Source organism: Hyaena hyaena, unplaced genomic scaffold (assembly GCF_003009895.1).
Source record: "Hyaena hyaena isolate Hyena2069 unplaced genomic scaffold, ASM300989v1 scaffold_944, whole genome shotgun sequence".
NCBI lineage: Eukaryota > Metazoa > Chordata > Mammalia > Carnivora > Hyaenidae > Hyaena > Hyaena hyaena.
The window spans coordinates 279,921-556,226 of NW_024081577.1; the positions used below are offsets into that span (position 1 = coordinate 279,921).

The following is a 276,306-nucleotide window of genomic DNA, read 5'->3' on the forward strand; positions in this document are numbered from 1 at the left end:
GAGCAAGGGGAGTCCCCTCTTTGGGGGGAGGAGGGCCTATTACAACACTATTAAAACACGTCTGGTAATTTTAAAAAGAATTTTCTAAATTCCACAGGAGAATATAAACACCTATGCATAAAACCATACATAGCCCAATAATCTAATAAGCAAGTTCCAGACAGATGGTTTCTGCACTTATAATAATAACTATAGACCCAGAAGGCCAGACTCCATTCATTTAACTGATAGTGAATGGCATCTAGCCCCTGTGTCCATTGTTAGGCTCTGGAGCAGATACAAAGAAGCCTAAAACATGGTGTTGAGCACAAAAACTCACAGTCCACTTAAGGAGAAAAAAATGTTCATAAGTAATTTTTTGCCCTGTGAGAAATGGTGGATGGAAACACTTTGGAACATACAGAGGGAAAAACAAAATGGTGGCCATGGGAATCCATCAGTAAGGCAAAAGTGACCTGTGCAGGGTCTTAAAGGAGAAGTAGGATCCTGGGCTGAGAAAAGGGGTAAAGGCATCCCAGGTAGAGGCACAACCTCTGCACAAAGCAAACCAGTCTAAAGAAGTTTGGTGGGCTGTGAAGTGGCCACGGGGTGGCACAGGCTTCTTACCCAGCCCTCTCCTAGTCTGCTACCTCTCTCCCCTGGCTTGGAAATTCCTCTACTGGCAAAGCCCAAGGAACAGATTCCAACTCTCCGCTCTAGGGCCCTCTTGCCTATGGCTTCAGGAGAGCCATTTTCTTCGCACACACAGATAAATGTTCTTGAGGATTCTTTTCAAAAATCTAAAATCAAGCCTAGGGTCTGACAGTGGACTAGAATGTCCAAAACTGGATCTCTGGGACATAAGATCATTGTGAATCAGACCCATGATGTAACCGTCTGCCAGCCAGGCTCCACATCCCCAGAATTGGGGCACACCTGGTAACAGGAGAGCAACCAGTCACTTCACGTGATGCTTAAAACCTTAGGGAAGCAAGAGAATCTTTATTCCCTATGATGGGAGGAATATAAGACAGGAAGACAAGACACATAGCAAGGAACTCCATGGTTCAGAGTAGATCCAACGGCCACAACCTCCCCCTGCAGCAGGTGCTCAGGAGAAACATTGTGATAACAAATAAGGTGGCCTCTCTGAAGCCCTAGAGGAGCTGGTCTCCTTTTGCTTCCAAAGCTATTCAACAGCCATCGGTGAAACCTATCAAGCGAGACTTTCAAACAAGACTTTTACCCAAAGAGGCTTAACCACAGGATTCTTACAAACCAACAGCCCTGAACCAAGATCCAGGAAAGAAAAACAAAAGTTACCATCTCGGCAGGCCCCCAGGACAAGCCCACCAACCCAAAGCTATTACCATTTGATTTTCTGTTGTTTTGAAGATACTGAGTGAAGTGAAGACACTTCTCTGAAGGAAAAAAAGAATATGCACTATCTCCTAGAAACTTTGGATCAGAAGTAGATCATGTACTTTTGTTCTCCTTTCTAAAATCACACATCCTCCAGTTCTTGGTGATGGTTAGGAATCGCTCCTAATAGGTATGTCAACATGAGCAAACGGAGGTGTCTGCATTTGAGTTTCTTGGGAAGCAATTTAAGTATATTTTATCTCCCCTCTGTGATCCATTCTTATTAGTGAATTTATTTAAACTAAAATAATAGTAATAATAATAATAATAATAATTCACCCATTTCTCCTATTTCCCGCCCCCTGCCTCTGGGAATCTATTATCTGCATCTATGAGCTTGTTTCTTTTAATATATACATTTTTTTAGTTTCTGCATATAAGAGAGATCATACAGCATTTGTCTTTCTGTCTGACTTATTTACTCAAAGTCCATCCATATTGTTGCAAATGGCAAGATGTTATTCCTTTTTGTGGCTGAATAATATCCTTTATTATTTCTTTTTTGTTATCCATGCATCTATCAATGGACACTCAGGTTTTTTCCATGTCTTGGCTATTGTAAATAATGTTGCAATGAACATTGGGGTGCAGATATCTTTTCCAATTAGTTTTTATTTCCTTTGGATAAATACCCAGAAGTAGAATTGCTGGATCATATGGTAGTTCTATTTTTACTTTTTTGAGGAACCTCCATACTGTTTTCCAGTGGCTGTACCAGTTTACATTCCCACTAACAGTGGGATCCACACTATGCTCAGATGACAGGATATTAAATGTCGAAAGTCCTGAAGACTGCATCAGAAAGCTTAGAACTAATAAACAAATTCAGTAAAGTTGCAGGATGTAAAATAAGTACACAAAAATCTGTTGTGCTTCTATATACAAATAATTAACAGAAAAATTAAACAATCCCATTTACAATTACATCAAAAAGAATAAAATACCTAGTAATAAATTTAACCAAGGAGATAAAACCCTACATATTAGAAATTACCAGAAATTAAAGAAAATGAAGAAAACATAAACAAATAAATAGGTAAATAAATAGCTGTGTTGTGCTTTTATTAAAACTTTCATTAAGAACAGAAGGTGTGGGCCATGAATGCACAGCAGCTTACATTAAATGTATTGGTGTTTTTGGTGCTGTTGCCAATAAGTAGTCATTTAGTTTACAACAGCCGCTTTCAGGTGTAGGATCCTGGTTAATAAACTCAACAAAATGAATAAAATTCTTTTTCATTTATCCATCAATAAACATGTCACAGAGTAACTGCAGGTATGAGGCCCCCACACGACCTGCTGAGGCTGGGAAGAGAAATGCATTTCCTGGGGAAATCCCAGTGTGGTGGAGAGGACCACGATGTGCATAAGTAGCCATGAGCTTGTGTGGAACATGGCAAGCACTCTAAGAAGCATCTGAACAAAGTATGACAAATGCAGGGAGAAGGACAACACATCCACCTGCGGGGCGGAAGAAGATCTCCCACACAGGGGCGCTGAACTGCGGGTTAAGGAACAAATGGGCTGTCTGCAGCTAGGGAAGGTGAGAAGGGCATTCCAACAGAACACAGCAGACAGTAATGTGGAAGCTGGGAGCTACGAGTTCAAAGACTGAGGAGTTCAGTTTGGCCAGCACATAGGAAATATGAAGGAGAAGCCAGTTGGGGCTGCCTTGAGGAAGACTTTAAGTGCCTTGCTAAGGAGATTGGCCTTCCATTCGGTGTGGCAGGAAGGGGAGTGGAGAGATGGGAAAGATGTTTCAGTGGTAACGACAAAACCCTCCACCATGACACTGTAGCTCTTAAGGCATATCTTGTGTCCTAAGTCTGCAGCCTCTATCAGAAAACCCAATATGTAATGTCCCCGGTTCATGTGTGCAGTGTGCAGATTTCATGAGAGACCTCTGCTGTGAAAAAAAGTAATCCAATGGCAACAATGTGGGTGAATTGGAGAGAGGATGGAAAAGAAGAAAGAATGGTTAAGAAAACAAAACAGTCCACCTGAAACTGATATCATATTGTATGTTAACTGGAATTAAAATAAAAACTTAAAAAAAAACTTAAAAACAAAATCATGAGAAAAGGATAAAGGAAGGTAAACTAACATGTGGAGCACATGCTATAGCTAGGCACTGAGCCAGTTACTTTCAAATATGTTACTTCATTTAACCTTCACAAAAAATATATACAAAAGGGCTATTCTTCTTCCCACTTTACAGAGTAGTAAACTGAATCTTAGGCAGGTTAAACACCAACAGCCAGAACTGCCTTTGGTGGCAGTTTCTTTCCACGAAGTTGTGCTCTTGAACCAGTGTGGTAGCAACAGGAAGAGAAGGGGTCCCTGTGAAGGCATGACAGAGGGCAGATCAAGAGTCCCAGGGGGAGCAGATAGTGGTGGGAGTGAAGAGATCACAGAAGGAGACAGATGGAGCAATGAACTATAACAGAGATCTTCCAGGGCACCTGGGGGGCTCAGTCGGTTGAGCATCCGACTTCGGCTCAGGTCATGATCTCATGGTTTGTGGGTTCAAGCCCCATGTTGGGCTCTGTGCTGACAGTTAGCTCAGAGCCTGGAGCCTGTTTCAGATTCTGTGTCTCTCTCTCTCTCTCTGGCCTTCCGCTGCTCATGCTGTCTCTCTCACTCAGAAATAAATAAAAAACATTAAAAATTAAAACATAAATAAATAAATAAATAAAAATAAAACAGAGATCTTCCAGAGGAATGAATTGGAAGAAAAAGAAATGGAATTTTATCATTACTACCATTATTACTGATGGCTATGCCCTTACAAAATCAATAGATTAATAATGGTAGCTAATATTTAATAAACACTTATATACCAGGTACCCTGCTAAGGGCTTTACAGGCATTACTCCTTGTTAAATAATATTTCATTCAGTTCTCAAGACAATATTTCATGCAATTCTCAACATTTTTTGTGACAATGCTAAAATGTTATTTTCTTTTTTTCTCTGCATTGAATTCCCACTGGTGGTGCAAAAGCAGCATGGGTAAAAGTGCTATTGCCTTAGCACGAATCAAGGCAGTGATAACAATAACACAAAAGCCACATTACTGCTTCACAGAGTAGTACAAATAATTTTATTCAATTACACCCTGAGTACGTGTCTTTTTGATATTTTGTGTGGTGAAACTGAGGTGTGGCATAAAAATGCTCTTGTGATCACCTGAGTTGCAAGCTGAACTTGCAACACCATTTTTAGTTGATAGACTGACACACTATGGCTATTCAACCTCAGGGACTGGGCAGACATTTTTCTCAAAAAGAAACAGAGTGAGCCTGTCACTTCAAGTAAAAATAACTGATGATATTCGTTGCCAACAATAAAATTCAGGCTTTGACATGAAACTTGAATTTTGGAAAATTTGTATCTGCTATCATGAGCTTGGTAGCCTCCCAAGCACAAAAGACTTTTCCATGAGATCAAAGGTGGTGTTAAGAAATGTAATTTTCTGGGGCACCTGGGTGGCTCAGTCAGCTAAGCGTTCGTCCAGCTTCGGTGCAGGTCATAATCTCACGGTTCATGGGTTTGAGCCCTGTGTTGGGCTCTGTGCTGACAGCTCAGAGCCTAGAGCCTGCTTCAGATTCTGTCTCCCCTTCTCTCCACCTCTCCCCAGTTCATGCTCTGTTTCTCTCTCTGTCTCTCAAAAATAAAATAAACATTAAAAATTTTTTAAAGAAAGAAATGTAATTTCCTTTCTGATATTGTATACTGACACATGTCAACATTTGGAAGACCCACATACTTCTTTGAAAATATTTGCCGACCCTCCTGCACTGTTGGTGGGAATGTAAACTGGTACAGCCCCTCTGGAAAACAGTGTGGAGGTTCCTCAGGAAACTAACAATAGAACTCCCTTATGACCCAGCAATAGCACTGCTAGGAATTTACCCAAGGGATACAGAAATGCTGAGGCATAGGAGCACATGTACCCCAATGTTCATAGCAGCACTCTCCACAATAGCTAAAACATGGAAAGAGCCTAAGTGTCCATCAACAGACGAATGGATCAAGAAGATGTGGTTTATCTATACCATGGAATACTACATGGCAATGAGAAACAATGAAATCTGGCCATGTGTAGCAACATGGATGGACCTTGAGGGTGTTATGCTGAGCGAAATAAGTCAGGCAGAGAAGGACAAATACCATATGTTTGCACGTATAGGAGGATTAGGAGGAACTTGACGGAGGACCAAGGGGGAGAAGAAGGGCGGAAATGGTGGGGGAAAGGGAGAGAGGCAAACCATGAGAGACTCTTGAATGCTGACAAAAACTGAGGACTGATGGATGTGGGGGGGAGGGGGGGATGGGCATGAAGGAGGGCACTTTGGGGATGAGCACTGAGTGTTATGTAGAAACTAATTTGACAATAAACTATTTGTAAAAAAAATAAATAAAAATAAATAAAAAATAAAAAATAAAAAATAAAAATGTATTCATATAAAAAAAAAAAAAAGAAAATATTTGCCGAATGATTTCTGTATGATGTTACAAAATCATGAATGGGTTTTAGAAAGTGCTATTCAAAGTAAAGACCAATAAGTTTTAATGTGACACAGTCTAAAATTTACTGATATGGCTTCAGATTCCATGCTGCAACTAATGTTTAAGAAACTCCCAGTTATCTCAAGTTTTGGTGTAGTATCAAAGAACGTCTGGGCCGCCTGGGTGGCTCAGTGAGTTAAGCGTGTGACTTCAGCTCAGGTCATGATCTCATGGTTCATGAGTTCGAGCCCCACATCAGGCTCTCTGCTGTCAGCACAGGGCCCATTTCAGATCTTCTGTCCCCCCTCTCTCTCTGCCCCTCCCTCACGTGTGCACATGCTCCCTCTCACTCTCAAATAAACATTTAAAAAAGAATGCAATTAAATGAAAGATTATTGGGGTGCCTGGGTGGCTCAGTCGATTAAGCGCTCAATTCTTGATTTCAGCTCAGGTCATGGTCTCATGTTTGGTGAGTCTGATTCCTGTCGGACTCTAAACTGACAGCACAGAGCCTGCCTGGTATTTTCTCTCTCCCCCTCTCTCTCTACCCCTCCCCTGCTTGTTTTAAATAACTAACTAAATAAATAAATAGAAGAAAAGATTACTTAAAGTCCCTCCATTTTTCAACTGTGTATCTGTGAAGCTGGGTTTTCTTTACTTCATCCAAAACAATGTGTCCCACCAGATAAAATAAAGAGGCAAATATAAAAATAATCCACTCATCTTCTATTAAACCAGACATCAAAGAATGTACAAAAAATGTGAAATAATGACACTCTTCTTTTTATTTTTCCTTTTGGAAAATACAGTTATTTATCACAAAAATGATGGGTTAAGTATTGTTATTTTTTATCTGTTAATATGTTTCACTTTCTTGCTCTTATATCTAAAATAGTACTCAGAGATATGACCCACATAAACAAAAAAGAGTTCTCATAATTTTTTAAACTTTTACTTGTTTTTTATTTTTATTTATTACTGAGAGAGAGAGAGACAGCGTGAGCAGGGGAGGGTCAGAGAGAGAAGGAGATACAGAATCTGAAACAGGCTCCAAGCTCCAAGCTAGCTGTCAGCACAGAGCCCGACGTGGGACTCAAGTCCACGAATCATGAGATCATGACCTGAGCCAAAGTCAGATGCTTAACCGACTGAGCCACTCAGGCACCCCATGGGTTCTCATAATTTTTAAGCATGCAAAAGGGTCCTGAGACCAAAAAGTTTGCAAAGTGCCAGGTCAGGACGTTTAACATGTAAACTGTGGGTGCCAGGACTCCAATCCGGGTGTGACTCTAAAACCCTCTCTCTTACCCTGAATTGTTCTTTATTTAGTTTTAGTTTCATTGCATTTGAAGTCCCAAATTTCCAAGGATCCCACTTTGGCATTCAGTTACCTAATTAAGTCTCTAATCATTAGGGACTTAAAATAAACATCAGGTAGATGGGCCAAGTTATGCTGTGGTAACAAACCACTCAAAAATCTCACTGGCTTACAATTACAAAGGCCCTGCCAAGTCCGCTTCTGGCCCAGGTGACCCTCCAGGCCAGCTGCGCTCCATTGTCAGTGATCTCAGGCTGCCTGCCATCTCAACTCAAGTTCTCCTTCAGGGTCATTGTTGCAGTACAGGCACCTGCCGGAAAGCCAAACACCAGCCTCAAGGGCTTCCAGCAACAGTGAACAGACATCTGGTCTCAAGTTTCACTGCAGGGTGGGACAGGTGCGGTCCTCATGGCCAGAACAGAGTACTACTCTGAGTACTGCTGAGTACTGTCTGAGTACATTACTGCTCTGAGTATAGTACTGCTGAGTACTGTCCTGCATCCACTCCCTCTGTACTCCCATCCTCCACCACAGCAGTGTCTGCTCCAAGGAGCTGCTGTGCCAGACGCTAGGGGGCGTGAGCAAGGATCGGTTTTCAGAATTTAACCTCTGCCCTTCAGAAACTCATACTTTAGAAAGAAAAGATAAGGCTGCAGGTATGTCTCTGTAGCCGACATTTGTACAGTTCTTGACTATTTCTCAAGTAACCACGAAAGTCATTGCTGAACAAGGTAGCTAGAGGAGAAGTCCAGATGAATCAAACGGTTTAGAGTGTTCTTGGGAAAAATGAAAGCTCTGGCTCGGATACTCAAGGATAATTGCAGAGAGAAGGTAGATTTGAATAGAGGTCGTGAAATGAGGGAAGGATCCAAACTGGTAGAACTGGAAAAGGGGTGGGAGAGAAAAATACATAAAGTTCAGTGAAGTCAGAGAAATATTTGCAAGGGGACCAATAGACTAATGTGGATCATGTCTGACAATGTACTGATTAGTAACATACAAAGACGGCACAGGGGTGAGCAGACAGGAAGCTGTAGAAAGCCCAGGAGCAGGGCGCTGGCCCTGGTGAGGGCTCAAGTCCCTGGGAAGAGAGGATGAAACTGACAAGGCCCCAAGGAAGGAGGCCACAGGCCGCCAAGGACTTCTCCTTAATCAACAAGAGAAACATTAGGCTTAGAGATACAGACAACATTTATTTTAATCAAAAAAGCTAGAACCAAAATAGAACCAATTTTTTGTGTCTTTTTTTTTTCTAAAAATGTATTTCCTTTGTAATTCCCCACCTTCTATAACAATAAAATAGCTGTGGCATGATAATGCCTTCCACAAATGAAAATACAATTTTCAGAAATAGCACTTCAATAGCATTAAGTCAAGTGGATGTTGGAATATCTTGCTTAAATTAAATTGTCATAGCTTTCAAGAGTAGGCAAGTCCTGTTTTTGTGTTTTCCTGCTTTGTAACATCCACTGGCATCTACTTTTGAAGAGATATAAAATGGAAGAAAGAGGGAAACCCCAAATCTTGAGATGCATGCTGTGTCTGCTCAGGGGAGCTGCCCAGACTCACCAAAGTCCTTGGGGGTTAGCTAGAGTGGGAAGAAACTCAAGTGGGGCAGTAGTAATGGAAGAGAAGGGCTTGCAAGGAGACACATTGCAGGCATCAAATTTAAAGGTCCTCTGAAAGATTAAAACCAACACATTCTCCTTTCTATGCTCCCTGTATGATAATATTTCTTAGATCATTTAAATGTTTGAGGTTAAATCATAGACTACATAATGCTAGAACAGAGTAATGAAGTTGAAGCAAGATGGTTGAGGCCTTGAATGGCAGGCTTGCAAAGGTGTTCTTTCTCCAGAAGTCAAGAGGAAACCATGGCATTGTGGAGAGGCTGACACTCATGGAGGTAGCCCATGCAGAAGTCTCTGGTGGCAGAATCTAGTACACACTGGAGAGGGTACAGACAGGTGGCAGTGAGGTAGGTTGAAGGCTATTGCAATAGTCCATGCATAAGTCAATAAAGAGCTGAACTAGAGCCAGGGCCACAGAATTAGAAAAGAACGTGAATGTAAGAGTTATCATGAAAGATGAGCCAGAAAGATTTAAGATTAGCCAGAAGGAATGAAACATGATTCTGAAGTTTGGGATCCTAGTGGCTAAGTACCATGGTGAGATAGGTGAGGGAAAAGAATGCATTGATTTCAAAGATTTCAGTTTTCTGGCAAATTGTATTTGAGGTGAGGGTGGGCCATCTAAATGGAAAGGTTCTGTAAGCAGATAGAGGGGAGGACTGGAACTCAGAGAAGGGTCAGTGGCTAAAACACAGATTTGAAAGGATCCACAAAAGAATTAGAAAAAAAAATTCACAGGAATCAATAAGAAAGGAGAGAGAGTGGCAAATGGCAGGACACCAAGTTAGGGACACCATCCTAGGGGCTGTTAGGTTTTTGTCCATCTTGACAGCAACAGCAAATGCTTGGTGTCTTTTGCAACAGCATTTTCCAGCTCTCTGACAACAGCTGGGTGCCCAACAGTTCCATTTGATTCTGACAGCATCCACCGTCTGCCTATAGGTTAAAAGGCTCCCACAGACTGCCCCCACTTCAGATGTCAATTGAAAGTGCAGGGTCACCCATATTTCTGACTGGCAGGCCATAAATCTGGAGTTCCTATGGTCTCCTCTTTACTTTTGATAATTTGCTAGAACAACTCACAGAACCCAGAAAGGCACTTCACTTAGCTTTACCAGTTCATATAAAGGATACAAAAGAACAACCAGATGAAGAGGCACACAAATGAAGTGGAAAAGGATCCCAAGCACAGGAGCTTCTGTCGTCATGGAGCAGGCGGTGCATGCACTGCCCTCCCGGCACATGGATATATTCACTGACTTGGAAGTTGTCCAAATACCACCACTTAGGGTTTTAATGGGGGTTTCATCCCATAGGCATGATTGATTAAATAATTGGCCATTGGTGATTAACTCAATCTCCAGTATCTAGTCTCCATCTCTTTTCTCTCAAGAGGTTGGGCTGAGAGGTAGGAGGGAGTGGCAGTGAGGACTGGGGCTTCTAATCAAGGCTTGATCTTTCTGGCAACCAGACTCTATCCTGAAGCCATCTAGAGGATCCCTAAGAAAAACCTCAACAAAAGAAAACTGTCACTCTTATCATTCAGGAAATTCCAAGGGTTTTAAGAACTCTGTGCCGGGAAATAAGGAAAACCACAGGGGTTGTTTTATATAAATACTATAGAGGCTGTCTTCATATAATGGTCAAGGGCAGGAAAGCTAGTGACAGAGCAATCTGAGAGGTAGGACAGGAACCACACTTGGCAGTGTCCTGAAGATAAGCTGGGCACTGCCAAAGGAGGTGGAGAGTGGACATTTAGCTTTCCTTTTGACTCTCCAAGTCCCTTTGCTACATTTGGGAAATTCCTCATCTTACTCTAGGCAGGGCCTGATTGCTCTCCCAGCCTTCATTGCTGCTAGGAAGCAGGGGCAAACCCAGACTTCGTCAATTAGACACTTGTGCCCCAGGCTCTGAATCAGAAGCTGGGGTGCAGGGTACGCTTTGTAGTGAACGGTGGCAGCAGCGACAGGCGCTTCTTGTGTTGGTGCCACCAACGGTGTAAGCAGCAGCATCAGAGCTGGCAGCACATTTGATGAATCAATCTCCAGCATGACAAGGGGACTGATTCCTGGCCTCCCAGCCTGGTTCCCTGCCCCTCCCTCGTATCCATCGCCCAACCCTTCAGATTATTGGAGCTAGCCAATAACCTTTCTGTCCCCTTCTAAAATCAGCCAGAGTGACTTCTGTAGCTTGCAGCTATGATCCATGACTAACACAAAATGTTGCCAACAATGTCAAGTACTGCAGAGTATTGCATTTAATTTCATGATTTGGTTATTTGTGATTTTTAGACAAATACTTGTAATGGGAATAAAGTAATGTTAAGAGTGAACAAAGAGAGTAAGTTCAAAGATAATACTTAACCTAACCACATGTCTAAGATCAATATGGTGCTAACCAACAATATCAATTTGGTTATAAAATGCTGGAGGAATCATGACAGTCCAGTTGTTGAAAGTCTGAGACCTTGTCTTGTCCAGAGCTGCTTTTTCGGTGTTAGGTGAGGCTGGAGGGTGTTTTGATTCTTATTCCTTCTTCCTCCAATAGAGGGAGACCCACTCTTAGCATCATAGCCAAGAAGAGAATCCCACAGATTGGTAGAATGGGGCAGAACAGTCTGATAATCCTTCTCTTTCCTCCCTTCCTCTCCTTCCTGTGGGGTAAAACAGGTTCACAAACTTGGCATCCTCAGTTCGTAACACCCTAGCCTCAACCTGTCTACCATCAGCTCTATAGCTGTCTCCCCTCACGTGTCCCACCGTGGATACAGGACTCTCTAGGACCACACTCCATTCACTTCAAAGTGACATGTTCTTTCACACATAGGAGAAAACACTGCAATATTTTTCTTCTGACTAAGATGGTCCCCCCGTGTTTCTGCCTGGCAAAATCACAGGCATCCTGTATGATTCACATCAAATATTGCTTCTTTGGGAAGTCATCCCAAGTCCCCCACACCTCAAATGATTCCTGTTTCTTTAGCACTAAACAATCGATTATGCACTGTATCTGTCTATATCTATAAATTACATGGGTGTCACTACGCCAGTTATATATATCTAAATGCACATAACAATAGAAAAAATTAAAGTATGAGATAAAAAATAAAAAAACAAGTTCTATTATTTTCTCTTGTCCCTACCCCCACCCCAGCACAAGGAGCACATCCTTTGTACATAATTCTATCATGTTGATAGCATCTATTGCATTCTATTATAATTGTTTCAATACCTCGTCGAATTTGCCTTTGTATCTGCACACAAACTCGGTGCTTATATATAGATGTTGAATTAGCCTAATAACATTAGAAATCATTTTTTATAAATAGTTTCAAGTTCCCATAATTTCTCAGTGATGACAGATTGAAGAGATTGGTATATTGACTGAGTTATCTGAACAACTGAGGTTTAAATTCAAGTGAATTGCTTTCCTTCATTTAAACTGCCCTGCTCTTGTGCTCAGTTAGATTTTCTTTCTGTCAGTCCTGGATTTATGCTTTAGAGCATAAATAAATGACAATCCAGTCCTGGATCTGGAGCTATTAAAAATTCCAGATCTGGGTTTGTTTTTGAAATGAAGTATTTGGACATTACCATCGCAGCTAGGACTGGGTCATTAATTTGCAAATATGAAAGTCTCCCCAAACAAGCCAAAAGCCCATTATTCATGCAAGACTTGAGCCAAAGAAAAAACCAGATAGGGATATACTTTAAATAGCCACAATTCCCACTTCTGAAAATTCTATTCATTTTGGGCATTCAAGGCTCAGTGCTTTGTCTTATGAGAATTATCTGGCTGTGAAATACTTGCCTAAGAAACAGAATCTTTAAAAAATACTATTATGTTGTGGTCCTCTGTAATGTTCATTCTACTTGTTTAAATTATATGGTGATGCTTGTTGGGATGAGCACTGGGTGTTATATGGAATCCAACTTGACAATAAACTATGAAAGAAAAAAAAGAATAAAAAAATTATATGCTGATGTATGAGCTATGTAGGCAACATATTAATGTGTTAATAATTAAATGAGTTCTATGAGGAAAGCCAGTATACACCTGCCTGGTGCGAAGGTGGCTCAGTGAGGCGTGTTGACTCCACATGATGCTCTATAGTTTCATTTCCCAGCATCCTTTCAATAACCATCCCTGCTCCCTTTTAAAAAAAAACTCATTTAAAATAGGTCTATACAGAGTCTTGACTGAGCACTTACTCTTTATTTTGTTTCTGTGTACTTCTCCCTCAAGACAACATTAAATTTCTGCTATGGGCTATTTGGAAACAATAATAGGGGTGAGCCGTTGGCAATACGGCTTTTATTTGGGAAACCCTACAGATAAGAAATTGATAGTAGGTTTAAAGGAGTTAAAGAAGTTGTTGAGTGTTTGAGTTGGTGTTTGGGATAATAAACCACACACTCCTCTTTTTCTTTTGGGATTTATTCCTAACTCTCTCACACCTGAGGAACAGTAGCCAAAGTACTGCTTGAGCAAGAATCCCATTGTGGGGCTATCATGAAGCTAGATGCATATGGCTGAGGCGATAATCATGGTGAATATGGCTGAATAAAGTTGAGCCCAGAAGGCTTCCCTTCCAGATAAGATGCCTGGGTCTGTAGAGCAAAGCAAGTCCACTTGCCCAGGCAATCAAATGGGAAGAATTGATATACTCCCTTGGGAGCAAAGTTCTGTGGAGGCAGAACGTAAAAGAGGAAGTGCCTCTTGTCCACCCTGACTTTAAGAACAGTAAACAACTCACCTGCAAAGCATAGGCCGGAGAATGCCTTGAATTCCAGTCCACCAGATCAGCATGCCCTCTTTCTTTTGAAGTCCTAATAAAGTAGAGTTGAGGGGTGCCTGGGTGTCTCAGTCGGTTAAGCATCTGACTCTTGATTTCGGCGCAGGTCATGATCTCATGGTCGTGAAATCAAGTCCCACATCAGGCTCTGCCCTGGCAGTACAGAACCTGCTTGGGATTCTATCTCCCTCTCTCTCTGCCCTCCTCCCCCTCTCTCATGCTCTCTCTTTCTGTCTCAAAATAATAAAAAAATAAATTAATAAAGAGTGTTGAATATAAGGATAAATATGGGTTACCACACACTATGGGGAAGGAGGCCTAATATGAGAAGTTCTGAAAATTCCTCTTCTCCAATAAGGGTGATATTCAGGTCTATGATTTGCTCGTGTTTTCTAAATGTTATGGGTTTGAAGTTAAGTATCTATTGGTTTATGCCATGTTATGCTGCAGTAACAAATGACCCCCAAACTCTCAGAGGCTTACATAATAAATATTTATTTCTCCCTCATACTACATGTCTGTCAAAGGTCAGTGTACCTCTGCTCTAAGTCATTTTGACTCTGGGACCCCAAGTGAAAGAATAGCTTCTGCTTGGGACATTGGCAGTTGCTGTAGCAGGAGAGGAAAAAATATGGCAAACTATACATCACTTATGCTCACATTTCATTGGGCAAAGTAAGTTGCAAAGCCACATATGAGTGAGGGAATGTGTCATCCTTCTGAGGAAAGGTCGCCACAAGCAGGCTGCTGAATATGATTAAACTATATTACAGTCTAATGTATGCTGTTACATTCTTATGTTTTATATTGACCCCAGAGAACTTTAAAGTGAGACACAAAGGAGATCTGGAAATGGGGAAATACAACTATGGATGCATTCTAGCCCCAGTTATGCTTTATTGTCAGATACTCTAAAAATATGGACTTATTTTTGCTTACAATGTATGTCTGTCAGGGGCCTCTGATCTATGGTGTCCACACTCAAAGACACAGGCCCCACCCCTTCACCTGCAACACAGTGGACCCATGACAGGAAAAGGGAACATAATAATTTGCACACTTTGTCTTGAAGACTTTCACCAAGAGGTAATGCATGACACTTCTACTCCCATTCTGTTGACCAAAGATCACATGGCCATGCCCAAATTTAAAAGGAAAGCACTATCACATGATGTGCTTAGAGAGAGGAGAACCAAACCACAGTGGAACTACCCAATGACCACCACAGATGGTATTGAAGATGGCCCAGGCCGAGCAATTGAATAAAAATCCAGAATCCACCAACCCTCTGTGACTGCTCTGTCTGGATTGCAAAGAACAGGGGAAATTTAAAAAGGACATCTTTTGTCTGTGTCTTCAAATTTAACTTCTTCATGGGAGAAAATAAAAGAGTTAAAGTTTCACACATTGATACAAATGTTGAGTTATTTTATATACTAGCTCTGTATTATCTGAGCTCACTGCATAAACCTGCTGGACAAACTTAGTTGGTCATGGAAATAAATTATGGATGACTCTCAGCAGAGTATGGCCCTGGTTATAACAATATCTCATCTTGATCCAGTTTAGAGGATGGTGGGAGCCACCTCCTAAAGGCCTGAGGGGCTCAAATACTCACAGATTTGGGGGGATTTGCAGAAAAGATAGGATAATTTCAGGAAGGGGCCAGAGTAAAGTTAGGCATAGTAAGCATAGGGTCTGGGGTCACAAATCTTTCAGAACATTCTTTTAAAATCAGAAGAAAAAAACAACTTTAATGTCGAAGAAAATGTTTTCACATATAATATTAATATAGTCATCTTTTTACATGTTTTATTTTTTTTTTAATTTTTTAAATGTTTATTTATTTTTGAGAGAGAGAGAGCAAACAGGAGAGGGTCAGAGAGAGAGGAAGACACAGAAACTGAAGCAGGCTCCAGGCTCTGAGCTGTCACCACAGAGCCCGACGTGGGGCTTGAACCCACAAACTGTGAGATCATGACCTAAGCCGAAGTTGGATGCTTAACCAACTGAGTCACCCAGGCACCCCTTTACATGCTTTAGTAAATTATAATTTTTATTTTATTATGGGGCAAGGGGCTTATGAAGACAAAAGTACCTGAGACCCATGAACTCAGGATTCTCCCCTAACCTTCTCTCTGGAGAGCATTAGAAATATGGTTGACTCAGCCTGATCATTGAATACATTGGGATTAACAAGCCAAGAATACAAATAAGGAACTTCCGGCCTCAAGAGGAAAATATGGCCCCCCCCCCCCTCATCCCAGGGCACATCATATAGAAGAGTACTAACAAGGATGTTCAAGGTCTACATAATAATTTGGGAATCAAGACATGGTGGAGCTTTGCTGGGTGACAGTGTGATGAGGAAGGTATTATGATGCTAAGCCAGAGCAGAAAGTCTACTTCTGGATTCTTCTCTTCCAATGTCTTGTCATATGTCAGACCTGGAGTTATTCCCAATGTGGTTCTTCATTTTCTCTACAGGGGGGCAGGGGTGAGCTGTTCCATAGGTTCTAGCATGTGCCTTGAGGAGCAGCTATTATTTCTCAGGATTGCTCATCCTTGGTGCACTTTTGTCCTTAGTGTCCTCCTTCCTCACCATCATAAGGACGTCCAAACTGGAGACCACATTTCCACCCTACTCTGTATAATGTAGACACACTATGGTAACCACAAGCCACGTATTCAATGGCTACTAGGCCCTTGAAATGTGACTGCTGAATTAGGTGCTGTAAGAGTAAAATATATACCAGATTTCAAAGATTTACTATTTTCAAAAAGATGTACATACCATCTTAATAATAATTCTATATTGATTGTATGTTATACTATTAATAATTTAGACATTAGGTTAAGGTAAACATACTAAAATTATTTTCACTTCTTTTTACTTTTTAATGTGGCTGCTAGAAAATTTTTAAAAACCATGTATGACTCATGTTTGTGGCTCATGTTATATTTCTATCAGATAACGTTGCTCTAGACTTCATGTGGCATCTAGGGTGATCTTTTGGGAATCACACATACCATGTCTCTCCTCTCCTCAAAACCCTCCAAAGGCTTTAACATTTCACTCAGAGTCAAATACCAGATCTTATTGTGATCTATAAGGTCTTATGTGATCACAGATGACCCCAGTGACCTCTTTGACCCCCTCTCCTACCACTTTTGCCTTTGATACTCCATTCAAGGCACACTGGCCTCCTTACTACTTGGTAAACATGCTAATCATGCTTCTGTCTCAGGACCTTTGCATGTGTCTTTCCCTCTGCCTAGAATCCCTTTCCCCAGATATTTGTATGTCATTCCCTTCCTTCCTTCCTTCCTTCAGGTCTGTACTCTTTTGTTATCACCCCATTTTAAGTAGAAATGTGCATGCACACAGACACACACACACACACACGGTTCCCTGAACCACCTGTTCCCTCCTTATTCTGTTTGCGTTTTCCTCGGTGCTTACCGTAAGTCATCATTTTTTTCTTTTTTTTTTTTCTGTCTCCCTCTGTTAGAAAGTAAGATCCATGAGGGCAAGGCTTTTTGTGTGTTGTTTACTGTTAAAGACCAAGGGTGTAGAACAATGCCTGGCACATAATACATACTTAATGAATAAATGTTGAATGGGTGAATATCAGAGCAGTGAATGTGTGGAGATCCATGGGGGAAAGCCTGGGATGGCCACGAGGTTTGCCACTAGCCTGTGTAAAAGGATCTCCTTCACCACCAGTAGATTTCTACAACGGTGTTTGAAGCAAAAGCCTAACAGTAATGAGATTCTCTCTGCCTGACTCTGTTCTCTGTAGAAACTCAAGGACAGGACAGGACATGGGGATGCTAGGTGCCATCCAAATATTACTAACCCTAACACAGCCCACAAAAAAATCTCTTGTGTGTCCTTTTCCTTTTCCTTTCCTCTTCCTTTAAACACAACTAAAACAGAATACAGTATTTTTTAATGTTTACTTATTTTTCAGAGAGAGAGTGTGCAAATGGGGGAGGGGCAGAGAGAGGGGGACAGAGGATCTGAAGCAGGCTCTGCGCTGACAGCAGTGAGCCTGATATGGGGCTCGAACTCAGGAACTGTAAGATCATGACCTGAGCTGAAGTCAGATGCTCAACCAGCTAAGCCACCCAGATGCCCCCATAATACAGTATTTTTAAATTATTAGATAAAATGAAAAGAAAGCTAAGAAACCCAAATAGTAGAAAGCCAATTACTGTAGGGCTTGGGCTGTGATCCTATAATAACTACAGCCAAGTCACAGACTGATTAATTTTTCAAGGGCAAGGTCTGGCTTCCTCTGGCTTTGGCTTTCATCTCTCTCCAGGTCATATGTGCTCCGGGCGTTGCCGCATTTCCCCATTAACTGGTACACTCCTGAACATTGCCCTCAATTCGAGGAGACACTGGAACACTGACTTCTTGCCACGGATCCTTGTTTGCTAGAGACCTCACTTCATAGTTTATGGTTTCTCTAAAATGCAGTTAATCACCTGTTCTTCCAGTCAGCCCCCTCCCCTGCCCTCACTGGCTCTGAGATGCACTTCTCTGGGCTGTTCTCACCCCTACTGGGTTCAGGGGAGTCTTTCTGGCAAAATTTAGCAGCTTGGTCTCAATTAACAGGGAAATGGAGTACCTGGAGGCTGAGGCCGAAGGCTCCAGGTGGTAGAACAGCGTCTTAGAACTCAGCCTCACCCTCTGAGAGCTGCTCCAGCCCCTCTATACCCTTTCCCCAGGGGAGGGTTATGATCTGCTCTGTGTGAGATCAGCCAGGAGTACAGCCCTGCCTACACTCCAGAAACCTCACCCCATTCCATCCCCACAAATTGCCCAGCACCAGATATATTAACCTGTGCCCCTAACAGGATGGACATTGGTCCAAGGCCTGTTAGGGAGTTTGTGACTTTTAGGCTGTGCTTGTAGAAAAGGAAAGCACTTTGCTCAGTTTCCTTGTGTTTCCTGCACCCACACCCACTTACCTCTATCACCCAAGTCCACTGTCCAGTGCTGGCTCCATACCCCTGCCCTCTCCTCGAAGGACTTCTGTATTTAACACCTGGGTCCACCAGTTACCAGCTGTCCTTTGAGAAGTCACTTAATCCAGCAGAGTTGTCCTTTCATTTGTAAAATGAGGATGAAATAAATAGAAGGAACCTATCTCAGAGGGGCCTTGGGAGCTTCTCTGAAAAAAACGTGTGCTGCCCACTAGCTCCCCCTCTTCGGAGCCATTAAGTGCCATGTCAACCTGGAGTTTCAGGGCCTGACTCCATCCCCATCACAGAAGAAAAGGAACAGCTCAGCAGAGCTCAGCTGAGAGATGGATGTACAAAGACAGAGCAAGTCCTAATAAGCTCACTGGAGTCCCAGGATATGGCTGAGCCTAAACCAGATGTACCCCAAAACTTCCAAGTTACATGCATCCACAAATTCCCATGTTTACTTTTATTTTGTTGGCTGGTTGGATTTTGGTGCCTGCAAAAGCTCGAACTAAAATATTGCTTTTCTGTGCCCTGGCTCTTAAGCAGCTTTGTGTAAGATTTTCATGAGTCTCTGGCTCCCCTGGGTGGCAAAGAGAATAAATTCGCATTTCTAGGATTCCTACTTTCTACACGGGCATTTTCATTTCTACGGTTTATTCATCCTTTGATGCCTCTAGCCTCAGATGTATTGGGGGTTACTCTTAGCCCACAGGGCTTTGCCAGAGATTTTCTTTGCATGATCCACCCGCTCATCTCGCTGTATTGGTGTTTTATCTGAAATGAGCCAGTCGAAAGCCCTCACTGGTCCTATTTGGGGTGGCCACTGGGTTTGGATCAGATGCATAGTGAATGACCCAAGTCAGGGGAGCTGAGGGTCACCCTCCTCCGGAAGCAGTCAGGGCACAAAGCGCCCTTTTGGTATTATTACAGGTTTCACCAACCAACTATGTGGACCAGCCCAGGTCCTACCATGCTCTTAAAAGCCCTAGCCATGTGAATTTGCCTCCTCCAAATTACTCCAAATGAGGAAAGTGTAGAACAAAAAAAAAAAAAAAGAAAGAAAGAAAAAGAAAGCTGATAGTCATTTTCATTATGCAATTTGTAAAGGCATATTTAAACACACAAAGGTTTGGTCATATTAATTTTATTTTATCATGATCAATTTTCCTGGACAGACATTGCTATTACAAAACATCAACAAGGTCCTTGGAACCCTTACTAACTGTTTAGTACTCAGAGACCGTCCGGAAACACATTAAGATGCACCACTCTGTTGTGCTTATGTTTTTTACATAATTGTTGCTCATTCCTCACGTGGACCCTTGCACTTCAGAAATACTAACCTGCTTGTCTCTACAGGTATCATTCACCTCCTGCATATTTGCATACTCTGGCAGAGAAAGAGTACCCTTCTCCCAGCCTCCTCACCTCAGCTCTGGTGTATCTACCTTATGGTCCCATTCCATGCCCTTGGCCCAAGGCTACTTCTACTTCCAACAATGTTCTATGCATAATGCCATCCTTACAGTGATTACATTGGATAACTGAAGTGTGGTCTTTACCTTTTTTTTTTTTCTTTAAAAAGCACTTCCTAGCACAGGGCTTGGCCCAAAATTTATTAAATGAATATATGAATTAGAAAGACAGGGGAAGATAAAATAACATTTGTTGAGGACCTACTGACCAGATGCCCTATAGCACTGTGGTAAGGATTTAACAAGAGAGCATAAATAAATGACCTGGAGACCTACCTAGCACAAAGGATGTGCATGTTGAGTGAATGGTGGTAGATTCACATGCTGAAGAGGAAAGCTGAGGCCCAGAGAGCTTCAGCTACTTCCTGAAGTCATACAGTTACACTGAGAGAGCTAGGATTTGAATATAGCTCTCTCTCTAGTCCCCAGGCTCTGGCTTTCCTGTAGCCTTCCACTTACACCTCACTATATCCTTCACCCCAGCATGTAGGCATATCTTTTTCTGTTGATCATGATCTTTGAATCAACTGTAACACTTTTACATAATGACTTTCCATGGGAAGAATTCCACAAATAGTTGTTGGTTGAATGAGTGAATGAATAGACTGGGGGAAATTTCCAGTGCTGAACAAACACAGGTGACTGAAGTTCATTTAGTGGGTGGTATCAGACTACTCCTTTAGAAAACATACAGTATCACTTTAGCAATCCATTAAGCAGAAACATAATGCATGATAAAATAACAGTGGGTAAAGGGCTCTAAGAATAATGGAACAGAAGTAAAGGTAAAGAAAATAATTTTTCTAGGACAGTCGCAAACTTAAAATCTGTGGTATTCAGAATATTTTTAAGAGTCTCTGACCACCAAGAGGAAGTATTTTTTGACTCTGCTAAAATCTGATTCCCTGATTTTGAATGATCTGCAAAGATATTAACACAGATCTATCTAACATTTTGAAATCTGTGGACGGTTAATTAAGCAGCCATGAAGTATGAGTAGCGCACTGTGAAAGGTGAGGATAAGTAAAGAGTATCAGGTTCTCTTCCTGGGAAAGGATTACCAGGGGAATGAAGCTAATTAGAAGCATCGTGGTGACTGGGAAATTAAAATATCAAAGCAGTAACAGCCATAGCTGCTGTCCATTATGTTCCCTTTCTGTGGCAGGCACTTTGCTTATGTTCTATTAGTGAATTAACGGGTCCCCACAATACAAGAAGTGGTAGGACTTCTTACCCATATTTCACAGGTAATGTTTCAGAGAGATTAGTATAGTAGTTTGCCCAAGAGATGTTGCAGATGCAAAGATTTACACCCAGATCCATCTGACTCCAGACACGGACGCTGGTGGATTGTCTTGTGACTCTCACTAGAAAATTCACAGCCCTGCTGCTCAGGCCCTGAACCTTACCACACTTGGTTCAAAGAGCTGCATCCCCTTCAGTTTCCTAAGGACATGGGCTGATCACCATCATGTCCTCAGTACAAAGCGAAGGCCTTGCACACTCAAGGTACTCATCCACTGAAGGTAAAGTCAAGAGCTACTCTGTAATAAGCAAGGTGCAAAATTGACTAGTTAGAAAAACAAACATTTCAAGCTGAAGGCTAATAGACATATTAATTATGTAAACTGTAAGGACATATGTAAAGCACAACGTTTTGGCCATAGTTGTTTTCTTTTACTGTGATTAATTTCCTAGAGATCCACTACTATTGAAAAAAGTCAACAGGGTCCTTGCTATCCTTCTTGGAAACAGCCCAATGATCCTCAGTATCACTGTCTTTTTCTCACCATCCCTGCCAAGCATCCCCACACTCTCTTACTTATAAACTCTCCTTCAGGGAAGAGTTCTGTTCAAGGGCAAATGTGATCCCCAAGGACAGGTCATAGATCACAGCAGTAAGGGTGAGGTTTCCTGTACTCCCAAGAAACAAAAATGTCCTTTTCTTTCATCTCTGTCCCCCAAGCGTAAGAAGCATAGTTGGTACTTCCTCTTCCTTAGGAGGTGTCCTGACCATGGGAAGATCAAATGAGGCCGATTCAGGGCCAGAGGAAAGAAAGTTCTGTAGTGGTCTGTTCTAGAAGAAAGAGGCCCCTTTTTGACTGCCTTGCAGTTGATGATATAAAACAAGACTGAGGCTGCCTTTTGCTGGTAGACCTCTTAGCCTTTGGAAGGCTGAAGAGAAATCAAATAGGAAAAGGGCATGCATATGTTAAGAACCTTAGCAGAGACAGGTCAGAGATTTGCATTCTGGGCCATGTATGAGACACAAACAATAATAAATGAAGAGGCTGGAAGCAGGTATGAAAAGGCAGGAGTCAGGCACTACAGACATTCCTGACCTTTTGTTCTGGGCTAACCCTGTTCCTTCCCTTGGAGACAAAGGAGAAGAAATTTGCACTGTCAAAAAATTTAAAAAGAAGAAATTTGCACTGTCAAAAGTTGAGAAAGGGTGAACTCAGAAGGGAGACTTTGCAAGTATAAAGTGCAGTAACAGACTTGCAGAATGTAGTTTTTTTAATGAGAAAAAACAACACACAAACGTCCTCAGGAAAAACAGACTTAATATTTCACAATTTAAATAGCTGGTTTCAGGTTCCTAATAGTAATTGTGTTTTTCTGTCTCTGGGAGGTTGGAGGGATACATCTTCTCCAATGCTTCACTCATAACATACCTTAAACCTTATGTTTGTTGATATAGGAAGCAGTTGGAAGTCATGTGCTATTATGCTGGAGTGCCTCATCATTCAAAATCGGCAAAAATTTTTACTGCCTTTTTGCTATTTCTCCTTTTTGTGGGAGAATTTTAAAAAGTGACTTTAATTTGCATGACTCTTAGTTCCCATGTTTCTCTCTTTTCCCATTATTCTATTTGTCTACCACAAGACAACTGACCTTTCATCATTCTATCCATCCTCGCCAAGATCTGACTTTGTAATCAGGCAGCCGGCTCTCCTGAAGTCTCTAGAAAGAGGGATTTCATTTCACTTGGCACAAATGAAGTAACCATCTGACTTGCCCAGTGAAAACAACCCACCCTCCTGAGTGGATTATTAATTCATTTGGGAAACTGAATATACACAGGTTCCATATACGTAAGGTGCCATCTAACAATAGCATCCATGGAGATGCTAACATCTCTGGAACTCAGACAAATCCTGGTCTCATCCTAGGCTACCTGATTCATAAAAAAAAAAAAAAACCCAAAACCACCACCAAAAAAACCACCAACATTTTGGTGATTGTTTCCCACTGAAATGAAGGTGCTTCCTTTCAACAAGGGCAAATCCAAATAGTGTGTAGTGAAATGACTCATCTTTATGTACAAGGACTTTGAATTTACCCTATTATAGTTCAGAAAAGAAAAGATATAGGGTACAAATTCTACTCCCTTTCCTTTTTCTCACCTGTGCTGAAGAAACAAAAGGGAAAAAAAGGAGGAATCTATTTCTGGCTTACGAATTTAGATTTCAGGATGAAAAATAGGAATATTATGTAGGGCAACAATGATCCTGGTTATCCTAATATGAAATCTCTTATTTCTACTACAATAGAAAGGTTAAGGTAACCATAGATATACAAATTGCTTAATCATGTTCAGTAACAGTGCAGGAACTCTAATTATTAGTTCATAAGTAAGGAAACTAAGGCAAAGAAGGGTGGTGAGTTACATATATTTGTCTGAAATAATTTATAATCACAAAAAATACTTCTCAATCACAGTCGAGATCAACTCATCAGAATGGACAGGGCCCCTTTTCACAACAGCAAGTATGTTATGTAAGCAAAATGGGAGACGCATGATCCCTCCTCACCCACTGGAGGGAATGAATACAGGTTGGAACTGTCTGACTTATTCATTATGAATACACCAGAATTATTGTGAATTACTGTTCCATCTCTTAGCCTCTGGGTTTAGAATCAAATGTTACTCAATTTTCTCTCTAAAACATCTATGCATCTTTGTGCCAGTTAAGCTTAAGTGAATTAATAGATAATAGATATTACAGCAGTGGTTCTCAATCAGGGACTTTTTTTCCTGCAACTGGTAGCTAAGTGGGTAGAGGCCTGGCGTGCTGTTTAACACTCTAGGACAGCCCACCCACGACAAAGAATCACCTGGCCTAAAATGTCAACAGTGCCAAGGGTGAGAAACCTGGGTTTAGAGGAAAGCTGATGAATGTCCCTTTTTCCTAACAAGTTTGTGATGTATTTCTATCTTCTGATCATTCACCAAATATTTATTGAGTATCCATTATAGCACTGTGAAGAAGAAAAACAAGGTCACTGTTTTCCTGAGCCACACAATTTGAAGAGAGGAAATAAGTAAATAAGCAAATAAATAACTACATAAACAATTTAGTTTCAGAGTATGGTACGTAATGTTAAGGAAATAAATGGATAACAATAGAGAATAACCAGAAGATGTTTTCAATAGTATAGTCAAGGAAGACCTACCTTGCTGACGAAATTAGGATTTTTTCATAACAAATAGGAGAAACTCCCAATTCAACCTGGCTTAAACAGTGAGGAAAAATACAGTTTCACTTAACTCCAGAGGTAGGATGGGTCTCAGGATTGACTCGATGCCTGGGCTCCAATATCTATCCAAGTCTCTATTCCAACTTCCTTTCCAGGATGGCAGTAAGGTCCATCATAACCATTATTGGTCTCAAAACCTCACATAAGGGTGCCTGAGGAAAGGCAAGGGAGAAGGAATGGGGCACATGGAACACTCACATCCCAGTGTTCTAAGCAATAGCCCTGAGAATCACCTGATTGGACTATGTAGGTCACGTGCCTGTCCCCAAACCAATGACTGTGGCTAAGAAGAATGGAATGTGCTGATTGGCTTAAGCCAAAGAGTGACTACCGCTGGCTGCAGGGTCTGCCATAAGCTTCTCCTTAATAGTTAGACAATCACTTGTGTGTTTCTTTGGGAAGAGTGATGTCCTAACTGGGTGGCATTCAGAAACTTTCTCTCTACATGAGATTCAAACTCAGCTTTGGAGAAAAAGGGCTGGCCTAGCCAAGAGCCCAAGGAAGAGCTTGGGAGTGGTGGGGAGCACAAAAGCTTTGAGGGGAGGAAAGGGGGTCATTGGGCCTCCAAGGGGAAGTGGTTCACATAAAGCTCGAGGGGCAGATAGGAACATTATCCTATAATCTGAGTTTTTGCTAACCACACTTGTTATATGGTGATCATTTTTAGGTTGGAAAAAAAAACATAGTCTTTATTTCCTTCAGGACTTTTCCCATGCATTCCTTCTTTTAGGTAATCATTCTTTCTAATATCACCTAAAATTAAGATAGAATAGGTTTTATCAAAATTAACTTTCAAAGAATAAATTTCAAGTTAATATATGAGGAGAAAAAAATCCTTTAGAAAGTAAATATTGGAAAAGACTCAAATGGACAAGATTTCAGGTATCTGAGCATTCAGATGCACGGGGACTATAGGACTATAGCTATACAAAACTCCTCTTGATTTGGAACAAATTTTATTTACTTCTGTAACCCGCACCTGTCACATGCTGAATACAGAGGCAGCCACAATAATACTGACTCACACCAGAAGTTGAAGATCACAGGCACTTTCATGTTCATTATTCTACCTACATAACCATTGTTTTCCCCATCTCTTCTTTCCTTTTAAGGAAGCCCATCACAACTTTTTTATATTTACAGCACATTATCTTTCTGAATGGCAGTTTTGTTTGGGCTTTTCTTTCATCTTTGAATTTTTGTGTTTTAATTTTTTAGGAGCTGTTTCTGTTGCCAATTTTGATGACTATCTTGTTCATCAAATAGGAGGGAAAAAAACCTAACTGCAATGAGAGCTGCTAGCAAATTTAGGATAAAGTCACCTTAATTCCTTGTTTACCTTTGGTTCCATAATTAATAATGATGCGTGGGGATCATTTTTATCTGTTCTTAGTTTCATCCTAAAATTTCTGACACTATGACAGAAATAGTGTGAGAAATTATGTGTATTAAAAATGTAATAAATCAAAATAAAATAGCAAAATATGATAAAATAATAAAAGCAAGATTCTAATTAGATAATAAATGTATTGTTATGTAATTAGATAATAATGTGGTAGTTCATACAGCCCCTACTCGCTCATCGGTCCCAATAATTAATTAAGGTGAACTGATTAAATAAAAGGGAGCTACAAACATGTACAACTCAGCATTCACAGCAGTGTAAGCTGAGATACAATTTCTGGTGCTGGCTTTTCTTGAATAATATTACTATCACTATAACTTGTTGAATGCCTACCACCATACACATGTTTTATTTATATGTAATCCTCCCGAACTCCCAACAAGATAGTTATCTCCATTTTTACAAATGAAACCAAAGCCCACATAATATCACAGATATCAGATAATAAGGACATATGTTTCATGATTTACATACATTTTCAGTTATTACGTACAACCTATGAGGTGGAACTCAAGAAGGATTAGTAATTACCTCAAGATCTCACAGCTGGCAAATTCATAAGTATCTAGACCCAGAATTAAAGCCCACAAAGTCTAATTCTGGGAGGCTGGTGCTCTTACAAGCTGTGCTATAAAGTATCTTAGTGTAGCCCAGAATTTGAATCTGACTTGAATCTGTCTCATTTTAAAGACCAAGAACTGTTCCTTTCTCCTTTCTGCAGAAAAGTTTCCTCCCATGAAATGTGGAAGACCAAAACATCTCAAAGCTCTATTTCTGTTAAAAAATGCTACCATTCCATGGATTTTAATATAAGGTTTTGTTATGCAAACAAAGTGGAGGTGAGAGTTTTTGTAAGGCAAAACTAAAACCATTATAGCTAAAATATTTTCAAATACAAGAGTACAATCACCTTTAGATCGCTACTGAAGCAAGTAAAAGTAGTTTGTCTAAATGGGGAGCCACCATCAAAAAGCGCGTACAATTTGCTTTATATGTAACAAAAACCGGCCTCCCAAGCTTATCTTTATTATAACCTTCTAAGAATTGCCATACTCTTCAGAAGACGTATTTTTGTATCTCTAGGTCACCACTGCTGCCTTATCCAGTTACACACATCTGACAGTGTTTGCATTTCTACGTGCCCAAGGGAGAGGGAGCAAGGAGATATCGGGACAACGTGAAAGACACAAAGTGTATAAAAGACGTAATAGCAGCAGAGTTCCACCTTTTTTTCTTTTCGTCCTCGTCTCTTTACTGAAAATGAGTTGACAGCAACCCCACTGTTCAGGGAAAGAAACAAAAGCTGTTTTCTGATCAAACAAGAAGCAAAACTTAATAATTTACGACCAGGAGCGGCAGGGTAAAACAAGGTCTGCTCAAGTCAGACTTCAAAAATAAGCAGCAAGTGATACTACAGACAGGGTTCCAAATATGCCACATCTAAAAACGCGTTCTTTAAAAAGAAAACAGTAACAACAACAACATCTTACATTTTATTCCACAAAAGAATATCCTGCCGGCACACCCTGTGCCTATTATCAGCCACATAAACGGAAACTCTTTCTTCTCATTCATAATTCACTGTGGGGTAATCTGTACAACAATAGAAGCGATTACAAAACAAACAGCAAAAAAATGCCACCGCTGGAGAAGGCGCGCAAACACAGCAGAGGAAACCGGGCCTCTCTCCCACGAGCACCCTAAAACAAAGCCGGGTCCCGGCACACACTGCGGCCGGGACTACAAATCCCAGCATGCAAGGTGCGCACCGTCTCCCAGGCCGACTACGGTTCCCGACATGCTCTGTTGACAGCTTGGTCGGCCTCCTCGGGGTCTAGGGGTCTAGGGTCTCCGCAGAAGTGGGGTTTGTTTCCTCTCTCTCAGCTCTTCAGGGTCGGACACCATCACCCACTAGTAAACTGTGAACATTACAGTTTTTTTGAGTCAGTCTTCATTGTCCGTTTTTTATAGACAGCAAAGAGCTGTGGCTAGAGCGGGCGGGGACGTGGGTGGGTGAGTCTGGCCGGCCTGAGCCAATAGCGCCGGAGCGGCTCTTCTGCCACTATGGCAACCGCGGCCGACCCCAGGGGGACCAGCCACCCATTGGGTAGAATCTTTCGAGAAGGCTCGAGAAAAAGGAAGCGGAAGTGGCACGTGGAGGGGCCGGTGGAGGCGCCGGTGAGTAAATGCCGCAGATTCTGGAAAGTTCTGATCAGTGCGATACATAAGGCTGAGGAATTGGGACCTCCCCTTTTGGGTCGGTAGTTGAGCGCAGTGCCGGTGAGCTGCTGGTGTAGATCGAGACGACCCTCCCGAGCTTGCGGAGCGACCCGCGGACACCAAGCGCCCCTTTCTCCCGTGCTTAGTTCTCCGAGTGCTGCCACTGTCCCCGGGAAGCCGGACGCGCCAGCAGGCCAGCAGATCGCGTTTCCGTCCGAGTGACAGAGGAGCGGTCGGACCCCGCGGGAGCCGCGCGCAGCCGGGGCAGGAAGCGGCTGCAGAAGCAGCGGGTGGGCGGCCGGAGGACTCAGACCCAGACCCAGAGCCGAGGCGGAGGCGGACCGCGAGCCGGCCATGTCGGTGGTGGGGCTGGACGTGGGCTCGCAGAGCTGTTACATTGCGGTGGCCCGGGCTGGGGGCATCGAGACCATCGCCAATGAGTTCAGCGACCGCTGCACCCCGTAAGTGGGAGCCTGCGGGGGCGCCAGGGGAGTGCGGCGAGGAAGCGAGGGCTGGGGAGCGTGGGGACCGGCGGCTTGCGGGGCGGCTGCGAGGCGCCGGGCCGAACCGAGGACGATGTGGGGAGCGGGGCGCTCCTCGGTAAGGTTTGGGAACCGGCGGCCTGGCAGCTCAGGATGCTTGCCCGGGAGGGGTTGGGGCTTGCCGTCAGAAGTGGAGGGGGGTTTGGCGATCAGGAGGCCAAGAGAAGTCCTAGCGTGGAGGGTCCCAGGGTCGTCGCTTCAGGGGCGGGCTTCCTTCTGGGGGTACAGCTAAGGCTCAGCCCGCGATTTCGTTCCCTTTTCTTGGCAAGCCTCGGTTCGTTCCTTCCGCGGCCGCCCCCGTTTCCCCACGCGGCTTCTCCGGGCTGACTGAGCCGCCCCCAGCTCGTCCCCCTCCTTCCGAGCCTATCTTTGCGCACCGCACATGCGGGGCCGCTGAGCTTTTTCTTCCGCATTGTGAATCTTCGAAATGAACTAGAAGCTTCCAGAGCCTGTAGGCTGCTGCTTGTCCAGTGAGCGGGCGGATTGTTGTTAGCGACCGCAGAATCACTCCTTTGATAGATGTCTTTTCTTGCGCACTTTCCGTTGCTAACGCTGTTAGACTTAGTGCCTGGGATCATTTGTGAAGATGTAAATGTCCTTTTGCTCATTTTAGGCGAGCCATTCAGGAAGAATTCTGAATCATGTTCCAGTTCACTAATTTGGCACAGTTTAAATAAAAGAGATAAGAGGAAAATGGCACACTTTTGTGCTGGAACTCGGGGATGGATGTTGTCAGAATTAAAATGTTCTGTTCCACAGCAGCATGGGGTTGCTGGGCAAGGGCAACATTTTATTAAAGCAACTTTTTCGGGGGGCTTATTTTCTGAAGATCATACATGCAAACACTCCTGCATGTACGTTAATGAAAACAACTGATTACTTTTCAGGAAAATTAATGTAGGTATTTATTTTTTGAATGTCTGAAACCCAAGATAAAAAGCCTAGAATGATACCTTGAGCCCAAAGGTAAAATAACTATGTTTGTATCACTGTTTGAGCGCAGATAGCCCTTTGTGAAAGTGAATGTAAAATCAGAAAATTAGCAAATATTTGAGCCATAGTAGCATTGAAAAGACTGTTATTCCATGATTCTACCTCTTTGCAAATCTAAAGTCTGCTCTTTAGATGTGTAAAGGTCTGTATAGACCTTGGAGTACAGTAAGGAAGACAGTATGTCAGGCTTTCATGCTTAGGAACAATTCCCATCTTTGTTCTCTTTGATCCAATAAAAAAGAAAAGCTGTTCAAATGAGAGTAGGAAAATACTGTTATGTGTGGCTGTGGTGACCACTGTGAAAACTAAAGACAGCAGCTATGTCCCTAGAAAAGGTAAACAGGGCAGTATTGGCATTCCCTGTAATCTTTTTGATACAATTGGTGTTTGACCCATTTGCATTGGCCTCTGTTAAATTTCCTTGTGGAAAATGAGTAAAGCCATTCTACAAGTGAATGGTTACTCTGGACCCAGAAGGTTACATTGTTTACAGAATGTAAACATTTGCTTGCTTTTAGGATGCTATTTAGCACCTGGGCAGATAATCTAGATGTAGGGTATTTCTATTAGAGCAGCCTTAAACTTGATTCAGTCCCGTGTTTAGTGCCCTCAGCATATTCCCACTTTGTTCATCTCGCAGTTACTCCTGCCTGCTCTCTGATTTAAAATCTAATTTGCTTTCCTCTTCCTAACAAGACTTGAGTTTATCTGTGCTACCATTCCATTTCCATTACTGAGAAGGCTGTCTCACAGAGGTCATTTTTCATCTCTTCAAAGCTGACTTAATGTAACTAATTATGCATGCTTCTCCGTCAACATTTATACTCTGCTGCAGTACTTGCGCTGCATCATTTTTACTTGGCCTCCTTAAGTAGAGTTCCCCGGAGGACCCTCTCTTGTGCTTTTAAACTACACAAACATAACTTAGGCCCACTTGTTTGGATTCATATAAATCTGTTGATCCTGAAGAGGCAGACAGTATATCAGGACAGTAATCGGTATGATAGTGATCCTTAGATTTGTACAGAGTTGTCAATTGAGAAGTGGAATTAACTCCATATATTTTGTTGATCACGTGGTTAGGGCCAAATTAATAATACCCTTTATTCAAAGCATTTTCAGAGTTACTGTCCCATTTCCTAATTGGGGGCCTGGAGAATTACACTGGTATTTGAAGTAATGGAAAATGCCCCCTGAGCCATCAGCAGACTTTTTGGCTGAGACTGCCCCTTAGATCGGATCTCAGAGGAACAATTAGGGCTTCTACAGAGTATCTGACTAAAGCTTTAGACTCCAAAATTGTGCTGTACTTGTGCTGCCCCCTGCCCCCAACCATGGGTTGGAAACTTATATTATTTTCTCATCTATGTTTTTTAACATTTTGAGACATGTGGTTTGTATATTTTCTAGATCAGTCATATCATTTGGATCAAAAAACAGAACCATTGGAGTTGCAGCCAAAAATCAGGTATGTTCTTTAAGACCGTTCTGGTCATTTGAAGGGGAGGTTATGAAATATCTAAGCCTATTTATTTTTGAGTTTTAGAGGTATTCTTCATGAGTCCTTACATGGTTATTTTTTCTTTCTGTTCCTTTCCTCTTTTAGTGAGTAAGATCTTTTCATTTACTTTTCTAATCTGCCAGCCTTAATTTTTAGTAATTTTGCTACCTTATCTAATTTTTAAAAATTATAAATAAGACCCCTGAAGTTCTTTCATGTGGAATTTCTTACGATACTCATTTAAGAGTTAAAGATTCCTTCTAGAAGTTCTGTATTTTAAAAGCATTTTCAGATTACCTAATAATTAAGGTTAAGACTGGGAGAACTGTCTAGACCTGTGCTGTCTTATAGGGTAGCTGTTAGATACACTTGAAATGTGCCTCCTCTGAATTGAAATGTGAAGTATGACATATACGTGATTTCATTTTGAAGTCTTAAAAGGAAATAAAGTTATCTCCTTAATATTTTATACTGAGTACATGTTGAAATGACAGTATTTTAGTTCTATTAGGCTAAATAAGTCACTGAAACTAACTTCATTTGTTATTAATGTGATATGCCCCTCCCATTTAGGGCTCACATTGTAACTGGTGAACCCTTACGGTTGAAGAGGAAAAAATAAAGTAAAAGAATGTGAAATATGAAATCTGTTTTGAGAGGCTTTAAGAAAGATTGAAAAAATTCTTTTATATACAGAAAATAGTATTGCTGAAAAAGAAGCAAAACTCTAAACTCTGGAATGGTATAATAATGCAAGTTGGAAGAGATACAAGGCAAAAGAGGAAAAAAACAAAGGAGAGAAAAATAGCTATGCACGCTCAAAATGGTATACTTAAAAGGGGCACCTCAGTGAAGTAACTGTCTCCCTCAATATGGCCACTTAGAATATTGATATGCCAGACCTTAAAATTCTTTTGCAATTTTTTTGTGGTTCCGTGAAGAGAGTCAGTGGAGGCTATAGATTACTAGAGACACTTCAACTCCATTTCAGAATCACGGAATTTTAGTAACATAAACATGCTTCAATTCCATGTTTGAAAAACTAGTACTACCAAGCCGTATTCCTCCCTTGAAAAGAAGTAGACCAGAGAAAACAGTAAATAGTAAACTGTTCTGGTATTTTCATTACTTCAGAAGTCTGTTTTTAATTTTTTATTTTAATTATTTCTGTATTTTAAAGTTCCCACTGTTGAGTGCTTTGAGTGAAATATACTATGAAGTGGGACTTTTTAATCAGAGCCTATTCATCAAAAATACGTAGTTAAAAGTCACTTAGGAAATTCTGAGTTATCCTTGCCTCTTCTGCTTTTTGGTACAGATAATTAACATTCTATTATTATAGCAATCCAAGACACAAAATGTTTATCTTGACCAATTAACCCTTTACTAGACTAAATTAAAATGCTAACTTTTTTAAAAAAATGTAATTTGACTTGTAGTGCTTCTAGAGCTCCTCATTATGTATTCAGCGGGTATAAAACCTTAACAAGTTTAGTGGGGGAAAGGAATGAAATAAAGGGAAGCAGTTCATGATTTGTTCAGGGCTTTGGTGATAGTTCTACCATCTTTGATTTTATCTTGGAGAGTTTGAAATCCTTTTAAAAGCCTTAGTGACCGTTTTGCCTCCTGTTCTCTCTCACTGCCCACCTTTGCGCATTTCCCAGGGTTGCAGAGAAAGTTATATTATGGTTTGAGTTGTACAATAGATTTTTTATAAAATTATAATTACTGATAAGTGTTCAAATTAGAAAAGGAAATTAATTTCTAATTTCTTTTGCAGCAAATCACTCATGCAAACAATACAGTGTCTAACTTCAAAAGGTTTCATGGCCGAGCATTCAATGACCCCTTCATTCAAAAGGAGAAGGAAAACTTAAGTTACGATTTGGTTCCAATGAAAAATGGTGGTGTTGGAATAAAGGTAATATTAACTGACCAACCTTAGTGTCCTTAATAGGAAATGGAACTCACCTATAGAAAAAACTGCCTAATTCTTAGAAATGTTTACCTCAAATGTTTTTAATTGAGATGGTATTGTTTTTGTCAAGTTCTTTTAAACTGTAGGTGTATGTTTTAATGTTTGAAAATTATTTAAATGGCCTTTATTTCTATCACTTAATTAGTATCTCATAACTTCTTTATAATTGTTAAAATTTAGGTTCACTTAGTGGTGGTAAAAAAAATTCTCAGTCATGTTACAAAAGTCTATTCCATTACATCACAGTTGGAGTTGTTTGAAGAGCAATCATGTAATACAACCAGAGAGCTCTTTTTAAACCAGCAGAAGCATTCCTGTGTCATGATATACACAAAATGATACTTGTCACAGTGATTCATCCCTTCAGTTAGAATGGAAGTTTACTACTTTCTATAATGTTTTCACTGGTACCCTGGGTAGAGGGAAAATTTGCCTGAGCTTTTTTTCTCTTCCTCATCTCTAGAGAAAAGTTCTTTCTTGTGTTTTGGGTTTTGTTTTGGATTTGGGGGTTTTTTTTGGCCTCCTTTTCTTCTTTTCTGTCAGCTGTAACAATATTTTCTAGACGAGAATATGTAGTAATATCTAGAAGTTAGCATTAACATGTAATAACATGTAACTTTAAGTACTACAATGTTTAAGATATTTGCTTTCCCCTGTGCAGGTAATGTACATGGATGAAGAGCACCTATTTAGTGTGGAGCAGATAACAGCCATGCTGTTGACTAAGTTAAAGGAAACTGCCGAAAACAACCTCAAGAAACCAGTCACAGATTGTGTTATTTCAGTAAGTAGAATTCAACAAGGCAATGTGTTTTCTTTTAATTGGCCTTTTTTCCTTCTCTTAAGTGTGGAAGCTGTTCTATTACTGGAAATCAAAATCCTACTGGACTGTAGTAACATAGTGTTGAGGAGCATTTCAGAGTATGTTTGAGTGGTATTTTTGGCAGAAGTTCCTGACTGGAGGTGCAGATCAGAATGTCCTGCGGGGCTCTTTGAAAAGACTGATTGGTTGAATTGGGAGATGTTCTAATGCTGTCGGTTAACACACCATTAGACCACTGGTATACTTGATGGGGATTCTCAAAATTCTACTGTCACTTGTGAATCAGATCATTAGAAGTTCTATGATGTAAGCTACCAGTAGTGACAAAACTTAAAAGACTTTTTTTAGCACTGGAAAAATCCACTATCTTCAGTGGATGGTTGCTAAGTTATCAAGGAGTATTTGAAAAGGGCAAAAGTCAATATTTTGTTTGGACACCAAAAAAGAGTAGGTTCTGCTTTCCCAAATGTCTAGGGTCACTTTTTTGATCTGCTGTGTTTATGCTCTGCACTCAGACTGTCTGTAATGGACTCCATCGTGCCTGGTCTTGGCATCACAGCCTCGGCAGGGTGGCCTGCCCAGACCAGTCAGAAGCTTTTATGACCGTGTGTCCTAGAGTAGGAAAGGCTAGAGGCAGAGAGCCCTGTCTTGCCCTTGCAAGACAGAATATGTTCTACTAAAGGAATATTGGGCTGTTGCATGGAGAAATAATATTAATCTCTGGTAAAATGAAAGAATTAAGTTACAAGTCAGTAGGCCCCCTCTATTCCCCCATAAGCTAATATGGAAAACTGCTGAAAGCAGTTCTGGATTTGAAAAGTGAGCAGAGACCCACTTTTGCTCTTGCATCTCTTTCTGAAGCCGCTACAAACACTTTGGGGAAAAAAAAATGAAAGCCACTGTACTAAGTTTTCTCTTAGGTACTTTCTAGTTAAGTGATTCTCTGAGTGTATTGTTAGAGTCTCCTCCTGAAGAGTGTCCTAGTTAAAGGGCTGTCCTAGAAAGTGATCAAAAGAATTAACCTAGCTGAAAGCCCAAGTCGGAAGAAACTTCATCCCATCCCCTGAGCTGTTTTTGCTCTTTTTTTAGGACTAGCAACAGGCCTTGCCAAAAAAATGTTTTTGTAATCTTAACAGATCTACAGAATTAGAAGGTCCCCCATCATCTATGAATGCTTGAATACAATGGATAGCAAACTACAGGGTGGTGGTATATGCTGGAATTGGCTCTCCATTATCTTTAGGAACCTGTAGTATCATCTGTAGCTCAGTCACATTTAACATGAAATGTTGACTTAGCATCATGGTTTCCAAATGTCAGAAATTTCTGACTACCTTGGAAATGGTATTTCATACACTTAGATTTAAAGCTTTCTTTTATTAAGTAGAGGCAGTTGTCAATATGTCTTACTGATTACTGATTTAATTTTTATTTTGGATTAAAATTTGGTTACAGTAAATTTGATAATACAGTTTTGGGGGCAATTTTTTTTAATAGCCACTGTTCTGAAAGTTAAGGAACTTGCTGGAAACTAAGTGTAAAGGTCTGTTTCTGTTTTCTAACTTCATTAGGCACATATTTAGCTGGACTGTTCTTAATGTATTTTAAGTGGTCATGAGGAATCTGTGTGTTCTGGACAACTTAAAGTTCTTTCTTTTCTTGTTGTAGGTTCCCTCTTTCTTCACAGATGCTGAGAGGCGATCTGTATTAGATGCTGCACAAATAGTTGGCCTAAACTGCCTAAGACTTATGAATGACATGACCGCTGGTAAGGGGGGAAAAAAGCCATTTTTGTATAAAAGTGAATATACTGTCAAAACTGAGTTAAGACAATTCAGATGTTATGGCCAACCACTTTGTAGAAACATAGCCTACATAGAAACATAACATGGGTTAGATCTGAAAGCAGGAATTCTAGTTTCTTTCAGATGCTTCTGCTTAATGAGAAATTGGCACTTTGTCAGTTTATGAATCTGTTGTCTTAGGAGATAACTTCTAAGTATGTATTTCAGTCCTTTGGATTATGTATGTGTTGGATTTAGTTTTTTGTTTCCTCACATGGATTTTATTGTTAAGTTTGCCCCAAACCTTAGGATTTTGGGTTTCACAGCTACCCTGACTACATGTATTCACTTGGCTAAAAAATTTTTTCTTCCTTAGTCATTGGTCATTCATCTTCTATCAAATACTGGTTTAAGCTGCACCATTTGCCAGACATTGTGTTAGGTACAAAGAGAGTGGTGAGCAGAGGAGTCCCTGTTCCTTTCCCCTGGAGCCTTTACTAGTTTTTTATGATGACAGGTGAACAAAAAGTCAGTTACAATTTAGTGTGTTCAGACAAAGCAACTAAGATTTTTTTCCAGAATATTTCTGATCGGCATATTTTTCTGAAACTCTTAATTCAAGTATCAGTAAAGGTGTGTTCTTAGGCTATACATGTTTAGAAATAGTGTGGCTTCAAAGTTCAGAAAAAGCTGACACAGTCTCCTTAAGGTAGAGGAGTTATTTGCCTTGGATCTAAAAAGAAATTCGTAGGAACTGCTATTGCTATAGTTGTATATTAAATTCTTAATTTTTTTGGATAAGCATTCTCCTGGCAGGTTGTAGTTAAAATGTAAGTATGGTGTAATTGGCCTGCTGATGTTTGTGGTTACATTCCATTGTATTTGCACTTGTACATTCTTTGTCACATCTCTTCATTGAAAAGTAATAGAGCATTGTTCTAAAATCAGAAGGAAAAAATTATTGATGCCATGAAAATTAGTATGAAGTCAGGTGTGAAAGAAGTGTGTTCACCAAGTTTCCTGCATACATGCAGGAATTCTTTTGGTAATGATGAAATCCCTAAGAAAATGTGAACCAAAGAATTGAAACAGTTATTTTTTTGTAGTTGCTTTGAATTACGGAATTTATAAGCAGGATCTCCCAGGCCTGGATGAGAAACCTCGGATAGTGGTTTTTGTGGATATGGGACACTCAGCTTTTCAAGTGTCTGCCTGTGCCTTTAACAAAGGAAAATTGAAGGTAAAGTCATAAATTTGAACTAAATAACCAAAACCTATAAAATGTGTTGTAGTCGTCCTTACGTTAAGCTACCTGAGCTTCTTGACTTTGTGCTTCTTAGAAAGAAGAGTTTTGGATAACTGTATTAACAAGCAATTATTCCTAAGGTTGCTCTCCATAAAGATGATGTCATTATCTTAGGAGACCCCTTCTTGCTTATTAGCAAGGGGAAGTATTTTAAGATGATCTTTGTAATCATTAAAAGTAAATTAGAGATTTAGCATTTCATTTGGATTTGGTAGTAATATTTCTCTTGACTTAGATTTCATGTTGTAAATTAAATAGAAGTCTTCATCTTATTAGTCTGTAGTTTGTGTAGTATTAGTTAAGATTCTAATTAAAAATATGATTGAAAATAACCAGATTATTTGTTGTTTTAACTAAATTAGGTACTGGGAACAGCTTTTGATCCTTTCTTAGGAGGGAAAAACTTTGATGAAAAGTTAGTGGAACATTTTTGTGCAGAATTTAAAACTAAGTACAAGTTGGATGCAAAATCCAAAATTCGAGCACTGCTTCGTCTGTATCAAGAGTGTGAAAAATTGAAAAAGCTAATGAGCTCTAACAGCACGGACCTTCCACTGAATATCGAATGCTTTATGAATGACAAAGATGTTTCTGGAAAGATGAACAGGTGTGTCTTCAGTTCTGCTAGATTAAATAGAAGAAACTTCTTGCTGAAACTTTAGCCCAGGTGTCAGTCTAGCTGTGGTATTGAGTCTTGGACCACATTTCAAGATTATATGCTACATGCTAGGACTGCTCACACCATGAGAATTAGGGTCACTTCTGCAGAGAGGTTTATTTATTTATCATTATTATTTTAAAGAATAGGTTTTTTTTTTTTCTAATGTTTATTTTTGAGAGAGAGTAGGTAGGGAGGGGTGGAGGAGGGACAGTGAGAACAGAGGATCTGAAGCAGGTTCTGTGCTGACACCAGAGAGCCTGATGTGGGACTTGAGCTCATGAATGGTGAGATCATGACCTGAGCCAAAGTTGGATGCTTGACCAACTGAGTCACTCAGGCGCCCCTGCACCTCTCTGCTAAGTGCCCTTATGATGAAATGTTTTTAGTATTTATCAACTCTCAGTATTTCTGGGCCAGTGATTGAATAATGGTTTTACAAAAACCATTTAGGAGTAAAGTGGCCGTCTTAATATAAAAGTGATTTCTTCCAGTAATACCAGTAGAACTTATTTTTCCCCTATTTCTTTTCTGTACCTGTTTTGTATATTTATATATTTTAAAAAGTTAACAGTAGTTACAGTAGAGTTAAACTTGGCCCATGTGGAATTGAGGTTGTGTGAGGAAAAACAAATTCATTGGGTTAATATCATTTTTTCAAAATAGGACAGAGTATTGGTTTTAAGATGATTTTTCTAAAAATTTATAGTGTTCCTCTTATTTGCCAAGGCCACAATTTGAAGAACTCTGTGCTGACCTCCTGCAAAAGATAGAAGCTCCCCTTCATTCCCTCCTGGAACAGACTCAGCTCAGAGTTGAAGATGTGAGTGCTGTTGAGATCGTTGGAGGCACTACACGAATTCCAGCCGTGAAAGAAAAAATTGCCCGGTTCTTTGGAAAAGATATCAGCACGACACTCAATGCAGATGAAGCAGTGGCTAGAGGATGCGCACTGCAGGTATTACCTTCTCTGCGCTCCTTTCTCTGCTGCTCCATAAACCATTTCAGCTTTATTGCACTGTGGTGGGTCATATAAATAAACAGAGCCTGTGTCTAATTAGATATCACGAGGGAGCTAACTTCCAAAAGCATGTGTTAAGGCTGTTGGGAGACCAGGATTTTCCAGACCTGGAACATCTAGGAAAGCTTCAATTAAAAGAAATTTGCAGCTTATGTTTCTTAAACTGTGAGTAGGAAATAGGCATGATTCTTAGGAGACATGGGAAACATAACTGTAAAGCATGAATTAGTTGTGTGGTGGTGACAATTGTTACAAAGCACACAGGGGAATTAGAGCAATGTGGTGCAGTAAGGAATTGATTTGAGGGAAAATTCCCTGGGCTGGGAGTAGCAGTAAGTGGTTTTAGGAAATAGCTGACCCCTCCCTGCTGATTTTAACTTGCTTATCAAGTAAGAAGGAGGCTCAGGCTCAAGTTTGTTGGCAGAGCAAAATCACCAAAACTAGAAGCTACTGATAAGAAAACTAGTATCTGTAGTTACAATATTACAGTCTGATGTAAGTAGTTTTAACTATAAGTTTCAAGTTAACTGTGCTTAAATTTTAATCTGTTTAGTACAGTTATTTTTAATATAAAGTAAAGCAAGAGATGCTATACACAAAGATATTTAGTAGGGCTATACTTGATGTTGAAAAATAGAATATATATAAAGTCGTTATTGATAATCTATTGTATCATCATGATCCATCATAGGGTTTTTGTTTTTGCTTTTTTCCTTGACAGTGGAGTGTACCCCCTTACCTAAGAAGTCTCCTGCTCTCCAGAACATTGGAAGTTTATCATTTCTTTAGAGAAAGAGCTTATTTTGGTCTCTCTTTTGAAGGATCCTGTGCTAATCAGAAATGGACTTTTAGCATAGTCATGTATTCTGTCATTTTTATGTGACTACTCTAAATCTACCTGTTTGTGGGGTGTTGTCCACCCCAAATTTGAATTTACCATTGCCTTCTTCATAAAATTGCTTGAAAATACAAATATTTGGGGTTTGTCTTTTTTCAGTTTCTTAGACATTTGAAAAATGATGTGGACGGAACTGTTTGTGGATATATACAGATTCAAAAGTGGTACAGCTTGTAATTGAAATTGCTATCAGGGCATTTCTGGAAAGGACCATGTTTTTTCCCCAAGCTCCTGTGAAACCTGCTATTAGTCAACAATTACTGTCCTAAGATTCACTGTATTATCTGTTTTTATATTTGGTTATTGTCTTGGTGTTTACATGGTAAATCTTTTGCGCTTAAGATAATATGTACTGGAAGCAATTTTGAATTTAAACTTGATACCCAATTTGAGTTGAGTTTTATGTTAAATGGTGAGTGCAATTTTTTATTCATAGCCTCCTGATAATCCTTTTTCTTTTTTCCTTTAAGTGTGCAATTCTTTCCCCAGCATTCAAAGTGAGAGAATTTTCCATCACAGATGCAGTTCCTTTTCCAATATCTCTGGTCTGGAGCCATGATTCAGAAGATACTGAAGGGTAGGTAGCAGAAGGTCACTAATTCAAATACTGTATTTTACTATCCAGGAAAATTAACAAATAACTTTTACAGTTGAGGGTCTGATTAATCAAATTGGGATCTTTGAATAAGCAAACCGATCAAAATATTTCTCTCATTTTGGTGTTAATAAATGGTGAGCTAGAATGGGTGGAGATTTCAGAGTGTTTATTCTGTTTGTGTAGCACAGTACACTCACATGTCTGCAATACTGAATACCTTTCCTTTCCTCTAGTGTGCATGAAGTGTTTAGTCGAAACCATGCTGCACCTTTCTCCAAAGTTCTCACTTTCTTGCGGAGGGGGCCTTTTGAGCTAGAAGCTTTCTATTCTGATCCACAAGGAGTTCCATATCCAGAAGCAAAAATAGGTAAGCAGTTAATTTTGTGTGTTTATGCTTTTAAAGGCATATGTATAGATGTAAAAATCTTTCTTAGCATTGTTGAATGGAATATAATTCCATGTAAATACATCTTGATTTAGAATACTGGTGATGGAGAAACCTCTTCTTTCATGGATGAATGCATGGGCCAGTAGAGATGACTTGACTTGCTCGTGCTATGGTTACTTCCACGAGTTTGCATTTAGGAACACTTCAGTGTTTTTTCTCTTCTGATAACAGTCTCTGTAGATTAAAGGATTAGCACTTACTTTTAATGTTAACCTTTCTTCTGGATGGAATGTTACTTCTAATTTAAAACCTGCCTCAGAACCCATTGAAAAGGACGTCTTTTTTGGTACATTTTTATTTGAAAGGTTTGGCACTATCTGTTTTGACTGTTAGTAACTGGAAGTCTGTGGAGGGTTACAGATCTATCTTCCTGAGTGGCCATGTCTCTTTCCCAGGCTGAGGGTGAAATTTGCCAGTATTGCTAGATGTGTTCTGGACTCACCCTTGCCCCATACCTTTTTTGTAACGAAGTTGGGTTTTTTGTTTGTTTTAAATTTTTTTTAATGTTTTATTTATTTCTGAGAGAGAGAGAGACAGCATGAGCAGGAGAGGGTCAGAGAGAGATGGAGACACAGAATCTGAAGCAGGCTCCAGGCTCTGAGCTAGCTGTCAGCACAGAGCCCAGTGTGGGGCTCATACCCACAAACCGTGAGATCATGACCTAAGCCGAAGTCAGACACTTAACCGACTGAGCCACCCAGGCACCCCTGTAATGAGGTTGTTTGAAGGAGTCTAACCTGATAGCTGTGTCTTCTTTCTTATTGGTTAAGACTAAAAATGTACTGACACAGGTTGTTGTTTTGTTTTTAAACAGTTTTTATGAATTTATTGCTGAGAAATTAAGAAATTGTTGAATAGAGACTTGAAATTTTTTTTTTTGAGACTTGAAATTTTAATAGGTTGGTTTCTATGTATTAATTCCCCATCATGCAAAGGGTATAATCTGAGATTTTTAGTATGTCATCAAGTTAACATGTTATCAGCAAAACTGAAAAGCTTAGACCTACTTAAAGAATGGTCTTCCATTTCTCTCTCTTCTGTGACTCATCTTGGATGCTCTATAGTAAGTGCTGTTTCTTTATTATTATTATTTTTTTTAACGTTTATTTATTTTTTGAGAGACAGAGCATGAGCAGGGAAGGGGCAGAGAGAGAGGGAGGCACAGGATCTGGAACAGGCTCCAGGCTCTGAGCTGTCAGCACAGAGCCCGATGCGGAGCTCGAACCCACGGACCGCGAGATCATGACCTGAGCTGAAGTCAGACGCTTAACCGACTGAGCCACCCACATACCCCAATGCTGTTTCTTTAAATGGGTCTTACGGTAACCCGTTTATCAAATCCTGACCTCTAGTGATTTGATAATTATTGAATGTCAGTTCCAACATCTTTCACTGACCTGGTAATTAAATCTGTAACTTTCTGTGTTTGTGTAGACAGCACCTTAAATATAGGGCTGTTAAATCCCATATAGTGCTTTGCACATATTAGGTTCAAAACACTTAACTTTGGTTTAGTGATCTCTGGAATAATACAGCTGTTAGTGGAGATGATAGCTAACACTTAGCACTTGGTTCTCTAGTCTTACACGCGCACTATAAACACTTACAACTCTGTCCATGGAAGCAAAGATAGGTTAAATAGCTTGCATTAGGTCACACGGCCAGGATTCAAGCCCAGGTCAGAGTTAGCGCTCTTAACCCCTACTGAGTAATGCTCTGGAATTACTGTATTTTGCATAGTAATTTCAGACTTTGATAGCAGGCTTTATCAAAACCTCTTCTATTTAAGACCTAGGGAAATGTTTTAATTATTGAGTCAGAAAAACAGTATTCCCTGAAGACCCTGTAAGATTAAAATGGATCTGGTGCTTGATACCACTTAAGAGCCTCTACCTTACGCTTGCTATCACCTCTTCCTGTCCAGTTTGTGCTTACCAATCTGGAGACCCAGGGCACTAGGGGCAGGGACTGCTTGTCAGCAGTGCAATGTCTGTTAAATAAAAGCAATTACAGGAGTGCCTGTGCTTCTGAAGGTGTGTGGCGTATTGAGACTAACCCACAGCACTGAAGTATCCCATACAGCTAAGTTTGTTTTATATTTATAGTAAAAAAAATTCTTAATTTAGTTGGTAGAGAAAAATGGAGATTTAGGAATAGCATACTTTAAAGCTGTATTTCCTGGCCTTTGACTTCTCCATAGAGATTTAGATTCACTTCTAAAACTGCCAATTTCTTTTTGCTCCAGGCCGCTTCGTAGTTCAGAATGTTTCTGCGCAGAAAGATGGAGAAAAATCTAGAGTGAAAGTGAAAGTGCGAGTCAATACCCATGGCATTTTCACCATCTCTACAGCATCTATGGTGGAGAAAGTCCCAACTGAGGAGAATGAAGTGTCTTCTGTTGAGGCAGATATGGAGTGTCCAAATCAAAGAGCAGCGGAAAACTCAGACACCGACGTAAGTTTGTGGATCAACCTTTGTGTTTGAATATATAGTTAATTTAATTCTATGCAAGGGTAGGGAAAGGTTATAATATATGTTTCTTAATTCTGATTAGAATTTTCGGTAGTGGTGGTAATAGCACTTGCTAGATGATGATACTAAACAGCCCAGAATTTGGTGAATTACAATTAAACTCTATATAGCTTAATTTGAACTGGCACATAACAATGTAACTAGAGTCATAAAGTTTCTCTGAATTTTTTTTTTTTAAGGCATTGACTGCATATTGAGAAGGCAGTGTTGACTGATGATTAAGGAAAAAAAGGAAAAAGACTTAAAATTTATTTGGAATATATATCAAATATGGAAGATGGTTTTTAAAAATTATTGTAAAATTAACTGGTATTTCAGGATTTAGTTGCTTTTATTTACATGGTTTGCACTTTTGCTTGTTTACACGGCTTGCTATATTGTGGGAGGGAGGGAAAGAAATATATAGAGAATAGAAAGTTGTTACTGTTCATCTTCTTAATTTAGACTTTTGTTAGCATGATTGCAAAAGAATTTTTAGAAACTTCAAAATAGATTAGCTGTTAGAGTTTACTTTTGGATGGTAATCACAAATAGCTTAAATGAAGAGGCAAACAGTGTAATGTTTCAGTTAACATGTGAGAAAGTGTGGTATCCTGTGGTCAGACAACTCTATTAGCACTATTACCACTTCTAGAACATTTAAAAACATACAAGCCTTAGTTCTCATTTAGAAAAATTTCAAAATAATGAGTTAAATGACCAGTGCCATATACTTTTCCATTTGGCGACAGACACCATTATTCTAATACCTGTTGTATCAATCTCTTAGTGCATTTTGGATATATTTACATCATGAGTGCCTTGTTTCTGAATACTTCAGTGTCTGCCTTAGAATTTTGAAGCTCTGAAAGAAACATTTAAGAGGCTTCAGGGTGGATACAAAGTAGTTAAATTAGATGTTTCAGGCTTCTCCGGAAGATGGGAAAAGATTGTAGCAAACACTGATGATTGGGGATTGAGTTCTACTAACATGCAGCGTATATTCTTTATCCTGAGATCTTCTGAGGTGGAAATGGCTGGATCACCAAAAGAAGGTGGGGACAGATGGGGTCTTGGGTATCTGTAAACGGAAATGACGAATCCCTCAACGACTGATAGTTGGCTATTTTATGCAGCTGTTCAGTTCATTGAAATGGAGATATGTAGAGATGCTCATGGCTGCTGGTGAAATTTAAGTTTTGGTATCTTGTTTCTGGGAGAGAGGACTGGAGTAAACCTTTGTGCTTTTGAGAGTTTAATAGCTGTACAAAGCTAGGTGAAAGTTTCTTAAAGGAGAGTACTTGATTGTCATCACATCAATCAAAATGCCTGCTACTTGGTTATTTAACTATATTAACTGCTATCATTGAAAGAGTTTCTTACAGGTTTAAGATTTGTAAGGAGTTTTCTTGTGTTTATTTTGCTTTTATCCAGTATCTTTTTTCCCCCGCTTATTAAGATGTCAGAAATTGAGTGTACTGTCTTTGCCCTATAACCTTTTAAATTTATACAAGTACACCTGCTTTCTACATCCTTTGTGCCTGGGCTTTCATTTCAGAAAAATATCCAGCAAGACAACAGTGAAGCTGGAACACAGCCCCAGGTACAAACTGATGGCCAACAAACCTCACAGTCTCCCCCTTCACCTGAACTTACCTCAGAAGAAAACAAAATCCCAGATGCTGACAAAGTGAGTGACTCTTCTAGTTCATTCCTTTAGACAATGTTGCAACATGTGGTCATTAATGATATCATTAAATCTGCAGTTTCAAGAGCAAGCACCAAGTTATCCTATTCTGTGTAGGATTTTTCTCCTGTTAATTTTTATGTTTTTCAATTAAAATGAGTTAGAGGTACTCAAGCTCAACTCAAGAAATTGAATATCCTGCTTTAAATATGGCAGCTTCTCTTGATTAACTGCTGCTCCGAGCAACAAGAGGTGAATGCATGGCATTTCTTGTCTTCTCTAGTGCCAGAGGTATCTGCTACCGTGAGCAGCAGAAACAGATATGTCCCAGTGCTGTGTGACGAGTTCTCACTTGAATTAGTCTGATGATAAATACATGGGCTATAGGAGTCTAGTAAACTTTTTTCTCCTCTCAAGTCACCTGTCAAATTAATTATGATGATCTGGTAGCAACCAGATTATACTTCAAAGTAATTTTTCTTTGCCATGCTTTCACAGTATGCATTGGAAGCTAAATTATTTGCGTTGTTTTCCCTTGAAAAATGACAGCTTCTAATAAGAAAGCCTTTAAAATTCATGGTCCAGTAGATATCGGGAAGTTTCCGTTGTTACACCACATTATTCTGTGCTTTGCAGAACTTCATTTTTTGTGCAAGTTGCGTGTAAATTATTAACCTTTCATCAGTGATTTGGTTTTCTCTCACCCTCAGATGAATTCCAGAACTGTTCATTGGCAAAAACACTTGGTAGAAGCTTCCAGTTTTTAATCACATCCCCTGATTGGTCCTGTGGGGGTCCTACTATGAGCCTGACTCTCTGAGAGCCACCTTTTTCTCTCTCCCAAGAGTTGGGTGGTGGTGGTAGTGGATTATTGCTTTCTCTGCCTCAGCAGCTCCCTTCCGTCCCCATCCTTCCCCTTCACTTAGTGTTGCGCATTAACTGACTTGTGCTGGGACATGACATCGGGTACCGTCTCATGTTCTTAGTTGTAGGTGGGACCAATAGCGTCAAGCCCTCTGAAACATTGTCTCACACTCCTTTGGAGAGTCTTCATCCGTGCTGTGTCGCGTGCCATTTTGTGGTATATTAGTTTAGTCAGTACTTGGTTTAATGTTGGACCATCAGAGAGTCTTATGCTGACTTCACTGCCACACATGTGCTGTCATCCATTTGTTTCCCAAATATCTATTGTACTCCTGTGTTGGCTAGGTGTAGATGTCCTCTCATTCATTTTCCTTGTGGTTCGTGCCCCCCGAGCACACATGGTCTGTTGGAGGGTCCTGTGTACTAGAGTGAAGAAGACATGGGGACTGCAGGCCGATGGGCAAGACTGTTGTGGGTGAGGCAGCTGGCCGCACATCTGTTACATGTGACTCCGAAATAGTGAAATAAGGCTGGGAGACAGGAGCTCGAGTCCCATCTCCGTCTTTGCCATGTTAGGCAAGCCGCTGGATCTTTTTCGAGTCCCAGTTTCTCCTGTGAAGTGCCTGGAGTTTGAACATTTGTTTAATGCCCCAGAATTTTCCAGCAGCGGTGCTTGCTGTACTGATGGGCGTTCTTTCCTATTGGGCCATCCCAGCCAGTCAGGGTATATGTTTTATACCCCATGGTTATTTTCTAATCTGTTCTACAGCTGAGTTTCCTAAATTGTGTTCTTTATCACCTCGGCTGGTAGGAACCTATAGAAATGGAAACACCTGGAAAAGTCTTGGAAAATTAAAGGCAATGGGAGATACTTACTTCTTTAGCCCTGTATTTACATATTTTGAAAAACTGCAGTAAACTGTTAGCATTTGCTGCATTATTCCATTTTCTGTATTAAGGCTCTTTGTCTCTTTTTACCTTACAGAGTTGCTTGTGAAAAATGGGATGACTCAAAGACAGATAGTAGGAATAAGGATATTTATATGCATAACTTAACGTATATGTATGGGTGCGTGTGTGTGTATAATCCCCACGTGCAGTAGGAAACTTTAAAAGGCACTCATCAGTATAGTGCTCATTATAATTGCAGCAGGTATGAAGCTGGGATATAGGGATTTAAGTATATACTACAGGAATAGATTGATCTTGCCATGTTTAGCATTGGTCATAGTCTATCTTAGTTATTAGTTATTAAGATTCTAGACTATTATTTAAAGATGTGGTAATTTAATAATATTTTTGACTTTTGGAGTCTGAGATGGCTGCTTTAAAGGGGTTAAAAAATAAAGACCTATGAAGAAAAGCTTCAGCAGGAGAGATTAAGTTTAATATGCAAAGAGAAAAATACCCCAGTGAATTCTCGAAGGAAAGTATGACATGTTTAAGTTGTAACTGCAGCCCAGTTTTAAATGGGTGGGTGGGTGGGAATTAGATGATCTTCTACATTCTTCTAACTTAATGAGTTTAGGGACTTTATTTTTGCCTAGGTCATCAGTAAGTATGATAGGGAGACACTGGCATCATTGTTTCAAGGATTATATAAGAATTTTTCCATTTCTTTTTTACTCTTTCCTAAGGCAAATGAAAAGAAAGTTGACCAGCCTCCAGAAGCTAAAAAACCCAAAATAAAGGTGGTGAATGTTGAGCTGCCTATTGAAGCCAACTTGGTCTGGCAGTTAGGGAAGGACCTTCTTAACATGTATATTGAGACAGAGGTAAGTGCTTCAGGCAAATAGTTTTCATTCTGGAATGTATTTAGTTGTTTGGCCCTGTTATGCATGTTTCTAGTAGATAAACAGGTACACTTCTATCCCATACCCCAGGGTTTATACGGTTTTAGGGATAGCATGAATCTGTAACTAACGGTTTTTCAATTTAATTTTTTAACAAGTTTTATTTATATTTTTGCATCCTTTTGAAAGGAATCTATGCCATAGGTTATTCTGCTAGGTGTATAATTGACTGCCCAAGTTCCTGGAAGAAACCGGATGCCAGTACACCCTGGCACAGAGCACAGTACGACTGGTATCTCAGGCCATACTTAATATTTCTGTTAAAATGCATTGTGCTTCTTTGTAGTCTGGAATATGTGAACATAATGAGATTCACTTTTATTTTGCTCATTTGGCAACATTGTGTATAGAAATTTCATAATTATACCTCATTTATATTTTACAAGTCAGTGGATAAATAAATTTAGAGTCTTTGATTTCAGATATGGTGGCAGAATGGTGTGACTATTATATATTGGCCAATATTAATCTCAATATAAGACAAGCATATAACTACCTAAAAAAAAAAAAAGAAAAAAAAGGAAATTAATGGATTGGGGTTTTTCCCCCACCCTTGGTATTAAACCTGAGACACAAAAGCTATGTAATTTATTACCTAATGTTTTTTTAAAAAATCACAACCTACTATGTGTATTTAGGAAATGAACTTTGTAAGATTTGCTGGAAGATTCATGAGGTGTAAATTAGAACTGTTAACACTTTTGGGATGAGGTTATATAATTGTTGATTTTAACACCAACGTCTAGTTAAAAGTTATGAATAACAGAAGACTGGGACTAATTTTTTGTTTTCTGACAGGGTAAGATGATAATGCAAGATAAATTGGAAAAGGAAAGAAATGATGCTAAAAATGCGGTGGAGGAATATGTGTACGAGTTCAGGGACAAGCTGTGTGGACCATATGAAAAATTTATATGTGAGCAGGTTTGTGGAGAGCACTGTTGTTTTCTGAGTTTATTTTGAGCAAAAGTGCACATGGTCTCCCACAAGCTGGGGAGGGGCAGAGTGAGAGGGAAAGAGGCTTCCAAGCAGGCTCCACGTTCTCAGCACAGAGCCCGATGCGCGGGGCTCAGTCTCCCAAACCGTGAGATCCGGACCTGAGCTGAGAACAAGATGCTGGATGCTTAACTAACTGAGCCACCCAGGTGCCCCAGGCTCTGTTTTCATTCAAATACTGTCATAAAGTGTTTCATATCAAGTTTGTCATTTAAATCTTTACTAGGTTATGTAATGAGCTTTTTGAAAATCGAAAGCTTGAAGTAGAAATTGTGTAATCAAAGTCTTAGAAAGAGGCTCATTAGTGTTGTGTTATTTTACTTATTCTAACTTCTCCCAATGACTGTTTAGTTTTTATCATCCAGAAGAAAGAAACAATCCCACATTTATTTAGTGTATGACACTAAAGGTATGGGGGCTAAAGAGAGAAATAAGAGAAAAAACTCTTGCTTTTAAAGACCTCAGACTCTTTTTTTTTTTTTTTAATTTTTATGACTGGTTCCCTTGCCTGCCCATGGTCCTTGTTTTATTCCATAAGACTTGTTTATGCAGTTATTCCAAAGTTTATTGAGCACATTATTCCCCTTAGCCCTTTTCTAAGCTCCCAAAGTCAGTGTGGCTCTGAGGAAATCCTGGAAGCACAACTTTGAAAGATAGGACTTGGAAAAAAATTAGCTAGATAGAAATCTGGGATGGTTTAGGGATTAATTCTGAAGTTAAAAGAATTTAAACTTGGAGAAGTCTGTTTTAGTTCTAAGATCCTTGGCCTGCCTTGTAATAAACTTTTATTTTTTGGATGTGCCCTGACATTTCCTGAATTTCTTAGATGGTTGGGATTCTGAAGTAGAGATGACCCAAAATAGGGTAGACCTCCTAAGGCTAGAGTAGAAATAATTATATGAATTGGTTTGGAAATTATTTATTTTAGGTTCGGTGATTGGATTGTCAGTTTGTCAGTATTCGATAATTGTGGGAATAAAGAGAAAGTTACTTAATCAAGGCCTAATTGCTTTGGAGAACAGGAAGAGAACCGCTCTTCCATAACCACATTTCAGTGTATAGATTGCCCAAAACGAGACTTCTGAGATACGTTATTGTTAAGTCAGTAAGCAGTTTACCAAAAATTCTCAGATGTCCCTGTGCAAAAGAGAGGCCAAAGAATTACTGCTAATTCCTTATATAAAATGTATGGAGCTAACAGTGCTTATTGCTCCTTGATAACTTCTCAGTAAAGAGAATCCAGCTGATCAGAATGTCTTCCTAGAAATAAGATTGGTTAGTGTTGAGCACTTCTGAGGATGACTCTGTCTTGCTGTGAATGTTTTTGAAGTAAAATTGCAACTGATCCTGATTCTCATGTTTCATATACAGGATCACCAGAATTTTTTGAGACTGCTCACAGAGACTGAAAACTGGCTCTATGAAGAAGGAGAGGACCAGGCTAAACAAGCATATGTTGACAAGTTGGAAGAATTAATGGTAGGCCCTTCTCTCCCCCTAGACTACAGATTTTGGAGCTGCAGTTAGACCAATGTTAATTCATTACATTTTGTTTTAGAAAATTGGCACTCCAGTTAAAGTTCGGTTTCAAGAAGCTGAGGAACGACCAAAAATGTTTGAAGAACTGGGACAGAGACTACAGCACTATGCCAAGATAGCCGCGGACTTCAGAAATAACGTAAGTCTTTTTATACATTGCAAGGAAGTTAACCTAGATTTTAATAAGCTAATACTAAGTTGAGGAACCTTCTTTATGAACACATCTTCTTAAATGAGGCATTTGTTTTTGTGTTGGAGACCAGAGATAGGTTTGAACTTCATGGAAAATTGGGTCAGGTGAGATGTTCTTGTTACATACTTAATTTCACAGGATAACTATGCTTCTTTCCCTTCAGGATGAGAAATACAATCATATTGATGAGTCCGAGATGAAAAAGGTTGAGAAGTCTGTTAATGAAGCGATGGAGTGGATGAATAATGTCATGAACGCTCAGGCTAAACAGAGTCTTGATCAGGATCCGGTTGTACGTGCTCAGGAAATTAAAGCAAAAATCAAGGTAAGTATTAATGTCTGATGTTTACTCCTGTGTCTCAAGTTGTAATCCTGTGAACTTTAAACAACTCTCTTTGATCAGGCTTTACCTCATCCTGATTGAAACCAGATTTCTTACTAATTCATTATTGATACTACAAAATATAGAAGACCTTAGGTTTCTGTTAAATTTCCATTTCTTCATTATTCATTTACTTCACCAAATACATTGGTTGAGCACCTACAATGTGGCAGTCCTTGTTCACAGGTTAAACTTTGAGGTAGAATGGCAGTCCCTGCCCAGGTGACAGTGCACCTGCTGGTTCGAGGAAGGCCTAACAGCATCAAGTGCAGAAGGAAGTGTATCTGATGGTGTCAGGTGCTGAGGGCACAAATTAAAGTAGTCAAAGTGTTGGGATTCTGAGCCCTGGAGAAGGACCCAGATTGGGGCCTTGCCTAGTGTGTGAGGCTTTTAAAGAAAGTTGAGAAGAAAATCAAGAATGCTTTTCATATGGAAGAATAAACACCGTGAAGATTAAAGAAACGTGGACCATTGAAGTCAGGGGGCTGTAAGTTTGGCTCCCAGCTCTTCACTCACTGGTTTTCCTGATCTTTGAGGTTAAGTTATCCAGCTTCTCTGAACCATATTTTCTCTTTCATACATAGATGGGGATCATAATTCTCACTTTCTAATATTGCTGTGAGGATTAAATGAGGTAATATAATATGTGAGTACTTTGCAAGTTCCTGACACCTCATAGAAGAATATTCACTTCTCTTTTGATGAGGCCTCAAGCTATAGTTTTGGGCAAGTGTAACGAGAAAATGAATTCCTTGAGATGTATATAATTGGAGTGGGGAGAATTGTAATAGTTCAGGTATGTTAGGAAAGTAATTGAAAATGACTGGGTGGATCTGAGTTAACCCGATGACATTGTTCTCCTTGCTTAGGAGCTGAATGACACTTGTGAGCCCGTCGTAACACAGCCCAAGCCAAAAATCGAATCGCCCAAACTGGAAAGAACTCCAAATGGCCCAAATAATGATAAAAAGGAAGAAGATTTAGAAGGCAAAGAAAATTTTGGTGCTGAGCCTCCACATCAGAATGGGGAATGTTACCCTAACGAGAAGAGCTCCATTAACATGGACTTGGACTAGATCACATTACGTTGGCTTAGTCCTGCAATTAATAAAATATTTTTGCCATAGTATGTGATTCTACATAACATACTGAGACTATTTATATTTTCTTTTTTAAGGATGTTAAGAAATTTTGTGTATTATATGGAAAGAGAAAAAAGCTGAAGTCTGTAGTCTTTATGATCCTAAAAGGGAAAATTGCCTTGGTAACTTTCAGATTCCTGTGGAATTGTGAACTCATACTAAGCTTCTGTGCAGTATTCCCATTTGCATCACTGAGGATGAATTTGACTTTTGTCTTTTGGAGAAAATAAACTGTACTGCTTGTTCAAGAGGGCTGTGATTAAAACCTTCAAGCATTTGTTCCTGCCAAGGTAGTTTTCTTGAGCTTTGCTCTCCGTTTCCGCATGTGTGTGGGTGTGGATGTTTATAAACATGACTAAGTCTGATTTCATAAGGGCTTTCTAATATTAATTCTGTCCAATAGAATATGACTTTTTGCTTTGATATTAAAATCCAATTGAGTAAAGCAGAAGCTAGTGAAATGTGTTAGCAGCATGCAGAACAAAACCTTTCAACTATATCTTGTTATACAGTACATTGTCATGTGAAGGTGTAAATTGGAAGAAATGTTGATTCTGTTTGTCACTGATATTGTGAAGCCTTTTATGAGCTTTAAAATAAAGTTCATCTTACGGTGTCATTTTTAAACGGTTTTGTCACTAACTTAAAAAACGGGACTAGGGGAGAGGAGAGGCATGTAAACTGTAGCTGAAATGAAGTTACTTTGTATAAAAATCCCAATGTTCCTTTTCAGTTACTCCTTAAAGAGGCTTTCTTCCAAAAGAAAAGTAGCATATGCTTATTACATTAAACACATTGTTAATATGAAGTTGAATATAACTCCCAATACCTGGAAGAAGACATTAACTGGTTGCTTATCTTTACAGCCTTTTCCTTGTAATGATGCGTGTGTGTCGAGATGGGCATGTGTGTTCCTCTGTGATGTAGGATGTTATTTATAACTATCTGACCAAGGAAAGAAGTAAATATAGGTAGGTGTTTAACTTCACTGCTCTACTGAGTTCCAACGTGAAGACGTACATAGAAATACTTTAATCAGTCCCGGTGTTGGTGGAGAGTGGTTTCTCTGGGTTTTTTAATCTAATTAATGCACAATGAATCCTGTCTCCATCTACTTATTTTCTAAGGACAAGAAGTGTTGGGGGTGGGGTGGGGAAGACCTCACCGAGGCTGAGAACCACCACACTATACCCACTGAGGGCAACAGTTTTACACTCCTCTAATTCGGACTAACTTTCCCTCACCAAGGGGCAGAATTCCTTGTATGTGTTGCCAGTCTGTTATAATAATCTAGTTAGCTGCTGTGTACCAGGCTTTTCAGAGTTTAGTCCTTACACCAGCACTGGCACAACAGCAACTCCAGTCTTAAATCCTGCACTCAACAGCCATTCTGCACTAAGTAACTTGTCTTTGTATAGGGGGTTTGTACTTTAATATTATGAATTTGTTTGCCTGCTTGTGTTTCATAAATGTTTTATTCATTCTTATTTGTAACATATGTTGATTTTCTATGTTATTTTTAAGGATCTTAACCATTTGCCAACATTCAAACATTTTCCCACTTTGTAATTTCTTTTAACTTTGCTTTACCATTTAGAGATGATCTCGTGTGGTTTTTCTTATATTCTCTTAATGCATGCTAATACATACTCCTTGGCTATGCAGTTCTTTGTTGTGAGGTGAAGATAGGTTAGTGTTCTGTGTACAATCGGGAAGCTCATAAAATGAAAACTCTTAAAATATAAGAACGGGAAAACTATTTCCTTCTATCCCAAAATAGTACCTGATGATGACAGAGGAACTATCAGCCTGTCCTAAGTCAGTATTAAAGATTGGGAATTTTCTGTAGTGTCACCTTTCTGTAAAGAAGTATTTTTTTTAGTGGCTCAACTGGCTATAGTTTGCAGACCTCAGATTGCATTTTTGGATGTGGGGAAAAAAAACACATTGTCAGTGTTGACTACTTTATAATACATATTAATATTATATATCATAATATCACACAATTGTGATCTTTATCTAGCAATCACCTAGAAGCCTCAAGGCATGGACTGACTAGTTTGGATAAATGCTCTGTTTAGCAAAACATTGAATTTTATATTTAATTTTAATTGTCACTTTATGACAATTATTTATAAAAATATCTAGTCACTGGAGAACATGGGCAGTAGCCTAACATTGGCTATAGCAACTTACTATATATGTCTCCTGAGGCAAGAGAAACAAAGGCAAAAATAAACTATTGGGACTTCATCAAGATAAACAGTTGCACAGCAAAGGAAACAAAGGCAACCTACAGAATGGGAGAAGATACTTGCAAATGGCAAGTATCTAACCCTGATAAAGGGTTAGAATCCAAAATATTTAAAGAACTTACCAAACTCAGGGGCGCCTGGGTGGCTTAGTTGGTTAAGCGTCTGACTTTCGCTTAGGTCATGATCTCATGGTTCGTGGGTTCGAGCCCCGTGTCGGGCTCGGTGCTAACTGCCAGCTCAGAGCCTGGAGCCTGTTTCAGTCTGTGACTCCCTCTCTCTCTGACCCTCCCCTGCTCATGCTGTCTCTCTCTCTCTGTCTCCTAGAAATAAATAAATAAACATTAAAAAAAAAAAAAGAACTTACCAAACTCAACACCTCCCCCCCAAAAAATGTAATCCAGTTAATAAATGGTCAGAAGACATGAATAGACATTTTCCCAAAGAAGACCTACACACGGCTAACAGACACCTGAAAAGGTGTTCAACATCTCTCATCATCAGGGAAACCTAAATCAACCACAATGAGATACCACCTCACACCAGCTAGAATGTCTAAAATTAACACAGGAAACAACAGATGTTGGTGAGGATATGGAGAAAGGGAAATGCTTTTGCACTGTTGGTGGGCATGCAAACTGGTGCAGCCACTCTGGAAAACAGTATGGAGGTTCCTCAAAAAGTTAAAAATAGAACTGCACCATAATTCAGCAATTGCACTATAGATATTTATCCAAAGGATACAAAAATGCTGATTCAAAGAGATACATGTACCTCTTGTGTTTATAGCAGCATTATCTACAGTGTCCAAATTATGGAGAGTCTATATGTCTAAGTGATGGATAAAGATGTGGCATGTATATACACCCACCCATGCATGCATATGTACATACATACAGTGGAATATTAGGTAGCCATCAAAAAGAATGAAATCTTGCCATTTGCAATGATGTGTATGGAGCTAGGAGAGTATGCTAAGCAAAATAAATCAGAGAAAAACAAATATGATTACAAGCACATGTGGAATTTAAGAAACAAAACAGAAGAACATGTGAAAAAGAGAAGCAAACCAGGAAACAGATTCTTAACTATATAGAACAAACTATAGAGATTACTGGCAGGGAGGTGGGCATGGGATGGGTTAAATGGGCAATGGGCTAAGGAGGGCACTAGTAGGGATGAGTACTGAGTATTGTATATAAGTGATGAATCACTGTACTGTACACCTAAAACTAACATTACACTATATCTTAACCAACTGGAATTTAAATAAAAACCTGAACAAAGAAAAAATGTCTACTCTTGTAGACCCCTGGAGTCTAGTTCATTGTGAACATTGGTTAAATCTGAACAATGGTTAACTTCCTTGGGTGAAATCTCCAATGTTTATTTGACTTTTATTGTCCTTGATTCCCCATCAAAAAGTGTAATATGCCTCTTTTCAAAAGCCTTTCAAGAGTTACTTTCAGAAAGTCCAAAAAATAAACTTTAGCTGTTTCCAATGACTTGCTTTAATCAGCAGCATTGGAAATATATATATATATTTATATATATATACATATTTATAATTTATAATATATATATATATTTATCGCCAAAAAAATTTAAGTACCACTTGTCAACTTATATCCAGACTATTGTTTTGCCTGTGGTATTTGCTGTGCAGGAATATGTTACTATCTCTATGTAACCCCCACAAAGCAACCCTGTCATACTTTCCTGGAGAAATTGAGTCATCAAATGAAATGATATTTGGAGAGATAGATTCACCTTCCCAAAGTACTGAGCAGTGTGGGCGTGGATAAGCCCCTCTAGGGGGCAGGCCTATGAGCACGTTTCCCCCATGCCGTTGCTGCTAGCTGTGGCAAATGTGCTATGATTTTCCCTTTGTGGCCTAGCTTCACTAGCATTGGGTATTTCCTAAAAGACAACCAGTCAAAATTAGTTATTTTTGAGTCTGTATTTGCATGTGTTTTGTAAACAATATGAGCATGTGTGACATATTTGAAAGCTTCAGAATAATTAGCTGTTCCAGTCTCTAGTGGTTTCATTTTCTCAGAACTGTAGTGTAGCACTGGTCCCTTAACAATTCTTATTCTACTTAAGGCAAGTGGCTTTGTTATGGGGGCAGGCCTGCACCTCATACAATGTTCAACAGCATCTCTCATCTTTACCCACTAGATGCCACTAGATGCTCCTGTGGTGACAACCAGAAATGACCCCTGCCCCTTGAGAACCACTCTAGGGAAAGTGACTGACCTTCAAAATCACACACAAAGGAGGGAAATTGGCACTTACCTGCCTCTAGGTGCATCAGCACTCTGCTAGGTGCCCTTACTCAGGCTTCACATTCCTATGGGGAAGGTATACTTCCCATTTTACCAGTGGGGAAATGGGGTGAAAGTCCGATCAAGTTGAAATGTTAATCAGAACGTAGATCTGACTGACTGCAAAGCCTGTGTTCTCTCTGGCAGTAGAGGGATAAGAGTTAGCACGCACTTACCCAGGGGTAAAAGTTGGTCAGCATAGTTAAAATACACTTTCATCATCATTGCAAATGCTCCATGAGGGAACTCAAAATCTGTTCTCTGAAATTATCCACTGAATTCAAACATATTAAGATTTGCTGTTTTTTCACCCGGCTGTAGATCGCTTTCTAAGCCCCTCCTTCTATGAAACACCAAAACTTTTCTTTACCAAATACCAAATGAATCCATTGTTGTCAACCCTGGTTGAGACAGAGACAGAGACAGAAACAGGAAGACACAGAGAGAGACAGAGAAAGGGAGAAAAGAGAGAGAAAGAGTAAGCAAAATATCAGTGTATCAGAAAGAATCAAGAGGAGTATTGGTTCTGTTAGACAATTGCAATTGTTCATTGAAAAACAAAACAATTTAACAAAAAACAAAACCAAGCTTGCCTTTCCATTAAACTCTGGCTTAGAAACTGATTCGCAGCACTTTGCAATACAGGCTACAAGTTAAAATACCCCGGAAGCTTAAACAACAACAAAACCACGCCACCCACAGAGAATCTGATTGGGGTGGGACCTGGGCATCTGGACTTGCAAAGCTTCCCAGGTGAGTGTAACGTGCAAACTTCAGAACAATTGAGCTGTTGACTCTATGTAGGATGCATGTATGTGATAACTGATATTTCAGCCCTAAGAATTTGAAGTTCCGTGTTCTAAGCAGTGACACTATATTCTATAAATTGATATATGCCCATCCATTTACATTTTTCTATCCTTAGCCTTTCTCATTGACTATGGTTGTTCAGTTCTCACATATAGCTATCCAGCTTCCTGACGCTTCTCCTGCTGCTTCGCGCTAGAGGGATTTGGGGCTTGATGTGATATGGTTACTGCACTTTTATGGTTAAAACCATTGTTTTAATGGTTTCTGTTTTCCTCACTTAAGGCATGGGCATACTGAGAATGAGCCCCTGTGCAGCCAACTGAATGAATGGTAGCAATTATTTGCTCTGGTGTCTTAGGGGATCCTCTCCTGCATCACCACCACTCCTCACCCCAACATCCTGTGCGCACACACTGCATCCCAGAGATTTCCAACAAATGTGTTCCCTTTTAAATACTTTTGTCTTTTATTTTAAAAATAAAATAAATAAAGTAGAGAGCATCAGGAAACAACCCCCTACATACCCAGTACTGGTTCCAGCTCAGTTGGAATAAATTAAGTGCTTCCATTTCCTTTAAGCCAAACATACTGGGGGTTCTATTCTGACTCCACATTTTACAATCAGCATGGCTTTGACATTGACCTCCCCCAGCTAATTTCCTCTGTAAACTCAGTTTCTCCCTCTACAAGGTGGTCATGAGGATGAAAGGAACTGGTCTAAATAAATTGTTTGATGATCTTGGCATAGAGCAGGCACGCAGTGAAGGCTCGCCACACCAAGAGTAGGGAGGGGCTTCCTCTTTGCTAGGGTTCTTCTCCAATATCAGCATATACTGTTCACTCCTACCTGCTATCATTGTGCACATGCGCACACACACACACGCACAATATTTTTTAATTTCCTCCCTTTCATGTTTTCTATGAAAAGCATGGCTTTTTAAATAGACATATGCAGTCAAAGCATACCTGTCTTCCTGCTCAGTGGGTTTAGTGGAAATTCAGTCTATTTATTATCGCTAGGTGCCTAGGGCTACCTCTTTGCTAACCACTTCCAGCTTCAGGAATGTTCTAAAAGCCAGATGGTGCCAAAAAATGCTCTGGGAAACCATGACTTTATAATCCATAGGCCAAGGACAATATTTTCCCAGTGCCAAAGAAGTGGTGATTGTCCAGATTTGTGAATGGTCCTGTTTACTGGCATTAAAAGACTGAGAGAGTTGCCTTAATAATAGCCCTTCCCCATAAAACACTCAAAAATACCAGAGTAGCATTCCTTTTTTTTTTTTAATGCCCCTACCTTTTTATTTAGAAAAGATGGTGGAATAGTGCGGTGAACACTTGATCAATCATAGGACACTCGCGTCTCTCTCCCGCACATTCTTTCTCAGAACAGGGACCTCCTCCTCCCACACCTCAGGTCCATCGTCGCACCCAAGGACTCCCACATTGGCACAATAACCTTATCAGGTACATTGGTCCCCCAAATGTCCTTTACAGACACTTTTTGGATCCAGCATATGATCAGCGATTACACATTTCATCACTTCATTTGACTGTCGTGATCAGCTGAACCCTTTTTAAATGATGTAAGTGTGGTTGGACATTTTACGGCAATACTATAGATTAATGTTTTGCCTAAAGGAGAGCTTTATTGAGGAATTTAGACAATGATTCTCTATTAGTCAAGTAATTCTCATTAGACAGTACTTGTATTCATTGGTACCAACTGTATCTTTGTAACAGCTATCAGGGTGATCCTGTGATTAAGGGCTGTAACGTTCCTCTATGAGTAGGTAATTCACATGCAAGAGTAGACAGCCCTACTGCTCAACAGACACAAAGGTAAAATCCAGAATAGCAGATCTCTATAATCACTAGGTTTCAGGGGGACATAGGAGTGTGTCCTGCACACCACTGGTCCCTGCATCGTCCGCGCAGCTGATGTGTTCTGGTCACACTCAGCGCAGTGCTGGGACTTCAGGAGGAGGCACTGCCTTCGCTGTACTAATCAGGCAGATCAGCTGTCAGCATAAGAAACCCAACCTAAAAGACTTTAGTTCAAAGAGGAAATTTACAGAAAGAATGATTGTATGTAATTAAAGAGCACTAAATGACCAGTGTGTGGATAACCCGGGGCCGCTGGGCTTCCAGAACGTCAGGACTGGTGTGAGCATGGCACGCCTCTCCTCTGACCTTGCTGAATGTCTGCTGTGCCCCCTGCACACGTGCTTCCTGGGCAGGGTGGGAAGTCCCTGGCAGATGTGCAGAGATGTGCCTCCTTGTGTCAAGGAGTCAGGGAAAAACTCATGGTGGGCACCCTCCCGGGACCAAACTGCCCACAAGTGAGCTCAGGAAGAACGTGACCACTTGCGTTCAAGACATGGGTGGAGTGGAGGGAGGAGCACTTCTCTGGGCAGGGGCTGCCGCCCCGGGAAGAACAGAAGGATATTTGGCGCACCCGGCCACGGGGTCTGCCAGCTTCTATCTCCTCCCTGGGCTCTTCCCGCACCTCAGGGCAGATGTGTCACCCTGACAGGGCAGGGAGGACCACAGCCAAGGAGCAATTCTTCATGACTGGTGGGCAGCCTTCAGGGTCCACCTATCACCAACGGTCCCCAAGTCACACACACTGAGGATGGGCTGGGATGCTGTCAGGGAAGCAGCCAGTTCTGGGAATCATCATGCATAACCTAAGCAATTCACACATCCCTTTCTCTGAACTTGGCCCTTGCCGTTTGCCCCAGAAGGCGTTTCTCCCCTGAGATCTCTGCAGGCTCACCCCCCTCTACACCCCCCACCCGCCCTGCTTTAGCTCCTCTTGGCCCTTGTGTGTCATGGGCTCCAGATGAATGTCAGGGATGAGGACAGGCCAACTCCCAGGTCTCTGACTTTGGTGTCAGGGTGAAAAATGGTGCCAAGCCTCAAAATGGAGCCCACAGGAGGAGGCCAGGACAGTGAGGCAAGTGAGGACAGGTGACGTCACCCTCATGAGACATGTTGAATTTGAAATGTCTGCAGAGTGCTGGTGGGCAGAGGGCTCCAGGTGCCAAACTCAGGAGGGAGGGCTGAGCCGAAACGGACAGCCAGTTAGAGCAGAGCCAGTGCCTCAAGCTGTGGTTGTGGACAAACAAGTGGGCCATACATGGAGTCTTGGCGAAGGATTGGTGGTTGGGGCTGGAGTGGGCGGTGCTACTGTGTCCAGTGAAACAGGGTATAGGGTACACAGGGTCCCTGGGAGTCACTCCTTCAGTGGAAGCCACAGCCCTGCTCCCACATCTCCACATCATCCCCTTCTCTGAGGGGAGAGTGATCACCCTCTTAGGGACCCTCTTCAACAAGGCCAGGACTGCCTGGCCAACTGCAGGAAAGCCTCAGACTCTCCCCTTGGTGCCCAAACTGTCTATGACATCCTCACCTCTCCTTTTAAAAGCAAGTGGGGATTTGGGGTGACTGGTTGGCTCAGTCAGTTAAACGTCCAACTTTGGCTCAGGTCATGATCTCACAGTTCATGGGTTCGAGTCCCGCATCAGGCTCTGTGCTGATAGCTCAGAGCCTGGAGCCTGCTTCAGATTCTGTGTCTCCCTCTCTCTCTCTCTGCCCCTCCCCCACTCATGTTCTGTCTCTCTCTCTCTCTCTCAAAAATAAATTTAAAAATTTTTTTAATTTTTTAAAAAATGCTTTTATTTCTAGGAGAGAGAGAGACAGCATGAGCAGGGGAGGGTCAGAGAGAGAGGGAGTGACAGACTCTGAAACAGGCTCCAGGCTCTGAGCTGGCAGTCAGCACAGAGCCCGACGCGGGGCTCGAACCCACGAACCGCGAGATCATGACCTAAGCGAAAGTCGGACGCTTAACTGACTAAGCCACCTGGGCGCCCCATTAAAAAAATTTTTTTAAAAGTAAGTGGGGATTTATTAGCTTATGTAAGAAATGATGAGCCCTGTCAGGATCATGATCTTTGTGGGCTTCAGCTTGGGGTTGATCCCAATGGCCCAAGAGACCCCTCTGTAGACTTGTTTCCATGGGCCAGTGACAGCCCCCACCCCACACGTGCCCTCCCCCTGCCACCATGAAACAAACCAAAGCCAGGACCGGCCACATGTGTATTTCCTTTTCCAACCCTGTTATTCCAAAGAGGTCTTTGTGTCAAGCAGCTTCGCAGTTTCTGTGAGGAATGGGGTTTGAAATCCACTCTTGGCTAAAACTCTGGATAGCATGTGAGAGGGGAGAGAGTCAGCGGAGGTTCAGGAGGGTCCCAAGTAGGAAATAGGTAGGGGCGACGGGACAAGAGCTGGAAGACACCAGCTGGACAGCAGGGAGCGCCCAGGATGCTCGGAGTTTATTCTGGTTTTGATGCTGATGGCCGAAACAGGCGCTTCTGATTTCCAGGGCCTGTTCACTCAGTGGGACAACAGATGGGTATATTAAGGCTGAGACAGGTTGAACAAGGAGAAACCCATCTTCCTTTGACCCTCAGAATGCTCACCGCTGGGCCTCTGCACACAGGCTCTCATGGGACACATACAGCCACAAGAGATAATTTAGGGTTCCTGTTTACTGCTCACTGTCCCAAGTTTACATGTGGGACCATGTTCTGAAAGGCAATTTCCATTGTTTCCTTACATACACTATAACTGCTCTGCTCTCAGAAATCACTAGTGAACTTTACAGGGCTGAGTCTAGTGATCTGGGCCGCCACGCTGCTGGCGGCTCTGCAGCACTCACTGCTCTCTGTCTGTCGCTCCCCTCTCACTGGCCCGGAAGCCAGCTGTTTGAAATCCAGTTGGTGGCAGGTGCCCACTCCATCCAAAGGCTCTGGGGGAGGATTCTTCCTTTCCTCTCCCAGCTTCTGGTGGCTCCAGAGGTCTGTCAGCTTGTGGCCACTTCTCTCTCCCTTTTTCACATCATCTTTCCCACATGGGTCCCTGTGATCACTTTATCTCTCTTCAAGGACACTCGTGATGGCATTTAGGGTATGCCCAAATAATCTAGAGTCATCTCCTCCTCTCATGATGCCAAGTTTAATCACATCTGCAAAGACCCACTTCCCAATAAGGTCATATCCACAGGTTCTGGGGATTAGAACTTGCTAGCTCTGGGTGGCCATCTTTCAGCCCACTACTGTGCCCCACAGTGAATGAGAAAAAATATTGCCCTTGTCTTTCTTGCAGTGTTTTCCTGTCTGTTTCACCAGAGAGAAATCTCCCAGAAAAACTGTGCTTTCTTTGTAGTTATATAGGAATATTAAGCTGGTAATTAAAATGTGTAAGCCTTTAGGAATACCTCTGATGGTCATAAGGAGGCCCACAAATGACATCTTTCTCCATGTAAGTCACCACAACAAGAGGGAGAAGTGAAAGGGGAGACTGGAAAGTGCTTTTCAGGATGGGAGATACAGAAAGGCATGATATGTTAAGGCGGACAAACTATTTCAGACTAGCATCTAAACTATAGAATATTCTCTTTGGGATCTTGGAACTGAGGGGGATGGGAGGCCAGGCCCAGGTTTATTCTGATCAGAAAGGGCAGGAGGTGGTATGAGGGATGGAGGGTAGAGGCTGGCCTCGAGGAGGGGCCTGGGAGTAGTCAGGATTCAGGTAGGACAGAGTGGCTTCCAGGGTCTGGAAGAATAATCTTGCCCCTGTCCTGAATCTCACAGGCAGCTGACCAAGTATCTAGGAGCTGTTGCCAGCTAGCCTCTCTGAACACCCAGAGTGGAGAAAAGACCACAGCTCCTCTTTGACGGTCCCCTACCTTCTACCAGAGCTTCATAAGGAGGTAAACAGACTGTGCTCCAAGGCTTAGCCAAGTGGTGCTACACTGAGTTGTCCCAAACAGAAGAGAGAAGACAGTGCCATTATTCTAATACCACTAGTTAGAGATCGGGGTCCTGACTGGGCTTCACACTCAGGATGGGTCACTCAGTCCAGAGTTCTCAGCTCACTAAAGCCTGGTGGTAAGATTTAGGCAGAAGGGAAGACCCGCTCAGGTTCTGAGCCTGACCCCAGCTCCGCTTCCTGGAGGAGTCTGTGTGTGGGACTACAGTCATCTCAGCCAGCAATAAAATGGCACTTGCTTCCATCTTCCATTATTCCTTGATGTGTGCCTCCCTCTGGGATCTCACCAGAAGAAGGGGTTATTGGCGGGCCGTATTCAGATTCCCAGGGGCCCCTGCTCAGATGCCAGGAATCATCAGCATCTCAAATTGTATCTAGTCTCATCCTTCCTACCAGCCACCCATCACATTCTCCCTATCTGATGGTCCATGATGCCTCATGCTGTCCTTTACCCACAGATGAAAGAGGACAGATGTAGGAATCTAGAGACACTGGTCCCAGACTTGGCTCTTGCCACCTTTTTGCTTATCATCCTGAGCACATCACTTCTCTGTTACGGACTGAGTGTTGGTAACACCCCCACACCCATATGTTGAAGCCCTAACTGCCATGTGGTGGTGGTAGGAGGTGATGCCTTTGGGAGGTGATCAGCTTGATGTGAGGTCAGAGGTAAACAACTCTGCTTAACTACCATTAACCCAGAATTTCCCAAACATATTTCAGCAAGGACCGGTGGGCAGTGGCTAGCTCATCTCCACTCCATTTGTGCTGCATGGCAGACAGGTGAGAAAGCAGGACCCTAGCTGCAGAGGTAGGAGTGGGAAGGGGCAAAAAGGAAGAGCCGGGTCAGAAAAAAGTCAGATGTTTTCCACTGCTTTGCCCCATTTTCTTCCAATGAGGCCAGACCAACTGGAAGTTGCACCTGGAGGTAGCTGGAACCTTGCTTGACATGACTTATAAGATGGGCTTTGTTTTGAATGCCGCTGACTTCATATAATGGCATTATTTCCTCAAGGGATTAGTTAATGGAGGGAACATTGCCCTCAGCAAAACAGCATTAATGCAGAGCTCTCAATTTAAAATAGTACCAAGTAGGCAGGCTAGAACCCTGAGGATTAAACTCTAAATGTTATGGTCCAAAAATAAAGGATTAAAAATGAGTACTTCATTAAAATGGGGAGAGATCCAGTGTTTAAGGGTTTACATAAAGCAGGGTGGGGAAAGGGGTCTGGCCAAGGTGGCTTGGTTGCTTAGGTGGCTCAAAGATCCAGACACAGAAGGCCAAAGCTGTGGGGGAGGGGGGCAAACTGTTCCCCCTGCCCTTTGTAGCAGCTGAGGATATTAACGCTTAAGGGATAAAGTAGTAATATGGTCTGGCCCATCTGCAACTGGTGACAGAGCTGAGAGTGGGTCCTCTCTGTGCCTCTGGAGCCTGGATTCGGTAGGAAGGAGAAAACTTGGGATTTAAAAGCATGTCGAGAAGAAGGGAAGGAAGGAAGGAGGGAGGGAGGGAGGGAGGGAGGGAGGGAGGTTGGGAGAAAGGCAGACAGCTAGGCATAGTTTGCTAGTATAAGGCAGTGGGAATCAATTGTCTAGCTTTTAGAGACATAGAGAGGATTGTTTGTGTCCTCAGCACCCTCCTCTTCTCTGGGGGACAGTCCTTGGCATCACTGTGGCTCTATGAGACCAGCCATTTGTAAAGGAACCAGTCTCCAGCTCTCACTTGGTTTGAGCCAAGGTAAGTGCTGACTCAAGATAGGTCAGCACGTCTCTTTGCTAGGGATGTGAGACTTCGAACCCAGGAGAACTTGAAGTCAGTCTCTCTGTGGAGTTAAGGCTACAAATTAAACCCAGAGACTATTGTGGCCATGTTTCCCAAAACATAAGTACTTGATTAAAATGGGGAGAGATCCAGTGTTTAAGGGTTTACATAAAACAGGGTGGGGAAAGGGGTCTGCAGAGAGAGAGAACAGACAATATAACAGGGACAAGGATGGAATGTCAGTTCTGATGGGGTTTTTAAGTTCTTGGTCGTAATGTTTCCCATTGTTCTACAAACCAATACATTTCTCCTTTTGCCTATGCTTGGATTACCTAACAGGTATCCAGGAGTCTTCACTGATGTAGGGGTTCTCCACCGGCACCAGCTGGAGGTACTGAGGTCTGAGTTCCTGTGTGGGTGGTCAGAAAAATCCCAGGGAACAATCATGCAACTTAACTGGAGAGAGCAGCCTCTGCCTGGGAGCGGCTAGAAATACAGACACGTGTGGAATGCCAGTCATGGTGGGGGATGGGATGGGGCTCCTAAAACATGCCCAGTGAGGAACCAACATTCTTGGCCAGCGTGGAATCGGGAAGGAGGCCACAGGGGCCTTGAGGTCTGGGGGTTGGAGATGTGAAAGAGACATAGGTGCAGGCTCACCTCTAATTGGGAGTCCAGGGCAAGAGTACAGATGGAGGCTGGGTCTTGACAAGTTAAATATAAAGTTAACAAAATTTTCAATAAAATGTTCAATAGACAGCAAGTGTTCCATCCTCCCACTCTGGCCACATGTGAGGCCCTGGAAGGCCCGTACGGACGTAGAATTTTTGGAGTCTGTGTAGCTCCCTGGTGATGTGGCAATGCAGGAAGAGAAGCCCCTGGCTCCCAGTCCTCCGTTCACCCTCTTTCTCCCTCCACCCTTAGCTTCCTCCTGCACCATGAGGGGAAAGATGGCACCCCCAGCCAGCACATCCAATGTGTGTCTGCACCCCAGCAAATGCCCACCCCTTAGCCTCTTGCTGGGTAGGGAATGTGTGGTCTCTCCACAGATGGATGGACCCCCAAGGACACTGCATTCATGGCCCTGGACACGGACTCAGGGCCATCTGGGCATGAGATCTCCAGGTCCCAGGACCTGCAGCATGGTCCAGAAATGGGACATTTCTCCTTTGTCCTGCAGACTCCTTGCCCTATGGGGAGGGGCATGGCCAGTACAGTACCCTTCTTGCCCCTATGAGAAGAAGGTCATGGGCTGCCCAAAGAGGAGGTGAGTAGTACTGGCAAGTAGTGGACTGGAGGGTCAAGAGACTTCTTGTGTTTGCAGTCATGGACACTGTACCTTACTGTCCTCATTAGCAAAATGATGGCTTTGGATTAAGTGTGGAGATTTATAGCCCAGTAACTGGGGCCAAACTAAGGTTTGAAGTTGGGATAGTTTGGCTTGGGTGACTTTGTGCAAAAGAAAACTGCAATCTCTCTGAGGACCAGTTTCCTTACCTGTCAAGGAGGGTTGCACCTTCCCCAGGCTGGTTCAAGGTTAAATGATGCCCATGAAGAGATCGGTATAGCAAGTGCTATGTAACTGGAAACTGTGTCATTATTCTTTCTCTACCACTGTTGGGATCTCTGAGGGGACTGAGAGCTTTCAAATAGCTGCTCTAGAACCACACTTGGAAAGGAGCAGGCAATTGGCCTTCTGATTTTATTCCTGGAGTTTGCTTTTCTCTACTCTGAGAGTCTGCATTGTTGGTGGTTAGAACTTGTGGGCTCTGAGAATTTTCTTGTGCCATTTACTTAACTGATAACCATCAACCAGTCATTTAAACTCTCAAAGCCTCAGTTTCCTTGTTGGTGAAATGGGATCATAACAGTATCTCTCCATGGGGGTATTATTAGGAATAAAGAAGATAAAACATTCAAGCTCTTAACAGGCTTGCCTGGCACAAATCAACTTTCAAAATTGTCAGTTACTTTTTACCAGCAGAGCCCCTTTCCTCTCCACCGTCCCATCCCCGCTGCAGGTCAGTGGTTGTCGGGGTAACCTGGGGTGTGATGGAGCTGCAGCCCATCAGCTCTGTGCTGTCTGCACTCAGTGAAATCATGGTTTCCAAGGAAGAAAAGCCTTGAATCTGACTCGTTAGCTTCAATTCAAGTTCTAATGGTTTTGGGAGGAAGCCCACGTTGGCAGACAGCATTTCTTGTTTTGTTCTTTTTTGTCCCCGTGGGGCAAAGCTTACTCTCACTCAGTCATCTGGATTAACTGGGGAAGAATTTGCCAAGAAAGTAGCCTCTCCAGAGCCCAGACATGGAAGCTGCTATGTGATCAGGACTCCTGGGCAACTTTGCTTCCTTCTTTTTCCTGTGCAGGAAAATTTAAATTAAACAAATCCGAGCTGATAATAGACAAGTCTGGCTTCTCCCCGACAGCTGACACGCAGGCGACCTGGTGGCACCGGAGGCTCTGGTAGATGCTGGGCCACCCCAGCTCAGGCTGATTCCGCCCCAGTGGCAGCCGGCAGGGAAAGGACCAGATGAGCGTGTGGATTCCTTGGGCGCCTGCTGCCTCCTGCTTAACCGTAAGCCCCCAGTTCAGCACAGTGGTCCTTCCCATCAGAGCACCACTTCCGTTAGCACAAACACGTGCACGCTGATCCAGCTCTTCTCTCTCTTATTTATTTGAAACACTTTGGGAAGCCTTCTACTTCTGCTCCTCAGAATCCCTCCTTTCATGGTCAAGTCCTTGCCACTGTCACCTCCCCCCAGACCGCGCCAGCACCTGGAGCTTCTCACACTTCCCAGAACTCCTCCACCTTTTTCTCTTGCCTTGGTCTTTGCCTCATGCTCCTCTCTCTCTCTCTCTCTCTCCCCCTTCCTCCCTCCACCCTGCCTTTCACTTCTAATTGTGGTAAGATACACATGACACACAACTGACCATCTTAGCTATTGTTAACCGCAGGACAGTTTGGTGGCACTAAGCCCATCCACCACCACCCATATCTGGAACTCTTGCATCTTATAAAATGGAAACTCTATCCCCATTAGACAACTCTCTACTCCCCCCTCTTCCCCCAGCCCCTGGCAACCACCATCTGACTCTCTGTCTTTGTGAATCTGACTCCTCTCAGTCCCTCATGTAAGTGTAGTTGTACAGTGTCTGGCTGATTTCACTCACCTTAATGTCCTCAAGGTACATCCATGCTGTAGCAGCTCTTCCTTTTCTAAAAGTTCCCTTTCAATTGGCTAAATCCTATTCAACTTTCAGGCCTGGGTATGAATGCCTTTCCTCCAGGAAGCCCTTGCCTACTTGGGCCCCCCACACTGATGTTCCCACAATGCTTTGTCAGGGAGGTAGTCAAGGGGTAAAGACTGGAGACCACCCTCTGCTTCCCTAAGTGTGGACTCCTTTGGGTCACAGACTCCTTTCTATTCCCACTGTGTCCCACACAGAGCAGTGCTCAACAAATCGTGAAGCATGAATGTGTGAACAAACTCGCTGGAAGTATCCACTGACAATTTTCAGTAAAAATCTCGAGACCAAGGCTGAATGTTCTTGACCTATCAGGGACAGGGGATACACTCACCTACCCTTTGCTGGAGCACCGTTTGTATCTGTGGTGCTATTCTCCGTCCATTTACTAGATTCCATGGCTTACGTCAATACCCCCTCCACGTCTCTGAGAGCCCAAAGGTACCCATTCCCTCTCTGCTCCATGCACAGCCACTGAGTCATCCAGTCGCCTCCCTGGTGCTGTGTCTCTGGAGAGGATTTCCCAGTCTGCCTCTCCCAGCCTCACTTCACCCTACACAGCCTGGGAGGCATCTCCTCTTGATCACTTGGCCACCCCTTTCCGTATACGTTAACTCCAGCCAATGTGTGCTTCACCAAGTTAACACTAGTGCCATCACTCGGGCCCACATTTGTAGGAGGATGCTTGATCCCACGATAATCTGCCCATTGCCAAAGCTTCTATGTCTGGAGCATTTTGAAATTGCACCTTCCTTTCTATGCTCACACCCAAGCCCCACTCTGAGCAGTGGCACCATGTGTCTGCCTTACCACTGAACACTGGTTTGACTTTGGAAAAACTCCTAAACCACAGTTTCCTTATCTGTAAGTGTGGATACTATACAGCACATCTCTCTGATGTTGTGAGAACCAAACAAAATAATTTACTGATTCCCAACTAAATGTCAGAGGTGGCCCCGGGTGGAAGATCATCAACATTGTTTGGTGTTGAACAAGGTGTGTGCTGTTGGAGAAAGCTGAGCCCCACTGAGAGAATGTAGGTGAGGTATCTGTAAAACCAACATGGGTAAGGCCCATGACAGGGTCTTCTCCCACCTCCTTGCCACCCATGTTCTCTCCTTCTTGTCCTCGATGCTATAGCCAAGTTGTCCAGAGGAAGCATCAGTTTGATTTGTAGGGGAATCCTTGCTGCTCAAGGGCTCACATGTGACAGACTCCCTCCTAACTGAACTGATGGATTGACTGACTGACTCTGTAAATATCCTTCCAGATGCCCACAGCCTCCAACGGTCACATCTGGTAGATGGCACGTCTGCTGTCAATGGTTGAGGGCTGAGTTGTACCCTTAACAAGGACCTGCTGTGTTTGTTCCCAAACTGGTTTAAGCCATGGTACATTTTACTGTGATTATACATTTATTTCAATGGAATGAAAATTGATGAAATTATGCCAAAAAACCTTGTAAAAACTGAGATGAATTCTTCGGAAAGACTAGATGAAGGGTGATGATATTGAACTGAGGATGGATGGGACAACTTTTAAAGCCTGGGGGAAAATTCTGTCTAGGAGGCCATTGTGGTCATAATGTTTTGCAAATAACTCCAGGTTCTTGCTCTACTTTAAATTTTTTTTTAATGTTTTATTTATTTCTAGGAGAGAGAGAGAGAGAGAGAGCATGAGCAGGGGAGGGTCAGAGAGAGAGAGTCACAGACTCTGAAACAGGCTCCAGGCTCTGAGCTGGCAGTCAGCACAGAGCCCGACACGGGGCTCAAACCCACGAACCGCGAGATCATGACCTGAGCGAAAAGTCAGACGCTTAACCGACTAAGCCACCCGGGCACCCCCTCTCTACTTTTAAAAAAGGCAAAAACTGAAAGTCATATGTAATGAATTTATGGAAGACTATGCTGAACTCATTGCTTAGTTGAAGAAAGAGCCTTGGTCCAACACCCAAAGATTCGGGAATGGATGTACATTTTACTGTTGCAAGTTGAAATAAAACATTTACTATATGTATGTTGGTTCCCTGCCTTAAAAAACATCTATTTTTAAGTAGCCCAGCAACGACAGGTGTGGATCCAGTAGGATGAGAGTATTTTCCCTGGTTGCCTTCCTTGTTGAGACCCTCTAGGCAGCCCCATTCTAGGCTCTTTTCTTCACTGTTCACAGCACCCCATTTATGTTCCATTCTTGAGGCCGTTCAGCAGAAGGAGGTGGAAAATCAGTGCTGTGCTCAGAGCCAACTTTCACAATGCCCTACTTGGAGTGGGCTGAGTGAGTGTTGGCGGCATTTTACTGCAACTGCTTCCTGAAGCTTGTTTGTGCTCTTTGGAAGACTTGCTCCACCTCACACCCATGGCAGTCTCTTGTAATGGGCTGCAAGCTATCCCTCAAAACTCAGATGTTGGAGCCCTAATCCTTGGTGTGATGGTATTTGAAGATGGGGTCTTTGGGAGGTAATTAGGGTTTATGATGTCATAGACTTGGTGTCTTTATAAGAAGAGTAAGAGAGGGGCACCTGGGTGGCTCAGTCAATTGAGCTTCTGACTTTGGCTCAGGTCATGATCTTGAGGTTCATGAGTTCGAGCCCCATATCAGGTTCTGTGCTGACAGCTCAGAGCCTGGAGCCTACTTTGGAATCTGTGTATCCTTCTCTCTCTCCTCTCCCCCTTTGTGCTCTGACTCTGTCTCTGTCTCTCTTTCAAAATTAAATAAACATTAAAAAAAAAGAAGAGGAAGAGAGATTGTTCTTGTTTCGTCCCATGAAGACACGGTGAGAAGGCAGCACCTGCAAGCCAGGAAGAAGGCCCTCACCTGGAACTGAATTGTCCATAACCTTGATCTAGGACTTCCACCCTCCAGAGCTACAAGAATAAATGTCTGTGGCTTAAGCCACCCAGTCTTATATTTTATTACAGCAGCCTGAGCAGACTAGTACTCCAAAGATAGGAAACTGAAACCCAAGCAGGGTCTGTGAAGGTGAATAAAGAATGGCACTGATGTAAGCAGAAGTGTGTGGGACCTCCTGGAAAAGTCCATAACAGTTGCTGATCTGGCTGGGAGGCACCTTCCTTTTGTCCTGGACTTCTGTTCTCCATACCTCTGCTTCTTTACACTAGCTGGAAGGTGGGAGGCGCTGGCCGCTATAAGGTTATAGAGAAGACAGAAACCAGAGCTAAGATAGTGGGTAGAAGTATGAAGAAGGGGCCTGGACTCCTGATGACTTAAAGCCACTGCACCAAGGAACTGGGTAAGTCAGGATGGTGTCATCACTCACACAGCCTCATGGCCTAGATCTAAAACCCATGATGGAGGGTAAACACTTACGGGGCTGCTTTCAGGCCTTTTGGTGACTAGGACCCAAGAAAGTTGGCTTGGCGCCTGGGGAAGAAAACGCCTCACAGAACTGGAGAGAAGCTTTCATTTGCCTTACTTATCTGTAGAACCCAACCAGATCCCAGTGTGGGGGAGATTGAAGGGCACACAGGGCCTTTCTGGTACCCCATGTTATTTGAGCTTTAGGAGCCCCAGTGCTCACCCCACACCCCACACCCTCAGGAGGTCAGAGTGGCTGCAGGTGAACAGAGAGATGTCCTGTCATATGCAGCCTTGAGGGCAGCCTTGAGGGCAGCAACATCAGCCATGGCGCTCGAGGTAAAGAACACACTTGACTGCATGGGATGGTTAGACAAAACCAGGGTGCAGAGTGTCCAGTCATGCAGGTGAGATGTTAAACTGGTGAGATTTGAATGGTGACCTCATTATACACACAGGCCGGGGGGCTTAAGGACAAGTGACTCAAGGTGATGACAGAGTAGCCTGGGATGCCTCAGCCAGGAAAGGCTGCCTTACTTCAGCTGGGCTCTCGCTTCGACCTAGCTGTTCCTGTTAGGCTCACCAGCCTTTGCAAAATGCATACCATTTATTTATGTCTTCTTTCATTTCAACTTCAAGGATCGAGTCTTCTGGAGAGCAAGGGTTAGGGGTATTTTCAGGCTGGAAGAAGAAGGAACATTTAGGGGAATAGGAACCCATGATCACACTGGTGACAGGGAACAGGGATAGCTTTTCAGTTACATGCATTTTCCATGTTGGAACAAGACCAAGGTTGGCTGAATCCACTAGAAAACAAGAGTGTTTTCCCCTGAGCTTTTACTCAATTTTGAAACCACCAACTCCAATGTGATATTTTCCAGGTGAATGATTTTTTGCATTCTGTCAACTTGTTTCAGTTGTGGTTATGTTTGATATGCTGGTATTCTGGAAGGATCTCTACCGACACCCAGAATCCAATCAACACATTCGATTTTGCAAAAGAGACATTCAGAGAAACATAACATTTTTAGAGCTGGAACAAAACTTACAGATCAGCTCATCCCACCTCTCATTTCACAGATTAATGGAAGTGATGGCTAGAGGTCACACAGCTAATGAAGGTGAACTTAACAGCAGAACTCAGGCAACGCTACCTCATCAACAGTGTGGCACACACTTTATTCTGCAATTTCATGGTTTGGATTCCCATCGACTGGCCCAAATACACTCTGTAAGGGCTCAGGCTCTTTTCTTTTTCCCTGTGTATTTCTCTTGGAAAGAATTTATGGACTGTTTTCTAAGGTACCAGCAGTCAAATTGGACAGAATAATAAACAAAGAAGCACCAATGGTTTATCTACGCAAGACCAAGGTCCATCCTGGAACCCAGTGCCCACTCTCTTTCACCCTAAGAGAACCCACATCATGTCAATTATCTATTTCAATTGGTGGAGCTGAGTTGCCTCCTCCCCTCCCTGCCTCTTCCTTTTCCTCCTCTCCTCCTCCTTCTTCCTGCCTTGCCCTCCCTCAGCTACTTCCTTCCAGTTCCTACATTACACTTGCAGAGGGATTTCTCTCTCAGACTGCCTTCCAGCCACACACTCCCCTGGCTTCTGTGCTTGTCAGCACTTTCCCCTTCCTCTCGTCTTCCTCTCTTCCCACCTCCCTCTGTGCTTCTGTTTCCAAATGGCGGGCCTATCAAAATTAATGAAGTCGTTTATTTGCTCTATATCAAAAGCACACTGAAATTATTGTATTTCCAAGTAGGTCGATAGTGCTGGGTAGACACATTCTGATCTCCTGAGAGCCACCACCCACACCTCTTTATAACCTTGGGAATGCTTATGAGAATAGGATCATGGAAATGTGAGAGGCCTCTGACAAGACAGAAGGTTTTCTTGATCTATGCTGGCCCAGTCCCTTTATTTCCTATTTTGAACGTGTTTGGGGCTCTACACAAAAGTCAGTGGCGAGGTCATCCTGTGTGATCAGTATTCTAGGAGGCTGCCAAGGAAAAGCCTGAGACACATTATTTTGCTGGCAGAGCAGGTGTTCTGCTTTGAGTTGTAACATAACCAGTGAGCAATAGCTCATGAAATGACCTTCTTTTCAATTTATTAAAGGGCAAGCATTTCTTGGAAATCCATATATTTCACTAAGCTCTAAATCAAGGCTACATCTACCAGGGCCTGCTTAAAATCCCCTGCTCCAGTTTTGACTTTTATACACTGGGGCACTAACCCATTCATTTCTTCCTTTCCTTCAGAAGCCAATATTTTGTGTATTTCTTAATAGAGAGTATGTGCTGTGGGCTGAATCTGCAATGTCTCTCCTTCTCAGATGTGACAGCTGGGCTGAGCATGATCCCGAGTCTCCTTACATCCCAAGGCCATGAATAATTGTCTTTTTATCAGTCAAGAGGAGGACAAAGTCAAGTGACACTGGAGTGATGAGCTGCAATCATACCCACAGATGGACCCACAACCCTCTACCCTGGCTCTAGTCTGTAGCACAATCTCAGGACAGTTTTAATCTCCATGTTTACTTGTTCTCTGGGTCATCCCTTCACTCTTTCAGGCTGCAGATTATCTCCATACTGATCTGCCTGGAAGCCACAAAATCTGAAAACAGGTGAAAATTTTCACCTGTATGAAAATACAGGTGAATTGGATGGGCCAGGACCAACCTTAGCCTTTTCTTCCACTGCGTTGTCTTGCTCCTCATTTCCAGTGTGCAGAGCAGCAACATCCCCATCCAGCACAGGGTGAGCAGGCATGCTCTGGGGATCAGTCAAAATTTCACAAGGCACTCGAGGGTGGCTCCAGGAGGCAGGAGTGAAAATATCCCAGGGGCTGTCCTGCCCAAAGGTTCCTGGAGGAATAGAGACACATGAGCAGAGTACAGGAGCTAACCTGTCTTCCAATAAGAGCAAAGCTTACTGCTAAGGTTGTTAGGTCAACCTAGTGAAATTCAGTTCTGCTTTTGTGGTTCCATAAGAAACAACTCCAGGGCAGTTGGCTCTGGAGACTAGAGCCTGGAATATCTCCTACAGAATGCATCACCTGGGTGCGTAAGCTACTCAGTAATATACGAGGGATGTACAGGATAGATTCCAAATGGTTTCAGCACTTGCTTCAAGGAATATGAGATAAGGAGACAAGCTGACCTGCTGAAATAGAGATAGAGTCTCTCAATGCAGTGAGTCAGGTGAATGTCACTACTTTAGCCCTTTCCCTATGTCTTGAATTGTTCCTATCAAGACATGACTCTATGATAACACAGTTCTTTATCAAACTCACTGCATTCAGTCTAGCTGAGTTATCTAAGTTTAAATGTCTTTGATTCTCCCAATTTTTTGTGAAAGGAGGCTGACTTTAAGGTATACATTTTCTTTCCTGCAAAACTCACATGTTAAAGCTCTAACCCCCAATGTGACTATATTTGGAGATAAAGCCTTTATGGGAGTGATTAAGGTTAAAATGAGGTCATGAGGGTAGGACCCTGATCTGACAGGGATCTGGTAAGAAGAGATACCAGAGCAATCTCTCTGCCATGTGAGGATACAAGAAGATGGCCCTCTGCAAGCCAGGAAGAGAGCTCTCTCCAGAACCCGACCATGCCAGCACCCTGATCTCAGACTTCCAGTCTCCAGAACCATCCTGAGGTGGGAAAGAAATGACTATTGTTTCAGTTGCCCAGTCAATGGTATTTGTTAGGCAGCTTGAGCTGACTAATACACTTGGTGCTAGAGAATTTATGAAGCCCTGAACTAGGACTGAGGAGGCAGCCAGGTGGAACATTCCATACCTATGTACTCCCCATCTCTGCTCCATAGGCGCATGGTACAGTCAAGGGAGGATGACAGCAGAAACTGTTCTTCTATCAGCTCCAAACTAATGAGGAAAAAAAAGGAGGAGAGATGCTCCAAGGCTGTTCCAGCATGAAAGGGACATGGGATCGATATGTCAATGCTCCATTACTTACAGTTGGAATGTAGAAGGCAGGTCAATAAATTGAATTCTTGGTACCATTCTCTCCCTACCTCCTACCACATCACACCCTCCAAAATTCTCCAGCTCCAATTCCAAGATATCAAACAAGGTACACTGAAAATCATCTTATGGATCATGGGTCTGGGGGGAAGATCAAGATATTGTAAAGAACAGCCCCACCAGAGTTCAAGTTGTGCCCTTAGCAATGACTCCTTTCAATTCAGTAAAAACAAAACAAAACAAAAACAAAAACGGGGGAGGGGAGGCACCTGCACATGGGCGGCTCAGTAGGTTGAGTGTCTAACTCTTGATTTCAGCTCAAGTCATGAGCCCAGGGTCATGGGATCAAACCCCACATCAGGCTCTGCCTGTGCTCTCTCTCTCAAATAAAAAAATTAAATTAAAATTTTTAGAGTTATAAAAAGATGAAATTTACTGAGTTTCTAAACTTAAAGGAAAATACCAGACCAAATCAAGGAAGACAAGCATCCATTTACAAGAAAAATGAAGACTTCTAATCACTTCCTTCAGTCCTGTGCAAACAAAACACACATCTTGTTTTCCCCAATAGTAGGATTCAGGATTATAATACCATTTTCCTATTTTGACTAATTCAGAGGCCTTCTGAGAGGATTGATTTGATCAAAGCAATGGGAAGTATTTTACCCCCTACAAATTCTCAAACTCTAAAATGGATGGTACTCACGATGTCACCACACTGACATGGGCCCTCCAGAAGGTCACCTCTAAACCAAAAGAAAGAACACACCTGAGTACAGTGAGAGAGTTAATCACCATGATGCTAGATGCTGTACAAGAGTTTCACAGGATGGGGTCAGATCTGGATGAGTGTCAGCAAGTGAGAGGTGCCAGTGTGGCAGTCATTGGTTTTGCTACATTAACCGCTAAGTGTTATGCACCTACTATGTGCAAGAACCATGTCAGGTTCAAAGACATATAAATTGTGTACCATGCAAGCTGCTTATGCTATGGTTTCCCTCAGTGCTTAGGGTTTGGAAAGCACACAGGAGTAGACAAGTAGTCAAAACTGATTTGTAAAGTAACCTCATGAGTACTAAGCTCCCAGTACTTGGAGTAAAAGACCAAGGCTAGGCAGGTGGCTCTTACTCCTAAATTCCAATTTCTCTTGCTGTAGCATTTAAACTTCTGTGGGGAACAGGAAAAGGTGACTAAATGGAAGTCTGTGAATATTTACCTCTATATTGGCTTTCCAGAGACATGTCTAATGGGATTTTACATAGCCATTTAAATATATTACATACAAAATATGTTCAACAGAGCTAAATATGCTTATTCAGAAAGTTGTTCAAAGGATGCAAAGGAAAAAAATTCAAATCCTGAAAATTATGTACATGTGCATAGAAACTTTCTGAAAGAAAGTTGAGATTCATTAACAGTGTTCCCAGGATTCAGAAATGGCAGGTTAGGTGGTAGAAAAGGTCAGAGTAACAATTACTACTTTCTGTTTTTCATTCTTTTGTGCTGTCTGATTTTTTTCTAATCTTGAGCATTTTTACAATTGTATGAAAGGATTTTGAATTTTTAAACATTTTTGTACTGTCAAATCAATGTTTCCACAAAACAGATTTTCTGGAATACAGATTTCCAAAAATAAAAAATGAAGCACATCTATAACCTCATCTACCAAGAGATAACATTTGTGAAAAATTTGGTGTTTGTCTTTCCAACTTCCGATCTTCCATTGTATTTCTTTGTTTTAACAAAGACTCATACTTTCTTTTTTTAAGACTCATGTGTGAATATTGTTTTGCAATCTGAATTTTTTCCTTTAATAATTTACCACGAATATTTTTCCTGTGAATACATCTTCATCTACAGCATTGTTATTCAATGACTAGATGATATTCTAGTGTATTTGTTATATACCTCATGCATTGAATCAATTCTCCTTATGTTGGATATCTAGGTTGTTTCTAATTATTCTTTCTCCCTTATGAACAATGTATTGATTCACAACCTGATAACTAAATCTTTCTGTACCTGTCTTATTACTTCTTTGAAGTAGGATTGCCGGTTTGAAGCATTAGATATGTATAGTCAACTTGCCCTTCAGATAGCATATACCAATTTGCCCCCCTAGCCAAGGGGAGTGCCCATTTTCCTGTATCCTTGCCAACCTAAAAGTATTTGTTTGTAACTCCATTCTTAAAGCGTTTTAAGAGACCTCCTCCCCCACCCCTCATCCTCACTGGTACAATTTAATCTTCCCAACCAGAATATTACATTAAAACTCAAGCTGTGCTCATCATAGTATTTAGCATGAAGTGTGTATTGCCTACTCTTGGGGGGCTACAGCTCGGGTCCCTGCAGGCCATACTCTTTGATGTCATAGACATGCACAAAGCCTTCCTGGTCAGCCATGTAGGCGAAGGCATCTCCTGCTGTCATTGCGATGCTGCTGACAGGCGCTTTGTCTCTAGACTAAAAGACAAACAGGGTGCATTACAGACATACCCACAGGGTCCATCACACACACACACACACACACACACACACACACACACACGGCCCAGCACAGACGCACATGGGCCCATTGCAGATAAAGCAGACCTGTCAGACAATGGCAAGTGGAATGCTGTATCCCATTCACAGTAAGAACTCATCACTGTGCCCCTGTTAATCTTTCAGCAAGATAGGATACATTGTATAGATAAACAAAGCTAAAAACGTGGAGCCCAGAAGAGTTCATGTGTTCCATTGTCAGGCTATGTCAAAAAAGGAAAAAAGCAAAGGTACCTGGGTGGGTCAGCTGGTTAAGCATCTGACTTTGGCTCAAGTCATGAACTCACGGTTCATGAATTCAAGCCCCTCGTCGAGCTCTGTGCTGACAGCTCAGAGCCTGGAGTCTGCTTCAGATTCTGTGCCTCCCTCTCTCTCTGCCCCTCCCCTGCTCACACTGTGTGTGTCTCTCTCTCTCAAAAATAAATAAACTTTAAAACAAAACAAAACAACAACAAACCCAAAGCACACAAGTTATTTCCAATCAACAGTCCAACTTACGGGAGTGAAGTTTGCAATGGGACAGGCCTCCCCGAACAGCCTCCAGAAGGTGACAGAGCCTGTGGGGAGGGGAGAGCAGGAAGATCACCTGGGGTATGCACTTGGCCTGCACCCCTGAGGCTCCTGACAGGCACTGCAGCCTCAGGATACCAGAGGTCCCTTCTTTTCCCCTTGGGTAACTCATCAGTTAGAATCATTGGTGCATATTAGGGAAGGGGGTCCTCTTCAAGTGTTGTGGATCAAATGGCTCAATAGCCCTTTCTTTCTCTACTACTCTAGGCACCTTTCCTGATGAGGAGAGCTCCAGCTTTGGCTTTGGAGGAAAGGTCTAGAAGTTAGAGCTACAACAATAATGTGTCTCTGTGTGTGTGTGTGTGTGTGTGTGTGTGCGCGTGCGCGCGTGTGCACACATAAGTGTTTAAGTACTTATTTTAAACACACTGTGGGCTTTGCCTGGTCAAAGGGATTCTTGGGGGGGGGGGTCTTTCTGGCCCATCAGTCACAGTTCCTGACTGTGTTTTACACGTGGTGTTCATGCAGCAAGCCTTTGTGAAGTGGGGACCCCATGCATATTGCCTCCTCTTGGGGGCTCCCTAAATTACTAGATTAACATTTCTTCCTCTTCTCTCAGGGGTGAGGGGGCTCTGTGCTCTCATTAGGCAAAGCAGAAGCCATGGGTGCCTCAGCATGGAGCGTGGAGAGGAGAAGCCAAGGGCATCTGCAGCCCTGCAGCCAGGGCCGCGAGTCCACAGCCTGGAGGAGGCAGCTTCCCTTATTACCTAACGAGATCGCAAATGACCAAGCACCCCGGGATCAATGCACACGACTTGAGCTTCCGCTTTGCAACCAGAACACAGGTGGCTGGCTGCTTTCAGCTGGTAATTTTAATTAAAATCCTGGAGCTTTGGAGCAGGGCTGTGGCCCACTGTTACGTTTTACTAAAAAGCCTGAGGATCATGTCATTTGTGTAATGTCGCCTAGCTCGTTAGTGGCAGAGCTGGATTTGGAAGCTCATCCCCAAGCTCTCAGGGAGCCCTGGCTTCTTCCTCCTAACACGAGCAGGATGCATGCATAGCCAATCCCCACTCAGGACACTTTGTTTTTCTCCAGGCTCTTCTCTCAGGCTGCCTGTGGTTACTCGTGGCCCTCCCCTCACAATCTGTGCTTGGTGTTCATTTCACCAGACTACGTGATGTCCTCGGTGGCCCACTTCACTTGTAGAGAGAGGGCCTCTGAGTGGGCAGGTGGGGCAAGGACACTTGATTTGGAGGAAGTGGGAGTCAGGCCCTCACTCCCTGGGTGATCACCTCCCCAGCTGGCAGGACTGGGGCCAAGAGCAGGTGGCTAGGGGTCTTAGTCAACCTGGGCTTCAAGGACGGAGAGCAGCTGGAGGGAGAGACAGCAGAGGTTGTGAATGCCTAGAATGAATGCCTAGAGACCCTCCCTTGCCAGATCCAGGCCTGCAGTGGCCAAATCTTAGCAAAGAGCAGCACAGTCCTTGTGGGAAGCCATTCTTACCTTGGGGTCCATTGGCGATTAGGGAAGCAGCCACTGATTCAAACTTGGCAGCCCGAGTCTTCAGGAAGGCGAGGCAAGAAACGCTCTGGTCTGGACCTGGTGATGGGGGAGAGTTTGGCTGTGCTCCCCATAAGGCTTACAGCCCTTTCTCTCACCTTCCTCTGTAGCCCTGCCCCCAACACCACCCCCAATCATGGGCCTGAAGCAGGGGCTGTGCACACAGGGCCACAGACATGCTGATGTCCTCGCTGGTTAAGAACCAACCCAGCTAAAGTCAGGTGTGAAGGCAGCTGGCCCTGGCGTCACCCAGGACCCTAGGACTTTTGGAGAGAAAGAAGGATTTGGGAGGCTCTGCCTAGGACTTTATAGGTGCTTCTCAAGAAGTCCCCACTCCCTAGAAATTCTTGGATTGAAATAATATGAATTAACCATTATGTCACCTTTTACATTTAGCAAGATATAAAACCATGTGAAATCCCATGGTACTGGATTATTAGTTCCATGGTCAGATGAGGAAGTGGAGACTTAGATAAGTCAAAAGCTTTGCTCAGGTTCAAAAAGATGTCCATGCTTTCATTCATTTGTTTTTTTATCGACATCCATTAGATCTCCGGCAGAGCCTGGGCATTGTGCTGAGGGCTGTGGACAGAAGGGGAAGCAGAGAGCCGCACTGAAGCAACGGGACTACTCCCAGGAATGAACAGGACCCTGCTGGCACATGCAGGATGGGGCTTGTTGTGTGTGGAGAAGGGGGAGGTCAGAGAAAGCATCTCAGGGGAAGCAGCATTGGATCTGGAATCTCAAAAGATGTCATGGGCACTAGGCAGAGGGCTCTCTAGGAAAATGCATCAAACCCTAGCTTCTCTGTACAGCCAAGGGTTGGAATAACTTCTAAGTCCACCTCCCTGCTTCCCCCTGGTCTTCCACTCCCCCGCCACACAAACCCCACTACACTTTCAGCACCATGGGCACAGGAACCCCATCTGTCTTTTTCTTTTTTAAACCACTTATCTATAAATCCTCTCTCAGTGCTTAGTATGTAGAACTCAAATATTTGCTGTTGAACAAAAGTTCTACAAACTTACTTAGATGCAAACGTGAGAGCCACAAAGAACGTTGCTACTTGAGGTTGTGGGCAAGGAGCTCTCTTTCTGTTTTTCTCCTTGAGTCTGTGGGCATTGAGGTACGTGGCCCAGACTGAAGGTGCAATAAATGATCTCATGTAAATAAGGGGCTATATTAATAATGGGGTTGGTGCTAAAGTTAAATACAATGGGCGCTGTCTCACCACCATGGGGACCCCCATGCATCAGGCTGTTCATCATTCAGCAATATTTATTTTGGTCTGACTCTGAGCTCAGCACTGGGCTGTGCACTCAGGAAACCACAGTGGACATGGTAGACTCAGGCCCTGCCTTCAAACAGAAAACAATCACAATTAGATTATCTATTTAATGGACGCTTTCTATGTGCCAGACATTGAGCTAAGCATGGTCTCAACATTCCTGTACTTACTCATCACAACAATCTAAGGTAGACATTATGCTTCTGATTGTACAGGTGGTAAGACTGTGTTTTAGAAAGAATTACATTGCTTAAGGCACACAAGTAACACATAGAAGGGCTGAGATTCAAACCCAAATGTGTTCGCATCCAAAGCCCATGACCTTGGTATTAGATCTGTAGTTGTCTTTGGGAGGCTGAGGATTCTCAGAAGCAGGATGGAGGGTCACCCACATGGCAGAATGGCTCCTGGCTAACTCCTTGGCCCTGTTGTCCTCTCCAGTGCCTGGAATATACCTAAAGTGATTAGGCTAAGTGTTACCTGACTCTCAGTTTATCAGAATTATTTACATGGGGGAGGGGGGACAAGAAAGGGGACAGGCAAAAGAGGGGGAGATGCAGCAAAGATAAAGTCCCTTCACTTTGTCCTCATTCATCCTGCGGAGGGCCTGCAGAGTCCCAAGAAATGGCCTGCATGTCACTTCCCTACTTTCCTCAGGGGGCATTTCACTTTTCTAAACCTCAGTCTTCTTCATCTATGATGTGGAGACAAGACTTCCTATTTTATAGAGTTTTGCCAGGAGCAAATGAAACACTATGCAAATTGTGCTACATGACCTTGCAGTGATGACCAATGGGGACAATGAACCTCAAGTTCACGGCATAGAGATGCTCAACAAAGGGTAGCTTTCATAATCTTTGTTACTGAACTTTCTGGCCCCAGTGTCCTCATCTGTGAAAATGGGTACAATAGCACCTATCTTTTAGGGTTAATGTGAGCACTAAATGAGGTAAAATATTAAAACCACTCAGGAAAATACATACAAGATTAAATATATTATTTATATAATATTTATATTTTGCTATATTAATTATAACTCTATTATTGAATACTAAATACTATTTAAATTATTATACTAACTAAATATTATATTATTATAATTGACAAATATTATTTATAAATCAGAAAATATTATTATATTGTTTTCCTAGTGAAAAAGCCTTGTATCTAAGAACTAATAAATGAATTCAGCACAGCAGCAGGATACAAAGTAAACACACAAAAATCAGTTGCATTTCTATACACAAACAAGGAACACTCTGAAAAGGAAATTACAAAAACAACTCTATTTACAGTAGAATCTAAAAGAATAAAATACTTAAGAACTAACTAAGGAAGTGAAAGACTTGTACAATGAAAATGACAAAACATTGCTGAAAGAAATTGATGACGTAAATAAATGGAAACATATATATGTTCACAGATTGGCAGACTTAATATTGTTAAAGTGTCAATACTACCCAAAGTGACCTACAGACTCAGTGCAATCTCTATCAAAATCCCAATAATGTGTTTTGCAGAAATAGAATACCCGTCCTAAAATTCATATGGAATTTCAAGGGACTTAGAAGGCCAAATCTTGAAAAAAAAAATTCAAGATTTTTTTAATCTTGAAAAAAAAGAGCAAAACAGGAGGATTCACATTTTTTATTTTAACATTTACTATAAAACTACAGTAATCAAAACAGTGTGGTACTGGTATAAAGACAGACATATAGACGAATAGAATAGAATAAAGATCCCAAAAATGAACCCTCACATTTACAGTCAAATGATATTTGACAAGGGTGCCAGACTGTTCAATGGGGAAAGGAAAGTCTTTTCAACAAATGGTGTTGGGAAACTGGATATCCACATGCAAAAGATAAAGACCCTTATCTAACACTAACACTACATACAAAAATTAAGTCAAAATGGATTAAAGGACTAAATGTAAAACCTAAAAGAGTAATACTCTTAGAAGAAAACACAGGGCAAAAAGTTCATGACATTGAATGTGGCAGTGATTTCTGGGCACACTAAAGGCACAAAAACAAAATTAAAAATACACAATTTAGACTTTGTGAAAATTTTGAAAAATGTACAACAAAAGACACTACCCAGAGTAAACAGGCAACCTACAGAATGAGAGAAAATATTTGCAAATTATAGATCTGATAAGGGATCCGTATCCAGATTATATAGAGAGCTTCTAAAACTCAACAATAAAACCAAACAACCTGATTCAAAAACGGGCAAAGGACTTGAACAGATGTTTTTCCAATAAAGATATACAAATGGCTGATATGCAAGTGAAAGATGCTCAACATCACTAATCATTAGGGCAATGCAAATGAAATGGTACAATGAGATACCACCTCCTGCCCATTAAAATGACTATTACAAACAAACACACAAAATAACAAGTGCTGGTGAGAATGTGGAGAAATTGGAAACTTGTGCACTGTTGGTGGCAATGTAGAATGACAAAACTACTGTGGAAAACAGTACAGAGGTTCCTCAAAAATTAAAACAGGGGCGCCTGGGTGGCTCAGTCAGTTAAGCGTCTGACTTCGACTCAGGTCATGATCTCACGGTTCGTGGGTTCAAGCCCTGCATTGGGCTCTGTGCTGACAGCTAGCTCAGAGCCTGGAGCCTGTGGATTCTGTGTCTCCTAATCTCTCTGACCTCCCCCTGTTCACGCTGTCTCTCTCTGACTCTCAAAAATAAATAAAAAACATTAAAAAAAATTTTTTTTACTTAAAAATAAAACTACCACATAATCCAGTAATTCCACTCCTGGGTATATACCCCAAAGAACTGAAAAGCAGGGCCTTGAAGGAAAAGATATTGGCACACTCATGTTTAGAGCAACACTATTTACAAGAGCTAAAATGCAGAAGCAACCCAAGTGGCTACTAATGGGAAAAGGGATAACCAGGCTGTGGTACATCCACAATGGAATATTATTCAGCCCTAAAAGAGGAAGGAAATTCTGTAATATGCAACAACATGGTGAAACTTGAGGACAAGACACTAAGTGAAAGAAGCCAGTCACAAAAAAGACAAATGCTCTATGATTCCGCTTACATGAAGGACTTATAGTAGTCAGAATAATAAAAACAGAAAGTATAATGGTGGTTGCAGGGCTGTGAGGAACAGAGAATAGGAAGTTAGTGTTTAGGGGGGACAAAGTTTCAGTTGGGGATGATGAAAGGTTCTGTGGACAGGGGTGGGGGTGGGGGTACACAGCCATGTGAATGTATTTAATACCATTGAGCTGTAAGTTTTGCTGTGTGTATTTTACCACAATAAACAAAAAAGGAGGAGGAAGGGAGGCAGAGGGGAGGGAGGAGGACTGGGAAAGGGGAGGAAAGGGAAGGGGAGGAGCAGAGAGAAAAAGCCTTAGTCTCCCAGTGAACTCATTGTTTTCTTGGATTTTAGCCTGATTGAAATCTCTGTCTCTATTTCACTCTCAAATTCTTTCTCTTTGATGTGAAGGAAGATGTAACAATCCCAATATAAGGAAGAACGAAGCTAACGTGTTGAAAAGTCAGCAGAAAGAATTTGTCTGAAGCTCATTTGGCTTTGCTTGCTCAATTGCCTCTCTCTCAGCTCCCCTCTGTACTAAGAATGACTTCAGAAGAATTGTCCAGACAGTTTTCCAGAGATGGTGACCTCTTTGTGATGCCATGCCTCTTTTCACATGCCAATCCCATGTGAAAAAGACCACTGGGTTCTTGGACCTTCAAGAAGAGCCAAAACTGCTCTTTCCTGGAATGGTGAGGAACATTCACATACTTTCATCTCATTTTTTTGCAATGTAGAAATGTGAATTATTGGTAACTATGGCTGGCTTTGCACTTTGGGAGCAGAAAAGGAGTTTATCAAAGCCAACAGTCACATAACTTTAAGCAATAAATGCTGCTGCAAACAGGGTTTTAAATTAGAGCTGCTGGCTAAAAGGTCAACATTGCATTCTTGGCCAGTGACTTTATTTTCATTTTAATGGCAAAGAAAATAATCTTTTAGAAGGAAATGCCATCACTTTTTCTCCCCAAAGGTTTTTAAAACTTTTAGGCACTCTCGAAAAGAACTTCATAGAAGAATCTTTTTTGTTATAGCAAAGGGGGTAGGAATAGACTGGAAAATAAGTCTATAGGTAAGAATTTCTTTTTACTCCCATGGTGTTTAGTGGAAGCCACTGCCTTCCAGAATGTCTCTCAAGCAGTCCAGAGGCTGATTACATTGCTTTACCATTGTTTTATTTACTGGACATTCACATCTTGTCTCTGAATTTAGACTGTGAGCCCCCTTGAAGGCAGCATCAGGCCTCACATCTCTCTCTCATCTTTTCTATGTATTTCCCTCAGGGTTATGCCCATGGGAATGGTTCAAAGATATTTTCTGATCAAATAAGTTATTAGAACGTTTCCTTGGCTAGTAAGTTATCAAATGCCTAAAGCAGGGGATTGCAGTGTAGGGTTCTCTGAGGGTTTGCTAGTTGGGTTTCAGGAGATGCAAGAACTCACCAATTTTATGCAAAATCACCAGTGGTTGTGAGGTAGTGGGTCCCCTGGCTGTTGGCAGATGAGTGGCTGCGGACTGCTACTTGGGAAAGATAAGCCTGGACTCTAGAGGTAGGGCAAGGACTGGTAGGAAGTCTTTGGTGGCTGTGGGTTCCCACTGTTTTCCATCCAGCACAGTCAGCCATGGTGTGATCAGTGTGTTTTCCAAATGGTTCATGACTTGGAGAAAGAGGGGTGTGGTTACCAGCCCCAACATCCAGCCCTGGACCTGGCACATAGCAGGAGCTCATCAATATGTGTTGAATGAAGATATGAATGAATGGGCCCATGATCACATTAGCAGAGAGAGTGGGTCTTAAAGAAATGGAACCAGGGCAGAGAAGTTAGGGAGAATGGGGTGGGAGAGTAGAGAAAAGTTTTGCTATAAAATATAGAAGTAGTAAGGACTGACCTATGTAGGGGAGTGTGGGAGGTCATGGGACCCTCAGGGCACCTGAGGGGGCTAATGGCAAGGGTGACATAAAGCTTAAAGGCACACAACTGAGTGACGCATCAGGAGATGATGTCTGAAGTAGGATGGGGGGCATGTGTGATAGCTGGGAAAAGGAGCCCATAAAGAGTGGTATTGAAGATAGAGGGCTAAAACTGGCACTGTAACAAAGATCGAGAGGCTGAGCAGGGAAGAGTGTCCTTCAGGTGGACAGTGGATGAGAAAAGGCTCCCAAAGGTAGTGGGCTGGGCTGTGAGATAGGCTCTGATGGATGAGTGCCTGGAATACAGACTAGCAAGCTGAACTCTTAAGCTACCTCACAGCTTTGGGAATTTCCAGCTGACAGGTTAAACCTGAAACCAGGCTAATCGCTTCTCACCAGCAAGCTGTCCAGAACTGAGATTCCTTTAGACAATGAGCCAGGAGTCCAAGCCTGCTGGGGCCTGTGCAGAACGGCCATGGAGCCTACCCCCCACCTACCTTTTCCTTCTTCTGCACCATCAGAGGGGCTGGGAGTGTTCAGCTTGCAGTAAATGTGGCCTGAGACGACGTTCCAAATGATGACCTCCCCATCATAACTGGAGGTCGCAAGAAGAAAAGGTGGACATTGAACCACACAGAGGATGTCATCCTTGTGCCCATGGTTCTGAGAAGGAGAGAGAGGGAGAGGGAGAGGGTAAGAAAGCAAATCCCCAATCACCCCCAGCTAGTTCTCCTTCTAAGATCTCTAAGACAGAGGATGCAGGCAGGTCTCTCCTCCTATGATTGCCCACAATGAAGATTCATCTGGAAAGTCATGGCCCAGCCCCAAGGATCGGGACATCCCTCCAGGCAGGAGTCTGTGTACAGCTCAGCCAGAGAGGTGCTGCCTCTCCTTGGGTCAGCTCTATTACCTTCCCCAGGGAAGCAATGGTCCTAGCAGCCCCTGACCTCCCCACACTTCTGGCAAGTAGAGTGTTTGCAAGGAGCCGTTTGGGGCTGAAATGGTAATGGCAATGGGATAATGGAAACCAGCTCTGGACCAAGGTGGTTTGGCTTCCCAACAGCTCAGGTCTAAATTCCCGAGTGTGCTGTCTCTTGACTTGCTTCCTATAGGGCTCCTATCTGCAGCTTACACATGCAATTAAGCATTGAGATTACCTACTCTCCTCAAAAGGAGGATTTGGATATGGATCCTTAAGAAAGATGAGAATCCAAAATGGAATTTTTTGAGAGCAGTGCTGCAGAGAGCTTAAAGAGCCCTCAGCCACAGTCCCTCAACATCCTCACCGGGATACAGTTTCCATGTGAAGAGAATTAGCTTCTCCTGCTGCTGTAGAGATATCATTTCTCCCTTGCCCTCACATACTTTCCATAGAGCGTCCCTTGAGGACCCGTCCATGTCATCTAAGATGTCCCTTCTGCCTGAAAGTGGCTGGGAAGGTGGTGGCATAAGACAGTTGGAAAAGAGAGGGTCAGTGGCTCTCTCTTTCCCACAATTTTCTGCCAAATCCTGCCTCCTGTGATTTGAGACCATGTATGTCTGGGATTCTCCTCCTGTGATTTCCCACCGCCCGCACAGTGTAATAGACATGCCTTAGCATGACTGTCACTCTGACTTTTCAACCTCATTTCCCTCCTGTGCCGAATGCTCCAGCCCCTCAAACTTTTCCTAGCCTTCCAAACAACATGCCTTTCATGCATCCTTCCTGACTTGGCTCATGTTTTCATGCTTTCCCCCTTCCTATCATCTAGATTGCTTTCCTCACCTTGGCCTCCTGGAACAATCCTAGTAATCTTTTGATCTCCTGTGTGATGTTAGAGCAAAGTTAGTAGTTCCCATTTCTAGACTTCTCCAGCATCTTATACATTATTGTATTATCTGCCACATAGCATGATTATTATTTCCATAGTTTATCTCCTCACCAGGCCATGAGATTCTGGGCAAGGATCACATTTTATTCACATTGTATCTCCTGGGCCTATCCATTAAGCACAACACTATGCGAGTGCTCAAAAATATGTGTTGAGTGAATTAATAGTTGAATAAATAAATATTTGAATGAATGAACACTTCACTGACTTGGCATGACATGCATCCTTGCAATGGCCATCATTTCTAGGGCATTGTCTGCACAACTCTGTTCTTTCATTCAATAATCACTAATCAGCAAACTCTGGGAAAGCAGAGATCACGAGATGACTCTTTTGATCATAACTTCATCTTCAGTGAACAAAGCACACTTGGTTCACAATAGGCACTTGGCATATGCTAGTTAAATGAAATCAAATTAACTGGGCATTACTATAAGCGAGACACTGGGCTAGGTCCTGGGAATACCATGGTAAAGGCAGACAAGGTCTATCTTCACGAAGTTTGTATTCTAATGACTCATACCTTTTGAATGTTTATGGGGGTATAAAGTAAGTGTAGCAGATGATAGGGCATGGTGGCTTTTCTTTCTTAGCACTTGTCTTATTGGCTTGGCATCCAGACAGTTTTGAGGGAGGTCATTTAACCATAGGAGGCTGTAGAAAGTTGGGGGGGAGGCATTTTGCTAATAAGTATCACAGGAAGTCTCATGGCTATGGGGCCCCCAACAAGCCACAGGGCAGGAATGTTATCTCTTAGGCTTCCTGGCCATCCAAGGATGACACAGTAAATGCATACAATTTTGCACGCCAAGCAGAAGCAGGAAGTAGATGCTTCTTTGAGGGAAGTCACACCCACATCTTGGACAGCCATTCCTGCACTACATGAATCCCAGCTGAGCTCATGGAAATCTGCATGGACTGGTTTCAGTGGCCCCATGCCCCATTCTGAACACAAGGCCATCACTCTTCCTGTAGGGTAAGCAGCTGCCTGGAGCTCAGTATGCCTGGCTGTACCTGGACCCGAGTCATGAATCCTGCCACAGGAAAGGCCTTTGAGGCCCTGTGACAACCCCAGACAGGCCCAGGAGAGTCAGGGTGAGTCTCTGAGTGACAGATATCCTCCACATGTGCCACAGTTTGGGTGGAGGGCCAGACAGTGTACCAAGGCTCACCAGGTCATCCTGCCAGTGTGGCTGCGGCTTCCAGAAGTGATGAAAGTCACATGGTGCATCCTGTATGCAAAGCCAAAGAGGAGACGTTGTGTAAGCAGTAAATGAGCTGCCAACACACAACTTCAGAGAGAAGGTGTTGGCACATTTTATAACCCTACCCCTCACCCCACCAGTGATGTAGTTTTTCAAAATGTCAAAGCAAATTCCTCTAGTGCTAGTGGGAATAAAAAGCAATCCACTTCTGACGTTTGGGTGATTGCATTTCAACAAATCATATGTCAACTGACAAACTCTCCTTGGATAGTCTGCATAGCTTTGCCTTCATAATAAGACCTATAGCCGCTGCATGCGTTAAAACAAAAGCCATCAGCTCAGTAACCTATAATACCAAAGGATGGATTCAACACCACAGCTTCTCAGGTAGTCATCTCTCAAATCATCTGGGGATGCACAGCTTAGGTTGTGAAATACAGCACACCTTCAAATGAATAAAGAACTTACAATGTTTAAAGACCTTCAGAAATCCATGACCATCCAGCATAGCAAGCAGGGGAAATAAAATGTCACAGGTAGATTTAAAACTTAGTTTCAGTCAGCATTTTCAAATTCCCCTGTCCCTGAATCCTTTCTCTATCTCTAAGCAATAAAAAAAGGTGTTTTTTTTTTTCCATACAGAAGCTTACAGATGGTATTTCATCTCCTGTTTCCACTTACAGAGGGATCAGAGCATAAAGACAAGGTAGGAGGAAGAAGGAAGAAAGCAATGGGCTACACAATTGACAGAGTGGTGAACCCTCAGTTAGGGGCAAGGATATACCAGATATGCTGAAGCCCCAGCATGCTGAGGAGGAAGCGGCATGACAGCCCGTATGAGGGATAAGGACACAAGGCAAGGTGTGGAGAGCTCCACGTTCCAGGCACAGTCTGCTTTGGATTCCCAGGGATGCCCTCTATGCCTCTGATAGCTCTTCTAGCTAACACTTTGCCATACTGTGACTCACAATAAGAAATAGGTATTTGGTCTTTGTCCCCACTTCTGGCAGACAGCTCCTAAAACCCTTGGAACTCTTTAAGTGCTGAGAGCGTGGGAGGTGTCTGAAATTGGTGGGGGTCATGAAGGCTGGGCTTGTGGGACTGAGTCTGTAACCTGTGGGATCCAATGTCATCCCTGGGTAGATGGTACCAGGATTGAGTTGAATTGTAGGACACCAGCTAGTGTCAGAGAATTGCTTGCAGGTGTGGGAACCAACCACTCTCAGAATTGGGTGAAGAGTCATTATACCTCTTCCCATAAAAGAGAACTAGAGGGGTGGCTGAGTGGCTCAGTCAGTTAAGCATTGGCCTTCAGCTCAGGTCTTGATCTCACGATTCATGAGTTTGAGCCCCATTTTGGTCTCTCTGATGTCAGCGCAGCTCCTGCTTCAGACCCTTTGTGTCCCCCTCTCTCTGCCCCTACCCCACACACTCTCTCTCTTAAAAATAAATAAATAAACTTAAAAAAAAAAGGTAATCAGAGGGAAGAAACAAAAACAAAAAACAAAGTAAAAAGGTTTCTAAAAGGGAGGAAGAGAGGGAGGGAGGAAATTCTTCTGTCTATATCATGACTTGTACAGAGAGCAGAAGTCTAAATAATTTCTACAAACTTTGTTTTTAGTGGGGAAAAAAATCAATGGTAGGGTTGGTGGGGTGAGGATAGCAATCTGAAGCAGAGTTTTGAATATCTCATTTTGTACATTTCACTTACAAAATACACATTTATTCTTCTGTCCCATCCAACAGCTATGATGCACCTAGGACAGTAACAGAGTAGTACATCTCAATCCTTAAGCTTATCATCTCTTTAATTTTTGCATGCCATCAATGCTGTGGTGTCATTTTGCCATGTCTATATGAAAAATGGAGAGAGCAAGAGCATTTCGTATGAAGAGCAAGATAAAATGTGATTTGATCAGTTAGGGTCAGTGTTTTCACTGCTACTTAAGGGATTTATGATTTCCAAGGTCTACGGATGCTACTCCAGGAGCAGTTGCCCTCCTGAGGGTTAAGTAACCTAAGAGCTCAATTGAAACACAGAGGCAAGGGCACATGCAGAAACCGATCAGGAGTTGTTTTCACACTTTTTGTGTTCAGGAGAGAACGTATCGGATTTTTATTCTTGGCCTTGTGGCTGCTGAATTTAATTACACTGGTAATCTAGCTTGTGATTTTTTCCTCAAGAAAGCATTTGGTGGGGAGATAGAGTGCTCCCTATCTCTACTTCTAAATAGTCATCAAAATGTGCAGAGAATTGCTTCTAATATTCTAGAAGAGTCTAGTTGTCTAAATTACCATCAGAGAGCAACCAGGGTCCTTGGGAATTCTTTGACATATTTCCTTCTGGGAAATTCCCTTCACTGTCTTGGTGTCCTCTTCCAAAATAGATTTTGTATCAAAAAGGTGCATGTCCCTCTTACATCCAAGCTGAATATAACTCACTTATTTTGGTTCACCTCCAAGTAGGTACAATCACAGACTTCACTTGGCTTTTCATCTAGAAAGATAACATTATCAACTTCTGTTAGACATTCTTCTTTATTAGTTCTTAAATCAGTTTATACATATTGACTCAATTCAATGATGATTGGGGAAAACTTGCATACTAACTTTCTAGTTTTCAGACCACAGTTAGGTGTATTTCAAGCCACCAAAGCACTGTTGGCTTCCTACCCCCCTCATTGCCCAAAAATGCTGGTCCTGCCCTTGCCTGGTTTTGAGAAGAGGCTCGCCTTCTCCTGACAGGATCCTACACAGTGCCTGGCACTTGCTGAGTGAGAGGACAAGTGTACACAGCCAGGTCAAAAGCAGAATTGGGAATCACAAACTCATTACTTTGAGTGGTTTTTGTCTTTTTTTACTTCGACTTCATTTATGTTCCTTGATAATTGAAAAATATTTGCCTCTTTTCTTCCTCACAGAAAGTCAACCAGCTGGAATTGTGGAAATTCTACCAAGATCAGGGTGAACAGGTGGAAAAGCAGCCATGGAAAAAAAATCACAATAACACACAAAACGACTAGCTTTTAGTTTGTTCATCCAGATTTTGACTTATGTGGTGTTTAAAATGCTTAGAAAAGCTAAGCTCTTTTAAGAACTCAGATAAACATACCAGGTAATGAAGGAGCAGGTGCACAAGACTTAGCTGGGAGCACATACATTCATGTACAGTACATCTCTCCTCAGTAGTTTACAGTCATTGGTAAAATGAAGGGCCAGAGAAAAAGAATGTAGGATTGTTACATGTACCCTAGATTCCGTCTCATTTCTTTCTTCTACATTGTCAACAAATGCCCAATCTCGCATCATTATGTTATAGTAACCCTTGGTAGGAAGCGACTTGCCATGTTTCAGTGTGTGCAGACAATGTCCATTGTTGTAGCTCCATATTTTCAGACAGCCATCTCTGCCCCCGGTGACTAGCCTAGGAAACAGTCTTCTGTCAGAAAATCATGTCAGGGAGCTCACTGTCTAATGGCTGAAGGTACTGGAGAAGACATATACCTTTTCCCATTGGAGTCAAAGGTCAGACACGTGATTCCAGCATTGCCATGAGCCCCAGTAAATCCAGACAATGGCCTTCCTGTTTCAAAGTCCCACACTTTTACCACCTGTATCCAGAAGTTGAAAAAAAAGGGGGGGTACTTAGAGACACTGGCTATCAAATTACAGGCAATCTGCGTTCAGAAGTCTAGTGCCACAGATATGAAAGATAAAAACTTACCCTGAAGGTACCTGTAAGTTTGGCTTACCTTGGTGTATTCATTTGCTGGGCTATATTATAAAATACCACAGAACAGGGTGCTTAAACAATAAACATTTAGTTTCTTACAGCTCTGGGAGCTGGAAGTCCACGATCAAATTGCTGGCAGGTTTGGTTTCTTTGGGGAGTCTCCTCTTGGCTTGCTAATGGCCACCTTCTCATTGTGTCCTCACAGTGTCTTTCCCCTGTGTATGCACACCCAGGGTTTCCTTATGTGTCCAAATTTCCTCTTGTTACACAGATACCAGTCAGATTGGATCAGGACCTACCCTAACATCCTCATTTTAACTTAATCCCCTCTTTAAAGGCTCTATCTTTATCCAAATGCAGTCACATTCTGAACTGCTGGGGTTGGGACTTCAACATAGGAATATTGGGGAAACAAAATTCATCCTATAATATACTCAACAAGAAGACTGGAAAATTTAGAAATCTTTAGATAAAAATCTCCTGACTACCTAGGCTCACAGAAATAAGTGTGGATTGAATTTTGATCAGCAAAATTTACTCAGTGCCAAGGTGAAGCTCAGTGAGGAAGACAGCCAGTTTTGGGAGAAGGATATGTCTTCTAAACCCTCAGCTTTAAGGTTTTGCTCAGTCTAATTAGTTTGAGTCCTGAGGTTGCTTTCTTTCTGCCCTATTCCTTGAACAACCTTTGAATGAGAATCATCTGTAAAGGGAGTTGAATGTCATCTTTCATGACTGGTTGAGGAAGTGCCTAGAGGAGGGCTTCCTCTAGGGCAGGCTTTCTGGAGCCTGTACACAAAGGTGTGATGGTGTGGGAGGAGAAATGTCTGAAGACAACACTCTTCCTCGGAACTACTGTATGTTCCTTTCAATCTTCCACTTTGTAAAAGAGGCTATTCCATTGACAGAGAGAAACGTCCAGGTCTCCAACCCAGAAACCAGAAGGCATGCTCTCAATGGTGTTGATTTAAATACCTAAGACCAGATTTTTAGTAGTGTACACATTGCTTCCTGCCCCTTTGTCCTCTTACAATGCCAGGGCTCATGGGGGTGGGGGTGGGAGGTGAGCATGCCACACATTTGCTTCCTTAAAAAGAAATTCCCCCAACACCACCACCTGCTGCTGCCGGTAATGGGAGTGAAAAGACTGAAGTAAGCAATTGCAGTATCTTTAAAAATGACTTTAGGGTTCTATTTATAAAATCAGGAAAAGTCTAGGGGCATCTGGGTGGCTCAGTCAGCTAAGCATCCAACTCTTCTGGATCTCGGCTCAAGTCATGATCTCACAGTTCATGGTATAGAATCCCGTGTTGGGCTCTGTGCTGACAGAGCAGAGCCAGCTTGGGATTCTCCCTCTCCTCCCACCCCTCTCTACTCCTCCTGCTTGCTTTCTCGCTCTTAAAATAAATAAATAAAAACTTTAAATATATATATGTATATGTATATAAAGAATCAAGAAAAGTCTAAAGGTGCTATTTACACTTTCTAGGAGCATTTTGTAGAGGGAATTGCCTTACCTGGGCCTCTCTAAGAACTTCCTTGCCCCAAGTGATTCTTCCCTTGCAGTTCCCATTCGATTAAACATATTAAAATGCAACCACATCCCAAATTAAATATAATTTTGCTATTAAATTTTAAACACCTTTATAAATTATCTATACTTTTAAGCTCTGTTGATAAAAAATATTCATTATTCTTAAAATGTAAACATCCATATTACATATAACTCTATATATGTATGTGTAAGTTGCAGTTCCTATGTAACACATTTTAACACACTGCAACACATTGCAAACATTTAACTGAATATTTATTAGTATACATTTTCAAGCCATTTTCAGAAGCATTGAAAGTTGGTGGTCCCTAGCACTCTGCTATGCAACTCAATGAATAACATGTGGCATAGAGGTATTCATAACTTCAGGCATCATGCAGATCTTGGGCTATGTTCTCTCCTTCACAAATATAGACTGCAATGTGGCTTAGATGCTATGGATCGTGACAGTGGGCATATGCTATAAAGATTTCACACACATCTGCGGGATGAGTAAATACTCAAATCAATAATTCAATCCAGTAAGTATCAGAGTTTATTACCAGCATGTGCTTAATACAGTAAGAGCTGACAGAGTATTTATATCTCAATTCAACATCTCCTTACCACCCACAGGCAGGGAAGATATGCATATCAAAAGTAATGCTATTGAAGGAGGCTGATTGTTAGCATAGAATTAGGAGCTCAAATGCTAATGAAGCCCTTCATTCTGCCTGGATGTGGGAGGGATCTAGCAACTTTTCTCAGAGGAGTCATATCAGAGTTGTGCATTGAAGAATAAGAAGGGTTTTGACAGATTAAGAAGAAAGAAGAAGGAAACATAGAGATGAGATGCACGTTGCCCTAACTGCTTGGTGAATTGTTAGAGAGGCAAGGCTCACACTTGGGAAACAGAGCAGGACAAGTGAGGACTGAACCCAACACCACATGGGAGGTACTGATTATGGGTGGTCAGGAAGAGAGAGATGGCTTGTGTGAGTCCAGAGCAGGGAAGGCAAGTTTTGTGGAGGAGATAGGACTTGAGTTGGACCTTGAAAGATTGCTAAATTGCGTGTAGGAAAAGAGGAAGAAGCAGGAAATTCCAGGGTGGAGATAGAAGAAGTTGGATAGAACCAGAGACAGGCATGTGCAAGATGCTGAGACCAGAAGGTTGGCGTCCTTGGGGTCACAGGTGATTCTGATAGATCTGGAGGATAAACCTTCTTTATAAGTATGAACCCAAATTATACAAGAACTCACCTTCTTTGAGATGAGTTGAGATTGAGTCATCATCAAAAATTTTTGATCAACAGACCAAGTAATCTATTTCTTATAATACTTAATAAACCCGTGGTGATGACTAATCTCAGGAGCAGGAACGGGCAAGAACACATGCAAAGAACCGAGTCTCACTGGGAGAGAAGCCGAAGTGAGTCTGAACATGAAGAGGACACTACCAGACTGCGGTGCTCCCAAGGCTATAAATCCTAAAGGCAGGGTGTGCCAGGCAATTGCGGGAGGAAGGAAAGAGGGTGCTGCCAGATCACCTGGGACACGGGCTTGTCATGCCAGAGCCTAGGCCAGTGATTCAGAAAGTGATTGAACTGATATTTAGGTGAGTTCAGAACATTTAAAGTTGAGTGTACTTGGGCTGTGTCCTCCCATTAGCTCAAGGACAGGAGTATGTGAGTCATGAGGATGTGTGTGCTTCTCTACTCTCACTCTTTATGCAAGGAGCACTGGTTATGTCCCCTCCTGTGGGCCAGACACTGTGTCACTCACCCAGGACAGGGCCAGCATGATCCTCAAGAGCCCTAGTGAAAGGGGAAGTGGATGTGGAATGCTCCATACCTTCACCCCCAGATTAGAGTGACACTAAAATAGGGTTCTATTAGTCATCCTACACCACACAAGAGAACCACCATGAAATAATGCCATCCTTTAGTATCAGGTGGCCCTTCCAAAGAGCTCACACTACAGGCCACTGGGGAAACTGTGAGCTCTTCCATCCACCTTTCAAAGAAGAGTGTCCAAATAAAACTTGATAATTAGCAGAGTTGAAGAAGTCTAGTAGAATTCTTACCTTCCAGGGACAGACTGTCCCCAGAACACTCTGCTCAGCTTCAAGGTGAGGATGATGGGGTTAGACTCACACTCAGAACCACATCATTGCTGAAGAGAACAAGAGTTGATACTTACAGACGCTTCTGAGCAGCTGACCACGTGCCTGAAGGTTGGGTTGTAGCAGCAACAGACCACAGGCTCCTGGTGGGAAATCACCAGGGAAGGCTCTGAGGGAGACCTTACTCATGAAAAACAGAGAGAGGATGAAAACCTGAATCAAATGTATGACATGGATACCCAGGATGAGGTATCTATTGCTTTATTAAGAAAGGTTAAGAGGATAAAAATGGGTTTGTGACCTTGGACAAGTAGTTTAACTGCTCAAAGCTCTAACTTTCTTATCTCTTAAATGGGGGATAATGATATTTACTTTAAAGGGTTGTTTTGAGGATTAGCTGAGAAGACTCATATAATGTCCTTCCCACAGACCCTCATGGGGCATCATTGATATTCAATGAGAGCAGCCACTAACCATGAAAACTCACACCACATGTCTCCTATTTAGGGCAAGAGGCATTTGATTTCATGTAATTGTGGACCTTCTTTGCTATTAATTTACATCCCCCCCACCCCTGCAAAGAAGCACAGACTTTATTATCCCATTCTGAGTCTTCAAGCCTGAATAGCAGCACTTTCATTCATAGCCGGGAAAAGGCCTTGCAGTGTGCTTCCTGTGGGCACCCAGGGGTCAAGGACTCACCTGTGTGCTTGGCCCTTGCCCCCTGAGCTGTCCTTTGGGAGGACAGTGCACAGAATGGACGGCTCTAGGGGTTAAGCAATCCAACCGCTTTGCACTCATTTCCTCATTTGTAAACTGGAATCCTTTATACAAATTTAGTGAGGAGTGGGGGCACCTGGGTGGCTCAGTAGGTTATGTGTCTGATTCTAGATTTTGGCTCAGGTCATGATCTCACAGTTCATGAGTTTGAGCCCTGCATCAGGCTCTGCACTGGCAGTGTGGACTCTGCTTGGGATTCTCTCCCTCTCCCTCTCTCTCTCGTTCTCTCTCTTCCTCTCTCTTCCCCTTCCCAATTCTCTCTCTTTCTCTCAAAGTAAATAAATAAACTTAAAAAAAAAAAAAGAAACTGTGTGGGGAGTGAGGAAAAGGATGTAAAATGTCTGGAGAAGTCTGACAGGCAGTGAACACTCAATAAATGAACGTTGGTTTCCAGGATCCTTGCTCTGCTTTCTCTCTTTATTGTCTGTCCAATGCCCGCACCCCAAGGCTGGGCCACTAGAAGAGATTCAGTGGGTCAGAGACATCCAACTTGGTGCCAGACTATTCCCAGTGTGTGGAATCCTTTCCAAGGAAACATAACATTTGACAGAAAGCCAATTTGCGCTTTCCCATGAATGGTTTCTGGTGGGGGTCTCTGATGGTGGAGTCTTGCCTGTGGGGGAAGAGGAGGGAACAGCCCAGAGAGAAAGCGTCGTGCCTGCAGCCAGAGAGCCTTCTGGCTTTACCTACATCCCTTCCCCAACACGGAGTGGAAGGCACTGAGTCTCCCTGCTTCCCAGGGAGAACCACCAGAAGGCTGAGAAGGATCAGGTCGCTTGATCACAATCACAAAGCTCTCAAGTAACAGAGCAGGGACTGGCAGACATTATTTGGCACCTACATGTTGGCGCTAGAGATTGAGCCTGCTTTTGCCACAAGGTGGAATTTCAGTCTCTTCACTTAAGAAAAAAAAAATCAGCCCAACAGGCTGTTTTTCTACACACTGAGACCATGTAGAACAAACAGCCGCTTAATTGATGGAAATTCCGTTTTTCAGCCAGTTGCTCAGGCATCTTGAGCAAAGCGCCTGCTCTTCCAGGCCAGGCTGTGATGGGGACTGTGCAGGGGTTCTGCCAGGCGCTCCGAATCCATGGGACTTTAGGAAGGGAGGGTACAGACACGGGTGGCGGCCATACACGCTGGGCTTCTTGGTAGAGTTTTGATGCTGTGAAATCTGATGGCTTTTCTGTAGAGTTCATTCTTGATCTGTGGTTTAATCACTGAACACAATAAAGGTTCTTCCTAGGCATATGTTCAAATTAAAAAAAAATCATTTTTGGCTCAGGAAATCCAGCTGTCATTTTCATATAGATGGGATGTGAAACCTGCAAACCACGGTATTCAGCCTAAGCCTTCCCTACATCCTGTCCTTAGTCTTCAAAAATTGCAGATTTCGGATTTGTCGTCCTGCTGAACGCTAAGGGGGAAACTGAGGCAGAGAGTGAGGAATGTATTCCCAGGTGATGGGGTGGGGGAATAACCACGGCCAGGTTGAAAGCTCTAATGATATTCCTAGGGCCTCGGGTCTCAACGCACCGGCAGTGTGCCTGGCCAGCCCTGCACAGGCCGTGGAAGAGGTCTGATCTACCTCAAGGCACTGGGGCCCAGGGAGGCAGAGCATGTGTTCTCTACCCCAGACACGTGCCTCTTCGGAGCCTCTGACAGAAGCTTCTCTGCAGGCTCTGGAGAAAGAAGACTAGAAAATGTGCTTTCCCATCGTTTAATTTAAAAAAAAAAAAAAAAAAACCAGTAAGCCCTGAGCTCTCCTTCCCCTTCTCCTTCCCCTTCGTTTTGCCCTTCCATTGGGAGGAGCACCACACAGAGAGATGGTCAGGGGCCAGGCATCCTGAGAGAGGCCTCTAGTCCCAGCTCTGTCCAGACTCCCAGGTCATTCCCTTCTCTAGGCCTCCGTTCGCTCATCTGTAAAACTGCAGCCTCACGCTAGGTGACTTGTGGTAACTTGGGAGGCAGGACTTAAACTCTTCAGTAAGACTGGAGAGTCTAAGCAGGACAGGAGTGGGCCCTAGAGGGGACATCCAGTGCTAAGGAGAGGAACATCTGAGTGATCTCCCTGAATGTGGAGAAGGCAGCTGGCACCCACTTTCCTTGCCGAGGAGGAAATGACAGGTGGACTGGCAATGGTGTGCCGAGGAAAACAAGGTGGCCTCATTTGCAGAAGATTCAGGGGGAAAAGTCTCCAAGGCATTCAAGGGCCCTGGGCAGGAGAGGCCGCTAGGGGACCCTCCATAAGTTGTCCCGGAATGGCTACCCTGCTGTAGGGGTGGGGTCTCAGATGTGGGCTTCCAGGGCTCCCTGGGCAATTTACTATAGAAGTAGAGCCAGTGGGTCGATAAGGGCTCAGGGGGTAAATTCTAGACTTCTGGTTAATATCGGGAGGTGGTGCTGGCATAATTAATGGGGAGTTAAAGGGAGCTCACCCAATACATACAGCAAGATAAGGACATGGGGCACAGAGCTCCGGAGTTCACCCAGAGACCTTAATTGTGCTAAAGAAGGTTGCAGGCAGCTGCTGGGGCTCGAGGTGCCCTCTAGAGAGCTGACAGCTTGGGGCCAAGACAATGACCTCCTACCTCAGTTGCAGGTGCAGGAGTGTGATGGTGTCAGTGGCCACACACAGGGCTCTGGAGTGGGGGAGATAGAGGCAGGCTGCAAACTCCCCCTTAATACCACTGGCTTTGGAGGAGGCAGTAAACAAGCAGCTGTCCGTGTCCAGATCCCAGATCTGAGGAGGAAATGGAGAAAAAGTAACCAGGGGTCGTGAACAGGCTGCTTTGCTGTGTTTCCAAAGCCGCCTGTTGCAGGGGTCTGGTTAGGACCAACCAAAGTTTGAACACTGCCCCACTCCCATGGCACCAAAAGGAAAAAACGTGAAAGGGGCTTCTTCTCTTCTGTTGTTTATAAAGGAAGCAGAACATGGGACCCTTGTCCCTGAGCCCCTGTGCCATGCCAAAGCTGCCCAAGGGGCAGAGATACTAGAGGCCAGGACACCCTGGAGCTGCACTCCACTCCCCACCATCAAAGCAGCTGGTGGCTTCTCTTCCCATGGACTGGCTTTCACAGTGGGAGCTCGACATCATGGGTCAGACTTGTGCACAGAGCTACCTCTGTCTCTCATGTATGTTCCCATTTCTTCACACAGTTCCTCTAAACCAGCCACTGGGGAGACATTTGGAGGGCTCAGGGAACAAACCTCAGCATGGCCATTGGTTAAAGGCATGGACGTCTAGAATACTCCTGCCTGGGCCGGGATCCCAGCTCTATCCCCTAATGGCTATGTGGACTTGGACAAATTACCACTCTCCCTTTCCCTCACTTTCTTCATCTGTAAAATAGGGAGACTAATAATAATGCTTATCTTATAGGATTTAAAATCTTAGGGATTTTTAGGGGCACCTGGGTGGCTCAGTCAGTTAAATGTCCGACTTCAGCTCAGGTCATGATCTCACTGTTTTGTGAGTTTGAGCCCCACGTTGGGCTCTGTGATGACAGCTCAGAGCTTGGAGCCTGCTTTGGATTCTGTGCCTCCTTCTTTCTCTGCCCCTCCCCTACTCATGCTCTGTCTCAAAAATAAATTAATATTTTAAAAAATCTTAGGGATTTTTAAATATTAATAAAAATAGTGTTTGGGATCATGGCTAGGCCATAGTGTATAATGGTATAGGATTAGAATGATAATATTATTGTTAATCATTTATTATGATTATTACATAAGGCCTGCCATGGCTATTATATTATTTTAAGGTGATCTGATGAGAGCTGCAAGGGATGGCTCAATCCCTGGGGAAGAGCAGATGGACCACATGTAAAACTGGGAAGACAGAACCATCACGAAGGCAGCTATTGCTTAGTGCGCCAACATGCACCAGGCATTGTGTTAAATGCTTTTCATGCATTGTTTCATCTACTCTTTGTTATGGGTTGAATTGTGTCCCCCCAGATTTTTTGTGTGTTGAATAACCCTCAGTATTTCAGAATGTGCCCTTATTTGGAAATAGGGTTGTTGTTAGTGTGATTAGTTAAGAAGAGGTCACGCCTTAGACAATATGACGGGTATCCTTGTAAGAAGGGGAAATTTGGAGATAGACGCAGAGAAAGGGAGACTGTCACATAAGATGAAAGTAGGCATCAGGGTGATGCTTCTCTAAGGCAAAAATGCAAAAGGTTGCCGGCGAGACACCAGAAGCAAGGAGGGAGGCTTGGAACAGACTCTCCTTCAGCCTCAGAAGGAACCAATCCAGCTGATACCTTGATTTTAGACTTCCAGCCTCTAGAAATGCGAGGCGTAACTTCCCATTCTTTAAGCCAACCAGGTTGAGATATTTTGTCACAAACTAATACGATCTTAAGCCAACTTTGGTAGGTAGGTATAATCCACTGAGTTCCAGCGAGGTTCAGTGACTACCAACACAGATCTCATGAGCCGCTAAAGTAGGAGTCCATCTCAGGCTCACCTTCCTCCAGAGCTGCGCTGGGACATCTAAGGACTAAGCTGGGTGGGATGTACTTGGATGGGGCTTCTTTCCCCTCCTTTGAGACTCCAGGAAGCATATCAGCTATCAGGAAATTTAAAGCCTTTACCCCTTAAGCCAGACTTTTATTTGTTGTATTTATACTGTTTATTTTCCTTAGTTCTCCTCAACAGGTAGCAAACTCATTTTGGAAGTTCTACCCTGCTTTTTTACCTGTAATTTTAAGTCATGGCATAAAAGGCAGGAAGCGATACACTCTGGGAGGTCAGTCTGGGGGTGACAGTAGTGATCAAAGTAAAATAATCCCATGGAAAAGGTGATTGCAGGGGCTACTTGTAAAGGGGTGTCCCCCCTTCCTTTCTGGAGGACTAAATTGTTTGAAAATGCTCATTTTCCTGGATAGAAAGGTAACACACGGTCACTTAAACCACAACAGGAATCCATTTATCTAGCAATTTCTTCTTATTTTACAAGATAATGATACTGAGAGAGAGAAGGTTTTGATGAGGGCAAGGATAAGGTAATTTTGGAACCTGGCAGAAGGATCTTAGTTGGAATGCTATAGAGGGACCCCTACGAGGTCTGTGAAAGGGAAACGTAGGAAGGAATTCTTCATGCTGCTGTTGACATTGATTCAGCAAGTTGGCATTAAATCCCCAAAGTAAAGTAGCTACAACAAATCAGTATCACTGACCTATCCGTGGTCTGTCCAGCACCCTCATGTCCTCTGTTAGGAAAATTGCCTCTCTGGTTACAAGCAGTAGACATGGGACCCAAGCCTGGTAAATCTGTGTCTTCCCTCAGATTTTTCTGACTAGAGCTGATAGTGAATCCAGAGTTGAGTTGCAAGTTTAGACTGGGCATCAGCCCAGCCATTTGGAAGAAGAAAGCCTTTCTGAAGTGGGAGTCAATATCAGTGGTGTCCCCAAGGAGCAGAAGTCGTAGTGCAGGCAGAAGGTGTAGGAGCAACAGTGCCATGTTTAAACCCAGCTGCATGTGGGGCTGTCTGTCTGGTGATTTGGTTTCAGTAACCAATAAATTGTCCCTTTTTCACTTAAACTATTTGAGTTAGATTTTTGTCTCTTTGGCCTAAAAACATCTTAACTGGTAAAACTACTCTGTGGTGAGCACAGTTCATAATTTACCTTTTAGGAGTACAATGAACCTACACAAGAGTGACCAATGTTGAAGAGAATTAATAGTAAGCAACATCCAAGCGTTTAGCAGGATTGAACACTTCACCCAAGGTCACTGAGTTTCTGGTAGTTTCAGAGTTTCAACTCAAGCCTGTATTTCTCCAAAGCATTCTGTACCCCAGCCCCCAAATGTACACTTCTCTGTCCACAGTGGAAAAATTTTGCTGGGGAATGGCCACAAAATTAGGCATTCCCTGGTTTCCCTTTCACCCAGAGTTATGCACTTAGCAGTAGACTCTGAAAGAAAGTGATGGGTCATTTATGGCTGTGGTTTTTAAGAGGCAGATATGCCTTATCTGCTCTCACACCCATTGCCCTGGGATGAAGAAGACACTGGGAATCTAGGAACCCCTGTGAAGACAGCCTCATTTTTGAATGGGAGAAAAATGCCCCTCACCAGGCACGCTGGCCTTGGGTTATGAAAGCAAAGAAACAAGCTTCCTACTGTCTCAACCTATGGAGAATATGGGGTTTATGTTTTGCAGTGGCAATCCTTACCTCAACTAACACGCCATGCTACCTTCCTTCCAAGAAATAACTTTCTTTCTATACTGGTTCCTGATAATACAAAACAGCCCCCTTCATGGTGCGTGATGTTAAATTCATGGAAAATAACAAGTGAAAACAGAAAACTGAACCTGTCACTTTCCTCTCCTTTAGAGTAATGCCAGAAACCAACAGACTCCTGAAATGTTCCATGTGTCCCCATGATTTAGGGAAGTGAAATATTTGGGCTGAAAAATCAATTGAAAGAATGAAGACCATCTGATCAGGCATGCTAGAAATTTAGCTGTTTGGTTCCTGGTTGATTACTTTTTATTTGATAGGAATAATGTATTCTGAAATAAATTACACACCATATTTCCAAGATAGGATTTCAATATATTTTAAACACATTTTGGGAAGTGATTCAATATGCCTGAATCATCACAGGCAAGATGCTAATCTTGTAATCATGATTTTAGATTGGAATAAAATGGAGAGGCACCAGGAAAAGAAAATAGGATAGAAGACGTGTCCTCACATACAGAATTATGATTATCTGATGGTGCCAAGTTTTGAGGGGAAAAAAGCTCATTAAATATATGAAATCTCCAACTTTGTGGCTTTGAAGGATGGCTTTGGATGGATTTGATATTCAAAATATATTAAAAAATGAAGCCCATAGATTTTACCATTTTAATCAAATTTTCTTGGAAGACTGAATTGGGCTTGGGTCTTGATTGCATCACCAACTGTGATGTCAACAACTAATTTTATGTAAAAGGTCCTCATTGGTGCCAGGTGATGGACTCTAAGCTCACAACACAGGAGCCATGTTGGACCCATGAAAAGTGAAAGCACAGCACATGGCACTGCCCCTGTGCTCAGCGTTCGAGGCTCTTCTCCTGCTCCTGTTCTCTTTTCCATCTCAACTCCTCCGTGGCTTAAAATTCCATCTAAATGTTAATGAATTCCAAATTTATATCTTCAGTTCTGAGATCTCCCCTCGACTCAGGATGACTCTCTAACACATCCACTATTGAGCTCCTCCTCTTATTCTCCTTTTACCTCCATCTGCCCTGTCTCAGTTGGGTTGCACCCAAAGCCTTGGTGTCTCCCTTGACCCCCTCTGTCTTTCCTCTCCCCCTCCTTTAAAAAACAACACTTTTATCGAGATATAATTTACCTCCCACAAAATTCACATTTTTAAAGTGTACACAATGGTTTTTAGCACACAGAGCTGTGCAACCATCACTATTGTTTAATTCCAAAATTTTTTCATTATTTCAAAAAGAACCCCGAGACTACTACCTATCCCACTTCACGCCACCTCCTTGCAACTACTAAAAAAGTTTCTGTCCCTGTGGATTTGCTAATTCTGGACATTTCATATAAATGGAATCATCCAGTACATGACCTTCTGTGACTGACTTTCACATAATGTAAGCTTTTCAAGTTTTATCCATGTTGTAACATATATTAGTACTTCATTTCTTTTTGTTTCTGAGGAATATTTCATTGATTAATATGCCACATTTTGTCTATCCATTCATTAGTTCATGGACATTTGGGTTATTTCTACTTTCTGGCTATTTTAAATAATGCTCTATTAACATTCATATGTAAGTGTGTGAACATAAGTTTCCAATTTTCCTGCGTATAAGTCTAGGAGTAGAATTGGTGGATCATAAGGTGATCTATGGCTAATACTTGAAGACCTGCCAAAATGTTTTCCAAAGTGGCTGCACCATTTAAAATTCCCACTAATAATGTATGGAAGGCTCCAATTTCTCCACGTCCTTCTCAACACTTGTTATTGTCTATCTTTTGATTTTAGCCATCCTAATGCGTGGGAAGTGGTAACTCACAGTGGTTTTGTTTTGCATTTCCCTAATGACTAATGATGTGAAGCATCTTGTCATGTGTTTATTGGCCATTTGAATTTTTTTTTTTTGAGGAAATTTCCATTCAAGTCCTTTGCCCATTTTTAAATGAGACCATTTCTGTTTTTATTATTGAACATACAGATTTTTCAGTATTTTAGATGCAAGTCACTTATTAGATGCGTGATTGGCAAAATTTTCTCCCATTCTGTAGGTGGTCTAATCACTTTCTTCATGGGATCTCCTGAAGCACAAGTTTTTAATTTTGGTGACATCCAACTCATTTTATTTTTGCCTTTTGTCTCTTGTGTTTTTGATATCATATCTAAGAAATCATTCCCTAGTCCAAGGTCATGAACTTACTCCTATGTTTTCTCCTAAAAGTTTTGAAATTGCAGCCCTTTTTACACTTAGGTCTATGGCCTATTTTGAGTTAACTTTTGTATATGGTGTGAAGTTAGGGATTAAACTCCTAGACTGACATGTAGACAGGTCTGCTTTCTTGTGAGGCCTTTCTCCTTGGCTTGCAGATGCCCTTCTTCTTGTGATGTCTTCACATGGTTCCTCTTCATCCAAATGTACTGATTTCCTCTTCCAATTATATTGGATTGGGGCCCACCAATATGGCCTCATTTAACCTCAATTGCTTCCTTATAGTCCCTTTCTCCAGATATAGTCACATTGTAAGATACTAGTGGTTAGTTCTTCAACATGTGGATTTTGAAGGGACATGATTGAGCCCAAAGAATCTGTAAATCATTTATTATGTGCATGGTCAGTGAACTGGTTTATGTATCTATACTGAGCAGTGATACCAAACGACCTGAGGCTCTGGCATTTCTTTGATTCAGACTGCTCTAAACTCCCATCCTCTGGCCCCATGAGGGTCAAAAAAGAAAGATGGATGAAATCATGAAAACTTTTCATATTCATTGGAAAAGCATACAAAATGGAAATAGCATAGGAAAAAGCAAATCAGTGAAATTTCTCTTCTTTTCTTTTCTTTTCTTTTCTTTTTGGTAGATTACGACTTCTACAAGGGCTGTAAGTGTTTAAATTCTAAGCCATACAGACAACATTTCAAAAAAGGGCCCCCTGCCCTATGTTTATCACAGAATAAGATGGCCACTAGGGGTGAGGGGCTGCTGCCTCCCCCACGTCCCCATTCCGTCCTCTGCTCAGCCTCTCCATCCTACAACATACATTCTCCCAGGAGAATCAGGACAGCATGCAAACAGGGGCTACAATGCCATAAGGTCTCCTCATCCCAACAAAACACCAGGGATAGAAAATTCTCTAAGAGTCTATCCTTCTATTGCCCACATATCTTCTCTTTCCAAAACAAACCCACTAATGTAACTACCATTAGAGTATCTGCTAATGCAGAGGCCTCTAAATCTGCAAAGAGGGGGAAAGAAAACACAAAAAGAACACATCCTCTATCTGAAACTGTTGGACAATACATCGAAACCTAAAAGGTTAAAGACCTTAATAGTGTTGTCGGCGGACATGGAAAATATTTTGTTATCCTCAGCAGTTGCATGGATGTAGATCACTGGAGATGTGTGGCTTTTCAGCATACCTGTTGGTTTTCTAGAATGAAAAAAAGAACAGATGAGCACCAAGCAGTTCTAAGTGCTGTTTCTATATAAAAATGCAAGACTAAACTTGGCCCGGATCTGGCAGTTCTATTCAGCCTGGAGGAGGGCTATGTCTCCGTCTGAAATCACAAAAGTATGTATCTTGTGTGATAAAAGGACCAAAGCAAGTAATACCCAGTTATAGCAACACAACTCAGTGCGAGATGAAGCCCTGGGCTTTGTTTCTCCAACTGCTGACAATGTCACTATAAAAGGAATGAACGAGGAAGAGCGCAGGGTGGGGCTGGAATAGATTCTGTGGCAGCTTGTTGCTTTATGCAGGCCAGAGTTAACAGTGTTCAGGTCTAGGGGGAATGTCTTTTTTAAATAAGTGTATTTTAAAGAGCTCTGCGGGATCACAATGCCCTCAGGGCCACAGGGCTGGGTGTTGTGAGAGGGTGGGGAGGTGGGGAGAAGGGAGGCAGGGCTGAAACTGAAGGGGAGGGCACAATATCACTTTATAACCAAGTCACTGGAAGGTAAGTGAACTGTTCCACATCAGCAGACAAATGGGAGTCTAGGGTAATAGAAGTGGCTAGAAAATAATTTTTCTTTCTTTCTGATTAAGCATCTGACATTGTGCTGAGCGCTATACATGGATGACCTCATTTGTAATCTTTATTACTACTGGAGGGGTAGTAAAGATTCACTATTATCGAGGAGGAAACGGGCAGAAGCCCTTGCGCAGGGTCATTCAGCTACAAAGTAACAGGGAGAGAATCGGATCCCTCATGCCCATCTGCTCATAGAGCCACCTTGGCCACTGCCTATTGCTGGGGGACATGGGTCACCTTTCATATCCTCCATTGATGCCTGATACACAGGCTCAGAGAGGAAACTTGGTGTGCCCCAAGTGACTTGTTCTTGTCCCCACATCCCCACTTTCAATGCACAAGAAGACTACTCCCCATTTCCCACTCTCCTTCCACCATCAACACTTACCAATGGAAATGACATAAGGTTTTAGAGTCATCCAAAATGCATTTGAACCCCAAGTCTGGCATTATTTCCAAAAAGTCAAACTCCTCTGAGCTTCAGTTTCTTCATTGGTAAATGGGGCTAGAGAGTTGCTGGGGCGCTTGGGTGGCTCAGTCAGTGAAGCTTCCAACTGTTGGTCTTGGCTCAGGGCATGATGTCACAGTTCATAAGTTCGAGCCCTGTATCAGGCTCTCTGCTGTCAGTACTGAGCCTGTTTCAGATAGCTCTGTCCCCCTCACCCCCTGTTCCTCCCCCGCTTGCACTCTCTCTCTGCCTGTCTCAAAATATATAAACTTTAAAAAATGGGGTCAATGAGTTGCTTATTAATCCCACAGACTTTTCCAGGCTGTGTGTTTGCAATATCAGTTTTGGAGAGGGGTTCTTAAATTATCCTAAAGGGGAATTGGTGATCCCCTGTCCTGCTCTCAGGTACTTTACTAGATCAATGGCACTCTTGGTTGGAGAGAGAAAGAAAACTCACCCAGGCAGATAAGGATTCCAGACTCGAATGATTCGATCCATTCCACCTGTAATCAGCAAGTTCTTTCTCTTACAGAATGAAAATGCCTTGACTCCTTTGTAGATGCGAAAAATGGTTTGATCACATTCTGCTCGCCTTTGGGGCAAACCAGGGAACGCTCGGTGTCTTCTTGCCTAGACATCTTTTCTAACATCCCTTATCTCTTTCATCTTTTGCTTGACAGTTGTTGTTCTCATAGTACAGCCTAAAAATATTCACAGAAAAACAAAACACAGCCTCTTAATACGATCAATTTTCTGACAAGTTGCTGATTTTTAAAGTCCTGCTTTTGCTTTCAGTGAGGACTACTTTTGTCTTCCTCTTTCACCCCCTGGTGTTACTCCATGGATCCTCTGAAGAATGAAAATGATTTCTGTAAGAACATCAAGACTCATTTCCCCTCCTTCTCTAGAGAAAGGCAAAAAGGGTCACCTGGAGGAAGAAGGAAGCATGAAAACGGCCAGCTCATTCCGAGGATCCTAGCTTTTAATAAATCTCTCCTGAGCACCAGGCACAAAATCCATGATTTTGTTTGAACCTCACAGAAACTCAGTGAGGCAAGCACCTTTACCTCCATGGTACAGAGAAGAAAACTTACACCTTTGGGGGGTTAAGAAACTTGTCGTTAAGAAAGCGATGAAACTAACATCTCATCCTAAATCAGAGTTCATTGAGTCAATCTCTCAGTTTCATCCACCAACCAGCCAACTTTGTCCTACAATTATTTTGAATGTTTTCAGTCACATGACTTTTTGGCTTATGAATCTACTTCCTGAACAGTAAAATCAAAATAGTAGCATCCTACAGAAGCAATCAGAGGCCTTCCTGTGGTGTCAGGCATCAGTTTCACTGGAAGATCATAAAGGACCTCCCTATCTAGCTTACCCTGACCTCCGGCCTCAGCTATGTCTGAGGTAGCTGAGGGGCCTTGGATGACTAAGGTGGAAGAATGTCTCATCTTCAGCCTCCCCCTTACCTCATACCCAAGTAAGAATTCTCTTTCTTGGTTTGTGACTTCAGCAATTACTTGAGGGATAATTGGTTTTGTCTGGATGTCGTGTGTGTTATTACAAGTTACCAGTTCAACTGTTTCCCAGGAATGAGGAGGAGAATTTGCTACTCCAGTAAATTTGACCAAAGCTGCTGCATGCTTCACCTCAGAGGGTGGTGCTACTTCAACCCAGCAGTTGCTCCCAAAGCAGGATTCTGACGCAGATCAGCTGAGTTTCAGGAGAAGTGGGAAATCTCTAGCCTCATTGGAAACTTCCAGAATTTTAAATGTTGGTGCCCAGTTTCAAAACATGTTTTAAATCTGTCTGTGGCTGCTTAGCCCACTGCTGTCTCTGGAGATCTCTGGTTTAGGAACATGTTGCTCTGAGGAAGATAGGAAGGTATCTGGGAAGGGGAAGGGGGCCATCAGCTTTCCAGTTCTTCTGAGCCTTTTTTCCTCAGAGTCACCTGGCTGCTCTTCAGTCCATGAAATTCCATTTCCAAATAACTGGGGTATGTGATTTCCACCTTATTTGGGGCTCAGTCTGAGGGCTGGGACCATGTATTGATGGTGAGTTGAGGTGACAACCTTGCTGTCCACGATTTCTCCCAACACTGGCAAAGGACTGGCTTGGGTAGGGTAGCTAAGCACTCTGGTCCTGTCCTTCTCTTCCTCCTTTGGTATGCAGCAGCGAGGTAAACAGCCTTGAACTCAGGGCTCTTTCATCTGCTAGACAGAGGAGAGGGGAGGGTGAGCGCTGAGTGCAGATAATTACTTAAGATGGGAGAGAGAGCCTACGAATCTGGATGAGCACTTGAAGTATCAAAGCAATGCAGCAAACCCTCCTCAAATACCAGTTTGACACTTTCACCCTTCTTGTTATGAGCAAAGATCTGAAACTTCGAAGCAGGTGTGTCACTTTATTTATTTATTTATTTATTTTAAGTCGAGGGAAAGCAGCCAGTTCATTTGCATGATCTCTAGCAGTTCTATTCCAACAGAGCCAGACAAAGATACATGTTTAAATGGTTGTCATGGAAACCAGAGAACATAGCTCTCCCCCAAGGTCTGAAGGAAGGATGATGAAAAGTTTAAAGCAATCACCATGGAAACCTACAGCAGATTCAAGGCAGGTTCAGATCTGCAGTAAACTAACTAGCAAATAAATCTTCAGGTACTGGAATCCTACAGGAAGCCGGATTCTATAGCTTCTAGCACCAGAGCTGACCCAGAAGCCAGGTCTATAGTTACGGGCTCCCAGCATCCCATGGGGTAAGCAGCAAGGTGGGTGTGTTCCCTCAAAGCTCAGACTTTGACTCTTCCTCTTTCGAGGTGGATCTTGGAACCTTTCCTGCCCATCCTTCCTTTTATCTTATTCCTCTCTTCCATCAGTTTCCTCAGTGTGGTAGAAACCCACAGAGCTGTTGTGACAAGTGGAGCCCTGCCCAGGTCTGCAGGAGGGAAAACATTCAAGGTCCAGCCTTGGCTTCTCTATAGTCTGACCAAGATGTATCTCCCTTTCACGTTCATTAATAACCAGAATGAAGTCAGGGATTTCTTTCTTCCATCACCTTAAGTAAACAAATGCACTTGAAAGCACCTCCTATACTAGAGCCTTCTCTGTAACCCCCATTTAGGGGCGGGGACCTGGTGCTGTAGCACCTTGTGGAGAAGTGTGTGTGTGTGTGTGTGTGTGTGTGTGTGTGTGTGTGTCTGTGTATACACATGGATACATGATGTGAGTGTAGGACACTGTGGGGACATGTTGGGGAACAGTGGATGGGGAGATGGAAGTAGAAAAACATTTGAACCTGTCACCACAGAATTCTACTTTTCCTGGAGGGCAGTGCTTAGGAGTGCTATGCAGGAAGAAAAGGTATGTGGTTTGAATTCTGACCACAAGTAAGTTCATTCAGTAACTATTTTTTGAGCACCTATTATGTACCAGGCACTATTTCTAGCACTTGGAACATAACAGTGAACAACACAGACAGAAACCTCTACCTCTGTGGGGCTTACCTTCTGATGGGGAAAGGCAGACCATAAACAACAAGAAATAAATTATATAGTCTAAAGGAAGGTGATTGGATTTATGGATTTAAAAAAGGTAAGAACAAAGTAAGGAAGACTGGAAATGCCAGGAGCAGGAGCTGGGCTGTTCCAGGATATGTCTAATAAAGTGGGCAAGGAGGGCCTCACCAAGTGGTGACTCATCTGAGCAAAGACTTCAAGGAGCTGAGGGAATGAGTGATGTAGACATTTGCACAGAGAACTTTCCAGGCAGAGGGAGGATCTGGTGAAAAGATCTTAAATATATCCCAGGATATTTGTATGACTGGGATGGAGTGGGTGAGGGAGAGAAGTGGGAAACCAGGCCAGAGAGGTAAAGGCTGGGTTGACACATAGGCCTGGGGGACTTCAGCTTTGACTGTGAAGGAGATGGGGGGTCTGGTGGAGGATTTGGATGAAACTGACATCTAGTTTTCCAGGATCTCTCTGGCTGCTATGTGGAAAAGAGACCATAGGGGTGGGATGGAAGCAGGGAGAGTTGCAAGGCTCAAGGCTTTTTATGGTAAAATCCAGGGGAGAGAGGAGAGTGACTCACTGGATGGTAGGAGTGGGGTTGGGGCCAAAGTGGTCATATCCTGGGTGCAGTATGAAGATAAAGCCACTGGGCTGGATGTGGGTGGAAGAGAGGGTCAAGGGTGACTACTACATTTTGATTGGAGCAACTGGAAGGATGGACTCAGAATCAAGTGAGCCGGGGAAGATGGTGTGAGGGAGGAGATGTGGATCTGGGTTTGGATTTAATTTTTATGTCTATGAAACATCCTAAGGGAAAGGTCCTGTAGAGAAAGACCCATGGCAATTGGAAATGCCAGACTGAAGTTTGAGGGACAGAGCTGGGCTAGAGACATAAATTTGGGATCCGAAAGCAATGGTGCTGGAGGGAATCACTGAGGGCCTGATGGAGATGGAAGAGAGGAAGAGCAAGGACGGAATTCTGGGCTCCAGCAGCAGGTCATGGAGACACGCAAGAACATGTGAGGGAGGTAGGGAAGGGCAGAAGGGAGGCTGGGGGCCTGGAGCCCAGTGAGGGAAGGGTAGGAAGCGAATCGGAGCCATGTGTTTTTTTGGGTGCTGAGAGGCCAGTAGGATAAACATCTACCCTGCGTTTAGCAGCACTAGGGGCCCTGGTGGCCCTGACAAGAGTGAGTTTGGAGGTGTGGCAGGGACAAAGGCCAGCTTACTGTGGGTTTTAGACTGACTGGGACGTGAGGCATAGGAGAGAGCTCTTCCCAGGAGTCTCCGTGCAAAGGCTCCTTAAGTCCCAGTTTCTCCTCTTAGTACCATGCCAGAGAAAAAACACGATGGTAACCAGAGTGAGGAGGGCACCGACTCTTTCTGTCATAGACTTGTCTAGATCTCTGGAGACACTTGGAAATTCAAGGTGTAAGGAGCTTTAGGGGCCCCTGCTTTCTGGAACATGAGAAAGAAGAAGGGATGGACAGGAAACTCATGGCAAAATTAGGGATCTGAGAATGTGAGCTGGACGAATCCTTAGAACTCATATCCAGCATTTTTACTGAACTAGAAAGGAAACTGAGGCCTGAGGTCACAACTCTGTGACTTACAGAGCCAGGGTTAGAACTCAGAGATCCTCATTCTGGATTTATTGCTTCTATTCTGCACAAACACTCAATTTTGAGCTGCTTCAGTTTCTGAAGGCTGAATTTTAGTTTCTTAGTATTCATACCCATTCTAGTTCCAGAAAACCACAATTTCCCAGTTCTAAGAATGTCTAATGAAAATTCCCAAGAAACTTCTTAACCGTTGCACGTCTCTTTCTAATGCTTTGCTGATTTAAATGTCAGTGAATCAGAAATGTATAAAGGAAGATTTCCTTGAAAGACAACGTGAGCTTGAAGGCTGTGAATCAGAGGTAGAAGGGGCCTCGGGGAAGCAAGGTGGTGCTTCATAGAAGGCTGAGATCTCAGGCATGACTCATTACTGATTTTCCATGATGTTCCATGGCAACTGGATCAAGATTCTAAAGGAAAGGAGGAAATGGGATTTCAGCCTTTCCAAAGCTAAGCAATGCTCAGGCAGAGCTAGGCTAAAAGGCATCATGAAAGAAATGGCTGTCGTCATTATGTGGGTGGGTGGTTGACTTCAGAGTTGTTTCAAAAGGTGTTAAATATTTTATTCATTACAAATGCACTGCTCTATGAGTTCCAACCAGGACCTTAACATCGAGGGGTGGGGCTGCAGGGAGAGAAAGAGAAGGTAAGAGCCAGTTAGAAAGGCCCAGAGAAAAAGGCGAAGCTAATTCCCCAAGTGAAATACCTGGAAAAGTTCTTAGCCAGGAAGAGATCCCAAGTCATGACTATCCTCTTGATGATGAGCACACAACGCCTGCCTCCCAGCCTTCCCCTTCTCTCTGCAGGTGAGCCTGGCTGGGCAGCAGACACGAGCATCTGTGATGGGCTCTTCGTGGATTCCTTTCTCAGGTTGCTGCTGCTGCTGCTGCTGCACCCAGGTATGCAAGAAGCCCACCCAGACAGTGAAAGATAGTAGAAGGCGGCTACAACCTTCTTACTACCCTAGGGTGAATGATAACACTTCTTTTCTCTGCAGTCAGAGATTTATTCTGCTCCAGGGTCAGAATCTTCCCTTTGAAATCAGGCTGTCCTAAAAAAAAAGTCCCAGGACCAGAGGGATAGACTTTCCCAGTCCAACCCTAGGGGATGGCAAGTGGACTCCTGGCATTGGGGTCATAAAAACTGGGCTTGAGTCCCAATTCCGCTTCATTTAGCTAAGTGACACAATGGGCAAATTTTAGCCCACTGGTAAAATGGAGTGCACACAATTCATACCTCATCTAGCTACCATGAATATCAAATAATAAATATAATGCATGTGAATTTAAACTTGGCTGCATATAAAGCCACTGTAAAGTGTCCAAAAAATCCAGATGCCTGGGTCATACCTCCTTGAACAGTGGTTTTAAATCTTGGCCACATTAGAATCACTGGGGGAGCTTTGAAAGGTCCCGATGCCCAAGCTTTATCTCAGACCAATGAGGTCAGAATATCTAAGGATAAGACCCAGGAAACCAGCTTCTATAAAGTCCCCAGATGATTCCAAAAGGCAACCAAGACTGAGAACCACTAATGAGTATGAAAGTTCTTTATCAATTAGTAAGTGCCAAATACATGTAAGGAATCATCATCAGTATCAACTTGAACATTAAGTATGGTGATAGTGATGTTGAATTGGATGGGGCTTTCCAACATACTCCCAAGGGCTTCACAAAATAAGTATGAAGTTTAATAAAGTAAATGTGAGGAATTGAGACTTGCCTTAAAAGGGCAAGTTAGTAGAACAAATAATAATAAAATTAGAATAATATAAAAAAGATAGAAAAATTTATGTTATTGTGTTTAAAGGATGCTTCTCAGACCTGACAGGTTACACAAGTCACACTCAGTTCTTTTCCAAGTGCAGATTTGGATTCCATTTTTCTGAGGGGACCTGGGACTCTTCAATATTAGCACACACCCAGGGGAGGCCATTGAGATGAGTCCAAAGATGACAAGCACAGATGACCTAGATTCGAGTCCTCGTTCTTCCATTTCTGAGTTGTGTGACTGAGTGCAGTCACCATTCTTCACTTTTTTGTAATTTGTAAACCTCCTCTCCCCATCCCTACTTCTGGAAAGATCCTCCTACATCATGTAGTTGAATGGGCCCGGTCAGCTTCTTATTGTCCTTGCCTTTTCCAGGTCAATTGGCTTGTAATTGTCCCCAGAACAATGAGAACCTTCCCAGGGGTGGTCCAATGAGAACCTTCTCAGGGATGGCTGTACTGGGGACCCAGAGTGGCAGCCAGTCTTTGTTGGTGGCAAAGCAGCATGAGAAGTGGGCTCATCACCATCTAGGGGAACTGATATGAAGAGGAGAGAGAGAAAAAGAGTCGGAGAAGCAGCTGAGTCCCTGCTGTCAGGACTTCCCAGCACTGGCTTCCGCTTCTGCCCTTCTCACATTACATGAGCCATCCACAAAATTCTCCTTTTGCTTCCTCATTTGAATTACATTTCTTTCAATACAGGAAAAAACAAAACAAAACACTGAACAAGACCCCAGGACAAGTTAATGAATGCTGTGCTTCACTTTACTCATCTATAAGGTGGGACTAGTAGTGGGGCTGAAACCATAAAGTTGTTACAGAGATTAAATAAAATAATACACGGAAGGAGGTTAGTATAGTATCTGATACATAGTGTTCAGGCCCAGAGATTGCATCTACTGCAGACAATGAGCTCAGAGCCAGGGCCTGACCCCTTATAAAGGAATTGGATTCCTGGTTCAAATCTAGACCAGTCCTCTCCCCAGTCCCAGGATGTACGTCCTCCATCTGGTCCAGACAAAATGATTCCTACATGAATTGCACAGACTTACTCTGCCACCGTCCCTACTTCACAGACCCAAGATCAGCCTGGCCAAGCCCATGACCATAGTAAGTGTGCATTTGGGAATGTAAGAGTAAGGGATGGATTGGGGTCTGGGTTCTCCTTTGGCCCTTCTCTGAATTCACTTGGTCAAAGTCAAGCTTCCAGAAAAATGCAAAGGTCTTCAGCTTCTGGTTCTCCCTGTTGCCATCTCTTAAAACTGTTGTTTTCAGCATGCCTTTTGTATTCATAGAAATTGCCAATCCCACTTCACACAAATGCCCCAAGACCACTGTCTGAAGTTGATATTACTGCATATTCAATATCATGTAGCAGATTAGGGGTGCTCATATGGTGTGGTCTGAAGTTGCTGAAAGTGGATTTTGCTCTTATTTCAAATCAGCAAATACTGATCAAGCTCTCAGTATGTGTGATGCTCTGGGAAGCCCATCCTCTGCCTCTCCAGCAGCTTAGAGTGAGGCTTATAAAGCTGAAGGTGAACCGAACACTGGATGATGTCACATTCTGAGCTACAGAGTGTGGGATGCCTGTTGCAATGCAGAAATTGTAAAGGTGGGAGACACCCAAGGATCTGGCACACAGAGAACATTACGAATGTAAGGGGAGTGTAAGCAGTACCTATTACTAGAGCAGTAGGGTCGTGGTTGGAGCTTGAAATGACAGCTTTGATAGAATTGTAGTAGTTCAGCTGGAAATGACAAAAAGAAAAAAGAGAGAGAAAATACTAATTAATATGAAGATCACATGCCAGGTCAAGGAAGAGTGTGTAACAATATCTAAAGTGTTCTTTTGACCCCCATTTCAAGAAGGGGAAAGGAATCAATTGTTCAGGAGATGGGCACAGTTTTTTAAGAAACACACTTTTGGAGTGGGCAGATGTGTGTAGGTGGCCTGGCGGAGTGCGGAGTACGTGGGGATTCTCTCTCCTTGACGCTCGAACAAGGCGAACACCAGAACAACAGTTCCTGGGTATCCTGTCTGACAGACCGTGCTGAAGTTTCTACTACCTATTTTAGATATTTCTGAGAAAATCAGAATGCTGCCTGCATAGCTGCAGGGGTTTCACAGAGAAAACAGCTTATCTTTCACCATAAATCATATTTAAATTGGAAGCTATGCTGAGTGTCATCGTTGGAAGGGTAAAAGACTCTCTTCCCTTGTCTCTGGAAATCAAGAGCTGGCCTCTGAAGCAGATGTGCCAGGATTAGGGAAGTGCGCATTTCAGGCAGGTGCCAGGGCTGGTCATAGGTGCAAGGAATGGGGGTCAGTAGGTTTTGAGGAGTTTCTCTGCTCTTAGGACATTTCCTTCCTGGAGGAAGTCCTTACTAAGAATATAAACATGTAAAATGGATAAACCCATAGTAGTGTTGAAAGAGAGACATTAGCTACAAGGGATGATTGGTTTCTCTTTTAGACCTTGCAGGCACCATACTAGGCCCAGAGGGGCATGCACAGGAGACAGCCCTTGGTTCTGACCCCCATGGAGAATAGAAACTGTACAGTCAAGGACACAGGAAGAGAGGGGAGTACGTCTGAGGGAAGAGAGGGTTTCTGGAACCTGGGACCTGACCCAGCACAACAAGATTCAGTGCCCCCAAGCAACCTAACAGAGCTTAGAACTGTCTCTGTCTTTTCTCTATTGAGACAGCTCACATAGCAGAAGTTTCAGTGGAGTGATCATGGACCCACTCCCTGAGGTGGTGTGGGGGACAAAGGAGAGCAGACCCCGGGGGAATTCTCCTATCATACAGGTTTTCTATGTTAGCTCCCTTTCTATGCTGCCAGTGCCAATGTCCAGCTTTGTTTTCTCCCTACTTCATCCCACCCCCTCCATGTGTGGTCATGGCACAAGCTCTGGATGTTGTTATTGCTTCCTCCTGTCTTCCAAGGCAACAGAGGCTGGTAATCCAGTGGGACAAAATGTCCACACTCTAAGCATGGCTCCACTTTGCAAAGTGGCAGAAGCCAGGCACAAGAGGCCGTAGTGTATGATTTTATTTACATGGAATGGCCAGAAAAGGCAAACTGACAGAGACAGAAAGTAGATTAGCAGTTGCCCGGCACTGGGGGTAGGAATGGGGATAACCGCACATGGCTAACAGAGATCTTATCGGAGTGATAGAAATGTTCTTGAACTGCATTATGGGGATAATTACACAATTCAGTAAATTTAATGATCATTAACTGTACATTTAAAATGAGTGAATTTATGATATGTAGATACCTCAAAAAAGTTGAAGAAAAAAAGGATCTTGTTCCAATCACCTTCGAGAACCATATCAGTATTATATGTGGCAAATTTACCTTGTTTAGTTGGATTGTTTTCTCTTTGTACTCTTACTTAATTCACTTTCTTTCTTCTCCAGAATTGGTACTTTATTTGTTTCTCTTTGTGTCTGAAATTTTGTTAGTCTTAATCTTTTAGATAAATGCTATTTTCTTGGTCCAATTTTCCTTCCCCTTGAATTTTCCTTTTTTATTTAGCAAATAAGTTTAGTTATTTTCGTATTATTTCATTTCACCCAATTATATTTCCTGACTTTCTTTTTTGCATAACTCTTCTTTATTAAAAATTTTCCCCACCTCTTTTAAGCCTGATGTGTTTAGGAGAACACAAGAAATGTTTGCACCATTCTATGATCCCCTAAAAGTTCACTGAAAAACCCCACTCTGTCTCTGCTTGGCAGGACAGCGCGTCCAATTGGTATTTGGTTTCTGATCTGCCTTAACATAAAGAACAAAGTCTTGCTTGTTTATACACTTAAGAAATACTGATTTAGCTTCTCAGAGCCAGTAGAAATCTCAGGGAAAAGACTCATGTTCAAAGTCATATTATTGGTCCTAAGACCCTTGGGTCCTTTGAGTTGGCTCTCATTCCTACAAGAGGAATGAAAACACACCATCTTCAGACCCAAAGGACCGCCAGATGGGAACCCCCAAAACAACCATACCAGGAATTCAAATTAATCAATTTCTCTAGCTTCTAGAAACCAGATGTTTATCATTCTTTGTACCATTCTTGGTATTTCATGCAGCATTTTTATTTGTTTTCAGCTAGGTTAATAAAGTTATCTTGGGAACAATGGTCACTCATTAAAGAATATATATTCAGTTGATTGGCTGATACATCTGGGGAGAGAGGTCAGCCTGGCAAATTCTTATTTACTTTTACTCACACATTTCTTTCTTTTCTTTTCCCTTCCTTTGCCCTCCCTCCCTCCCTTCCTTCCTCCTGCTCTTCCTTCTTTCTTTCTCTCTCCCTCCTCTCCTTTTGCCCTCTCTCCCTTTTTCCTTCCTTTTCTCTCTCCCCTCCTCCCTTTCTTTTTCCCTTCCTCTCTCTCTTCTTCTTTCTCTTTCCTTCTTTCCTTTCTTTCCTTCCTTCCTTCTTTCTTTCTTTCTTTCTCTTTCTTTCTTTCTTTCTTTCTTTCTTTCTTTCTTTCTTTCTTTCTTTCTTTCTTTCTTTCTTTCTTTCTTTCTTTCTTTCTTTCCTCCCTCCCTTCCTCCTTTCCTCCTTTCTTCCCCCCTCCCTGCTTCCTTCCCTTCCCCCCTCCCTCCTTTCATTCATTTTTAGTTTTACCTGAGTAATCCAGTCTCCGTGTACTCTCCAGTAGATATAGTTCACATTTGGAGAGGCCATAGCATTTTTAATGCTAATGTTTGGCATGTTCTCAATTTTGGGCAGTTTATTCCAAGTTCTAAGGAAAAAAATATAAAAATCTCAAAGGGATAAGAACGAATGTCCCTCCCACATCCTGCTCATTTCAACCAGGAGCCTTTTCTCATATTATTCTTCTGGCCAGGAGTTCCATCCCATCCTCTGAGGCCTCACTAAATCCGCTCTGATTATGCTAGACCATCTGATCACTCCCTTTCCTGGACTCCAGGATATGCATGATGTGTACTGCCCTTATTTTCACACTCCGATGTGTATAACCAGAAGGCTTTACAGACCCACAAAGCCCAGTAGAGAACAAGGACTCAACTAGGACTGAACATCCTTGTATGTCCCAGCTGGTGTTTGAGAAGCCTTTTAGGAGAAGAGAGTGGGTTTTTGAACAAAGAAGTGGGCCTTGCTTGTAGGCATCATGCATGAAGTCAAATGGGAAGAACTTGGAGATGGCATCAGCGACCTCACAGGTTATAAACACTCTTTAATTATTGAGTAATTCACATGAATGCTCTGGGGGACAGACTGTCCTTCCACAGTGGACACAGGAACAAAGCACTAGGAACAAAACAAAGGGATGATTCCTAGTGGAGGACCCATGTCTGCCCAACAGCTATTCCCTCACTTCTTCCCTGCCAACAAAAGCAAGGCACTGATCTCTTGATTTCAGAGCTATCATGTGACTCAGTTCTGGCCAGTAAAGTAAAATCAGTGAAGGCCTCTGGGAAAATATTTTGTTTCTTCCGAAAATGTGAAAAGAGCATGAGGCAGTCTCTCTCTCTGTCTCATTTTTCTTTCTCATTTTTCCTCTTCCCCAGCTGGCATTCTGATTTCTAAACACAGTCAATATGTGAAATGATGTCTAGAGCTGTGGCAGCCACTGTGAGACCATAAGGCTATAGGCTGAAGGATAAAAAGCCAACATGCTAAAAGATGAAGTGACAGAATAGAAGCTGAAGGCTCTTCATGACACGTCTGATAAGCTAAACCAGCACAGCAACCACCTATATCCTGACGTTTTTGTTAATGAAGGAAACATAGATTATCACTAATAACCTATTAGTGATAGGCACTATTATCATTCCCTTTCTAAAGATGAGGAATGTGAGGCACAGGATTAGATAACCTGCCAAAATTTGCAAGTAGAAGAGCCAGATTCAAACCCAAGCAGCCAGGATTGCAGCTTAAAGCATTCTTAGTGGACAGATCAACTGTTTGTGATAGTCTACACTTGTTGCTCAGGCGTTTCAACACGTCACAGGATTATGGACTCTTTCTGAGCTGCAAGCAATCCTTTGAGATGACCTTGAAAACACCTGAGTTAGATATAACGTGGAACGATGGTCTGTGTGTTGCTGCAGCCAGTGAGAAAGCCATTTGTCTGTCCCACCAGCAACGATAGAAGTGTACTAGCTTCCTCAAAAGCAGTCTCGATATTGGATATTTTCCATAATAATTGTGTTTCATTTTTGTTGGTTATATCATAATAAAGTTCTCTTACTCTGCGCTTTTGCTTTTATTTTTGCTTTTTATTTTTAATTGATCCCTACTCTGTGCTTCTTAATTGCTGGCATGGTAGTATATTTTTTTTCACTTAAACTGTTCATTCACTTCTGACTACTTTCAAGTATTCATTTTTTAGGTTTCAATCCACTCAAAAGCTATCTCTTGAGATTCTTCTGTAAACAGTGGTCTTATCAGACTGATAAGAGACCTTCTCAACTGGCAATCACTCAGCACTCCCTCTCAGTTTGGTTGTAACTCTTGCTGTCTTGTCTCTCATCATAGAGGGATGAGGGGGAGTCTATGGGAGGACTCACTTTCTCTCCAGATGAGTTTCCTTTCAGGTAATGTCACCTCTTGGACTTGCCTTTCCATCCCCCATTGCCTGATGAAACTCTTTACTACTGAGTTTTCTCAGATTTTCCACCCAAGCCCCTTCCTCCCCTACCCACCTAAGCCAAAGAGAATAGGAAGTTATAGATTGAATAGATTTCAATTCCCAAACTTCAGAACTCAAGACCTAGAATTTGTCTTGTTTCTACTTTCAGATTATGGCACCTCAGAAACCAGTGCTACCTGACAACTTCCATTTTACCTGTGGAATTGTCCTTTTAAGATTTATTTTATGGACTAAATTGACTTGGCTTCCATAACAATACCCCAATGAATCTGATCTCACTGGTTAAATGGAACATTGTTCCTTAAAAAGCAATTTTCAAGAAACAGTTTAAAATGTCTGATATTGTTACTTTATAAAGCATCTATTCTCCAACAATAGAGCACATAACAAGTACATCTCCTCAGCCTGCACCTTCCTTTATGGCACTTTGGGAATCCTTCAACTTGCTCTTGCTGTCAATTAATCTCTTGCTTAAATTTCTCTTGAATAAAAATTTTCCTGACCTTCTTCCATTAACCTCTCCTTCATAATACTATTCACCATCTCTGTTACTTTCCTCTGGATACATTTAATTTCTTGGAAGGACTATTCATGACAGAAATGGGGCAGAAGAGAAAGACTGGCTAAGCTTACAGACTTGGTGAGATTAAGGAGATGGTGATTGTGCTCAGTACTTGAAGGTAATTCATTTGAAGCATGCATTCATATTTCAAGATATAAGACTCTGGGAGAAAACCTTTAAATCCTGCTAGGAAACATGGATTCAGTCTCTTGTGCTGAATTAACTGATGGGGACAAAGTCTCTACAATAAGGAATAAGGACTTGATTGCAAGTTATATTTCATTCTGGTGATAGTTTCTGTATTATCCATCAATATTTTTTTTTAATTCAGACAAGGTTCATAATCTTCTGTTCACTCTCCACCAGGCATAAAGTAGATAAATTTCCTGGGACACTTAGGACAAAAGCTGTCCTTCTTTGAAGGCATCTACAGGAGACAATTAAAGTCTTTCTTGTATTAGTTTTTCGTCTATTCTGAAATTGGTTTAATTAGATCTGAAGAACTGTTTGTTCTCCACTCTGATGGCTTGATGAATTTGGGTATGTTTATATCAGCCACCAATGGTTCACCTTGAACTTTATTTCAGTTGTCAAAAAAAAAAAAAAAAAAAAGTCTCACACTATCTAAGCACCACTGTGAATCTTCAAGGAAGCATAGATTCAAGGAGGCTGTCAGTGCAACTAGAACCTCAAGTCCCCCCCGCCTCGACCCAAGACTCCTTAAGAAGAAGTGTGGGACTCTCCACAGTGGCTCATGAGAACCCCTTCCCACATTTCAGAAGAGCAGGGCATCTGGACATCCCAGCTCAATGGCTGTGGAAGGCCAATATCACCTAGGACTCTGGTTCCCAGCAGATAACACTGAGAAATTATTTCACTGTGTGTGTGTTGGGGGAGAGTGCTTGTCCATTATAAGGCAAAGCTCCAACAGATTTATTCTTTTTCACCCACATGCAACTAAAGAATACTGTGACTCATCCTGCTGTAACTCTAGACAAACAAAAATTCCTAGAATTATTATTACCGATACTATTTATTTTCCATTTCTCTCCCAGAGGTGTCCTTGTATTGTATCTGTTGAGCAATGAGTGAATGCCTCTAGTCAAAGCAAAATGAATAGTACCAGGTGAATCCCACCCTGAGGGGAGGTTTTAGTGAAAGGCTCCAGGACTCTGTTCTCACTGTGCCCCATTCAACAGTCTCCTCTAGGACCTGGATGAAGACAGTATGTGTAGTACCATGAAATGTATTGACTACACACAGCTGAGGGAAAGAGCGAATCTACTGGATGTCAGTGTCAGCATTTAAAATCATTTTTAACCAAGCGGATTAAGGATGAAAAAAAAATCAATAAAATGAAGGTTAGCAAGAAGGAAAGCTCTGGGCTTAGGTTCAAAGCATCAATTTATAAGAAAAGGATGAGGAATAAATACATGGCTGAGTGTGGGAGGTAATACCCCGGCACATAAAGCCTAGGACCATATGGTGCCTTGTGGTGTCCAGTCCAGGTGCTCTAGACACAGTCTAGAAGAGAGGTTTCATGGCAAGATGTCTTGAAATGATGTCATATGAAGGACAGCTGAGAAAACTAGAAATGTTTATCTGAGAGAAAAGAATAGTCATCTGCAAAAAGTTGAAAAGCTGCATGTTTTTGAAATTCTGTTTTGTTTTTCTTTTCCTTTAAAAATATTTTTATTTTTATCTTGCTTAAAGAGTCAAATAGTTCTGCAAATTTGAGAAACTGGACTCCTGTCCCCATTTCCATCCCCAAGGGTCTCCACATTCCTTCCTTTTAGCTGATGATTTTGGTGTCTATTCCATGTCTTAAATAACATGCCTACCTTGCTTCTTTGGATTTCTCAGGCTGGACTATTACCTCTTGACTCTCTACTTTCATTTGCTTGGACTTCTGAGTACTTAGCATTCTTTTTTTTTTTTTTATGTTTACTTTTTGAGAGAGAGAGAGAGAGAGAGACAGAGTACAAGCAGAGGAGGGACAGCGGGAGAGGGAGACACATATTCTGAAACAGGCTCCAGGCTCTGAGCTGTCATCACAGAGCCCGACGTGGGGCTCAAACCCATGAACCATGAGATCATGACCTGAGCCAAAGTCGGACGCTCAACCGACTGAGCCACCCAGGCGCCCCAGTACTTAGCATTCTTTTTTTTTTTTTTCATTTTTTTTTTTTTTTTTAGGAGAGAGAGAGAATGAAGGCGTGAGCAGGGGAGGGTCAGAGGGAGACACATATTCTGAAACAGGCTCCAGGCTCTGAGCTGTCATCACAGAGCCCGACGTGGGGCTCAAACCCATGAACCATGAGATCATGACCTGAGCCAAAGTCGGACGCTCAACCGACTGAGCCACCCAGGCGCCCCAGTACTTAGCATTCTTTACCCAATATCTCAATCGCCTCTCAAGACATTCAGCATTCATTTCATTGGCTTTATCTTCCGCGTCACTCTGGCTGCCCAAAGTCTGGTCCACAGCTATCATCTTGGACCCTCTTTTTACTGTCATGGGGGGTGGGGGGAAGTTGGCATTTGATCCTCTTCTTCATTGTATCTCCTGTTTGCTGTATCCTGGTTCTTCCTCTTTTCAGTTTTCTCCCTCATTTTATAGAGAAAATCTTTCACCATTTTTCTGAGAAGCATACGTATATGGGAAATATATTCGGAAACTCTGCATCTTTGAAAATGACTATGTTCTACTCTTTACATTTCAATAATAGTTTATCTCACCATAGGCTTCAACACTGGAGATCATATTCCATCAGATTTTGTTTTTAAGATTTTATTTTTACGTAATCTCTACACCTAGCATGGGGCTCGAACTTAGAACCCTGAGATCAAGAGCAGCATGCTCTACTGACTGAGCCAACCAGGCAACCCTCCTTCAGACTTTTGAATGGATTTTCCATTACCTTCTGGCTTCCAGTCCTGCTGAGGTAAAGTCCAAATCAACTGTAGGTACTAATCCTATGCATACAAACTTCCTTTTTCCTCTTCTGGACACTGCTAGAATCTTCTCTTTGCTCTTAATGTTTTGGGAAATGTTTTCAAACTATTCATTTAATTATTTTCTTCACTTTCTTTCCTCTTTTTTCTGGGCCCAATATTTGGATATCGTACTTCCTGCTTGGTCTTATGGTTTTATTATCTTTTCTCTTTCTCATTTCACATTTTTTGTCTTTTTGTCTTTTGTTTTGGGAGAATATTATCTTCTAACCATTCTACTGAGTTAAAAAATGTTTATCACAATTTTAAATTCCAAGAACTTTTTACTCCCTCAATTTTCCTCTACAATGGTTCCTTCTTATTTAATGGATTTCAGCTTGTTTCTCCAAAGATAATAATGATATTTGATTGTTATTTCCTGCCTAAGAGGAGAAAATATGGCATCAGTGACCTAAGGAGCAGTGTGGCCAATTAAGGGACCTGTGGGGAAGCGGGTCCTGCCTTGTGAAATGGTGTTTTGGCTCTCAGCTTTTCCCACAGCTGACCTAAGGATTTCATCTTCGGGGGTTTCCTAATAACTTACCATGTGTTTTTCTGTTTTCCAAATTCCACATTTTGTTTCTACTGTTTCTATTCCTCCTATCCTTTATCTTATGCCTTCAGAGGGGAAAAATCCTTTTCTGTTGTTCAGATGAATTTCGTTTAGATGGGAATAAAAGTCGAGGCATGTGTTCAAATTATCCTGCTTCCTGGAAGTAAGGGGAGTCAGTCTGGAGTCATGCAGGGTTTACTTTGGAATATTTAGAAATAATCCATGGGGAGCCTGGGTGGCTCAGTCGGTTAAGCGTCCAACTTCAGCTCATGTCATGATCTTGAGGTTTGTGAGTTCAAGCCCTGTGTTGGACTCTGTGCTGACAGCTCAGAGAATGGAGCCTGCTTTGGATTCTGTGTCTCCCTCTTTATCTGCCTCTCCCCCACTTGCTGTTTCTCTCTCTCTCAAAAATAAACATAAAAAAAAAAGAGATAGTCCACATTTTCAAGACTGCCTTGAGACAGAAACTCCCTTTTCCCAGGAGGGCCAAGCTGATTTGGAATGTCTCCTTCTCAGGGATGTGGCTTAGAGGTTGCTGGTTCCACTGGCTTGGTCACAAATTAGGTAAGATGTTGGGGCACCAGGGTGGCTCAGTCAGTTAAGCGTCCGACTTTGGCTCAGGTCATGATCTCATGGTTAGTGGTTTCGAGCCCCGCGTTGGGCTCTGTGCTGACAGCCAGCTCAGAGCCTGGACCCTGTTTCCAATTCTGTGTCTTCCTCTCTCTCTGACCCTCCCCTATTCATGCTGTCTCTCAGAAATAAATAAAACATTAAAAAAATTACAAATTAGGTAAGATGTCTACTGAGACCACACTCAGAATCCTTCAAATCCGTCACTTAAACCTCTGATTGTGTCACCGTTATTCCAGGCTTGGAGAAAGGTTCCAATGTTCAAATCCAAGCAAATGTGCTATTGTTTTTTGTTTCATTTTCCATACAGCTTACAGTGTACTTTTGTGGAGGGATGGCCATGGTGAAGAAGTGACATCTCTAGGGAGAGTTTGCTTTTTCTGGTTTTGTTCTCCAAAGATTACAGGTGATGAGACATATGTCTCTAGTTCCCATCAGGTTCTCCTCAGAATTTTCCTGAATATAAATCAATCATTTCAGTTGAATGATACACCTGACAGAGGCTGGTAGGGAAAGCTGAAAACTAAGGAACATATTATAGTGTGAACCACTGCTAATTGAACAGCATGTTAAGAAAATAAAGCATGACTGAAATTCTATTTGGTCACTGGGCAAATAAGAGGCCATTTAGCAAGATTCCTCTTATATTTAACTTTATAGCAAAACAGCTGTCATGTGTAGTTGGTGATGAGTACATATGCTCATGAATGATTACCTGAGCACACTCCTTCAGCCATCACTTCAACAAGGAAGAAGTTAATGTCTTATATTTTTAAGCATTTTCTAATGCTTAACTAGTTTTAAACTAAAAATAAAATCCCTGAATTCAAGATCTGATGAAGAGCCAGCAACCACCCATCCATCCACCCATCCATCCATCCACCCATCCATCATCTATCCATCAACCATCCATCCATTTAATGTCTACTAAGGACTCAGAAATAAGAGCTCTATTCCTACCCTCTAAGAGTTCCCAGAGATAGATTAGTAAGAGAGATAGATTGTGGACAGAACATTCTGTCTCAGAACTATAATCCCAATCATTGAAGTATGCATGACTGCTTTGGGATGCATGGTATGGGGAGGAAAGGCGTCCCTGAGGATAAGAGGCTTAGTGAAGGCTGAGGAAGCCACCTACACAGACTCATGGGACCCTGAGAGAAGAGGATACCTATTAGAAGCCCACCTACTGTAGAACATGGGGTCATTGAGGAGGGTGTGAAAATACCAGGAAGAGATGAATCTGAAAAAATAAGCAAGGCCCCAATCCTGAAGTGTTTTGTGGGTCATATTGAAAAGCTCAGATTTTATCTGAAGGCTAAGGGAAGTCATTGAAGGCTTTTCTGCAGAGTACAGACATCACCACCTCGTCTCCTTTGCTCCCCCATGGTCTGAGTCACCATCATCACTAGAGCGATCATTCAACATAGAAGTCAGAGCGTGTCACCCGCTGCTTAAAACCCAGCAACCGCTCCATCCTGCTATAAGGCCTCGTGTGACTTCTTCAGTTCTGACCTCGTGCCTTCCACTCTCACTGTGCACCTAGTCAAGCCACACCAGCACACGCGCTGTGCCACGGGGGTGTTCTGTCTACAAGGAACATTCTTCCTTGCCAATATTCTTGTTGCTCACTCCCTCACCTCCTTTGAGCCAACACCAACCTTCCAATGAGGACTCTCCTGCCTACCCTATTTTAACCCCTATTTTAACCCCTACCCATACAAACACACACACACACACTGCCCTGTCGATACCCTGTACCCTGCTCTGTTTTTACACTTTCCCACAGCACTTATCACCTTCAAAGATGCCATATAATTTATTATGTTTACTGTTTTTCTTCTCCCACTAGATTCTGATTAAATATCTAGTAGACATCTTTGTTGGGTTCATTGTCATGTCCCAAGCAACTAGAATGGAAGACTGGCACATAGTAGATATTCAATAAATGCTTATTGAATGTGTGGAAGATTGAATTTGCTGTTTTACCAAAATAATCCACAAAAAAACCACCAACCAACCAGCCAATAAAAATATGGAAAATGATCTGCAGGGATTTGATATTGGAGGCTGGGGAGGAATTTGTTGCTGTGATGGTGATGATAGATGGGATGTAGGAAGTGACCAAGGGGAAAGAAAGGAGGACATAGGTTACTAAAGAGAGAATTGGTCACCAAGGTCACCAATTATTTGGATGTGGAGCTGAGTGGCTGGAATGTCCCTGGGGGGCACCTAGAGGTAGTGGTACCATTCCTGGAGGCAGTGGGAAGAGAGAAGAGATGCGAATTTTTGGTGAGCCAAGTTTCAGACATGCTGTCCTTGGGTTCCCTGTGGATCAGGTGAGGGGATACATGCTAACTCTACATATTATGGTGTACATATGGGTTTTACGGTCTCTCTCCTCTGTGCACAGTCCCAAGGCAAACACATACCAATTTACCCTCAATTTTTAACAAAATCAAAACAACCAACTGTAATAATTTACTGCTTACTCTACAGCCATTGGCCTTCCCCATGGTCTTATCTGAGGCTTTAAAGACAAGCTCTGTATAAGGCATAGCCAAGTATCTTTCCCATTTCCCCAGTGTCCATTTTCACCTTGACATCTAGAGATAGAGTCTTGATTTCCCTACACCCTCAGAGGCCCTCTAACTTTCCCTGAATTGATCACATCCTTAGCTAGTTTATTTGAGATAGAGGCAAACTCACTGTAATCCAATCCTTAGGGAAACCCCTAGATTGTTTTTTGTTTTTGTTTTTGTGTGTGTGTGTGTGTGTGTTTTTTTTTTTTTAATGGCTGGCAAGGCTCTGGCTTCTCTCCAGTTCCTCAAAGCAGTAACCTCCTCTCATGATAAAACTGTACCCACTTGCTAGAAACTCAACAACTTTGTTCTTCCCTTTCTTCATAGCTCCCAGATGGCCACCAGCTGGTCTGGGCTATTTCTTGCATTCTAATCCCTTTATCCGTCCTCCCGGTTTTCTTTTTGATCTTCGTGTCTTGCCCCTCCTCCTTCTAACAGCCACCATACTATTATAACCCTCTTTGGAAGCACCTATTTTTTAAGAGAATTTGAGGACTTTTTGGAGCATTACTTCTTTTTTTTTTCTTTTGTATTATAAGGAAAACCAGCTGCAGGGGGATGTAGGAAGAAAAGCTATCTCCTAAAGGAGAACAATAACCTACTGTGAGAAAGGGGTCAGAGCAGACTATGTTCCCAACAAGGCTACAGGAGGACAAATGAACCCAGAATGTTCCAGAAGCCACACCTCGGTCTTCTAGCCATGCTCAGCACTCTTCGTGGGCATGGTGAGGTGTCTGTTCCCCTCCCTGGCTTTCTCACCAGCTGACCAGGGCGATGGATAAATGCACCATTTGTTCTTGTTTGAGTGCTTTTCTGTTCTAACCCCCTCACAGCCAGAGAGTATCGCCCCGTATCCCCAGTTGTTTGCAATATGGAGCTTTGACTGATTCACAAGGTTATAGCTAGAAGACTGTCTGAAATAACACACTGAAGAAGCCAAACTAAGGTGTCTGTGTCTTCATCTGTGTTTGTCAGGCCTGTGAGTGTCATGTTATATGCATCTGAGGCAGCATTTCTGTGAGGTGCTGGTGAGGTGTCCACGGTGACGAGTCTGTGTGAGTCTGTCTGTAGGGGTGGTACTGCCCATGCAGGGCGAGCATGGACATATCTGCATGCCGAGCTTGTGTCTATATCCGTGTACACACAAGGACCTGTGCAGGGTGCCTGTGTGCGTGTGTGTGTGTGCATGCACAAGATCCATGTCTGATTGTGTGCATGAACAGGATTTGCGCATGACTGCACATGTGTGCACATACAAGATCTGTGAGTGTGACTGCATGTGCACAGGCTACTTGTGTGTAATGGCATAGGGGATCGAGGTGTGATAGTGACTGTGTGCTGTCCATCTGGATCTGCAGATGGTGCTTGGGGGTGACCACGCTATGCCTATGTGGGTGTCAGAGGGTAACATGTGCTGTTTTGTAGGATGTCTGTGAGTGTCTGTGTTGGGAGATTGTGGGGTGAAATCAGGAGATGCATTTGGGCAAGTGTCACAAAGGAAGTCTGTGGAGGACACGTGAAGGGAGGTCTGCAAGAGTTCGGAGGGTATATTTTGAGATGTTTGTGGAGGACATTGGGGGTGTTAGTAAAAGTGTCAATGTGGTGACAGTGGGGTATGTGTGGGGCTGTGGGGCATGACTGCAGCATATCTATGTGGCGTCTGTGGGGGTGCATGTGAGTATGGAGGATATTTCATTCAGGAGCACGTAGGCGTATTTGTGGGTGAGTCTGTGAAGAGTCTGTACATCTGCCTTTGGGGATATCTGGGGGGGTGTCTGTGGGCAAGTTTCTGTGGAGGTGGGATGGGTGTGGGGGTGCAGATCTGTGCACCTCTGTCCATGAGTGGGTGGGTCTGTGGAGATGCAGCAACGGCCTCAAAACCTTCCCACAGAAGTGCACTTGGCCTTGCCTTAGTGCCTCACTGTCCCCAGAGAGTGACTGTGACAGGCCGAGTTCCCCACAGCACGCAGCTCTGTCTGGGGGACCCCCGGTCACCAGCAGTGATTTGCTATCAACTCTCCTGCACACCGCAAGTCACTGAGGCCACAACCTGACTCAGGTGTTACCTCCCTCCCACGGGGACCAGGTGCGGGCTCCTGCTCTGTCCTGTGGGGCAGACATCACTGGGTGGCCCTCACCCTATTCCCAGGGCACCCACCAACATACCTGGCAGGCCTCAGCTAACACAAGCACGCACACCTTGTCGTCCCGGGGACCACCCGGAGAGACAGAAGAGGGAGCATGTCCAGCACCTGTCCACCCAGCCAGCTTCCAAAAATGATGTCACAGAGCACAGGACACTGGATTTCCATCCACTTCTCTCCAAAGGGTTTCATTGGTTCCACCTAAAAGGGAGTGTCCTACCAAGATGGTGCTTTTCACTTTATCCAGCCAGCTGGCCACTCACCAGGGCTACAACCATTCAGAGGAGGCCATTGTTGGCAGTGTGGCATTTATAGTTCCCATGTGCCATGTTGGAGTTCAGCATTAGCAACGAAGTCCTATCAGTGGCTCCATGATGTGGCTTGTAGCTGCTCCCAGGTTTACCAATGGCGAAAGAAAGGCAGAGGGAGGCCACACCCCTGCATGAGCTCCTTCAGGGCCCAGAGATGCCCCCACTAGCCTGGGCCCCACCAGCCCCTCTTCCGCAAGCCTGCCAAGGAGCTCCTGGGTCACTCCAGCTACAGTGGCTACCGTTTCAGAAGGGAACCCAGGGGACCCAAGCAAGAGCAAAAGCTCGCAAGAGGCCAGGTGTATTTACCTAGAGGTCCTGAGCAGGACACCTGTGCTTATGATGAGGGGCATTAAATGCTCTTTAAGTAGAGCTCTCGGGTGCCACCACAGAGGGATTTTAGCCACCTATTTCTTTTGTCTGAAGAAAGATATTTTACTAATTTCAAAGCCAAAATCTGGGGGCATTCATTTCCCATGTACCCCTTCCTACTCATTTTATTTTTCTTTAATGCCTATTTATTTATTTATTTATTTAGAGAGAGACGAGGGAGGGGCAGAGAGAGAGGGAGATAGAAAATCCGCAAAGTCAGCGAAGAGCCTGATGTGGGGCTTGAACTCACAAACTGTGAGATCATGACCTGAGCTGAAGTCAAAAGTCGGACACCTAACAGATGGAGCCACCCAGGCGACCCCCCCTTCACCTTAGATAAAACTTCTCCAGTTTTATCTAAGCACCACAGGTGGTCATTCCTTCACCTTTTTGTCCAGCTGACACAGGAGGGCTTTGTTTGTCCCTTGGCAGGTGCTGAGATGCGACCTGAGCCCCAACCCCAGGATACCTTCCCTTGTTGCCTCTCAGTCAGATGAGCCCGGTGAATAATCTTCCTTGTCCTCCTTCTGGATACACCTGAATTACCTCATTCAGATTGCAAAATCCCTCTGGGAGTGAAGGGAGATAGGTACAGAGGAGGGAAGGGGAGTAGAGATTGCTGTCTTCAGGTTATGCAAGAGGACACGGGAGCGGAGGTAAGTATCTGACAACAGCCACACTGCAGGGAACAGAGACAGGGACCAGAGCTGAGGGCTGGCATCTCTCATGCCGTCAGTCTCCTTCCCCAGCTACCACATCTAGATGACAGGTGGGTCCTCTCTAACAGCATCCATTCTATTGAAAGATGAGGCATCGCTCTACAGCCTCACAACAGGGTGGTGGGGGAGAAAGCCCTAGGGGCGCGCAGACAATGAATATTACAGGAGGGCTGGGTGCAGTGATCAGGCAGACTCTGGAAGGTGGGACAGACACTGAGGTGGGAGAGGAATTTGAAAAGCCAGGACAGAGGGAAGGGCCCCTTCCAAGTGTGCAGTTTGTAAGCCAAGATGTGGAGGAAGGCAGGGTCCTGAAGATGGCCCACCTTAGAGCATGTGAGGAGAGCCTGTCAGCAGGCCGGGCAGGGCAAAGAGGAATGGAGAGAAGGGGCAAATAGGAGAGGGAAGAGACTTCCCTGGGAGGGATGGGGATTCCGTGCTCCCAGAGCATATGTCACAGATCATATGTCATAAGATCATATGTCACGAGAGACACATGATGTGTTGGGTGTGGGTACTTTCAGTATCTGTGGCAAAGACTGGCTAGTCATTCTCCATATGCACTTCCCTCTTGGTGACTGTTCATCTGTCCCAGCTGCCACTACATTTAAGTTGACAGCGTGACTGACTTCCGGAACATGGGCCGAAATGATCCATGGCAGTTCTGGGCATGGTCCCCAAATCCTCCTGTGTGGTCGTTCACTCATCTACCTTCCTTAATATGCCGCCCAGGTATAGGGAGCCCAAGGCCCTAAGGAATCACCACACCAAGGCCACACACCACATGCATACAGTGAACTGTTGGGTGAGCAGGAAACAAATTTCTCTTGTGAGAAGCCATCAAATTCGAGGCATTGGTTGTTGCAGCAGCTCACCTACCTAATGCAGACTGGTGATGTCTCATCTGATCCTCCAGAAACTGTGTGCTGAATTAACATGTTCATCCTGACTTTGTCCATGATGAGTTTTGGTTTCACTGCTCTCTCCCCTGAACCAAGCAGAATGACTGGATATACCCTCAGAAAACATTTGAGTGAAGGAATTAACGTCCCAACTTCGGAGGTCCATAGTGGTCTTGTAGCCACAATAGGGGTGTGTTGGAATGGGAAAACAAGTCTATCAGGGAGTGGGAAAGGAAAGGAAAAAGCTAGTTCAACTCCTAAGCTATCGTGAGAACATTATTCTTTTATCCTAAGGCAGTCATTACATAAAGAGGCTATGTCCTTGCTTAAAAATGTATTATCCCCTTCTTTTGAAATTAGATTTAGAACTTCAATATTTACCTTAATAGCTCACCTACCGAAGCCAGTGACAGAATGTTCACACGTCCCTGCAACACAGTTTTAAAAAGAAAGGAAAAATAAATTCTCTTCAGAAGAGCCAACACATTCCATTTATTTCCCAGGTTCTAATAGCGTGTGCACTCTTGGCAGAATCAACAAGCAATGTTTTTCCAGCGAAAAGGGGGTAGCTAGTTTTTCAGGCTTCTCTGTTTCTCTCGGAGCAGATGGGCTTTCCTATTTAGCAGGTGGAGCTGCCATAACCTTGAATGGGACATGCGCTCGGCCAGACTGCACCGTCCAAATGCCCAGACCTAGATCATGGGGGGAGGTCCCTGTTGTGTGTGACTGTGCAAGAGGACCTTGATCATTCCAGGACATTTCTCATAGTGACCTGTACTTGGAACTACATTTGATAGAGCGAAAATCACTGGTACAATACCAGGTGTGGCAGGAGCAAAACTTGCCCTCTCTGGTGTGAACTAAGTACCGTTGGTTTGTTGAGGAGAGCTGGCTACAGTATTTTCCAGTATCAATGTGACTCAAGAAATCTCCTCCAAAAAGTAGCCCGTGCCTCGCACGCATTCTTTCATTATGTCTTCACAATAATCCTGTGGCACAGGTCCTTTGATTATTTCCATCAAATAGACTGAGGCAGAAAGAGGTGGAATGGTGTACTTAGGGGACCAGAGGTCCTAAGCAGCATTGGCACTGGACTTGCTAAATTTCATGCAGTCTCTGAGCTCAGGAGACTCAGCAGTAAAACCAGCTATGGTCTTAATTGGGTTCGCAGTATATGGAGTGACAGGTAATGTTATTTTTACTCAGCCTGGCTACAATCTCTAGAAATCTCTGGTCAATCACTGCGCTGTTCTTTTAACCTTAATGTGACATTTCCCACCCCCCCAAATTCTGTGATGTGTGTCTTATGTAATATTTTTCCAGCTCATAATCTATTAATGAGAATTACATCCACGTCCTTGGGTTCTGTCACTTTCCGTGCAAATACATGACCATTTAGAACCTCATCTTATTTCAAGAAACCACTGTATACTGTTCCCCTCTCTCCACATTTCTCCCAGTTAATATGTCATGTTCTGACTCCGCACCCCCTCCTGAGAGCCCTGCAATCTGTCTCCCTGTTCCTCCACTCATATTTTTCTCACCACTGTTTCCATTTCTAATACATTGAATGGAATTTTCCCGGTCTCTCATCTTCCTCAGTCTCCCTGCATGTTCAGCTGCTAACCAGCTCTTTCTTCTTGGACATTTCTTCTTGCCTCCTGCTGGGACCTCGTCCCTCTTGGCAACTTCCTTGCACCTGATAGGACTCCAAGCCAGCTTCACAATTGCACTGTGCTGCACACTCCTGTATTTGTTTCTTTTTGTCCCCACAAAGGATTTGATGGCCAAGATCACTTATTGTACTATTTTGTGGCTCTTCCAATGGGCCTAGCTAAGGGCTGAGCAGATGATATTTAATTTAATTAACACTCCCGTACTCTGGCTTCTGGCTTCCAGACTTAATGATACCACAACCCTAATTAAGTTTAGCAGTTGATGAAGTCAGTGGTCATATCAGGATCATTTGCCTGATAAATAACAGATCATAATCCGTTCCAGGCCAAAATGACCAGTGACATCCTGACAATAAACTGCTTCACCTTGGGGGCACCTTTTGTTTTTTCTTTTCTTTTCTTTTCTTTTTTTTTTTTACCATTTCCTTTAGACAAAAAAAAGGAAACCAAGGTAAAAACAACAACAACAACAACACCCAAGAGCTTATTGCTGATTTGAAATCATTTTGCTTCCAAGTCTTATCAAACCATCTCAAATGCTTTGTTGACATTATCTGCTAACTACTGTAATCCATCTTCCCAAATGGAGAAAGGCTCCGGGCTGTCAAACAGGGCTGCCAAACAAGACCGTCAGTGCAAAGATCTGAGGTCACCCTCCGACTGTTGCTTAGAGCACGCACCACCAGGCCAGCTGTCTGCGCAGGGCCTCTGGGCCGCTTCGAAAGGGTAATATTTACAGTGTCAGATAGCTGGGCACTGTGGAGCTTAATGGGATTCTTAATAAAGGCAGCTTTCATTAAGACAGGGAGCATAGGAAAGGTGCCCTTGCTTTTGAGAAAAGGACGACCTGGCACAAGACGGATGCTCCTTCTCTGTTTGGAAATCATGTGGGTCAAGTGCCTTGTCATGCATTAACAGCCTTTTTAAGTTCCTGGCAGATTGAGAGGACTGGCTTAGATAAATGAAGGAAAAGGAATCACGCAATCTGTCTTGGTAGCATAAACGCTGAGACACAACAGCTGCATTTAAACAGAGCAATTTGCTAAATGAGTGGTTGGCTACGTTCCAGATGGCCAATGTGACACGGGGCTTGGATGAATCCTTTATTCAATCATGCATCTGTCTAGACTGAGGCAGGAAAGGCCAGGTTATCACCCCTGCACCAGCCGCCCGCAGCCGCAGCCGTGGCAGCTCTGAACCCTTTACATAAACCCGGCTCCGTCTCGCTGGTGAGGCAGCTTGGCCAGAGACCAGCTGGGGAGGATGGAGCAGCATGGCGTGCGGGGAGCTTCTGGGAAAGCCAGCTTCTCCACTGAAGGATGGCCAGCTGGGAATCGGGGTGCCTACCTACCTACTTCGCCCGCCTACCGGGGATTCTCAGCCAGGTGATCTTAACAGGAAGAAGCAGTAAAGCTTAGAAAGCACAAATGTTGGTTGGGTTCTATGTGTTTCCTTTACATGCACATTTAAATCCTTTCACACGTGTTTCGTCTTGATTCTTCTAGCTTGGTTGTAAAATTCCCAAGGCAAAGAATATCCTTCGCTTTGACCTGTGACCCCACTCGGCTTCCCCTTCTCTCCGCCTCTGACACTTGTTTCAGTCCTGACCCAAGCACCCCTTTAGAGATGATATCAGAAATATTGGCTGGCGAGGCCGGTGGGTAGACCAGATGATCACTCAGTCCTGGGGCCTCTGGGTCTATGACACACGTTGACTGACTGATGTTAACTAGATCAGGTGAAACAGGGCCACTTGATGGGTAGCTTGCCCAACTTTAATAAAATAGGCAAGCATCTAACTTCATTGGGCTGTTATGGGAAAGGCAGCTCTACTGACCTATTTCTCTCTGGTAAGTTATACCACAAGCCTATTTAATTTTTATTATTGTATTGAAAGTTTCCACGGTGATGGTTTCACTATGTTCCTTAGCAAGCTATTTGAGTTTCATGGCTAGAATGTTCTGACTGGTTAGTAAACAAGCCTCCCCACTCTACCCTGCCTCCCCCGCCCCAAGCCTCTGGGACTCCACTCTGAACAGCGACAGGGACAGCGGCTTCCTCTTACTTCTGACTCAGGAGGAAAAGTTTAACCTGATGAATCACCAGCACTTCCTGTGACTTTCTGAGGAAAACTACAGTTTACTGAGGAAGAACTCTGAAGCACTTCACTTCCTCCTGTTTCTGAGCTACACAGGGTGGAAAAATTTGAGTCCTGCTCTGTGCCCATCTACCATAGCTTTCTCACCAACATTTTTCCCTCTTGGAAGTTTCCGATCATCGGGGCTACACTGACCCTACATTTAGCCTGAAATAAATGAATCAAATGAACAAGGCTGTCCCACAGTAGGATCTAGCATTCTTCCTCTGCCTGTCTGGCCCAGACGCCGTGTCTTTTGTAACCATTTGAACCCCATTTCCTCATCTGTACCACAAAGTACAGAAAATGATTTGTGGGACAATTTTTTTTTAATTCTTCCAAGATAGTATATAATCAGCATCACTCTAGATGCATAGGTGAGAAGCTAATGCATACACAAGAAAGGCATTTGGGCATGGTTGCCTTAGACTATATCAGTGGAGGGCTTTATTCTAGAATCTAGAATATTCTAGTAGTAGGTATGCCAAAAGTTCAGAGCAATGAAGTCACTGAACTCAGAGATAATTACAAGGCCATTCAAGTCCTTGCAATGAGGAAAAAGCTCAGAAAGGGTATAAAGGTAGATTATTTATCTTAAACAGCTTTCTTAATTTGAGGAATGCAAATAACACTGATGAATATTATCAAGTGATCTTTAAGTGCAGAAGCTTGGGCTAGATGCAACAATCGAAAGAAGTCCAAGGACAATCAAGAGAGACTTGGTAGTATGATGCTGGTGAACCAAGTCCCCCTTGCCTTTGTCAGCAGATTGCAAATGTAGCTTCCCTTATGCTGAGTGTGACTGGGTCCTCAACTACAGGTCCTCAATATGTGACCTCCAAGAAGGATACAAATTGTGACCGTGACGCCGGCCAGAGGGATGATTGGGTGACAAATCCGGCCAGTGCTTCTGCTTTATAATAAACGCATTTCTCTCTCAGGTACAACTGGTGGCTTTGCTAGATGGCAACACGAACTCTTTAGTGCTACATCCACTGTAAGCCTTCTTCTAGCCTAAAGAAAAATTTGGGTTTTTTTTTAAATAAACATCAAACGAGGACTCAGACATTTTTTTAAATGTCATGGCTTTTTAACATTCAAATATAGCTCCACAAAGAGCCCTCCACGATTGACATTTTATCTTATTAAAGTGCTGTTAATTAAGAACCTGAGCCACTAGCAACAGCGACTAAATCAACAGACTCCGGCAAACTATTCCTGACATAAAATGCAACTCTGATTTGCTCAGAAGCTACATCAAAGGACCACAGTAAATCGGCTCCTTCGCATCTAGTCCACTAGGGGGCAGTAAATGATCGAGTTTCCAGCAGGCGGCTGCACTGCCTGTTGGTTGCTATATATACACCTGAAGTGTGGCAGGCCTTTTACACAAAGTGAGCAGCGCCGAGGCAATGACAGGTGTGGGGAGCAGCCAGTTATTGCTACCAGCACAGTCTGTCAGAAGGATGAAGTGAAATGAATCATTTGCATTTTTACCAATGAACCTGCATTATAATAAACAGGCAGCGTCGCCCGGATCGGCCCTGGCTTCACCTTCCTGGCTTTTCCGCCGGACCGCACCCGGGACTGCAGCAAGGAGACAGGCAGAGCCAGGGAGCCCTATTTACCAGGCGCCTGGGGACCACAAGGCACCACTGCCCCGCGGCCGGGGAGGGGGTGGGGTGCTTCCCTCTTCCATTCCATTTCCGGTGCCAGTGTCCAACTGAGGGATTCCAAGCCCCGGAGAAGCCGTGCAGCATAAATCCAGGGACACCACTCACCTCCTAGTCTGTGTGAATGGCGCCCCCTACAGTTGGGCAGAGCGCAGATCATTCCCCGCCCCCACCATGGGGGCTCCGGGCTGTGGGTCTCCGCACAAGGGCCCATCTGCTCTCTTCCTTGCTCCTCATTTCTAAAAATCTGCACTCAAAGGCTTTAGGGAAAAGTAGAGACTAAGACAACGCCTGAGCAAAATGAGGACCTCTTGGATTTCGGTGTCCACAATGACCCCATCCTCCTTCTGCCTCTATCCGGCTTCCTCTAGTCCATTCAGGATCTCTGCCCTTGCTAACACTTCCTTCCCAGGACACTGGACTTCAGTTGTGTTTATGGCACGCTGTCTCCTCTCCCCTGGGAATCTGCATTTAAACCTTATCTCTAATTGTCAAAACAAAATACAGAGAAAGGAATCCTCCCTCCTGCCCCTGATTAGCAAGAGCCTCAGGTGCCTCCTGGGAAGACCAACCAGCTGTGCCACTGCCCACTGTTGCTCCGATATTAATGCTTTCAGGGTGACTCCCTCATTCCAGGAAAAATGAACCTGGAACATCCCCTCTGTCATACATGAAAGTCAGTAAGGCATAATGGTTAGACACACACACTTGGAGCAAACTGCGTGGGTTCAAATCCCAGCCTGTCACCTCCCGGTACCATATACTTTTAAAAACAGCATGACTGCTTTGCGCCTCAGTTCCTCCATTCTCACAAACGGCAGCCATGACATGACCTTGTGGTTTTAATTGAATGGATCTAGTGGAAGGCACTGCGCACAACACCAGGCATGTGGGTGCGTGCTTCATATACGTTACCTTTTAGTGTTTTATTTGACATAATGCTGTATTTCCTATTCATTTTGTCTCAGCTTTGAGACAGGGACACTCCTACCCTCCTTTCTCCCCCAGTTTTCTGGCCTCCAAATAAGTGCCTACTGCTCTCCTTCCACCCCCTACCCCTGCCCCCACCCCACCTACCTTATCATCGCCGTAGAGAATCAGGCACTTGTCAGGATCCTCATAACTGAAGAAGAGAATGCAAAGAGAAAACATCTTCAGACACCAAGAACAAGCCCGGGGATGGGGGGTAGAGTCTGACAAATGTCCTTTATGTCATGCCCGTGTTCTATTTGTAGAACCGTCTCGGAAATAGGCACTTGTTTACTTGCCTAGATCAGAAGTGATTTCAGACTCTCTTCATTTAATCGTCTGCTTCCGCCACGCAGCTTCATAATTAAAATGAGAAACTTATTTATAAAGCCGGTGCCGGAGCCGTGAGAGAACCGTGAGGAGGTGCTCCTCTGTGAGGCTGACTCTAAACCATGTGGCCAGCCTGGAGGGAGTGGCAGGGACATCTCAGATGGGAGGGATCCCTCTTGTCAGGTGAGAGCTGGAGGGAGTGTGGGGAGGACGAGTGGCTCCCCAGCCCAAGTGTGTAAGATGGAAAGTGAGGGCATTCCTTTTAAAGAGAGGCCAGATTCTTATGGGGGAATGTGATAACTCCTGCCTTGGGTAGAGGCTGGCTCCCAGGATTTGGGTGAGCACTGGCGGGTGCCAGGACTGCCCCCTGGAGGAAGGCTTGAGCACAGGTGGCTTTGGCAGGAGAGGCGGGCATGGCAGGGAGGAGGGATGAAGACGCTGAAGGAGTAGAGGAGGAGGTGGTGAGGAGAGTGGGCAACAAAGTAGCCAGACCCTGAGTGTGCAACCTTTTTCTGTGACCCATCGAATCTTCAGTTTTGTCCACAAAAATCACAAAATGCTTGGTGCAGTCAGATTTCTTGTCAAAGCCAGTGAAGTTGCTGTGCGGCCACAAGAGGTGGGTCCTCACCCATGTCTGGAAACAGCAAAGTCCCAGCTGCAAGGCTTGTTTGACCTTACGTGGCCACATTAACTCTGGTGAACAGTTCATCACTTTATATTAGGTTTATTGACTGTTCTTCTATTCCCAAAGACAAGAAAGGACCTACTAGAGACATTTCTCTCTGTGTCAGGACCAGAAATCCACCGGTCTATTAAACACTTTAATTGTTATCTTATAGATACTATGATGCTGGCCATGGATGTTGTTTCCTTCCTTTTTTCTGATTTCTAGGAAGTTTAAAAAGAAACATATTACTCATTTCTAAATATTGTTTGGGGTGTCATGGAGTATATTTTGTTCACTGATGTTATCTTTCTATACACATTTTTTGTCTTTACCCTCATTCACATAAACGCATGCATATTATCTTTTATTTTATTCTGTACTCATTGCTAGAAGCATTCCCAAGTTCTCTTTTAGACAACGTGGTTATTAATACACAAAAACACCAATAAGTACATTTTTGTCTCTTCTGAAAGTTTTTAGTAAAAGAACTGTTCTTCGAGTTTTGTAGTCAAATCTTTTGTTCATCTTTTCTCGACTGCTATCTCTTGAGTCCTGCTTTTGCAAAAGACTTTTTTAATCCCAATTATTATTAAGATAGTCTCTTATATTTTCTCCTAGTATCCATTTCAAAAATATTTAGATCTCTATCTGGCATTAATTTTTATGTATACTGTGATACAAAGACTTAATTTTTTTCTGCTAAATATACAGCCAACAGTTATTTGTTAGACTTTTCTTCCACTAATTTGAAATATCTGGCTTAACAAATACTACTTCCCATTTAAACATAGGTCTATCATCAATCTTTTTGTCTCTTCTTTACACCAGCATCTTATCTCTTTCATTTACTGTAATTTAATAGCATGCTTTAATATCAGATAGCTCAAGTTCTTCCTCGCCATCCTTTTTCAACATTTCTTGGCCATTTCCCCATATGTACTCTTCCAGATGAACTTTAGAATCAACTTGTTGAGCTCCAAAACAATCTCATAGAGATTTTGATAGGAATTCCACTGAATTTGACATTTAACTTGGGGAGAGGTGACATCTTCACAATATTGAATTTTCCGATCCAGGAACATAGTCACTTCCCATTTATTTGGGCTTTCTTTCACGTCTTCAGAAAGGTTATCTCTCTATTTCAACATTTCTTGTTAAGGTTATTTCTGGGAATATTCAATTATGTACCAATTTCTTCCTCAGAGAAGAAGTGAGAAAAACAGTAAGGAGTCAAGTTCCCCATGGCCAGGCATTCCTGTTATGCAGCCATATTCACTGCAAAGACTCGACATACCTTTTCCTAGCAATCAGCCCACATACAACACTGAAAGTACTAAGAACGGTTGGTGAGTTAAGTAAATTATTAAAAAAAAAAAAAAAAAGAAAGAAAGTAATGCATATCTCTCAAGAAGACAAAGATCTGAGGTTTTCTACTAAGCTATCAAAAAGACCTGTTTGGACCAAAAGAAAATTTCCCTTTATCTCATAGAAAATTTAAAATATAGAATTTGACTCCTTGCATATTGTCATTCTCCCCAACACTACTCTTTCCATAATTCTTGGGAGATAGTATCAATCATAAACCCTCCACCCAGCCTACTGATTTCTCATGCCCGTACAATGGTTTTGTCTTCTACCATGTTGCAGCCACTCACCGCCACAGTCAAACTCTCGATTTAGTCATGACTAATAACTGCAACCCTCCAGAATCTCAATATCAAACATTCTACCTCCAGTCTTTTCAGCCTGTTCACACAATACTCTGGCTCTAACTCCAGGACTTCCAACCCCATGATCCTAACACATTTTCACTGTCTTTCATGCCTCATTTGCCTTCATATGTGGCTTAGATTCCATGGTCAGTTATAACCACTTCCTCATGTGTGTGCCATCAACTTTCTCTTGTATTGTTCTTTTTTGGAACAAGCACACCCCTGATTTGGTTTGACTTTTCCCCACCCCGTGCATGAGTATGTGGCTGGAGACAAAACACACAACTGTGCTGAGTGGTCTGACTTCAGCTTCATGACCACAAACCACAAGTAAGCGCCTAGTGCTTCCTGGCAGCCCTCTCCCACTCTCCAGGACCGTTTCCCACTTCCTCCTTTGTCTGAAAATCTCCCACACCGCCTCCCCATTCCCATTCTCAGATCCAGATCTTGCTTTCTAAGTCACTGAGAAAATGGAAACCCTTAAAAGAGACCTCCAGGGGCACCTGAGTGGCTCAGTCGGTTAAGTGTCCGACTTCAGCTCAGGTCATGATCTCGCAATTTGTTGGGTTCAAGCCCTGCATCAGGCTCTGTGCTGACAGCTCAGAGCCTGGAGCCTGCTTCAGAGTCTGTGTCTCCCCTTCTCTCTGCCCCTCCCCTGTGCATGCTCTGTCTCTTTGTTTCTCAATAATAAGTGTATGTTTAAAAAAAATTTTTTTTAAAAGAGAGAGAGAGAGAGATCTCCACCATATCCCACCACATATGCATACATTCACCTGCACCCAGACCCACCTCCTCAGCTTTCTCTTGGGTCTCACTGACGAACTTCCAGCTCCTAACGGAAGTCAGACCCTCACATGCGCCCTGGACCCCACCCTCTCTTGCCCACCCAAGGCTATCGTTCAGCATTTCCCCTCATTCTCTCCTGCTTTATGAATGTTCTGGGTCAGCACACAAACATATTCTCATTTCTCTCATTGCGGAAAATCAGTCTCGATCCCCTGGTGCCTCCAACTATCACCCCAATTTTCTCCTTCCCTTTGCAGAAGAGTTACTTGAGACAAGGGTTCATACTGCTGCCTCAGTTTCTTTTCTTGTTCCCACGTGAAGGCATTCCCATCAGGCTTTCACCCCACCTCGCACAAAACCGCAGTGAGCCCCAGTGGAAATTCCAGGTCCTCATGTTTCCAGCAGCTGCACTTGACACTGGTCACCCCAGGTTTGAATGCCCCCGACTTGGGCCTCGCTACCTGCACACTTATCAGCCTAAGGGCTTTGCCTCCATCTCTTTATGTGAATGACCCCAACTCTGCACAACATGCACACTTGTGACCACCCTGAATTTCTGATCTTTTTATCTTCACAGCACTTCCCACTCTGTAGTGTCCTACAGACTCATATACTGACTATTTATTGACTAAAAGCCCGGCTCTGCTAGGGCAAGGGTTCTTGCCTGTTTTCTTCACTAACATGCCCTAACTGCCCAGCACAGTGTTGGGCCCATAACAAGCTACACTGATCTTCATTGCTGATGCAGTCATACACCTGCAGGCATGTCCCACCACACAGCTGCTGGCCTTGCCCGGAAACTTCATGGCTCACGATTGTTCTGCCTTCAAGTCCATCCTCCACTGGCACCTGATGAGCTCTGCTCTTCTAGTCCCTTCTGTGCTACATTTCATCTCTTTAGTCCTTATTCCCTAACATCCTACTCACTGGTTTCGCATATTGCTATCTCTTCCACTAGAATGGAAGTTCCTTGAGAGCATAGCTTTCACCTGTCTCTTTCACTGCCATATCCCCAGCACCCCAAACAGTGCCTGGCATATATCTTTGGAAGCACTTACTTAGAAAGCATCCTTTATAAAGTTCTCTGTGATCCACTTGCACCCTCACCGTCATGGGCATGGACTGGAGGACAGTCCAGCACCAGCTGGACACACTATGTCTGGCCTGCACACCGCACCAATTTCTTGGGGTGGTCCTCATTCACCCTTGGCTGCTTAGCCTCCAAGCCCCATGCCATTACCAGCCTCAGCCAATACCACAGCCTGTCCTGGAGGCCACAGGGCTTCCTTTCTCAGCCCCAGGGCTCCCATGATGTGTGGCCTCTCTGCTTTCTGAGCCTCAGCCAAACTCAGAGGCCACCTTGCCCACTCTGGGATTTGTTTTCCGACTGAATGTGTAAGGACACAAGTCTAAACGTCTAAACCAAACTGACTCCATGACAGGCTTTAATTTTCCCCTCTAAACTAGAAGGCCTAAGTTTCAGCTTCCCCGAAACTATCAGGCAGTTACACATTGCCCAAGGCAGGAGAAACCACCCTTGCAACACCCAAACAGGAAAGCCAGCGACCACCCTCCACATTACTAAGGGAGAGGCCTGGAGATAGAAACTATAGATAGAACCCTGTTACCTAATGTTAAAGTTAACCCGTTAGTCGGTTAGTCGCTGAACAAGACCATAGGCTCGCTCTGTGATTGGTTAAATTTAAAGGTACTCTAAATGTTGTAATTGGATCCCGCCAAAAGTATCGAATACTCTATGGGGCGCCTGGGTGGCTTAGTCGGTTAAGCGTCCGACTTTCGCTCAGGTCATGATCTCGCGGTTCGTGGGTTCGAGCCCCGCGTCGGGCTCTGTGCTGACTGCCAGCTCAGAGCCTGGAGCCTGTTTCTGAGTCTGTATCTCTCTCTCTCTCTGATCCTCCCCTGCTCATGCTGTCTCTCTCTCTCCTAGAAATAAATAAAAATATAAAAAAAAAAAAAGTATCGAATACTCTAGACAATGTGTACGGTTAAACCCACTGTCAATGATGTTGAATAATTATGATTGGATCACTGTTCCCATGCCACAACTTCTGTAACTCCCCCGTCACAAACCCCATAAAAACCCTACTCCTCCATTGTTTGGGGCTCTCAGCACCGATCCACTGCATTGGTGAGGTCTGGGAGCCCGAGCTTGAGCCCGTAATAAAGCCCTTTGCCTTTGCATGCGTGACTCGGTCTCCCCGGTGGTCTCTGGTCATTGAGGATACTGCGATCTGGGTATAACAAATAAACATTGATGTTGAACACAGTGTCTGTCATGGTCTCAGTGCTCCCCTAAACCCACTCACTCCTTCATTCTTCAACTATCAATATATACTAAATATATACCACATTCCCAGCACTGTTCTAGGCCAATGAGATATAATAGATAAAGTTCTTGTCATTAAGGTGCTTATATTCTAATGAGGAGGCAGCTAATAAAGAAATCCATCCAATGTCAAGTGGTGATAATTGCCATAAAGATAAATAAAGCGGAGTAGGGACAGTCTGGGTCTGGGGGTAGGGGATGTGGAGAGCTGCATTTTCATGTAGGGTGGTCAAAGAGGCCTTCGCGAGCAGGTGATCTTGCCTTGAGCCACATAGACTTCAGGAAGGAAGGATGCCCCTGGAGGAGATGATGGAGAATGCAAAGGCCCTGAGGCACAAGTGTGAGTGGACCAGTCAAAGAACAACCAGGAGTCCAGAGGCCTGGTGCAGGGCGAGCTAGAAGGAGGGTCAGAGTAACGATAGAGTGGTGTGGAGAAAGCTTGAAGGGAGGAAGCTTTCTCTCAAAACCAAAAAAGAGTCTCTATAGTCTGGGGAGAGAGTAAGAAGAGGAAATGAACTACCTGGAGGCTGGAAGAGAGGGCTGAGGGTCTCACAGTGGGTACTCAGGCCCCACTTCCTAGAAGGGCTGCCAAGGGCAGCAGTTGTTCCCCAGGAGACTTGAGAAGTGGCTGTGTGCAGCCTCGTGCAGGGTCTTCATCCAGGACAAACACCGGACTGAGGGACCTTGCCGGCACTTCTCACCAATGGGCTCCCAAACTGTGCCATGACATTGGTGATGGAACCCCTGGTGTGACCCCTATTATGGTGGGTGGTAGCAACTCAAAATAGAACCGAGCTCAAATTTAGGAAAATAAAATAAATGATGTATCTTGCACACCCAAAGTTACAGACTGAGATTCACACTTGCTATGTTATTCCAAGTACATTAAAATAAAATTTTTTTAATGTTTATTTATCTTTGAGAAAGAAAGAGAAAGAGAGAAAGACAGAGTGTGAGCAGGGGAGGGGCAGAGTGAGAGGGAGACAGAATCTGAAGCAGGCTCCAGGCTCTGAGCTGTCAGCACATAGCCTGACAGGGCTCGAACTCACGAACCATGAGATCATGATTTGAGCCAAATTCAAACACTTAATCGACTGAACCCCCCAGGAGCCCTCCAAGTACATTAAAATAAAGGGAAACATACTGCCAGTGTGTCCCTGGCTTATCTTTCACAAATTTTCACCCCTGGATACAGGCCTATTTTTCTTACAACAATAAGACTGTGGGAAAAAATGGGAAGAGCTGCTGCTAGTGGAGATCTCTGGTCTGTGGTTGCTCATTCTGGAAGGAGCCTTGGAGCCTGCCTCATGGCATTAAACCGCTGACTTCTCTAAGACAGCTAGACTCCAGCGGTATTTCTGCAAAAAAAAAAAAAAAAATCCCAGAAACACATCCATCCTGAGTATCAGAGCCCAGAAATTATTCATTTCACTCTGCAGCTCTGGCAAGAGACCAGATTTCCTGGAATTCGAGGCATCTGAAGCATTTCATTGTTGCAGTAACAGCAGCAGCCAGGGGTGATAACAATCTAGAAAGATTGAGTTTTCAAAGAGGCTATCTATGATTTCTTTTTAAGATGCAAAGAGGTCCAATTTAAGATCGATAATTTCCTTTCTTCTTCAGAAATTTCTCTAGCTAATCGGTGGGTGTATTTTAGTCTCCATAAAAGAAACATCTCCTTTGGGAGGTAGGAGTAGCCGAGAAGAGTTTTATCCAACTAGCTGCACCTGAAAGATTCTTTTGTCACATCTAATTACCTGCAGCTTTCATACAGTGCTTAGGACAGGGCCCAGACCCCGGCCAGCTCAGCACACGCCACTGGAAAGAACAGGGGAGCCAAGAAATTAGAAGTACCCCGCCGTGTTTGGATTGGCTCCAGATTTTGTTTCTTCGATCTTTCTAAATTGCCTAGTATTATGATAACTGAGTCCATGTCTGACAAGTCTTGGTATTCTAAATCCCCATGATCTTACCAACTCCATATATTTCTCTGTCTGGAATGCATAGAGCATAGATGCAAATCCAGTCTTCCCCTTTAAAATGGAGAGAATCACTGACTCCCAGTTATGAGAGATGTTCCGGGAGACTGAAACTGATGACAACTGTCCACAAGGGACCAACCAATGCCTTCCTTTAGGGGGCAAAACATGTCTCTAGTTATGATGTTAGATTCTTCTCTAGACATCAGCCTTCCAGAAATAGAGTGAATGGAGCAGCATCGCTCTCACTTCATAACTCAGCAAAGGGGAGAAGGCAGGTCAGTTTTACTCAGCATACTTGACCTGAAGCAAACTGATTGTATCAAGGCATTGAAGGGTAGCCGGGATTCTGTCACTGCTGTGAGAAGATTCATCTGGAAAATCATGGAGATTGCTGCCATGGGATGAACCATGTCTTGAGAGAGCCAGACAAAGTCTTACTGTCATCTTGGATGAACACCAGAAAACAATAGCGCTGTTAATCATGTTCATACCGTGAGGAAGCTGGAGGGAGTTCAGATCATATGGCCACTGTCTCAGTCCCAAAAGGCCTTGACCAATGAGATTTATTCAAGATGGAGCAGAGCAGAACATAATCAAATCTGCCCATGTCGGAGGCCGCGCCGGCTCCGACAGGTCCAGGGGTCCTTGAAGGATGGACGGTGTCGGCGAAAAAGAATGAGAGAGCCCTCAGATCCTTTCTGATCACCAGGCAGGCATCTCTGTCCTGTCGGTTTTGGTGTCTTTATTTATAGGTCAAATGTTAACATGGCATCAGGAAATGGAATTTTTACAATGGATAGCTCTTTGTGATAAGATGTTTTTGGAAAATGTACAGAAACAGGTTTTACAGAAGTCTTCTTGCAGAACAGCCCCAATTATAGTGAAGTTGAGTAACTAAGAAAATAACAAGGTATTCACATTATAATAACACTAAAATTAAGTCATAGGTTTGTAGATACTCTTATCCATCCTCATCACAGCTGCCAGGGTAAGGGAAGGTGTTTGTGGAAAGTAGGCCTTAGGGAAGGGGCTGCTATACACCATCAGTTAGCAAAGGTGTATGTACTAACTTATCTTCTGCCCTTATCTGTTCCTTCTCTCTAAGTTAGGCTCTTTGTCTCCCGGCAAGACTTGATTTTCCAGTTATATGCTTTATTGCACCAGAGAGCCAACCATACCTTTAAAGAGTTTAGCTTATTTCCCATACATAGAATAGCCTCTACGAGTGCATTTACCTTTGTGTCTACTTTTATGATTTCTTGAATAGCTAGGACATGAAAGACATTTTTGGTTAGTTGATTTACAAGTTGAGCTGTATGAACATCATGGACTAAAGCAACAGTAGAAACAGAATTGTAAATGTAAAGGTCAATCTTTTATGACTAGGGGTCATTAGCCTGTTCATAGCTCAAGGGAAAGTATGGAGGGAAACAGGAGCTGCTGGAGACACGATGTCTGTTCCCATAATCAAAAGAAGTCCCCACAATAAGTTACTTCACAAGGTGCAATCATCATACCAGGGCCGGAATAAGGGGACAAGTCACTCCCGATATTGATCAGCAAGGTACCGTAGGGGTCAGTGCTCAAGCAGAAATAATTGAGTGGGGGTAGATATCGGTCATCATCTGATTGGCAAGAGACCGTGCAAACTTGCTTTAACCTCACCAGGAGTTTTCTCGACTAGTGGGCTCAGAATGGCTCCCAACAATGTTCATTTATTTATTTTTTTGAAAGAGGGAGAGACAGAGAGTGAGTAAGGGAGGGGCAGAGAGAGAAGGAGACACAGATCCAAAGCAGGCTCCAGGCTCCGAGCTGACACAGAACCTGACACAGGGCTCAACTCACTAATACTCTACCAGAGTGAGTCTCCTTCAACATTTAATTAAATATGTATTATGAGGTGCCTGGGAGGCTCAGTAGGTTAAGTGTCCAACTTTGGCTCAGGTCATGATCTCACAGTTCGTGAGTTTGAGCCCTATGTCCAGCTCTAGAGCCTGCTTCAGATTCTGTGCCTCCTCTCTCTCTGCCCCTCTCCCACTCACACTCTGTCTCTCTTTCTCAAAAATAAGTAAAATTTAAAATAAATAAATAATAAAATAAAATATGCATTGAAGTGATATCAACAAAATGGTGGAGTAGGAAGCCCTGAGCCCTCCTTCCCCCCAATAAACACACTAGTCTAGCAATAAACCACTGACAAATTTCTTTTGTGAGAAATCCAGAAACTCACTGAAAGCCTCCAGCACCCTTGAAGAGTATGAAACAGGCTTACTGAAGCAGGTAGGGAGATTTAAAGCACCTTCCCCCAAGAATCTCTGCCTGCGGCACAAGGCCATAAGATCAGAAAGAGTCGGTCTCCCTTGCACCCAGCTTCATCCCGGGGAGGAAAGTGTTGGTTTGTGTGTCCAGCAGCTCAACTTTTCAACTCTCGGTTTCTCTCTATGGAATGAAACAGTCAAAATCCCTGGCTAAGCTGATTAATGGGGATCTTCTCCTGTGAAGACTGGAGGAGATGCCTGTTTTGTCTAATGAGCAGACACCAACCCAAAAAGCCAACAAAAATAGAGAATCAGTCAAATATATTCCAAACAAAGGAATAAGATACATGTCCAGGAGCCAACCCTAATAAAGTGGAATTATATGATTTACCTGATAGGGAATTCAAAATAGCTGTCATAAAGATGCTCACCAAGGTCAAGAGACCAATGTGAGAATCTCAACAAAGAGACAGAAAACATTTTTTAAAAATACCTAGCAGAAATCATGGAGCTGAGGAGAATAAAACTGACCTGAAAAACTGTGGTGTTCAAAAACAGACTGGCTCAAGTCAAAGAAAAGATCAGGAAACTCAAAGACAGGTCATTGGAAATAATTCAGTCAGAGGAGCAAAAATAAAAAAGAATGAAGAAAGCTTAGGGGACGTAATGAGATACCATCAAGTGGTCCAATACACAAATTATAGGAGTTCCAGAAAGAGAAGAGACAGACAGAAAGAAAGCCCATTTTAAAGAAATAATGGCTGGAGTGCCTGGGTGGCTCAGTTGGTTAAGCGTCTGACTGGCTCCATTATCTTCATGATCTCATGTTTCATGAGTTTGAGCCCTGCGTCCCGCTCTGTGCTGACAACTTGGAACCTGGAGCCTGCTTTGGATCTGTGTCTCCCTTTCTCTCTGCCCCTCCCCTGCTTGTGCTTTCTTTCTCCTTCTTTCAAAACAAACAAACAAACAAACAAAGATTTAAAAAAAATTTTTTTTAAAGAAACAATGGCTAAATACTTTTCAAAGCGGGAGAAGGGAATGTACATCCAGATCCCGGAAATGGAAATTTGTTGATAAAGGTAAATATGTAGACAAATGCAGATGCTGAGTTACTGTAATAGTGGTGGTATATCACTTTTAATTCTATCATAAAAGTAAAGGACAAAAAAGTATTACAAATAACTATAACTGAACTGTCTTAAGTTAAGCAACATGAATAAAAATAAATTGTGACAACAATAGCATACAGTGTTTGTGGGACTATGTTAAAGTGTAGAGTTTTTGTGTGTAATGGAACTTAAGTTGTTATCCGCTAAAAAGTACTGTTAACATTATAAGATACTTTATGTAAGCCCCATGGCAACCACACATAAAAATTACCTATAGAAGTTACACAAAAGGAAAATAGAAAAGAATCAAGGCATACCAATACAAAAAAGCAGCAAAACACAAAGGAAGACAGCGAGAGAAGACACATAAGAGAACTATAAGACTAATGGAAAACAATAAAATAGCAATAGTAAATACCCTCTATCAATAATTACTTTAAATTTAAGTGGATTAAACTCCCCCATCCATGAATAAAAAAATAATACTCTTTATATGCTGTCTAGTTGAAACTCACTGTAGATTTAAGGACATGCAGGGACTTAAGTGAAGGAATAGAAAAAGATACTCCATGTAAATGGTCAACAGACGACAGCAGGGATGGCCATTCTTGTATTAAAAAAGTATCCAGGTAGGTCAAAAACTGTCACAAGAGACAAGGAAAGGTAGTATATAATGATAAAGAGGTCAATCCACTAGGAAGATATTGCAATTATAAGTATATAGGTACCCAACATTAAAGCACCTGAATGTACAAAACAAATACAATTATAGTAAAAAACATCAGTACCTCACTTTCAATGATGTATACAATATTCAGACAGAAGATCAATAAAGACACATAGGCCTTGAATAACACTATAGACTAAATGGACCCGACAGACATGTACAGAGCATCTAACACAAGAGCAGCAGAACACATACTCTTAAGCACACATGGATCTTTCTCCAGGATAGATCATGTTATGTCACAGAACAAGTGTGACATAATAATCTTCTTAACAACTTAAGAAGATTGAAATCATACAAAATATTTTTTTCTGATCATGATAGGATGAAATTAGAAACCAAAGCAGAAGGAAAATTGGAAAATATGCAATTATTTAGAAAATAAACAATACATTCTTGAATAACCATTTGGTAAAAAAAACAAACAGAAAATAGAAAATAAAATTCAAAAATACCTCAGGACAAATGAAAATACAACATACCCAAACTTATAGGATGCAGTAAAAGCAGTACTGAGAGGGACGTTCATAGTGACAAATATCTACATTTAAAAAGGAAAGATCTCAGATCTCAAATAGACAACTTAACTTTATACCTTAAGTAGCTAAAAAAAAGAACAAACTAAGTGCAAAGTTAGCAGAAGGAAGGAAATAAGATATATGAGAACAGAAATAAACAAACAGGGGCGCCTGGGTGGCTTAGTCGGTTAAGTGTCCGACTTTCGCTTAGGTCATGATCTCGCGGTTCGTGGGTTCGAGCCCCGCGTCAGGCTCTGTGCTGACTGCCAGCTCAGAGCCTGGAGCCTGTTTCAGTCTGTGACTCCCTCTCTCTCTGACCCTCCCCTGCTCACGCTGTCTCTCTCTCTCTCTCTCTCCTAGAAATAAATAAAACATTAAAAAAAAAAAGAAACAAACAACACCACGAGTTAGTTTTTTAAAATATTAACATTTACAAACCTTTAGCTAGATTAACCAAGAAAAAAGAGAAAGTACTCAAGAAAAAAGAGAAAGCACTCAAATAAATAACATTAGAAATGAAAGAAGAGACATCACATTTGATACAACAGAAATAAAAAGGATCACAAATGACTACAATGAACAATTATATGCCAAAAAACCCTGGATAACCTAGAAAACAAAAATGAAGAAATTCCTATAAACACCAAACCTACCAAGACTAAATCATGAAAGAATAGAACATCTGAACAGACTTATAACTAGTATGGAGGTTGAATCACTAATCAGAAACCTCCCATAAAGAAAAGCCCAGGACCAGATAACTTTAATGGTGAATACTACCAAACACTAAAAAAAAAAGAAAAAAAAAAGAGTTACCACTCCTTCTCTTAAGACCAGCATTATCCCTGATGAATGTAGACACAAAAATCCTCAACAAAATACTAGCAAACCATAAAAGGATCATACACCATGACCAAGTGAGATTTATCCCTGGGATGAAATGATGGTTTAATATATGAAAATCAATTAATATGATATGCCATGTTAACAGAATAAGGGATAAAAATTACACGATTGTCTCAATACATGCAGAAGAGGCTTTGACAAAATTCAGCACCCTTTCATGTTAAAAACTCTGAACACACTAGAAATAGAAAGTACTCAATATAATAAAGGCCACATTTGAAAAACCTGATGCTAACATCACACAATGAAAAACTCAACAGTTTTCCTCTAAGGTAAGTAACAAGGCCAGGGTGCCTGCTTTTGACACTTCTATCCCACGCAATACCAGAAGTCTCACCCAGGGCAATTAGGCAAGGAAAAAAAAAGAAATAAAAGACATCCAAATCAGAGAAGAAGATTTAGAATTGTTCCTGTGTGCAGACATTATGATCTTACATATAGTAAGCCCTATAAACTCCATTAAAGAAGAAAGTTAGAAATAATAAACAAATTCAGTAAAGTGGCAGGACACAAAATCAATGTGCAAAAGTCAGCTGTGTTTCTATACACTAAAAACGAACTATCTGAAAAGGAAATTAGGGAAACAATCCCATTTAAAAATAGAACCTAAAAGAATAAAATATTTAGGAATAAGATTAGCTCAGGGCACCTGGGTGGCTCAGTTGGTTAAACGTCCGACTTCGGCTCAGGTCATGATCATACGGTTCATGCACTCGAGCCCCACGTTGGGCTCTGTGCTGACGGCTAGCTCAGAGCCTGGAGTCTGTTTCAGATTCTGTATCTCCCTCTCTCTCTGACCCTCTCCTGCTCACGCTGTCTCTCTCTCTCTCTCTCAGAAATAAATAAAACATTAAAAAAAAGAAATAAACTCCATTAAAATAAAAAGATTAACTAAGGAGGTGAAAGATTTATATACTGAAAACAGTAATACATTGATGAAAGAAATTAAACAAGACACAAACAAATGGGAAGATATCTGTGTGCATGGACTAGAAGTCTTAATACCCAAAGCCATCTACAGATTCAATGTAATCCCTAACAAAATCTCAATGTCAATTTTACAAAAATAGAAAAAGAAAAAAACAACTTAAAACTTCATATGGAATCACAAATTAGCAAATAAGTCTCGATGAAGAACAAAGCTGGAGACATCCCACTTCTTAATTTTAAACTATATTACAAAGCTATAATAATCAAAACAGTATGGTACTGGTATGAAGATAGATGTCTTCAGATGGCATGAAGACCAATGGAATAGAATAGAGAGCCCAAAAATGAATCCACACATACATGGTCAACTAAAGGGCACCTGGGTGGCTCAGTCAGTTAAGCATCTGACTTTAGCTCAGGTCATGACCTGATGGTTCATGAGTTCAAGTCCCGCATCAGGTGATCTTGAGCCTCATTTTGGGTGAGTATGAGCCCCATTTCTGGCAACAAACAAACAAACATGTACCACTTCAGGTAAGCTTCTTTCTCTCTCTCTCTCTCTCCCCCATCTCCTTCTCTCTGCCCCTCACTCATTTGCACCCTCTCTCTTAAAATGAATGAACAAACAAACAAAAAACAAGTAGATCAAGAACACACAATAAGGGAAAGGTAATATATCCATTCAACGGTGTTGGTAAAACTGGATATCCACATGCAAAAGAACTAAATTGAACCCCTACTTTACATCATATACAAATCAACTTAAAGTAGATTAGACTTACATAAGACTTGAAACTATAAATCTCCTAGAAGAAAATGTAGAAGAAAATCTTAATGACATTGATCTTAGCAATGATTTCATGGATGTGATACCAAAATCAAAGGCAAGAAAAGCTTTATGTTAAGTCAAATAAGCTAGTCACAGAGAGACACTGCATGATCCCACTTATATGAGGCATCTAAAGTAGTCAAATTCACAGAATCAAAGAAAGGAATGGTGGTTGCCAGGAGTTAGGGAGAAGAGAAAATGAGGAGTTATTAGTCAATGGCCATAGAGTGTCACTTAAGCAAGATGAGTAGAGCCCTAGAGATCTAGCTGTATGACATTGTCATATGTCATTGTCATATAGTCAATGATATTCTATTGTGCCCTTAAAAGTTTGTTAAAAAGGTAGATTTCATGTTAAGTGTTCTTATAACAATAAAATAAGATAAATTAAAAATATATAATCCAAGCCTTCTAAAATGGACATCCAAATTATCTGCAAAGAGTATTTTTATATCAGGCAAGCACTGTTGTCATTAAATAAAAAATCAAAAATATGTTTGACCTAATATATTTCTTGTGGCCAAATTTATAATCTACCCAAATTCTGTTTTGTAAGCTTCATGTGTATTTCATTTATTTATTTAGTTTTAAAATATTTTTTCATTTTTGAGAGAGAGAGCGCGCGCATGAGCATGAGTGGGGAGAGCGTCAGAGAGTGGGGGCAGACATCCAAAGTGAGACTCAAACTCATGAACCATGAGATCATGATCTGAGCCTAAGTTGGACCCTCAGCTAACTAAACCACCCAAACATCCCACTTCGTGTGTATTTTGTAGAGCAAGTTGAATTAGAAGAAATTTCCATTATTTGACTATGCTGGACTATAAAAATGAAAATACATTGCTGGCTGTTGTATACAATGTAATGTTCTATGCCCTTTTCTAAGACTGAATACAAGTAGGCTATTAAATATTCATTAAGATGAAACCCACACAGAATTGATGATGCAAGACAAAGTGCTTAGCAGGGCAGAGATGAGCAAGTCTCTTGTCTTTCCTGATGTTTTCTTTCCCTCTTTCCTTAAAAGATGTTCATTCCAAAGTAGGTTAGTTTCTCCAAAAACTTCAATATCTCTCACTCCTCCCTTTCCCCACCTATACTCATACTGTTGCCATGGACTGGAATGCCCTTTCTGTCCCAGGGCCTACTACGACCTATTTGCCCTCTAGTTCAAAGGTACTCCCTTGCAAAGACTTTGCTGTCAGCTTCTCGTCAAACAGGTGGGACCCCTGCCTTCCCACCTCACACAGGTCTCTGTCCAGCACTTAATTCTCATGTTGTAAAGACTGAGGTGCAAACATGAGAAAACAGTGTTTTTTAATTCTATATTTCAGGACTAATTTTATGAGACGTAGTATTCAAAATACAAACATCTATTTTTACACATAATAAGTGGGATGTCTCCAATTTTGGAAGTAAAGTCAATCTCTACTTGGTCTTTTACTGACATATTGTTTTTATAAAGTCTCTAAACACTTAAGTTTTTCTTCCAAGAAATCTTCTGAAGTAAGTTGATGTTACATCCCTGAGTAAAGTGGGTTTTTTCCCTTTCTTCTTCCTCTGTTGCTGTCGATCTATTCCATGTGCAAGGAGGGCAATGGCTTGCGCTAGGCTAGCAGAAAAATCAGCAATAGATCAGGCTGGGATTAAAAAATACTTATTTTTTCTGTATTTATTCGCTTAGTCAAAAAGTAGTCATTGAATGTCTCCTATGATCCAAAGGTTCTATTAGGCTGATACATTTATCATTCGTCAAACATATTTCTCTTGCCTTACTGCTTTACTTTTATATCTAACCTTTTTAAGGCTGAAGCATACCTTAGAGTATGTCTACAGTGGTGTGAAAGCAACAAAATAGAAGTTGTATTGTATGGGAAATTGTATATTAAAGGTAATGATAGAGTGAGCTCCATACATGGCAATTAGTTTACAATGTGCTCCCACAAATGAACTCAGACACCATGATTAATGCTCCCTGGAGCATTCAGTCTCTGTAACTAGTGCTCATTGTACTTACCAGAACCCTACTCTCCCAGATATTATGATAAATACCATGTTGGTTCTAATATTGCTCCAAGTGATTAGGTCTGGGTGTGAGGGGGTGGTGAGATGAAATGGAGATAAAATACAAAGTTTATGTGCTGGTTGCTTAGCAAGGGATCAAGCTGGCAACTCTAAGCGAGGTTTTAGGGTGACATGGGGTCATCTCCATCCAACACACCCCCATGCCCAGTCTGTGGGGGTGATAATGGGTTATAAGTACTGTTTCAAGTTGGCTTTTTGTTGGGTGTGTCTGAAAGCTAAACATCAGAAGGAGAATGAAAGAAAAAAAACTATCCTCCACTTCACAGGAGCAGAGAAGTATCTGGAACCTCACTCCTAGTACTCTGGGACAGTCCTGAAACAGAGGAGGGGCTGTCAGAGAATGACATCATCGACAGACAGCCTCATTCGCTGATGGGACTTGTGTGTAGCCAATACCACTGACTCCCCTCAGCAGGAGATAGACGTCATGATTAGAGCACACCACCCTTGTCAGTCAGCATTCAGTGTTGTGGATTGCGGATTTGAATCTCCAGAATCCTTATGGTGAAGCCTTAATTCCCAGTGTGATGGTGTTTGGGGATAGGGCCTTTGGGAGGCAATTAGGGTTAGGTGAAGTCATGAAGATAGGATTCTCATGATAGGATTAGTGCCCTTAACCACACAGCTCTCTCTCTTTCAATGTATATACACCACAGGAAGGCCATGTGAGGCCACAGTGAGAAGGTGGCCATCTGCAAGTCAAGAGGAGAGCCCTCACGAGAAAGAACGAGCTCACACCTTGATCTTGGATTTTCCAGCCAGAACTGTGAGGAAATTAGTTTCTGTCATCTAGGCTGCTGACTCTGGTATTTCGTTACAGCAGCCCAAGCAGACTGACATATTCTGATCCACCAGACTGTACTCCTCTTGAGGTTAGGTATCCAGTGTGTTCAACTCCTGAATCACTAGCCCATAGCAAAGGACTCCCTTCACACACACACACACACACACACACACCCAAGCCCCAGGAGTGATGGGGCAGAACAAGGTCTCCATGACTTCCTGGGACCACAATGGTCCAAAAGTCCTTATTAATTTGGGGTGCTCTCCATTTAGCTCTCCCTTGTCAAGAGTTCATCTAATCATGATAATGATGGAAACCAGAATTTAAAGAGCCCTCTCTGTGTGCCAGACAGGTACCTGACAAGTACTGTCTCATGAAATCTTCCCAACAACCCAGTGAGGTGGGTGCTACTTTTATGTACTAATTTTACAGATATGGAAACTAAGGCACAAAGAGTTTAGACAACCTAACAGGAATCCTAATAACATGGGATTTAAGAGTCTAAAGTTTTGATTGCTTATTCATTAAAAAAAAAAATACTGAACAGCTATTACGTATCATGCCCTGCAATAGGTGATAGGCTTCCAGGGGGGTCAAGATAGATGTAGTCCTGCTCTCCCAATCCAGTGACAGTAGACAGACAAAGAATTCACCATCTATACTCATAGCCCATAATATGTGCAATTAAGAAAATGAACAAAGTCACTGGGGACCTAGCTTGATAAGGCTGTTAGGAAAGGATGGTCAGAGGAGATGAGATTTGAATTCAGATCTGAAGGGAAAGGTGGGAGTGGAGGTGGGCATGGTCTTTCAGGGAAAAGGAACAGCACGTGCAAAGGCCCTGAAGAGGGAAAGTATTGAGCAAGTTTGAGGAGCTGAATGGGGCCAGAGAGGCAAGCCTGAGAGTTGGGAGAGAGTGTAGAGTGTAATGGGAGGGGTCTGAAGAGCCCTGAGGGGACAGAAGCATCGTTCCCATGGCTCACAGCACATCGGGTAAGAAAAGGAAGGGAGTAGGTGCTCTGTTGGGCACTGTGCTAAGGCCTTTATCTACAGTGTACCCTTCCAACTTCACCACAGCACCTGGAGGTGCATCTAACATATCTCTTTTGCACATGAGCTACTTGACCTCAAGACTAAACACATGACTTGGCCAAGTCCCCAGAGATGACTAAAGGAACTGAGATCTGGATCCATCACCATGTCCTGCCTTCCCTAAGGTCCCCAAGCCACCCCAGAAGGAGCCCAGCTTCCTGAGCTGGGATGCTGGGTGCTGATGTCCTGTCAGGGGACCAGGGGAGCAAGAGACAAGCATAGCCTGCTGAGCAGCACTCTTTGCCTGGACGAATGAGTTCCCTCCAGGTGTCATCTTTCTTTGCTCATCAAAGTGTCCTTTCTTGAAAGCAGTGATTACTCAAGTCTTTCATTTTCAAGGAAACTGTGCTGTCTTGGGTAAAAGGCAATGAGTCACTGCACGACTCAATGAAGTGCTGCAGTCACCTGGACCCCTTAGTGCAGGGAAAGGCTCCAGTGCCACCAAGCCCTCATCGTGCACTGTGGCAGAAGCCACCTTTGGGACAGGAATGGGGCTTCTGGTAGGGCTGGGCAGGGACAGTCCAACATCTGGGGCTCTGTGGCCTTTAGGGGGATGGCTCCCATCTTACACAAGAAGGCCCGGGGAAGGCCAGGTGGATCTGGTTGTCTCTCCCTTGCTATGTACTATGAGAACCCAGTTGGCCACAAGTTTGCTTTTCAACCACTTTCTTCTAAGTCCATCAACTTTTCTCCATATTTCTCAATATACAAAATGACTGCTAGAAGAGAGCTGAATGAAAGATATATTTTGTTGAAATTGTTGAGCATCTAAAAGACTTCTATCTCATAAGGAGAAGAAAAAGGGAGAGGGGGAAGGGAAAGGCAAAATAAAACCAGAGCCTCCTTTCATCCACTTAAATAAGAGTTTTCTGACTTGGCCATTCAACACACATTTCTTGGGAGCCTGCTATGTGCCTGCCGGGCAGCCGGGCACCTCTCTCGGGTGTCAGAGAGCACATAGCAAGGACTAAGGTACTGGAGCCTCCTGAGAGTTACTCGGGACCTGCACCTCAGTGACATGTGGGACCACCACATCCAAAGGTTGGGGAAGCTTTCAGGGGACATTGGCTTTTCGGTACAGAGGAGAATCAGGGGAATCCACGAATGTTAGGGCCATGAAGAATGGCAGGATTTCCCAGGAAGCACCCACTCTGTGACACTGGGAATCTGGTCTCATTCATGCACGTGTCCTACATCCAACAACGAGTGTGCACAACAGGTGCTCAAGAAACATGGTGGGATGGATGGTTGGGGAAGAGGGCAACAGTGGAAGCAGCATGGTGGTGACAATGCCTGACCCATGCTGAGAAGTCTCTAGCTACGTTGGTGCTTGGGAGGCTAAGTGGGGGATGGGGAGGGTGAAGGCCAGAAAGGCAGAGAGGGGTTTGGATGCTCGCTGAAAGGTGTGGATATTTCTGGAGAGGGAATTGGCAACTATTAAAAAGCAGAGTAACGTGGTCAGGGTCAAGTTTCAACAAAATTAATCCAGTCACATTTAAAACACAGATTAATTCATAATTGCACGCCTCTAAAAATCATTTCACATCTCTGGACTTCCCTTTCCTTATTCGATGCAAGAAGGTACGTGGGCAGGACTGTGATGAGTGACGTGGTCACCATAGGCTGCATGGAACACACCTGAGCATAACTGCCCCAGGGGAGAGGAAGGGAGGCCCCACCGGCCAGGCACCCTGGAGAGCCCACCCTGGAGGCCCTCCTGGCTCTGGAGATGCTCTTACCTGTAGTCCAGTCTCAGAGGGACAGTTTCCAGGCCACCAATCTGACAGTAAGGCTCCAAGTTGGAGAGTTCATACAGCTGGATTTCACGGTTTCTGTTCGAAGATCAAGCACAGCTGGTGTAAACTTAAACCCCTCACTTCACTTTTGTGAAACATATTTTATATTCCATGGGTTACACAAAACAGAGACCCCTGATCAGTAAACCACCTGTCATACTGATTAGCCCCTCTAGCTGAACCTGAGGTCTTCCTCCACCATTCCACCATTTGGGGACATCTCTTCTGCCCGCTTCTAAAACGGCCTGTCCTGTCCTTCTCTATCAGGAGACTGGCACAGGCTGCAACAACATGAGCTCTGGGTGCCAGTAGTAGGGGCGTTAGATCCCGGCTCACCACTCAGCCGCCCAGCTGCAAAATGGGGATCCTACCAGTTCCTGTCTTTCAGGAGCATCACACGGGAGGATGTGTGAGAAAATGATTAGTCTAGGACTTGGGGTTCCTAAGGGCTCAAAACGTGAGCTGTTGTTTACTGCGTATAACAAAGATCTGCCAATTGGAGGGTCAAGCCTCTTTCTGTAAACTAAAGGGTTAACTCGGTGCTCCCCCTAATTTCCCATCTTTCCAATCTGCACCCTTGACCTCTTCCCTCCTCTGTTAGCCTGTCTACCTTGGAGCTGACTGTGAGTATTAGAAATTACCACTTCGACCTGTTGGCATGGAACAAACAGGGGTCACTCTCTAAATTCCAAAGCCTTGTCTTTCCCTCAGTGTGAAATGTCTTTCTTTCCACCTCCTTGTCATCTACCCTGCAGCTCAAGTGGTTGCCTGGTGTCATAAGCCTTGCCTCATCTCTGAGTTGTCAGCTCAGATTCTCTAGTAAGTGACTGTGCAATTGCTGAATTGCTCCATGCGCAAAAGACATGATGATTAAATGATCAAGCATGGCTTTTAAAATCAAACTGGGCAGGGCGCCTGGGTGGCTCAGTCAGTTAAGCCTCTGAGTTCCACTCAGATAATGATCTCACGGTTCGTGGGTTCGAGCCCCTCATCAGGTTCTGTGCTGACCGCTAGCTCAGAGCCTGGAGCCTGCTTCAGACTCTGTGTCTCCCTCTCTCTCTGACCCTCCCCTGTTCACACTGTCTCTCTCTCTCTCTCTCTCAGAAATAAATAAAACATTAAAAAAGAAATTTTTAAAAAATTTTAATAAATAAATAAAATCAAACAGGGCAGAATGTATATACCCAGGCTTATTGTTTTTTAGTAGTTAATATTAATTATATGAATACATTTTAATATATTAAAGGATGTATTTTAATTATTAAATTTAATTGTATTTAATAGCCTTGATTATCTGAGGTTGGATTAACTGTTCATTAAAGTGGTTGAAGCCTAGGAAACCAGGGAACTCTGGAGAAGAGCAGGTGGAGAAGGGAAAACTCCCAGTAGGCGGGGCTGTGGGAATTCCTTTCAAGCTCCGCCCCTTCCCTTAGCCTTGCTGCCTGAGCCCAGAGCTTAGGAGTCTGACTCCTGGGTCTTCCCGCCCTGATCACAGTTCACATCCCTGCTCCAGCACCTCTCAACCTTGTGGGAACTTGGTTTTGTTTTACCGTTGATTTGAAATTTTCCCCATTTTCTTCCCAACAAGCCACACCCCATTTGCTCAGGCCATGACTGAGGCTGACCAAGCAGCCCAGACGCTACCCATTCATTTTCCTACACTGCCATGAGCAAAACCTTCAGGACTTTCCTTCCCAGCCCCAGATCCATTCTTCTGAGGCTCTTCAGCAAGGAGCACCATTTTTTTTTTTTTACTGTGGGTTTGATTTTTTTGAATCTGTCCAAAGAACTTTGGACTGAATTTTGGTGGATAATAAAATAGGAATATGATGTTGAATCTAAAATAAGATGTGCTAAAAGATCACAAGACTGATATTTTCCCCATCTGGCCCATACTTTCACTCTGGACGTATTCCAAAAGAGGGCCTCTTGTCCGTGTTTGAGGCAACGACGACATCATTGCAATCGGCCAAACAAGGCCATAACTTTGCAAAGCAGCTTGATTGAAATTATGACTTCCAACACTTTTTTTAAAAAGGCTTCATGACTTTTAAATACCACAAATGTGTGTCTGTGTAAACACACACAGAAATAGATGTCATAACACAATGATTGTTTGTTTCCAATGGAAGAGCCTCAGGCACTCACCCAGTCCCTATGATCAGTTTGTTGTACTGTGGCATGCTGATGACATCTGTCACCCACCTCGGCTTCCGGCTGATGGACTTGTCCTAATGTGCGGAGGAGTGGAAATAAACAAAAATACACCTTTTTAATGATAGGACAGTTTCATAAGACAATAGGTGTGCTTAAAATTATAGTTTTTAAAATCTGATGTTGTCTTTCAAGTAAAAAGAACTTGCTACATAGATTCAAAGAGCTACATTTATCCCCTCTCTCTAGGGAAGGCTTATCTGGCAGCCTGAGGGGTTTAAGATCCGAAGGAACTTCTAGTGTAGAGGATAAGTTGCCAGAGGGCAGAGGTGAGTTTCTATATCCCCAGCCCCCAGCAGAGAGCCTAGGCTCTGTCGAGACTCAACTATATGTTGAACGAGATAATAATAATCATAAAGACTTTAAGAGAGAATATATTCCGAAATAGGTCAGGCATTTTTATTCCTATCTTCAGTCTGCTTCCCGAATGCTTTCTTGCCTCTGAATTTCTGATTCTGTGATTCAATACGTTCTCTGAAGACAAACCCTAGGATCTCCACCTAAACTGAAATAATCATTAACGGGGGGGGGCGGGGGGGAGGAAAATTCTTTTCCATTTGTCATTGATTAAGACATATGATAAATTCCATGATGGAATCATGTGTCATTCATTACTCCATCTGATTTTAGAAGCAAAATGAAGCACTATCTTGTACTACATATAGGGATCATATTTGATTTGCATTCTATAGGCTAGCAAGAGACAACATGAATGTATTACATTCAAGGACACAATTTCTGTAATCACGCCACTTGAAGAGCAGTTTAAAATAGCAAATAAAATCAAACTGGAGCACTCAGCATCCTTATCAAATGAAAATCACATACAAAAACTCTCTTTCTCCTTTTCAACTTCAGCTGCAGGGACCAGAAATAAATCGTGCCATCTTCTCTGATCATGATTAAGGTGTCGTCAGGCATAGAGAGAATGCGCAGCACGGGACCCCCATGTGCTGGCCCCTGCGGCACAGCAGGCAGCTGGAAGGAAACCTCTTTCTGTTGGGCCAAAGCATCCGCTTGCTCTGAATACTGGAGCTGCAGATATGTGCAGAAACCATCCTGGAGAATGAAAGGAAATTCATTCAACATCCACCATGCTTCTTCCTTTCAAAGGTTCTCTTTACCATCAGGGTGTGGATAATGCCTTTCTCGGACACAACATAATTATTTGTACAAACCAGTTCATTAGTATGCCCAAAACTCAACGGTCATAATTGGGTGTGCCTGTTTAGTTGGGGCTGGAAGTCTATCACCCAGCTTGGGCTCCCTTCCCCACCCCCAGTCTCTCTCTCTTTCTCTCTCTCTCTAAAGAAGAAGAAGATGATGATGGTGGTGGTGGTGGTTGCAGTGGTGGTGATTGACAGTATACGATGTTCTAGGCAACCTTGACTTTCCTCTCAATTCTCTTGATACCTGTATGAGATAGGTACTACTGTTCTTCTCATTTACAAATTTGGAAACCCAAGCTTTGAAAAAGTTAAACAGCTTGCCCAAGATCAAACAACTAGTAAGTGACTGGCCAGAGACTCGAGTCCTTACGGATCGACTGCACAGTTCCCACCCACCACGATATATGCCTTATTTAGAATCTCAGCGGTACACCTAGGGAAAAGAACTCTATGGTTATAGGCACAGGGTGGGGGAACTTTAGGGCCTGGGAGCACCTCTTTTCTCTCCACTGCCCCCAAAGCCTCACTTCACTAGAACCTCTCTTTTCTGAAATCCTGACTTGCTATTCAAATCAGATGACAATGTAAACACTTGTATTTGATTTGGTTGGGGAATTGGCCCAAGGTCTGTATAGAGATGTCTTACTGCCCAAGCTGTCATTTTAGAACTTAATTCATCATGGAACAATAGAAGGGCACGGACAGACACAATGGCAGAGAATGTTTAAAGCAGATGTCTCCGTTCCTTGTTATTATACGATCCAAATTGGGTGATATTAATAATGATGATGATGATGATGATATTTGTTGAGAATTTACTTTGTGACTATCCCTGTTCTAAACATTTTACATGTATTAACTGATATGATTATCTCACAGAATTTCTTGCTCACTGATATTTCACCTTTGCTTTGGGGTAAGGTGACAAATGTATCTTTTTTTCTGTGGTTTTAGGACACTCCTCTTGGAACTTGCGTTAGCTACTAAATCCCTAGTTAAACTATTCTAAGTTTAATATGACATTACAAAATTTGAAAACTGTGAACAAGTATATGACCCTCAGTTCAGCTTCAAGTTGACAAAGGCACTGGGGGGCATAGCCTACCCAGCACCAACATTTTACGTTTTTCCTTTATTAATCTCCAATTTGATTATAAAGCATAACCCAACTTACCCATTCAATTCTGCCCATTGATTCATAGTCTATTTTCATGAAAAGTTGTTCTATTTGTTTAATACTCTGGAAAGGAAAAAAAATCTGTTTATAGACAGCACAGGAGTAAACTCTTTACTAGGTTGTTGAGGGAGAAGATGCAGAAGGAAAGGAAATCTTAATTTTTTTCAACTTATGAATTTCACAGTAAAATGCACAATACTCAAAGATCTCTGGAATGCCTGTCCAAAACATTAATAGGACAGTTAGTTGGAGTTCAGTGCACTGACCCTAAAACTCTTTCCCCATGAGATACTGGGGCTCCTAGAACTTCTATTTTTGAAACAAAGCCCCAATTAGCATGAAGAGCTTTGTGTCTCTCAGCTCCAGTGCTCCCAGACTACCCTGGTCAGTTCTTTAGGGACCCCACTTTAGATAACAGCAGAACAAGTTCTGGGGGAAGGGGTAAGAGTGCTCCCTTGGGTGTATCCCAAAGCAAGAAGACATGCAGGTCATGAACATTATTATTGAGTATTAGAAAGATTATTCTATGAAAAGGAAAGAAGATTTCTTCTGTGTGGCTGTAATAAGCAGATTATAAAATGGACCCAATGATCCCTACTCTTGGTGTTCATGGTCTATGTAATCCCCTCCCCTTGAGCAGCTTGCTTGTAGCCAATACAATACCTTAATGTAGAGGGTAATGTCATTTCTATGATTCAATTACATGAGATCCTAACTTTGGCCTTGTTAACAGGCTCTTCCCAGCTCACTCCGATGAGGCCTGCTGCCCTGTTGTGAGCCGCCCTGATGAGAGGCCAACACGGCAAGGAACTGAGGGCAGCCTCCGGGCAGCAGTTAGCAAGGAAATGAATCCTGATAACAACCATGTGTCCTTGGAAGAGGATCTTTCCCCAGCCAAGCTTTCAGATGAGACCCCAGTAATAGCTACCACCTTGATTGCAGCCTCATGAGACACCCTAAAACAGAGAACCCAGCTAAGCCATGACTGAATTCCTAACTCCCAAAAAATGTGAGATAATAAACATGTATTGTTTGGGGCACCTGGGTGGCTCCATCAGTTATACGTCCGACTCTTGATTTTGGCTCAGGTCATGTCCTCACGGTTCAGGAGATTGAGCCCACAGCACAGAGCCTGCTTGAGATTCTCTCTCTTCCTTTCTCTCTGCCCCTTCTCCTTCCCCTCTCTCTCTCAAAATAAACTTAAAATCAATCAATCAATAAGTATTGTTTTAAACTACTAAGTTTGTAGTAATTTGTTATGGTGGCTCAAAACAATAGAAACTGAGCTAATGGGTAAAAGATTAAGAAAGACCAATTTTAGTTCACAAAGAGGAAAAAAAGTTTCTAATATCAAAGCTCTCTGACCTTGAAATGGGCTGCCTTGTAAAGGATTGTGTTTTCTTTAGCTGACGGTATTCAGGCATCTGCTGACTCACGGCTTATCAGAGAAGAAAATTTGAGTATTGAAGGAGTATATACCCGGTAACCTCTAAGGTCCTTTCAAACCCCAAGCTTCTGTAATTTCAGGAGTGTATGTAGAAGGTTGTTTCAACAGAAATGGAAAGGGTATACTTCTATTTGGGAGAGTAAAATGCTGCCTTTTCGAGTATAAGTCCCAGGTGTGTTTGCCTTTGCATAGTGATGGCAGTAAAAGGGAGAAAAAAGATAATGCCTGGTGTTCAAGACACCAAGGCATTGCCCCTTAGTGAATCAACACTCAGTGCCAGTGTAGAGGTTGTGAGAGAAGACCCTGGCTGCAGAACTCAGCTCAGCCCCCAGTTGCCTATAAGACATGCTCAAATGGAGACGTATCATCCTCCCAGATGTGGCTGACAGCGCGGACTCCACCATGGCAACTAGACAATACCATGCGCATAATATGTAACAAATGGTTTTGAAATGAATGTCCAAACAAACCAAAACACCCAGAGGGGTGCCCTCAAGAAGAGCCTAGGGCCATCCCTCGGCTTGAGCCCAGGTTCAAGAGATGGAATGGAAATAGAAAAGCTCAGGATGAGAGAAATCACTGCCTGGGCTCAGGCTACCCATCTATACCACCTTGTCACCACACACCAGAGTGTAGGGAAGCTTTGAGTGCGCCTGGGCATCTTGGAGCTCCAGACAACGTGCATCGGGCAAGGGTCACACGTCATTGCAAGCCCTGGCAGGATTTGGCCCTCAGACAGGGCATGGGTCATCAAATGGTCTCTCTTCCAGCCCAGAGCTGGGACAGGGTGGGGGGTAGGATAGATCTATACATAAATGGATTCTGCCCATGGCACTGCCTTCTCAGCGAGATTATGTGGGATTCTGACAGGCATTTGCCTACTTCCTCCACGCAATGACTCACTCACAGAAGAAACACAGATTGAGCACCAATGGTATACCATGTGCTGTGTCAGATGCTGAGGCCTCAAGAGCTGAAATGTGTGTCACCTGCCCTCACACCATTCACTGTATAGTGGGGACACAAACAAGACAAAGATGTAACACAAAGTGATTCATTCTCTGCCCCAGGTAACTACAGACCACTGTCAGGTTAAAAGAAGCATCTCTTAATTTCTAGGAAAGCTAGGACAGACCCTTTCAAGTCCACAATGGCCTCACTGCCTTAACATCATTCATTCATTCAACATTTATGGGGCACCTGAATGTGTCACACACATGGTGCTAGATTCTGATAATATTTTAAAAAATCAGAATTCAGAGAGTCTTTTCTGAAGCAAAACATGGGAGGAGAGCATTCTAGGCAAAAGGAACAGTACATGTAAAGATATAGAGTAAGAAAATAGGGTATCACTTCTTCTACTCTCCGCAAAACCCAAGGGCTTGGTGGACTTTTGGACTAAGACTCCCATTCCTATAGATGCCACCCACGTCTGAAATGCTCAGCCTGTACATTGTGCTCTTCCTAAATGCTATTCTTTAGTGCCCTCGACCTTTTCTGGCATTAAATTTTGACTAAGTCAACACTTCCTAGAAAAAGTGAAGGGGATAATTCCTGTTTTTTTAGCAGGGACTAGACTATGAAACCCTAGAACAGTGGAGAGGACATGGGACTGTTAGGTGTTCCTCTTAGCCATCCTTCCTTACTAAGAGAACATACAACTTTTAACTGAACACATGTTTCCTCAGAAAAAAATCACCACATTTACCGGGCTCCTTTGTGGCTGTATATGACATGTGATTCATTTCTGACTGAAAAGTTAAAAAAAAAAAAATCACAGGCAGCTTTTGAGAATTGTCCTTAAAGGGAAGGAGTACATTCTTTTTTGCCCCTTCTCTCTTCCTGCTGTCTGGAGTGAGATCATGTTGGCTAGAGTCTGAGCAGCCATCTTGAGCCATGAAGAAGAGCCCACGTGCTGACAGCAGGAGAGCATGACAGGCTTGCCCTGATGACAGGCTTGCCCTGATGACTTAATGAAGCCCCGTGACTGTCCCAAATGCCTTCCTGAGAAGCTGAGGTACATTACTCAGAATCTCCAACCTTCTGTCTTTTCAGCTACAAAATAAATAGGAATGCCTTCCAACAAAGCTATTCAGATATTCAGAGACTAATGAAATGAAACACGTAAAGACCCTAAGACAGTATGGTCACACAAACACAAATGAATTGTTTGATAAATAAGTAAAGGGAGACATGGTTTTGTGGCTCCTCGGTGATATACTGTATAAAATTAACCTTAGTACAAGTGGTCCCAAAAAATCTGATCCCAGTCCTACATTCTGTTGTTCATATTCCCTAGAGGTGTTTGACAGCAGCATGCTGGCTTTTGCCTGTGTGTCTCTGGAAATGCTGGTCCGTCTTCTGGAAGACCTTGCCTGTCTATCCCTCCTTTATGGAGCGATTCCCTTCATGCCTCAAAACTCAGCCCAAGTTTTGTCTCCTCCAGGCCCAACTCCCTGGTCTGGGTGATATGCCCCCACGGCACCCACGCTGAATTCTAGAGTGGCTCTGATCTCTCTGAGGGTAGAGACTATATCTTAACTGACTGTGTGCCCCACGGACTAAAACAAAGCCTTAGTAACTATTTATTAAGTAAATACTGGCCCACTAAACATTTACTGAATGGATGAATGAGAGGGTAAGGGAGTGAGTGGCTGACTAGGCGGCCAGGCATTCTTAAAATATAGGTAATTAGACTGCTGTGGTTAAAAAGATCTGTAATGTTGGACACCCAATAATTTATCCATTTAAAAACACTCTCTCCTCCAAACAGAAGTTCTTTGTATATAGTATTGCACAAATAGAGGGGTGATTGTTTAAAAATAGGTTCCATTTAATGATCATTTCTCATCGTAGGAGAAATTTTAGACACACCTAAACTTCACTGTGGCTGTTAAAACTGTGGGTTTTGCACTTAGAAGGGGCATTCTTTTTTCAAATTCCAGGGACTAGATCTAAGAGCTTTACCTTGAATTTGCTTTTATATATAATTTAAGCTGTAATCAGGAAGACTTAGTAAGTGGAGCTGGAAGAGCCCCTTCTTTTAGAATATGATTATATATACATAATGATTATTTAAATAGAATTATTTATTGCTATGGACTGAGTGTTTGTGTTCTGACCCCGCCTCCAAATTCATATGTTGAAGTCCTAATGGCTGATGTGATGGTATTAGGAGGTGGGGACTTTGGGAGGTGCTCAGGCCATGAGGATGGAGCCTTTGTGAATGATGTTTGTGCTTTTATGAAAGACACCCCACAGAGCTCCCAAGTCCCTTCTGCCACATGAGGACATAAGGAGAAGTCTACAACCTGGAAGAGAGCCCTCACCTGACTCTGATCTCAGACTTCCAACCTCTGGAACTGTGGAGAATAAATGTTTTTTTATTTGTTTGTTTGTTTGTTTGTTTTTTTAATTTCTGAGAGAGAGAGAGAGTGTGAGCAGGGGAGGGTCAGAGAGAGGGAGACACAGAATCCAAAACAGGCTCCAGGCTCTAAGCTCTGAGCTAGCCGTCAGCACAGAGCCCTACACGGGGTTTGAACCCACAAACTGTGAGATCATGACCTGAGCCGAAGTTGGGTGCTTAACAGACTGAGTCACCCAGGCGCCCCAGAATAAATGTTTTTTTATAAGCCACCCAGTTTGTGGCATTTGGTTAAAGGAGACTGAATGGCCATTCATTAAGATTTCATATTCTTTTTTTTTTTAATGTTTATTTTTGAGAGAGAGAGAGAGAGAGACAGAATGTGAATGGGGGCAGGAGAGGGGACACAGAGAGGGAGACACAGAATCTGAGGCAGGCTCCAGGCTCTGAGCTGTCAGCACAGAGACCAACACAGGGCTGGAACCCATGAACTGTGAGGTCATGACCTGAGCCAAAGTCAGACATTCAACTGACTGAGCCACCCAGGTGCCCCAAGATTTCATATTCTCAGCTAACAATTGAGCTAACCAGGATGGCAGAAGGAATGTTTAAACTATTTAATTCCAGTCCACACTCTTTGGAAACAACAGATAGATCTTCTACAATTTAGGATAATCAGGGTACTTCCTGATAATCCTATTGTAAGTTGAAAATATCTTAAGTGGAAAATGCATTTAATATACCTAACCTATCAAACACCATAGCTTCGCCTAGCCCACCTTAAACGTGATCAGGACACTTACATTAGTCTTCAGTTGGGCAAAATTATCTAATGCAAAGTCTGTTTTATTTTAAAGCATTGAATACTACACTGAAGGTGACAAACAGAATGGTCATCTGGGTACAGAACAGTTGTTAGTGACAGCCCTTGACCTTCATGAGTGCGTGGCTGACTAGGCACCGTGGCTGCTGGCCAGCATTACAAGAGAGGCTCAGACCACATCGCTGACTCTGGAGAAAAAATAAAAACTCAAAATATGGCTCCTACTGACCGCATATGATTTTCACATACATCTTAAAGTCAAACTATCATCAGTTGGGGACCGTCTACAGACATAACTAGTGATCCAACAAGAACCTTCCTCTCCTTCTCAATAAAAGTTTGTAAATATCTTGTTGGTTGAGTATCTTTTAAATAATTGAACCACAATAGCTAAAACATGGAAAGAGCCTAAGTGTCCATCAACAGATGAATGGATCAAGAAGATGTGGTTTATCTATACCATGGAATACTACATGGCAATGAGAAACAATGAAATCTGGCCATGTGTAGCAACATGGATGGACCTTGAGGGGGTTATGCTGAGCGAAATAAGTCAGGCAGAGAAGGACAAATATCATATGTTTGCACGTATAGGAGGATTAGGAGGAACTTGACGGAGGAACAAGGGGGAGAAGAAGGGAGGAAATGGTGGGGGAAAGGGAGAGAGGCAAACCATGAGAGACTCTTGAATGCTGACAAAAACTGAGGACTGATGGATGAGGGGAGGAGGGGGGGATGGGCATGGAGGAGGGCACTTTGGGGATGAGCACTGAGTGTTATGTAGAAACTAATTTGACAATAAACTATTTGTAAAAAAATAAAATAAAATAAATAATTGAAAAATATTTTCCCAAATAAACTGTTCTGTGAATCAGGCAGATATTAGCAGAAATCAGTTTAGAGCTGAGAGTGATCTTACAGATAGAACATCAAGCCTAATTCGTTCATACAGGTAAAGTTTTAACTATGGTTTTCAATAATCCAACATTCATAAAATCCATTTACTTTACTCTGTGACCTCATACTCTGCTTCATTATGCATTTGAACGTTTCCATGTCCAGCATCTGTCTTCCTCTCTTTTCATACTTCTAGAAGGGAAAAAGAATAATTAGCGATGAAAGTAGTTGCATTTTTGTTTAGTCTGGGAGCACCGAAAGTCTAATTAGACTTACCTAAACCTTGTCAACATCTAACATGCTATCTATCCCCTTTTGTTCATTTCTCTCATGCATTCACAATTTGTTTCTAATTCCATTAAGAAATGACAATTAAGGAGAATTTATTTTTCACTGCTATGTTATAGGAATTTAAAAGGATTGTACTTTGCACCGAAAAATCAGCCATCAGAGAGAGAATCAAATTACCCGATGAATATCTAGAAAGCTCACCTGGTCAAGTCTTACCTGAAAGAGTGCATTTATGTTCTGTAGCACTTCTAGGGTCATTAGATCTTCGATCTCATGAAAAAAAAAGAAAACAAGTTAAAAACATATAACACCAATGGTAATGCCCATAAAATGCAACTTCTGGAACCCCTAATGTCTCCCTTTATGAGAGGCCACTGAGACAGTTAAGCCTCCAACACTGAGAATAGTCCAACCCTCATTTTTCCTAGCCTCAGTTCCAATTCAGTTGACTTCCCAGTTCCCAGTTCTGGGGGAGGAGTGGCTGGATGGGGCTGGAAGAAAGAGCAGGTAGCGATGGAGTAGGAGGGGAAGAGAGGACAGTCACAGACTTGTCAGGACCAGGACAGAAATGGGAAAAGGGAGACTGAAAATATTTTGCTACATCATATTCCAAAGACTTTCTCTTCCCTATCAGGTGTCCTGTGCAGTAGATCTGCTTTCTGCCACATCCTCTGACCCCAGTTCCATCTCAACCCAGGTAGAACCAGGAGGAAGTCCTGGGAGAAGTGATCTAGGACCTCTTTTCGTGGGGTACATTTTCAGAGGCTCTTGGTATATGGGGTATGAGGGAAACCAGCCATCTTTTAGTCACCTGTCCTTAGTTCAACAAACAGACCACCAGAGGATGCCCCTCTCACCCCCAGCCTCTGAACTACCATCTCAATGATTTGGCTTTTTTAAACAAAAATCTCTAAACTTCTGGCTTAGAATGAATGAATAAACTGTGACCAGCCAAGTTAAACTCCAGTGTTCTTGCCCCATGTCATGAGGCTTGAAGAAGATAGCAAAGGACGAAATTGGTTATTTCCCCCAATAGAATTATCCTCTGAAATCACTATGCCCAGCCTCTAACCTTCCAGGGTAGTGGCCTTTACCATAAAACTCAGACTGACACCAAGCTATTGAGAGACACATCATTTCATAAAATTGAAGTACCTTTCAAATTCTATCTTGAATGATCCCATAATTACTTTTTAATTTGCTTTCATCAAGGAACAAAATTGGAAACCTAGCTCTAGAAGGGGAAAACACTCCACCTGAAGTTTCTAGTTAAAATTTCCATGTAGAGCTTTTCTGGTAAGGGCTGAACCTAAAAGGTAATATTCAAAAGCTGACTGGGGGAATCATCTCCATAGTATAAAAGATGATTCCATCACACTGAGGGATCGTTTCCCTTACCCAACAAAACCCATTACCAGTGAATGAAAAAGTTCTTGGACCAAACCTTCTCCAAATCCAAAAACAGCAGATGAGAGTTTATGAGGCTCACATGCAACACATATAGAAAAATGTACATGAATCTGACGTCTAGCAAGATGGCACCTCTCAGAGCATGTGACTTCTCATCCTGCACCCTAGACATGAGTTCCAGGGAGGGGCAAAACAATTTTTTAAAGATTTTGAAAATTATCTCCATTAAGATTGAAAAATTATGGGCAAGACATGCTATCATTCCAATTTTTTTACATTCTATCTTTCTGAGTCTTTCTGATTTTAAATATACAACATACTTTATGAGCCTGTATATTATATAAGATATGTACTCCTAAACTACAGAGTGACTCTAGATTTGTACAAGGCGGTAAAAACATGTGCAGATATGTTATCCTTCCTTCTGTCTTTTCACTGCCTTGATACCTTTCCTTTCCTCTTAGCTTCAAAATTTCCTGAAATTTTACACCTTGTGATTATTTGTCCCCTAACTCCCTTATTATATGAAACTGGCATTTGACCTTGCTCTATTTCCATTACTGAAAGAGAATAAACAACAAAAAAAATTGCCCTACCTCCCAGGAGGGGGCTCCCCAATCCAGAAAGAGACTAACTCATCTTCTCTCAATAAATTTACCAGAAAAGCTGCTGAAAGAGGAGTGTGAACGCCATCATAAATAGCAGAAATGAAGGGCATGAAATCTACAGCCAGTGTGATTATATAATTTATAAAGGGCTTTGTGGTAATTTTCATTAACGTATAAATGTAACCAAAAAGCCTCATTTTCTCCCCAGAGCCATCTCTCCATCCCCAGGAAATGTGCTATCCCTCCCTGCCCCTCCTACATTATTATACTCCCACAGCCTTCCAATTTTCCAAGGTTCACTCTTTGTTATCCTGATCATTCTATTCCATCCTGGCTCCAAAAACAATTTTTCCTGCGTCCCTTCTCCCACCTTCCACCAAAAGAAAAAAAAAGAAGGAAACAGATGAAAGGTAAGTATTTTTCAGGCTTGCCGTGCAAAACTCTGTTAACTAAATTTCCATTGCGCTTAAGAAAACAGTTCTTAAATCTCACAGACCTCATCAAATTTTCATATGTCATGACGGAAATCAAAAATCCAATGATCATTAGCCAACTTCTTCTGAAAAGGCAGCAATATAAATACGTTTTGGAGAAACACGGGTACAAAACAGAGCCATTATTGTGCTTTTCCTTGAAAATATAAATCAGGCCTTCACATAATTGCATGTTTTTTAAGGCAAATTTGGAACACAAAGCAGAGAAAACATATGTCCCTTCTGGGTACTCCTGTGCTTGGCAGAGCCTGAAAATTCGTAACTGCCATCGACAGCAAGTCACATTGTATCACTAAAAAGCTTGAATGACTTGTTTTCCTACAAATAAAAACAGGGAGAAAAGCCTGACTATTTTATTTCCAAACTATCATAGCTACAGTGACAACCATAAATAATTCAGTCTACAATTGTGGAGTCACATTTTAAAGATATTATCTATTGCCCAGCAATGCATTTTGCTCTACTCAAATGCAATTTCATAGAAAATTACCTGGATAATTCTCTAATATCCTATATTAGAGGGGAATTCATGGAGCTATAATTCTGCTTGTCCTTACATTGCCGTCTCCCCAAAGCAAGTGGTTTTTATGATTAGAGTGATTTTCCCATAAGAATTCATTTGCCTGCTGGTTGCTCATTTGCATTGCAAATGAATTCTCCTATTGTTACAGCCCAACATCTTTGTGCTTCTCACTGTAAGAGCCTCCTCAGTCAGGATGGTTTAGGGGTAATTTCACATCTCCGACAAGGGAATTGACTAATTAATCGAATAAAGTATCCTTTTGAAAATCTGTTCCTTGAGCGGCTGCCTCTATAGCTTCAGAAAATAGATATGATCCTGTGGTCTTAAGAATTTCCAAGAGAAAATAACTTCAGAGGGTTTGGGGTGTCCTATGGGTTGAAATTTAGGAGATTCCGTGGCAGATCATGTGATGAAGAGGAAAAGAGGCAGGCTGCAGGGAGTTGTCCACTGAACCTAGCTGGTGAAAGCATTTGTGTGCCTAAAGATCATAGCATAAGCTAGGGAAGAAGAGAAAAAACAAGGGAGGGGGGTTTTCTGGGTGAGTGTTCCAGGAATTCTCAAACCCACCATCAGCCAAGGCTTTAAAAAAAGACGATCGTTTTAGCCATGGTAGGAGCAAAAAGATTAAAAGAGTAGCTTCAATCTTAAAATAATTACTGCACCTGAGGCACCACCGCCACTACCCCCTAACCTTTACTGAGCTGGCCACTGGGCATCTGATCTGCATGTTTCCATCACCCTTCATAACTCTGTAAGGAGATTATGTTCCCTAATTTAAAAGTCAGGAAACAGGGGTGCCTGAGTGGCTCAGTTAGGTAAGCGTCCGAGCCTTGATTCTGGCTCAGGTCATGATCTCACAGTTCCTGGGATCCAGCCCTGCATCAGGCTCCACACTGACAGCACTAAGCCTGCTTGGGATTCTTTCTCTCTCCTTAAATAAATAAATATTGGGAAACCAAGGCACAGAATGGCCAATGAATTTTCCCAGCTTCCCACAACTAGTCACTACTGGAAGGAGGATCCCCACACAGGCTGTCTGTGCTGCGGACCAGGTCCCTGATCACCCAGCTGGATGTTTTGCTGCCCAGCCTCTGCCTGAGGTCCTGGGACACCTCCCAAGGGAACACACACAGATGAATGGACTGTGGAGAAATATGGATTTCAAGACCTATCCCGTTCACTATCATTCACGTCCCTCCTCTGGACAATCTAAAAATCAAAATGGATTGTTTCAGCTCAGGTTGCTGGTACCCTAAAGATGGCCCTCAGATTCCCCTTTACTTGGAGATATTCTTACTCTCTTATATCGGTTATGGTTATATGTTATGTGGTTAAAAGTGTGGTGACATTGGAAGAGTCAAATCCTTCCTCTTCCCTCCATGAGTATTAAAGACTTCCCACCACAGGGAGATTTTACAGCTTGTGTAATGGTTTAAAAGGGTCCAAATTTGTTGCAAGGAGCAGCCCAAGCATTTCCCAGCTTGTTTCTCTAAATTAACCTAAAATGAATACATTCCTGCTTTTCCAGCTGCTTCGGTAGATTCCACAGCCTCCGAGTGGTTTAGAGAGAGATACTTCCTCCAGCCTCACCAAATAAGTAGGACAAGGCTGACCTTGCATGTGTGTTCTGATCAACAGTAGCAGTCAAGTCCTATGTTGAGGAGAATTGTGAAGCAATATTCACTCTTGGCAGAGAAAAGCCAAGATGGATTTGCTGTGCCACGAGCTGCGGGTGGGGTTGGGGGGTAGGGGGAAGAGTGAGAACAGGAGCAACAGATCTGTACCAGGAGCAAGGCAACCAGGGAAAGGGCCAGAGAAGGACTGAGCTGGAAGGGATCTTAGAACCCAGAGAGTCAGCCCTCTTCCTTTACAGTGGGGAAACTGAGGACCAGAAAAGATAAGTAACTTGCCCAAGGTCACAGTAAGATCAAGACTGGAAGTCTGGTTTCCTTCTACAACAGAAATGGAATGAACCCTTCCCATGGCTGGAACAAGTCTACTGGAACTTTCCCCATGAACCAAATGCAGACTTAGAAGGACAGGGATGTTCCCAGTTGTTATCAGCCTCGCATCCCGCGCCTCCCCCCCTCCCCACCCCAGGCTTCCCTCATACCCTCTCACCTCACTGTCCTTCACCCCAGCCCTGCCTCCCTAGGAGGTCCTTAATCACATCCTGTGTCCCTTTTAAGCTGTCTCCTGAGGGCACCTCCTCACCTACCACCTGTAACTCCTGTGTTAGCCTGCAAAGGGGAGAGGGGCTCCTGTCATGACTCCCAGAGTTCTAGGCACTAGCTGTTGATAGCCACGATCAGAGAAGGGAAGACCAATAGCCTGGGGACAGAATCAATCAAAGCAAATCCAACTTCACTGCTCATTGTGGCAAACTGTGAAAATGGCCCACGTCTGCCAAGTAACAACACCTTCCCATCCTGTTCCTGGGTCTGGCGTGGAGACTAGCTGCTTTGGTCAATGGAAAATTAGAAAACATGATGCAAACAGAGGCTTAAAAAGTGTTTGCACAACTGGGCACGTCCTCTTGCTCATGCCATCGACATAAAGACATGCCAAGTCTAGTCTGCTGGAAAATGAGAGACACTCATCTCAAATGGTTCCAGTCATCCCAGCCACTCAGCTCTTAGATCAGCTGACAAGCTACTGGTTTCCAGACATGTGAGCCAGCCAGGCATAATGGACGCAGCTGACTCTGTGGCATGTGAGAAGCCAATTTGTAGTGTTGGATGCCGCTGAAGTTCTGTGCTGCTTGATCTGCAGTGTCGCTGTGGCACCAGATCACTGACACACGGTCACTCACCAAATGACTGGGCGTCTACCACAGGCAGGTATGCCCTTCCATGTTAGGTACTGTAAATCATGACCTCTAAACTTTCTTTTATATCACAATCTTAGGTGAGAATCTGTTAAACATATACATATGTGTCTTCTATAAATTATATATATGTAAATACACATATAAAATTTCATAAAACATTGTGAGCATGTATATATATATGTATATACACATATATGATTTATAGCATGCATATATATATATATATACATGTTTAGCAGATTCTCGGTGAGGATTTTGATATAAAAGAAAGTTGGAAAGTCATGATTTTGTGGAACACTATTTACCTTTAATATATTTGAGGCACTCTACTTCTTATTCTATTCTCTTCTATTTCCTTTTTTACTCCCCTTAAGTCATGCTTATTATCATCTGCTAGGCTGATTTCCTGACCCACAGGACCCGCAGTGTGAAAAACACAGCAGACTGTGTCACAGACTTTCTCATGGTAGCCAACAGGCCTCATTGATTTTTGTGTTCTCAGTACCCTTCTCGGTAACGGGCACAAACTAGCACTCAACAAATATCTGTTGAATTCTGTTGACTGAAGAGAAGCTGATAGCTTCAAAATTCCTCAGTGTGCATTTTTGTGCATTTTTTTCATCCCTGCCTGCTGGATCTTCCTTTATCTCCCGCGATTTCAGAGACATGACAATTATTGTTCTCCCAGTGCCATCCCTAGGCTCAATGCAAACCATTTACAAGTCAATATTCACACACAGCGCCATCAAAGTAAAGAATCCTGGTGCCCTATCTGTCTACTCTCAGTGGCAGACCGGCCTGCAGAAGTGACAATCCCACTCTGAGTCTGAGCGGACGGGTATGTGATGGTGGAAGATGTGGGTAGAAACGGTATCATATGAATCATTGTCTCCTTGCATTGAGTATCATGTCTGGCACAGAGTAGGTGCTCAAAAAATACCTATTCAATGGAACTTAACTTACTTCGTCCCTCTGGGTCCTGGTTTCTTTACGTATAAAGAAAGGACGTTTGATCAGGATCTTTTCAGCCTTAAAAGCCAGGCTGTAAGTAGTGCCAACCAAATGTGAATGTATGCAGAGGTGGGGTGAGCCACTACACACTGTGCTTGAACCGTGTCAGGAGGGGCCCCACAGACACTCTGCTCACTGACCAATGCCAGAGTCCAGCTAGACTTTCTTCTTCACATTGAGGTACTCAGCCTTGTTGAAGTACAAAATCTTCTGCAAAGGTATATTCAAGACATTATCAGTCTTGTACACTCAGAAAAGAAAGAAATTTCTAGGTCTTGCCCTGAGAGGGCTTCAAGAGAGGGAGGAGTGTTATATGAAGGAGCAGATGGAACAGGAACAAGGCTGGAGCCCTGTAAGATGAAATAAGTCTGGAGACGGTGATGATAAACTTGAACTAGCCCACAGTGGGCTGGCTGTGCTGTCTACTGCCTTTCCTCAGCTCTTTCCCACTGGCTGTCAGCACAGAAGTTAGCGGTAGAGCAGAAAAAGTCTCCATCTCCTAAATCCAAAGCCAGAACTCTACTCTATGAGCAATGCTGGCTCTTCTAGTTTCTAACACAAACCAAAAACTGCTGCTGTGTGCCTGTTTTCCCACAGCTGATTTCAATATGTGCCACACAGGCCAGCCCTTTTGCTTTGAAGTGGCTTCAACCCACAGCCTCCTGCATAGCCTGGATTCCTCACTGTCCCACACAGGCTTCATGCCAAGAGACTCAGATCTTGTCACTATTCCGGGATGGCAACGGGGAGCCCCCTGGCAGGCACAGCCCTGTTACAGTGTGGCCAGGGCAACTGCAATTAGCAAACTATCGAAACCCAGGCTGGCCACCATCAGTCAAAAACTCACCCTCAACCACAAACTACCCCCTGCAGCTCTGCTGATGATGGAAACCCTTCAGTTGTGGGAGAGCAAGCAAGAATCTGATAGGTAAAGCAAAGCCACTCTACACTGGTTTCAGACTTTTAGAGCTGTCACCCATTTTCCATCACGATGCAGCGCACACTCAGAAAACAAAGGCTTCACAAAACACTCCTTGCACTTCTTCTGGAAGAACTCTGGTATTAACTACTGTCCGTCTTTATTTTAGAGACCAGTCATATTCCAGTAAATCATTCTCCTGGCCCATTAATTGATCTCACCCACAGTACGAAGATCCTGTCCCAAGGAAAGCTCCTTTTGATAGATGAGCTGCATGGGTCACAATGGCAAAAAAGAACAAAACCCAGTTCTCAACTCCTCATGATCCACTTCTAACTTCATTTTCCTGCATTCATTGTAGATCTGTCCCTCAGACCCCATATGCCTCAATCACTGTGTGTCCTGGAGTGTGCTGTTTCCTCCTATGGGTGACCTCTATCTATTTCACACAATCTTGGAAAAACTCCTACTCATCCTTGGAGACCCATCTCTAATGTCACGTCCTCCACGAAGCCTTTCTTGCCTCCCCCCCTCCTCATTAGAAGCATGTCTTTTATCTACAAATCTTCCACTTTTTGAAGAAGCTCCTTCAAAGAAGCTCCTTCTTCAAAAATTAGCCATAAATCCATCATCACCTGCACAGATTTTTGTCATTTCTGTTATTTACTTAATGCATTTCTGTAAATAGACTTGTTTATTTTACATGCTCCTTCTTTAGCCTCATTCTAAATAATAGTAATTATGAAATCAAGGGTTGATGTGCTGCTAGATTTCTAGGGCACATTTACCTGAATACTTTACTAATACTAAGATTAAAAAAAAATCTCACCCTAATACTATTTCCTTTGAGGAAAAACTGTGCTCATTGTATAAAATCTTGAGGGGACTATATTTTATTTAAGTTTGAGTTTTCTCTAGGGCTCAGCACACGTATTGCTCCATAAATGTTTGCTGAATTGAGATCAGATGAAATGGATTAATTGGAATTTATTCACACTCTTGACATATTAGCATGAATCTGATTTATGTGAGGAGGCCACTGTGACCTTGAAAAGCAAAGCATGATATTGGCAAGCAGCCGGACATTTAAAAAAAAATGTTGAAAGACATGGAAGGGAGAGCGAGCAAGCGTGGTGAAGCTGGCCACGTGGGTTATACGGGAGGCTCTGGGAGGTGCGTGCACTGCTGCGGAGGTGGTTAAGGAGCCTTAAGCACAGGGAGGACCCCACGTGGGCGGAGACATAGCACACCCAGTATTAACTCTGGCTTTAAACTGGGTTATTGGTCATGGACCCTAGGGGATTCCTGCCAAGCCCCAGGGCTCTGCCCAACAGACCGCATAGCCAGCCCCCCACGCCGTGGTCCGGCTCCCTGCCCCCTTACCTTGTCCGCCCTCAGGCTCCAAGTCAGGTCCGCGTGGTGCGGTGGCGTCCTCCCCTGAGCCAGGTCCTCCGTTCCAATGGAGTGGCTGCGCATCCTCTGCCTAGTGAGGCAGGCCCGAAGCAGCCAGGCCGGAGGGTTGGCTCTCGGCAGCCCCTGCTTACCCGAAGGCTGAGGTCCAGCAGGGCAAGTCTTGGCTCTGAACATTACGGGCTCTGCCAGGATCACCTCGGCATCTAGGATGCTGTCCAGACCCCACCCCAGAGCATAGTCACATTAGGGGTCTCAGTAAGGTCCCACTCCACCACCACGGCCCTCCATTCCACATGGAGTTCCCTTGTGAGCAGCTTAAGCAGCCACCTTCTCAGAAGTGGCACCAAAAGTAGGAAAGGAGTTTGCGGAGGGGGGGGGGGGGTTAGAGGCAAGATGTCTGTCTTAACTGACCAAGATGGACGACCTTAAGCTGAGCTCTTCCCACTCTGTCTTAAGGAAAAAAGAATAAAAAGAGAGAGAGAGAGAGAGAGAGAGAGAAAAGACACCCCAATATAAGCCTAGAACTATTAATTTCTTAAATATTTTCAGTTCTGAACAGACACTATAACAAGTAAGCAGTAAACAATTAATACAAAATCCATATAAGTTAAGGATTATAATTAAATAAAGCCTACAACAAAGTGAATCTGTCATGATAATTTTTATTGTAGTGCATGGTAATTAGATATAAATGACAAGTTGTTTAAGCAATAATCCTAATTACTTTTAATTTTACAAGAGTGTTATGGGGGCTGCTCAGGAAAATCCCCAAAAGTGCCTGAGATCGTTGCTTTTTCTATGTGTTTCCATCTTAAGGAAACAGACAATAATAGATCCTAGACTTTTTTTCATAAGTACTGTGCCCTTTTGTATTTGTACTCAGAGAGAGTAACACTTGCTAGTCCCTTGCTTAAATTTCTTGCTTACTGGATTTTTTTTTTAATATATTTAGAAGAAATTCATCTCTGTGGCTGCCAAGTAAGGCAAAAGAAGTTTGTAATCTTCTTTCATTTTATTGGGCTCATAATCTGGGCTCTCAGGAAAGGAACAAAGAGTTAGACCAGTTATCCCACTTGGAGGCTTAGTTATAGGGCAGACTGTGGAGTTCAGGATTATTGAATGATAAAGAGGGCATCTTTTGCAGCATCCTGGATACTACTTGATTGCCAGATGTGGAAACTGAGTCTACAGAGCTTGTGAAAATCTTTGAAGAGTCTCTTATTCTTTGTGCCCTGGAATTTTATTTCATGTGACCAAAAGAACGCTGAGTCTGTCCTGAACAAACCTCCCTAAGAATGGCAGGTATGAGGAGGAGAGGGGAAGAGAGCCAGAGGCAAACTGAGTTGAGGAGGATTTGGATGAATAGGGGAGGGGAGAAGGAGAGGGATGCTATGGGAACATGGGCATTGAAATCAAGTACCTTGGACAACTAAAGTGAGGGCCCTGGACCTCTGCAGGAAGAGGGCAAAGAGAAGAGAGTAGGCTAGGATATAGAAGCACTGCAGAAGTATGATCTTTTTTGGGGGGCAGGAGATGGTATAGTTTAGACATACAGTTATGTGGCTTATGAAGCTTAATTTCCCCAACTGTGAAATGATCATAATGACAGTACTTAACCCACAGGGTAAAAAGTAAATGCAGGGGCACCTGGGTGACTTTCGTTTAGGTCATGATCCCGCGGTTCATGGGTTCGAGCCCCACGTCGGGCTCTGTGCTGACTGCCAGCTCAGAGGCTGGAGCCTGTTTCAGTCTGTGACTCCCTCCCTCTCTGACCCTCCCCTGCTCACGCTGTCTCTCTCTCTCTCCTAGAAATAAATAAAACATTTAAAAAAATTAAAAAAAAAAATAAATGCAACATGTAAAAGTGTATGTCAAGTATTTAGAGCAGTGCAAGACATATAGTTGGTGCTCCACGCATGTTAGCTATTATTATTGTTGTTGTTATTATTGTTATTAAGGCTTGCCCTGCCCCTTCCTCCCCTACATGAGATGGACCAAGTGCTCTAGATTCTCTTGCCCATGGCTGGTTGGGTAAGGTATAGAAGATGTCCAGCAGCCCGAGAACTACTGAAGAGATGAACTGGGCCAGTAGGAGTCTCTCTCTCTTTCAGTGTTTAAACTAGGTTTTTGAAAAGCATTCAGGAAATTGCAGGAGGACAGAAAGAAGCAGACACGTAGAGCATGCAGACTTACATGGACAAGGGGCTCTACAGGAGAGATTCCTAGCTATGCTGTTTGGCTCTCAGATATTCTCAGAATCCAAAGCCACTCCCCACTCCAGCCCTATCATGGACCCATGCAGAGACAGTGTCCTGCTCTGAGATTCCCACAAGAATCCCTGTGAATCCACGTGGCTTTCCACCACCAAGCCTCTTGGCTTGAGACACTTCGAGACTCCTTTCCCTTGCAAACCAAAAACCCAAGTCGAAAAAGTGAATTGTCTCTGGTAGAGTCCATACATGGTTTCTGTTTTCTCTGTTTTTCTCTCTATTCTATATGTTCTCCAATGAGCCTAAACAATCAACTTACAGTATTTAAAATAAAAGAACTAGCCCACTTATGTGCAGTAAGTGGAAAGGGTGTATGAGGAAAATTAAGTCTAAGTCAGATCTATGTTCAGTGGTTTTCTTATTATCCAGTCACATCCCCTAAAATGAGAAAGTGGGCTAAGGAATCTCTAGGTTCCATTTTGACTCTAAACACTTAACAGATTAACTAAATAAGTTAATCTACTTATTATCCAGCTTAGCAGAATCTATAAGTCCAAACCCTCCATCTACTCTACCAGCTCCCGAGTTATGAAAGTGGTGACCTTTCAGAATGAGGGTGGGCATGGTAGCACAGTGTTGCTGAAATGCCCTGTTCCTGTCTTCATTCATTCTCTTACTCGGATCAGCATTTATTAAGCACATGACCTATACTGGACATTGTGTTAGATCCTGGCACTATGAAGACAAAAAGGATTACAGACAGGTGAGCCAATAATTTCAACACTGCAATAAATGCCGTGTTGGGGGATGTCTGTCAGAGCCCTATAACAGCAGAGAGGAAGCACTTAACTCTGGCTGGACAGGTCAGGGTGGGGGTGGGGGTGCTTCCCAAAGAAGAAGCCATTGGAGAGATAAGTATTAGTTTTCCAGGAAGACCAGAAGGGCAATGCCTTCCCAGAAGAAACAGAGCCAGTAAAACTACAGAGGCAAGAAGGAACTTGAAGCTGGAGGTAGTCATAGAGTTGCAAGCAGTTGAGCAGGGAGATGAAAGATAATAAGGACCAAAAAAAAATGAGGGGCGTCAGATCCTGAAGGAGCGTATATATCATACGAAGGAGTTTTCATCCTTCAACAACGGAGAGCCAGTGTCAGCAGGACATTTTAGAAAGACCATTCTCTCTGCAGCAAGAGGAGAGGTGAGAAGGAGCAGAGCCTGTTTTCAGGAGTCTGAGAGAGAACTGCAGAGGGCTTGAACCACAGCAGCAGTAGTGGAATGGAGGTGATGGTGGATGCATGAAGTAACAGACTTCTGTGACTTTGAAGTGGGGCAGATGAAGTGGGGCTCCAGAGTTTGGATGAGATGAATGGGAGGAGGCTATTAGAAAACCGTGGAGAGAGAAAAAAGACACGGCACTTAAGACCATATTGAATCAAAACTCCTGTTGAGATAGCCAGGAACAGAGCTCTACCAGGCAATCAGAAGTAGAGGTCTGGGGTGCCGGAGACAGGTCTGGGAGACTGCCCCACAGTGGTCGCTGTAGCATGAGGGGAGGCAGGGAAGGCTGTGTGGAGAGTGTCTTGTTCTCACTCAGAAATGGCAGTGCCACTGTTGATCATGTGCACAGGGAGCCGAGCACTTAATGGTGATGCTCAAGGTCGTCAGTTCAGAGGAGATAATGCACACAGGTTAATAAAAAAGGGTCAGGTTTGGGGACAGATACTGGAAGACAGGACACCTGAAGACTTGAGAACAAGAAAAAGAAGAGCAGGAGGCAAACTCTGGAGCCAGGACATTGGTGCTTGCCTGTACATGAGGTTGGGGAGATGGAGGTGGGGGCCCCCCTGTCCCCAAAATCTAGAGCAGCCTTGCCTGGCTGCAGGATCCCTCCTTTGGGCTGTCCTTACAGCTCCTGGATCCCAGCACGGGCACCAGTCTCATTCCCCTGGGAGTGGCCGCCCCCTTGACCCAGCTGCTCAGTCCCAGAGTCTGAGACCTTTTTAATTCTTCCTTCTCCTCACTTTCCTGGGAGTAGAACCCCAGTTTGTACAGCTGCCCAAACTCGGAAGGATAGTCATTGTGTGCCTTTTTCTCACCATCTGTCCTCTTGACTGACCCAGTCACCAAGTCATTCAATCCTGTTGTTCTCTGTTCTCATAACTGGGTCTCCCTGACTTTTGAAACTCCAATCTCTGATTATTAGCCCCAGATCCACTATCCCGCAGACCCTTTCCTCGTACTGCCCTCTGCTCAAAGCTCCCCACTGCCCTACAGAATGGCACACCTGCCAGCTTCTGGTTTTCTGCCCATGGGCAACTTGTTTAACTTCTGTGACCTTAATTTTCTGGTCTGTGAAGTGAGGTGGTTGGATCAGCTGGTCTCCCAAGGACTTTTTGTGATTTCTCTGCTGTACTTTAAAGACTCTCCTCACCTCAGACCTGTTAGGATGTCTTATTATAAATAGACAAGAGATGACAAACACGAACGAGGATGTGAAGAAAAGGGAACCCTCATGCCCTATTGGTGGGAATATAAACTGATGCATCCACTATGGAAAACAGTATGGAAGTTCTTCAAGAAATTAAAAGTAAAAATACCATAGGATCCAGGAAGCCCACTTCTAGGTGTTTATCCAAAAGAAAAAAAAAAAAGGAAATCTTGTCTTTTGCAATAACATGGGTGGACCTGGAGAGCATTATGCTAAGTGAAATCAAACAGAGAAAGACAAATACTTCACGGTATCAATTATATGTGAAATCTAAAAAAATAGTCAAACTCCTAGAAATAGAGAAGAGAGCAGTGGTTGTCAGGAGCTGGGGGTGGGGAAAATAGGGAAAACTTGGTAAAAGGATACAAACTTTCAGTTATAAGGTCTGAGAATCTACATGTACAACATGGTAATGACAGTGGACGATGCTGTCTTGTATAATTGAAATTTGATGAGTAGAACTTAAATGTTCTCACTTAAAGAAAGGTGGGATGGGGGAAGACTCTCCTTATGGGTCTCCACCCCAATTCACATAAACCCTCCGGCTTACAGGTCTCCTTTCTAGCCTAGGAGTGCACAGAGCTAGTCTCATTGAAGACCTTCTGCTCATGTGGTTTTCACCTGAGGCACCTCCTCAGTGTGGCAGGTGTATAAACTGAGGTAGAACAAGTCCAGGCATGTTGCTGTTTGGTGGAAGGTGTGGGATACAGCCTAGGTCTCTCTGTCAGCTTGCTCTACTATGCACTTGACTAAGACGAGGGCCAGTGATGGGAGACAGGTCATGTTATTGTATCATAAAGCATCACCTAATTCTAAATGTTTTTATGACTTTTGTGAATACCAGAGTCTCTCTCACTGGGAACATCCCCTAATTTGGTTTGTGTCCCCATCCAACACACATCGTGAAGTCCTGATCCCTAGTGTGGTAGTACTTGGAGATCGGACCTTTGGAGGTAATAAGGTCATGAGGGTAAAACCTTGGTGAATGGAGTCATGCTCTTATAAAAAGAAACTCAAAGAGGGATGATTGGTATTTCCATGATGTGAGGACACAGGTAATTGGCTGTTTATAAACCAGGCAGAGAGCCCTCAGCAAGACTCCCACTGTCCCCACTATGTCAGCACCCCTATGCTTGGGCTTCCAGCCTCCAGATGCACAAGAAATAAATGTCTGCCGTTTAAGCCTCAGGCCCGTGGTATCCTGTTGTGGCTGCCTGAGCTAAGATCCTCTGATGGTGAATTTCGGTTTGTACTGACAGTTAAAAAATTATTTTTAGAGAGAGAAAGAGAGACAGAGAGAGCATGAGTGGGGAAGAGGGGCATAAGGAGAGAGAGAATCTTAAGCAGGCTCCATGCCTGACGCAGGGCTCGATCCCACGATCCTGGGATCATGACTTGAGCAGAAATCAAGAGTTGGGCACTCAACAGACTGAGCCACCCATGCGCCCCTGTACTGACATATTTAAATGGAACCATTGTGGACCATTCCTGTGTGCCCTCTCTTCCCGAAGCTCTTTTAATGGGACCTGCCTGCCTCTCACCACATTCCCACTATTTGAGCACCTGCCTGTGCTCAACCACCTGCTCCTTCCCCTTCGTGACTTTTTGTTTCTTGCTCTTGCTTTCCCAACCAGCATAGGTCGGCTCCCAATGTCTGATCAGGCCCTCTTTTGGGGAAGACACTTGGGGCTCACTTTTCCAGTTGACCAACCCGCCTGCTCCTTCAACTCTGCCCTGAGTACTGTCCTTCACTATTCTGACCTTCGGCAGCCATAGCAGTTTCTTATCACCTGCTCTACTCTACACAGCTCCTTCCATGCTCCCCACCCCATCCCCCAGCCTGCTTAAACACAGACACAAGAGGGATACTGAAGAAGTCCTGTACAAAGAGGTGTTTAAAAAAGCTGAGCAGTTCAACAAGAACTAATCCAAACCATCATGGGGATGCATTTGTGCAGCAGCCAGATCAGAGCCAACACTAACATCCTTGGCTCCCACAGATTCTGTCTGCGGAATGTGCTTACCAGGCTGGAAGACATGGGCCCAGCTCAGATCATGAGCTGGCATGCCCTGGTTGCCCATAGCAACCCAGCTGCGCTGAAGCGTTAGCATTCGTCAATGTGTGTGGGCTCAAAATTATATTATTGATTCTGTCTGGAAGATGATAGTCTGATTTGTATATAGCTCTGAATAAATTACTCATTATCCTTTACAGCCATCAGAATGTGAGTCTCTTTCTCCTTTAAAAAAAAATTAGAGAGGCAGCAAATCATGTCAGCAGATGTGAAATGGAATGTTTCCCATAACAACCATACTAGAGGAACTCACATCCAGGGCACCAGCCTGGGAAGTTGTCTGGGCATTCCTGAATAGATACCTAATGGAATGGCTCTGGGAGGGATGGATACTACAGTGGATACCGTATTCTAAAGGGACTGTAAGGCGTAGTTTGAATTACAGTGACAAGCAGATAGGAACAGAGGAAATGCAGCCGTACCTTAGGCTTGATCAGTTCAAGCTGAACCTAAGATCTCTCTTCTGTTTTCTTTGATATGTAGTACACACTCGGGCGGATTGAAATATCACTCTGATTCACCACCCCTCCCCCATATCCATGCTACTTGCCCTGTAACTCAGTAGATCTTGCCACAAATGGCATCACATATTGCTCTTGGTCTTGTCACTTGCTTTGACTGGTTGGCCGAAGTGGCAGCTTTGAGTGGCAGTTCTGAGCTTACGATTTAAGAGGTTTCAAATGCTTCCGTTTGCCCTCTTGTGCCTTTATTGCCATCACCCTGAAAAGGACTTCCTTTGTGAAGCTGCTGCCCCTTCGGTTGGGACCCAGAATGAATACAAGTGGAACAAAGCCATCCCTGTCAAACCCAGCTAGATGGACAGCATCAAGAACCACCCCAGCAATGCCCAGCCTAGATGAGCCACTTCAGCCAAGCTGAAGATGCGTAGGAAATAGATGCTCAAGATGTCATAGGTGCTTGTTATGTAGCAGTAGCTGACTGGTATAATTCTCCATCTTTCCAACATCATGGTTTATCAGCATCATTAATGGTGGAAAAGACAAGAATAACATCCCTCAGGTTTCCATTTCATTAGTCACTGACCACAAGCCTTCTTGAGAGAAAATGCAGGTCATTCATAACAACTTCAATTCACATTGGGCCCTCATTGTGCACTGCACTATCAAACATGGCTTTGCTACCAGGAGCACTATGGAGGCCAAAGCTTCTGAGAGAAATCCAAGTAAATTATAAGATTCCATCTCCACCCTCCTTTAGTGCTCATGGAAGTCCTGTCAGAAACATCAGTGGAGGGCACCTGCCTGGCTCAGTCAGTTAAGTGCCCAACTCCTGATTTCAGCTCAGGTCGTGATCAGTTCATGAGTTTGAGCCCCACATCTCTGCTTGGGATTCTCTGTCACCCTCTCTCTCTCTCTCTGCACCTTCCCTGCTTGCTCTCTATCTCTCTCTCTCAAAATAAATAAATAAACATACAAAAAAGATTGGTGGGGTTATGTTGAATTGGGGAGGAAGATGGCATTATACCTCTCAGAAAGCACTGTGAATGTTTCTCTCAATTTATCCCAGAATGAACATCTTTTATCAGGATGCCACCCATTATTACCCTCACCCTTCACATTTCCATTCTCCAATCAAGGTATTTACCACATTAATACATTCAATCAATTTTCAACAAATATTTCTTGAGCGCCCACTCTGGACCCTTGGAGTGACACAAAAGAAAAGTCATCATGATGAGTAGTCAGGGAAAGTAAGGGTCAAGACTGACTCCCGGGCATCCGTTCTGAAACACTGGGCAGATGGAGATGCTGTTTTCTAGGATGTGAAGTCCTGCAGAGGGGCTGGTTGGGGGAAAATTAAAAGTTCAGTTTTGGACGTGCATGTCTGAGATGCTTCTGAGACACAGAAGTAGAACTGTCGAGTGGGTAGTTGTATGCCAAATGTGGAGCTCAGAGGAGAGGTATGGGCTGAAGATAGCAATTTGGAGGGCTGCCAGCATGTAAACGGCAATTAAAACCACAGGACTGGATGAGATTGTCTAAGCAGAGAGTACACACAGAGAAGGGAGGAGGGCCCAGGCTGAGTCCTGAGGAATCCCGATATTTCAAGGACAGCCAGAGGAAGAGAAGTAAAAGGCCTACAAATGAGCAGCTAAAAAGATGGGAAGAAACCCAGAGGGACCATGTATTTCCCAGCAGCCCTCTGTCCCCACCCTTTCTCTGACTACAGAACTCAGCCTTTTCGTAGATGGGGGAAGGGCAGGGGAGTGCGAGCATGCCCTTCATGAGAGGTGGGACTCCTCCTTGGTCCCAAGGGGCGAATCATGAGATCTAAGACAGCAAAGATAACCTGTTCTCCTGGACGGTTTGGGCTTAGTCAAATGTAGGTGACAAAACTTGTCCCATCAGATGTGAGTGGAAGAACACTGGGTGGCTTTTGGGAAAGGTTTCATGCTTTTAGAAAGTGAAGAGTGGCTCAGTTGGTTAAGCATCCAACTCTTGATTTTGGCTTAGGTTATGATCTCACAGTTGGTGAGTTCGAGCCCCACATCAGGCTCTTTGCTTGGTGTGGAGCCTGCTTGAGATTCTTTCTCTCACTCTCCCTCTTACCCTCCCCCACTTACGTGCATGGGCTCTCTCTCTCCTTAAAAATAAATTTAAAAATAGAAGAAGAAATTTAAAAAGTGAAGAAAAGGGGACACCAAGTTCTTCCTTTGCCTCAGATGTGTGGACTCTCATTAGAGATGCGGTAACCACATGCAACCCAGATGAATGTGAGGCCCAAAGCCTGAACAAGGATACATAGGATATTTGTTTTAAATTACACTTTTGAGCTGTTGATTTAACCAACTTTGGAGCACCCCCTACCAGCAACTGTATGTTGTAAGTAATCAGTTTTCTAAATATCTAGGCAACGTGGGTCTCCTATGAGCTATAGTACTGAGCCTCCTAGATGGTGCATGTGGCAACGATTTTTAAGTGTATTTTTTGTCAATATGGATTCTAACATAATAATACGTTTACAGTTTGTTTCTGTCACATTCTTCTGCCAAGTTAAAGCACATTGTATCTTAGCCACCTCAGAAAAAATGGATCATTTTTTAAAATGTTTACTTTTTTTTATTTTGAGAGAGAAAGAAAGAGGCAGAGAGAGAAGGGGAGAGAAAATCCCAAGCAGGCTTCACAACTATCAGCACAGAGCTCAACGCAGGGCCTGATCTCACAAACTGCGAGATCATGACCTGAGCAGAAAGCAAGAGTCAGTTGCTTAACTGGCTGAGCCATCTAGGCACCCGGAAATGGATCACTTTTTAATTACGATTCTTCATCAACACTTGACCAGTAAGAAGGATGGGTTGAAAGACTGAGTTGAAAATACTTTAAGGTTTCTTTTCCTGCTAACATGACTGGGAAGTGTGAGAAAAGAAAAAAAAAAAAAAAGAACACAAACCTAATGGTCAGGACAACAAGAAAATTAGATAGAAACAAATATAAATAAAGTACCCCGAAGTCAAAATGTTTGATGACACTTAGTACTTTAATTAACCAGATTTTAAGATAATGACGGTAGAGTCTGTTATCTTCAAATGGTTTGGGATGTCCTTAGAGCTCTTTGAATAGTGTTCTTTTTATTCAATTAATGCTTCTGAAAGAGCTTTAATTTTGCATTAATCAAAAGCCCTCTTGTGATATTCTCAGGATTTACACAAATTCAAGGGTTTTTTTTTTTTAAGTGCAATTAAATTATCAAAGCAGAGGCTCTGATTCCAGAGACAAAATTCCATAGCAACAGCCAGTTAAGGACACTGAGCCCAAAAGCCACTGTAGCCCGCAAATGTTCAGGACAGCCCAAGGGGGTGTGGTTGGCCTCCACACTGCATGTGACAAACTTCCCTTTACCTTCCTCCCGAGGAGCAAAACCTGCTTCCTTGACAACATAAACAGTTACCTCATAATACTCACTGTTACAGCAAACAACTGTCTGGACCCAGGCGGAATTCTAGAAAATTCTATGAGATTAAAAAAAAAACAGCAAAGAATGAAGATAACTTTTCTTACCTGTTAACATGAGATGTTTCTAACCTTCCCAAAGCAGAGCTTGCTCTTCTCACTCTCCAGTTCATGGTATCAGCCAGCAAAACCCACCAGGTACTCCTTTACTGATGAGCACGGTGTCCACTCTGTGCCCTAGAGCAATTACTAATGATCAGAGAGATGCTAGCTGAAGAAAATCTTGCTGCTTTCTCGCTGGGAACAGTCAGTGCTGATGAGCTCTGCTCACAGTGGTGGCTTGCCTCTTACTGCCAGGGTCTATAACTGGAGTAGCAGGGTAGGTACTTCCTCTCTCTGCTCCTCCCTCATTCATCTACATTAAGGTATGTTAATCCCATCATTGGAGAAGGTAACTGATGCTAACATGAAGTTGGTGGTGGAGTGAGGAGGAAATGCCAGGGAGAAAAATAACTCTGGTCTTAAAAGTACTGTCTTGGGGCATCTGGGTGGCTCAGTCATTTCAGCTCAGACCAGGATACCAGGGTTATGGGATTGAGCCCTGCGTCAGGCTCCACACTGAGCATGGAGCCTGCTTTTAAGATTCTCTCTCTTTATCTCCCTCTGCCCCTCTCCTCCACTCACTCACTCTCTCTAAAAAAAATAAAAATAAAAATAAAAGTACGTTCTCATCACTTTGCCCTGACAGGGTGCAATTAATAATTATATTTGAATGCCACCCACTGTCCAAAACTGAACTCTTGATTACCCAACCCCACTCTCTCATCTTCCCTGACTCAGATAGCAGCTCCATTTTTCCAATTGCTTGTGGAAAAATCCTTGAAGCTATCTCCTTCTCTTTCCCTTGCAAACACACATTCCACCAACAAATTCTACAGGTTCTACCTTTGAAATCTCTTCAGAGTCCAACCATTCCTCACTTTCTCCACCAACAACACTAAGGCCAAGCTACCCGCATCCCTTGCCTGGCCATTGCCACTAGCCTCAGGTCGGTCTCCCTGTTTTAACTTCTGCCTCCCTACTCCATATGCTGTGTAGAGTGCCATCATTTAAAAACAGAAGTTGGGTCATGTCAATCCTCTACTCAAATCCCTTCCATGGGTTCATCTCATTCAAGCAAAATGCAATGCAAAACCCGTACCATCAGAGGCTCCTGTGATCTGCCTGCCCTCCTACCTTCCTGACCTTATCTCTTACCGTTCTCTTCGGGGTTATCTAGGACCACACTGACCTTCTCTTAGTGCATGTAGGGCTTCTGCCACTGTCCCCTTACCTGGAAAGCCCTTCCTCTAAATATCCATAAGATTCTCCCCTCCTCCATGGCTTCTGTCAGGAATGAGCTCAACGCCACCTTATAGAAGCCTTCCTGACCACCCCCACCAAAAATAGCAACCCCTCATGTCTCTCTGTGGTTAGCCTGCTGTATTTTCCTTCAGACTCCCAAATTCAACACTGTAGAATATATTTACATGGTGTATCACATGTGAAATACATATTTATATTATATGTACGTTTTTCTTCACACTACTGGGACTGTCACTGTATTATACATTTATTATCAGTTTTCTACTTTCAGACCATAAGCTCCATGGATATACATTGATCTCTTTTCTAGCAGAAATTCCAGGGATTAGAAATATGCCTAAAATAGGAGAAGCATGAATGAGTGGCACTTCTCAGTTTGCCAGTCTATCCCAAAACTTCATGTACTTATTCTTTGGGTCAACTTCCTGAAGTGCTGTGATCCTCACTTACACATGAAGCAAGCAGCCCAGCTAGGATGGGACCCATCTGAGATTTCTGCTTTGAGATGTACCAGCTTGGCTCTTTGTCGTCAAGTGTGGGGTCCTCTGGACCTCACCAACAGCTGCATCCCCTTTGGTCTCTCCTGATATTTTATAAAAAGTGTGGAAAGGCTCTTACTTTATGCACTACATGTGAGATGTCATCTGGTAAAACTCTGATATCCATTCCTCAAGATAAAGTATACTGTGGTGGACATCAGTGTATTGTTTTATATTAATGGGAAATTGTGCAATTTTATTTATTTTTTAATGTTTTACTTATTTCTGAGAGAGAGAGAGAGAGACAGAGTGAGCAGGGGAGGGGCAGAGAGAGAGGGAGACACAGAATCAGAAACAGGCTCCAGGCTCTGAGCTGTCAGCACAGAGCCCGACGTGGAGCTCGAATCCATGAACCGTGAGATTATGACCTGAGCCAAAGTTGGACGCTTAACCGACTGAGCCACCCAGGCGCCCCTGTGTAATTTTATAGAAATGACATCACATCACTTTTTTTACTTAGCAAGACATCTAGACTGTGTTTCTGTCAATAAACAGAGACCTAGGGGTGCCTGGGTGGCTCAGTCAGTTAAGCATCTGACTTCTGCTCAGGTCTCAATCTCACGGTTCGTGGGTTCGAGCCCTGTGTCAGGCTCTGTGCTGACAGCTCAGAGCCTGGAGTCTGCCTCAGATTTTGTGTCTCCCTCTCTCTCAACCCCTCCCCTCTTTGTGCTCTGTGTGTCTCTCTCTCAAAAATAAACATTAAAAAAATAGAGCCCTAACTGTGTGCATGGTGTTACATTCTGAATTTACTTAATGTTCCCCTGTTAATGGGCATAATAGTCATTGACATTTTTCTCCAGTTTTATAGATCTTTGATTTAAAAAATAAACTGGGCATGTAACTTCTCCCATTTGTGGTAAATTTGTGAAAGGGGGACGGAAACATGTTGTCAAACTGAGATTATACTGGATTAGGGCGGGCCCTTGTCTGCTATGATGAATGTCCTTATGAGAAGAGGGTAATGTGGACAGAGACACAGAGGTAAGATGGTCGTGTAGACATACAAAGACACAGGAAGAATGCCTGTTAGGAGCCATTCTGAGCCCACTAGTCGAGAAAACTCCTGGTGAGGTTAAAGCAAGTTTGCATGGTCTCTTGCCAAGCAGATGACGACCGATATCCACCCCCACTCAATTATTTCTCCTTGAGCACTGACCCCTAAGGTACCTTGTTGATCAATATCGGGAGTGACCTGTCCCCTTATTCCGGCCCTGGTATGATGATTGCACCTTGTGAAGGAACTTATTGTGGGAACTTCTTCTTTTGATTATGGGAACAGGCATTGTGTCTCCAGAAGGTCCTGTTTCCCTCCATACTTTCCCTTGAGCTATAAACAGGCTAATGACCCTTACTCACAAAAGATTGACTTTTACATGTACAATTCTGTTTCTACCATTGCGTTAGTTCAGGATGTTCGTATAGCTCAACATGTAAATCAACTAACCAAAAATGTCTCTCATGCCCTAGCTATTCAAGAAATCATAAAAGTAGACACAAAGGTAAATGCACTCAAAGAGGCTATTCTATGTATGGGAAATGAGCTAAACTCTTTAAAGGTATGGTTGGCTCTCTGGTGCAATAAAGAATATAACAGGAAAATCAAGTCTCGCGTGGAGACAAAGAGCCTAACTTAGAAGGAACAGATAAGGGCAGAAGATAAGTTAGTACATACACCTTTGCTAACTGATGGTGTATAGCAGCCCCTTCCCTAAGGCCTACTTTCCACAAACACCTTCCCTTACCCTGGCAGCTGTGATGAGGATGGATAAGAGTATCTACAAACCTATGACTCAATCTTAGCGTTATTAAAATTTGAACACCCTGTTATTTTCTTAGTTACTCAACCTCACTATAATTGGAGCAGTTCTGCAAGAAGACTTCTGTAAAACCTATTTCTGTACATTTTCCAAAAACATCTTATCACAAAGAGCTATCCATTGTAAAAATTCCATTTCCCGATGCCATGTTAACATTTGACCTGTAAATAAAGACACCAAAACCGACAGGATGAACATGCCTGCCTGGTGATCAGAAAGAATCTCGGGGCTCTCTCACTCACTCTCTCGCCGACACCATCCATCCTTCAGGGACCCCTGGACCTGCCGGTGCCGGCCTCCAACAAATGCCATGTGCCACTGGAGGCAGAGATTGAATTGATGCTTCTACAAATCCAGAAACACTGAGGTTTACCAGAAGCTGAAAGAATCATAGAAGAATTCTTCCCTAGAGGTTGTGGAGGGAGCAAAGCCCTGCCAACACCTTGATTTCCAATTTCTAGCTTCCCAAACTGTGAGACAATAATTTTTGTTGTTTCAGGCCACCCAGTTCCTGGTCGTTTGTTACAAACTCATACTCACTGCCACCACCCATGAGGGCAGCCTTTATCACCCTGTCAACAGTGTTCGGTTCATCTTAGCCAATATGGCAAGCTTTTGCCCATTTTTCCATTAAGGCATGTGTTAATTTCTGGTTTATTTATAAAAACTATTTGAATAGACTATTGCCGCTTTGTCATAGGCGATGCTAATCCTTTTCCAGTTGTCTCTCATTTTTATGCCAAGGTTGTTTGGGAGGGGGAAGGGGCTTGTTTAGGTGCACAGATTTAATAGTCTCTTTATTTAAGAATCTGTGTTTTTTTACCCTCGCTAGGAAAAAAAAAATTTCTAGTGTCTTCATGTTTTTAAACATTTTACATTTATTTATTTAATCCATTCTGCAATTTACGGAGGGAATGATGTACAGGTACATCTTTTGTCCGCATGGTTGGGTTTCAATGACATTTATTTGGGAAACTATTTCCCCCCACAGTTTTGTGCTGGCACATACCACATTCCCACATATACTGTAGTCTTTTCCTGGCCTATTTTCTGTCATTAATCTGTCCATTTTCCCTGCTCCTGCGACAGAGTGTAGTAGTATGCTAACTTTCTGACACATTTAAATATTTGTGAGGGAAATTGTCTCCTAACTATTTTCTCCAATTATCTTCAGGATTAAACATTTCCTGGATGTTCTTGACATTTCTTCTTTCCAAATGAGCTTTGGAATTTTTTGCCAAGTTACACACACAGCTATATAGACTCACGAAGCTACTGTTAAAAAGTATATTGGTATTACATTTAGAAGTCAATTTAGGAGAAAGTGACATTTGGCCAATATTGAATCTTCTGTATGAAACGGCACTGCCTCTTTATTTACTCAAGAACTTACTTCATGTTCCATAGAGAATTTTATGAGTTTTCTTCATATTGGTCCTGTTTCTAATTAAATGTTACCCAAAGTGTTTTATAGGTGTTTATAATTACTATAAAAATAAGAAAAATTAAACTAATAGAATAAAAGTTAAAAACTATTAAAATTTGTTAATAACTGACTACAGACTAATTATATCCATCAATTAAAAACACTATGATTTTTTAGTGAGATATCATTAACATGCCAAAAAAGTCACATTTTTTTAGTTCTATTGAGATACAATCGACATATAACACTGGATCAATTTAAGGGATACAATCTAATGACTTGATACATGTTGATATTGTGAAATGATCACCACAATAAGTTTAATTAATATCCATCACTTTATATAGCTACAAATTTTTTTCTTGTGGTGAGAACGTTTAAGATCTATTGTCTCAGCAGCTTTCAGATACACAATATAGCACTGCAAATTCCAATCATTGTGCCATACTTGCGTTCTCAGGACTTATTTATAACTGGAAATTGGAAACTGTTAAAAGACAGAAAACCTCAACTAAAAACCCTATTTCTGACTTTTGGTTTCTGCTCGGGGCTCTGGAGAGGTGGAAAAGGTGTAATTCCCACCCTTATCAGGACAACAATGACAGAAACCTGGACAAACTGCAGGTTTGCACCTTTTTGTGCCAATCACAGAACTGAGGTCACAGGTCAACCATCTAGCCCCAAATCGAAGGAGACCCAGGCACCTGTAGGGTGAGATGGGTACTAATATTTGCTTACCTAGGAGAGAACAGCTGGACACCAGAAAAGTTCTGCAAGAACAGTTAGTGATTTGATAGAGACTATGGGCTGGCAGTAGAGTGTGGAGCCCAGTGAGGCTGCAGAACTTAGGGGATCTCCCACCCCCTTCCAGCCTTCTCCATGGACTCCCCACCCCCCACCCCACGAGTTCATGGAAGAGACTGGTGACTCTCCAGGGAAAATATGGTGCAGGGCTTAGGGACAGTAGCTACCACAGGAGGAGTAGGAAACCCAGACTCCTTTCTCTATCTCCCCTATGGAATAAAAGCTTTAATCTATGGGGAAAAAAAATAATACTGCCCCTAGGATATAGGGGAAACCCCACTGCTGCTGAAGGAAGGGAAATGAAAATTTCCTCTATTCATTGGAAAGGGACAGACACAAGCACTGGGCTCAGAACTATAGGTAGGGCTGAGGCAGGAATCCTCAGAAGGCCACATCCCAAGACCTGGGAACCTAGTATCAGCCTAAGAATAGGCTTAAGCAGTGCACCAGAGAACATCCCCACCATGATGCTAACAAACTGAGTAACAAGTAACAGTAGAATAGTGCCGGGAGCATTGCAAGTGTGGAGACATGCCCATACTGAGGTGCATTGTACAGGACAGATCTAAAGCTGGGGAAGGAGCAGGAATTGAAAACACCCTCTGGAAAACCAGCTGCTATGCTACAAGGTACTGTTACACGACAAGGTATTGTTAGAGGAATCTGAGGCCCGTGGTGCACCCAGGGTAACCATAGCAACAACAAACCTAACTGTATGAACACTAACTCCCACACAAAAGGCCTACTAGAAGAAAAAGCATGCCAGTTCCCTGTCATGAAAACTATTTACTTCAGCTTCTGTCGTGATACACAAGATGTTCAACTTCCAGCAAAAAGTTACAAGGCACATGTAAGGACAATTTTAAAAAATCAGTTCCAACAGATGTTGGAACTTTATAATGGGAAATTTTAAACAACTATGATTAATATATCAAAGTCGTACATAATACCAAGTAGGTAATGGCAGCACAGAGATGGAAACCACAAGAATCAAATGGAAATGCTAGAAATGAAAAATGTAGAAATAGAGATGAAGAACCCCCTTTGATGGGTTGATCAGTAAACCTGACACAGTCCAGAAAAGAATCAGTGAACTTGATGGCTGGCCAATAGAAATTAGCCAAGCTGAAACACACAAAGAAAATAGAGCAGGAAAAAAAAAAATGAACAGAACAGAATATTTCAGAGCTGTGTGACAATGCCAAATCATATATGTGTACTTAGCATCATAGAGGCAAAAAACAAGAGAATAGGGCAGAAGAAATATTTAACAGAATAATGGCTAAGAATTTCCCAAAATCAATGACAGACCCAGACCATAGATTTAAGAAGCTCAGAGAACAAAAGTACAAACAAAAACTTAATATACTCAAACTCCTTGAAAAAAAAAGAAAGAAAGAAAAATTTTAAAGCAGTCACAGAAGAAAGACATATTACAGAGGAATAAAGATAAGAATTAGGGTGCCCCTTGTCAGAAATGAGGCAAGCAATAAGGCAAAGGAGGAACACCTTTAAAATGTTGAAAGAAAAAAATGTGTCAAGCAAAAATTCCAGAGCTCAAAAAATATCTTCCATAACTGAAAGAAACAGAGATATTCTCAAACAAAAACTGAGAACAATTTGAAGGTTTTGTTATACTGAGGGTAATCCTAGCAACAACTAACCTAAAACTCAGTCCAGCTAATGAAAAGATGGACCTTGACCCTCATGTGAAAATCTACCAGAAGGAAAAGCTTTAGAAATGTTAAAGAATATGGAATTAGACAGAAACTCAGACCTACACAAAGAAATGGAGAGTGCTGGAGATACAATAAATAAAGACAATATCAAATTCGATTTTTCTAAAAGAAATCTATCTAAAAAAGAATAGTAATGTGTTATATATTTATAGAATAGGTAAAAATAAAATGTATAATAACAATAGCACAAAGGAAAGAAGGGGGTAATTAGGCATATAAAATTATAAGGTTTTTAAGCTAATAGGAGGTAGTAAAATATTTGATGGTGGATATATATTACTTCAAGATGTATATTGGAGAAACTAAGGAAAGCACTAGAAAATATTTGGGAAAGCAGCATAAATAATAATAGTGGAGACAAATATGGAATAATAAAAATATGCTGACTCAATCCAATTGATCCAAAAAATATGCTGATATCAATCCAAGAGGAATTAGAAAAAGAAGGAAAAAAGAAAATATGAAATCAAATGGAAAACAGATATCAAAATGAAAATTTTTAACCCAATCATATCAATAATCACATTAAATGTGAATGGCATGAGTGCATCAATTGAAAGAGATTATCAAATTGAATAAAAAAGTAAGTCTAATTATTTTCTATCTACAAGAAACCCACTTTATTTTTTTTAGGTTTTTTTTTTAAGTTTTTTTAAGATTTGTTTATTTATTTATTTTGAAAGAAAGGGAGAGCACATGCGAGGGAGTGAGGAAGGGGCAGAGAGAGAATTCCAAGCAGGCTTCACACTGTCAGCACAGAGCCCAATGCAGGGCTCGAATCCACAAACCTTGATATCATGACCTGAGCCAAAATCAAGAGGCAGCTGCTCAACCCACCGAGCTACCCAGGCACCCCCATTATTTAGGTTTTTATTTAAATCCCAGTCAATTAACATACAGTGTACATATAGCAATTCAACACTTCCATACAACACCCTGTGCCCAACACAAGGGCACTCCTTAATCATCACCTATTTAACCCATCCTGCCACCCACAAATACTAATTCAAAGGGATACATGCACCCTGATATTTCAGCATTATCTACAATAGCCAAATTATGGAAACAGCCCAAGTGCACATTGACTGATGAATAGAAATAGAAGATGTGGTACATATACACACAAAGAAACCCACTTTAAATGAAGACAGGTGCACCTGGGTGGCTCAGTTGGTTGAGTGCCTGACTCTTAATTTCAGCTCAGGTCATGATTTCATGGTTCATGAGATCGAGCCCTGCATCAGGCTCTATGCTGAGCATGGGGCCTGCTTAGGATTCTCTCTCTCTCTCTCTCTCTCTCTCTCTCTTTCTCTCTCTCCCCCCTTCCTCCTCCTCCTCTTCTCTCTTTCCCTCTCAAACAAAGAAAAATTAAATTAAATTAAAAATTGAGAAGACAGTTGTAAAAGGATGGAAAAATACATACCACAGAGAAACTAATCAAAACAAAGCTGAAAGAGCTACCTTAATAATAGACAAAATCAACCTCAGAATGTGTAATATCATCAGGGTTAAAGAGGGCCTATATATAATGAAAAAAGGGTCAGTTCTTTAGGAAAACCCAAGTGTGTTTGCTCCTAGCAATGCAGCTTCAAAACACATGAGGAGGAACATAAAGACCAATGAACTTGAAATGATAAATAGACAAATTCACAATTATAGTTGGAGACTTGAACACTTCTTTCTCAAAGAGGAAATCAGTAAAGACACAAGATTGGGACCACAGACGACATAACAGACATTGATAGAATACTCCACCCAGAGGCCCATACCTGTGGTTTTCAGTGTCTTTGATTTCTGTAGCTAGCAGGGGACAGTGTCTGGCACAAAAGACTTTAAAAACTTTTTTTTAATAAATGTTGAATGATAAAGTTTAAACTGTCGTAATCACATACCTTAGGTCTTCTGAAACAATCCCTATTTCATTAAATGTGATTTTTTTTAATTTTTAGTATTTTGTTTTATTTTTTGAGAGAGACAGAGAGACAGAGCATGAGCAGGGGTGGAGTAGGGAGAGAGGGAGACACAGAATCTGAAGCAGCTCCAGGCTCTGAGCTGTCAGCACAGAGCCCGACGCAGGGCTCCAATTCATGAACTGTGAGATCATGACCTGAGCCGAAGTTGGACACGCAACTGACTGAGCCACCCAGGTGCCCCTGAGGTGTGATTATTTTTTAAGATGATTCCGCAAATGAATAATTTCACTTTGTCTTGTACAGCATTTTATATAATTACATTTAGAAATCATATTCAGTACTTGGCCCCACACACTGCTTTTGGCTTTGGCTCAGAAAGGCGAGATGGCTATGTTGGTTATACTCAGTTTGACCCCAAAATCCCTTCTCTAATGTCCTTCTCTAGCCCACTCTGTGCCACTGGAGGTTGACCCTTTGGACTGTATCTTCCTCAATAGCTTTCTGGTGGGAGTCCACTAGGCTTGGTCAATGGGAGCCATGGACAGGGGGTCAGATTCCATCAAGGGGAAGGAGAAAGTGAGAGTGGAGTATTTCTTCCCCCATCCCTCCAGGATGCACGTCTCTGGCAGTGACTTTATCCCTCCGTAACTACAACTCCCATGAGACAGGGGCTTGCTTCTCCATGCATCTAGGTCTCACTGGGCTCCAGTGATATTGTCCACCAAGCCTAGAGATGGTAACGGCTTCCTTCCATTGCTAACTTCTGCAAGCCTCACCCTCAGAAGTACTCCATTTAAGCCTCATCTTATGAAACAAAGGGGGTGGATTCTCTTTCCTGCCAGACCTTAACTAAACTAGCAACTTGCCCTTAACAGGTGTACCTTGCCAGCTAGGTCACTTCTTCAGGGCAATGGCTCTCTTCATCTTTGCTGAACCGTAGAATCACCTGGGGAAATTTAGAATTGACCACTGCTGACTTCCATCCCCAGAATTTCTGGTGTCATTGTCCCGGGAATGGTCGGGGCATCAGGATTTTTAAAATCTCTCTAGGCCATTCTGCTGTGCAGCCAAGGTTGACAAGCACTACTCTGACTCACATACTTGCTGTGCAGAAAGACTCTTAGCACATAATGAAAATTCAATATGCCCCACTGTGATGTTTCTGTTTCTTTTATTTTTTTAAAATAAATTACTGCACTCTTTAATTTCAAGTGATGTTACTTTTCTACTCTTCTGTTTGTGAAAGTGTTTTTTTAAACAGAATAGAATAAATTTAAACATATTTATATCACAGTTTCCTCAAGAGGTTAAAAACAAAGAACAGATGTTTCTGGAAAGCATAAAAATCTGTTATGTGTATTTTTTTTTATTGGGTGTGCATGTGGGGGTGAGTTTTGCAAGAGAGTGGAAAGTGAATAAAAAAAAAAACATCAGGGGATTCCACAAGAGAAAGAATTTCAGAATCATTATCTGTGTTGAAATGCTACTCTCTTTTAAAGAGAATAATAGAGATACTAGTATTACATAATTAATTCACATTGGATGCATTGACTGATCTGGTCTTGACAATCTGCTCTGAAAAGGAAACATAGTAAAGCAATCCTTCACATCCTTTGGCACGTTAAAATAACTAGTGGCTACTGGCCTCCAGAGAACCTTTGAAGTTTTCAATGTTTAAAATGCCTTCACCATTTGGCAGCCTTTAAAATACAAAGGAACCACAACCACCCTCTCCTGTGTTAAAAGACAACCACTTTTTAAACACTACCCAAGAGTTTTTAGTGGTGTTCAGACTTAATAGTTTTAAGGAGAACTGATTGTACCATGCCCTTCATTTCATTCTGAGGTTTCCCCGAAATGCCTCATCTAAATAAATATTGTGCATGAATCACTTAGCTATGGTTACATTAATCTCAGTGGCATGCAACAAAAAGCATTTGTTTTCACTCACAATTTGTGGGTCAGTAAGGCAGGTCATTTGGGGTAGGTGTATGAGTCTATTTGGGCTACTATAACAAAATATCATACACTAAGTAGATGTTCAATAAATATTGACTGAAGTGGCTACTCATTGCTTAGTATTTGGCCCAAGATCCCAATGGAGTGTGGACCATGCCTTGGAGCGAGTATTGTGACGATAGTCACGAAGTCCCACCTACACACACTAAACCAAAAGTGAATCCATGTGAAATTACTGGCTGGCCACAGCTAAATCCCTGGAACTTCAAGGAAGACATCAACAGCATCTTGATGTTCAAGTGTTGGCCCAAGTGGGGCAAACACCAGTCTAGAGGTAGAAAATTACCCATCTTAAAGAGACACCATTGGGATATTACTGCTTTCATACAAAATGGAAGTGGAAAGTAAGACAGGGCAAACATGAGATTCATAAAAAACTGAGTGGTCAGGCTGCATCCCCATGCAAATCTTACCGGTAATTGTTATTCAGGGCAGGGAGCAGGGGAGAGATGTCCCCACAGAACTTCTGGGGAAGTGGAGAAAGTGAGGCTGAGAAGCCTTATCTTTAAAGAGCTTCACATGCACTCTGAATGCCTCACCACCACCAAACTGCACATTACTGAGCAGGGCCTGGGCCAGGTATGAAGTCACAAATTCTTCAGAAATGGGGAAGAGGTACAAATCTTTCTTCTACTTGAACTTTTGTGCCGGTAGAGCAGTAGGTGCCGAACCATGGGAGAAGGCTCTGTGCTGGAGCCCAGAGCACGGGTCTCAGATTCAAGGTTCTCTGATAGGCTCCAATGGGCAGATATGGAATATGCCTTCCAGAAGTGCTACACCTGGTCCCTTGTTGCTTGTGGTTCCCAGACAACCTATCCAAGCCTGATGGCCATAAAACTCGGAAAAGTTTTCAGTAGTGGGATAAACTTGTCCCAGTCTGTGCAGTTGGGCACAAGTTGTTCTTCCCCTTCTTGGAGGAGTCCAGAGAGAGCATGGGACTGTCCTCTGCCCTTCAGCAGCAAGTGGACCCTTTCTCCATTAGCCACGCCCCTTCACTGCTCATCCGAAAACAAATACTGACCCACTTCCCCTAAGGCTCATTTTTCTTGGCTCAGAGACTCCAGTGGACTGGCCTACCCTGAGGGCTGACAACCCATGATATCCTTTATGAATATTCTGTATGTTGAGGGAAAAGATCAGACTCAATAATTAGAAAAGGTGGCTCCAAAAGTGGCAGAGTCAATGAAGCAGATAAGGACAAGTTTAACAAAAGAGAAGTAAACCCTCAAGGAGACTCAATCATAGAAGGAAAAAAAAAGACTTTCTAAAACTAAAGGTAGAATAAAATTTGATGCCTGGATTTCAAAGTGTGGTAAACAGAACAGTCATTGCTAAGAACCAAAATGATGCTTTGAGTGAGCAAAAGAAAGAAATATACAACAGAAGTTAAAAGCATTTTTTAAAATGACAAGCATAAACAAAAAGGCAAAAGGCAAAAAGGACAGACCCAGGAGGCGTCTGCTGCAAATAATATTACATTCAGAAGGAGGAAAGGTATCATAGTTACATAGAGTATAGAGAAAGTACATAATAACAAAAGGTGAAATAAAAGAAATTACCTAAAGTTAAAGAAAAATTCCAAATGACACAGAACATAGCCTCAAAAAGTTACTGAACTACTCTAAAGAGACAATCTTATAAACTTCCAGGAAGTGCACGCGCACACACACACACCCAGATCACATGTAGTAGTCACTGAACCAGACCAGCATCTGACTTATAAATTGTACTCTCAACCAAGACAATGGAGTAACTGTGGGCAACTGAGAAAATCAGTCAGTTCCAAGAATTCTACACCCAGACAAGATACCATTTAATTACAACAAACGGTCAAAAGAATGACAAGATTCAGTGAGTTACCATTCTGGTAACCCATCTGTGAAAACACATACATATTCTGGCCAAATAAAAGAAAGTCAGAGCAGGGAACTCATCTTTAGGAAAAAGAAAGAATGCATGAATGGGTGATAGTTAAATATAAATGGATGGTACTGATGATGGGGCTGAAACTTAGATTTCTTAAGATTTTTTTTAATTTTTTTATTTATTTGAGAGAGAGAGAGCGTGAGAGAATGAGTAGGGGCGGGTCAGAGAGACAGGGAGACACAGAATCTGAAGCAGGCTCCAGGCTCTGAGCTGTCAGCACAGAGCCCGATGCGGGGCTCGAACCCACAAACCGTGAGATCATGACCTGAGCCGAAGTCGGACGCTTAACTGGCTGAGCCACCCAGGAGCCCCTTAAGTTTTCTTTAAATAGGGAAGGATATTGTGAGGAAGAAAAGCTTGAAGCCAAAATTCCAAACTCCATCAGCAGTGAAGTGTATGTGAGCATGTGTGTGCATGTGCATGTGGGGATGGAGTAAGAAGTGCGGTACGAGATGGGCTCAAACCCATGAAAAAATTTTTAGGGGCTCCTGGGTGGCTCAGTCAGTTAAGCGTCTGACTTCAGCTCGGGTCATGATCTCACAGTTCATGGGTTTGAGCCCCGTGTTGGGCTCTGTGCTGACAGCTCAGAGCCTGGAGCCTGTTTCAGATTCGTGTCTCCCTTTCTCTCTCTGACCCTCCCCTGCTCACTCTCTCTCTCTCTCTCTCTCTCTCTCAGAAATAAATAAAAAAACATTAAAATAATAATAATAATTAATAGCTTAAGAAAAGAATAAAGAAAATGTTTAAAAGGAAACCTAAAAAGAAGAGTAAAGAATAACAAAAACTAATATGTAAATCATAAAAGCAAGTATGTCAAGCATCATAATTACTGACTAAATTCTTCTAGCAAAAGACAAAGACTTGTATTAGTTATAATATAAATCCCAGACATAAGGTATTTCTAGAAGCATACTGAAACAAAGTTACAAAGAAAGATTGGAAATTAAGGGAAGGAAAAAATATACCAAGAAAAGGTTAAGAAAAACAAGCCCAATATGAATGGCAACACTAATATCAGCTAAAATGTAATTCATGGCCAAAATTATTAATGAGGTCAAAGAGGAATAGTATGTAATGGGTAAAAAACTAATTACTGAAAAACTCTATTATATAGAGTCATGAATATTGATAATCAACATAGCAGCTATATATACAAAATCCTAGAAATATAAGAAGACATTAATGAACATATTTTTAGTGTGGGATGTCTTTTTGTTTTTAATTTTTTTAATGTTTATTTTTGAGAGAGAGACAGAGTGCGAGAGGGGAAGGGGCAGAGAGAGAGAGATGGAGACCCAGAATCCAAAGCAGGCTCCCGGCTCTGAGCTGTCAGCACAGTGCCCAATGCAGGGCTCGAACCCACGAACCACGAGATCATGACCTGAGCTGAAATCAGGCGCTCAACCAACTAAGCCACCCAAGTGCCCTTAGTGTAGGATGTTTTTAAATGTTTTTTTTTTTTTTTAAATTTCTAGGAGAGAGAGAGACAGCGTGAGCAGGGGAGGGTCAGAGAGGGAGGGAGTCACAGACTCCGAAACAGGCTCCAGGCTCCGAGCTGGCAGTCAGCACAGAGCCCGACGCGGGGCTCGAACCCACCAACCGCGAGATCATGACCTAAGCGAAAGTGGGATGCTTAACCGACTAAGCCACCCAGGCGCCCCAGTGTGGGATGTTTTTAATATTCTTTCAGAATTTGACAGTTCAAGTATACAATTAAAGCAAAGATAGATAGGATGTGAGAAATACAATAAACTATACTTTTTTTTCCTCTTCTTTTATTCATGTAATTTACAAATTAATCATATGCATAATGTAAGAAAACTTTGCTATATTTCCCAAAGCAAAGATTTTTTTTTACTTTCAAACAGGCAATCAACAATAAAAAGGTTTTCTAAATCCTCTAATTATTGGAAAATTAAGAAACCTGTTTGGCATAATTTCTGGGTCAAAGAGAATATCAAAACTGAAACCACAAATTAAGTATCCAAAAGATAATAGCAAAATCTATTGGATACACTTAAAGCTATGCTGGTGGGAAAGGATTTATAGCCTTCAATCATTTTATTGTTTAAAAACAAAATAAAACAAAATTACACAGAGCCATGAAAATTATTTAGAACAATTTGGATCTTATTTTTTTCATTATTGAAAACAATGACTCAGTAGGTAGGCCCTTTGACCCAGTGCTTTCATTGATTTTCAATTTTCTTCATTTGAACTGTTTCCTTTATTTTTCTGTCCCATTGTCATCACCATAGTAAGAGTGAATAAAGCGATCAAGAATTTGTCTGTCTGAAAATTATGAAGAAAAACAGGATGAAATCTTCCATTTAATTATTTAAGCACTAAATAGAGAAATTCTAGAAAGGGGAGAAAATACCTGATAATAGTGCTCTAGGTACAAATTTGATGGAACCAAAATATCAAAGGGCATATGCCTAATACCTAGCAAGATACAATTGTATAATTATTGATTAAAAAGAGTAAAACGTCATATTCGAATGATCACCAAGTCTTCCTGGAAAGAACATGGAGCCTGGAATGAAACTAAGCTTAGGTTTCTGTTTTGCACTCACAACTTCTGGCAAGTCACATGTCCTCTCCATTCCTTCATTTCCTGGTCTTTGAATATATATAATAGTACTTACCTTGCTCCGTTGCTGGACTGGATTAGGAATGCTATGTAAAGCGCCTGGTCCATAAAAGACAATAAATAGGAGAGCCTTACCCTTTACTACTGAGGACACAGTAATAAATAGTGATGACCAAAAAACTATATAGGCTATTGTTCCAAAAGCTCGTTAAAGCTGGGGCTATTTTTCTGCCAACAAACCTTGGTATGCTTTGCTATCTTTGAGTAACAACTGACCATGAGAGGGCCCTTCAACCTCCTGGCCTCCATTTCCTCATCTGGAAAGTAAAGGAGCCTTGACTGGTTCTGAACATTCATGGTTCCCTAATCCTCATTACATAGATATATAGATAGATATAGATATAGATATAGATATAGATATAGATATAGATATAGATATAGATATAGATATAGATATAGATATAGATATAGATATATTCTTTTAATATTACAGAGCAGAGCTATAAAATTTTTCTTACTCCTAGCAATTGTCATCTACATAGCAAAAACCAAAAGAAAGGAAGAATGCAAAGGGTACCATGTTATCAAGTTCAATGCCCATGTTACCATGCGCTGAAGTCTAAAGATCAGGAGTGTGTGTGTGTGTGTGTGTGTTTCAGGTTTACTCTCCAATTCTTTGTGGTTCTTTGTTTTTATGACCTAATATTTAATTGTAAACCATCCCCACCCCACTCCATATCTTTTCTGATCTCAGCATTTTTAAATTTTGGTATACTTTTCATGAAGTTAAACACACTGATCTTTCATGTGCAGTTTGATGGGTTGACACTTGCATGTATTAACCCCTATATTCATATAATAGAGATCATTGCCACCACTCCACTCCAGAAAGACTTGTCATGCTCCTTCCCAGTCAACACCTTCTCCCTCAAGACACTCACTGTTCTGATTTCCTTCATCACAGATAAGTGCTGCCTGTTGTAGCCCTTTGAATAAATGCAAACATACAAAATGTGTGATTTTGTGTCTGGCTTCTTTCACTCAGCATAATGTTGTTGAATACATCAGTAACTGGTGTTTCTTAATATCTAGTAGTATTTCATTTTGTGAATATACCCAGTTTGTTTACATTCTGCTATTGGTGGTGATTTGGGTTGTATCCAGTCTGGGACTATTGAGAATAAAATGGTTATGAACATTTTTGTACATGTTCTTCTATGACATGTGTTTTCTTTTCGCTTCGGTGAATACTCAGAAGTAGATCTTCTGGGTCATGGAGTAGATGTAGGTTTAACTTTGCAGGAAACTGGCAAATCTGTAACAAGTGTTACAGTGATCCTACTATTTGACATACCTACAAGCAACTTTTTGCTCCATAATTCTCAACATTTGCTAGTTTTAGTAGTCATTTTGAGTCCCAAATGTCTCCATTTTAAATCTTACAGCTAAGTTAATTTTAAGTAAGCAAGCAAATGAACAAAAAATCATTCTCCTACCAAAGATAAGCATTGAAGGTGAATCAAGTTTGGCATGAATGAATAAAAAAGATGAGATTGTAGCAAATTTAATAGCAATTTAAATAACTTAATGTCAAAAAGGTTACCAGTTGTCATTCTAATGCTACCTGTATTTATTATGTACGGATGCAGATTCGTGTCCCCATGAATTCATTTATGCTCCTCCCTCTGCTCCTCTGAAAGGCCCTACTTCTTATCAGGGTGATTCATCCTTAACCTTTAAAGAAAGCCCCCCAGAAGCAGCCTTCCTTAACACCCTGTCAGTCCACAGGGTTGTAATATACCCAAAGATTACTTTGATTACAGAGCTTATAACATTATAACTGTGTGCCTGTCTCCCACACCTGAAAATGAGTTCCTTGAAAAAGAAGGATTTGTTTTCTATTTATCTTGGTATCAAGTAAGCATGATAGATACTCAATCAGTGAGGTTTCTTGAGTCAGTGAATATATTCTTAACAGTATTGAATCACACCCTAGGAAGGGCTATTCGTGGGAGTTTTCATTGGAAGAGATGGAGAGGGAGTAATGGCTGAAAGATTCTGAAGCCAGATTTCAGATAATTTTGTCTTTCAAGAGGGGAATACGTAGGGAGATGACAGTCTTTACCAATAGATAACAGTGGCCTCAAGAATAAACCATGGGGTGATCTGAATCACTCAGAGATTAACACAATTTTGAAAACAGAATGGCTATTAAAGACATCTAGTTCAAATCCTTCAAGTTCTAATAGAGAAACTCAATACCAAATAGTGATCTTCAGCATTGTTGGAAATAAAAGATTTGCCTTCAGCTGCTCCTCCTTTCTTCTTCTTCAGCTTCATTTTATGTCTTCCCAGAGTCTTCTCTATCCTACCTCACCCCGCCACCTCTGTAGCCCCTGCTTTAGGCCATGACGTTCATCCCTCCCCTTCCCCTCTCTCTTTCAAAATGTACCTGCTCTGGGCTCCGATAGTGTCTAAGAGGGATAATTCAGTAAAATACTTTAAGCTGAGATGGTAATCATTCATTCAGTCTAATATATCTATCTGTCAATATTTTTGTTCTTTGCATACTGGCTCAGCCCTACCACAAACGAGCTCTGCTGAGACACTCACCATCCAAAATGCAAAAGCATCATCCAAGGCACTAGAAAATGACATGAGTTTTTGGGCACAAAAATTCAAAGGGAACCTCCTACTTGCTTGTCAGCCTCTAGCTAGCTGGCTGATGGTGGGTCATTCTAAAGCAAAACTAGGAAAGAGAAACCAACACCAGCAAGCAGATCCTACAAGCCACCAAGTCACTGCAAAATGGCAAGGCTCTGGGACATGAGTATCTGTGTGCCTGCCCCCAGCACCCTCCTGAGGGCACCAGGAAAGGAGGAGATCTGAAAAGCTACCACAGCCTAGATTGGCCCCAATGCTACTTTGTTAATAGACCGTGTCTCACTTGTCTGGAGAGAAAAGCCCAACTGGGAAAGTCCAACAGAATCAGCTGAGGCTAGGAATCTTGGAGAAGGTAGATCTGAGTGAGGCAGAGGCTGTCTAAGCATCTAAAGAGTCCTTAGTTCACCCTTGGGCGGAGGGGGGCAACACTAAGGCTCAATTACAAATCACACACACAGACAACCAAGGACAGAAGTGCCAGCAGCCACCGTGGGTTTTCCTTGCAGACAGAGACGTGACAGCTCCATCTATATTTCAAGTCCCTGGGCATGTGGGAACATCTGCTTTGGGAGCACTCTTTAGGGTCAAACAGATGTGGCACCAAGGTGAAAAGAGCACCCCACAGAATGCTGACTATGAACTTGAGCAGGGCACAGAAACAGAAGGCAGGCCAGCAGACCTGAAAGAGCCTCTTGATTTCCTTCTGACACATCAAACCAGCCCAGAGGCATCTGTTGAAAGGAATGAGGCTCCCAGTGGAAAATGCAGACTTCTGGTTCTGCCTTCGAGTGAGGCAAAACACCTATGTCTTGTACTTCTTGAAACCCAACATTCAAGCTCTTTTCAGGAACTTTGGCCCATCAGCCCTCAGTCTGCAATCATGGGAAGTATCCTCTTTTCCCTCTGTCTTGCCTACAGTAGGGTTTCCGTTTTCTGGGGCATAGGTGATCTCAGTATAAAAGGGTTTCAGTGAGGATTTCAGGGGATCAAGCTCTTCTGATCGTAGGTAGGGACAGGCAAAGGACAGAGACTGGGGACCCAAGCCAGGTGGGCAACAGGGAGTAGTTGGAGGATTATTGAGTAGCCAGTGGAATCCCAAGCTTAAGCTTGACCTCAGGGCACAAAACAAGGCAGTGACCCACACAGAGTCTGACCGTGCAGAGGACGGTCCATTGAGGGTAGGAAGAACTATCAGGACCTTTATTTATATTCTATATATTTGTATTCTATGACATTATATTGTATCACTTTTCACTTCTTCCTTTAGCATTTAGCGTGTTTTATAACTTACCTAACACATTCATTTAGCAGTGTATGAATATGCTTTATAAAAATAAATGTTTCTGAACTGAGGCACGTGCACAAAAATGAGGAGTGATAGGGCATATGGTCGCTCGCAGCAGATGCTGAGCACAGCTGTTAGAAGAGTCTAGTTTCCTCCTCTACAGCTTCTCTGCGTTGATGTTCTACACATGCACAGAATGACCAGTTGCCCCTAAGAGGCTCCCAAGCAGATACCAGTCCCAAGGCCCTGAGCTGGGACAGGACTTTGTTAAGCAGAATGAACTAATGCTGTCCTGAGCATGCCTTCACTCTTTTTGAGGACATTATACACAGAGATTCTCATGTACCCTAAAAAACCTGTCATACAAAGTACCACCGAACAGGAAATAAAGATTACAGAAGATAAGACAAAATTGTGAGACAGTATAAACACCCACAGAAGAAATTACTTAACCGTAATAAAAACAGAAGTCATCTGGGAGCAATTCAACCACGGGTTAAATGAGTGAAATGAGTGAGATCAGAAACGGGTGAAAAGCTAGATGTTTCTTTTATAATATGTGGGGCTACAGTCACTGGGACCTCTTTTAAGAAAACTTTAGTTTCAGGGCATCTGGGTGGCTCAGTTGGTTAAGCATCCGACTTCGGCTCAGGTCATGATCTCACATTTCATGAGTTGGAACCCCATATTGGGCTCTGTGCTGACAGCTCAGAGCCTGGAACTGCTTCAGATTCTCTGTCTCCCTCTCTCTCTGCCCCTCTCTTGCTCACACTCTATCTCTCTCAAAAATAAAAGTAAACATTAAAAATATTAAAAAAGAAATAAAACTTTTTTCCAGTGGGTTCAGGTCTACACAAAACTATGAGATTTCTATGAGGCAATATCTATCTTTTTGTGAACATTTAACTCCAGTGGCTAAAAGTTGGAACAATTTCTATTTGCATAAAGCAATGTATTATGATCTGTAAGTCCATTAAATAGTAACTCAAGACCTCCTCTTACCTTTGCAGGAAACACTCTGAAGGTACTCTGTAATTTGAGAGGGAGTAAATGAGTTTAAAATCATTAAGTAATCCAGGGAGGTTTTCCCATAATCGCTTTGGTACACAGTCTGGTTCTTTATAAGCTCTTGACTCCTCAGGGGGCTGTACAGCACGGAAGGGACTAAGGGGACACACAGGAGGAAAAGACATGGAGGCCATCACTGAGCAAAGAATTCCTGTCCTTCTTTGTCTAGTAAGCTCCCAACAGCCCTGCACCCAACTTGGAGCTTACTCAGCACCCTTAAAGTCCTGGAAAGCGAGGTGCTGTATATGAGTGGCTCCTTCCAGGACTCGGGCTGAGCAGGGCTGCTTGGACTCAGGACTGTTGCTATTGGCAGTGGGGGTGATTGGGGCTGGTGGTCAAGTTTGACCACAATTTTCAGAAAAATTCTCCCTGAAATCGACTCTTCCTGTCACTCAGCGTGTTGGGATGGTAGCGTTCACTGCCTCCTTAGTAAACCTATGCCTTCACAGAAGCTTCTTTCCCTTTTGTACCATCTCCTGTGCAGACGTGGGCTGACATACTAAGAGGAGTCCCTCAGAGACCCAGGTATGTTCAGGTGAGCAGTGATGACATCTCCAGCTGGCACTTATTACATATTTTAAACTAATAAAGGCATCAGGTGCAAGCCAAGCCAAAATCACTTACATGTGATTCTGAATATTGCTCATTTAATGTGGGTTCTGAAAGTCATGGAATTATCATGAAAAAAAAAGCATGATGTGAGAATCGAATTTCTACAGCATGCCCAATCTTTGAACCTTAAGGACACCTTAAATACTGCTTTCAGTTCCCTGTAAAGGGACCACCGGCCAGAGGGAGGAAGCAGGCTGGTGAGGGCACTTTTATGCTACATCATAAGAAAAGCATTTGTAGGATCTGGAAATGCTTTAAGTAGAGAGTGTGGAGGGTATAAAAGATGGTTTTCATAGAATAATTTATACTAGTTAACCTCTGTGGGAAGAAGTAGAACCAAAGCCAAAGTTTAGCAAGGGAGTTTCCAGCTATTGAGAACTTCCCAATAGTTGGACTACCTAAGAATGAAAGAGTTGTGTGGGGGGTGGGGTATCCTCCAAAGAGTTACAACATCACCCCTTGGCAAGGATGGGATACAGGGGATTTCCACATGGTGTGAGGATCTAGACAAGGTAACTTTTATGCTGTCTTCTAACCCGGAGATACTAAGCTTCTATCCTGTGATTTTTGTCTATAGTGCTACCCGATATCAACTCCACCCGAGGAATATATCACTATCTCAGACTGACACCAAATTATTCTCTTCACCAGTGGCTTGGTCATGGAACTTTTAAAGCTTTTTTGTTGAAAACAATAGGAATCAGGATCATAAAAGAACACTTGAATGGAATGGTTGCCAAATCTGAAGATACTTGATGGACTTACCATATGGTTAGGCTTCCAGTGGATAATTGACAAATCTAATTTGAGTCCCATCCAGTCTCTTTTTTAGTCATTTTATAGTAACTACATTCTTCCTTTTGTTTTATAAGGAGGAAGCGTCCCCCAATCTCAACCACTGCCCCCAGGCAGAGGATGCACTCATTTCATAGCATAAGGACTCAGTTATTTTCTGGGGCTTACTCACTCCCTGGGTTTGAAGCTAGGCATAGTTTTGACTCCATGTAGGGATGCAGGGGTCATTGGCATTCTTTATGACAGTTACCAAGATTACCTGCCAATGTGCTGAAGAATCTTGGAACAAGGACAGAGTCTATAAAGTTGCTTTAAAAGCTATGGTGTACTTACCTTGACCCTGAGAAGCAACTGGTAGGCTTGAGTAGCACCCACATTTGAAATTAAAGTCCTGCAATTCAGGAATTTTAGCTGGAACTTGGTAATTCTGTCGAAATTCAGTGTCTGCAGGTCGAGGAAGTAACTTTTTCCAGTCCTGAGACGTCTGAGAACTTTCCTTAATCTCTGGAACTGGGGTGGAGGTACAAATGCAAGGCAATAACTGCTTGAAAACTATTCAAAATAGCATTGTATTTTCATTCCATTTTTGCTTCCGGCAGTAGCTTCCAATTTATCACACTAAACCCACTCTTCTTTTATTTAGAAGTACAATCAATGTAGTTTTTATAGATATTTCAACCAAGAAATAATTTTCTGCTTATCAGGCATGGGAAGTATATGCTCCAATGATTAGAAGTAGCTTTTAATGAATATATTGTATGTCAGTTAGGAGTGCTCTTCTGTTCTGCTCAATGGACACAGAAGACATCCTCATTCCAGTAGGCCTGCCTCGTCCCTGGGGCAGGGTGGGTTGCGGAGAGAGAGATCTCAGGTAAGGCTACTGCTGACATGTAAAACATAGGATTCCAGTTAACTTTGAATTTCGGATAAATGACGAATAATTTTTATAAAATACTCATTTATCTAGTATACATTGTTATTCTAATTTAACAGGGCATCCTGTATTTTTTATTTGTTAAATCTGACAACCCTAGACAGGGCAGTGCATTGTCAGCCTCATTATCTTGAAAAGAACCACTTGAAGCTCATCCCTTACTGATGGAAAGTTAGGTAGCATTGTCACTGGTGGACAATAGCACTATTAATTCGTTGCAATAACTCTGCTAATGAATGTTCATTAAACACCAATGATATGATTATAAATAATCATTAAATATCTAAGAAGCACTGATGAAATGCCAGCTTCTACAAGCACTACCAAATTACAGAGGAGGCACAAACTATCTCACTTAGAGGGTGTTCGTCCCTAATTGTTGCTACCAAGTGTTGGTTCAGAGGCACACGATACAATACCAATTGTATTCAGGACAAGAATGTTAACACGGATATCATGAAGAATATCCAAACTTGGCATCCAAAGTGCCAAGTACTATTGAAACTAAACTCGAATCTTGTTCTGAATTCATTTTTCAGTAGGTCTTTTCAAAATAAATTCAAACGTACATCAAACAATGTGTGATGTCACCTACTGGCACCAAGAGCGTTTTAATGATTTTTTAAGAAATGATTTCTGTCTAGACCAGCACAGTGAGAGAAAGTGTCACTACATGCTGCCTCTTCATTTAGATGACTCAGGAAAAGAGCACATGGATACTCAATGGCCCTCATTATGATATCATAATACTGTCCAAGGAGAAGACAAGGTTGTAGAGAAGAGGCAACTCTAGGGCTTAAAAATCAGGATATCCCTTAAGATATTTTGGAAAATATAGGTATGGTTCCTAGTAAACACCATCTATAACTTGGTTTTTGTATATTACTAATAGCTTTGTATGAGAAAAACAAATTCTTGTTGAAGTACTTGAAGTGCTCTGTGCCAAACTTAAAAACAATCATTGTTCTACCTTCAGAAAACCTCCACCTAGTGTGATTAGAAGATATACGCACGACAAACAGATATGGGATGTGATATCTTGTAACCATAATCCTTGGAACTGTGGTTCTCACAGGCAGATAATACATCAGACTTACCTGGGAAGGTTTTTCCAAAGCATATTTGCAGAACCTCATCCCAGACTTTGAGAATCTCTAGGAGTGGGGCCCCAGGCACTTATATTGTGAACAAGCTTCCCCTATACTTAAGAATCACTAACTCAGAGCCTTCAACAGGGGCTATAGAAGCCCAGACGGAGTGAGTATAATGAACTCTGTTAGCGGAAGGGAAGAAAGACAAGAGTTAAATGGCAGATAGAGCAAAGGATGTGCTTTGATGATGGGTCAACACTTCAGCAAAAGTTGTGCACTATGTTCGTGAAGTATGATCTGGCCTGCAGGAGTGTGAGGTATGCAGGGCAGAGTAGTAGCTGAGGGTGAAGCAGGAAGGGTAAGTTAGAAACTGGGTTGTGAAGGGTCTTGAGGGTCTGGTCCATGTAGACCAGGAGCAACCAGCATACTGGAACAACTGGGCACAAAAACCCAGAAAAGACAAAAATTAGAGCCTAGATTTACACTGAGTTCCTTTGAAGATAAAGATTAAGTCTTACTCTTCATTGATCCTTAGCAGTTATCACAGTAATCGACCTCCTTAAATGTTAATGACTGAACAAAAGAAAAAAATCAGAAACAATTAATTTGAACCACACCTTAGTGACTATGTGTTAGATGCTTACAGTAGCCTTTAGTTCTTCTTAACTACTGCTTTTATTGTCTTCACAAAATTTCACGTTAATAAGTTCCTTCAGTACTTATTAAGAAGAGAAGTTCTTGATACAAAGGGACCCAACTGATACCTGAAGTCCCCATAGTGGAACTGAAGTTTGCCATGACTCAGAGCTAACCTGACCCAATGCTAACCACACTTCCAAGGCCTGGACTCCTCTCCGGGAGCCCTCTCTGCTTCTCAGGAGCTCAGCTCCTAAGTGTTTCTTTTTCTCTTGAGAACAGTGATACCGCACTAGCCTAGCTAAAGCCCAAAGAGAGAAACTGGCCCATTTACGATTAGCATGGTGCTTGCAGAAAGGCCCAAGTCAAAAGTACATCTACAGCAAGGACTATTCAAAACCACTGGGACCATGCACATAATCTATAGCCCAGCAAGAACTAGTTCTACTGTCTCTGTCTGCTGTTCTAGTTCATCAAAGCCAAGTTCTCCAAGCCTCAATGGGAAAACAAGCACTGTTACTGCTTCTCAATCATTTGCCTTAATACAATGAAGATACGAAGATAATATATGGTCCCTGTGCTTTAGAAGCTTAAAGTATTAGAGAAACAGACACAAAAATGGAGAATTACATATTAGGTGATAAATGATGTGAAAGAGATAAAAATAAGATCTATAAAAACATATGCAAGAGTCACCAATCCAAACGTGGGGGATCAGAGAAGACTCCCGGGAGAGAAATGAAGCCTGTATTTAGACTTAAGTTATGAATAGACATAGGCTAAAAGAAGGGAGGGGCAGGTGGCCCACGGAAAGAAATGGTGTGCACGGGGCACAAGGCTGCCAGAGGCATGGTGGTGGGTCTGGAGGAAGGAAGGCAGTCAGTCTCATGGAGAGTGTGGGGCTGCTGAGGGAGATTGCTGGTGCGGCAGGCAGGCAGGGACCAAATTGTATAGACTCACATTAAGGCATTTAGCTTTTATCCTGAGGACAATGGGGAGTTACCAAAGGGTTTTCAGCTGGAAGGTGACATCAATTTGCACATCCGGAAACTATGGTTTATAGTACGGGTGGTGGATTGGAAGCAGCAAAACTGGAAAAGAGAGCTGGATTAGAGGTCATCCAAGGGGGAGACACGGGGAGCTTTGGGGAGGGAGAGGAGCAGATGGAGCTAAGAGATTTAGGAGAGACTCTTGGAAGGTCCTGGGTATTTATCTACACACAGGGAAATGGTAATTTGTACATGCTGAAAGGGCTCTGATTAGAAGCTTGAAGATATCTTTTAAGAACGCTGACATTTCAAATCTTTTCCCGTCACCCTTAATATTTACCTTAAGTATGGAGGCCTTTTGATTCTATACTCATCTAACTTCAAAAATGTACTTCCCATATATTTTTTCCATCATTCCGCAAATATCTACAGAGCACCTCCTATACACCCAGAGTAGACCATATAGACTGTGCTAGATTCCGAGTGAATTAGACAGGCCTTTGGGGCACCTGCTGAATAGTGGAAGAAATAATAAAATAAAAACAACAAAAAGCAAGAATCAGTAAACAAATGACTGCAAAATGCCAGGTGCTAGAAAGTAACAAATGAGGCGGTGGCACACTTCTTTGGATACAACAGTAAGGAAAGGTCTCACAGGCAAGGTGACACTCTGGAGTCTACAGAATGACAGTAAAATCACAGAAAGAGCTTGGAGAAGAACAATGCAGGCATAAAGGATAGCCTGCACACTGGTCAAAGGTGGGGTTGGGGGGGGAATGGTATCTTATAGGAATTTTAAAAACGCCCATGTGGCAGGAGCCTGATGAATGAGGGGATGGAGGGAGAAGGAACACTAAGGAGGTAAGCAAGGGCCAGGCCAGCCTTGCTTGACCTTATGAACAAAGAGAAGGAACTAAAACTTGGATTTCATTCAAAGTGCAATGCAGAAAGCCTGGGTGGCTCAGTCGGTTAAGCATCTGATTTCGGCTCAGGTCATGATCTCACAGTTCATGAGTTCAAGTCCCACATCAGGTGAGCTCATGCCCCACTTCTGGTGAGCTCCAGGCCCACTTCGGGTGAACACGAGCCCCATTTTTATGAGCATGAGCCCCACTTCAGGTGAACCCCACTTCTCTCTTTCTCTTCCCTCACCCACCCCTGCCCCTCACTCACTGGTACCCTCTTCTCTCTCTCTCTCAAAAACAAAATCAAAACAAAGTGCAATGCAAAGCCAGTGAAACAAAGCAGTAGAATAACATGATCCAACTTAGATTCATAAAAGATCATCATATATCATATTTGACTCCTCCCTCCCCAAACTTCACCAAAATGATAGTAAATTAGAGGTTAACACATTTTTAGAAGATGGAAACCAAATACAGATGTGCCAACTGAATTAGTAAAGTAGAGGAAGCTAAAACTAAGTGACCCCTGAAAGGGAAAACAAAACAGTGAGCTAATCCACACTATAGACCCCCAAGAGGCTTCTGTGACAGGAACAGGGTAAGGCCAGTATGAAGCTCAGGATAAAAACAAGAGGCTTGAGTGAAAGCTTGTATACAGAGTGGTTAGAGTTCCTGCACCATCTTCTTAACTGCATGCAGTCATTTGACTATCCTTTCCTCAGATATTTATTAGGTGCAAAACTGAAAGGAGGAAACCCTGGAGATTCCAGAACACCAGGCACAGTGCAAGGTGAGGTAGTGAGATGAACGGGAAAAAGAAGGGTTCAGTGAACGTCTGCACAGCAAGCAGGAAGATCCCAGTTTCCTCCCCAGTCCTGTTCTCAGAAGGCCAACATCCAAGGGTTCCTCTCTCGAGAAACTGGCCTATAAATACAGGGTGGGTTCCCAACAGAAAGAGCTTGTCACCTAACCACCTAAATCAAGCACCAGCTAACAAGCTCCATCTCTGTATGTAGTCTCCAATCAGATTTGAGTATCTCCCCTGTAGGTCTTGTGAACCTTAGAGATTAATATTTTGCATATTCACTTAAAAAAAAAAGTCCAAGGAATTAAAACAAGTTTTATTAGCATCATAGTAAATTTGCCTCTGCCCTCTTGTAAATATGAACAGAAAACCAAATTTTCATTAGACCATTAAAACACTCAGAAAATAGAGACAATGCAAAGAATAGATGAAAACGTTGAAAATTAAGTGTATCATAAGCATCCTAAAATTTATAAGAGAATTACTACATATATAAAACAAGAACAATGCTGTTTTTTAAAAAATAATCATAATAATAATCAGACCATAATAGACCATAATAATCAGAGGTCTATATATTGTAGTAAATAAAACTTATTAATTTTACTATTCAAACAAAAAGTCAGGGAAAGGAAGAAAGCTTGTAAATTAAAAACCAATAGAAGAGCTAGATTAAAAAATAGATCAATTTTCAAGTTAGCAGAGCAAAAATACAAAGAGAAAGATACTAGGAGAGAAAAGATAAGAAAGTTGGAGGATCAGTCCAACAAATAGGAATCCCAGAAGAGAAGAGAGGAAAGATATGGGAGAAATGTAGACATGCAGGAAACAATGTCCAGAATTGAAGGACATGACTCTGGCTTCTAGAGCCCCTGGTTGTCCAGTATAGTCAATGACAAAAGATTCTCACTAATGCATACAGTTGTGAAATTCAGAATGTCAAAAATAAGGAAAAAAAATAAGAGTTTCTAGGGAAAAAAAAATAAACATAAGAGGGTCAGGAATCAAAATGGCACCAGTCTTCTACAAAGAAATTCTGGATGCTAGAAGATATTTGAAGGAATGCATTCTGAGAGAAAGTGATTATCATCCCAGAATTTTATATCCAGCCAAACTATCACACAAGTTTAAGAAGAAAGGACAGAAGAAAGGACATTTGCAAATAGAGCAGAACACACTCAAAAAACTTCCTCCCATGCATTCTTTCTTAGGAACCTACTGAAAGATGTGCTTCAGCAAAACTAGAGAAAAGGGATAAGAAAGAGGAAGAGGAAACAAGACTCAATGCAGGCAGAAGCCAAAGCCATTCCTAGAATGATGAGAAAGGAAGTCCCAGTGCACAGTGGGGCATCAAAACTACAGAACAACCCAGTCTGGATTAGAGAGAAATAATAAAGGGTGTCAAGCAGAAGATCTTTGGGAAAAATACTAGAAGGGGTAGAATATTTGAAACTGTGTTTGGAAAAAACATCTTGATAAGTGTGTGACAAAGAATTTGGCAAAAATCAGTGATAGGCCCATAGAAAACTAAGCATATGAAAAAAAAGTCAATTATTAACTCTGGGGAAAAAAAAGGAAAAAGAAACTATTCTAAAATACCACCTTGCTCAGCAATGAATGTTTACATAACCATAATATATCATATCAGGATCACAATATAAACATTAGCAATTGAATCAAACAAGTATTTGTAATAAAATTATAGAGAGAATGGATGGAAGAGGCATGAGAAAGAGCTACCGGACAGCCAAATCCTCAACCACCATAACAGGAAATTAATAACAATGTCTAAAATTGAACCAAAAAAAGCAGTGTATACATATTATTTTAAAATATGGAGTATTACATAAAAACCACTGGAGGGATTGAATTGATTACCAATTGGGAGTGGAGTCAAAGAGCTACTATTATTTTGTAATAAGCCATTAGGTTACTATTTGATTTAGGTGTATGCATGCATTAGTTTCATAAAAATTTCAATTTTTCAAAAACACAATAATTGGAAATGGCATGTTCAACGTGACTTCTTCATCTTTGCTGGGCTCTTTTATCCTCGTTTTTCAGGTCCAGGAAGCCTTTCCTGGGGCCCCCTCCCCAACTTTAGGCTAAATGTCCCACTGTGTGCACCCATGGCACCCTGCCTTTCCCATATGCTACACCATTTCATATGTGACTTTTTGTTTGCTAAATTGCCTTTTTCTGTGTCTATACTGTGAATTCCTTGAGGAAAGAAACTGCATCTGTGCTGTTCACCACTGCCAACTCCGGGGCACAACATATGACCAGGGAAAGGAGAAAAATGAACAAGTTTACCTTTTGATCTGTCCACAAAGTCTCTTCTAGTAGTGGAAATAAACTGATTTGATACTGCCTTCCTAAAGGCTTCCTCTGAAGCAGCGATTTTCCAACGGAGGTGGCTCCTTATTGATGCCATTGATTGTCCCTGAGGTAATGTCCAGAGAAAGAAACCCTATAAATGCAAACACAATGTTCAAGAAAATCCATATAGGTTCACCTAATAGAATGAAGATTACGTGTGCTTGTGTGTACATATTCTTCTGGGTCCTCCACACCCAGCTACCCCACTGCAATGTGTGCAGAAGCCTGTCACCAGGAGCCATCAGTTCACCCAGATGTAACACAGGTACTTGGTCATTTCTTTGACTTTTCCTATTGATGACAGGAAAATATGATTGCAAGGCCCAAAGACTGTGCCTCCAACCAGAAATCTCCAGCTGAGACCAAAGGAGAAGACCCACATGAATGCTCAATCTGGCTTTAAATGCCCAAGGAGCAGACAGCCTAGGCTTCGAGAGACACCCTGCCTCCGATGCCTCGCTCCTCACCTCCTCCTCAGCAGCAGCCTATAAGAGGGGGAGGGCAAGCGCTCTCTCCTCTTGGCCTCCAAAGAGATTTTATGATTATGAAACTTGACACCTCCAGCACCTCTTTCCATCTATCCATTCTCTCATGACCTTGCTTCCTATTTTCCTGAGCAAACTGAAGCCATCTGATGAGAACCTTGACACACAGCCCAGCACGCCACCGACCAGACACATCTGCACTCACTCTGTGATGAGAGAGCAGGTGCAGGTGTACCAGCAGAGCCCCCTACACGAGTGCACAGCAGCCCATTGTGTTTGTCCTACTCTGACACAGGACCCCCCAAATTCCTGCTTGTCTCTTGCAACTTCCATTTCTTACTCTCTTTGGGGACATGGCTGTCAATAGCCAAGCCTGCCTTCATTTCTCTTATCTTAAAAAGAAAACACCCTTTTCGCTCTACTTTCCCCTTCTAGTTACTTAGATTTTTCTCAGTTTCCCTTCACATGAAACTCCCCCACATAGTTACATATATTCACTGTCCCCAGAATTTGTCTTTTACTTGTCTTAATCTTCAGGGTCCTTCTCCATTCCCTTCTTTCCCTTATAATCTATTGAAGAAACCAAGACATTTGATGTGGAGAGGTTCCCACACTGTGGATTTTGTCAAATGCATACTCATTGTGTAAGTTAACAAGTTCTTCTGTTCCCTGTATTTCCTACAATCGGCAGAGGCTGGCTCACACTCAAGATAGGTCCCTCTGACAAGACTGTAAGTGGTATTTGGCGAGGAGGATTAGAACATACAGTTATTTCTCTTTATGTGAGGTTAACAGTTATTGATGCTTAATGCCTGGATTAATGGATGAAAAGGGGTAATAGTCTATCATTTCTTTTTCATTTATTAGCTAGAATATGTTTATAAAGAGACATTTTCCCTCATCTACATTTAGTTTACCAGTGGCATAGTTCATATAGGTAAGGTAGGGGGAAAACAAGTGTGATCTTTTCCTTTCATTGGTTTCTAAGATAACGAATTGGTTTCTTATCATCCTCTAGAAGTGTCCCCATTTTTATTTTAACAGAACTGACAGATTTAAGCATATTTGATGTGTTTCAAACTATTGTATATGTTATCCTTATTGAAGCTCAAATTATCTTTGGCCTGTGGGCACCTCTTTAACTTTAATATAACTCTAGCCATTTTGGGATGGGGTTGTGTTTTTGGTTTTTTGGTTTTTTAATTTTGTTTTGTTTTGTTTTGTTTTTTGCTATGTAGCATAACAAGACGTTCCAGACTCATCTTGCACATTTCCTGCTCCAGATCTGGACTCGGCCAGCTCTCCCAGAAGCCCTCCATCTCACACTAATTAAGAATTCTTCTACCACAACTGCGCCTGTCAAGGCAACCCATGAACTCCATTCTGTGAAAGCCAACAGCCAAGTCTATCCTCATCTTCCTTGACATGCCAGCAGCATTTCACATAGCGATCCTTTTTCCTTTATTTTCCTCACTTGGCTTTCAGCACAACAACCCTCTGTTGGGCTTTCTCCTTCACGGCTGTCTGCCCCTTCTCAGTCCATTTTGCTGCCTCTTCCACTGACCTCTTATTATTGAAATGCCCCAAGGCTCAGTCCTTGAACCTCTTGTCTTTTCTAGCTTGATAATCTCATCCAGTCTCATTTTATTCCAAATACAAGGGATGACTCCAATTTATCTCTGGCTTCAGCCTCTCCCTCAACTCAGATACCTATAGCTCAACATCCTTCTGTAGATTTCCAGTGGAAGCTTACTAAAACACTTCTAATTTCACATTCTCACAACTGAACCCCTGAGTGTCCCCCGAAGTCTTGAATAGTCTACCTTTCAGTTAGTGGCCATTCTATCCTTGCCACCGTTTAGATCTAAATCCCTGGAATCATTTTTGGCCCATCTCTGTGCTTCACATCCCACATTCTTTACATCAGGAAATCTTATTTATCTATGAAATATATTTAGAATCTGACCATTTCTTCCAACACACTTAACACCCTAGTCTGAGACATCATCGTTTTTCTCCTGGATTATTGCCAATAGCCTCTTAACCAGTATCTTGGCTTCTACCTTTACTCTCTTATAGTCTACTCTTGGCTAGGTGACCCATTAGAGCATAATCATGTAACCGTCTCTTCTCAAAACCCTGCAGTGGCTCCTTATTTCAGATTAATAGTCATAGTCTGCAATGGCCTATAATGCTCTACACAATTTACTCCCCAGACCTCGGCACACATCTACCCCTCACCCCCTCCCAATGCTCCTCCCCTTTGTTTTCCGTCCTTACTTCCTCCTTCTTCTCTCCAGCCTCCTGAATTGCCTTTCAATTCCATAAACATCAGACACGCCCCTCCCTCAAGGCTCTGCCTTTGAAAGCATGAGAAGTTCTCATCCCAGATATCAGAGGTGACTTTTTCTCTCACCTCACTCAAATCTTAATTTGAATGTCACCATCTAAATGACACCTCCCCTAAATTATCGCACGTAAAATTGCAAACCTTTTCCCACCCACTCCACTCTGGACCCCCCCTTACCCTGATCAGTTTTTTTTTTCCATAGAACTATCACTTTCTAAACTTTTATGGTGCATTACAGCTTGCCTGAGTGTTATATTTGTCATCAGTTATCCGTCTCCACCTACTAAAGTGTAAGTTCCACAAAGATAGGGTTTTTTTCTTGTTTTGGTCAGTTACATCCCCAGGCCCAGAAGAGTGCCTGACACATACTAGGCCCTCCAGAAATACTGGTTGCTTAAATGAATGAATAAAAGATAGCCCGCATGACCATCCACTGCCAGAGGGCTTTGCCCTGAGGTCATTGCTAAACCCAGGTAAATGGTTTTTTTCCAATACCCTGAATGGGAACTGCAGTCACAAGTGACCTCTGGTGGGACACTCCATAGATAGCAGAGATCATTTACAGGGTGATGGCTCTCTCTTGTATCTCTTTGCCAGGCATTTAAGATATCACATCTTTCAGGCTTTCCTCTGGGGCTGCTCCTTTGTCTCCATTTATGGCTTCTTTCTTTGACCTGCACCTCAAACCTGAGGATTCCCCATGGCTTCATCAGTGTACATATCTTTAGGCTCCACTTGTTCATCGGGTAATGCTGTTCCATCACTGTGCCTTTCTACCCACGCAAGCCCTGCCAGCAAGAGGGGCCAGCCAACAGGATCAGCTGCAGGGTCCTGTGGTTACTAGACAAACCCTGACCCACCTCCAGCCCATTTTCTGCCTCATTGCCCACACCTGGATGTATCATAATTGCTGCCAATATATCGTCAGGCCCTTGTTTCCCACCACCCTTTCCTTGAAGGAGCTCCAATCCACCCATCTGCATTCTAACTCCCAGAGTAATTGCTTTTGGCGGCAGATCCTCTCTGTGAGCAGAGAGGGAGCACCTTGCTAGTCTCATCCTAGTTCAGGTCCTGAGCCACAGTCACAACTGTTCAACAGAAACAAATAAGTAGCAGACTGATCAGATCGAGAGGTCTCAGCATAGTAAATAATGCAGCACACCCTCAATCAGGTCAATTGTAAGAGGATTGACAGCTGGGGGTGGGAGATTACACTGGGTGTGAAACGCTCACTGGTTGAAAGCACACAGGGCAGTCTGCCCCATTACTGCTTATTGGTTAAGAGTGCCCAGGACAACCTACCACTCTAACTCTCATTGGCTGGGAACCATCAATAACACCTAAAAAAAATAAATGCTTTGTGTGTATATGTATACATACACAATATAATATTGTAACTGCCTGCTTTATATTAATTTTAAAATCTTAAGGCAAATATTTGAGAGGTTAATTCATTACAATGAATGGGTTCCAGGAGGAAATGGGGTGTGTGTTAAATGGGGTATGTGTGTATTTTCTAATGACTCCCAAATCTACCTCTTTAGCTCACCTCTTCCACAAGAACTCCAGACCTAAATATTCAACTGCCTCTTGGACATAGTTTCAACCAACATGTATTCAACTGAATTCACATTTCCTCTATGCCCTTTCCCACCAAACCTGATCCTCACCCGTGCCAGCTCCGTAAACAGCAGAAGTGTCCACCAGCCTTCCAACTCAAAACCAGAAACATCATTCTTTCCTCTTCCTTGTCATTTATATTCTTCAGTCATCAAAATCCTGCCCATTCTGCCACCTTATAACCTATTGAATGCATCCTGGTGGGCCCCATTCCAGGGGGCAGCCAAATAAATGAAACCCTTCACTACAATTGAGCATTGCCTTTTATGGTGACAGAAGAGAAGACAGTGCCAAGAAGACAGAGGGAGGGTCAGTCATTTCCATCCATAGGAGAAGGGAATGAGAGATAGCTCTCTCTAAGCTGAGTCTTAGTGAATGAATGTCCTTGGTGGACAGAAGAAGGGATTCTAGATGGAGTAAACAAAATGACAAAAGATCTGTTAGTTTGGGGACACATAATACTTAACACAAATAATTATGAGTGTAAACAACCCAAATGTCCACCAATGGCTAAATGAATGAACAAACTGTGATACACTCATACAATATAATACTATTCAACCATAAAAGGGAACCATTAAAAGGAATGAAGTATTGATAGATGCTACAGTGTGGATGAACATTGAAAGGCTTCACACTAAGTGAAGAAGGCAGACACAAAACATCACACTGTATGATTCTCAATAAAAACTATCCAGAATACGCCATCCACAGAGATAGAAAGTAGATTGTTAATTACCAGAGGATAGGGAAGAGGGAAACAGGAAGTAATTTTGTTTATTTTAAATGTTTATGTATTTTAACCAACTTGACAATAAACTATTTAAAAAAATAAATAAATGTTTATGTATTTTAAGAGAGAGAGAGAGAGAAAGAACACAAGCAGGGGAGGGGCAGGGGTCGGGGGAGAGAATCTCAAGCAGGCTCCAGTCTGTCAGCGCAGAGCCTGACAGGGGCTTAATCTCAGGAACCATAAGATCATGACCTGAGCCAAAATCAAGAATCAGATGCTTAACTGATCTAGCCACCCAAGCGCCCCAGGAATTAATTTCTTAATGGGTAGGGGGTTTCCTTTTGAGATGATGAAAATGTTTTGGAATGAGATAAAGGTGGTAGTTGCAAAACATTATGAATGTATTGACGATGAACTGTTCATTTTTAAATGGTTAATGTTATACCCTGTGAATTCATTTCCATTTTTTTAAGAAAACCTTTTAATTAAAAAACATTTTTTTCAACATTTATTCATTTTTGAGAGACAGAGAGAGACAGAGTGCAAGTGGGAGAGGGGAAGAGAGAGAGGGAGACACAGAACCCAAAGCAGGCTCCAGGCTCTGAGCTGTCAGCACAGAGCCCGACATGGGGCTTGAATTCACAAACCATGAGATCATGGCCTGAGCTGAAGCCAGATGCTCAACCAACTAAGCCATCCAGGTGCCCCTAAATTAAAAAAAAAATATTTGCTGGGAGCCGCACTGGCCTCACTGGATGACAGTCACAAGAAGGAAATGGCAATGTTTGCACAGCTCCTGCCATGAGAAATGAAAACTGATATCTCTTTCTGCTACTACTGGCTCATGTTGGAAATAAGCCTGCTGGTATTGACCAGGCCTCACAATATGCCATATCAGACCAGTATTCTGAACACAGATACCTCATAAGGAAAAGCATATTCCTGCTTTTAGATGAAAGCACTGTGGATGATGGTCAAAAGGCTCTTCCTATGGTCCTTGCAGATCCAAGACTTAGATAATAAAGGAGGTTAAGAACACAAGAGTTACCATTGAGCCTAGCCCCAAGACAAAGAGCCTAATTTAGAGTTAAGGAACAGGTAAGGGCAGAACTTAAGTTAATACTTACACCTTTTCTAACTGGTGATGTATGACAGTCCCTTCCCCAAGGCCTACTTTCTGCAAACATCCTCCCTTGCACTGGCGGCTGGGATGAGGATAGATAAGAGTAGCTAAAACATAACCCAAAGACAAAGGCTGACACTTTAGGGCCTTCATGGTATTTACACATTCAGCATCAAGTCAAAAAGGTTTCCAGAAACAACTTATTAACCAGTTCAAAAGCATTCATCCTCTTGAGAGCCAGACAGAATGACTCCTAGCCTATCTATATACAATTTAACCTATATCCTAATCCTAGCGTTATTAACTTAGAACAAATATGTATGTCATCCTGTTTTTCACTAAGAACATCCTGTTATTTCCTTAGTTGTAAGATTTACTCAACCTCACTATGATTGGGGTAATTCTGCAAGAATATTTCTGAAAAACTTGTTCTTGTACAGTTTTCAAAGTATCTTATCACAAAGAGCTTCCCATTGTAAAAATTCTCTTTTCTGATCTCATGTTGTTGTTGAACCTTTAAATAAAGACACCAAAACCGACAGGATGGAGATGGCTGCCTGGTGATCAGAAAGAATCTCAGGGCTCTCTCACTCTCCCTCTTGCCGATACCATCCATCCTTCAGGTACCCCTGGACCTGCTGGAGCCGGCCTCCAGCAAAAATTTTTTTAAACTTGGAGGGATAAGGGAGAAGTAGTTATAAATGTAAGAAGGTAGGGGGAAAATAGTATAAAAAGGACCATAACTGTAGATGAAGGACCTTTGGAAATATTCAAACTCTTGTCCTTATGGATTACTGATACAGCATGAAATTCAACAGATATGTAGATATTATCTTACTTGACTGGGGTGATAGTTTTGGCTCCTGATTCCTCTTGCAGTCCTAGTTTTGATCCAATCTTCTTTAGAACATGATTTCCAAACATACTCATCATTGTACTGTGTCTGATTAAGCAGAGGGTCACTAAGTGAATAGGTATATCCCAGTCTTCTGATACTCTTTTGACTACAAGAAAAGACAGTGGAAATCAGAATAAGGGATTAAATGCCAACTCTCACAGCAATGCACAGGTCAAATAATTTTCCTTATTACATGTTTTTTTTTTTTTAAAGATTGGCTGGCTCAAGCAAGACGATGCCAGAAATAATTTTATTTCCAGATTCCCCTGAAAAGAAACAATCCCATATCTTAGGATGGCTCTTCACAATAGTACTGGAGGCTTAAAATGGGATTTAGAAGAGCAACAATCTGAAATTGATAAATTTTTTTAATTAAAAATTTTTTAAAGAGCTGGGGACTCTCCTATATGAACAGTACTTCAGTGTAATCAAATACTTGCTGAAGAAATGTTTCTCTCTATGGAAGTACTCCTTCTGGTTAATAAAAGGAAGATATGTAAGAACTGAGAATTCCCTGGTTTGCAAGGCTGTAATGAAACCATGCATCCAGGCAATGGTCAGCAGTTTGTCCTCATAGTTCAAGAAGAGGGTTCACCAGCTATCATGTTTCCTAGATGGATATACACGACACCTACTCAATATTTTTGTCAAAATACCCAGCTTGAATGAGATGAAGTCTTTGGTATATTAGATTATAGGAAATGCATAAAAAGAGGAGTATTTTAAATAACACAGTGGAGATGAAATCAGGAAAATCCAGAGCCGTTTCTTCAACAATGAAATTCTCAGGGAAAAAAAGGAACCTATATAGATTAAACGAGGTTGAAAAACATAATAACCAAGTGCAATGGCTTATAAATAAATAACTTAATTTCTAACCAACTTGTTATTTTTTTAATTATGAGACATTAGGGGGAAATTTGATTGCTGATTGGCCATTTGATATTAAGGAATTACTTTTTAGCTGAGACAATGGTATTGTAGCGTATTTTTAAAGAGTCCTTATCTTTTAGATACATAAAAATAATACTCAGAAGTAAAATAATAGAATGTCTGGGATTTGCTTCAACATCATCCAGTGGGAAGGCTGGATGGAAGGTACACATAATAAGTGTCCATTTGTCTGGGGCACCTGGGTAGTTCAATTACTTAAGTGTCCATCTTCGGCTCAGGTGATGATCTCACAATTCGTGGGTTCGAGCCCTGCATCAGGCTCTGTGCTGACAGCTCAGAGCCTGGAGCCTGCTTCTGATTCTGTGTCTCCCTCTCTCTCTGCCCCTCCCCCGCTCATGTGTCTTCTCTCTCTCTCTCAAAAATAAACAAACATTTAAAAAAAGTTTTTAAAGAAGTGTCCGTGTGTTGATTCTTATAGCTAGATAATGGCTGGGGATTCATTGTTTGTTCTTTTGTGTATGTCTAAAATGTTTCATATTGGCCTTTTAAAAAAAGAAGATTGGGATCAATTCAAGTATTATCAATAAGAAACCACCAACATCTAGAAAGTGGGACACATCTGGATGATAAACTAGTTTACTTGTTATTCAGATGTTCAGACTCATGGAGGACTTAAATCATGGAGGACCTAAATCAAACTGAAGGAACCAAAGATACATGAAGATTTTCCAAAGGCAACACGGCACAAATGGCTTTAAAGGAGGTGATTTTCAGATCTCCATCTCCCAGTATACTCTTCCTTAACAAGTCTCTGCCTGAAAGCAAACCTGCATATCTACCCAAGTGCTCCTGTCCCACACCTTTCTAGCTTCCCGGTGTCATGGCAGGATTTTAGGAAGGTGCAATACGCCTCTGGGTATAAGCCTCCAGCAGTGAGAGGGGTGTGTCATCAAGAGAAACTTAGTTTACACTGGTTCCAAGGAAGCCACCTTGTACTCCAAATTCCACGCCCTTACTTTGGGCTCACGAGTATTTCTGAAAGGGTGGGGTGCTCTAACCAAGGCAAATGTCCTGTGTGTAGGTCTTCTGGATTTAGGTACATGGCACACGGCTCTGACTGAGAGCAGTGTCTAGTTTCTCATTTCCTAATAGTTACAAAACCTTTGTCCTTTAGGCAGAAGCCTCTGAGGAGAGAGCAGAGACTACAGAGTGCTTTGAATGGTTCTTTTCCCCCACATATTTAAACATTTTTTCAGGTTTTAAAAAAAATCCCAAAGACATGTCATTAGCTAGAAAGAAAAGCATCTCCGAGCAGGTGAAGCAGTACAGGAGGGGCCAATGGTGATTCATTTAAACACAACTGGAATCTTTTCTGAGACTAACAAATTCTTAAGGATTCACTGGATAATGCTGGTACATAAGAATTTTGTTATCTTTTCCTTCAGATTTCCATCATTCAATAGGTACTTAAGTCTTATGTTTTTTTAATCCAAACATATAATGAAATATTTAATCCGAAACAGCCAGTCTTCATTTTATTCTACATTGTAAAATATTTAACAATACATGGAAATATAGGCTGCCTGGCCAGACCAGTTAATTTTCAGCATATAGAAGTTTCTCTTTCATTAAATGCATAGTAAATGTTTGATTTGTGTCTATAAGAGAAGATGGATGTTAACTGAATCTGTTGTGGTAATCATTTCACAATGTATGGAAGCCAAACCATCACCCCATGGCACGCCGTGTGGCTTAAAGTTATACAGTGATGCGTGTTAATTACTCCTCAATAAAACTGGGGGAAAAATAGCCATTTGTTAAGACGTAGCTTTTCAGGATACTTCTCAAAACATGAGATAGGGAAAAACTCAGTAACTGAATGAAATATCATCTAATTATATGCTCTCAATAAAAAAAATTCAAGGACTTCCCAACCATGTCGTCAGCTGCTCAGTCATTAAAATATCGCCTTGTAAGTTTCGGCATGTAACTCAGAAAGAGCTCAAAGTCTCAAATGTCAATGCTACACTCAACTCCTTTCATTCACAGCTACTTACTCATGTGAACAAGACTGCCATTAGCATATCTACATAGAGAAATAAACACCAGAAGCAGAAAAAAAAATTGGTGCTGAACACAGTCTACTCCAAAAATAGTAACACTTCAAACAGGATACATAAACTAATTGCAAACAGAACAGTCACTTTCATCTCATTAAGATACAATTCCAAAAAAGTTGCTTTCTGTGTTTAGTGACTATTAACATTGGTAATGTATTCATTGCTTTGAGCAATTGTTTACTAAAAATAATAGCTATAACTCAATACCTAGGGTCATATAATATGTTTAAAAATTAATTTCAATTAATATACTAAAATAGTTTCAAAGAAATATAATGGAGTGATCAATAAATTGCTTTCAAACATAAAACATAGCAGGGTAAAATTCTATGGAGGAAGTGGAGAGGGATAAAAGTTCAAGAAACAAAAGGAATGAAATAAATTGTCGACTGTCTTGTGGATTTTTTAAAAAGATCATAGCAAATATCAATTTGCTAAGGTGTTTAGATTACTCATGAAGAGCCAAAAATTAAGTCCTCCATTAAGAGAAACCTCGGGCTGCACATAGCCCCAGTCCCAGTCCCAGGAAAAGCCTCAGACTGTTCAAGGCTAAAGCCATCCTCAGACCGCCCTCAGTTCAGCTAATCAAAAAGAAAAAAATAGGAACATTCCTATGGTCTGAGTCAAGGCTGGAAACTGCAGATACAAACTAGCCAATTTCTCACTGCTTGTCTGAACCCCATGTGGGCCCTTTGAACTCACCTCACAATTGGTCATTTTCAAAGGATTCTCAAAGGTCATGATTGGGTCCCACCAAAAGCAATGAACACCTCACAGACACTGAATGGTCGAAGCTGTAATTGTAATTGGTGCTTATGTGATGATGCTACATGTACTGTAACACCCCCATCCCTTACTCCTTAAAAACCCTGTTCGCTATTGTTCTTGGCTTCACCTTGCTGCCATGACATCAGCAGGCTGGGTGAGCCCCTGCGCAAGCTTGTAATAAAGACCCTTTTGTACTTGCATCGGTGCCGGCTCCTTGGAGTGAGGTGCCTAGACAAACTAAACCAAAAACTCAACCAGCTTTTCTGCTTCTGTACAAGTGCTTGCACTACGGAAAACTAAAACCTAACTAGCTCCTTCCGCTTCTGTACCATTGCTTAAGGCTGAGTTTCAGCTTTCCCGAAACTATCAGGCAGTTACACATTGCCCAAGGCAGGAGAAACCACCCTTGCAACACCCAATCAGGAAAGTCCAGCGACCACCCTCCACATTACTGAGGGAGAGGCCTGGAGATAGTAACTATAGATAGGACCCTGTTACCTAATGTTAAAGTTAACCTGTTAGTCGCCGAACAAGACCCTAGGCTCGCTCTGTGATTGGTTGAATTCAAAGGTGTCCTAAATGTTGTAATTGGATCCCGCCAAAAACCTGATGGCGGGAACCAATCAAATGTGGTATATGTTCACATTTAAATATCAACCAATGACAAACATGTAACCATAGAGATCCCCTGTCCCTCCCCACGACTTGTTTACTCCTGTCTATAAAAAGGCTGCAAAGACTTTGTTCGGGGCCTCTCAGCGTCACCGGCGACGAGTGCTTGGAGGTCCAGGTTCGAACCTGCAAATAAACGACCCTTGCCGATTGGCTTGGACTCTGGTCTCTGGTGGTCTGTTTTTGGGGTCTCTCGAACTCTGGGCGTTTCACTCATTGGCTATATTTTTTAATGACTTAATAGTTTCAGTATAAAATGTCAATGTCTAGGATGGGCTATACATTTTATCTTTTGCAATTATTTTAATTTATGATGAAAACTTTTCTGTGAACTTTAAAAATATGCGAATTTGAAGACCACTGACCTAGACTCCATTAGTACCCATTTGTTTTTGGCTCTTATCCCGAATGTTTCTTCTTCAGACAACTGTTACTGTCGGGGAAGCTAGCAAGATAATTACCATCAGATGATAAATCTCCCAGTTAGGGGACATAATGGAACTCAGTGGGATAGCCAGTAACTCATATTATCAGGAGTTTTGCAACCCTATAGTTTGTGAAAGTCTATCAGATATTATGCTGGGGTGGTGGGGGGGGTGCGGAAATTAATGAAAAATTTTGAGTAGCTTCTCCATGCTGGTCACTGTACTAGTGCTTCATTCTGTCATCAGAAAAACCACCTGAGGCAGGGATCACCATTCCCACTTCGCCAACCATAAAGCTGAGTCACAAACAGCTTGTTACCTGGCAAAGAGGAGAGATAGCAAGGGGTAGAGCAGGGAGGGGAGGTGGGAGCCCATATCTGCCTGACTTTAGCCCACAGTCCGCTTGACTCTAGCCCATAGTCCATTTGACTTCTCAGCAACTTGAACTTTTAAGGTGAAAGGATCCTCTTTATTGGAAACAATTCATAGTCAACACAGGGAAGTGAAGTTTCTCCATGCTGGTTGCCCCCCCACCCCTGAGGCAATGAATGATAACAAGGCTTTCCTTGTTGGAGACCGGCTCCGGCTGGGTCCAGGGGTCCCTGAAGGATGGACGGTGTCCGCAAGGGAGGGATAAGAGAGCCCTGAGATTCTTTCTGGTCACCAAGCAGGCATCTCCGCTCTGACTGGGGCTCAACTTTATTTTATAATTGTTTAGGAGATGGCACAGAAGTGGCATTTGCCTTAGACAATGATTTCTAATGACAAACTTCTTTGATATGTAAGAATTTCCCAGAACATAGATTTGTAGAAGATTCCTGCATAACCTTTATCAATAGTGATTGAGGTAGGTGATTTAGATGCTTATCCTGTGGGGAAGGAAGGTATCGTTAGCACATCAGACAACATTTTTAACATAAAAAGGGCGAAGTTACTTCTTTGTGGGCAGGGGTCAATAGCTTGTTTGTTTAAGGTGGAAGTATCAAGAAAAACAGGTCTTTCAGGAAACACCTTTGCTCCCATAATCACAAAAGAAGTTACTCAATAGGTTCCTTCACAGGGAGCAATCAGCATATTCAAGGTCAGAAAATGCTCCAAGCAGAAACAAGTGGCTGGGGGTGGATATCTGTCCTTAACTCTAACTTAGGCTCTTTGTCTCAGGGCCAGACTCAATTGTAACTCATATTCTTAGCCCCCTTTATTATGTAAGTCTTGGATCTGCAAGGCCCTTAGGAAGAGCCTTTTAACAATCATCCACAATATTTTCATCTGAAATCTCTTTGGAAAAGGCGGGAATACGCTTTTCCTTATGAACAATTTGTGTGGGGAATATCAGTCTGATCTGGAATATTGTGAGGCCTGGTCAATACCAGCAGCCTCATTTCCAGCATGAGCCAGCATAGCAGAAGGAGATATCAGTTTTCGTTTCTCACGGCAGGAACTGTGCAAACGCTACCATTTCCTCGCTGTGACTGTCATCCAGTGAGGGCAGTGCGGTTCCCAGCATTTCCTGATCCCGCTCTCACCCACCCACCAATGAGTTTAAAGAGGCTGCTGATGGACAGAAATCCCCACCACCCTCAATTCAGGTGGAAATGGAGATGCTGAAAGCCAATTTATGAAGCAGTAAGTGGAGGAGCAAAGGTAAGGGTAAGTGGGTTATGGCCTTCCAGCTTCCAAGACTAGTGTTGGTGATAGAAGTGCTAACAATTCCTCATTCATCCAGTTATTGAATTGTCATGGTCTGCCTACTCTATGCCAGGTAATGAATTCAATGCATGCTCTATGTCTAAGTAGCACAGTTCTGTTAACCTATATACTGGCTCTATTGTGAAGCATGACCCACAGTGAGTTAATGAAGGATCCATGTGTTCCTTTCCTTAGTCTTCCTGAAGGAGGTTTGGATAGGTCTGAAGGGGGTTGGTCTGTCTGGTGCCTGGAAGAGCACTGGGCATGCAAATGGTTCTACCTGAGTGCACTTCTCTAAGCCTTCTCTGATTACTCTTTCTATTGGTCGGAAGATGTGTGTACATCTACACAGATGAAGGTGTGTACATCACATCAGCCTGACACTAATCGGGACCTACCGAATTAAAACCGGCACCGATCCCTTCTTGGGCGTGAATGCAGTCTTCATGGTGGTGGCATAGGGATCCCAGGTGACCTCGCCTGGCAAAAGGATGACAAAACAGTTAGAATATTCCCATCATATGTTGTATTAATGATTAAAATAATTTTTCAGGAGAAAAATTGGGGATAGTAATTTAAAGTCTAAAGGAATAAATGCCAACTTGTAGCCTCTTTTAGGAAAGAAGGGAAGCTCAGTTGAATTATTTGAGTTCTTCCCTAAATAAAAGTAGGTCCATTGTTTTTCTTGAGGATTTGTACATGCTATTTTAAAGAGGTCGAGCAATGCATAAAAATATAAAACAGAAAGTTCGACTGAGGTTCTATCACCTCAAGATGCTCCCTTTGACTGTAGTGACCAACTTCTCATGCCTATGTGCACATGAAATGATTTTGCACAAAGGGGCTCATAGTTTAACATGACTGGTTTTATCCTGAGCACCTTCTCCTTCCTCCCTCCTCTCTCTACTCGTTGTCACCCTTCTCAGCCCTCCTCCCAGCCGATGTTAATAATTACGCTGGTTCCTTTCCATGCTTTTACATCTGCTGGTACAATGATACAGAGATTTATATATACATCTATAAGGACGCTGACATACTGGGTTTTAGTTTCCACCATCTTGTTTTACAAAATGGACTCATAATTCACAAAGTGACCTTTTCTCCTGTCTGTCACTGAACAGGGTCATCTGGGGCAGCTCTGATGCATTCTCTGCCACAACTGTGGAGGATTCTGCCCCATAGATGTTATTTAAATCTGCAAGAGCAGGTGGAATCAAAGAAAGAGGGAGTATTGATGGAGGAGACCAGCTCAAAGGCTGAAGCCTGGGACACCCCAACGTCAAAAGGTTGGGGGAGAGACGAGAAGAGCAGTTAGTGAGGACGGAGGAAGGGGCCACAGGAAGGAGGGCTTTCCAGAAAGCAGGCCAGAAAAAACTGCTATATTTTTCTCAAATATGTCTTAAGTTTCCAAATAGCCTTCCCATCTATATGCACTGCCCAGCCTATACGGCCCCGAGGGAACTTTTAATTTCTGCTGCCTCTGTACTTCTCCCCCTTCATCTCCCATCTCCCAAGCAGGTCTTGTTTCTAATTTAACAGGCCCTTTGGGGGCAGCCAGGCAGCTGAACCTACTCCTCCGTGACTGTTTCTCCACTTCCCTGCCACGGGTTGAGACTCCCCTGTACTTAACAAAAGCCTGAGCCCCTCCCACCCCCACCGGCTGCACTTCATGCCTCTGTTTACACAGGTTCTGAGAAATGACGTCATTCTCTGATACCCCCGCTTTAGTGGGAGTCACTTCGTGCTTCAAAGCATTTTGTTCCACCTGCAGAATTAAATGTTCTTTGTTCAGGGAGTTCCAAGTATGGACAAGTAAGTGGGAAGAAATTGGTAGGCAGTGCTGCTCTTAAAAGAAACTCCGTGTAACCTGATTTGAACCTCGGAGTGTGACTCTTGCGGCGTTCAGGAAGGACCCTCTGCACAGAGACCACACACCATTTCCCCCTTTTGCCTAAAGCAACAACACTGACCCAGGCCAGACCAATTTCCTGTTAAACCCAAATATGCCTCAACAACCCTGGCCACACTGCGCCAGGGTAACCTCTCCCAATCGGTTACATGGGCAAATCAGGAACGTCTCTGGGTGTCGCTGTCTGTGGCCTTTTCTCCTTCTGGGGACAGGCTGGGTACTGGCAGCTTCTGTTGCTAAGATCTTATTCCGGAAAGCATTGGGCGCAGGAGAGGCCATGCCTGGCTGCCTCTAGGACCTGAGACAGAGCGGACCCCCCGCTCCCTAATTCTAACCCGCCTGGATGACCAGAATGATGAGATGTGCATTCAATTTCCAGGACATCTTTCTTCAATTCTTTGTGTTTAACAATTTTTCTTACTAAAAGTCTTTATCTCAGGTCTGTGTCTATGCTTTTTATTTCCACTGACAAAGCTCCTGGAAGTAAAATGTTACTAGAATTAATCCTCTTCATTAACAGCAGCAGTAACTTAAAAATCTATCAGCCAGATATTCTAAAAACCAGTTTCCAAGCATAGGTTTGGAAGCCATTGCTTTCTTTTATGCTTGTTCTTGGTAAGTATCTCAGTGTCTTTCCCTCTAACTCCGTGTCTACCTCTCCCAGGATTCTGTCTTCCTGTTTCTACCATCTCTCATTTTCTGTTCATTCTACGGTCAAGTCTTGAATTCCTTCCATGGACCATGGAGACCATAGGCCCTAGGCCTTAGAGACCTTGTCCTGGGCTTGGGGACCTCACAGGTGAGTAGAGGAGAGAACAAAATCCAACGAGCACTTGTAAGTGCAGTGCCGTGTTGCGTGTCAGGAGAGCCCCGGGGAAGGTGCAAGTCTTTCTGGTTGGATGACAGAAGGGGCATCAAGGGCGGATCCCGGAGGGACTTCCTAGAATAGGTGGCATCTGAGCCGAGACTTAAAGTAGGAGTTTGACAGGGATTATAGGAGGACACGAAGTGAAGTGTTCTTCAGGGGAAGCAGCATGAGGTGTGAAAGGCTGAGACACGGCAAGTGGCCCGATGTGAGTATAGCAGGGGAAGAAGTGGCCAATGACAGGCCAGTGAGGCCTTGTTTGCCTTGCTGTCCCCTTGAACCAACTGCTCCCGGAAGAATTCACAATTAGGAAAATTGATTATGAGGTTTTGAAAATATTATAAAATAGTAACGAACATGTGCATATTATATTACACTTCACAAACTATGCAATCTTGTTTTATCCTCACAATAACCTACTAGATGGGCAAGTATGGATGGTACCTGGTAATTCAAAGTGTGTCCTGTTGTCAGGAGGATGAAAGGCACCAGTGAATTCTAGCATTTAAAATAGGCTGAACTGGGACCCAAAAGATTTGTCCACATCAGACAATCCCCAGAACCCATGAATGGTAAACACATAAGGATAAAGGGCCTGTGCAGATGCAGTTAAGGATCCTGAGATGAGGAGATTGTGCTGGATTATCAGTGGGCCCTAAATGCAATTTCATCATCCTTATGGGAGGGAAACTCAACACAGAAGAGGAGGCGATGTGACCGTGGAGGCACACACTGCAATGATGAGGCCACCAGTCAAGAATGCCAACAAGAAGAGGCCCCAGAAAATATAAGAGGCGAGGAAGGATTCTGCCCCAGAGGTACCAGGGCAGTTTGATTTGGGGCTTCAGGCCTCCAGAACGTGACAGAACAAATCTCCTTGGTTTCAAGCCACAGGTTCGTGGTTATTTATGGCCGTCCTTCAAACTGATAACTGCCCTTACAAGACCATATACAGTAATAGTTCAATAGCAAGTAGCCTGTGGTAGTCATTGTCAACCTCTCATCTTATTTTTGGACCAAATCTAGGCAGTGTGACACATCAGTCCCCCACCTTTTGGAGCATGACACTTCCAGCAGTGGAAGATAGAATGACAGAGTGCCTATTAGAGCCCAAAACTGGGAGTGAAGAATCAAACTCCCCGATGGGAAGGGGAACTTGGGGGGCAGAATCAATGAGTCCTAGTGATCAAATTGAGGTGTCAGCAAAGCTGCCCTCCCTTGTACCCTGAGCAGCCGGCACCCTCGTAACTGAGCTCGCAAAGGCTACTGGACAAAGAGTGTCATTTTCTACATGTTAGATAGAGGCCCTTTTGTAACACCCAAAATGGAACTATCTGGTAGACAATTGCATACTTTGGTTTGAAAATTAGGAGAAGCATTCGAGTGAGAAGTAAGATTAGAGCGCCATTGGCACATTTCTGTAGACTTGAAGCTCTTGGCAGGACATAGCCAGCTCACAGGATGTGAGACAAGAAGGATAGAATCTTGGAGGACTCCCGCATTCCCCAGACTAGAAGGGGGAGAGGAGACAGTGAAAGAAACCAAAACAAGTGGCCAGAAAGAGAGGAGATTCAAAAGGAGTGCGGTGGGGTAATCCTGGGGGAGAAGATTCTTCCTCCTGTCTCTCTTTTTTTTTCCCTTGTCATCATATAGAAACAGAATATTTTCAATGTGTTTTACAGATTAGGTATTTTCATTTCCTATCCTTAATTTACAAAGGGATGAGTGGAATGGAATGAAGATAGGGGTTTCATTCATTCTAGTGGGTCTACAATCCTAGGGAATGTGCTGTTCAACAGTTCCCACTGCTCTCAAGCCACCACGGATCCACAATTACCCAGCTAGGTGGCTGCGGCAGGTTATTATGGCCACAAGGAAGGCCAGGATGGAGCACAGTCACGGTCATCATACCACCAGCATGCAGCTAGAGTGGCTCTCCCTCCACTGACACAGAAAACTGACTTTGTAAACCTGCTGTATTTGCATGCACAATTAGCATTAAAAGCTCTACCTCGGTTGAATGCTGAATCACTTTGAAAGAAAAATCAGCAAAGGTTACCTACAAACGGTAGGTAAATGCCTAGCTGCCAGCCTCACCTACGATCACTATGCCGCCTCTACTATGCACATCTACTTGCAGGTCGCTTCCCTGCGTTGGGCACCGTCCCGCTTTCTGTGCTGTTCCCCAGACCTGCACGGGGGTCAGGTCTCCGCTAGATCTGCTGTCTTCAGAGGGTCTGACATCCGTACCTTGTCTTTGACTTTGGTATCCTGGAAAGGTGCCATTCCCTCCTTTTCCCTGTCCCCTCCTAGGCACTTCGTGGGGGTGTTTGAAAGCACCTGAGAGGTTTAGGGAGAGGTTGGGCAAAAATGTGACCGAGGGCAAGGTCATGAACATCTCATTCTGACTCCCAGACTCTCCATGAATTGAGTCCTATCCATAAGGGGGGCAAACAGCCCTGCAGACCAAAGCAGCCTCTGGCGTACCCCGTCCCCAGGAAAAAGCCTCGCCCCCCAGCCTGCCGGCAGAGTCTGCAGCCTTACTTGGCTGAATCCTGTGGCCTCCTTGAAAGGGGCACGCAGCCTCCCGCCCAGGCTGTGCCATTCCTCCTCAGAAGAGGCCACCGCGGTGCCCTCTGAGCCAGCTGGACTGGGTGCAGTGGGCGGAGCGCGGCTGCTTTGTGACGCGTCGCCATGGAGACGTGGGTCACTTCCTGCAGCTCAGCTGGAGGCCAACAGGTGCTGGAGGGAGGCGGAGGGCTCTTAATCTGGCGGACTCGGTGGAACACAGGGCGCGGAAAGCAAAGAGATGTGTTTCCAGCAATATGAATACTTTGTATGTTTGTATAGTTTTTGCAATGAGCTTTCCTGAGCATTGTCATGCATATTTGGGGAGAGGAGCAAAAAAGAGGAGTAGGTTGAAGAGAAAGTAATATTCTCAGATTTTCAGTTGCAAATTTTTTTTAAGTTTTTAATGTTTTTAAAGTTTTATTTTATTTTTAAAAAAAAATTTTTTTTAATGTTTTATTTATTTCTAGGAGAGAGAGAGAGAGAAAGCGTGAGCAGGGGAGGGTCAGAGAGAGAGGGAGTCACAGACTGAAACAGGCTCCAGGCTCTGAGCTGGCAGTCAGCACAGAGCCCGATGTGGGGCTCGAACCCATGAACCGCGAGATCATGACCTAAGTGAAAGCCACCCAGGCGCCCCTAAAGTTTTATTTTTGAGAGAGAGTGGGAGAGACAGAGACCGAGTACTAGCAGGGGAGGGGCAAAGAGAGGGGGAGACACAGAGCCCGAAGCAGGCTCCAGGCTCTGGGTTGTCAGCACAGAGCCCCATGGAGGGCTGGAACCCACGAACTGGGAGATCATGACCTGAGTCAAAGTTCGAGGCTCAACCAACTGAGCCAGCCAGGTGCCCCAATTGCAAAATTTTTATCTGCATAACTTTCAACTAAGTGACTGTGCAAAGTTGTCATAGATCTTTGCATTAAGTAGGAAACGAGTGGGCAGGGATGTGAGCAACATCTTTCTCCTCACCAGGGTTCCTGGCACAAACCTTTGTGTTGTGTGGTTGTCAATTTAATTATTCTGCTATCCCCACAAGAAAACTGTGTCTCTCACCCCCCAGTTTTCCCAGAATGTGGAGGATCTTTTATCTTCCTATTCTTGGCAACTACTTTGGTAGTTTGACACATAGTAGGAGCTTAGTAAAATTGAATCTTCCAGGCTAGAACACAGCTATTAGCCACCTGGGTGCAAACAAAGGACAGGAAGTACACACTGCAGACATCTGGCAACATATTTAGAAGGCAATTTACAACAATTTCTTCTCTGCAAAGGGGTTATTCAAAAGTCATTCAAAAGTTATTCAAAAGTTTGACCTTGATATCTACAAAAGGGGAGATTATCAAAGGACACAGAAAATAAGCATCAAAGTAAGCATCCCAAGTGTTTATGTAAGATATTGCTTAAAAATCAAGAACTCAAGTAGAATTTTTTGAAAGGATTCCGATCCATATAATGCATTTTACACTTTCAAATTTAACAGCAATGAATGGTGGTGGAATGCATACAAGGTAGAGAGTTCTGTCAATGTTATTAAAAGGAATGAGTCTAAATTAGGATTTGGTAGTGGCATCTAAATTAAGAAAATAACAGCCAATAACATTACAGTCTGAAAATGGCAGAGTTAATTAGCATAGCATAATTTAAGAAAAATATTTTTTTAAACAGAATAGTGAGTCTATAGAATTTTGAAAGCGAATTCGTTTAATATCTTACATTTGTCTCGTCTCAGGCAAGCTGTGAAATTGTGGCCCACGCACCGAATCAGGAGCTAGAAGAAATCTGTACTTTCTACCTGGGGGCCTGTGGGATCAAACAGATACTTCTCTGAGCCCCAGTTGATCTGTAAAATGAGAATACCAATACCTACGTCACCGGCTTGTAAAAATGAATAACTCCAACAATAATTTCTAAATTATAAAGCTGCATAAACCTAAGGTATTGCTCTTTTGTCTTTATGCTATTCTGAACTGCATTCTTTTTATGGTCTTGTATTTCTGCTTCAGAATGGATTTTTGGTACAAGTCCATTTTATCGCGAGTCGTATAGCACTATTCCTGGCCTCTGAATTCGGGTTGCTTGAGGTAGCCCCTTTCAATGATTACGATGATTTTTTTTTTTTCCCTTGTACTCTTTCGATCCACAAACACGGACTGGGCACTGAAGATGAGCTGGGTGAGGACATTAAGGGGCAATGCCCTGGATATCCTGGGATCTTGGGAGCTGGTCCTAGAGCAGGGAATGCCTGAGCTGGGCTCTCAGCTCAGCGGGAGATGGAGAGCTGCCACAAGGGAGAGAAAGGGCCCTGGAGGCAAGGGACAGTGTGGGATTGTCAACACTGAAAGAGTGAAGGGAGAGCTAAGAGACACTAGAGCACAGGCCCTGCAGGCCTTTTACAGTTTTCTGTCATTAGCTTATTATTCTTCTTAGCTTGTTTTCTCTTATAAAACTGGGTGCTCCTCGAAAGCAAGGGCTGGGACGCCTGGGTGGCTCAGTCAGTTAAACATCTGACTTCGGCTCAGGTCATGATCTCTCTGTGAGTTCAAGCCCTGCATTGATGGGTCTCAGTGCTGACAGCTGGGAACCTGGAACCTGCTTGGGATTCTGTGTGTGTCTCTCTCTCTGCCCCTCCGCTGCTTTTGCTCTGTTTCTGTCTCTCAAAATTTAAACTTTTAAAAAAGAAAAAGAAAGAAAACAAAAGCTGTGCATAGGCTTCCCCCGAGCATAAGAAGAATTCACTGGAGTTAAGCTAAAGCAACCGGGTGAAGAGATCAGGTCAGAAGTTTACATAAATCCTGACCTCTTTTTCCAGGGGAAAAAGAAGCAAGATTATCCGTATTACCTAACAGAATAAGTTAATCTTTCAGAAATTAAGGTATCCAGGTTACTAATATGCCTTTTACAGAGTTTTGAATTGATCTAAAACAATAGAGAGTAGTTATATTGAATGGGGTAAATGTTAAATGGTTGTTTCCAATATAAATTATTTTAATGAATTTCTTTCTGTGCACACACACACACGCACAGGGAACATGATGTAAAGTAGCAGAGAGATGGGTGAGTGGTAGAGGGAGGAGACAGCAAGTATAGAACACCCAGCTTTGGGCTGGGAAGAAGGTCTCCAGCTGGAGGAGAAGGAGTGTGTCAGGTAGAGAGTTAATACTCCCAACAAGAGAAGAGTGACCAAGTTCACAGATGGTGGGTAAGAAGTAGGGAGAGATGGAGCCTGCCGCTGTGGAGAGAGCAGACAGGGCTCAGACCTGGAGAAGATGGATGTGCTCCTCCTTAGACTGAATCAGCCCACCAACAGCTGGGCAGGGAGAGAGAACACGGATTCTGAGTAAGTAAGTCTGAGATTCTGCTTTTCTAACAAGATCCCAGGTGTTTCATAAAGTCTGAGATGGGCAGATCTTGAGCTGAGTCCTAAATCCAGTGGACTCAGCATCATCCAGGAGCTTGTTAGAAATGCAGACCTGAAAGCCAGGGGGGCTCAGTCGGTTAAGCTTCCAGCTCTTGATTTCAGCTCAGGTCATGATTTCACAGGCTTGTGAGATGGAGCCTTGAGTTGGGCTCCATGATAATAGCGTGGAGACTGCTTGGGATTCTCTCCCTCTCTCTCTACCCTTCTCCTCCTCCCCACAAGTATCAGCGTGCACCCGTGCACATGCCCCCCCAAAATAAAAAATAAACTTAAAAAAAAAAAAAGAAATTAAAAAATTCAGACCTACTGAATCAGTCTGCAGCTCAACAAGGCCCTCAAGAGATTCCTAGGCACATTCAAGTCAGAGAAGCTCTGCTCCAGGAAATATGACAAAACAAGAGGGATGATGGGAAATAGTTGATGGGAGAATTCAAAGAGCAAGACCACAAAGGATGTGTAAAAGATTTGACGGGGCTGCTTCCAAAAGCCCGGAAGAGGTCACAGATGATCTCCAGTGTTACCCACGTACTTTGGATATGGATATACTGCATGAAGTTCCCCCTCTGGCTTGATATATTTGGGCAAAAGTCTTTCTATTATGTAGTATGCAATGCTTTTAATCAAGTGTGTTCATGTGAAAGAAAAGGAGAGGAAGGGAGGGAGGGAGAGAGAGAGGGAGGGAAGGAGGAAGGAAGGAAGGAAGGAAGGAAGGAAGGAAGGAAGGAAGGAAGGAAGGGAGGGAGGGAGGGAGGAAGGAAGGGAGGAAAGAAGGGAGGAAGGAAGGAAGAAACTCGAGTGCCTAGGTAGCTCAGTGGGTTAAATGTTTGACTCTTGATTTCAGCTCAGGTCATGATCTCACGGTTCATGAGTTTGAGCCCCATGTTGGGCTCTGCACTGACAGCCTACTTGGGATTCTCTCTCTCTCTCTCTCTCTGCCCCTCCTTCACTAGTGCTTTCTCTCTCTCTCTTCTCTCTCAATAAATAAACTTAAAGAAAAAGAATGTTGCTTTTTCTCCTTTGTTTTAGCTGATCCATTAATTCACAAAACATTTTCTCAATGTCTGTGATGGAGTCTATGTTATTCAGGGATCTCAAAAGAAAAAATCCAATAGAATGTGTGTGCATGTGTATAGAGAAAGATTTATTTTAAGGAATTAGCTCCCAGAGTTGTGCAGCCTAACAAGTTCAAAATCTGCAAAGGAATCTGGCAAGTTGGAGGCCCAGGGCAGAGCCAAAGTTGGCATTCAAGTTTGAAGGCCACCTGTGTAGACCCCTCTCTTGCTCAAGGGAGGTCAGTCTTTTGTTCCATTCATGCCTTCAACTGATGGGAGAGGCCCACTGACATTGTAGAGGGTATTCTGTTCTACTTAAAGTCCACCGATTTAAATGTTAGTCTCATCAAAACTACTTTCATAGAAATATCCAGAATAATGTTGAGACCAAATATCTGGATGCCATGGCCCACCCAAACTGACACATAAAATTAGCCCTCAAGGACCTCAATCTTTCTGAAGTCTACCTAATTAATATCTGTCACTCAGAGGGGTTCTTGTTAAGCAGTCAAGAATGATTGTTATCATTTTATTGAAAGATCCAGAAAAGAATATTCTTGATGTTATGAGGGCAGTCCAACCTGATGCAGCAGATTCTAAGTTCTGCTTCTAATGTGCCACTCAGCAAACTTACTGACATTTTATTCACATAGAGCCATAGCAGAGAGTTTAGACTGTTGATTCCATCAAAATCTTGTCAATCCAATATGGATGTCACCTCCCTCCTGAGCCAGCTATGCCCTCCCTGATTCTTGTGTTTTCCTCTTCTCTGAACTCTTAAGAGGTTAAGTGGGCCAGGCTAGCCATTGGGTAATTACTAATGCTTCACACTGTCATTTCTTTCAAGTGTATTCAAGTAGTGAATATCAAGTGTGAACACTCCTTTTAAATCTGTTATACCAGCATTTACCCATCCAAATGAATGTTCTCTTCTTCAAAGTAATAATTTATTCTAATGACACTGCCATTGCTTAAAGCATTTTTGAAATTCTCTAGAAACTCCCTTCAGAACTAGATGCAATATTCTTTTGAATTTCTTAAATAGGGGCATGACTTGGCTCTTTGAAGATAGATTGGGGACTTGAAACAGTAAAAAGACATTCACATTTGAGCTGATAATTAAGGTAGGCAATTAAGTTAGGCAATGTTATCCCTTAGCCAAAAATCAAACTATAACCATGAGGTAATAAGAAAAAAAACCTCCCTCCTTCTGCAGATAATGTCTGGATTTGCATTCTTGTTGGAATAAATTAATAGCCTCCAAGGTGACTCTTGTACTGAGAGCTTCAATAAATCAATCACTTGGATAAATCAATCCTCATATTTATTTTAAACCTAGATTTTACAGTTTTATGTCATTAATTTTACCTCGGAAACTGGATCCTAAGTGTTTTAGACATTCCTTTTTTTGAACTTCTCTCATAGCACTCATTTTATTGTTCTTAGCTTGCATACCTGTCTTATCTTTAAAATTTTTTGTTTTTTAATTTTATTTTTGAGAGAGTGTTGAGTGGGGGAGGGGCAGAGAGAGGGAGACACAGAATCCAAAGCAGTCTCCAGGTTCTAAGCTGTCTGCCAGAGCCCGACATGGGGCTCAAACTCACTGACCACTAGATCATCTCCCGAGCTGAAGTTGGATGCTTAACCGACTGAGCCACCCAGGCACCCCACACATCTGTCTCCTTTATAAGACTGGATGCTCCTTGAAAGCAGGGGCTGTCCTTTATATCCCATCACCCACCTCAGTGCACTGCACGGAGCAGGCACTCAATTATATGTGTCGCACTCATGGATTGAATGAATGGGTGAGCTGAATGAATGGATGAACTACATGAATGGATGAATTGCTTAGATCATTGTTGTCCTATAGATTAGGATTGATTTTAAACTTAAAATATCTGAATTAGGCTGCATTTATACCTGGATTGAAGCCTCTTTTGCCCAGAAAGATCTGTTCCAATACACTTTTCGCCAATTTAAAGATTGCCCAACATTACTTCATTGTAACCCTTGCTAATAAATACATTAGCACAGTGCACATTCCTTTAGAAGCAGTTCATAAAACTTTGCCAAGTGAATACTGAATGAGTGAATGTATCCAATAAAAACTGCTTTTAATTCAATGAAATCACAGTCTTTAATTATAAAAGAAACTTTCCAGATTTTTAGTCCATTCTTGGAGTGATTATTGATGGTTCTTCTCAATTCAGCTACTTAAAAAAAATCTTTGTCAATTTTTGTGAATAGAATTTCTATTTCTTTTGGGAAACATTTACTATTTGATATCTGCCTAAAGGTTTGTTTGCACTGACACTTATTTTACTGTGAACACTCTTCATCTTGTACTGAGTTAAATAACAAATGTTGAGCCTCTTCCGTTATTAAGGAAGAATTATTTTTCTTTTCTGGATGATCACTTATCAAATTCTGTTTCTTTTCTCCAAATACATCATAGATCTGTTCCTCAAAGAGCTCTTCTTGAGAAAGTAGCTGTGAAAACCACAATTCTGATCATAATTTGCTAAGTTACAATGCAAATCTACCACTTGCAAAGCAGGATGGAAAGATCACACATACACACTTGATCACAAATTTAATCGATCCCATGTTGAATGCTAAGAAAAGTTTTAACTGCACAGAGTACCCAACATATCAAATATAAATGAAGGGCGATCAATGGTGTTATCAAAACGTATAGTACAGGAAGTTGTTTAAAAAGAATAGAAAAAAATTATACTAAGGGTCCATAAATCTTCCTTATTATAAGTATATGTAGCAATTCATTTAGGCAGGTTTTATATGTAAATAGGATTTTTTTCTCTTTTTGAAGAACTCCATTGTAGCTATGAGATGAATAATGTACTGATGTAACAATGTATTATGGTAATGTTACAGCTTCCTTCTTTTTTGCTTTTAGTGTGAAGATTGCTAAAGGCTTATTTAAAATACCCAATTGACATAATGTGCTTTCAGTAGAGGACACTGCCTAGTATGTTATCTTTCCCCCATCACTACTGGGTATCACATTACCTGGCCTCTGTCTACACAGGCCACTTTGATGAGCTCAAATTTCAGGCAGTGGGTGGCAGGTTACTGTCCCCTCAACCTGGCCCGGCCTCCAGTGACCCTTCTCCTAAGGATGGCAAACATCCTTGTCTTCCAGTGAAAGGTGTCCTAGGCTTTTCGTCCAGCCACATCTGCAAGAAAATGGCACGGCTCACCACCCACTTGCTGGGTTTGGGTTCAGACGAGGAGGAGGTCCCGAGCAGAGGACAGCTGATTTACACAGTATAGACAGTCAACACCCAAGTCAGACTGGCCCCTCAAAGGCTGCCAGGGGAGCCCCCAAGGAGACTGGGGTTCTAGGCAAAGCACTCAGGGTGGCAGGATTCTGCTGCCCCCGCTGCCTCTCTAGAGAAGTGTTCAAAGGAGAGGACACTACCCAGGCCACCGGGCCAAGGCCCTCCCTTCCTGGAGTCAGCTGCCGTGGGCCTGCCTGGGCACCCCCAGAGGAGTGGAAGACAGGAACTGTCCATGGGAGCACTGGGATCGGGATCGACAAGCAGGTGGGAGTGCCTGTCTCCCCAACACCGCTTGCCCCCCCAGCCTTTTGTCTTGGTGACAGCCTGGCAGGTAGCAGTGACCGCAAAGTGTTCAGTCCAATCAGACAAATTGGTTGGGGGTCTCTTCAGATTCCAGAACACTTGGAAATTGCAATTCTGCCAAAAGAGCCTCCGTCAGAGATGATCTGGGTGACAGACTGCAGTTGAAAACGTCGTCTATCGAACCTGAGAAAAGTAACAAGGCATATGATCATCATCACTGTGTTTGTTATCATTAACAAACACAAAAACCCAACAGTTCCTTAAAACTCATACAACATACAATGTAACCATTTCAATAAGTAGCAGAGAACTTGGACTTCCTCAGAAAAACTCATAACCCTAAGCGGCTTTTCATGGCTGTTTTTCTCCCAGTAGGATGTGGACCATACACTTTTCCATGGGCTGGAGTAGATGTGTATGGAATTTTCTCACTTTTGACAAAAGGCCCAAGACAAAGGTCAGTTTTCACAAAGGGGAGAAGGGGACGGACAGACGGAGCCTAAGCTGATTCACCAGGGCAGGGCCAGTAGAGGCCAGGCCTGGCCTGCTTGCTGGGGGAGGGGGGCGCTGACACATCTCCCTTTTGCCACCTGCAGTGCATAATGATGGCTCAGGTGTCAGGCCCTGCTCAAAGAGTCCCTCCCTACTGCTCTGGCCTGGAAGTGGCCCAAGGCCTGACTCCTAGTCAACTTGCAAGGACACACTGTCCAACTTCACACACCCCTTGGTGTCCCCTGGATGGCAATGGACATCCCAGGCAGCCTCACACAGAGGGCAAGGGATGTGAAACAGCAAGGCCAGTGGAGGGGCTGGAGGGATGTCACAGGAGGGATCAGGCAGCTGAGCCTACAGCCACCGGCCAAGTTAATCCTTCCCCAAAAGAATCAGTGTATAATCCCCCCCCGCACTCCCCCAAGACTGCAGTGGAGCAAAGCACAAAGTGATTTTGTAAGGAACACCCAGAGAAAGCTAAAGCAATGTGGAGGAGGGAGGGAGTTAGGGGGAGAAAGAGAGGGAAAGAGAGGTGGGGAAGGAGAAAGGGAGGAGGAAGAGGGAGAGAGAGACAGCAGGGCAGGAGGAAGCAAGAAAAGAGCAAGGAGGAGGAGAGTGAGAGCATGCGAGCGTGCGTGCGCGCGCGCACACATACACACACACACACATACACACACACACACAGGAGGGGAGGTGCTATCTCCAGGATAAGAAATACTTAGGAGTAAGCATTTTTGCTATAAACATTGGAAGAAAGCAAGCTTCATTAAATATAATTAGTGAAGACTCTTGTTTTTTACACCTGAATATTTTTTTAAACTGCAGGTTGGTAGAGATTGGTGATTTTTGTTTGTTTGCGTTTGTGTCCTTTCTTGCAATTAGCAGCAGGAGTCCTGGTTTGGTTCAAGGAAGTTGCTTGCCGGGGGCCAGACTCGTGGGACAGGAGAATGGGCTCAGCAGAAGACAAAGCCAGACAACACCTGACTGATGTCATCTGCCTTGGTCACAGCCACACTGAAGTCTCACCAACTTCTGAGCCAGAAGCACTGGATATTAGGATCTAGAGTAAAGTGTATTAGGTGAAGCCTTCTCCAGAGTTATTCTTTTGTGGTCTTACAAACCCTTTCAAGATTTTTTAAAGATACATATGGCAGCCTTATACAATCTTCCCGCAGGGGCCCCTGGTTGTTAACATTCTGTGGCCTTGAATATGCACATCAGGAAAGCATCATTCCTTCATGACATTCAAATTATTGTTAATGTTTAAATGACTAGTGATACATTTTTACATGAACAATGTATTTAAACATTATATTCTACATAATTATATTCTACTATAACTGCTATGTCAGAAAACTTTTAGGAGCCTAAGAAGAAAAGTCACTACATTTCTCACTTTTTATGTTCTGAATTCCATGATATTAGTTTTCCCTTTTATCAAGAGGCCTTTCTTCTTCTTTCTTTCTTTTTTAGTGTTTATTTTTTGAGAGAGACAGAGATAGAGACAGAGACAGAGCGTGAGCAGGAAAAGGACAGAGAAAGATGGAGACAGAATTCAAAGCAGGCTCCAGATTCTGAGCTATCAGCACAGAGTCTGATGTGGGGCTCACACCTATGAACCAGAAGATCATGACCTGGGCCAAAGCTCAATGATTAACCAAGTGAGCCACCCAGGCACCCCGAGGCCTTTCTTTTTCAATGAATTGTCCACTCCCATGATATTTTCCTAACCTTTTATTCAACTACCTTCCTCAGGTATTTGAGAATTTTTAACATACCTCTGGAAGTTACACTGAATTTTCGGTCAGAGAAACTGCTCCTTCGGATGAAAGATTCACTCATTTTTTCCAGAAATAATTTAATTGTCTCCTTCTTTTCTGGACTTGTACTTGACAAATTCAGAACTTTTCCTTCCACCTTTACAGTAGAATTGCTGAGCCCAAACCAATAGAAGAAATCAAATAATGCATCAGCTTTGAATTCGTATGCAAAGCTCAAATTTTCTCCATTAACCACCTCATTTCCTGGAGGGAAAAAATGTTTTACTGCTTCTTGAAAATCAAACTGAAAGAGAGAGAAGCATTTAATTAATGTCATGGCTATAATGTTATATTACAGAATTCTATATTATTATAGAATTATATTATTGAACTAACAACTGCCCAAATATCCAAAAAATCACATATCTTCTTACTTTTTCATTCTGACATGTTTTTAAACAGTGACTTTTGTTTTTTAAAAACAGAATCTTTGTATTTACATCCTACCCATCTGAAGCTCTTGAACTGCTTGGTCAAATTGACATTTATTTTTACCCCATTTCTAATCAGTTGCTAGAAACCAAGTTCATTTTATTCATAGTGATAATGAAACAAAAGAAAATGTATGTGTCTGGTTATAATTAAGCTCTAGGGACTCAGCCTTGCGTGAAATGCACAGAGCCCTTTCTATGTGGTTAGCAGCCCTGGAATCAGATGGACGAAAGCTTACCTGAAGCCGGTAGCTTTCTCCAATCACTGAGGAAATGACCATGTCCATCCCTTGCTCTATCTGTCTTCTTATCTTGGGGTGCCTTGTGTTCACAAAAAACGCGTATGTTCTTTCTAGGAATTAGGAGGCAGAATTTAAATAGAAGTGTGCATGTGCGACATAAACATACTTCTTAGCATTTGATGAAGCAGTTACTGCCATCCTATTTGGAGATTTTGTTCATTTATAGCCTCCTTTGTGGCTTCCTCAGACCCTCACTGCAAGGCCTACCCAGATTTCTAGAAATGTTATTCCTGAGAACCCTGTAGCTGAAGGAAGCTTTGGGCAACTGTAGAAGCCTATTAGAATATCAGCTCCCCCAAGTGCACGTTGTCACGCTTTCCTCAAACAAAACAAAACAAAACAGGGGCGCCTGGTTGGCTCAGTCAGTTAAGTGTCCGACTTTGGCTCAGGTCATGATCTCATGGTTTGTGGGTTTGAGCCCCGCATCGGGCTCTGTGCTGACAGCTAGCTTAGAGCCTGAGCCTGTTTCGGATTCTGTATCTCCCTCTCTCTCTGACACTCCCTTGTTCATGCTGTCTCTCTCTCTCTCAGAAATAAAACGTTTTAAAAAAACAACAACAACAAAGAACAAAAAACAAAAAAAGTCCCATTCCCTAATTATCACCAATGAAAACTGGGTCCTACCATGTGCATCCAGCATGGGGAGCTCAAGTCCAAACTCAAGACAGCTGGTTTGCATGTCACAACCTTGCTGGATATTTAAAGAGCGACTTGACTCTCACCAACATTTCCTCATTTGCAAGGCAGAGAATCAACCAAGTCCAGGGAAGGAAGCTGCCCTATGCCTTCCCACCCTACCCCCACACCCCTGTCAACCATCTCTCCCCTGTCCCCATCCTTCCCCAAAGACCTGGCATGCCTTCTGCTTGAGAGCTACTCCAAGGTTTTAAGGATCAAGGCAATTTGAGACTAAGTGTCCTCCACGACCCACCCCCAACTTTTCTCCACTGGGAAGAAAAGTCCCTCCCACTGTTTAAATAATAGCATGTCTCTGCCCTCCAGCAGACAGTTGTTTTGTAGGTGGTCATGGTGGTGGTTTGGTTTGGGGTTTTTTCTTTCTTTTGTTTTTAATTCCTTATGTCCAATTCTATACAATCTAAGCAAAGAGAAAGTTGTTCAGTAGGAAATTTGAAATACTTTAAACCAACAGTCTCTTAACTTTTCCAGTCCCCAGAATCAAGCTCCACAGCCTTAAATGTCAAGCTTTTTTTTCTAGACAGATGCATAACATAGATTGCCACTCTCTGTTAAAGGCCATGGACTAGTCACTATGTGATTTTGAGACCTGAACATTTTGCATTTGCTTTGGGACTCAAACCTATGGTCCATCAATAATGAGTCTTACATCCCTCAGGAATATAATTTGAGCTAACTTTTGCACTAACTTTATTCATTTTATTTATTTTTTTTTTACCCTTGTTTCATTTCTTCCAAATTGCCATTTTTGGAGGGCACTTTAAATCTAAATTACCTTATATCCTCTTTGAGATAGGAGATAAAAAAGCAAGCTATTTGAATTAACTTTCACACAAACCAAACCAACATCTTTAGGTTCATCAGATACTAAGGGCTACCACACTCCATGGTTGTGCTGGCTGGGCAAGTCGTACATCGCACAACTCTAGAGAGTACCGTTCACATTCATAGACATTGTCTATTTGTTTAGTTATTATGACAAACTTCTGGAAAGGATTAGTAAATTGTGTTGGGTTACAGGTGGCTTTTTCTAATTTTCCCAAAAGTGCAGTTTGGCACCAAGGTTAGACGTGTTACCTTACTTATAACTTTTATTATTTAAACTTGACCATCTTAAGCTTCTGTATCATAGAAGCTCCTTTTTTTTTTTCCATGGCTTTCCTCACAATTCCACAACACTGGGTTTCTGTACCTCCTTCCAGGATAGTTGTCACACAACTGTGTACCTTTTATAGGCTACCCGCAAATCCACAAATCTCCTGCACCACCTCCTGCACTTTCATTAAAATGCAAAACTGGAGAGGTCTCTTATTCTTTCTTAAGACTTCTCCCGAGAAAGATCGATGCAGGAGGTGTACTTGATACATCTGTGAATTACATTCCCAGAGAACTCTCCAGCTTTCTGGTCATCATCAAGCCAAATAACATCAGGGGCTCAGATGCTCTAACAAGCCCACTTGCTACCTCCTGTTCTGTTCCCAGCCCTTCCTGCCAAGAGAGCATTGTGACTGAATTACCGAGTGAGAGGAGAATCTAAATGATTCTGAATGAAATGAACAGAGAATCAGCTCCACGAATCTGAATGAGAACGATTGTTTGAGAAAGTCTATTTTGAATTTGTAGATCATTTCTTATTACCTTGGGCTCATTTTAGGAATGTTATTGGGACGCAGAATTAAGAAATTCTGCCTCTAAAAAAAAAAAAAAAAAAAGAAATTCTGCCTCTATCACAGAGCATTATGCCCATGACTTTCCCCACATAACACTGTGCAGGAAGCAGGGAAGATGGAGATATTCTCCTACCGGAACTGGAGGTAATAGAGGTCTTATCAGTAAATCTGATTTCTTGGAAGAAACAATGAAGAGATATCTCTCCAGTTGAAATCTGAAGGCCACAGCATGAAACAAAAAAGCCTCTGCAACAGTTATTTCTTTATCTTAGTTTTCTTGTCTATTAAATGGCTGTACGCACATCATAAGTAGGATGACTATGCAACGTAGTCCCCCTGGGTTAGCGCTAGTTTATACCTTAGTCCCAGCATAATTATTAACAGTACCTACTTTCATGCTCAAAAATGTTCCCATTTGGATGAAAGGGGTATGGGGCTGTTGCGTCAATCAATGACATGAGTGTGTATGCCTCACACATGTGAGTGTCTGGAATGTGGCACACAGTATTATATATCATCATCAGCATTCCAGTCATTTTTGCAATCCCTGTAGACTCCGAGCCCGATAGCACTTCCTACCTAGACAGGAAGTACAAGACAAAAACCCAGAGACAGATGGCTTCTGCCCTAGGATCATTTAGAGGTTCTGCAGGCTTGTGCTGTGCTTCAGATGCACCAGGATCCTCACCTCCAGTCTTGCAACAAGCTGACATCTACCCTGCCTACTCCATGAACAACTTCTACCTCATTGGCATGCCATGGTCCACAGCCCCAGGAGGCAGCATCAAACCCCAAATATTTATAGACTTACCTTTTGAGGTGTCTTTTTTGGTCTGTACATTAACAAAGAACAGCATTGGTCTGCTCAGTATAGTTTCCCTGTAGTCTTTATAATCGCAGTAGTTGGTCAGTTGCACATACCTAGGAAAAAAAGAGAGATAATTGCCAATGTAATATACCCTTGCATCCAGGGCAGGAAGGGGATGTTCTGGACGGGCGCCTGCCACATCCACAGAGCTTGTGAGACCAATGGCATAACATGTGTCCTCTGGAGGCAGTCAGCTTTTGTACGATATAAATAAATCCCCTCCCTAGTCAGCTAAGACATCAGGACATGGCCTGAAGGTGGCCATGGTCTTTGGGGTGGCCTGACACCAATCCTGGGCTCTCAGGGGCAGCCTTTGCTCCGTGATGGCCAATACCATCTATCTTTTGGGCTATAAGAGTTAGTTTGAAGCTGCAAGCACTTTGTCTCTCTCGATGCTGAATGAATTACGCTGAACTAGTGGGATTAGCTGGGTTCTCTACAGTCACCCTACCAAATTGGTGGGTCTGAAATTTTCCTTTTCTTCTCTTCCCCTCTTGCCTTTTCTAATTCCTAGAGCCCAGCCCCTCTATAGATGACACAATCAACCAAGAGTCATATGAACTAATTCATATCTCCCTGATCCTGAGCTTTGTGCAATGAAAAAAAAAGACTACTAATGTTAGAATTTTGCCCATGACCCTATTCAAATTAGCCTCCTTGGTTTTCATGCAGTACTCCAGCCTGGGAAGTTCTTTTTCTCGTTTTGACTGTCTTCCAGCATGTCAGCTTTCTCTCCCTATTCTACAAATTTTCCAGGTAGTTTCTAGGTTTCTACCTGCATCATTTATCAAAAGACAGATCAAGGTGCAAATGGCTTTCCTCAAGAAGACGGCTATTGTTCCATCCACACCTAAGCTCAGATGTCATATGGACTCAGGCAGACTGAATAGCATCCAACAAGCTGGAGGATGTGTCCACCACAGTCCCTCTTCAACACCGAACTGGGATCCCATTGATGAGCCCAGCAGTGTGCATCTGCAAGGAATGAATGGCCGGCCTGGTTGATGGCACAGGCTGCTTTTGCTGTGCTGTGATGTGTTTACTTCCTACATCTAGTCACAGACAGAGACAGCTCGAGTTCTTTCTGGCTTGTTGTCCTTCCAGTGCCTGACATGGAAATCACAGCCTTGGAGAAAGCTCCATTGCAGAGAGCTGTGACCACACAGCCCTCTTAGCCTCCTGCCCCACCCCACTTCCCATAACCTGCTTAGGGGGGCCAGCACAAGAGATCCGGACCTGGGAATGGCTTGGGAGCACGTGGGAGAATATCTACCTCCAAGGCAGAAAAACACAGCTTCAGCTTGTCTGTCTCCCAGCTTGGTTTCTTAGAAATCTGTATCATTATCTCTTTTCTGGGGATTGTCAGACCTGATTTTGATAGCTTTTAAGACCTGACCCCTGATAGAGTCTCTAAAATGCTTCCTGCCTTGTATTTCATCAGGCTTTTAATGTAGTCTCTGCTTCCCACTCCAGGGACACTGGGGGTGATCAGGGGGCTTGTCCGGGAGTGGGGAGGGGGAAACAGGGCTGGTGTATTCCAGGGAAGGGAAGCAGGTACAGGTGTTGACATTCTGGGGTGGGGTGAGGAGGGCAGGAGTTGGGGGGGACCAGTAGGAATAACAAGGGAACAGACTGTAGAAGAAAATGCAGACCAGGGTTCTTCTGTCACCATTCTCCTGCCCTTATCCTCACCTGGGCAGCACAGTGCCCAGTGAGAATGGAGGGGGAGCATCTGACAGGGAGTGGCCCTTGTGTTCCATATCAGCAGGGAGAGAATGTTCCTATTCCTTTTTGTTCCAATTGGCCAACTGACAAAAGGAAGCAAAAAGAGGAGGGAGAAAGGGAACGACCATTTGCTGAGTTCATTTGCTCTCATTCATTCATTCAACAGCATTCACTGAGCACCTATCTGGTGCTGGGCACCAGGTAGGCATCACACATGCTTGATCACATCTGAGGGGCTCAGGGCCTGTGAGGTAGGGCTGGGATAGAGGATGGCAGCATGGGAGTCCCCTGTACCCTCCTGACACCTCTGCTGTTATCTTTTAACTATCCAGGACATGGGATGACTAGACAAGAGTGGCCTGGGAGAGGCCGCATAAGATCTGTGGTTGTGGGGGCGTGGGGAGGGCACAGAGGAAGAAGAAAGGAAGAAAACTTTTGTCTGTTGTTATGGAAAGAAAAGGACGAATCCAACTGGAGAAAACATCAGCAAGGCAGACTCGTGTTGCTGGGGTAGTCTGATGCCGCCTGCGACCCATCCGGGGCAGATTTTCATATTCTTCTGCCTTGTTTGCCATGGAGCTAATTTACAGTCACTTAAGCATTTCATATCTTTCTCAAGGTGACTCCTCTGCTCTCTCAATATCCATGGTCTGAGTGTCATTCTCTAGGGCGCGCTCATGGCATTTGTGTACGGTGCGTTTAGAAAAACTGCCATCCCAATTACTATTCTGATGTCACACATAACAGTGCAGTACTTGCCTCTCTGCCTACGAGACCCATTGAGGTCCAATTGGAGGGATCATCAATTTTATTCTGATGACTCCACAGCTTATGGGAAAAAGATGAAAGGCCCAACTTAGAAATGATCACTGGTTGGGACAATCATCGGTTTTCCCCAGAATTCTCTGGAATGTTTTTTGGAATGCTAGGGGGCTCAAAGAGCTGTTGTTTCTCATGATCAGAGAAGGGGGAATGGGCTGGGAGTGGCAAGGGCTTCCAGATACTCACACACTCGCTGAGTTTAATGCATAACCTATACACGCGTCATCCTTTCTGGAGTCTGAATTTAATAAGATGCTCTGAATAATAAAACTATGCTCAACATAATTTAACTTTCCTTTGATGATTTAGAGGCACTTTTAGGATCTTAACGGGGCTGAAACATCACCACGGAGCATGTCAGTTATCACTATGCCACACATGTGTGAAAATGCGATTTATATGAGAGCTCTGTAACAGAATTTACAGACAGGCGATTGTAGCAAGATCCCTACTTAATGAACTCTATTTAAACCAGGACACAAATAAGAAATACCTTCTTATTTCATCATTCCCAGCCTTCCAGCCAGTTAAATACCTTGAAATTCCAGAGAAATTAATAAATGTGAGTACTCCTTTGGAATTCACTGTTACAAAATTTAGATATGTAAGCCACTAAAATACGAAGAGATTGTGGACCTGGCTGTGAAGTCTCACAGGTATCTGAGTATCTAGCATTCAATCACTGGCTTTATTTTAAGATGAGCCTTACCAGACTACATTAGGGAATAGTGATTTCATCTTTAATTGTACATATTTCTGAATTACTAATGCAAATGCTGCTTCTTATGTACTGGATGCTTACTGTATTTGCTGAAATTATTAAGGATGAAAAGCAAATAGTTTAAGATAGCTCCCTCTAAACTCTCATTTCTTCATTGCTTTTATCCTGGCCCCAAAATGCTTCTAGGCTGAAACTTTCTATACCTGGCTTTAATCCAAAGATTGAAAGGCAGACCAATGTGACTATCTTTCGCATGCATAGTGATTTTATTTTTTTTCCTTTTTTATTTATTTTTTTTTGTATTTCTATTTTATTTTTTTTTTTTACAAATAGTTTATTGTCAAATTGGTTTCCATATAACACCCAGTGCTCATCCCCACAGGTGCCCTCCTCCATGCCCATCTCCCCCATCCCCCCCACATCCATCAGTCCTCAGTTTGTTTCTCAGTATTCAAGAGTCTCTCATGGTTTGCCTCTCTCCCTTTCCTCCACCATTTTCCCCCTTCTTCTCCCCCATGGTCCTCAGTTAAGTTCCTCCTAATCCTCCTATATGTGCAAACATATGATATTTGTCCTTCTCTGCCTGACTTATTTTGCTAAGCATAACACCCTCAAGGTCCATCCGTGTTGCTACACGTGGCCAGATTTCATTGTTTCTCATTGCCATGTAGTATTCCATGGTATAGATAAACCACATCTTCTTGATCCATTCGTCCGTTGATGGACACTTAGGCTCTTTCCATGTTTTAGCTATTGTTGAGAGTGCATAGTGATTTTAAATGAGATCTAAGTCATGCCCTAATTGACTGGCTGTGTGAACTCGGCTACAGAGCCACATCCCACTGTGACCTTGAGTGAGTTACTTAACCTATTGGAACCTGTGCCCTCATTGATAAAACGGATGTAACAGTATTTCTTTCTGTGTGAGGATTCAATGCAGTGCCAGTAATACAGATATATGTACTTGGCCCATAATAGATGCTCAACAAGCACTGTCAGTATCTTTAATCTGGGCAACTCTGCTGACCAAAGGGTGCAGTTCTATAAACTTGTGCCACACAACCAGGGCTGTGTTCATTTAAGTGACCAAGAAAAAGGACAACATTGTGTCTGAAAAATAAGTAAGAGTTTCTCCTTCCTTGCCCCAATTTCTTTCCTTTATTTTTCAGTGTGGAAGGCTAAAGCTAAAGCTTAATGAAGGCAATGCCTGAAAGATGAGACCAAGAAAGAACACTGTATTTTTGCCTCTAGCGGATCAGGAGTGGCAGAAAGCTCATTCCCCTCTGAGATGCCTACCTTTCTCTGGAGATTGCTTCAGGATTTACATCACTTCTAGATCAGTCTGAAACGCTGCCCCAAATTTCCCTTGGCTCTAGCAATTTAGTGCTCAAAGGTGCATAAGAACTCAAACCTAAAGCTTCCATCTGAGGAGGGGGGCTGTGCATGTGGGTCTCTGCGTGTGTGCATTTAAAAAAAATATGGAGAGTGGAGCACAGAAAACGAGGAATGCATATTGAGACGGGCCTTGTGGACAAGTCCCAGAAATTGCTTATCGCTTTCATAATCCTTTGCTATGACACTAAGCTACAGCATTCTGCCCTTGGGAGCAAGCAGGATGGCCTTGCTTTGTTTCCAGTGTTAACGTGACAGCTTTATGTGAAGCCTCAGCCTAAGCTGTCAGACAGATCGTTTTCTTTCACTTCCTCCCCTCCTTCTGCCCCAACTCTAGGGAAATGAAGCAATAGTTTCAGATTTATCACTCTCCTGTCTGCTGATTCACATACAGGATGCACATGTTCATCTAGTCATTCATTCATTCATTCATTCCTGATGCTCAGTACATGGGAAGCGTTGTCTTGGACAGAGAATAATGCATCTGTACATCCATTTATTCATGCAATAAATCCTTACGAAGCACATGCACTGCACACTGGGGACACAGAGAGGCAAAAGGAAACAGTCTGGCTTTCAAGAAGCATATAGTCTGTTAGGAAGACCTAAGAAAACGCACCATTTCAATACCAAACCGTAGAGAGGTAAAACCGTGTTGTTTAAAGCCTGACCATCAGCACTGGCATCACCTAGGAGCTGGTGAAACTGCAGAGTCCTGGGTTCCTCCCCACTTTTATTCAACCTAAAAACTGTGTTTTAATAAGATCTCCAGGAGACCTGCATGCTTATTAAAGTTTGAGAAGCACTGGGGTGCCTGGGTGGCTCAGTCGGTTAATACTTTGGCTCAGGTCATGATCTCACAGTTCGTGGGTTCAAGCCCCACATCGGGCTCTGTGCTGACAGCTAGCTTAGAGCCTGGAGCCTGTTTCAGATTCTGTGTCTCCCTCTCTCTCTGACCCTCCCCTGCTCATGCGCTCTCTCTCTCTCAGAAAAAACAAAAAACAAAAACAAAAAAACATTAAAGTTTGAGAAGCACTGATCTAAGACATGGTCCCTGCCATTAGAGGCTCACAAACTAATGTAATGATTCAAACCTACAAATGCAGGAGAAATGCACAGCTCTCTGCATTCATGTGTTCAAGCCCCACAGGCTTATGCTCCAGTTATGTAAATAAGAAAGAGCAAAGCAGGAGGGGTCTGGAGTTGGAACCATTTACTGAGATGAGACAGACAGGAGGGACTGTTCTGCCAGACCAAATGTGCCACCGTTGGGTGGGCCAGAGCAGGAGAGAGGGGTCCCTAGCAGAGGCATGGGTGGGCCACTCCTTGGGGACCATGGGTCAGCTGTGCTCAGGTTTGCAGGCAGACATCTGCCAGGGACCAGCTGAGCTGAGAGGAGGAAGCAGACCACAGTGTGGCTGGGAGGCAGCGGCAAGGCTCCTGAGGAAAGAACGCAGTAATAGCACAAAGCTTTGGAATCATCAGATCAGGGGTTGATTTCTGTCTCTGTGACCTCAGCTTTGTGTTTTTAGCTTTGCTGAGATTAATTTCTTCACCTGTAAACCCTGGCTAACAAAAAGTACCCCCATGAGGTGGCTAACAGATTAAATAATGCGCGTGAAGCGCTTGACCTAGGCTGCGGACATGTGTCAAGTGATCGATATGTGCCAATAACTGTTTTAAGGACCTTATAAATGTAAATTCTGAACAACTCCCCTGTAAGGTTGCCGGTATTATAATTTCCATTATACACTGAATCACAGAGATTACAACATCTCCCAAGTTCCCTCAGCTAGTAAGCAGCAGAACTAGGATTCCAACCACGGCGATCTGGACCCGGCCACCATGCCCGCCCACACTCATTCTAGACTGCATGTCATACAAATCAGAGCTCGACACACAAATGGTGACGACTTCATCACCATCATTACCAGTCCTCTTGGGCAGCTGCTATTCCAGGCAGGTCACCAAATCCGAGACTCAGACACAGGGACCAAGGCCGAGGACCCATGCTGACTGACGGCACTGCACATGGCAAACGTGGCTGCAATGCCGCAGTTGTGTCTATGTCTCTGCCTCCCGTTGAGGGTCTTCCGGAGAGGTGGGCCTGGGCCAGCAGACAGAGCCCAATGGTTCACACAGCAGGTGGAGGCAAGACGTACTCCTGAAAAATCTACCAAGGCTCCAGCCCTGATTCCACCCTCACCTCACCCACATGTCTCCCTGCTGCCCCCTACACCCTCTGCCCCAGGTGGGTGTGACTGCCACCATCTAAGAGCTGGCCTCATATGGGCAGAAGCAGCTCACATTTCTGATTTTAGCAGCTTCCTCACAACCACTGGATTTCCCTTCTCTTCCAGACTGATTATCTACAATGTGTCCTGTCTGATGTAAGTTCAGTTCTTTGCTTGTAGACTCGGGAGACTTTTGTCTACAGCAAGCCAGAATTCCCTCCGGCTTCCAGGTGGCTGGCTAAAAGGGGAGGCTTCTTGTTAGGCAATGCTATGTACAAGCCCTCCTGCTATGACTCCCCAGCACCTTACTTAGGTAAGTTATTTAATCTCTCTGTATCCTAATTTCCTCATCTGTAAAAAAAGGGAAACACCAATAATGCCCACTTTGAAGGCTTTCAAGAGATTAATAGCTGTAAAATACTTTGTACCATTCCTGGTACTCAAGTAAACATTAACAGCCTCCCATTATTATTGTTATACTTATTTTTATTACCCAAATAGCCTCTTTGATGCTAGGGAACCTTTGAAAAGGAGGATGGAGCTCCTATTTGCCAAAGTGTGCCACTATCACTAAGAGGCTGCGTCCAATTACAGGAAAAACATATTTGGGCTCATGTGTGTGTGTATGGGCATGTGTGCAGGTGAGAGTTAATGGTTACTTTTAACTGGAATCCTGAGCAGGGTTTGTGTGTATTACAGCTGGAAATTCTGAGCTTGAAAGAAAAAATAATAATAATAAAGAGCTTGCCATGAATCTCCCAAAGTTAGGACAAGTTTTTAAAGAAGGCTCTCAGGAGCTCTGCGGCCCTGGTGGCCATCCCTGTATCTCCTCTCCACCCCAGGTTCCCTTCGGTTTATTTAGTAGGCACCAATTTGGAAAAACGTTCAAAAAACGTTTTTGAATGTCAGAAAACACATCCCACTAAGTTGGGCCACCAAATCTCCTCTTGTCTGAATGAGTGAATCCTATAAAGGTCAGGGTCAATAGCCCTAAGTGTTTTCTTTAAAGACACAGCAGCACACATTTCTGAGGCCTCAAAAAGGAAATCTTGCTTACACTGTAAGCTGACCCACACCAAAAATAGTTGTTGAATGACAACAATAACTGAATTAATTAATAGACCAAGGTTCCTTAGCTTGGATCCAAGTATCTCATAAATTACCTGGATGGTCAGCAATATTGGTGTATATATACAGCTCAGGAGAGATGGTCTACATAAATTCTTGAAAGCTCTATAATCTAAAATGATTAATAATCATTGCTTGGCTTTTTCATTCCCTGGCCATTCTGGGGACTGTGCTTGGTTGGGGGACCATCCTTCACCTAAGGTAGGAATATGGTGGCCACAGGAAGGATGAAAAAGGTGTTGGATTCCATCAACTCTAGGTCCCAACTGGTCATGAAAGGTGGGAAGTAAGTGCTGGGGTACAGCTGACTGTGAAGATGATTGACAATGCAAAGTCAAACTGGTCATTCTTGCCAACAAGGATGCCAACAAGGATCTGCCTAACCTAGAGGAAGTCTGAAGTAGGGCACTGTGCCAAGTTGGCCAAAACTGCTGTCCAGCATGGCAGTGGCAATAATGTTGAATTGGGCACACCATGCAGATAACAATTAATGCACACTAGCTATCACTGATCTAGGTGATGCTGATCTTTAGAATTGTGCCACAACAGGCTGTTTAAAAGTAAATCATGCTGTTTTTCTTTAGCTAAATGGGCCAAAGCTTAAGGAAGGAAGGAAGAGAAGGGAGGGAGTGATGGAGGAAATGAATCACTGCTTTGGAGTAATATTCTGAGAGAGGAAGCTGTATCCTTTCCCCTAAACCAAACTGGATAAATTTGGCAGATCTGAGTAGACAACTTCGGATGTCTACATTCCGACTATCCACCCACTTTCTAGTCCATGAAGACAAAACTTCTCACTGCTCTCCACAGCTCAGTCTTCCCTCCCTTTCTAGAAGGCTCTCTCCATCCAGACCAGGTTCATCCTTCAGGACTGCACACCCACCTATAAAAGCCTACCTCCCCTGCCATAGCACATCCCCTGATAGGAAGACAGATCATTCCCTCTATCACCCAAATTATTCTCAGATGCTCCCTGCTCTTTCCCAGGGTTCAAAGGCCCTTATTCAAAAGCTTTGACAATGAGAACCCTGTAGCTGAATCCTGACTGCACTCTGGTTTGTATCACCTGGGCATTGTTTACTTTGGACTCTAAACTGCCAGGGGGCCACTGCTGTTTAAGAGTCTTTTGTGTAGGAGGTGTTCAAAGCAAGAGTTCAATAACCACACTTCTCCATCGTTTTAAATTCTGCCCCACTGTTTGCTAAGCCTAAGGAAGCTGGCTCTGTCAAAACGCTAACCTAGAGCTTCAATTAATTCTGGACGTCTTAAGTTTTCATACTCTATTCTCAGATGCAATGGTTACCTTTAAAAAAAAAAAAAACTCTTTATAAATATAACTTCTAACTCAGTTCGTCCCGTAGTCCCCTGTGTATGGGTTGGAATTTTCAATTCACTCAGAAAGGGAGACATTCTTTTTTTTTTTTTTGGTGCAAAAAGAAAGGGTGAAACTCTTGCTGCAGAATGGTTTTTCAGGCATTCAAACCCCTTGCTCTCTTTGTAGGGCAAAGCAACATTTTCCCTAGCAGCTTTGAAGACGGCATGTTAAATATCTCATTTTGTTGGCTTGCCCTTCTTGGTTCCAACCACCACTTACGAGGTATTAGGGTGCTGCTGTCTTTCCCAGTAGCAAAGACTTTGTAGCCTAATAGCCAGGCAGCTTACTCATCTCTGATTCATACTCTAGACTGCACTGTCCACTTCCCGGCACTCAGTTCCACAGCCCAAATATAAAACACACACCCCTACAGATAAGCACAGGGTGACCTCTGGATGGCATGAGGCCTGTAGAATCCAGCATGAAGCTCCCTCCTTCTTTACCCCATGATGATCAAAGCCTGCTTAGAATGGATCACAGCCTTGCAGGCTGCAGATTTCCTAAGAAGTGCATCAGACACTTAAGCATCCTGGGCCCCCTCCATCACATTAAGTTTGGGCCCCTCTCTGCCCCAGGATCCCAGAAGCTCCAGGCATTGGGAGGATTTTCCCAGAACTTACCTGTCCATACCACTGCCCACAGGGCCCTGGGCTGGACCTGACTGGGCTTTGTTCCTTTCTCGGCCATGGTTTATTTATGTTTTGAAAACCAAGGCTGGCCAAAGATGGGAGACTTTGAACTTCTGCACGCTTTTCCACTGGGGTCTCCTCACTGGATAAAGCCAGTAAATAACACAGAATCGAGCATCCTCTCGCCTCTCCACAAATCCAAAGCCAGGGCGTGAGTCTCTCCTCAGCAAACATCCCCTGAAGGGTGTGCCTCCATTTGAGCTCATCTGACCCAGTTAAGGAGCCAGAAAGGGAAAGATCACCCTCCAGTTACGTGCTCCCCACCCAGCCCTACGCCACGCGCCTGTCCTGATGCCCTCCTGGGCGGCTGCAAGTAGCAGCTGAAAAACGTCAGTACTAAGGCCAGGACGGGCTGGGGCCGCTGTGCACCTCCAGGTAACCTTAGGAGTGAGGCGACCCTAGAAGTGGCAAGAAAGAGGGGGAGTTCGGGTGGGGACGGGGTTGGCGGGAAGCCAGCTGGGCCAGCCAGGCCACGACAGCGGGGTGGAGGCCTCTGCGGGGACCCGGCGAGGCCACCCACCTCTTGATGTAGCTGCTGAGGCGGTAGAGCTGCCCGTCGAGGCGCACGCAGCCGTCGCAGAAGACGTTGAAGCCCCCGTGCGCCGCCGCCGCCGCCGCCGGTTCCCCGGGGCCGGGCACCACGAGCTGGTCGCCCCGCAGCTGGAAGGCGCCGGGCTGCAGGCGCAGCAGCTGCGCCAGCGGCAGCAGGGCCAGCTCGCAGTCGCACGTCCACAGGCTGCGCAGCTCCCCCGACGAGATGGAGGTCAGGCTCGGCCTGGCCGGCGCGCACGCCACCCCCGCCATGTCCCCTGCGCAGCGGTGCACACGGCCTGGGGCGCCCGACTGCGGTGTCAGGTGCCTGCCGGCCAGCGGCGCTTTGCGGGACCGGCGCGGAGAAAGCGGGCCCCGAGCCGCACGGCCCTTTTATCCTCCCGGGGTGCGGCCGCCCGCCCCTCCGGGGCCCCGGGCACGACCCCAGGCCGAGCGCGCGTCGTGCTGGAATTTGGCAAGCTCTCGGCCGGCCGCGCCTGCTCGCCGCCAAGGGTTACTCATCCCCCTCGGGTCCGCAGCTCCACACCCGGGGCTGGGCCCGCCCCCGCCTGGCCGACGCGGCCGGGGGTGGGGTGGCAACAGTCGGCGGCAGAGCGGAGCATCCATCCACTCTCTACACCCCGCACCTCCGCGGGCCGGTGGGAGAGGGCGTGGCCTTCTCCTGGCTCTCCCCGCGTCTCCCTGCGTGGGGTCTAGGGATCTGCGGAGGTGCGGGGCCTCAGCCTTCCGCCGTCCTCCCGCAGGCCGGTCCCGAGTTGGAGTCGGTTACCAAGCACTGCCTCCCAGCCTGTTTTCTGCCCTTCCCCCCAGCACGTCACGCCCTGCATCTTTGTTCCTCTCCCTGATCCCTCCGCCTGGACCCCTACCATGCGGAAATTCCACTGATCATGTCACTTTTCCATAAAGCCTTCTCGAGTCCGCCGTGGATTTCATTGCCTCGCCTCCGCTTGCTTCTCCGGCACGTGGCCCACAGGCCTCAGTGCGCGGAGCAGTGGGCCTGCCTCCTCCCCAGCCTCCTAGCAGGCTAAGCTCTCCGAGTCCCGGAATCTATTTATATGTTGAGTCAGTCTATAGATATTGGAGCGCCAGCCATGTGCTCATTCTGTAGACATAATGAATATGCTTGGTCTCCTGAAGTATGAGAGGACCATCTCATTCAATTTAATTAAAGAACTTGTTTCCGAAATACCCACTAGGAGCCCGACAATAGGTAAATTCTGAGCGGTTGAGGACGAATACACGCGAGCCCTGCTCTTACCGAGCTGACAGTGTGGTCACAGGGGGTAGGCAAGCATTTCAGCAGTTGCCATGTACGAAATAAAACGTTCTGCAGAGGATAAACCTGGATTTCTCCGGGGACAACTCAGCCCAGTTTTGAGGAGCTGGGGAGGCTTCCTGAAGTAGGTAATTTAGAACACTAAACTGGATCTTTTAAAAAGTTCACTAGAATTTAGAGAATATTTTTAGTTTGTCTGTGTGTGTGCCCAGCATGGACCCCTGCATAGGTTTAATCAGGTCGAATGAAGGGCCTCTCGGTCATATCTCATTGCAGTCCCAGAATATAAATGAATGCCATTCACTCCTTTCTCCAGACATGGGTCTCTTTGCCCCAGGATCAGTCCCCGTTGCTGAGTCTCTCTGAACAAATCGAATTCACCCAAGATGCATTGGCCACTACTGAATCAAGCATTTGTGGGGAGGAAGGGGGAATCTGTCTTTGAAACAAGCAGCCAGGGGGATCCTTTGACAAAGTGAAGCCTGAGGAGCACTGCACAGAGAACAGGTGTGGTCAGGGGTTGAGGCTGTAGGCAACATCCAGAAGCTGGGGTTGTGTTCACAGGGAGGGATGTAGCACCAGGTATATACCCATCACACCCTAAGGGGCATTCATTCTTGCCTCTAAAGACATCAAGATAAGTGCTATAATAGATGTATTGTATAATAGATGTATGAGAGCAGGGTCAAAGGGGTGGTTGGTTCTACCTGGGAAGCCCCAGGAAGAATTCTCAGAAGAGGTGACAAGTGGGCTGGGCTCTGAATACAAGAGAGGAGCTTCCAGGTGCGGGAGCACTATGAATGAGAACTTGGGAAAGAAGCCTGGACTAACCCATGCAAAGAGAAAGTATGGTTTCTTGAGGGAAGATGGGAATTCTGTATAGCTAAACAGATAAGGCCTGTTTAGGGTGAAAGGGGTGAGTCTTTAAGAGATGAGGCCAGAAAGGGAAGTTGGAGCCAGATTAGGATAGGCTCTCTAAATTGTCTAAGAGTTTAGATTCTTGAGGCAATAGGGCAACTTTGAATGTTTTGCAGGAAGGAAGTGATATAATTATGTCTGAGCTCAGATAGACACGTTTGGTTATGGTCATGTAGAAGATGTTTTAGAACAAGGAGATTGAAGGCAAAGGAGACCAATGTAACAATCCACCTAAGATCTAATGAGAGTCTGACTAGTTTACACAGCAGCTCTGGGAATGAAGATGACAGGGTGAATTAGGGGCATTTTTGAATCAGGATCCAGCAGGATTTTATGAGCAGATAAGTGGAAGAGGGAAGAGAAAGACAAAGGAGTAGAGAGAGATATTTGGTCCCTCATTGGGATACCTACACAGATGGTGTAGATTTTGAGCCACTTAGGGAACAGCCATGTGGAAAAGTATAGGAGGCAGCTAATTAGGTGGGTCTGGAGTTTTGGAGAAAAGGCAGGATTAATAATTGAAATTTGAAAGTGATTAGCTCAAAGACGGGGTGGGGGTGTGTGTAAAAACCAAAGAAATGGATGGGAGCAACTAGCTGATAAGTGGTAGGGTACAAATTTGAGCCCAAGCCTGTAGTTGACTTCCACAATGTTTATTGAGCACTGCTATATATTCTAGAACCAGGGGTTTGCTGAACTGTATGAGGTGAATAGATTGTGAAAAGGAATAAAGGAAAACCTCATTCAAAATGGAGTCAGAAAGACTGGAAGTGGGGTGCTGTCATACAGGTACCACTCATCCCATTCATTACCTTATATTCCCCATCAGGAAGACACTTACTTTCCAAACCCTGGCAAGAGGAAGATTTTCCCCTTGTCCAACAACAAACCCAGCCAATGAGAAGCTTCCAAACCCAGTCAATGAGAAACTGCCACAACTCAACCAATGAGAAATCACCACAACCCCAAGCTCTTTACTCTCTTCCAATGAACTTTCATTCAAAAATACCTCTCCCAACTTCCTCCTTTCCTCTATAAAAGCAAGTCTCTCTCCTTGGCTCTCTGTAATGATCCATGGTTTGCTGTAGTTTGCATTTCCCAAATTGCAATTCTTCTGCTATTCCAGAATAAATTCATTTGCTGCTTAATAACCTTGGAGGTTTAATTTTTAAGTTTACAAGAGGCAGGTCCTGTCCTCAAGTAACAGGGAAGAATGCAGGCATCAGCACAGCTAGTCTCCTGGCATGGCGTCCAGACTTATTGATGAATTCTAGCTGTATTTTGCTTATTGCATGTCTCTGATCTCCTCAACAACAGCAACAGCTACAAATATTGCTTTCCCAGTCAGTAAGGTCAACAGGGGCTGGTCTGCTACAGAGGCCCACCCAGCCCCAGGTAGATTGAGCTCAACATTGTTGATCACCCTTAAACCTACACTGTCTATGGATGATTTGGCTTTGTTGAGGGATACAATGTAGCATAAAAGATTTATGTCAAGTTATATGCAATTGGTTAAGATGAATATAACAATCTCCCCCACCAAAATCTGTTTCCTTTGCAGTAAAATATCAACATTTATTATCTGAATAGAAGGATTAAAGGAAATTTTTCTTTGTTTCTCCATAGCTCTCTGATTTACAATTTTTCTGCATTTTCCAAATGAGTGTATATTGTTTTCTACAGAAAAAAAATGGTGTTAAGCACAATAAAAACATGCTAAAAAGATGCTTTCCGAGTTGTGTTATCTTGAGGTTTCATTTGATGCATTTTCAGTAAAACACCTGCATTTCTTTATGGATAATTTATGCACCACCAAAATGCCAGAGAATGGTATGAAAAAGTGAACAGGAAAAAAAATTGCATTCATTGTAATGTCAGCCATTGCTACGTTACAGTGGAGAACTATAGATATCTTTTCCTATTTAGTATCTTTTTCATTACCAAAGAACCAACCAAGCAAACATAATCACCTCAAGAGAAGATATTTTTGGTCTTTTTTATACTGTTCGCTTCTTTACACCATTGTGTTTATATTGTAGAATTATTATTCTGCTTTTCTCACTTAACATCGTATGTATATCTAGTACCAAAAATTATCTGTGTAAGTAGTATTTGAAGCCACTATGTTATTTTCCATGAAGAAGATTCTCCATTGTTTGTGTTGACATGCTTTTACTCATGACTACTCAATTTGTTTCCAGTTTTTCTTTACTGTAAACAATGCTACAATGAACATCTTTGCACTTCAGCTTCTTTCTGAATCCAAATCTCAGAAATGGAATTATTGAGACAAGTGATATGACAATGAGTAAGGTTGTTGAAACACGCACCATTATTTTCTAAAAGAACTGCACTAGACTGTCCTTCTGCCAGAGGGATTCCTCATGGCTTTGAATTTTTGGTACCGGGTATACGGTACCTACCTCATGGCTATTTACAGTTGTGTGTCTTAGATTACTCGTGAAACTAACAGTTTGGCTGTGATGTTGCTCTTTAGCTTCAGACACTGTTGATAGCGGAACAATCACTCATGAGTCGATGGCTATATCTGCAGTTAAAACTAGGCAAAATAAAGATGGGGGCCATCCCTGTGTGCCCCCGTTGGGGTGATTCTTCTTTGGCAACATCACCAGTTTATAGGCTCAGTTCCTCAGTAGAAGTTCAAAGTTAGAGACCCTGATTGAAATGAACCAAATTCACAGCAAACTGAAAATCAAAGTCCCACCACCCCTTTCCTGTTCTTGGATTTCCTGTCAGCATACAAACAGCTGCAGTTTTCTCCCTTTGAATAAAAAAAAAAAAAAAAACAACCTATCTTTAAACCTTTTTACATCACATTTTTCTTTTTAGCTACCTTTCCATCTCCCTTCTTATCTCTATAGAACCATCTAAATCCCTTGCCTGTCTTTCCCTCTTTGAAACTTGACAAACCTGACTTCGGCCCCATCACACCACTGACACTGACCTAAGTCCCCATTGCCTCCATGTGGCCAAATGTAAGACACTTCCTGTTCCAATCTCACTAGATAACACTTGTCCCTGCAATTCTCTCTTCCTTTAGTCTGTGAAGAAGGTGCCCAGTATAGCAGAAAGTTTCAAAGCTTTAGTTTAAAACCTGACTCAGGCACTTACTGGCCGTGTCATTTGAGCAAATTTCTAAAACTCTCTGATCCTAAATTTTCTCATCTCTAAAATCCATTCAGGACAGAGTGAGGCAGAATAGCTCCAAGTTCTGGCACTCAGACTTGGGTGCTTTATCACCTGGGTCCAAGAGCTAGTCTGCTCTGTGATCTTGAGCACATCACTCCTACATGCTTCAGTCTTCTTATGTATAAAGAGCAAGGCTTTGTGAGGATGTAATGAGCTACTGCAAAGTACTCCAAGCAGTGCCTGGCACATAGCACTATTTTGGTTTCTGCTTTATGCCTACATCAGGGGACTCCTGCCAGAGTAGAATGACCCCTGGCACTTGGGCCCTTATTAAATCAGTGCCAGCTCCCTGTCTCTTCCTGGTCTTTCCCCCACAACTCAGGCCACATCTTTTTCTGAGTCCCAGAGCTCTGTCCTTAACTACTTTCCCTTTCCTTGAGTGGCTTTAAGTCCTTAGCTCCAGTGACCTCAGATCTCTAGATCCAAACCAGCCCTCTGTTCAGATTCTCACATCAATGTGCCCGACTGGCTGCTAACCCCTTCCTGTGATTTTCCACTGGCACCTTTAACTCACCATCTTTCTCTGGCCTCCAGATGCGCTCCCCCTTCCCATGTTCTTCATTCCAGGGAGGCATCGCTGTCCTTCTGTTCAGAGTTGCAACGTCATCCTAGTCACCCTCCCACTTCCTGCCTCCACCCATGCCCTCCTCCACTGCCCTCTACCCCAGCCAGCTGGCACGTCTGGGCACAGGAGAGCCTCCCTCAGGAATCTGTCATTCTCTTCCCGTCCTCATGGGTGTTGTCCACTTCGCCCCCCATTGCTTTTCCCTTGGACTATTTCAGCAACCACCATCCCAGCCTCAGCCACCCTCAGTCCCTCCTCCTCATAGCCTATGGATGAATTCTGCCTCCCCTGTCCCCCCTGGTACCACAGAATGGGGCTGTATTTGGAGACAGGACCTTCAAAGAGGTGAGCAAGTAAAAATGAGGCCATCAGAGTAAGCCCTGATCCAATGTGACTGGTGTTCCTATAAGTAGAGGAAGAGACACCAGACATGTTTACACAAAAGTACGACCTTGCGGGGACATGGCTAGAAGACAGCACTATCTATAAGCCTCAGGAGAAACTTAAACTGCTGACCCCTTGATCTGGGCTTCCAGCCCCCAGAGCCATGAGGAAATACATTTCTATTCAAGCCTCCAGTCTTGTTAGAGTAGCCTGAGCAGACCGAGACCCTTCAGATACCCTTCATCCTCAGATACTTTGCTCGAAGCTTCTGGAGTGTGGCTCATGGCTCCCTAAAGATGCAGGCTGACCTCCCTCAAGGCTGTGCACACACAGACTGTTTCAGCTCCACTGCCCCCTCCTTGCTTCGGAGACCCTCATTCGCTTTTGAAGACACAGTTAGACATCAACTACTCAGGGCTAAGCGACACGCCCTTCCTCCCAGTCCCCAGGACAAATGATATATGCTGTGCATGCCCTTATTACAAGTATTGTGCTATTGATATACTTGTTTGTCTCTCCCACTAAAACCAAGAGGGGGAAAAAACAGTATCTTGTGTCTTTTTATTCCTAGTGCAATGTGGTACCGCAGAATATATCCAATTTATTTTTATTGAAGAATGAATAAATGAATGAAAGGCAGCACTGTGTTGTGGTTATATATAAAGTTATTAGAATGGTACCTGACACATAATACGTCCTATTGAGTGTTTGTTAAATAAATGAACAAAAATATACTTCAGATCATTTTTTCTGTGATGATATCTGTTGAAGTCTTATGAAAGCTAAAGTAGGAACATATAGGAAAATAAAAGCCCAGATTTGCAGAGAGATTTATCCATGCAAATCAGTTCAAATTCGTCGTTATTGTACTAATTCCTGACAACTTTAGTCATGGCTGAACTAGAATGGAAAATTTTACTTCTTTCCCTCTGTGCTTACCTCATTGGGCCCTGGCCGTGTTATTCTCTGAGCTCACTGCTTCCTGTCTGCCCAAATAAACACTCCCTTTTGGTAGCAGAGTTCACAGGGAAGCCTATCCAGGCCAGTTCCCTTCCATTCTTTGGCACTTTGGTTTAACCTCTTTGCTGGCGGGGCAAGGAGGGGAATGTGGGTTAGGATGTTATAGTGGCTAAAAGCATCTAACACATGGAGAGTTTAGTGCAAATGACTGGAGAAGAACAAGTCTATTGAGAACCATGTATGAGAAAAAAGGGGCAATGCCATTCTCCGTCGGCTGGTTGGATGCTTGCATGGCCTGGGTGCCTGGGGTGTGAAGATGCTGAAAACCTGTTCCTCGTCTCCACGGACCTCAAATCAAGCCAGCTACAAGTGTTCAATAACTGTTGGGGGAAGGAAGAAGACAGAGGGAAGGAAGAAAGGGGACATGAGGGCAGGCAGATAAGGGAGACAATGTCACAATGGAGAGTCTTGAGCCCAGGAACAGAAAGTTCCTAGTCACAGGAGGCAATGAAGGGCATCTCCAGAGCCTTGAAAGGGAATTCCATGCAGTTTAAACCTCATTTGAGGGGGCTGCCTCTGTAATGGTGGTGGAGACCAGATTCCCACCTTGGATGGGCGGTTGCACTAGAAAGCCTGAGAGAGCCCACCCAACTCTAAACACTTCTACTCTGAGGTGAGCATACTGGGAGGGCCAGGAGATGGATGCAGGGAACTCCACAAAACCTTCCAAACCACTGCTGCTGCCTGGAAGAAGCAAACGTGCTGGGCCAGTGTTGGGATTTGCATCGTCCTGCACCTGTAACAGCGTCAGCCATGACGTTAACCATCATGATGATGGCTGATAGTCAGTGAGGACTTCTCTGCTCTGAGTGCCTTCACAGGATTAACTCATTTAATCCTCCAGGCTAGGGAACATTCATATTCCCTGTTCATATTCCATATTCATATTTTATAGGAGAAACAGAGGCACATAAAGCACTCCAGTAATTTGCCCAAATTTATACAAGTGGCACAACAGAGAAGCACTTTTCGTAAACTCTGTTCTACCCCAGGTGGCTGAGTTCACATCCTGGATAGAAAGTGTCACTCTTCCCATTGGCCTTGACTTGAGAGCAAGATGGGCAAACTTTAGTCTGCAGGCCAAGTCATGCCTGCCACCTGTTTCTGCACACTTGTGATTGAGAATACTTTCTAATAGTTTGCAAAAATCATAAAAGTAATATTTCATGACATGTACAATTATATGAAGTTCAAAGTTCAGTGTCTGTAAATAAAGTTTTATTGAGCACAGCCACACCCATTTGTTGACATATCACTTCATGTGTGCTACAGTAACAGGATTGAACGGTTGCAGTTGAGACCATCTGGCCCTCAAACCTGAAATATTTACTATCTGGCCCTTTACAGAGAGAAAGTGCTTGTCCCTGCTCTGTGGTCCAGTCTGGCATCTAGAAGCAGGTGATCTTCTCCAGTGTGGCACCCACTTCTCCAGGCAATGTTGGGCCCCTCACCCTCTCCAGAGTTTAGAGTACCCTATGCTTCCATGTAAGAGACTCCAGACCACAAGAGAAGAAAAGCTAACCCCAAACCCAGAACCTCAATCCTCTTAGTCCCTCTCAAAAAAAATAAAAAAAAGGTACTCTACTTAATGGCCATTGTTCACGTTCTTTGGCAAGATGATGGTGGCTCTCTTCATGCATTCATTCTCCTAGTCATTCATTCATCCCACAAACGTTGTCTGAGCCCTGTGGCCTTGGTGCTTTCTAGGGTGGGTGAAAGAATAGGAAGGGGCGCCTGGGTGGCTCAGTCAGTTAAGCATCTGACTTCCGCTCAGGTCATGATCTCACGGTTCGTGGGTTCAAGCCCCACATCAAGCTCTGTGCTGACAGCCAGCTCAGAGCCTGGAGCCTGTTTCAGATTCTGTGCCTCCCTCTCTCTCTGACCCTTCACTGCTCACGTTGTCTCTCCTTCTCTCTCTCTCTCTCAGAACTAAAAATAAAACATTAAAAAAAAAAAAAAAAAGAATGGGAAGTGGACCCACAATCTCACATAGTCAAAAGTTAGCTCTAGTCTTAGACCCTGACCTTGATGGTCAGGCATCCATCTGAACTTGGACAGACCAGCGTTAAGATCCTGGTTCTCCCACTTCTGAGCTCTGACCAACACAAAGGACTAAGTCCCTGAAACTCTGCAAGAGATGGGGATACTCTAATCTCCCTCCCATTTCTGTTAGGAGTGGTCAGTAGAATTGTGTGGCCACTTGTGGGGATGAGCACTGAGTGTTATGTGGAAACTAATTTGACAATAAACTATTTGTAAAAAAAAAAAAAAAAAAAAAAAAAAAAAA

At 42.9% G+C, this 276,306-nt stretch overlaps 5 protein-coding genes across 12 annotated transcripts; 1 reads left to right on the forward strand and 4 right to left on the reverse strand.

Moving 5' to 3' along the window:
* Window positions 1–28,263: 28,263 nt before the first annotated feature.
* Window positions 28,264–52,622, forward strand: HSPH1 (heat shock protein family H (Hsp110) member 1). Of its 2 annotated transcripts, XM_039221123.1 has the most exons (18): window positions 28,264–28,739; window positions 31,224–31,281; window positions 33,095–33,235; window positions 33,954–34,076; window positions 35,784–35,883; window positions 37,006–37,139; window positions 37,568–37,812; window positions 38,593–38,821; window positions 40,253–40,359; window positions 40,614–40,747; window positions 43,074–43,282; window positions 44,898–45,029; window positions 47,528–47,665; window positions 48,542–48,667; window positions 50,111–50,218; window positions 50,298–50,417; window positions 50,635–50,796; window positions 51,723–52,622. In XM_039221123.1, the coding sequence occupies exons 1-18, from the start codon at window positions 28,633–28,635 to the stop codon at window positions 51,927–51,929; spliced, it is 2,580 nt and encodes an 859-aa protein (XP_039077054.1). In that variant the 5' UTR covers window positions 28,264–28,632; the 3' UTR covers window positions 51,930–52,622. The 2 variants fall into 2 exon arrangements, with proteins under 2 accessions (XP_039077054.1, XP_039077055.1); XM_039221124.1 differs by lacking the exon at window positions 44,898–45,029.
* Window positions 52,623–71,782: 19,160 nt separating this feature from the next.
* Window positions 71,783–108,986, reverse strand: LOC120223066 (WD repeat-containing protein 49-like; the record flags this gene model as incomplete). Its single annotated transcript, XM_039221114.1, is given in 18 exon segments — window positions 71,783–71,963; window positions 72,127–72,224; window positions 74,229–74,413; window positions 75,350–75,435; window positions 76,241–76,280; window positions 77,856–77,997; window positions 78,577–78,635; window positions 80,095–80,190; window positions 86,918–87,083; window positions 89,464–89,523; window positions 91,208–91,253; window positions 91,939–91,993; window positions 92,841–92,920; window positions 93,001–93,107; window positions 96,960–97,062; window positions 100,254–100,405; window positions 107,202–107,307; window positions 108,814–108,986. Coding segments are annotated over 18 exon segments (1,935 nt in total), but the record flags the coding sequence as incomplete, so codon positions are not given.
* LOC120223068 lies at window positions 108,967–181,671 on the reverse strand. 5 transcript variants are annotated; one of them, XM_039221115.1, is made up of 13 exons: window positions 181,523–181,671; window positions 172,561–172,614; window positions 172,162–172,245; window positions 165,520–165,585; window positions 164,005–164,235; window positions 163,111–163,193; window positions 160,906–160,998; window positions 140,213–140,258; window positions 134,031–134,077; window positions 119,894–120,011; window positions 116,935–117,004; window positions 110,432–110,572; window positions 108,981–109,057 (listed from the first exon to the last, which is right to left on the reverse strand). In XM_039221115.1, exons 1-12 carry the CDS (start codon window positions 181,613–181,615, stop codon window positions 110,487–110,489), a joined length of 1,071 nt encoding a protein of 356 aa, XP_039077046.1. In that variant the 5' UTR covers window positions 181,616–181,671; the 3' UTR covers window positions 108,981–109,057; window positions 110,432–110,486. The 5 variants fall into 5 exon arrangements, with proteins under 5 accessions (XP_039077047.1, XP_039077046.1, XP_039077048.1 ...); XM_039221116.1 differs by lacking the exon at window positions 110,432–110,572 and having other exon boundaries at window positions 108,967–109,057; XM_039221117.1 differs by lacking the exons at window positions 108,981–109,057; window positions 110,432–110,572 and adding an exon at window positions 110,773–113,894.
* An 8-nt stretch (window positions 181,672–181,679) lies between these two features.
* On the reverse strand, window positions 181,680–241,726 carry TEX26 (testis expressed 26). 3 transcript variants are annotated; one of them, XR_005526182.1, is made up of 9 exons: window positions 241,634–241,726; window positions 241,340–241,429; window positions 236,714–236,795; window positions 229,688–229,853; window positions 222,473–222,629; window positions 215,133–215,309; window positions 213,327–213,488; window positions 192,343–192,471; window positions 181,680–181,763 (listed from the first exon to the last, which is right to left on the reverse strand). XR_005526182.1 is itself a non-coding variant. In XM_039221121.1 (8 exons), the coding sequence occupies exons 1-8, from the start codon at window positions 241,692–241,694 to the stop codon at window positions 208,010–208,012; spliced, it is 960 nt and encodes a 319-aa protein (XP_039077052.1). In that variant the 5' UTR covers window positions 241,695–241,726; the 3' UTR covers window positions 207,892–208,009. The 3 variants fall into 3 exon arrangements, 1 of the variants encoding a protein (XP_039077052.1); XR_005526183.1 differs by lacking the exon at window positions 241,340–241,429 and having other exon boundaries at window positions 181,683–181,763; XM_039221121.1 differs by lacking the exons at window positions 181,680–181,763; window positions 192,343–192,471 and adding an exon at window positions 207,892–208,074.
* A 6,560-nt stretch (window positions 241,727–248,286) lies between these two features.
* Window positions 248,287–267,180, reverse strand: MEDAG (mesenteric estrogen dependent adipogenesis). The gene is made up of 5 exons (XM_039221113.1): window positions 266,615–267,180; window positions 255,952–256,061; window positions 252,712–252,824; window positions 252,000–252,285; window positions 248,287–249,912 (listed from the first exon to the last, which is right to left on the reverse strand). Exons 1-5 carry the CDS (start codon window positions 266,896–266,898, stop codon window positions 249,788–249,790), a joined length of 918 nt encoding a protein of 305 aa, XP_039077044.1. The 5' UTR covers window positions 266,899–267,180; the 3' UTR covers window positions 248,287–249,787.
* Window positions 267,181–276,306: the final 9,126 nt, after the last annotated feature.

Excerpts from the sequence above, each read along its gene's own strand:
- HSPH1 (XM_039221123.1), top strand. The coding sequence starts at position 28,633 with ATGTCGGTGGTGGGGCTGGACGTGGGCTCGCAGAGCTGTTACATTGCG. Across the intron at positions 31,282-33,094 it reads GAGTTGCAGCCAAAAATCAG|CAAATCACTCATGCAAACAA; the intron begins GTATGTTCTTTA and ends TTTCTTTTGCAG. Across the intron at positions 33,236-33,953 it reads ATGGTGGTGTTGGAATAAAG|GTAATGTACATGGATGAAGA; the intron begins GTAATATTAACT and ends TCCCCTGTGCAG.
- LOC120223068 (XM_039221115.1), bottom strand. The coding sequence starts at position 181,615 with ATGCGCAGCCACTCCATTGGAACGGAGGACCTGGCTCAGGGGAGGACG. Across the intron at positions 134,078-140,212 it reads TTCTCTACGGCGATGATAAG|GGACGTGTGAACATTCTGTC; the intron begins GTAGGTGGGGTG and ends ACTGTGTTGCAG. Across the intron at positions 110,573-116,934 it reads CCCTACTGCTCTAGTAATAG|CAGATGAAAGAGCCCTGAGT; the intron begins GTACTGCTTACA and ends TCCTCTGTCTAG.
- TEX26 (XM_039221121.1), bottom strand. The coding sequence starts at position 241,694 with ATGGCACAGCCTGGGCGGGAGGCTGCGTGCCCCTTTCAAGGAGGCCAC. Across the intron at positions 241,430-241,633 it reads AGGCCACAGGATTCAGCCAA|GTGCTTTCAAACACCCCCAC; the intron begins GTAAGGCTGCAG and ends TAAACCTCTCAG. Across the intron at positions 236,796-241,339 it reads ATACCAAAGTCAAAGACAAG|GCGAGGTCACCTGGGATCCC; the intron begins GTACGGATGTCA and ends TCCTTTTGCCAG.
- MEDAG (XM_039221113.1), bottom strand. The coding sequence starts at position 266,898 with ATGGCGGGGGTGGCGTGCGCGCCGGCCAGGCCGAGCCTGACCTCCATC. Across the intron at positions 252,825-255,951 it reads CAAAAAAGACACCTCAAAAG|AAAGAACATACGCGTTTTTT; the intron begins GTAAGTCTATAA and ends CCTAATTCCTAG. Across the intron at positions 249,913-251,999 it reads ATTCAGTGTAACTTCCAGAG|GTTCGATAGACGACGTTTTC; the intron begins GTATGTTAAAAA and ends TACTTTTCTCAG.